Below are 288,358 nucleotides of genomic sequence, written 5' to 3' on the forward strand. Positions count from 1 at the left end.
ATCTTGGCTAAAACAGAAAGATGATTTCACAGAAATATTTGCTCTTTTGTTACAGCTGCTAATTGGATTGTTTCAGTTGGTCTCTTTCACAACGCCATCAAACCGAGCAGGACTTTAAAAACAGCACTGATAAAAAAGTCACTGCAGCAGAAACCAATCTCCAACCTTCATCAGCAAAATTATTGGAAAAGCAGTGTTTTAATGGTTAAACAGCTTCGTAACAGAGACTCAACGCCCACTGAAGAAAAGATCAAGACTAGACTTGAGTTTGCCGCACAGTATGAGGAAGACTCCATGGTGAGGAGGAGGAACACTGTTTGATCTGATGAGACCAAAATGGAGCGTTATGACCTTTAGACAAGATGCTTTGGTTGGAGCACACCAAACACTGCTCCACACTGTAAATACACCATCCACACTATGAAGCATGGTGGTGGCAGCACCAGAAGACCTGGAAGGAAGAATGAAAATAGGGAAATCATTCAGGACAATTAGTTTCCATCAGAGATCATTGATTTTCTCAACACAAAGCATCTAGCTAAAGCTACATAGAGATGGGTTGAGTGGTTACCCACCACTCCAGGTGGATAATCTGGAGTGACCTAGTCAAAGTTCAGATCTCAGCCCCATGGAGAATTTGTGGTAGATGCATATGTTACATATACGGTAATTATTCAATTGTCATTTTTGTAGAAATCAGTTTTTACTTTGAAATTAAAGCAATTTTTGTCATTTTTTTGTAAAGTTTTATTGATCATGATTGATTTGTAAAACAAATCTGCTAATCGTCAATTTATTTTACTGCACCCAATAATTGGAAATACTTACAAAAAACACAACAGCTCAGTACGTTCACTTCAATATTGATGAATGTTGTATCTTTATATTTTTATGTATTATGATATTCTGTTATATGATGCTTCAATGTTTTCTGAACAGGTTATTATTGAAAATGAGAATCTGTTCTCAATCAACTTACCTGGTTAAATAAAAGTTAAATACATCAAATAAAAGTAAAAGACTGAGGGAGGTGAATACTTTTTTATAGTCAGTGTAGCTCCATCCTCCTTCCAAACTGTTCTGATGTTAGCACAGTCAGGTGCAAGGTCAACAAATGCAAAAAAAAAAACTAAACAAGAATAAATAAATGACTGTTTTCAAAGAGCAGGCAGCGTCACTATCTGTTCAAGTTTAAGACCTATAATCATTTGCATTTTTAATACATCTCCATGCCATAACAGCCAAACTAATTATTAATTCATGCAGACTTAAGTGTGAACAGAGAGTGTGAATCTCTGCTGCATTTTCTTGCTAGTTATTAGTGTTCATTTCCATCCTCTGCTGCCTTTATATCAACATAATTTAGTCACAGACAAAACTGAGACCGGCTCACTGAAACGCTTACTGATATTTTGTTAAGCTGGAAATGGTGGAGTACACTCCAGGTCAAGCTGTGACCTTACTGACGATTTTTAAACCTATATTTATTAACCTATATTTATGTGTCTATTGATTGAGGCTTCATCTGCAATAATTAGAGCACTTACTGAGTCTTTTGTAGTGCTAGTTTTGTACTCTGAATTGTCCAACTTCCCAGAGAACATCTTAGAGAATCTATGAACAAGCTCAAGCTCTGTCAGATTTGATGGAAATGTCTGCGAAGAGTAAATTTCAAACGCTGCCTCACATTCTCGATGTAATTTAAGTCTGGGCTTTGGTTCATTAAACACATGAATATGCTTTAATCTAAGAAACAGGAAGGAAACACACATCCACTCTGGACAGGGTGTTGGATCCCAAAGGGCGCAGCAAGTTGAGCTGTAGGTTTTATTTTTAAATGAGCCAATATAAACTGAGTCATCATCTTTAGGTACAAGTCTAGAGCCCTGTCCAACACCTGACAGTCCAGTAGACTTGGTTCCACTGGTGACCAAAACGTTTGTTCTATTTTCAGCTGGTGTGGTTCACTTTCACATTGTGTTCAAACCCTTTGAGAAACCTGTGCAGCGCCACCACAGGTGAGGAGGGAAATGACACAAAGACTTCTGAAGAAGTCAACTTCCTTCTTCACAAAAGAGAAACAATTATGTGATGTCAGACTTTAGTGTTTGTTTCTTTTATCTTTGGCTGAAGACCTCAAGACATTTCTGCTGATTGAACTAAACTCACACGTTTGTTTGATTGTAGTTACCCATAATACCTTGTGGTGTAGCTGGTCTCCGGATTTTGGAGCAGTCTCTGGTCTGCTTGATATTCACATATGGATTCAAACTGCACCAGAGTTCACTTCAACCAACACCAAACTGAGGTTTGTAGGCAGACCAGAGTTTGATTTTTTTAGTCAATTCAAGCCTTCCCAAACAAACCAGACTTTCTTTCAACATGAACAAACATTTGTACATTTGATAGAACGTACAAATGTTCGTTCATTAGAACATTCACTAGATTCCACAGCTTCTACACTTTTCTTTCAGAGTGGAATGACAGTACAGGAGACAGATGCACTAAATCCTTCACAGAAAAACAAACCCTGCAGAACAGAACAGAAGCTTTGACTGGTGGAGTTATTCCTGGTTACTAAACACTCTCATGGTAAAGTCATGGCAGGAAGGGAGTAAAAAAAAAAAAAAAGATTTATCTGGTGCTTTGCAACAGCTAACAGGATTCAGCCAATCAGAGCTAAGAGCCGCAACTAACCACTGTATCAGAAAGAGCTAATGGCACAAGGAAGATGGAAGAACGGAGCAGAATGAGGAAAAGAGAGAAGAGCACATTAACCCAAGTGGAAAACGAGGAGAAAGGAGAGATGAAAACGACTAAGATGGGAGAAGAAGACAGGAAAACAGGAGATGAGGAGGAGACGGAGTGAGAGATGTTCTGCTGTCTTAACCTGCAGATGCTGAGGGCATCAACAGAACACACACCCAGACTCACACAGTCCACATAAATAGCCTCTCTCTCACACACACACACACCGACATAAAACTAAATAAATAGTTTTATGCTCAGCAACAGGCAAAGTGGGTCAGACATCAAAGTAGCCACTCGAAAAGCTGTTCAAACTGTCCTCACACACACGCACACACACACACACACACACGCACACACACGCACACGCACCCACACATAGTCTCCAAATTGCTACTTGAATAATCCACACACATGTTCAAAGGAACATTAGGAGACACACTCTGCTTACTCCAAATTGCCTCAATTTTTCTCCTCCTCTTCCTCAGTTTCCCCGTGTCTCCATACACACACACACCCACCCACGCACACACACACACCTCTTTGTGTACTGCAACAAGCGGGTGCCGCGGCTGACCAAATGACAGCAATCAGGACGTCTGAAAACCACTTTAGATAGATGCAACACACTCCTGTCACACCTTGAGCAACAGGAGCGTTGTCCATTTACTGAACACAGGAGGTCAGAATGGAAACGACAGCACAGACCCCACCACGTAAAAGTCAACCTCCAATAATCACAAGTAAACGCCACACTGCCTTAAATCAGAACAATGGAGTGAAAAAAACTCTCGTTTTGTAGCTATAAGGGCCTTTTAGTCCATTTGACGCTGCTGTTTAAAGTCACATCAGCTGTACGGTACGGTGGCCCGTAAAGCTCCCTTCCAGCAGGAGAAGCGGCTGCTATCTGCAAACGAGCTCCGATAAAACCGCCTAGAAGAACCACAGGAAGCTCTGGAGAGATTCACTCTGTTTTGTCATTCTAATGTTAGAGATCATAGAACTACTTTTAGTATCCAATGAGGAACATCTGCACAAATACAAAGAAGCAAATGTTGATTTAATTTATGAAGGGGAATAAAGAAAAAAGCCCCAATCATAAAGTAATTGCTTGGATGGGCTTGTATTTTCTAAATGATATTGTTCAATGAAAGCTGTACACAGTCTAGCTGTTCTGTAAAATGGAATTAGAAATGATGTTTGTGGGAGTTGAGAAGTTGAAAAGCTTGGAATGTTTTAGAGAAATAATCTAGATTATTTAGCATCACATAATCACATAACATCAGTTCTTCAGGACACAGAAAACGTAACACTACAGAACCAACATCCAAGAGGTAGACAGAGTCCAGACTACAGTCAAATACTGCTGCTATACTCATTACTCCACTATATTTTTATGTAAAAATATATGGAAGTAAAATGTGGTCATTAAACATGTTTTCCATCAAAAAATTTTATGCGTATCTTGAAGTATCACATTAGAAAAGATTGATGGAAATGGCAAAATTCAAAATAATTTCCTCAAAACAGTTTTGCTATCCAAAGGTCATACAAATGTTGAGCAGATTTTTAAAAGATTTTTCCACCAATGTCTTAGGAAAGGTTGGTGAAAATGGCAAATTTTGAAATTACATCTACACTAGTTGTGTTTCCATATAATTGTCATGCAAAATTTTAAAACATTTTTTTAGAAAAGCCAAAAACCTCCTCAGGTGAACGTGAAAACTTTTTGCAAAATTTATTAAGTTATTCCAAGTTTTACTTTTTGCATCAACTGTCAAAATGATACTTCAAAATGTGCATAACAAGAACATTGAGACAAACATAATTTTGCAATGAATTTGCTGGGATCACAATTTTGCAGTAACCAATGAGACGCCGATAGGCACCAACCTGCCCATCCTAATCCGCCATGTTCTTAACAGTCTATCAGAACTACTTTGTGTTGGTTTATCTCCTGTAAAACTCTACAAGACACTACATAATTGGCATAAAACAAATCTCTTAAGCAAGCATATAATCCTGTGGAACAGATGTTCCTGTTCAATCACTTCTACAGTAGCAGAGTCACTTCCCTTTAATAGTCCATAAAATACTGTTTACAGGCTTTCAGATCTTTAATTACAAGCCTGCGCTTTAACAATCAATCTGAGACTTCTATCTTTACTTTATGCTCCATTGAAAAAGTGGTAAACACTTTAAAGTTTCTAAACACATGAAAGTAATGCAGTAAAAAAACAAACTCCTAGATACTGTAAGCGTTTCCTTTCTGGGATGTTTGTCCTGCTGTGTGACTCTGGTTTTGTTAGTTGGACTGGAGATCCAATGACACAAACATATTGGGATTCACAGACAGCCAGCGTCTCATTGTCAGGGGCTTCATAATGGGAACGTGAAGAAAGTGAAGAGAGGACGGACGTGGGAATGTTCTGTTCTTATCCAGGCCGCCTGGCTCGGCTCGGCTCCACTGGACCTGGACTCAGCTGGAACTGAGCTGGAACTCCCATCTAACTGGCTCACAGCCTTCGTCTCAATGCTGCCAGGCAAATACAAGGCAGTAGATGTGTTGATTTTATATGTGAAATAAGTGGGCCGCTGCAGGAATGAGTTCATGTGTGGGAACAGAAGTAAATCTCACAATAGCTGCGTTTCCATTCAGCATTTCACAATTTCACATTTCAACGTTAAATTTGCTTAAAGGAAAGATGTTAATTTTGTAAAAAGAAAAAATAAGTGTCAGGATGAGGTGGATATTTTTTGGCCGTATTGAAATGGGTTTATTTTGTGAAACTGCAATGGAAACAGTTTTTTTCACCGCACACGAGTCACATGATCAAAACCTGGAGGCTGCCAGTGGCGCAAACCATGAAGAAGACAACAATCATGGCGCTGCATGTTTTATCATGTGAACAAGCTTATCCTCATGTAATTTTAATTGTGTTTCTTATTTAATGGAAACTCTGCCATTGCAAAATTATATTTTTTCTTCTATATTAGCTGAATACCAACATAGTTTTGATAACATTTGTAAAGGAAATGCAGCTACATTCTCTGAAATATCCTTCCTCCCAAGGAAGCAAAACTGAATCTGTGTTGGGTTTTTTTTTTTTTTAAGTATGTATGTAAGTATGTTTCTTAAAGAATTTCACTGAATTTGTTGTGATGCTCCCCCCTCTCCCCCCCTTTCCAGTACCTACTCCTTATCTCCAGCGTTTCCTGAAACCTTCACTTCAGCTGTAAAGCCGCGGCTCTCGCTGCAGTTCTTCGTTTGCGGCCCACGGGGCTCCGGAGCCGCAGTCAGGCGTGAAGACACTGGATGACAACTCAATGAATAAAATGAATAAAATGGCTGCAGTAATGACTCAGGTGAGGTGGCTGCTCCACACGAGCAGCCCTGGACTTTAATCAAAGTGTGGAGGAGATTTACAGAAAACGGTTCGACCCAGAGCAGAGACCCATCCTGAACTCAGACCTTTCAGGTTGTTTCAGCTTACTGCCCCAATCAGCTCAACTCTGCTTTAAGGTCTAAAACAGAGTTGGCAGAACAATCCTTTGACAGGGGATGTGATTTGCACTTATTAGTTCTAAATAAATGGGAAAATCGGACCTCAAACTTGAACTTTTCAGTAACAAACATTGCTGGTATCTCTGTTGTAAAACAAATAAATCCCAAACAAATTCAGTAGGCAGATGTTCAACCTTCTTCCAGTCCAAAGATCCAGATCTTGAAGAAAACTTGTGATTTCATAAAAAGTATTTAATGTCAGCTTTTTGTTCGACTCAATAAATTTAATCGTTAGAGATTGGATTTGGTTTGTTTTCCATTTTTTTATTGCATTTTTGGGCAGTTTTATGATTCTGCCACTGCAGCATAGCACAGATTTTCATTGATAACTGATGTTTTAACTTTGTCTTGATGTTTTGTGTTTCCAGAGGACAAAGTGCTGAGGAACCAGGAAGGCCGGTTGCTCCGAACTGCCATGATCGTCTACATTAAAGGATCCTTACAGGAGTTTTGGAGTTTAAATCTCAGTGAGGAAGGTTTCCCCAGCCAGGGGGCTAACATATTTTTTAAAGATTTAAAATGGTTTTACTTTAATATACCAGTTACCCCAGACTGCACTTACATCATATTGTCCGTACCAGTAAGTGCCACTAACCACAAAGGCATTGCTGAATTGTTGCTTACTCAAAAGCCCTGTATCTTTAAACGCTATTGAAATACAATGGAGATAAGCAGCAGTGTGATGGAGTTATATCACACACTGAGTCGTCTTCCCCTCTGTAGCTCAGGCTCATCCCAGCGTCAGCGCTGCAGGATCGCAGGAGCAGATTTTTCTGCACAGCTGTTGTGTTGTTGTATTATAAATTAGAAAGAACGTTCTACGTGTTACTGGGTCCACAACCTCCACCAACTCTGCTTTCCTGCTGTTCTCTGCCATTGAGGCTGGAATTGCATGAGCTTACTTTGTTTTTACACTGTGTGCACAGCCTCATATCACCACAGCTTTTGCCGGCTGTGGCATTTAACATCCTGAGGAATAATGCGTAATATTATGGAACTTGCTTACAAACTTTATGCAACATTATGCTTCCTTCAGGAGATTCTGGACGACGCGGCTCAGTGGAAACTTCCCACACACACCGGACACTAATCAGGATCTGTTTTAGCATTCTGCATGCTCTGCCTAAGTAATGAGAGTGAACATTAAGCTATAATTCCTCCAAATTACTTACCTTCAACCTTCTGTTTCTTGGTGTTTTTCAAGCCTCTGACATGTTGCTTTGCTGCCCCGCAAAGCTCAGCTCAAGTTCAAACTCTTATCACACAAATTTCCACCAAACAGCTCCCTCCACCCTCAGCCCCACCTGTCGGTGCACCATTAGTATTCTGCACACCGAGCCTGAATAATGAGAGTAAATATACGGTGTAATTTCTTTAAATTATTTACAATCAACCTTCTGTCATGTTTTTTTTAACTGTGTGACATGTTGTTCGGGTTTTGAAAGAGCCTGCAATCCGAACATCTGGAAACTACTAACAACTTTAGAGTTTATGATGAAAATTTCCTCCTCTTCCTCACCTCCATCTGTCTGCTCTCCTCTGTGCCCTCTGCTCCCTCTGCTTTCTATTTCCACATCATCATTTTGGGCACCGTCGCCTTCTGCTGTCTTGTAATCGCTTGAACTTTTACTGACATTGTCAGCGTGTTGTCATGTCAACAGTACTAAAGATTCATGTGCTGCTTAATGGTCGCAGTTCTTTTTTTTTTGCGTTTTTTCTGCTTTACATATCTGAATGTCCAGATATCTTTATTTTTTTATTCATCTTCACACTGGAGCTAAACTTCAGAGTGAAGACTGAAATTGGATTTACCTTAGCAAAATAAAATGAGCCATTCAATTGTCTTCTCTTTATTTTTCTGGTTATTTTTCCTTGATGTTTTTTTCTTTAGACATTTTTAGCAATAGTTTTTATGGCAGTTGTTTGTGCCTTTTAGAATTTCATGTTTTCAAGTTACAACCACAAATGTATTTTATTTGATGGTGTCTAAGTGAGCAAGACAAATGGCCAGACAATCTGGTTAATAAAGAACCCGACTGACCTATTAAGAGGTTTGTAGGGTACACTGTGCCAGCATAATCTAGCTTTATCAATTGTTGGTCAGCATAATTATTAATAACATTTTAGGTCAAGATTTTTCAAAAATGGCGGTAATATGAACTACTGTTTGGTGCAAGATCATCATTTTAATTATCTTATCTGTGTTTTTTGTTCTTTTTGCCTCCTGCTGTCAATGATTTAGTTTTTCTTGTGCAGCACTTTGCTTTACAACTGTCTGTTGTAATGTGCTTTATAAATAAAGTTGACATTGACATTCATAAAGGAATAGAAACTACACTTGTGTAATGAATCAGTGCTGCTGAGAGAAAATAAGAAATCTTAAATCAAATTAGACACTGTTTTATAGCTTTGACAAAAACACACTTTAGCTACTGGCTAAAAAAATGACGGTATAGAGTAGATATTGAACTGAAGCATTAGGCTTGGGTCCAGTGTCACTTCACGGCTGATTGGATAGTTTGCTATGTCCTTTTTTTCCATAATTTGTCCAGTCTTGTTAAGATGATAGGCTGTAGGTAAGTCAGCGTGCTAATGCAGCTGATAGGACTGGATTGGAAAGGCGCTCAGGGTCAAAAACAAACTTTGAAAGGATCAAGAACACTTTAATACTGTAACACTAAGCTGACTTCTTGGGAGCAAAACATAAAAATACTTCATCCAGATTTCTGCATGTAAACCTAAACCTTTTCTTATGCAAAATTCTATCTCCTTATATCTCAATGTTTTCATTAAAAAGTCAACTAGCATTAGACTTACACATATTTCCCCCCTAATAATGACCTCTTAACTTCTTTGACAGATTAATTGAATTAAAAAGTATTACTTCCAACACTGAATTATGAAATGATTTGTGGAAATGAGGACACTTGTATTACTATAATAGTTCCAGAAATTCTACAAATCTTGATAGTACCTATAGATTAGTTTTTCACTGGTTTTACAAACAGTTTTTTTCACTACATGCTGTAACTGATTAGTTTTTAGCTTCCTATCTTAGCATGTGGTAAACATACAGATCTGACATAACTCTCTGTTCCACTTGCACTAAAGCAGCCAGCCTCCTGGATGTTAGACTGCACTTAACTTATTTAAATCATGGATGCAGATTACAAACTCAGCCTCATGCAGTGTAATTCTCATTTTTCTTGTCAAACTTTAAAGCTAAAAGGTCACTGGGATTGCTTTGTCATGTGGAAAATGGGCGATGTAGCAGAAGAGAGGAAGGAGAAATATATTTTTCTTCCTTTTTCTTTATCACATCTTGTATCTCCAGTTAGATAATAGGTAAATACATCGAGTGTGTTTGGTATTCTCAGTGAGATTTGATTGTCTCCTTATCAGGAACGGCTCAGGGCTTCTTCTTTTTCTTATTATTATCGCTCACTGACAGCCGCGCTCCGAAAGGACAGAAAAGGACAAGGTTTTGAAGGTTCGGATTCTTCACTTTTCAGTTTTTCAGTGCTTGAATTTGCAGAGTTTGGATATCAAAGCAGCCCACCAGATTTCTGCCTCGCGTGTACCAAACCGGCACTCTTTCCATGGCAACCGTATCAGTGGCAGTTTGGCGGCCGCCCGCCGTGTGCCGACCAAATGACAAATCAACAACACTGATTCCATCATACTTCCACTGAGAGGCCTTTTTATTCTTGTCATTGTGTCAGCATGTTTCCTGTGTGTCTGCCTGCCGAGATAATGCATCGCTGGATCAAGAGAGAGCTGGGCAGCTAAAACCAGAACGCTAAGACGGAATGCGAGATGGAAAAATGTTTCATTTTAATAAACAAATGATTTTATTTTAATATGACAGGATTAAGGAACCTGGATTACATCAGCAGATGTGTTTCCATTGACCATAAAACTGTGTTGAAATAATTCAATATCAAGTTTACTCTTTTAAGGTCAGGAAATATGATTAAATTATGGAATTTTAAGAGACAAAACTTTAACAAATTTTCTATAAAATGTAATTTAAAAATATAATAATGCTCAGGAATCAATAAGTACACTCCCTTACTTATCCTTAATTAAAAATGCTGAAATGATCCCGACCATGCTGAGACAGAAAGAGAAACCTGAGGCATTCAGATTGAAGAATGTAGCAGTTTTTGAAGGTGGTACCATTTTTAAAGAGGTTTAAACATGTAGAGGAAATAATGTGCAGGTGGAGGAAATTCAAAACAACTCTAACAGGCTCATAAACACACCAACAAGGAAGCCATGTTGAAAGGTTCTGTTTATAAGTGTTTTATTGATTCTATATTAGTAATCGGCCCTGACTGTCATTAATGAAATCTTTACAAAACGTGTTTAACCACAGAATGGTGATAGAAATTACAGGTATAAATTTTGTTGAGAAAATTCTGATTTATATTTCCTCAGGTGCTTTTTGTCTGATATGAAAACTGGTATCTGATTTGTAACATTTAAGTCTCACAAATAAGAACAACGTAAAGGGCACATACTCTGCGCAGTGCTGTCAGGTTAAACAAATGATGAGAACCATCTGGCTGATGGAAGTGGTTCATTTTTTTTTCTTCAGGAAAAAAAAAAAAAGCAAACAAGCATGTCAAATAATTTTCACGTCTCCAACAAAGCGCTGAACAAACAACTTTCATTTCCTTTTGTTTGTTGAACTTAAAATGTTATTTCAGCTCTTGGAGCTTTTTGCTGTTTTCTGTCATTTACAGAAACAAATATATATATATATATATATATATATATATATATATATATATATATATATATATATATATATATATATATATATAATCAAAGCCACACTAGATATTGGAGGTTGAGCCTTAATCTTATAATGTGGTAAATCCTGGTATTTCTGTTGACTCTGGAGCTTTACAGATAAGATGATTCATCGTTTTGCTGTAGAGTTTCAACCTTTAAAAAAAGGAAAAAAAGAGCAAACAAAAAGCAGAGCTCTGGTGCAAACATTTCCGACTTTATTGGGAGCCTCGGTGTCGACTCGCCTGAAATCGACCACTCAGCTCTAACTTCCAGAAACTCTTCAGGCCCGCCTGACAATCACAGCGGCAGCTCATTAGCCGAGGAGCTGCTGATGTGAGACGACACTCAGACCAAACTGTTGACTGGGAGGAGGTGAGAATCACCGCACAAGGAATCATTAAAGCTGCTGCCGACGGACTTACAGCTGAATATAAAAGAAACGTCGCAGGTGAGTTTCACTTACCGTTCGCCGACTAATTATGTGTTCTAAAACTGCAGGAGGGGAAATATGGTCTCCATGCTGACGCGGTAAAACGCACGAAGCCGCATGGCACTCGGCACTGATACGTCTCCGGCTTAACAGGCTCTTTAAAGGCTTTAGTCGATCTCAGATGGGGTTGTAACTCTCAAAGTAAAACCCACATTTTCCAGATTTACTGCTTATCTTTGCTGCTGCAACATTTCTCAGTGACACACACACACACACACACACAGTTCTCAGTGCGGGCCTGGAAAAATCATACAACTGCTTTAAAGTTTAGTGTGAACTCCTTTAGGAGACTGAAGTTCTTTCCAGAGTTCTATGTAAAAAAATAAAAAATAAAAAAAAAGTTTAATGAACATCTACAAACAATTTACAATAAAAACAACCATGTCATGTTTACCAAATGATGGTATTATAAAGACAGAAAAACACAGGAAGATTAAACCCAACAATACAACTTTCCAATTTTCCTAGAGGGAAATCGGACTTGGCAGGGCATTCCAGTCCAACTGGGATGCAGGGATTTCCCTAGCCTAGCCAATGCCTTGCTGTGTTATTCTGCTCGATTCAAATCTTTATAGTTCAGTCTGGGATTTCTCCCAGGATTAGAATTTTGGATTAGAATTTCAACCGGACCAATCAGTGTACAGAAGGAGGAATTGTGGCTATTTCAGCAATAGCAGCAGAGAAAGAGAACAAAGCTGTCTAGTCCATTTAGTATTAATTTAACATTAACTGTTCGGATTGAAAAACCCAAGCATCATGGAACTATGACAAGGTTTGCTGCAGTGCACCATGCACTAAATGGTGAGGCTGGGAATGCTGTGGCTGAGCTTTCACCCCTCTCTGTCAATCAATAAAACAGATTTCATAAATTGATTAGGAGCAAATTGTTCGTATTGATGTTGAAGCCTGTTTAAAGTGTGAAAAATGACAGTGCTCCAGATCCCACCTGCGACCCTCCCTGTGTTTGGTGTTTAGTCTGATTAGCCCCCCAGTCTCTGCCATCACCCCATCGCATGATGGAACCCATAATTTTCTGCCTTTCTGATCAGGAACATTTAATTGTCCTTCAAAGAGTAACAACAAGCAGGTCCATAGATGCCCTTAAGTCCACCCAGACTGGCTGACAAGACTCATTTAAAATGCATAAAAGTTAATTAATGTTTTTGTTGTGTTTCTGCTTAGGATGCGGCGATGCCAGAGGCGGGTCACACTCAACTCTGTTTTGTTTTCCATGCTTATTCTTTGCAGCTGCATACAGTTGGACTCTTAAAGCTGTAGTATGTAATTTTTACAAATTTTTACATTTGTTAAAACTCTCACCGTATTGTGACAGAATATAATGAGACATGTGTCTATGAAAAGATCAGTCTTGCCTTCTTCCTTCATGAGCTGCTATTGGTGTCTGAAGAAATGCACCGACCAAAAACAACCAATCAGAGCCAGGAGGAGTGGCTTAACACTGACAGTCATCCTCGTGTAAACGCTGTTCGATGTGCAAACAGAGGAGGAACAACTTACTGTTACAGGAAGACTTTATCCACAGTCATAGTCGCCATGAGAATTAGGATTAGCATTAGCATTCATGGCAGGGTATGTTGTGATGAAGCAGCTGGAGTGTAGCAAAGAGCAAGAAGGGGCACAAGAGTGATTGACAGCACTAAGACCCTCCTCCTGGCTCTGATAGGTTGTTTCTGACTGAGTTGTGTATTTCTGCGGTTAGTATTGGAAATGCCAGAGAAGATCGATTTTTTTATTTTTTATTTCTCACAATCTGTCTTATACTGATAGAACATCATGATAATTTTAACAAAAAGGTAAAAAAGATATTTTTTTCTGAAATTTGGATACTGCAACTTTACAGCCACATGTCACTATGGAAACACAAAGGATTCAAATCCCCCCCCCGCCCTTCTTTCTCTACTCTCAATCCAATCTCCTCTCCCAGTGAAACCATTAAATTATCAAACCACAACCCTCTCAGGGTTCATATCTCATCCCCATCTCTTATCTCTTCTCTCTGTCAATATTTACACTGCCTCTCACGGACTGGCTCAGGTAATAGTGTCTTATTCCCAAAGCTCTGCATGGTGAAAACACACAAACCAACACACACACACAGAGGCAGGTTGGGAGTGAAAAGGCCATTCCATCTAAATGAGCCACCATTCAGCTAACTGTTCCAGTCGGCACCTGCTTTTCCTCTTTGTGTGTCATCATCCATGTTCATGCGCTCACTGAAGCGGATGTACATGTGCCGCTCGTTGCGTGTTTGCGTGCTCCACTGGTAGCTTCACCGCCTTCTCCTGTAATATCATGCCTGAGAAGAGAGAAATTGAAAAAACTTGGAAGAGGGGAGGCAGTGGGAGGGAAATAAAAATCTTGTGATACGGATCTGCCATAAGTAAAGGAATGAGAATGACAGAAAAACGTGTTTACTGTCTTCCCAAAGTATACTCTGGAGCTTATTCCCATTTTGTCACCTTAAAGCCACAAACTTTGATCTAGTCTAGCAGGATTTTATGTGACAGATCAACACAAAGCAACTCATATTTGTTGAAGGAAAATTCAGCATTTTTTTTATTTTGCAAATAATCTGAAAAGTGTGTTGTGAAATGGTGCTCAACTGGCCTCCTGTGATACCTTTAAAGGGCAGTATTATGTGTTCTCCAGGAACATATGTTATTTTGTGGCATAATCAAGAAACTGTATTGTTTGTATTAAAATGTTGCATATAGCAAAAATGATTTAAGAGAAATTTGGCACATTGAAATTCGGTGTGTGTCTCTTTAAAAAAAAACCCTGCTCTTTCCAAAACTCCGCCTTCAGGAAGTCATCACTGCTACGTTTCTCCATTCAGCTGCTTTGGACTGAGAAGTAGCTCATATAATGCTCACACTGGAAATAGTTGATTTAAAAAAATCCATTAGTAATTGTAACTATAGACTTTATTTGAGAAATGTATATTTTATTTTTGAAAACTACAGTAATAATATTGTAGGCTGTTTAGGTTTTATACATTTTAATAAAACATTGTAACACAAACGTCACCATGTTGTTCGTGCTGCAATGCATTCTGGGTAAATGAACTCTAACGGTCCGACTGCAGTAGCTCTGTCTAGTTAAAACAGCAATGAGCAACGTCATTAAGCCTTTTTCATTTAAACCGGAGCGCATTGAAATTATTGGAATATAGAAATCACAAGACATAATGAAAATGAGGAGAACCAAACGGAGGAAGAGGACAGAGTTGGGGGCAGGAGCTGTTGTTCTGCTGCTGCTGCTTTCAGCTTCGTCAATGAAATGTTGAATGACACGTACTTCTGGTCAGATTGTGTGATCTGGTAAATATGTCTACAGCTCTATGTCCGGCTCGGGCTTCGTTCTACTGGTGCAGAGCTCCGTTAGCATTTAAAAGAACATCTAGTGCTCTGATGTTTCTCCTGACATTTTTTCAAATATTAAAAATATGTGTATATATTTTAAAAAGTAAAACTTTTCTAACCATAAGTTTGGCTATCTGCCTTTCTAACCGAGATAAAGGTTTTAGTTGTAATTTCTGTCTTGGAGGCAGGGAGTGAGTTCATGTAGGCCTTCAAAGGTTTCCAATGCAGTAACTAGCTGATATATTCATTCCCTTTAACTTCACATTTCATATCTTATCCTTTTATAACCACAAACTTCAATAAGTTTTATTCAGATTTCGGGTGAAAGAGCAACATAAAGTAGAGTGAAGTTTTATCAAATGTAAGATAAATGATCCGTGTTTCGTTTCTTACACAGAGAGATGTGTAGACCTCTATGCACGTTTGCTCTCTTTGTTCCGATTGCCCTAAATAAAAGAACCTTTGGCGACATGTTTTTTTTTGGGGGGAGGGGGTTTTATCCATCATTTTGACTGATAGGGTCAAAAAAAAAATCCAGACATAATCTATTTTTACCTGACAATTTTTAAAATGATAATACTGACAAATTCAATGCTTTGAATTTTCATTTGGTTTAATAATCAAGCTGGACATAGAGCCCACATCATATTGTTATATATCAAGTAGATGAACATACATATCTTTTTCTTCAATGTGACAAAAACCCCTCACTGTGGTCCGCAGTAACTACACATAAACAATCAAATTAATCAAATTACAAATTGGCCTGTTGTGGCCTGAACATACAGTCTCTCAACTTCCTCCTGGTTCACATCGACTTGAATCAAGCAGGTCCTTCAGCCAGGCTGGTTGCCTATATTGTCATGAGGTTTTCAAACAGATGACATTTCACTGGGGTTCTGATGACGATGTTGAGACTGAATCCACGCTCTCAAAACTGTACATTCATGCACCACTTCAGTCGCAACTTTGAAATAGGGGAACATTTTTTCCAACTAAAGTAATCAAAAGTCAGCAAGCATCACAGAACGCTTGTGGCATCAGGGTTTCATGATGCCACAAGCGATTGCTTCAGTGGAGTTGTGACTTGGAAAGGAATTCAGCTCAATGAAAAAGTTGGAACCTCTGATTTTGGACTAAGGGTGCATTCACACCAGGACTGTTTATTCCACTTTAGTCTAACTCTAGTTTGTCTGTCTTAAAAGTCAGGTTCATTTGGAGAGGTGTGAATGCGCAATCAAACTCTGATGCAGACCAACGAAGCAAAATCTGGTCCATCTAACAGACTTTGGTCTCAGCACGGCTGAAGTGAACTCAACTGTTGTGGTTTGAATGCATTTATGAGTGTCAACGGACCAAAGATCGCAGCACAGCAAGAAGAGGACTATAGCTCAGGGCATTCTGGGTAAAAACAACCAAAAAAAACACGAGTCTAATGCTGACAAGAGAAATGACTTGTATCTTTTACAAAAAACAAAAGAGAAATTCTGATTTTGTCATCAGAATGCCAAAATCTGATGACACTCTATTTTTGTTTACATTTTGCAAAGGAGGAAGTTGCCCTCCTGTCTTCTTCAGATGACTTCATGTTGTTTCTGTCGGTGGAGTGTGGTGCAGCGCCACCACAGGTGAGGGGAGAAACTGTTTTATCAAACAATTTGGTTCATTTTTTCAGTGTGAAAGCTGAAAAAGTAACAAATTTTGAAAATTTTGCTGCCCAATTGAACCGAGTCTACTGGACCGTCAGATGGGAAAACACTGTTAGTCTGAACTGAATTCACAGAAACCATCGAAGCCCATCAGCGTCACTACAGTAGTCAAGTAGAATCAACTTACTTCAACCACAACACATGCAAATGAACAACTGCAGTAGCAGAGTTTGTCTGGCATACACTATCAGGAAACAACAGGAGGGTTTGGCAATCATTTCATTTGTCTCAGAGACTTCTGTCTTCATAGTATTCTATTATTTTCATTCTTTGTCTTCAATATGGCTTGGTTTTTTGTTAGTTTATTCTTTTCTGACCTTCTTCATATGCCACAATGCGCTCTCTGCAGAGCAGAGGCTTTTTATCCTTGCTGATCAAAGCATTTCTATATGCACAGTGAGAGAATCCTCACCTTTCTCCTGCCCTGCTCCCACAAATAGGCTGCAAGGGGAATCTGCTCCTGTTCTCTCTGCGCCTAAGGCAAAGAGCTTACAAAGGAAATGTTCAGTCTGCAATTAGTCACTGCAAATACAAATAAAGAACCCAAACTATGAAAAGGAAAGTTGTTTAAAACTAATAAAAAGAAAACCAACCAGACTGTCTCATTTGTGCATTTCTCAGGAAATGCTTCATGAGGCTTTCTTTATGTATTTTAAGGAGTCCCTTGGTCACATGACTGATTTAGTTTTCTTAGATTTGATTTACTTATCTTTTACATATTTGCATAAATCTCTGTAATGATAGATGTCAAGTCAAGTTTATTTGTATTGCGCATTTCAAAGTTCATCATCATAAAAACATCAGGCAGTGACCAGTTTTGAAGCAAGCGATAAACATTACAGTTTGTCAAATGTATCACAAAAATCATCCAGGAAATATGAATCAAATATATTAATCAGTGTTCCAGTTAGTATGAATCAAATACGTCTCTGAACAGGAGGCTGTTTAGACTTCAGTTAAAGGAGATCAGTGTTTCAGTGGAGATTTCTTCCAGATTAAAGGAACATAAAAACTGAATGCTGCTTCTGCAATGGTCAACAATCCAATTATAATGTGAAACCTATAACATTAAAAAGATATTTTATCATTTTTAAAAACAAATTATGAAATAGTGCTGCTGTATTTCTTCAAATAGGTTTCTTCACTCAAACATCATGATGACTTTAGTTGCATCAAGATTACTGCATGTGTTAAAGATGCTTCATAAAGCAGCATTTTAATCATAAGTCATGTGAGAAGCCAGAGTTTGTCATGGGAAGCTTATGAAACACACAAGATTTAAAATATTTACTTTCCTTAAAGCTCCACAGCCGGTGGCGTCACATCTCAAAATCAAACATTTACACCATGTCAGTCCCAGACCAACACATCTATATTAGATAAACAGTGTCTTTCAAAATATACTTTGGAAACTAAAACTACAAACTGTCATGTATTTTTGGTGGACCTATGTGACATTGCAATACAAAGTAGTAAAAACTGAAATGAGAAAATCACTTTTGTTGACAATTATAAAATCTACAGGAAGTCGTACTGGCCAGAGGAAAGACAATGTCTCATTTTCATTGGTCCATTTTCAGTAGATTTGTATTTATGCTGTAGCTTTTCTCCATCAGCACAGCATGCTGCTGATGCTAATGCTAGCTAGCATGCCCACCAACAACATGGTGGAAAAACAAGTTGTTTTTCTACCATTGGCACATTTAAATTGTGCCAACGTTAAGACCCTCCTCCTGGCTCTGATTGGTTGTTTTTGGCGGTGTGTTTCTTCAGTCGGTAATAGTGGCTCAACAAGGAGGTGAAGATTATCTGTCATCTTAGTCAAAACATGGTGATAGTTTTAGCAAATATGTAACAAACATATTCTTGTTACATACTTTAGCCTTGAAGTTTGTTGAAACATGATCAAATTTGAACTGGTTCATCCATCCATCCATTTTCTGGTCACGCTTGTCCCTAATGGGGTCAGGAGGGTTGCTGGTTCCTCACCAGCTACGTTCCGGGCGAGAGGCGGGTTCACCCTGGACAGGTCACCAGGGCAACACAGAGACATGCAGGACACACAACCATTCACACACACACTCACACCTAGGGAGAATTTAGAGAGACCAATTAACCTGACAGTCATGTTTTTGGACTGTGGGAGGAAGCCGGAGAACCCGGAGAGAACCCACCATGCACAGGGAGAACATGGAAACTCCATGCAGAAAGACCCCGGGCCGGGAATCGAACCCAGGACCTTCTTGCTGCAAGGCAACAGCTCTACCAACTGCACCACTGTGCAGCCCTGAACTAGTTCAACGGGTATAAATTCAGTTGCTTGGACTTTTTGCATGGAAGAGAGAATACTGAACATGTGTAAGAACAAAAAGACCAGACCAAACGCTTTGAGATGACGGCCTGTTTTTTTTTTCTTTTTCATCAAGTGTCTTTATTTCTACCCCTTTCAATTTTTCAATTACAGTTTCTCTCCGGCTGTACTAATGTGATCCAAAACCTACTGATGCCTGAGAAAATGATGATGTGGCCCGAAACCAAATGAGAGCAGACACTCTGTCGGAGAGCGCCCCACATTGAACATTGGCTTGTCAGTGTATCTATTAAAACGCGGCGGTCGACAACTACTTTTCATCTCCCTGAAATTGCGGCGGCTGTCAAAAGTGTCAGGACAAAGGTATTTTCTAAGGCTGCAGGGAACGTGACAAAACTCCCCTGCCGGCGTCATGATGAGCTGTGTGATGGCCTTGCTGAGAGCGGTCCCAGTTAATTACCTGAGGAAGTCTGCATCGCTCTGATGTGGCTTTGTGACAAGGCTGAAGGGGTTTCAGCGGCTGCAGGCGCTGCAGATGGACCTGGAGCTGCTGCTGCTGCAACATTGTGACCATTTGAAACCGCGTTAATTAAACGTCCTGCTAGCGAGAAAACAGCTGATGAGCAATAATCTGATCGCGGATCAATAATTAGACTTGTTTCTACTGAGGCAGGAGTAGGCCCAGTGACTGACTTCATTCTGCTTCCTACTGGGCTCAGTCTGACAGTCTGACAAGATTAAGAAGAGGAATCGGTGAAATCCATAAATCTGGAGTTCATTTCATTCTTATGCTTTTATAAGTTTATGAACTCCTTTTAAAATGTCAAATTATTCTGGAGTTTTAAAAAAATGAGGTCACATTAAATCATTTCAAATCCAGTTTTGTAAATATTTCTCCTGCAGCATTCAACTGAAAACAAAGAAATCTGTTAGAGGGAAACATAAAGGTGTAATAACCAGGTAGTGTAAGTGTGAACAATCCTTAAATCGGTTGATTCTTATGTTTGGAGTCTGTCAATATCACACAGGCTGCAATCTCTCTAGGGATCTGCAAACTTTACAAGTCAGAGACGTTTTTTGCCCTCAATCCACCTCAATAAAACTTTCTCAGGGCAGCAAATATTACATAATCCTTTGAAAGGTTTCTGATAAATATACTGTACAAAAAAATCTACTATAAGAATTTTTATTTGTATAGAATTACCAGTTTAGTTGTGTTATTATTTTATTTAAAATATAAAAGTACTTCAACAAAATGAGAATGGAGAAAGTTTTTTCTGAGATGTTGACATTTGCAGAAAATTATGTAAAAAAACAAACAAACAAAAAAACTTTCTGTTGTGTAAATTCAAAGCAACTGAAAACTAAAATCTGGTACAACCTGCAATTGTTATTTTATGGTTATACATTAGTTGCTTTGTTTTATTTTTGGGCTTTTCCAGATGTTCAATTTATTTACATTTGCAAACTAAAATCTGACTTTTTAAGTTGCCTTTAAAGTAATGGCTTCTTCCTCTGTCAGTGGCCTTTCAGCCTGTGTTGGTGCAGAACTTACATCACTGAGGATAATGACACAACCGACAGCTTCAGCCAGCGTCCCAGCAAGGGGTTTTTGTTTTCATCTATATTAGCATTTTATTGTAAATGTGCCAAAATTAGGTTTTATGTAGGTTCCTCATAACAAGAGGAACCAGACTTGAGGAACACCACAATCCTCTTCCTGAAATCTTTCCTGATTTGTTTTGATTTTTCTATGATGTCATACATTCAAAGCTATGACATCATCTGGGCTTTCCTAAATTATTTTATGACAGAATAATTTTAGTGTATGTAAACCTCTGAATTTGAAGATAGAAATAAAAATATTTGCTACAAATAATCCTCTGTTGTTATTTTTGATACATAGCAAGTAGACATTAATGTGGTAATACACACTCAAACACACACATACACACCAATATGTAGATTGGCGAGCTTGTTGTGATAAAAGGGGGTAATGTGTTTTCCTGTGAGATAGTGCCATTTTATAGCACAATCATCAAATGTTACATTGTTATAAAAATAATAACTAAAATTTGCTTTAAAAGAATTTTGACTTCATAACTAAATGTCTCGACATTGGGCCTCTGTCTCTTTAAGAAAATCCTGCTAAAACTCTGCCTTCAGAAAGTCATCACAACATGGCTCCTATGTTAACCCCTTAATGCTTTTACCAGCGTTTCACTGAGAAGTAGCTGCTATAATGAGATCAGCAAGTGTTTGCTAATTGCTGCTGGCTAGTCTGAAGGAGCTGAGAGAAACTTAGCGCTTCGAAGGCAGAGCTAGGTCCACCCAGCTGTTTTGTGCAGCTGAATGGTTGCCATGTGAGATGAAAAGATTTCTCAAACATGCAAGAATGTTTTTGATGAGGGAATAATATAACATTATGTAAAGCTCAAAAAATAAGTTTGATACAATACTGATCCTTCAAGTGCCTTGCCCAAATTGACATATAATAGGACGAAGCTGGAGTTGTACCTACAACCTTCCAATTGCACTTACTCTCCCATTTGTTCACCTCACAGATTGATTTGAGTGCATTTGTAAAAGACACATTTCATAGTAAAGGTGATAAAACTGAATAATTTTTTTTTTTTTTTTTTTTACATGAGGAATTATGTGGCATTTAAAAGGGATTGGTATGCTTTTGAGATCCACTCTACCTATACATGTTTACCAATATCTGTTGGTCACTAATTTAAAATGACAAGGAATGAATGTATAAGCCAAATATTCATCTGTAACCAAGTCGACATTCAAAATGTACATGTAACAACATCATCAAGACTAAAGCCTCCCTCTTCCAGAAAAACAAACCAAATCACAGCTGGTTTGTAGTTTATGTGCTGCTTTTGGTTTTAACCAATCATGGCAGAGCATTTTAGGGACAAATATAACTATTTTAATGCTGAATATTTAAAGGATGTTGTCCAGGAATCTTGGGTCTTTACCAAATCCAACTTGTACTGTAATCCTTTTTGAAAAATAAAATCAAGGTTTCTTCTGTTGAAGAAATTTTTATATTTGTTGAGTAGTTTTTCCAAGTGATCTCTCAAGGACATGCAGTAATCTCCATGAACTTTGTGCATCTAAAATTGGTCTGAACAGACATAGTCTAACATACAGCACTGGTTAAACTACACTGCTGTAAAGTGCTTCATCATTTTTTAAAATGAAAATTGCAATTGGGTAAGAATCTGTGTTCAATTAAACAACAGCTATTTTGAGTTGTGCTGAATTTATAATTGAATATATTTTGGAGGCCAGCAAATACACTGGACAACACGTCATAAAGTACTGTTTATAAATGATCAGAAGCCATTTTTATGTTCTTCAAAAGGCAGATTTCTCAGAACTGTTTGGTCATTTTTAACAGTGGATTTCCTGGAATATATTCTGAAAGTAATGACCAGAATCAGAAAATGTCCATCAGTCAGACAGTAAAATAAAGAGCAATTTTGCTAGCTTTTCACAGAACTTTGCAATTTTTTAAAAATAAGTTCTTGAAAATGTCAAATTCTCTGAATCAGTACCTACTTTATGCTTAACAACACACTCCTGCTTCATAAATGGCAAGGAAAACAAAGAAAATAACAAGAAGGTATTTTCATTCCCATAACGTTGACTCATTATGTTATCTTACTATTAAAATCTGTCCTGACTGATATTCTTAAGACATTTTCCATTTACTGCCTATGAAGTGTAAATTGTGTTGTTTCAGACATGAAGTTCAAAGTGGACCTTTCTGATACCTGATGTGCTCCTCAGAGACGATTAGGAGCCATTTACCAAAACTGAAAGTCAAATGTGCCCTGGTTTGTTGATCCATCATTATGGCTCATGATTAACTGCTGTAGGAAAGGTGTGTATTTTTTTTCTTACTCTCCAGTAAATTAGCGTAACTGCTGCTACCCAACTTAACCCATTTCCACCCACTGCAAAACGCTAAAAAGGAATCATCAAGAAACACTCTACAAGACATTATACACTGGCTGCAATGGGTTTTAATGTTTCTGTAACCATAGAAATAAATACTTACCCAATGGTTCCTTCTGTTTTCTTTTCTTTGGTAAGTACTCTAAAAGTTAATTACAACAGAAGCCGAAGACAACAGATTGACATTTACCATGGAGATAACTCTGTAAATAGGGCTACTGTTTCTTCTTCTTCTTCCACTCGCCCACACACCCCAACGAAGCAAAAGCTTTATGAAGACAGAAGTGACGCAGTTTGTCTGAGTGTTCAAGGCAACAGTAATCATGTTAAATTTCTTTTCTCTCTATCAGCCAAGAAACACCTGCTATTTACACAGCAGAAGAGGGGTCTTATTTTTCAGACCTCTTTAAAAGATGCCATGATGTTGTGCTGCAGATTCAGAGAAGCTGCAGACCCCTTGCTCAACTCACAAGGAAAGTGTTCAAGACGACATCTTCTACATCTTAAACATGTTTAAGACATTTATAACGTCTTAAACGTTTCTATGTATCAATGGACACAACAATTGATGCGTCAATTGTTGTGTCTATTGATACGTCAATGGAAGCACATCATGAGTTGTGTTTCTATTGACCTTAAAATTGCGTAAATTGGAATTACAAAAATAAATGTGCTTAATGGAAACATGCCAATTTAGAAAAAAACGAATGTTCAGTCTGGTCCTTGAATGTAGCCTTTAAGTACCCTGAAAGAGTCCAAGATGTTCACAATAGACCATGTAAGCACAGTCCATGAAAGTTTCCTATAAACAAATAAAATGCTGCGTATCAAATGATAGCCTGATCCATGATGGTGACCTGAAAATCAAGATAAGTCAAATTTACATGTATAGCAGATTTCAGCAATAAGGTGGTTCAGAGTGATTTACATGTTAAAAACATCAGATAATAGCTAATTAGGAAACAAGCAACAAATTTTGTCATTCGCCATCATCAAAATAATAATCATCACATATAGTAATCAATGCACCAGCTGTAATGAATGAAATGCAACTCTAAACAAATGTGAAAATTCATGGCTGAGTTTCGCTAGATCTTATTGGGATGTTAGTCCTATGATCTTCAGGTGATAAAAGACTGTCTTAGTGATTGTCTTTATGTGTCTCTGGAGGTTAACCTCTGAGTCCATCACTTCACTCCTGCATCACTCCTCCAAAATACCCAGGAAGGAGAATATCAGGAGCTGCATTTTCTTTACAAATCTGTGCAAAACTTTGTTGACGCTCCACTAATGTTGAAGAAATAAAATTTTGGAACTTCAGTTTTTCAATTAAATAAGAAACGCAATTGAAATTACACATGAATACGTTTATTTATGCAATAAGTCATTTGAAAACATGCAGCAGCATGGTGCTCCAACCCCTTCCGGTCGTCTTCTTTGTCTTTTCTGCCAGTAGTAACAATTCTTTGTTGATCACCTAAGTCATGTGATGCATAAAGTGTTTTCATTGTAATTTTGCAAAATACGCTAATTTGGATAAAGCTGAAAAACTATTACATCCTAGTGCAAAATCTTTTTATCAAAAGTGAGTGCTTGTCGATATTGTTCTTTTAAATTAAGCAAATTTATTTTCACAATTTCAGTTTGCATAATTACATGGTCAATGGAAATGCAGCAAATGTCGGTTTATTAATAAGGTCATAATGGTACAGAAATCACTACTAACTGGACACTGTATTGCCAAATGTATTAGGTCATCCCTCCAAATCAAATCATTAAATTTGATAGTTGATAGATAGTTTTCTATCCAGAACTCTTAAATTGATTATTCCAGTTGTTGGAAAGAGGCAAGTGATTCCCCTCCCCCCATTTCCATACAACAGCACTGTAGGCAGATCAGTGAATGATGAAAAAAAATTGTTTAGCCAGCTTTCATTTTGTATTATAAGTAAAAGAAACTGCAGAAGAAATTTCTCTGGAATGCTGAGTAATTATTTCATTATCTTTCTGTAGAAACTAGTAGAGAATTAATTTTTATAAAGATGGGAAGAAACAGACCTAGCATGGTAAAATCTCCCCCCTTGTCATGGAGATGAGGATGATTAGATGAGCTACACTGACTCAGTCTGCTGTAGTTGAATGTTAACTTGTCTTTTTTCCTGGAAGACCATCGTCTGGAACACACCCTATGGTGATGCTTTACAAGATAATGGTAACATAAAATGCACCAACATTACCAAAACACTGAACGATGTGAAAACGTTTGTATTTCTTCCAATGACAACCAGTAAAGTGGGGAATATCCTCCCTACTCTCCTATATACTAAACTGTCTGCATAATTCACCTGCTCCACTCCCACAAAAAAGGGAGTGGTGTCAGAAATATTTATGGCATTCTGATAAATGTGTAAAAGTTCCAGTTCCATCATTAGATCAATAACTGTTTAGTAAAAATAATTACAAGGTGTTTCATTTCATACTTGACGTGTTGTGAATGTGGCTCTTGATCATTTCTCTAACAGACTCACCTTTAGGTGTCTCACGTTTCTCTAATGTGGACTTTTCCCACTTTCTGAGGTTAATTAGACCCACTGTGGGAGGAAAATTTGTCCATATGGCATTTATATTAAGCAGCACCTGGTAACTATTCCAGCAAATAAAAGACTCAAGTCTTTTCATGAAGCCATCTTTCAACAGTTTTCTATCCAGAACTCTTTATAAAAGCATTTGTTACCTTTGAACTTCACAAAATTTCCTTATGTTTTACTTGGATTTTTTTGTGAAAGTAGAACACAATAGTACATTTGGAAGAAAATAATACATGGTTTTCAGTACCAACAGATAGAACTCGTGTTGCTATGAGTTAGTATATTTAAAAACATAAAATGGGAACAAGTTTTAAAAAGCCATTGTAAGTTTTCTCTCATCCACACACGATCAAACTATAAATACATGCCGAAATGAATGCACACACTCCTACTTCTATTTGGTTATATGTCGTTTTGTTAGTTGATGTGTTCTGATGTGTTAATTAGCATAACAGAGTACATCATCACGCTGTGCCTGTAGTCTGGTTTCTGCATATTTACATCAGCTTTGCTCTTTCTTTCCTGCTTCCTTTGCATGGAAAATATATTTTTACATGGCCAGTCTTCTCCTGATTAAATTTAAAAGTAAAATTAATCTGAAACTGAGACTAAAAAGTGGCCCAGTAAGATATGTTAAAGACGGTATTATCAAGCAACTATGTTATATTCAGTTGTTATAAAAATTCTATATCTATCAAACATGACTTAAAAAATTTTACTTTGTAATTTAATGCCTGTCTCTTTAAGAAACTCCTGCTCTCTCAGAAGCTCCGCCCTCAGGAAATCATCACAAAGTTCCTCCTTTATTAACTCTCTAACAACGTCGTTAGCCTAGTGCTGAATGGCAAGATCTTCAGATGTCATTAGTGGGTTCGTGGTTTGTTTGACCGAACATCCAGGCAACAGTGATACCATTCAGTGCCATCCCAAATGGATATAGAGAGTTTTTATTTTTCTTTTCCACACACTGTGTTTTCCCTTCCAGGTGCTTTTTCCACTTTAAAATAAATGTGCTTGTTTGCATGTGCCTGTCTTCTCACACCACTCTTTGACAATCTTTACACACATGACAAAATGTTCATCGTTGTCAGGACACTTCCCCTGACCTGCCGTGACCTGTTACAGTGGTGGTTTGTTTTGTACATTATTGAATAAAATGGGCCATATTCATGTTTTAATAGCTCTTCTCTTTCCATTTCAGGGGAATTGATTTGGCTTCTGGCCGAGTTAAAGGCCTGTACTAATGTCTTTGTCCATTACAGACCACATCCTGTAATTTCCAGGTGGTTAAAATGCCATTTGGCATAATGAGTTAAATTACTGTGTAGCACACTGAATATCTCTATCCAGACCTTTCCCTGTAATGGTAATCTGGCCCAGGCAGCGCTCTAAAGACAGTTCTTGTTCAATCCTCCAAACAGGCATCACACAGGCTGACTAACAGGCCACACTAAGGTTGCCGTAGACATTAACGTCTCCCAAAATGACCGAGCTGAGGGCGGGGCCGTGACACGTGAACGCACTGTCGCAATATTACAAACTGCTGTGGAGAAATGTCTGCAGTCCTCATATTCACACACACACACACACAAAGCTCATTCTCTATTCCAGTCGCTTGCCGTCTGGAACTTATCGATGACCGATCGATACTTTCTGATCGATTGACCCTATCACCATGGCAACCCCCCATTTAGCCCACTATCTTGGTCCATTCATTATAAAAGCCATTAAAGCATGTGTGTGTATGTGTGAGAGTTATTGCTGCCATTAGAGAAGAAAGGGGGCTCCTGCTGTCTCTGATCCGGGGCTCTGAATGCAGTCCCAGCTGTTTCACACACAATGAGTTCATATTTATGAAGTGGACAAATTGTGTTTTTTCCTTCGGTTTGTTTTAAACACACTGTACAAACAAATGACAACAGCATGAAAAACAAAACGCAATTAAAATTTTCTGAGAATGCTAAATCGCACAGGGTAGGTAAAGATTGGAGGCATAAAACACTGGAGCATTTTTCCCCAAAATAAAATAAACATTTAGGGAAACGTCAGCGAAAACAAATAAGTCTGTAAAAACATTATTACATAAAAATTATTCCACAAATTACGAGCAACATTTGAGCAGTTATTCTCAAATGTTTCCATCTAGTCACAATGGGGATGAAAGTCATACTAAATTATTTATTCCAATTATATTGATATAGCGCATTAAACACAGTATGTTTAACCACATAATGTATAAAACTAGAACAAATCAAACCAAGACATAAGTAAAAAATAAAGTACGAGGAACAAAAAAACAATAAAATGTGCTGCAGTAGTCAAACAAAAATAGAACCTCCAATAAAGTTACTGAAGCTGCATCAAAATCCAAGAAAGACCTAAAAAATAAAGAGAAGTCTGTCTAATATGAAATGACGACTTGTTTCATAGTTTTGGAGCCACGGCTGAGGAAGACAGATTACCTCTGAGTTTTAGCCCAGGTAGTTTTACCAGAAGATCTCAGCTGTTTTCTATTCATTGTGTGTTTACTAGTTTGGTGAGTTAAATAGTTAAATACAGTTTTGTTTTAGTTTAGCTTCTTTTAGTCATAGCAGTAATTGTAGTTTTTTCATACTTTGGTAAATTTTTAGGTGCAGAATATAAAAATTGCTTTGTGATTGTGTTAACAGTGATTGGGTTATGAATCCTCAACAGAACATACTGTTTTCCAACAATGTTTTTAGTTTTTGGTGAACAACCAACTGACTGATGTTTTCTCCCAACTTTTGCTGTCGCCATTTTGCTGAGTAGCCAACAAGTGATGCAAACTGCTTGTGTGGCAAAAATAAATAAATTTCACATCAGTTGTACTAAAATAGATTCAAAAACACAAAAATAAAGGGAGGTACATCTACAAATCCAGTATGTTTTATAGTAGTTAAAGTTTTTCCCTATTGATTAACATTTTTATCTATTTCAGTTAGTGAAAATGTTCTCAATTTTAGTTCATGATTACATCAATTTTGATAGTCTTAGTTAACTATAATAACCAATCAAATCATTTGCCCCCAGAACCCGTCTTGCCCCAGAGACAGTTGCAAAATACGGAGAACTAACCGGTGAAAGCCACGGCTGTGGAGAAGGGGCTCCAAAAGTCTCCTTAATGACTCTGACGGCCCTGCTACTGTGATCCTTCTGACTAGAACTTCTAAACCTGTTGGTTTCAACCATGTTCAGGACTGAAGAATCCTTTTGGAGGAGAAATGAAACAAGAAACAAGAGAGGTCCAGTTTCCTTCAACTGGAGAACTTAGTGTTTCCATATCCTGGACGACTGAGTGTCAGTTTCAAAGAATATTTTTGACCTTTCCATGAATTCCTTGTAGAACAGAAATCCTGAAGTGCTCATGTTGCATATTGATTATCTTGTCATTTATGCATGTGATTGATCCTTTATCCCATCACTCACGCTGAGTTGTGGTGTAACCTGCAGTTTTTGTCAGTGTTTTTACAAGCAGAAAGTCTATTAAAATAATCAATATGACTCTCTGACATTTTCACTTCACTTTGTACGTGTGAGGCTAATTGGCCTGCTAAGCCCCTCCTGTCAGATCCCAACTGCTTCTACGGATCACAGAGGATCAAACCATGGAGAGAACACAACATAACTCAAAATGGCAACCTTACACACAGCGGTCAGCTTTCAACCTCGTTAAAGAAACCGTAACGTCTTCCTCCAGTTCTCATTGCTCCATTGCTATTTCTGCTGGTCTGCCATGTCTGTGCTGGCCTGAGAGCAGATGGATGTCCAGCTGTCACTGTCAGTTCCTTCTGTCAGGATTTTGTCCGGAGCAGGGTGCGATTATATTTGCTCTGAATATTCACAGATGACTCATGTAGCATGTGGTGACCTCCTAACGCGCCCCCGGGTCATGAGGACAAAGTTTAACTTTGGAGTTCAGAAATATTATTTTTCACAAAGTTAAAGCTGCAGTATGTATCTTTTATTAAAAATGTATGTTTTTTTACATATTTGTTTAAACTGTCGCTGTGTTGTGATTCAGTAATATGAGGCAGATAATCTGTGAAAAGATTGATCTCCTCCACTTCCTCCCTGAGCTGCTATGACCACTTAAAGAAATGCACCGCTCCGGACCAAAAACCACCAGAGCAAGGAGGAGGGTCCTAGCGCTGTCAATCATCCTCATATAGTCGCTGCTAAATGTGCTAATGGCATTCAAACAACTTACCGTTACAGGAAAACTGCTTATCCACCATCATCTGTGGCCATGCTAACTAGCTTTAGCATTCACAACAGGCTCTGCTAGCTGTAGCGTTAGCATTACAGAGAGGAGAGGGGAATGAGCAGATGAGACTGTGATTGAAACTTAACTTTTGGCTTGGTCTAATCTGTGTGTTCAACAAAATATTTCATAAATAAATGTCTGTGTACTTTTCAATTATAACTTTTAATATTTATTGGGATTTGTTGTCGTTTTGTTTGTTCTCAGTTTTGTTTTCTCTCTTCCTGAAAGTTTGGAGGCAGACTTCAATGGTTTTGGCTTGATTCTCCTCCTCTCCCATCTTCTTCCATTTTAAGCTTTGTCTACCTTTCTTTTCTCCTTTTTCCTTTTTATGCTCATTACGTTTGAAATAAACCTGAAGAAATTTATAATAAAGTTTTATTTGTGTATTAAGTAGAGCACCATGGAGAAAGCTGTAAAACTTCTCTAGAGCATTACAGCCCAGTCGCAGCTTTGAGCAAAGCAAATTGGTTTGGTATCACCTTAACACTCAGACAACAACTCTGAGTGCAACAGTAATAGGATATGTAAAAAACACTTCATAGTGTTTATTGGCTTTAGTTTTTGTAATTCCTTTAGTGCACATATGTCAGAGTCAAGGCCCGCGGGCCACATCCGGCCCGCGAGAAGATTTTCTACGGCCCCTGGGATGATCTTGATTTATCGCGCACCACCCCCCCGCCCCCGGTCCGAAGGAAATTTACGAAGGCTTGGGCCGGTCCGCTGCACTAGACCAAATGCGTCATTTAAAAAAATCTCAATGAACATTCGATCAGTCCGGCCCTCGGCTTGTAGCTAAATTTTTTATTTGGCCCTCCGTCCATTTGACTTTGACACCCCTGCTTTAGTGTAACCGATTCCTTGATTAGTTGAAAGTAGTTAAACTGATCACATGACAACCAAACTTCAATGTATCTGGAAAAAAAAATAAAAAGTCAGTGCAACCAACGACTTTCAAAAGTTATCTTATTAACGTACAGAGTCCACCTGAGAGTAATTTCATCTCAGTAGAAATCCAACGGTTCTGTGCAGGGCTGTGAGGTTTATTAGAGAACATTAGTGAACAAACAGCAATAATCAGGAAAGAAGCCAAGAGGCCCGTGGTCCACAGCTCTCATGGGGGAATCTAATCAAACTACATTTATTCGTGAGGCTATCAAAAAATCTGGCCTTTATGGAAAATCAGCAAAAAGAAAGAGCTAGTTAAAGGAACCTTGAGCAGATCGCCTGCATCCCTCTGTATTATAAGTGCTACGATGCTTTTCTTCAGCATCTTTAGCACTATGGAGGGTTTAAAGGGACAAAATTATATTAATATGTCATTAAAAACACCATGAAATAAATAGATTATAATCATTTATTAAATTTGTCATTAAATTAATGAAATGCAAACTTTTAATAGTAGGTAGTTACCGAGCAGCAGGGCCTTGTTTAGAAAATAAAACATTTACAAGAATGAAGTCATAAAATTATGAGTATAGTGATAATTATGATAATGAAGTATTATAAAACTAGTCATAATATTACGACTTTATTTTTGTAATGCCATGACTTTATACAACAAATATGAAGAAACCTTTTTTTTAAAAAAAAAAAAAAAAAAAGCTACATACCGCAGCTTTAAAGGTTATTTTCAAACGGTAGTAATAATCTGACAAACAGTTCCCATCTGAATATAAATTGAACATGACTGTTATGGATAAATGATTCAGTGTTTTTCCTCTATCTATTTTAGCTCCTCGCATCCACACCAGATCTGTCTAAATCTCATCTTGTTCTTATAAAGCCAAAACCAGGAATTGTTTCATTTTGTGAGCTGGACGTAGTTAAAATCTGTTAAAAACCAGCTCTTTGTTCTTTGTTCTTTGTTCTTTGTTCTTCGCTTCTCTTGGTTCAGACGGTCTGGGTTCTCGGTCTTTCCTGAAGGCGTGGACTCTGTCAAAGTTTTCAATCTTACCCAATCTCTAACGTTTTGTCTGTGACGTATTAGTGCGCTAATTCGATGCCGTGAAGCTTACCAGGAATTGCCTACGCTGTGAACAACCGGCCTCCCCTGCGAAGAGAGAAGTGCTCAGTCAAAAGAGGCGATTATTAATATTGATTCAATATTTGGAAGCGTGGCCAACATGGACTGAACGACTTTGTTCACTAACTCCGTTGCTGTCGCTAAAACTACAGGCAGAAGCCAATTCTAAAACAGCACAGGAAATTAACTTTATTGCTGATTGGCCTCGTTAAATCCACTTCAATGTGATACGAGATTTGAATCAAACCTAATAGCGTAGGAAGCGAAGGAAGCTAATGCCCAGGCTAGCATTTCTAGTGTGGAGAAGAATTTACAGCTTGGGTCCAGAGTCTTTGTTATGAGTCACAAAAGATGGGACATGAGGGGAGCATGACATTTGTTAAAAATAGCAAATGCTGACAAAATATTTCTTTGTCCTTAAAGTGATTCTGCAGGAAGAGATTTGGCTGTAGCCCATCATGGAGGATGAGTGCGTGTGTGTGTGTGTGTATGTGTGTGTGTGATTCAGAGGAGAAAGTGGGAGGAAATGAACGTCTCTGTCTTAATCTGCCTTGTTTCTTCCTCCTAATACATCCTGAATAGTTCAGTTATGATGAGGCATTTCAAACAAGATGCTGTCCTTTGTCTTGGGATAAAAAAAAAGAGCTTAAGATGGCATTTAGTCTCACCAGTAGATGAAGCTAACTGGACATGTTGGCACGGACAGAGGAGAGACAGCACGTTTCTGTGTGTCACAGTGGGAGCTTGTCATGCCCAGTTGTCCATGTCCGGCAGATTTCTGCTCCCGATGGGATGCTCTCACACACTCGAGGACACGCCGTTGTCCAATCACACACACACACATACACACATAGGTTATTTTGCTGACACTGCTTTTTATTAATATTTCACTACATGCAGGGCTGGCCATATGCTGCCCTGTCAAACACCTACACACAGGCACACACACAGAAATGTGAACACTTGCACATTTTTCTGCAGCGTTTTCCATGTGTATCTGTGAAATACTCAAGCTAACACTCTGTCCTGAATAAGAATCCTCTTTGGAACATTTAACAGCAACAAAACCTGCTGCATAATGAGATCAGCTCTTTTACTCGCCAACAAGTCTTATAAGCGCACATATAAATCTCCCACACACTCCTAACACCTACAGTTTGTTTTCTGTTACACTGTAAAAAAAATAAATAAAAATCAACCTAAAAAATCTCTTTGCTTCAGTTCTTAGAGGCTGGGTTCTCACCAGAACCAATTCAGTGTGTTTACAAGTATAAAGACTGTAGAGCAAAACTGTAACGACTTCGCTTCGCCTCCTGCAGCTTGTCGACTTGTTCTGAGATTGTTTTAGGGAACATATATATGTATAGTAATATCACAACCCAGCAGGCTTAAAGATCAAGGTTAGTATTGAAGAATTTGGAAATTATTCAATATTAGCTTTAAGCTGATTATTTTAAGAACCCTTAAACAATAGTGTTGGAGAAAATTTAGCTAAATTTATTTTATTTACTTTTTATCATGTGGAAGCCTGATGTAAGAAATGAGGAAGTAAAACCAACAGTCTGAATTTATTTGTCAGTCCAACAGAGGATGTAACTCATCTAAAGTTTAAGTCTGCCTCACCAGAAGTGCTAACTCTGTAAGTTTAAACTTTTTAGCTCATAAGCCACTGCAAAAAAAAAAAAGAAAAGAAAAGAATTCTAGGCTAAATGAATTATTGATATGAGGTCAAGTCAGTATTAGATTATACTAAGAGCTGGTGGGGAATCTTTGAGCTTAAAACAGAATACTAAAGCTACAGAGGGCGCATGAAATGCATGTTTGTGCTGGCGGGGAGGTGCAGCTTTCTGTCCTCTTTCCTTTACTCCATGTTAGACAAATTAGGGCCTAATTCGAACACTTTCCATGTGCTTGGTTCTGCTGAAGCATGTTTGGGTCTGTTATGAAGATCTCACATTCTGTTTAGGTCTGTCAGCCTGCAGGGCCTCATATGACAGACAGTGTCTTGCAAATTTGATCATTCTGTTTCAGGACTGCAAATAAATAATAACAAAAAACACTGCTTTAAATATAAAAAAAACAAGCATATCCTGCTAGCCCAGGGCTGAAATGCAATAAGAAATTATTGGTTTTCAGCTCTGATGATTTATTTATTTGTTTATTTCTAGAGATCCCCATCAGTCTCTACTATAGTGGAGACTGTTCTTCCTGCAGTCCACACAAAGAGTTACAACAAAAATCCTTTACAATCTTTACAAAACAGACAATGGGATTCCTCAATGGATCTAAGTGTAATCAGCCTGTTTTCCTTCAGTCAGTTGAATTTCAGGAGCTGGTCTGTAAACCCTCACAACATTTTGTTTACGTCTTTCCTACTAGCTGCGACTTTGTAGACGTCTCGTAGTAAAATCTGTGTAGTTGGGGTCATGGAATGAAAATCATAGTCAATACATTGAAAAGCAGTAACTACTAACCATTTTAAAGGAAACTGTTCTCATTGAAAAGACAATTCAGGTTGGCAAAGTCTAAACATAAAAAAATCATAAAAATTCTGTTTTGTGAGAAAACAGTGTGTGTGTATGTCTGGTTTAAGCTCATGCACACGTGTGTCAAAGGTCCATCACAAATGCACACATAATTTTGTTGATGTTCTGCTAACATTGGTAAAATAATTTTGCAATCACAGTTTTTCCATTAAATAAGAAATACAATTAAAATCACAGTTTGTTCGCAATAAGTCATTAAAAAAAACATCTTCCTCCTTCCACTTCCTGTTGTCGTCTTCTTTGTGGTTTTCGCTAGCAGTCACATCCAGTTGTTGTTGTTTTGATACAGTCAAAAAAAAAAAAAACACCAAAACATTTTATGGAAAATTTGGAAGTTTATTTATTTATTTATTTATTTTTCAAAATTGCAGTGTTTCCATTAAGCAAATTTATTTTTGAAATATCAAATTGCAAAATGAAATGACCAATGGAAATGCAGCCTGATTCTGACTTCATCTTAAAAGGGGACCCTGTAGCTTTCATTTAAGCCAAATTTAGAGTCTCTGACCAAAGAGCTCTTTAAGCCAAAAATTATACAACTATTTTTCAACTATTTATATTTGTTCTTCCAGTCTTGTGGCATCTGTGGGACATCAGGGACATCAGGGACACAACAATTTATGGCTGCAATACATTGTACAGTAGAACTTTAACAAGTTCAGAGTTTAAACGCAGGTTTAACTGAATTGTTCACCAGACGTCTCAAAGTCAAAGAGTAAACTAACCAGTCCTGCTTGCTTGACTCTCAGCAGCTGTTTCTGACTATGCAAAACAAAAACTGCTGCACTCTGAATTGGATGTGCTGGAATAAAGTGTGCAGATCCAATAAATCCATCTCACTCTCATCATGCCGTAAGCTGACCATTGATCTCTCTCCCCGTCCTGGATGAGATTCGTCTGCGTGGGAAAAGAACAAAACAGGCCAAAAAATAAGTCAGACTTCTCTGTCTTATTAAACGGATGAAACAGGAATTTCAAAATGCAACTCCTAAGAAAAGACCGCAAATCTAAGTTGGCAGCATTAACAGCTCATTTATTGAGCGTTCACGGCTCGGCTCTCCGCGGCTTTGACTGATGGCTGTAGGAATGATGGAGAAAGGAATTATAAAACTCCCAGCTGGCCCCGCCGCTCCTAGCAAGACCAAATAAATCACGCAGTCACTATGAATCATGGAGTCTTGTCATGCTCTTGACTCCAGTTGGAGACTTCTGTCTCCTGTCATGTGCATTTAATCTGATTTTATTTTTATGCTGATCCACGGTGGCGCTGCGGCGGCGCCACCGAGGGACACAAAGACAATAATGCCTCCCTCTGGCTTTCACTGTCACAGTATCGCCTCCCTCTGAGCGCCGCCGCTTCCACCCTGCTTAAAATTCAAACAATTCAGTCTTGACATACTGGAAGCTTTTATTGCAGTGTTAATAAAATTGTAATCAATTTTTTGTGCCTGGTGAAGGGCCCTGGTCCAGAGTGTCTGTTAGACTCAAAGGGGAAAAAACTAAAAAATATTTAGAATTATTATCTCTTTTTTGTGTGATTGTTTATTGACAGTACTTTCAAACTTTTAGGCATCCAAGTTTCATAAAGTTTCATATTTGCCTTACAGAGAATCAAACATTCCTCTTTTCTTTTAAGGTGGTATTGATCACCAGTTCCTCAGGCTTTCTGAACGTCCTTCGTTACACTCAGCCTACATTTCATACATTTTTTGTTTATTTACTGTAAACAAACAGAATATGGTTCTTGCAGAAATGTTTTTTTCTGTATTTGTTAAATCTGTCCACACACTGTGAAGAATAATATCAGACAGATAATCTGTGTAACGTTCTATCTCCTCCATGTTCTCCATGAGCTATAATTGTCGTTTGAAGAAATGACCCGGTCAGAAACAACAAATCAGAACCAAGAGGAGGGTCTTAGTGCTGTCAGTCAACTCGTGTACACGCTGCTAAATGTGCTAATGGCAGAGGAGCAACTTACAGGTACAGAAAGACCTTTCCAGTGGATCTGCTAACTAGCTCTAGCATTTGTGGCTGGCTGTGTTGTAATGAACCAGATGTAGCATAGCAGAAAGCAGAGGGGAAAGTGTGAGCGGCGCTTATATGAGTGATTGACAACACTAAGGCCCGCCTCCTGGCTCTGATTGGCTGTTTCTCATCAAGTGGTGTATTTCTGAGTAAATACTGGGGGAAGGCAGAAGAGATTTTTTTTTTTTCACAGATTGTCATTATTAATGACATACTTACATTTTTTATAAAACTTACATACTTCAGCTTCACACTTTTTTGTATGTTAGAGTAATAACTCTAACATACATAACTTTTTGTCTTGTTTATCTGAATGTGAAGAAAAAAAATCTCCGTAGCAGTAAGTTCTGTCATGAAGTATATTTGTTGTGTTTTTGATGTCCTCATGTTTCTCACACAGTCATGTTCAATACATTAGAATATATTTCCTGATGAATCCCGTTTGACGGATTAAAGGCCCATTCTAAGCAGACATTAAGAACATATTAATCATGCTTTATTTTTTTATTGGTCTGATGTAATTTCCTAATTTTAAATGTCCTGCTTTCAATAGCTGTAAGCAGAAAATTATATTTACTAGCAGAAATGAAGGCTTTCAAACATTGATCTGTGTGTAATTAATCTATACCGTGGATTCACATAGCCAAAGCTCCTGAAATAAATGAACTCGGATAATATTCTAATTTATTGAATGGGTTTGTAAGCATTCATTATGAATTATCATCTTGTTGTTACTTAAATAGTTTTCCAGAATTAAGGATCAAAAATCTAAGTTAACACTAAGCATTTAGCATGCAGATGTGAGTGAATCTTCATCAGTCTGAACATTAGATCATAACATCATTAGGTTGCAACATTTAAGTAGAACTCTGTTTGATGCTTTCAAAAATCATATCAGAATATTTTACATATAACAATATGCGCAGAGTTTAATAATTCTAATATGTTGTATGTTTGCTCTGGCTAAAAAGATATTTACTGTTGCGTATTATTTATACTCAAGAAAAGCATGGAATATGCATTCAAAATGATATGGTCACAACATTCTAACAACAAAAATTTACAAATTTATCTGGATCTTGTGGAACGTCACGGCAAAACTAGGAACAAATCCCCAGACGACAAATGGAGAAAAAAAATACGAAAGACAAAATTGTGAGTTATGTATTTTTGCTACACCTTCTACTCAGTAAAGCAAAATGAAAATTGGGGAATCCATTTTATCTGAAAAAAATGAAACAACTGTGAGTTAGAAATTAGGACAAAATTAAGCAGTTTAGACGTTTTAAATCTGGGGCGCTTTATTTACATTTTAAACCAAGAAGAAGTTCTTTCTCAGAATCCCCTAAACATTGCTTGATTTTAATGTCATGTTTAGATTATGACGTTACAATAAGTGTCACTTAATTAGTGTACAAATGCTTTATTCAACTAAAATATCAAATTTTTTCTTCAAATTATATTTTCTGTGATTTATTTCACTTATGAAAAAACAAACAAAGATGATATTCTGGGCATTATGGAAATTCTCAAAGCTTGAAACCACAAACAGAAATCAAAGCTGTTTTTGAGTAGTAAGAAAAAAACATATTTATTTACAGAAGTTAATCTGGAGTGCACTGACAATATTAGTGCTGCAGTGTTGTCATGGAAACCATGAGGTCTTCTCGTAGTGACGGCCAAGTCAACACTTGCATGTTTAAGTGGAAAGTCTGTGAACAGGAACACTGTAGTTGTTTAGTCAACATTTTTGAAAATGTATTCAAAACCATTTAATGAGACTTGAATACGTTAATCACAAGTCTTACATTTTGCTGTGGCTTCGTTATTGTAGCTCAAGTTCTATGTAGTTTTCTTTTCTCTTTTAGGACTTTACTGCTGTACAAAACTTTGAGTACAAATATCTTCATTGTGTTCAGTCACTCAAGGTGGTTGTGGCTATTGCTAACCACCTGCTAATATACCCTGCCTAGCCGGCTAGCTAATAGAGGGTAAAACTAGATAGCTTTTTTACCTCCATTATGGATAAGTGTAAATTTATTGCCAGTTGGCTGAACACTGTTGATCTCAGCCATCGGCTCACTTCTGTTGCCAATCCATACGATTTATTTCTTTGCAGTTTTCTTTGATGCAGGTGTTAAATTCCTTTCACAATGGTTTTAAAAAGTCTTTCATCTGAGTTGGTGAAGCCACTCAAATTAGCGCAGCAATCAAAGAGCGACAGACGAAGGCCTGCCGCAATTTATGCACCAACATGATGGTGATGTAAATGTTCCATATTTTTGTTTGAACATTTTTACAGAGTCAGATGCCCATGTACCACTCAGGTGTTAAATACCTTTAAGAACCAGCAGATAGCGGTACAATGTCTCAGAGTGAGGACCTTCATACAGCGGCTGGCTGGAGATCAAATAGTGAATGTTACAGTTTAATAGGCAGAGGAAGAAATGGCATTTACTTTAACCAACTGAGCAAAGAACCCATTTCTAACTGGATCTTTAGGAACCTTTTTACCGACTGTAGACAGTTTTAAAAGGTTTACTCTTCTTCTTAATTTCAGAAAATGCCAACTTTTTCCTGATTTTTAAGGCACACATTCCACAGTGTGCTATAAAGTGTATGAAATTTACCATTAATAAAATGTGAAATAAATAAATAAATCGTTTAAAGAAAAACTTCAGGACATGTCCAGAAGGGTTGGAGGATTATTGATGTGGACCAATTTTAACAGATCACAACAAAGTCTTGCTGGAACTAGAATTGGTTTAAAATGGTTGAAAATGAAGCATGTTTTCATTATAATTAGTTTGGGATTGTTAACATAATTACCAGTAAACTAAATTCTCCCCCTCAGTGACAAATGACAGCATGTCAGTGTTCATCTACAAGCCTTTTTGTTTTGAAAGGAAAAAGCTTTAATACAACATCTGGAAAACATGTTTTAATGCAGAATGATGCTGGAGATGCTTTTCTTATAGTTACAAATTATTAATGCGATAAAAAAAACAGTCCTGCTGTAGTTAACGAATGTCCACAGACTGAAACATTCACCCAAAAGACTTCAGTTATGATTTAAAAAATATATATTCTTGTGAACCACCACTATTTAGACAAACTGAATCAAACTAATAGAACAACTATTTTTAGACTTTACAGAAAAAGACAATTCAACTTCATAATTCTGGTTGTGCTTTTCTGTTTGGTATAAATTGAATACGTTGCTGTCAGTCAGTTGAATACTGTTTTGCATCTTGCCCAGATATACTGTATATCCAGTATGTTTGAACATTTCCCTCAGCTACACTGTGTTTCTATAAACTGTAAACTCTGAAATGTTTTTAGAAATAGTTGCTGTAATGTTATGTTTGTAGAGCAGCAGCCTTTTATGGAGCAAAATGCAAAATATTGTCTATAATAAAGGTCAGGATAAAATGTGTTGCATTCTCACACTGACAATACATAAAATACTATCTCTATTCTCAACTCCATATTCACTGTTTATGCTTAGGAAACTTTATTTATGGTACAACTGAAAGAGTTGTTTTGTTTTTTTACCTGATGCCCATGATCCTCCTCCGCCCCCTATTTCTGATGTCACCTCGAGCAACTGCCCATATGGTCCATATCAAAGACAGACACTGGCTACAAGTTTGGATAATGAAACACATTAAAATACTGATAAACAATCAGATGGCAGCTGTAGTGAAATGCTGGAGGAAAGCGTGAGGCAGAAAGTAAAAAGTGCGGTAAAACAGCACCTCTTCTTGCTTCATGTTTTATCATGGCAGCTGTGTTGTAGATGTGGCCTGACATGCTTTCTGACTCCATCCTTCAGCCTTTTGTTGCTCCGTTCCTTGAAGCTAAGGTTCTGCATGAAGCGCATTTCCATAATTCTGTGGTAAAAAGTGTTTCAACAAAGTGTTTTTGGCAGCGGAGGAGAAATCTGCCTTTTTTCACCTACTCACTTAAAACCTGCTCACTTTTCCAATGGGAACGGATCCTTGGGGGAAATAAAATGTTTACTCTTTCCAGTAAATAGTAACACACCCTTTTTTATATGTTCTTATCGGATTAAAGATTTGTTTATGTTCAATAAGGTTCCTGTTATAACATCTAAATTTCTCTATATAACTACAAGCATTTTAGCTGCACAAAACCAAGAAAATTTTGGTTTTATCTTGTTAATGTTGGAAGGAAGAGGGGGATAGATTGATCTCTGATGACCTCTGGAAACTTCAAATACATTTTTTATTAACATAAATTCATGTTGCCCAAACATAGCACAGCAGAATGACACCATATTTGTTTGATCTTGTAAATGTGGAGTGGAATGGTTGACCTTTGATGACCTCTGGAAGCATTTAATATCTTTAAAATGCACAAGCTAGAAATGTTTTTTATTTATTTTTATTTTTTTTACAAACCAGCACAAACGTTTGACACCAATTTATTTTATCTGAAGGAGGTGGGAGATTTTAAGAATTAAGCAGAAAAAATCTAAAGCTTTTTAAATAGATCTAATTGAGATGCCTTATTGTTTTTTGTTGTTGTTTTGTTTTTAAGGAGGTTATAGATGCATTAAACTATGGACCTGAATTGGGGCTATAAAGTTTTTTTTTTTCCATTTTTTACCTAGAAAATAAGAATAGAAACTGAAATAAAAGTATTTGAGACTGAAAAAGTGATTATATGGAGCCCCTAAAGGGACATTAATTAAGAAAAAGAAAAACGTTCTATTGCGCATATCATACTAACCGAGATATTTTGTCCCTTTAGGGACTCTGTAGATTTGAAACAGAAAAATAACCTTTAATGTGAAAAGTTTTTGGTTTTTTCTTGAGTTTCAAAATTAGTTTTCAGTTTGATATATATATAAAACTATATTTTGAGTTTAAAAATTATATTTGGACAAACTAACATAAGGTGGGGTTGAAATACTACTACAGAAAAATACTAGTATGGGAGAACGACAGGAAAGGGAGCTAAAGATCTATATTTTTGTTGGGATGTCCTAATTTTTTCACATGCTTGTAGAAAGTAATCCATTTGACTACGACAGACTTCAAAGTAAACTAATTATTTCATCTCTGTAAAAGAATGTGTGTTTTCTGGCACTGATGGACCCATATTTATTTTTTATAGAAGCATCAAGCTTGTTTTGGTCCCTGATAGCTTCAAAAAGTTTACACTTGAAAAGCGCTGCTGTATAAATAAGAATTAGCAAAACAAATCTGTAAGAGGAGAGAGATAAACATCTGTGTTGTTCCTGCTTTCATGATGGATCAATGTGATGCTTCAAGAGCTCCAACTGGGAGCAAAACTATAAACTCTAGTACAATTTTCTGTTTAGTTTCCTAAGGTCATTTAATCAATTATGGTTAAATAAGGTATTTTTTTTTATTATATTAGCTCAGATTTGTAGCATTCTGACTAACTGTAGTGGAAATGCACCAGATTATATCTCTAAACTAAAGTTGACTTTGAACTGTAACATTTGGGAACCATTATGTATCAGAAGACAACAGATAATGGTTAATTATTAGATACATTTAAAAGGACGTAAAGAAGATCATCCAGTTAAGAAAGTATTAGAAAATTGTTGGAAAGAGGAGAGGAAGAAATGAATAGTTTTGGGTGGGTTGGGGATGACAGAGCAAAAACATTTAATCTATTTAACAAAGAATTTAGTCCAACAGTTTTGAGACCTACATGGACATGGAAATATATTAATATAGACAGATCATTATCAAATATTAAGGAAAGAAATATAATAGATATCTGCTGAGAATTTTATCATCAAATACAAATTAAATATAATGATTATTTGCAAATTTATACTGATGGTTCGAAAACCCCCAAAAATGAAGCGACTGGTGTAGCAGTAGTGATTCCTGAATTAAAGATTAATATTTCAAAAAGAACATCTAATTATCTCAGTATACATGCAGTAGAATTATGTGCTATATTATCAGCTTTATAATGGGTGGAGGATACTAATATAAATAAAATAATAGTTTGTAGTGATTCATTATCTGCATTGTTGAGTATTGAAAAAGGAAATGCAAAAAATAATCAAAATATATTAAATGAGGTTATGGCTGTTCGTCAAAGATTATGTGAACAAGATAAAAATTTAATATTATTTTGGATTCCTGCTCATGTAGGTATTTTGGATAATGAAAGAACAGATAGGTTGACTAAGGAGGCTATTAAAACAGAAAATATTGATATGCCAGTAAATTTATCCAAATCTGACGGCAAAAGTGTAATTTGGAGAGAAAGTAAGAAGATATGAAAAATTAGATGGGATAATGAAATCAATGGAAGGCATTTATTTCATTTATTTCACAGTTTACTACATCAACTGCATTTATATAGAATACAAAATACAGTTGATGTAGTAAAGATTAGAGGAGTAAACAGGAGGGAGGAGATAATTATAAATAGAATAAGAACCGGTCACAGATTTTTAAATGGAACTCTTTTTAAGATGGGGAAACTATATGCTATAGAAACAATGGAACATGATTTTATTAGTTGCAGAAAATATGTAAGTCAAAGAAGATTATTAAAACTGAATTAGGTTTTAATAGGGAATTGAAATCTGAGAATGTGGTTGATCAGTCAAATAGTATTGAGGGGGGTATTTTTTTTTAAATACTGGGATCATTATGAAAATTTGAGATATAGATAATAGGATCCAATAGATGGCAGTAATACAACAATAATGGATGCAAGCTGCCATTAAAATCTAAAGAAGAAGAAGAAAATTTGGGAACCTGTGCAGCTGACAACCAGAGAAGCTAATCACAGGTGAGTGGATGCAGCTGGGGAAGGGAGCAGGCAGCGGCCAATGATTAACAGCTGGGAACTGGAGCAGAATGGCAGGTATGGAGACAGATAATGCAAAGGTAACAGAAGAATATTTACAAAAGTTGTAAATATTCAGAAACCGACCTAAACCTTCCCCTCCTATCTAGAAAAGCTGACTCTGTTCCCTCTAGATGTTTGAATCAAACCTCTTTGTTTCCTGCTGAGTCTTTAGGACGTCTCCCTCCTCTCTGTATAAGCTGGCTTTATGGTCCATAATTTTTCATATTTATCACACTCATAAGACTACAACTAACCTCGGCTGACTTTGATAACTCCACATGGAGCTTATGACGATGTGTGTGTGTGTGTGTGTGTGTGTGTGTGCGTGTGTGGGTGTGTGTGTTTTTCTGTGCGAGTTTGTGTAAGACCGAGTTTGACTTTCAGAGCATCTGCTGACTGCGGACATGGCAGGGGGCACAGGTGGTATATTGTTTGTACCCACACACACTCGCACAATAACACACACTGATGAGGCTCACAGATGCTGACCTTGTACGAGGCCAGACTCCTCGACTGTCAGCACTTGTCACACAGACACACACACACACACACGCATACACACACGCCTGCATTAAAGTGAGGTGCCCATTTACTCTGGGCTTGTCAGGGGCTGCCATCCTTCCCAATGGGGGTATATTTGTGCTGCTTGTGAGGAAGAGGTGGAAGTAGGTGGGGGGTATTGATGAATAATGCTCCAAGTAATGAGATGGGTGATGATGGGGACAGAAACATGAGCAGCCACAAACTTGTTTTATGTACTTTCCCGTCTTCAAACCTCTCAAAGTATTTGTCAAATCTGTGGAGAGATAAAATCCGATACTCGGAGCGTAGAGGCAAAGTCACAATGCTGGAACACATTACAGTTCCTAAGGAGCTTTGAGACGAGCATTACTCTGCACTGTGACAAAATCTTAATACATAGAAAAGTAAGGACGTGTTCAAGGAGAAGATGTGGAACTTACCCATTATTTTTTGTCAAAATATTCTGCTGCCAATCCAAGTATGAACCCAAACTCCTACTGCCATCATAAGTTGAGTTTTCTTTCCAAAACTAAGAAGAGCTGAAGCTATTTTTTAAAAAGATACTGTTTCATCACTAAAAGATTCTAAATAAAGTGGCTGTGTATCATTAGCACATTACATGGTTTGATTATACAAACCATGTCAGATTCACGTGTAAACTCAATGCCTAAAATAAAACATTTAAGATAACCGTTGTTTGCTTATAGTGACAGTATTGTGTGTTTTCCAGACACATACTGCTCTTTTATAGCACAATCAAGTTGCCTTCAGTTCTTATAAACATGCTGTATATGACATATGATTTAAAAGAAATTTGACTTCCCAATTTGACACATTGAAATTGAGCCTCTGTCTCTTTAAAATGTCCTGCTCCTCCTCAGATCCAGGAGTTTTTCACAGCTAAATAACCATTCAAACGATGGAGGTTAAAGGTTCTCAAACATGCTTGAAATAATCCAGGCAACATTCCAGATATGATTTTCATGAGGGAATAACATTATAAAATTATGTAAGCTCAAAAAAGTTGATTTTACGTAATGCTGTCCTTTTAAATATTATTTTATCAATCAAATCAGAGCTGTTTGTATCTATACGAGGTCAAATTACATCAATCAGTCCCTTCGGTTTTTTGCAATTCCGCAAAATCAACAAATCTCCTGCACTTTTTCACAATAATGCATAGTTATGTTTATTGGAAATTTGATTGCAAAGTGATTCTACCTCCCACCTGCAGGTGGCAATATGTCTTATGTCTATTACGGTGCTACCTTTAAAATTATAGCTCAGGGTCAATATGGAAAGTACCCCCAAATATTGCAAATTCCCTTGCAAACATTTCTAAATTAATTCCTGAAAATCAGTCATTTCTATTGCAACAAAAAAAAAATCACAAAAACAATCTTGAAATTCAGGAGCGACTGATCGCTGTGAAAAGATGTTGAATGTTATTTGAGTTTAAGAAGTACTCATTGAATGCAGACACAGTTATTTATAAATATTTTAGCAGTGTGTTAATGAGTTTTACCAATATATTCTGTCACAACTGACCCTTTCAAGAACCTTCATGATCTTGATATGGCCCAAAATGACATTGAGTTTAACACCCCTGATCTGAGATTAGCACTGAACATTTATAGAAAAAAATATATAAAAGAATAACTAATTTTTTTTAACATTGTGTGAAATGCCTCCGTTTTTGTGAAGTGACGTTCTGTGACGTTGTGAACAATTGGTCCCTAGAAAGATGGTCATGTTCAGAACGGAGGGAGCTAACCGCTAGTCAGACACTGTCTGTTCCTAGCTATCTTTAGTAAACAACTCAAGCTGAAATGTTCATATCAGTGAGATAAAACGTATCTTAGGGGATGTTAGCAGCGTAGAATTTCACAACAGATGGCTAAGCCTGAGACTGTGTTGTTCAGCTGAAAACGTTTGCGTCCCTGTGTGGATTTCCATTGGTCGAGGCTGCTGGTTCCATCAATCTGCCAGATCTGCTGAGGTTTGTCAGTCTGCTCCCACTGGAATGGACTAAACTTTTAGGTTTTCCTCTCAGGCTATCAGCTGCTCAGAAACTTTGAAGATAATATTTTTCTGTGTTTTCCAGATCTGATAGCAATTTGAAAATTTTTCAGTTAAAAAAATATTTTATCTTAAAGGGAAAGTAAATGTTGCTATAATTCATCACTGTGCATGGTGATGCTAAGAACAGGAAGTACCTCTGGTAGTTAAAAGCTTAAATAGTTTACATTGGACTAATTCACTTGGTCACCAATGGAAATGGCAGAATTGAAGAAATATTCTGCTACAGAAGTTACATTTAGTAGTCTGGTAGCTTTTGAGCTTTAAGATTTTGAAGTTCCAACTTGTTACAGGAAAATAGAAAATCTAAAATTAACAAAGGGACAGTCTGAAAGTACATTTAATCTACAAGAGCAGCTGAGGTTTTTTTCATTAGGTATAAAAATAACCAGAGATGGTAATTACATTTCTAGTTTGCAAGAGAGGTAAAAATTTACAGCTCATCAAGAGGAATATTGGCAGTAAAATTTGTCTTTGCCTGATCACTCAGTCAGGGTCAGAGAATCAGTCAATAAAACATGAAATGCATCTGAACCCTTCAACCACGGCCCAGTCACTATTAATCCAAGAAAGAGAGAACATCTTTTCTGTTTACATTTGTCTTTCATGAATATCTCTGATGTTACTGGTTTTCATTACCTTATGAAGAGAACACTGTGCTCAACCTCAACTATATTAATATTCACAGATTTTTTTCTGTCTTTTAGGTGTGGAAAAAGTGTTTCCTTCTTTCAACAAGCTGATTATCTTAGTGGGCGCTAACAGGGAAGAGACAGGGAAAAGTCTGGAAATTTCTTTCGAATCTGTTTGAAAGGATTTTAAATTAATTAAATGAAAAAACTTATGGCACTTATGACTGATTATAACATCTGATTTAATAAAGATTATTTTTTAGACAGGGAAGGATATGAAGTTGTGGTAAATTTTTCAAGATTAAATAAAAAAATTACTTTATTTAAACTTAGGAATCTTCTACTTACAGAAGGTAATATATTTATATTTTGGAACAATGTCTACTGTTATTGTATTTTCATCTGGTCTCCATGTGGCTCAACAGGATCACTAGTTATAACATTACTCTTAAAACAAAGTTTGTGCACAAACAAGGAGGTTCACGTTAACATAGAGTGTGTCTGTGTTTCACAAATGTATCGTTAAAATGTGTTTGTTCTTCATTCAGTGAAGTTGCTCACAGTGAGAAGAGTAGTCATAAATTTAGCGATAGTTCATAAAACTCTGCGGCGTTTTGGGAAAACTATCGCCGACCGTTTTACAGAGGAACGATGGATTCAACACTTCTGAATGATGAACTGACCAATGGAAATGTAGATGATATCGTTCCACATCTCAACGGCCCAAATTGCCCATTTCGTCACTTGTGAAAGCTCAGGTACTCAGAGTATCACTGTCTCCACTGGTGGCTTATAAATAGTCAGACGCATTTCGGAAACAGATCATTTTTGTGTTTATGATGAGATTTTTTTTTTGTGAAAGATGCCAATCACCAGCTAATTCCAGTACCACACTGCCCACATCTCTGATTGTCAAGCTAGTTGAAAAAAACCAACATCCTGTAAACATGCCTCTTAGTATAAATCCTGAGAATTCAAATCTTTCACAAAAACAAATGTTCAATAAATATTGGAGGGCATTGATGACAAAACTGTAAACAGGAAGGGTAGAAAACTGTCCACCATAAAAATATTAACTTTTTAATCATTAGACAAAATCCCTCAGGTCAAACATAATGTAGTGTGAGAAGCTAGGACAGGACCAAACAAACAGTAATGTTCTTGTGGATCATCCGATATTGATATTTTTACCTTCTCAGAGATGAAGTGCATCTTTACACACAGTTTCCTGCTGTGGGCGGGGCGGGTTCAACAAACAGAGGCAGAGAAAATAAGAGCCTCAGGGAGAGGTTTTCTCTCCCAGATTAGGAAACATCCCTCTTCCAGCATAGACATTTCAGCAATAGGTGCCCTGCAGATAAAAAGCAATTGAGATACAATATGGAAAAAGGAAGTTTGAAACATCAGGGCAAAACACGCATCAAATAAAGCATTCAGAATGCACTATACGCTAGTATTTCCCCAAGGAAAGAGAATAACGGGGTGTACGGGAAAAATGCAGCTGAATCAAACAAAACCTGTCACATCAGATTGTTTTATCAATTTAGAAAACTTTTCAAACCTTCCTTATTTAAAAAACAGTACCACCTCCCTTATGTTTTCCCTAAAGCTTTCTTTTTCATAAAACATCAGCAACTAAATCCAACGTTATGGAAGGTTCTACGTTTTCCACACCAAAGCATCTCATCAGATGCAGAAAATAATACGATTAAACAGTTTGAAGCCAGGAGCGAAGTCTTCAACAGAACCCACCTGTAAAATGATTGTTCATATGTGACTGCTTCCCACCTGAAGGGCTTTGTTATGTCTGTGTGAAGCGCTTTAAATAAAAATACGTACCACTGCTTCCTTTGTTTTGCTGCCTGCCTTTTCTTCTGGCCTTTAAAATCTGAGCACAGTGAGGAGTTTCCTGGCAGCTGGGCTACCCCGACCACAATAGGTTAACTGAAAATGGATTTGGCAGGCTCCACTTAGCCAATGGCAACCATTAAAAAGAAGGGAAAAAAACAAAAAGCAGTGATTGTTCCAGGCATCGATCCTGCGGATCACCTCTGGATTTACAGCTCTGGAAGCTGCCCAGTGCAGCGCTACTGGTTGATGAAGCTGCTGCGGGTGAAGCACTTCACTCAAGGGCAGAATGATTGTCAAGGGAGGTTTTGAAAGTGCAATCCAAAACAACACTTTTTGGGGGAGGGAAGGGAAAAAAAAAAAAAACATGAGTAAGTGGAGATGAAAAACAACGTAATGCGTCAAGCGTTCTGCCTACATTTGGTGGGACAGTTTAATGTTTTCTGGCGTGTTGCTGGAAGAGTAAGCGGCTGTATTACTCGCTCTGAGGGCCACAGTCATTCACATTCATTTTAAACGTGGAGGAAAACAACACTTCTAGGACATGCCGCATAGAAAGGTGGCAGATCCCACGTAGCATTATTTCTCTGGGTGCCCAGGGTCAGACTTTTCAAGGGGAATGTTTCCCTCTCAGCTCTTATTGATATTGAAAGCTGCTGGAAAAGCCGTTCTGTGCCAACCTGCAGTCTCTGCTGGAAGAAACACTGAACAGAATGAAGCAGATAGAAAATGATTCATGTGCTATTATGACCACTTGCCCTCTCACTGTGAGGGTTCAGCTGCTGTCACAAATGTGAAAGAAGCACAGGTTTCTAGAGTCACAGGTCAGAGGTCATCTGTGAGGCTCAGTGGTTCACCAGGCCTGGTCGCATGAATATCTATAAACGTCGATTTATTCAGTTGGTGCTTTATAAGACTGAAATGAAAAGTTTTCTTGAAATGGAAAAAAAAAGTTGTTTTCTTTTTTGTTCTTTACAAATAAAAATGTAAAAAGTTAGTCTTGGGTTTTTCTTCGACCCCCATTAGTTAGTGATCTGCAACATTTACAATCCAATTTTTGCTCTCAGTCCAGCTGATTAAAACTTGTTTAGGGCCAAGATGCATCGATCAGATATTAATATCGGTATCAGTCCCGATAATGAAAAAACTAACTGACGGCAATGTGCCCCATCCATAAGGGCAGATCTATTCACTCTAATTCTATGTTTTGTGCTTTATTGTGTATTTTACATTGTATTTAGAATTTCTAGTATTTTCTGAACCATTTGAAATAAGATTTGTTGCAGTTTATTTTTTACATGTTGTTTTGTCAGCCTCAGTTCCTTTATTATTAATGTTAATTTGATTATTATAATGTATTTTTTTCCCTCCACTTCACTCTGCTGGTTTATGACATAAAATCTAATTGCATTGAAGTTTACAGTTATAATGTAACGGTCCAACACTCAGTGTATGAATATTTTCTGAAGACATTTTATAAGAGTCAGAAGTCTCAAACCATTTTCTTTCATTGTATCCTTAAAAGTCTGTAAAATATAGAATGGCATCCTATTTTGTTTCCATTCATTTTTGTTCATTTCCAACGGGTTTTTAAAAACAAGAAATCAGTAGGACAAGAGAAAATCCTTGAGTTTCCAAACAGTGAACTACTTGACAAGGTTTTTAAAAAAAAAAACTTCATTTGAAAGATTATGCAAATCGTTACAGAAATTAAATACACTTACTGTAAAAGTTGATCATTTTTTCTCATTTTTAAATGTCAAAGGACAGAAGGATGAAAATATTTAAAACACTGTAATCAAACTCTAATGTTTTAAAAAGTTGGATGGATGTTGATTTATCACTGTTTTGATTCTAGATTTATGTAATAGATGTAATTATAATCCAGTCAGACTTGACAACACAGTACTCATTACCACGTTTCACGGCCATGAGGCGGGTTTTTAATAATACTTTGTTGAAAATAAAGAATACAATATTATTAGATCGATCAGAGATTTTAAAAATTCAGTTCCAGCCACCACAATCGCTATCATAACTTTAAAAATAACTTCTTTCCAGTATCTCATTTTCTAAGAAACTTTTCTTTTTTGATAAGTTCAACTGTAGATTCAGCCAAGAAAAAAATTAAACAAACAATGAGCTTTCAGCTTTCAGCTCCACCTTATACATGTCTGTTGTTGCCATGGCATACACATGGTATTGTGGCCCAAAATAGAAGGATAATAATACTGTAACCTTCATCATCATCATCATCTTCTACCTCCTGCAGTCATCTGACATGCTTCGTTTTACTGAGATAAAAAAAAATCTTCCCTTGTACAAAAAGCTTTCCTGATAGTTACTTGAACCTTTCTGATGTGCTTTATTGCAGTAACTTGAGCAAAGTTATTCAGTGGCTCAAGAGTTCTGCAGTAAATCTCAGATGTTTTTACTTGTACTATTGGAATAATACTTTCTCTTCTTGCAGCTGAGCAACTGCTAGAACACACGACTGCATAGCAATGCAGAGCCAGACAGGACAGAATCATCTGCCCAAACAGTCAATGATCAGTTGTGATGAAATGAATGTTTTTCAGGTATTTTTGAAGTCTAAAGGACACTAGCCTGGTGAAAGCTGTCTCCTTGTTCTACGCCTCTCTTCATTCAGAGGGTCTGGACCCTCAGCTACAGGGAAACATCTGGAGCCGTGGACTCTGTTGATTATACCCAGTTGCTAACGTCTGCCCATGACATCTGTAATGCAGTAGTTTGACGCTACGAAGCTACCAGAATTTGTCTGCACAGTTGAAGAGGCGGCTGTTGATGTTAATTTAATATTTGGAGGCGTGGGAAACACCGACTCAACAACTTTATTCACTTCCTCCCCTGCCATCGCTAAAACTACAGGCAGAGTACAATTCTAAAACAGAAAGGCGATGCGATCGTTCACAACGTCTTCTGATTTGGTCCAGTGGAAATTCTGGTCAAAGAGCAAAAACTCTTTGGAGAAAAAAAAAAATGTTCTCTGGGCCAAATTCAAATTTCACACTTTCAGACATTTAACTTTTAAATGTAACTTATCACAGCAGTATAAAATGGCGGAAGGCTTTTGTTGTTGGCCGAGTCTTTGCTGCAAAGAAATGGTAAATGGGAAAGTGTAACACCGAATTTTAAAAGTTTCTTTTACCCACTTAATAATAAAAACTCAAATGGTTTCAGATGATGGTTTTTAAAAACCCAAACATCCCGTGGCAATGTGCGAGTTCCCAGTTATAAACCCAGAGGGAATTATCAGCAGAAGTTGAGCCTTCCTTTATCTTTACAGGATTCACCGACTTTATGTGCTTCAGCAACAATGAAGATCTGCAATCTAATCATTTTACCCTTCCTGTTCTTGTCAACTCCATCAGTAGAGTTCTGCCAGTGCCTATTTGTTGCGACTTGTTGCTACAACTCATCTGAAAGTTGAAATATTTGTTTGTGTCTGTTTGGAGGGCTGACACTGCTGGTTCCTTTTATGGCCTCACATATTGTGGCACCAGAAGAGTTTATTTGACAGCTTGGAGGAAAAGAAAGGGAACAGAGAGAGAAAGGAAGGGAGTATGCAGTAAATGATCCAGACCAACTATCAAAGCCAGGACAACTTTCGACTTTCTCCTTTAATATCTGTTGTTTATTGACAAAATCGATGAATTGGAATTATAGCTTTTATGGTAAAAGTCATAAAAGGACTAACTAACAGAGCCAGCCCAAGGCATATGTGAGTTAAGTGGCTGCTCGGTTCAAATCAATAGCCATTAATAAGATTATAGGCTGATTACAAATAACAGTAATGACAGCAGGCATGTTGCACACAGTCTAGTAGAGTAGCTTAGGGATGATGCAGCATCTGGTGTTGACATGTTGGCCCCAAATGGAAATATGCTTAGGCTCTCAAAAAGGATTAGTCCAGCCCTGATAAACGACAAGATGGAGGAATTTTTCATTTTTTAAATAGTCCGGTCTTTACCTGGGTCTGAAATAATTTTACACACACACATTTCACATGTTTACAGTTTAAGGAATCCGGCCCAGCATTGTGTAAAGTGAAGGATTTGCATATCAGTAGTTAGAGAAAGAGGTTGTTTACAAGAAAATTCAGCTGTTAAGTTGGGCTATTTTGTTTGAATAGATTCTCTGCCTTAATTAGAAATAAGTGTCTCTGTGATTATTGTCTGTTTTGTGAAGAGTACCCGGCCTATGACCAGCAGTAGACAGCACAGGCAGAAGCTGAAAGCACTTCAATGGATCCATCTTACTAAAACATACAGATATTATAGAAGTTCAGGATTTTTCATGAGAAACATGATTTTTATGTTTTCGTCAGAGAACAGGGGTCGTCAAATCCAGGCCTCGAGGGTCGGTGTCCTGCAACTTTTAGATGTGTCCCTGATCCAGCCCACTGGAATCAAACGGATGGATGAATAGATTAAAGCCACATAGATATTCTGTCAGTGCTGTATCATCTGTGTTATGAGCGTCTTGGTCACAGAGGAGTCGTCTCTGTATGACAGTGTTGCTGTTTTCTGGTAGGGAATTACGATTCATCCTCAGCTACTGACGCTTTTCTTTTATGAAAACGAGTTGAACTTTGTCTCTGGTGGCATCAAGGAAACGTCTTGTTGTCAGGACACAGCTTGTCGTACAGCTCCAGTAGTTAAGAGACTTTAGATAAAAATGTGTGCTGTTTCCATTTGCCAGCACAAGTGAGTTGAAATAGCAACATATTTACCTATTTTCACTTAATTTTAAAATTGTCTCTCAAATAAACAAAGCTACTCTCCTTTTTGCCATTAGTTCTGTTAAGACAATGTCATTTTGACCAAGTATTTTTCCTTTATCTAAGTTTAGGGTCCACTTCTGTTTATGCGCCATCAGCAAAACACTTTCACATTTTTGGTAACTTCGAAAATATTTAGCGCACTCAGCTTCCCCTGAATCAGTTTTTCTGGATAAATTCTAAAGTGCTAATTTACTTGACTGCTTTGTAAACTATCAGATGAATAAAATTTGACATTGTGTTGAAGTTTTGGTTTTCGTCAAGTCGGTGTTTAAAGGGATGGACTGTAGAACCACCAACCCTGCCACCTAACCTGGAGCTTTCACTGCTCTTTGCACTGTAATCCCAATAAATTTCTGTTCATGTGATAAGTTATGGTTTATGCAATACAGCTATTTAAATAGTTCAATAAAATAAGGTAGTTTTATCTAGGTTTGATATGGCTTTACCACATGTAAACCTCTAATGCAGGTGAAAAATAAATGCATGGTCTCAACCAGATTGTGTGTAAAAGCAAATCCCTGACAGTCCACTTTGTTAACAGCCTTTTAATGATAATATTTTACTTGTGCAATAATTGGAATGCTGTGCAACATGAATAAATCATCCATATCCGTCTTTGCTCTTGGCCTCTGTGTAAATATAGGAAATACTTTAGTGATCACTCAGTCTGCATTGGTCAGAATTGATCATTACTGGAAAGGAGGTGTGTATGTGTGTGTGTGTGTGTGTGTGCGTGTGTGTGTGTGTGTGTGTGTGTGTGTGTGTGTGTGTGTGTGTGTGTGTGTGTGTATTTCTTAAAAGAGTTAGAGGGTGTAAGGCATCAAGATAAAGTATGAGATTTTCTGCATTATTGCTCTGATTGGTCATTAATTAATACTAACTGCTTCCAGTCCACATGGGGTCAGTTATAAACTTCTTAGTCTTTCATAGATCAAGTACAAGAAATAAAATGAACCTTTCAAAGCTTCATACAAGTTAGAATATTTACAGTGGACGGCAAATTGAGTAGAGGTAGAGCAGGTGAACTTAAAAATGTTGATCACTTTTCTACTTAATACATCAAATCAAAAGCAACTCTAACCAGTTTGAATATTTACCTTAGATTTAGTTTCCATGTTTATAGTGCTTGATTTTTTTCAAGTTTCATTCAAATACAGTTCTGCAACAGGATATGAACTGAATTATGAGAAGAAAAAAACCTTTATTTGGTGAGTTAAGTTCAATTCAGTTTATTTTTAAAAGAGCCAATTCAAAAAAATTGTAATCTCAAGGCACTTTACAAACAATTCAGTTCGGCTGAATCACAGACATTACAGTTGATCCTAGTTATCAGTGCGACAAGTCAAGTCTTTAAAGTTACGGAGGGCATTAGGGTATAAAAGCCAAGAGGTAGACCCCAAAAAAGCCTCAACCCAAAGCACAAACTTGTTTTCAATTTGCAAAGAAGCTCCAAACATGAGACTGTTGGTCTTAATGTTATTGAGAAAACATCATGATCTGGAGACTTTTTTATTCAATGGTACGATGCATGTCACTGGATCATTTTACATCACAACACTGCAGCTCCCCATGGCTGTATGTTTAGCCATGGATAGCAAGTGGACTTTACAAAAACGGACATCTGCTCCAGATTGTACGTACCTTTTCTGAAGCTACATTCTACACTTAGGGAGCCTGTTTAATTCAGAGGCAGAAACCTCAGGCCCAGTAGTTTGTTCTACTATCCCAGTTTAGATCCGCTAAAATAAAACTCTTGTTTGTTTGCCTAGAAAGCCCAGTTTGTTGGCAGAGGTGCATAATTGGTCCAAAGAACAGAATTTTGGTCTGGCTGAAGTGAACTCTGGTGCCAAGCAAAGCATGTGAATGCTAAGCGAACCAAAGAACACCATAAAATCAGGAAGCAAAATATAATCCCAGGAATTCTGGGTGAAAACCAAAACAAATGCACGTTTAGCTAGCGGGAAAAGTGGCTTTTGATTTTTTACCAAAGACAAAAGAGAAATCCTACCACTGCTAAAATCTGATGCCACTGCATTGTTGTTTACATTTTGTGACAAAAGAAGCTGCGCTCAGTGTCTTCTTCAGAGGGTTTCATGTTGTTTTGTCCAGTGGTCGTTGGTGCAGCGCCACCACAGGTGAGGCGATAAAGAAGTTTTTCAAAGGGTTTGAATCCCTTGACACAGAGCAGTGTGACAGCAAATCGCAGCATCTGAAAATGTTCAAATTGTTACAATTTTAGTCCCCAATCAAACTGAGTCTAGCGGACTATTGTGTGTGAAAACACCCTAAAAATCAACAAGCAGGTCAGCTTTTTAATGGTGAGTTATGCCTACATGAGCACAGTTAAGTCTTGATAAATCTTCTAATTTATTCCTCACCAAAAATAGAATTTTTTTGCAGAAACTTTTCAATGTTATGAGATATTTTCTTTCACCGAATACACATAACAAGAGTCATTCACAGGCAGTCCAGGAAACATCGAAACAGACTCCAATTTTCCAACAGAACGACTGCAAGCTGGTCAACCACACCATCGTGGTAAATTACTTTGCAACCAGAAGCTTCCCTTTCAGCCATTCACCTTCCTGATTGTCAGGTTGAAAGACTAAAAGACCGCCTCGGAGGCCTTTCAACATCCGCTTCCTCGGCAGCTTCTAATCTTATTTTAATTTCCTCTCACTTGTGAAGTTATCTCTGTAAAAGAAATGGACCCTTTCTTGATTTTTGTCGATGTTAATTGTCCCCAGGTTTGCTTCATCTCGTCTCGTCTCGTCTCGCGACGCTATTATCTCCAAACTAACACGGTAAACAGAGCGGAATCAAAGCTCACGGTTTCCCTTGGTATGAGCGTGCATGGAGCTGATCGCAGGGTTTATCAGGCTGCCTTTGAGTTCCAGCTCATCGCGGGAGTTCGGATGGGGAAGAAAATCGTCTCGGTCGACTGTTTCAGAGCCACGTGTGAGGAAAGGAAACACACACCTGCAAACAAGAAGAAAAGTGCAAGGTGATACATGAACTCCCATATCCATTTCACAGGCAGTCAATAGAGAGGTACAGATTTTCACACTGATAAAGGAGTGAGAGGAGGAGGTCAGTGCTGAGGAAGACTAGGAATTTACTGCAACACACACACACAGACAGACAGGAAGAAAGAAAGAAAGAAACAAAGAAAGAAGGAAGAGGTTTGATTGCCTCTCCATGTCAAATCACGGCATTTCTTATTAACAACCTTTTTCTTCTTGCCCCCCTTGTTTTCTCCGTCCTCTTTTTTGCCCTCCTTTCTTCCTCTTCCCATCCCTCTCTTCTCTCCTTTCCATTCCTCTTCCCTCCCTCCCACTCCTCTGTCAGAGAGCAGATCTGCCTGAATAATTTCTTCCCCCTGGACCAGCTCTGCTCTTTAATTCATGAGCCGGAGTGCGAGTGAATGGGTGTGTGTGTGTGTGTGTGCGTGTTTGAGAATGTGTGTGCTTTTGTATTTGTGTGTCAGCAAGTGAGAGAACAGGAAAAAAAGGCTGGTGGTGACAGAAAGTGTGACACTGTCTGTGTGTAAGCAAGTTTTTTTTTTTTGTTTTTTTTTTTTTTAATTAAAAAATCCACAAAATAGAATCGCGCTGTTATAAGTTCATATGTTTGTGTGTGTGTGGTGACAGTATGCGTCTTTGCATTTACGTACGTGTGTGTGGGTGTGTGTGTGTGATCTTTCTTCAACCACAGAAAGCCTATTTTTAACTCCTGGATGAAAACGGGCTGTGGGTCATTTAGAACCGACTCCTCTGAATGAATCACTCACTTTCATTCATTCTGCTCAGATGAATCATTTGCCTCTCTGTCACTCTCAAAACTGTTTTTTTTTTTTTTTCAAATGTCCCAAAATTAATTATTTGCTTTGTTTCAGTTGCTCCAAATTGAGCCATTTAGCTGATTGCAGATCTTAACTGAAACGCTCAGATCATTAACACAAGAGTTCATTTCAACTCTAATCAAAGTAGTTTGAGTGGAGCCGCTCGCCATTCACACCAAACGTGACTGAACTTCAGATCAGGATCGCTGCCTTTATTATTCAACAGTTTATGCGTCTAATCATACAGTGAAAGTGAAAAAGTATTTGCCCCCTTTTCACATTTTGTCTTTTTGTAGCGTTTTTCTATCACACTAAAATGTTTCAGATCACCAAATAATAATAACCTCAGCAAATCTAATACGTAGGTTTAAAAGGATTATTCTTTGTATTAGAGCTTCCAAACCAATGTGGGCCTACATGTAGAGAAATGATCACCCCTAAACTTATTAAGCCACCCTTGCAACCGTTAGCAAAAATGGTTAATAAGTCAATAATATCAGAGTTGATGAACACACATTCTCGTTTTGTCTAATTTTATTCATTACTATAAAATGTGATTAGAATGGATCCCCAGTGAGGCTGCACAGTGGCGCAGTTGGTAGCACTGTTGCCATGAAGCAAGAAAGTCCTGGGTTTGATTCCCAGCCCCGGGTCTTTCTCCTTGTGCATGTGTCATCCAAAAACATGACTGTCAGGTTAACTGGTCTCTGTAAATTTTCCCTAGGTGTGTGTGTGTGTGTGCGTGTGTGTGTGCGTGTGTGTGTGTGTGTGTGCGTGTGCGTGTGTGTGTCTATGGTTGTTTGTCCTGTCTGTTTCCGTGTTGCACTGCGACAGACTGGCGACCTGTCCAGGGTGACCCCGCCTCTCGTCCGAAACATTTGCTGGAGATAGACACCAGCAAATGTGCAAAGTGTCCCCACCCCACTAGGAACCAGGATCCCCAGTGTTCTTGAGTTAAGTGACCACAGCCGCCCACGAATACCTGAAGATCATGACTACTTCAGATCCCTTCCATAAATACTTATAGAAATATAAGCCTATTTTAATGTTTCAAAAGCCAAATGTACATGTACATACAGACAGACTACAATTCTAAAATTGTACGGAAAAATCTATCGGGAAATCCAAGTCAATAGAAGAAAGCCCAATTGCACAAGAAGGTGATGGCCAGGCTAATTGAGGTACTTCAAGTGGCATTTTCTTTTTAATATTTTTGACATATGTTCCAAATTATTAGTGTTGTCACTAATAATTTGGAGTCATGTTCCAACATGAAATATCCACAGGTGAAATATTTTCGCCATTTTTTTAATGAATACAGTTGTCTGTGTACCATCTCCATTCGTAGATATGTTCTCTTACTGCTCCCAAACATTGGTCCTCAGAAAAAGTTGATCAATTTAAAGTTCTTAAAGTTTTCTGTAGACACCCATGAATTCTGAGGTTTTAACAAAATGACTGAAAGGAATAAAACACAAAAACACCTAAGTAAGAAAAAAATATCAGTATCGTTATGGATATAATCGATACTTTATATTTGCATGGTATCGGATCTATTCCAACCAAAATGTGCAGTATCATAACTGACGGCTCATTTATGTGTACGAATACAAACACCCAGCAACCAAGTATAGGAGAGCCTACATTGTGCCTGAGTGGGCTTCGTAGCGCTTTTTTAGCTAAAACGTTTTAGATTAATCCATGATGTGTTGCTTTTTGAGATCTTTTAGCCTACTGAATGTTGTCAGACAGATTTTGTTTAAGTCATTTCTTGATTTTAAATTGATCGCGGTTAAATTACAATTTAACACAGGAGCTGTAGCTTTTTCTAAAGAGGCTTTAATCCATTAGTAAGTAAAATGATCATATGAACATTGTGTTTTGTACTCAGAAAAAAAGGTTCTCGTTTTCTGATATTAACATTTGTTTTTCGATTTGAAACATTCAAGTTTCAAAGAAGCAGAAACGACATTTACACAGCGAGAGCTCTCCACGGCACTTAGAAAAAACTCAGTCGGAGATCAGAAACTGATTTACAGGTTTAATCTTTATGCAAAATTTGTCTTCAGCATCTAAAATTAATCTGTTAATATTTCGCGGGCAGAGTTTATTAAAGGCCCTAAATTTTAAACAATTTCCTAACGTCTTCAAATGTGACTCCACCAGGCTGACAGCTATGAGTTTCACTGCTGCAATTACCGTCTGGTTTTCATAAAAACACATTAGAGTACACATAAATATTTCTTTTGGCAAGTTCCTCGTGTTTAATCGCGGAATGAAGGCATAAATTTTTGATTAACAAGAGAGACTCTAATTATCTCCAGCTGCTTTTTAACCTGGGAATAGAGTTGTCATAATCCGAAATAAGATTTTAATCAAACAAAACATGAACTTTTGAAAGAAACTTTGCAAAGAAATAGCAGGAGAATTACTTTTCTTTGGATATTAATGAAGGATGACTGAAATCAATATGAAGACGTCAAACAAATTTAAAAAAAAGACATTCTATTGTTTCAGACTTTGGAGAAACAGCATTTTAATTTTGAACACATTTGGACGTTAAAGATTTTCAAAAATAATTGAAATGCGAAGACATTTATTTTATGTACAGGGATGAGATCTGAAGTCTGGAAAAAAAACAAGAGCTCTGGTGTCAGGCAGAAGCTTTCATTTTAATATTCATCGCTGAGTGAATAATAAATCATAGGACCAATATGTAGAGCATCAAGACCTACCTCTGCAGTAAGGAGCCGGATAAATAAGCGGCGGTTACTGGTGAAAGATTAGAGACACAAATGAAAGATGGAGTGTCTTGTAAACGTTGTTGCACCGTTTTCTCTTTTCAGTTACAAGCGTAACCTTTTATGCGTTTTGCTGCGTTGGGGGAATGTCTCCACACAGCTAGAGGTTACATCTCTTTGGACCGCTGCCCACATATTTCACCCGAAGGCAAACATCCCATGATTTGCACACACCTCTCACACACATCTGCGACAACACGGAGACAGCTCTTTAGCTTAGATATAAGTCACACCACCTATAAGTAACAAAAAGGTCAGAGAGTATGACACACCTTCCTGGACACTTTGCCATTTCCGTCCATGAGTGTTTAGCTATGTGACAGTCTTTGTAGGTATTTTGTGAAGAATCATACAAATGTAGTAGTACCTCACCGGGTTTGATAAAAAAGTATTCATGTCTCCTGCGGATACAGAAACTGAGTAGTGGAAGTGGACTAGTTGACATGAAAAACACAAAACATTGGTCCTGCATAAAACTCACCCACACACTTCTGACCAACTCTCCCAACACATCGCACAAAGCTCTGCAAAACACTTTGACTCGAGCCTGATGCAGAGAAATGGAGAACTCTCCCTGTGAAGGAAATGAAGCAACCTTTGTTACGTGGCTACGTCAGTCGCTGTTTTTTCATTGACCATAAAATTGGGCAATTATATATTTTAAAAGTAAATTTGCCAAGTGGAAACACCAATTTTATAAAAACTCTTGGGTTTTTTAAATAAAACGTTTTTGCACTAATACGGCCATATTGAAATTAGTGGATTGAACAAAACTGAATGGAAACATTTTTGTGCATCACACAAGTCACATGATCAACAACATGAAAACAAGACGTTGGTGCAGCATATTTTTTTGACTTATCGAGTGAGTACTTATTTTAGTTGCATTTCTTAATTGATGGAAACGCTAACTAAGAAGGCTTGTTTTTCAACATTAATGGAATATTAAGAAAGTTTTGCGTACATTTGTAAGGTAAACGCAGCTACTGAGGGCTGATTTCAGGAGTGTCTTTACAGCACTTTGAATGGTTTCCTTATTGACTCTCTTCCATAGATTTCAGGTGTGTAGTGTAGAAAAAATAGTTGTTCCTTAAGATCTCATAAGGTCAAGACATTCATTTAGAACCTTATCCTACTTTAAACTCCTCCACAAGTTTAAAGTACACTAGGTTCCCGTATGACTCCGTATGCTGTGCTTCTTGGTTTTCATGATGCTGTTTGTTCTCTGATGATCTCCAACAAACTTCTGAGTTTTACTGAAATTAAATTGTTCACAGATGGTTGCTATTTAGGTAATGAAGTCCTACAACTAAGGACGTTCAGAGCAAAAGAGGCTGAATACAAATGGACGCTGTATATTTAGATACTTATATGCAGCCTAAAAATTTTTTAAACTATGTATCATTTTCTTTGCACCTCGTAGTTATGTGCTCTTTTGTCTTGGTTTATCACATAAAATCCCCCCAAGAAAACACGTTGAGGTCTGTGGTTGTAGAGTGATGAGTAATATTTAGTTGGTGTAGTTATTTTTGCAAGGCCCTGTACTTGAATGGTTCTGCAGGATTGGACTCTGTGCTGTAGACGGTAAACGGTGAAATTAAGCAACTCATCTAAAGGCTGCTCTAACAGGGAGAGGTTCATGATTTTTTGCGGTTGACCCTTTGATCACTGTTATTTTCTCCTCAGTTGGATTTATGCTAATTGGACAGTTTTAATAAAACATCATGGATTATGTAATGCTGCAAAAAATAGCTCCAAAGTTAAAAGCCTCCTACTGAGCTGATTTGTGATATAGGACAAAAAGAAAATTGAGCTGAAAAGAAAAATTGGAAATATGAAATAGTGACAAAATGTCAGGTGGAACAAAATGAACTGATGTGTACAGTGGTGAATCATCAAGGCCTTTTATTTATATATATATATAGATATATATTTCCATATAGATATGGAAATTTGGTTCTATATTTTCTGTGCTCCGTCCAGACATTGTGTGGATTTTTTTCTTTCTTTTTTTTTTTTTTACAAAATTTCTTTTCACCTTTTGTCCATCTGGGAACAAGTTGTTTTTCAAATTGATATGATTATGCCTGCACAGTGGTGCAGTTGGTAAAGCCGTTGCCTTGCAGCAAGAAGGTCCTGGGTTCGATTCCCGGTCCGGGGTCTTTCTGCATGGAGTTTGCATGTTCTCCCTGTGCATGGTGGGTTCTCTCCGGGTGCTCAATCTTCCTCCCACAGTCCAAAAACATGACTGTCAGGTTAATTGGTCTCTAAATTCTCCCTAGGTGTGAGTGTGTGTGTGAATGGTTGTTTGTCCTGTCTGTCTCTGTGTTGCCCTGCAACAGACTGGCAACCTGGAACGTAGCTGGAGAGGAACCAGCAACCCTCCTGACCCCATTAGGGACAAGAGTGACCAGAAAATGGATGGATGGGTGTGATTTTGCCTCAAAAGTTATGTTTCCTCTAGTTTTGAAAGTACTTTTATTTTGTTCTGAAATTATCCAAATTGATTTAATAAAGCTTTCATTTCATTTCATTTAAGGTCATTTAATTTAAATAGCACATTTTCCACAACAAGGCATTTCAAAGTGATTTGTATGAATAGAGGCAAAAAAAAAACAAAAAAAAAACAAAAAAACTACTTCACAATTATAATCTAATAGGAGTTTCTCTGAAGAATAAGAATATGTAATCCACCATTTACAAACTAAAAGAAGTTTTTCTGGATAAATAATAAGTAGGATGAAATAACAACAGGAAGGATATGGCACAGATTGCAAAAGGCTGTGTAAGCAAAAGAAAGACAAATTATATTCCTGACATTCCTGCAAGACGACAAAAAAAAAAAAAGAAGAAAATAACTCTGTGAAGAAACTCACTAGTTTCCAAAGAGAAAGCTAAACTATGGATTTAATTTTCTTTAAGCTAAATGAGTCAACAGTGACTGGCTTTACTAAAAGAGGCATCTGAAATTATATCAATGTCTCTAATAAATAAGTGATGAGGAACTTGGTGTCTGACCTTTTATCTGGGGTGTCCTTATTTTCTTGTAGGGAGGATGGAAATACATTTCACCTGCCAGCTCCAAGACAGACTGTCCATTATGTGGAAATGCAAATTCTGCCAACCTGGACAATTATTCCACTATTTTGAGTTACCAGAAGTAAACGGGGGCATGAAGAGCGATTCAAAGAAAACGCTATGAAATCAGTCTAATTTTTTAAAATATATTATAGATATTTATAGATACTGAGGTTAAAAGGTTTAATTCAGAAACAGGAAATTGTGTTGTTGTGTGACTGGAACTAAACATGTAAATTCAGTTAACCATGTGTCATCTGGATGCATGGCAGATCTATTAGTGCTAACTAATTACAGCCAGTGATTTAGTTAGCACTAAAGATTGATTCCTTTTTATTCTATATAGAATATTTCTGACCACTTCAAGACTCATACAATTTCAAACTCATAGTACAATTTTGAATCCCATCAATTTTATCATCCTTATTTTCTAAAAATTGTCCCTCCCAGGGAACACATTTCATCAGAAGTATAGGGGCAGTGTAGCAGATAAAGGAGTAAGTTTCCCGATTCAAGTAAACATTGTTGGCATATGAAATTTTAAGAAATAAAAAGAAACAATAAAAAAATCCATATGTAGCAATACATTTTTTATCTGTATTTATAAACGCTACAGAAAGACAATTTATATTGAAAAGTGTATCAAAAATGTTCTTATTTTCAGAGTTGAGTTGAGGAGCAAATCAACTCAGCCAGTAAGATTTATTATTTTAACTTGTATTTTACAATGTTTGAAAAACAGATTAAATTGTCAAAAAAAAGTTGATCAAAATGTACTTATTAAAAAATGTATTAGATTCATTTCTTTCTAATCATCCCTCGTTTTCTGAAGCCCCTCTAGTGCCCCCTGATGCCACCCACTTAGAAAAACACTGGTGAGACTAATTTAATGTCAGGAAAAAAGCATTACATAGGTTTTCATAAGGTAGATGTAAAAATCTGGTTTCAACTTTAGATACCAAAATGTGTCCTCTATGTCCATTTTATTATTGTTGTTAAAAATGTACTCAGCCATGTTTGTTTGTTTTCTGGGTGTTTTTTGTACATCACTGTGGCTAATGGAACAGTAATCTACAACAGCAAGACTTCACACTATTTGACTTCATGATACAAACCTCTTCATTTTAGGCATCTGGCCTGCTTGTGTTACAATTTATGGTCAGATTCACAAATGTATTGTTTCATCTGAACCTCATTTAAGCTCTATCAAATTCATTTATTTTTCCTACCATTAGCCAATAAAAACACCACTTTCCATCCCTGCCCCACTTCTTCCCTCACCCCCTTTTGTTGATTCTGTGCAGCGCTGTTCAATATCTGTTGTCTCCCCAGAGGAGCACAGTTTGTAAATTGAATAAACAATATAATAATGAAGTGAAAAACACATCAGAAGGCATATCAGGAGCGTATTAAAATAGAAAAACACAAATATAATAACAAAAAAAACCCTCAAAGGTTTTATGGCACGCCAGTAAAAATAATAAAACCTTTCAGGTGTGTCGCCACTTTTACCAAAGACAAACATGCTTGTTGGCATATAAACAAGAATTGGTATGGAAAAGATTTTCCAAATAGCTGAAATCACCATGTGGTCAATCTGGTCATGTGTCAACATTATCTGAAAGTAAAGGGATTCAGTACAAGATGGCGGATCTGGTGGACCACATGCAGGGAGGACTTGGACAAAAAATATTGGCCTATGCATTTTTGGTCCACCATGATGGGTCAGACATAATCTATGTAGATGATCTTCATAAATTCTTTTTCCAAGCTAGTTTGTAGTGGCATACTGCAGGAACATGTTTAGTTGTTGGGTTCATGTCTAGCCTGGTGGAAACCAGTCCCTTGTTCTACACTTCACTTGGTTCAGAGGGTCCGGACCCCCGGCTATTGAGAAGCGATTGCTTCCTGGAGGCATGGATGCTGTTAAATTTTTCAATTTTGACTAATTGCTTACATTCATTCGTGACGTATGCAATGTGTCAGTTTTACAGTACAACCTCATACCATCGCCACAGTTGCTGCCACATTCCCATCAGCCCTGCTTGGTCCTCTTTAATACAACTCCAGTCTGTTTGCCATGAAAGTCCAGTTCATTTGGGGAAGTATGAATGAAATTCTGGTCCACCCAAAAAACCTAGGTCTCAGTTCAGTTGAAATGAACTTGTAAAGATTTGTTTGAAGACAGTGTAAGCTTACTAAACGTATCTAAAAACAAATATTTCAAACGTTCAGGCCTTTCTTCTTGTTTGATTTCCTGGATTTCTGTGGCTAGCTAACACACACACACACACACACACAACATTTTTGTCTCTCTCCGAACATCAGCAACAGACTAAAGATGGTGTTTTTGGTGCGAGTCCCTCAGGATTACCGAGCAAAGCGCTCCTCTCTCTCAACTCTTCATTTCGAAAGAGTCTTTCAACCATCACACGGCAAGAAAGAAATCCACCAAGAGAGGAGGAATACAGCAATCTCTCGACTGACACCAGCCTCCAGGGACCAGGGGTACAATGCATCCAGCAGACGAGTTTTGTTATCAGTAAAGGATACGATTCATTCAATTCGCAAATACCACACAAAAAAAAAAAAAAAAACACATCACTATCACTGCTGCTGGTGTTGCTCATTACCTGAATACAAAACACAAAGCTAAATAGAACAAGCGCACACCTGTTCTCTTGGGGTTGTCTGAAATGTAAGAAATCCTCATTGAAAGGTAAATGAAAGTAGGGCTGGATTTTTTTTTATTTTATTTTTTTTTTTAAGGAGGATGTGAAATATATGCAGAGGAGAAAAAGAACTGCAACTCAGAAAGTGTTCTGAAGTGAAAAAGATGTCCAGGAGATGATGAGATCTCAGTGGCGGGCAGAGAAAAAGCCGGGGGAAGTGATGGGTGGTCCGGGTTTTAAGCTGCAGTTGACTCTGCTTTCATCTGGAGAACAGTTTTTTCTCTCGTTCTTTCTCGCTCTGTAGCAGGTAGTTACCTGGGCGTGCCTGACGGGAGGCAATCTTTTCCTGGCCTTTTCTTCTGCCCCTGGTGTGTTGAAGCTCCTTGACAGGAAGGTGGAAAGGGGGCAGCTGACAGCCGGTGACCTGCCCAGCTGTCTGCGGTCCAGTCAGGGTGGACGCCGTTTGTCCTTGGAAGCAGGAGGCTGAGCCAGACCGAAGATAGAGCCTTGAAAAAGCATCCATATACTGTTGACTTTTTTATTAATTTTTTTATTCTTTCATCAGAACCGAGAGTTTTATAGAGTGCATATTTCTACTATGTTTTTTCTGAAAATGTAAGTTGTTAATATAATGTAACACCCATTAATCTACCTATTTTGACTTAAAGTTCTCCCTAAGGTTACCTATTTAAGGTTCCCTATTCCAAGCAATACATTATAGACTCGACAAGCAGGGAGTGACAGTTTTACCCAACAAAAACAAAAGTTGAAAATTTTTCAACTGTAACCAAGAACTAAAAGATAAAATATCTCATCTGTCAGTTATTCTCTGAACAAGTTCACTACTACTTGTTTGTATGCAGTGGAGTAAGTTTCCCTTAGTTTCTGTTGAGTCCTTACCTGCTTTCTGCTACAAAAAAACCCCAACAGATAATTGCTTGCATTTTAATTGGATGGAGTTTGGCAGAAGGCGGGGCTTGCCCAGTACTCCATTTCTGCAAGAACCCAGCTACTCCATGTTCATATTTCATCCTTAAAAAGTTAGGCAGAATGATTAGTCATTTTTAATCACAGCCCTGGAGTCTAATTAATATGATTAAAAATTTTAATCGATTTGTTAAACACAAAAAGCATGCCACACTTTTAAGATTGTATACACTAGAACACGTTGCTCAATTTTCGTAGAAGCCAATAAATGCATGAATGTTTATGAATGTATGCGCAAAAATGTGAACATGTTCAAGTGAGATGAATACTTGTGCGAGCTGCCTCTGAACCAGGGCATCATTATTACCTCAGACAGACGTTGGACTCGGACAGGTTCTGTTTACTGTTGTGCTTTGCTAATTAGGCAGGGGGATGCCTCTCACATTTTGCAGGCTGCAGGTTGAAATACATTCATTGGAGTGCGTGTGTGTGTGTGTGTGTGTGTGTGTGTGTGGGTGTGTGCGTGTGTGTGTGTGTGTGTCTGTGGGTGCGCGCGTGAGCGCACCTGACACCAGTGACCTCTGCAGAAAAAAGATCAATGCCTGTATGAATATGAAGAGGTCGGTATTGGAAAAAGTGTTGCTGTGATTTATTAGGCTGCTCTCAGAGATACAATATCTTCCCAGGAAGAGGAGAGGACGGCGCGAGACAAAGACAGAAGCGGAGATAAAAGTTTGCCCGAGGCGATATCACACGCCTTTGTTGTCAAACGCCCTCAGCCGTGCAAGTTAGTGGTTACCTTGTCAATATAGGTTACGATACGCGCTCTCACTCGAGCTCTCTCCGAGTGAAAAAGCGCCACGCATGATAAACGTGTTATGAATAAATACCTCCACATCACATGAAATGAAAGTCGCATCAGAGCGACTGGAGCGGTGGAGTGAAGACACTCACGCTGCTTGGTAACACGAGGACGATATTACTGGAGTAAATTCCCTCTTCGCACTCTGGGACTCATTAAGGCGCACTTCTAGCTACGCCATTATGTGTGCACCCAAACTGAGTAAATGTTGTCCCTAACCCTCTAGAATCAAAGCTCATTAAAGCACACGAGAGCAAACGAGAAGCCCGAAAGGAGCAGGCGTGCGTGACCCATTTTGGATCCCGGCTCTGCTGTGGTTTGATAACAAACAACAACAACAAAAACTAACGGTGAACTGACCGCTGAACTCCTCCAGGATGAGGCCAACATATTTCAAATTACCCTCATCAAACTATATTAGAAACTTAAGTAAAAAACCTAATTAAATCTAGCTGAAGCAGTAAAACCCCTGCTGATTGGCTCACTGCCCTGCAGCTATGAGACGCTTCTGGTTGCAAAAGAAAGAAAGAAAAGAAGGGGGCTTCTACTTATTAGGAGTTGAAACACAAAGGACTGCAGCCATTGTGTAGCTTTCCTGCTTTCTATTTCCTCAACAGTGTTCAGGCTGCGGAAAATATACTGTGGAAATTTTTTCTGTTTTTGGTTTTTCTTTTTGTCACAATAAAACATATGAAATTCTAATATAAATATATGTATATATATATATATATATATATATATATATATATATATATATATATATATATATATATATATATATGAGTTCAATTATTTTTTAGGGAAGAAGAAGCTATCGAATCATTAACTGCAATTAAGTCATGATTGGACACATCTGAGAGCTAATTATTATTTAATTATGAAATGACTTAAAGGGTTAGTATTATGGTTTTTTTCCAGCATATAATGCTATTTTATAGCACAATCAAGTAACTCCCTTCAGCTGTTTAAAGAATGCTATATATTAAACGTGACTTTAAAAAAATGACTTTGTAATTTGGCGCCTTGAAATTGGGCCTCTGTCTCTTTAAGAAACTGGGTTTCTGGGTTCGATTCCCAGCCCGGGGGTCTTTCTGCATGGAGTTTCCATGTTCTCCCTGTGCATGGTGGGTTCTCTCCGGGTTCTCCGGCTTCCTCCCACAGTCCAAAAACATGACTGTCAGGTTAACTGGGCTCTCTAAATTCTCCCTAGGTGTGAGTGTGTGTGTGTGTGAATGGTTGTTTGTCCTGTCTGTTTTCTGTGTTGCTCTGCAACAGACTGGCGACCTGTCCAGGGTGACCCCGCCTCTCGCCCGGAACGTTAACTGGGGATAGGCACCAGCAACCCTCCCGACCCCATTAGGGACATTTATAGAAAATGGATGGATGGATGGATGGATGGATGGATGGATGGATGGATGGATGGATGGATGGATGGATGGATGGATGGATGGATGGATGGATCTCTCCATGTAAAGTGGAGGGGACGTCACGTGCACATCCGCTCTGATTGGAGCAATCAACCAGCGACCATAAATTCTTTTGGCAAAATTGAGGAAGTTATTTGAATTTTGGGTGAAAAATCTTCCGACTTCTGAGACTCAGAAATTTCCAATGTTTTTTCTACAAAATTTCTGAGATTAATCTCTAAATTTGTAAGTTTTTCTAGAAAATCTCAAACTCATAGATATCCTTAAATTTTGGGGAGAAAATTCTACAATTAATCTCAAAATTTCAGAGTTTTCTGTTGTAAATTTACTCAGTCTTTTATTTTTCTATTTATAATGGTGATAGTATGCCGTTGTACAAAAGTCCTCTTTTTAGACTGAAGTCAGTTTTGCAATCAGGGTCCCGGAGTCTGGAGGAACGGTGGAGAAGAACAGAACCCAAGTTGCTTTAAATCCAGCAGAATATTTCCAGTCACTAATAATTGGCCATTCATTCAAAAATAGCCCTGAGAAAGTCCTGAATGCATATACTATACTACAGCATATGTGTACTTTTATTGTCTGAATTAACTATTCTAATTTTCTAAGAAATTTATTTTGGGTCTACCATAAGCCACAATCAGAGACATGAAATATATCACAATGTGTGTAATGGATTTATCTAATATATGAGTTTCCCATTTTGAATTAAAATCCTGACATTAATCAGTTTTTGATAATGTTCTAAGCTATTGGAGTGATCACATATAACAGTAACACAATTATTTTTTTCTGGTAATCTTCTGAATATCCATATATCGGGCTGAGTTAGAAGAAATTAGGTTACTTGATTTTCACCGTTTGAATTGATCCATCTTGATTGCTCCCTTTTAAATCACCAAACAGATGTTGTATTACTGAACCCTAGTGGTCAAATTGTAAAAATGCAATGAAGTCTGTGAATTTCACTCATCTGCAGGAGCGAGAGACATTAAATACTGTACTGTCTACTATATATATTCACTTGAGCTCTAAATGGCTGATTAGGCTCAGCTGATTGATAATGAAGCTGGTATCCAAAGAAGAAGTCTCACTTTAACTAAAGCTGTGAGTGTGTGTATATATATGTATGTATATATATATATATATATATATATATATATATATATATATATATATATATATATATATATAAATATATATGTATATATATATATATATATATACATATATATATATATATATGATGTACAATGTTATTTTCCTCTTTTACTACTTTTCACTGCATTACCCATCATGCCTGTCTGCCTGGGTGATGACGTCACCAGACAGCAACAACTCACATGTGGCCTTGAAGGCGCCGCCGTTGCTCTCCTGTTGCTAGCATTAACTGGTTTATGTGCATTTCCATCGAGATACCCGACTCAAACAGCCACACGGGTTCATAGAATAGCGTTTCCTAAACCAACATGCCACCGAAGAAGCCCGCTCCGGCTACGGGAAATAAAAAAACTCAAGAGAAGAAAAAGGAAAAAATTATTGAGGTAAATATAGCACGAGTTAGCATGTCGGCATTTGCTGTTAGCTCGTTGGCTAACGGAAGCTATAATAAGTTAGTATTAAAGTTCTTTCACTCTACATAGTCAATTCTATGTTCATTTGACCTTACTGTCTTTTTTTTTAGTCAAGAAAGAAGTTGACTGATTGTTAATGTTAATATAAGATGCTGTCATAATTCACATTTATACACGAAGCTCGTATTGAAGCGGTCAGTGGCTGCTTTAAGGGCCCAAACTGGTCCATTGAAGATTTAGCAGTATATTAAGATAATGCTCACATATGATGGATTGTGTTGATAGTCTGTGTATTGTTTTTCTTTCTTTTGTTTGTTTCTGACATTGTGTTTACACATAAAAGTAATGGACAACCTGGGAGTTTTGTATAAATGGTCTCCCAAAAATGTCCTAAATAGAAATAAAGTTGAGCAGGCTATGAATGCATTTTAACTGTTCAACTCTTTCTACGTCCATTAGCCACCTGACAGCCATCATCTTCACAAATCATCTTCATAAGTGAAGATGATTTTCATCTTAGATGTTAGTCTTTAAATGGGGTGATGAACAGTAATTCATACATTATGACCCAGGAAGTTCTTTAGGCTGATGAGCTTTTATTTTTCAAGCCTAATACAAGCGCAGTGCTGAATACTACCGCTTGAAAAAAATCTCCAGTGTATCAAATACACATTCTTCCCTGCTGTATGTTGATGTCAGGTATTAAGGAAACTGACAATGCTTTATAAGAAAATAGCAAATAGATGGATTTTTAAAAAAAATTTTTATTAGTTCTAAATATTTCATTTGGTGGAGAATCTAGACCAGGGGATCAGCAGATCCCTTACTTGTTGCTGCTTTTATATACGAGTCAAAAATCTAATTTTATTTGCATAGTGCATCTCAAAGAGCTTTAGGTCATAAAACACAAAAATACAAAGTCGTAGAACACAGTCAACAATTGAAACATTACATTTTGCCTTCATTATACGTCAGATTGTTGATTAATGTTTCATGATTATGTTTCAAAAGCAACTCTGACCAGGTGGGTTTTAGCCTTCATTTACAGGCACTCACTGTTTGGCTGTTTTGCAGTTTTCTGGACATTTGTTCCAGATCTGGGGTGCATAGAAGCTGAATGCTGCTTCTCCATGTTTGGTTCTAGTTCTGGATTCAGAGCAGAACCAGGAGACCTGAGAGGTCTGGAAGTTTGATCCAACAGCAGATCTTTAATTTATTGTGATGCTAAACTGACAGTGATTTATAAACTAACATCAGTGTTTTAAAGTCTATTCTCTGATCTACAGGGAGCCATTAAAAGGAGTTTTGAACTGTGACGTTCTCTATGTTCCTGGTTTTAGTCAGAACTCCAGCAGCAGCGTTCTGGATCAGCTAATAGATAAATGTTATATCGCTATAAAATACAAAAAAGTAACAGCATTTAAGAAAGAAGCCATTATTTGAAAGCACCTCGCTTTCAAATATCTTATGTCTACATGCACAGTGAAATATGTGCAATATTTTCTTCCCCAAAACAGAATTATGCAATTTTATTTGCTGTATTTATTGTTTTATCACTACTTGTGATAAATTTCTTTTATTTCCTCCACTGCTTGTTTTATGAAACTATCAATGGATACCATTACATTTAAAAATAGTTTCTGTTTGCAGTTTGGTGATACAAATCACAATTCTTTATTTGACCGGTGTCCTATAGAGACACATTACTATTAGTATTTTTTAAAAAGCACTGATTGTTTGTGAAGCTATAATTACTGGCTCACTGTTATCTAAAGGTGATAAAAAAATAATAATAAACAACAATTTTTGTTTTGTTCTATTATTCTTTTTGTTTTTTTGTTAAATAGTACTTATCGTCACTTATTATCACGACAGTGGTAATAATAAAAATATGTTTACCAATAAAATTTAGGATCTGTAGTCACAACTTAGAACATCGTTTTGCATAATTTCAATTTTGTAAATTAATTCATTATTAACTTTTGTATATTTTTTCTAATAATCATCTACTACTTTGTTTCTGTTTTTACTAATTCATTCATTTAACTCTGAACTAATGTAACTGCTATTTACATTACTAACATCATTGTTTGTAACATATTGTCTGTCAGTTAAAACATAACTTCAGTCAATAAAAAGAACTTGATTCTCAATACTGAACATTGTGGATCACCAGATGTTATTTTTTTTAAACGTTGTTGTGTTTAATAAATTTGTGCCTCCTCTAACTTGTTTTACTTAAAGCAAAAAGTTATTTAACTAACTTTTTAGCCAGAGGTTGTAAATGCTTCACTGTTTTATGTTAACTTTTTTTGAACAGAGCAGTAATTTAATAAAAACCAAAAGAGTCGTGACTCAATGAAAAATGTTTCGACCAGCTATCTCTAGGTTTTTATTACACTGCAGTCAAAACTGTCATTAGTTTTTTATGGAGCCACACCAGTGGTCACCATGTAATTATTACTTTCCTTCCTTCAGTTGTTGTCCTGTATTTAGAGAGTAAAGGTAAACAAAAAAGCAAAATGATGTTTATTTGTTTGTCTTGTAATGTTTCATCCAGCAGTGTAACAATAGAAAGAAGTCCAACAGATTTACTTAAACGAGTAGAGTGTTACAGCTTTCACTATAATTCTCTACTTGAGATATATATATATATAAGTAGAGAATTATATATATGTGTGTGTGAATATATTTATAGATTTTATGGGGTTTTTTATAGATCTTGATGATGGGACTGTTTCTTTTTCAGGACAAGACTTTTGGCTTGAAGAACAAGAAGGGTGCCAAGCAGCAGAAGTACATTAAGAATGTCACACAGCAGGTCAAATATGGACAGCAGAGCGCCAGACAGGTCAGCATGCTTTATCTGTTTAATGCTCAAATGATCTGTGTTTCTCTAATAATCCAGTTCTCCATTCTACAGGGATTTTACCTGTAGAATGGTCTAGACAAAGCCTCTGCTAAAGCTAGCTAATCTGATCCAAACTCTACGGCATCTTTACTCCTGTGTTCAGATTGCCGAGGCAGATAAGACCACAAAGAAGGCTGACAAGAAGAAAGAGCTGGACGAACTCAATGAGCTGTTCAAGCCTGTAGTTGCTGCCCAGAAAGTCAGTAAAGGTAACACACAGTCAGCCAAAACCATTCCCTTAATGGCCTCAAACTGGTCTAAACTGGTCATCGTTTGCCCAACTAACTGTTTTCTTGTCTGAATTGTGTTCAGGTGTCGATCCAAAGTCAGTGCTGTGTGCGTTCTTTAAGCAGGGCCAATGTACTAAAGGTGACAAGTGTAAGTTCAGCCATGACTTGTCTATGGAGAGGAAGTGTGAGAAGAGAAGTGTCTATGTGGACGAACGAGACGAAGACCTGGAGAAAGGTTGGTGGATGTGCCGTTCAGCTAGGCAGCTTCTAAGCTGCTTCCTGTGTTAGAAATAGGAACTTCTTTCATATCTGTACCTCTTTGCTTCCTGCTTCATTCAGACACTATGGAGAACTGGGATGAGAAGAAGCTGGAGGAAGTGGTCAACAAAAAGCACGGAGAAGCAGAGAAGAAGAAAGCCAAAACACAAATAGTAAGTCTATTTTTAAATAAATAAAAATAATAAAAATTTCTGTTAAACTCAAAAGTAGTGATGAAACAGTCCTACTTCACCTACCGGCCCCCAAGCACACGTCATTTCTCCTGTTTGCTTTTTTGCAGGTGTGTAAGTACTTCTTGGAAGCCATAGAAAATAACAAGTACGGCTGGTTCTGGGTGTGTCCAGCAGGGGGCGACAACTGTATGTACAGGCATGCCCTGCCACCCGGTTTTGTACTAAAGAAAGACAAAAAGAAGGAGGAGAAAGAGGAGGAGATCTCATTGGAGGAGCTGATAGAGAGTGAGGTGAGACGGTGGCTCATAAACAAAGACGGTCAAAAACTAGAGATGCACTGATCTGATGTTAATCTGTGTCAGTCACAATACTGAGAAAAAGTTTAGGTCAGATATTAATGACAATGTGCCTGAACCATAATGGCAGATCTATTCAATCTAATTCTGTGTCATGTTCAGAGATATCATGATTTATTTTTTATCGTATTGAGAATTCCTAATTGTTTATTTCTGAACCATTTGAAAGGTTTGTTGCTGGCTCTGATTGGTCCAGTGTTTGACCAAAGTAGCCAACCTGTTTTTATCAGTTTCAGGTTCTTTATTTTACATTGGCTGTTCTAGTCCTGTTTGCTCTGACTGAACAAATGAAACTTGTTTTTACACGTTTGCACATTTAAATTCATCAATACCTTCCAAAACTTGGTCAGAGTTAATTCAGTACATTTGCATCTGTGTTTACAAGAAATGCATGTAGGGGTGCACTGATTTGATAATTTGGGCTAATATCAATATCTGATATTAGTATTGCTTTTATTTACCAATATTATGTTATTTCGCTACAGTTTCAATATTTCTGGGGGGAAAACATGACCAGAAACAAGATAAAAATAAATGTTGGTTGTTCAAGTCGGCTCAGTTTTGTTTATCAGACAGATACTGACCGTTGTGAAATATTTGCATGTCTAGTTTCAAATCATTTCAGCGCTGTTGTTCTGTATCAGATGGGTATTGGTCAATACAAAACATCAGATCTCTGCATCAGAAGTGAAAAAAGTAGATTGTGCATCTCTAGCTAAAAGTTTTCTCTGAGTCAAACGTTTGGCCGTATCGTGTATATTCAGTCATGACATGCTGACATGACTCAGCATGTCACCGTTTGGGTTCCCTGGTTCTATTCTGACGTGTTTCTCCATACGCAGCGAGCCGCTCTGGGAGTAAATGTCTCTCGGATCACGCTGGAGACCTTCCTGGCCTGGAAGAAGAGGAAAAGGCAGGAGAAGGTTGGCGTTCTTTTCACCATCGGTGTCTATTTTGTTCCTGTCCTGCTTACTGCTATAGAAATAAGCTGCTCTCTGGTTCTGATTGGTCCAGTTTCTGCTTTTGGTTGCAGGTGGATAAAGCCAGGGAGGAGCTGGAGAAGAAGAAGGCAGACTTTAAGGCTGGCAAGTCACTCATTGTGAGTAAATGTTTATTTCTGAAGGTACTACGTTTCTACCGTGACCTGGAGCTTTCAACCCGGTGCTCTCTCTCCAGGTGAGCGGCCGTGAGGTGTTTGAGTTCCGGCCAGAGCTGGTCGACGATGACGACGACGAAGCTGATGATACTCAGTACTCAGATGAAACGAAGGAAGAGGATGAGGAAGAGGTAAGTGGATAAAAAGAATCATGTATTGGTTTTTATTTCTGTTTGAGATAAAAACTTCATCTGAGGTTTGTTTTCCAGGTTTATCATGACCTCATGATTTTATAAATATGGAAACGGTTAACTATTTGATGACTTAAAACCATATAAGCAGATAGTGTGGAAATTGTTGTTAATATTAGAATAAACTCTTCAATCTTTCAGATGTGTTATAAACTTGAAAGCTTGGTAAATGATCTAATTTTGCAGTACTGATTTGTGTCAGCAGGTGGCAGAGTTGTACTTTATATTGGACTATAGCTTCTGTAGCCATGTTTGTTTCAATCTAAAGAAAGGATCATTTATATTAAAATACTATCCATACTACAGTTTATTAGTACCAAACATCCTTTACCTTTTGTTTTTTTTTTTTTACTAGAGATGACATCAGTAAACTTATTTACCTCCATATTAATTACATCAAAACTACAAATGGAGATTAACAGCATGTATTTTGATGCACTTTCAAGTTTTATTAAAACATACCAAATGTTAAAGATATTCTGTGGTGCATAAAGGAGGTTAATTTTTAATTTTATTTTATGTTGGATTTAAAACTTAATTCAAAGAACCTGCAGCCTGCTTTTCTCTTAAGTATTGTATAACCCTTATGTTAAAGAAATGGATACATAAAACAAACATATTTATCCCATTGTGTTGCTATAATATGAAACGTCTCTGAACTTCCTCCTTCTTCCCTTCTTTCAGACTGATCTTACAGATGTCCAGGACATAGACTTATCCCGTTTCGTTCCACAAGAGGTTGACCATACGGGTATTACAGTAGCATCTACAGACCGATTCAGCTCCAGGAATGAGGCGGCAACAGGAGACAATGGTGAGGAAGAGGATAAACCAGCCAATGTCCACTTTGACCTAAATCCATCCAACTATCGATTGTTTTCCTACTTTGTTTCACAAAGTGGACATGTTTAGATTTCTAAGTGTTTCTTCTTCTACTTGCAGAGGATCAACTAAACTCAGCCTGCGGCGGCAGCGAGTCAAATGGGCTTTCAGGAGCGGAGGGGGGAGGGGAGGAAGGAGGAGGAGAAGACGACGAAGACGAAGAGGAGGATGTCCCCGTTGACGAAAATCTGTTCACAGGAGAAGATCTTGAGGAGCTGGATGAAGAACTGAACACTCTGGGACTGGAGGACTGAGGAGGAGGAGGACTAAGTGACTAAAGGGAACGACAGACAGACGCATGGAGCTAAACATCAAAGAGACCAGACATTTGAATGATTTTACCTTTCAGAGACTCCAGTAATAAAGCCTGATTAATCTCATGACATCACTTCCTGTCTCTGCGCCCTGTGTTTTCAGCACCAACCTGCATCATTCTGCAGATCTGGGCGATAATCTGGGCCTACAAACTTCTCTTTGTGATTCGTTCAGTAATATATTTAATAATCCAAGGCATAAATCTGAAATGAAGTGTCACTTCCTTTTATGCCAGAGTTCCAGATGCACTTTGTCACTCAACAAATCCATAATTTCTTTAAACTGCTTTAAAACTTCAGCCTGGTGACAGACCAGTTTTAATTTAAATCCAGCTCTTTCTTCATGAGCATCAGAGACCAGATTCATACTCATTCCCAGCTCCATATTGTAAATAATCTGAGATGCCTCCTTATGAAATAAAATAACTCTACATTCAGTGTTTGTCTTTTCTTCTACTTTAACTCACCTTTTATCTGGTGTTTTACTCCTGATTTGTCACTCAAAAAGAAATTTGATTGGTGTGATCTAACAAGCACACAGTATGACTGGTTCTCCACTGTACAGTGGTCAGAAGGTGCTTTTATCTATATTTGATACTTGGAATAAATGGTTCTCCACTGTACAGTGGTCAGAAGGTGCTTTTATCTACGGTATATTTGATACTTGGAATAAAAAGAACAGAAACAGACTTCCACAGCAATGAGATTTGAAAAGTTCATTTATTTCAGCAACAACTGACAGATCAAGAACACACAGACTGATCTTTTCAAATCTTTATTTCTGTGATTTTCCACTTAATTAGAAAACATTTGATTCCTTCAAAGATTAGAGTATCACATCAGAACAAATTAATTTCATACAGTTGAGGGTTTAATGAAAAATGTTTAATACTTAAAGGTTGCTATGTTCTAATTTACTGAGATCTACATTTTGATCTGTGTGGCTTGACCTGCTGGGTATTGTAACAATAATGAAAACCTGCACATTGAACACAAGTGTATCTAAGCATCACAATAAGCAGGAATCTCCTTAGGATGGATTTAACTGACCCAAACATGGGAGAATGCTGGGAAAACCTGGTTCTTCCTCTGACTTTACAGATAAAGCTTTTATTTCTGGGCTCTTTTAGTCATGGTGTGTCTTCCTGAACTTTTAAAGACTTGAGTTTTACATACAAAATATATGAACCACATCCACAGCAAGACCACCTATGACCACTGTAACACCTAAAATCTATTATTGGTTAACTTTGAAGCAAGTTAAATGGATTTAACATAATATTATTCATGGAAAATTTGTGAGTTGATTGCAGTTTTTCATCTGATCGCCGATTTTTAAAAAAACCTCTTTCAGATTTTGGCCGGTACTGATTTTTTTTTTTGTCTGAAAAGTCACAAAGTTGGCAAAAGTGGTGGGCGGCTCTATCAGTTAACCCTCTAACAGCAAAACAAAGGGGGACCGTGGCTGATTGTTAGACTTTTGCAGCAGTGAGTCAGATCAGTTTTTCATGTTTCCACCAATCACTAATCTCCCAAAATATTGGACATTGGCGACAATTTATTAGTTTATACCTGAAAATGTGCTCTTATGGGAGTCGATGGGACCCAACTGGTCTTGAGGGTAAAAGTCTAAATTATATGCACAACTTTTATTCTATATATTAGGGATGCACAATTTGCCTTTTAAATTTTTTTAAACATATTAGGATCGCTCTGATAAGTAAAACTTGCCAATATTAGCCAAATTAGAGTTTACTTCCATCTTGTTGCAAACAACAAGATGGAAGTATGTGACATTCAATCTATGTTTGAAGTATGTGACATTCAATCTATGTTTGAAGTATGTGACATTCAATCTATGTTTGAATGTCTTGGTGACAAAAGGGTTATTGATCAGAAATTGTAACAATTGCATCCAATAAAAAAATATTAAGAAAAAACGCTGAATGCAGACCTTGATGTACTTTTTATTAACGAAAAGAAAAAAATCAGTCCAAATAACACATTCAATTGAGCTCAGTATGGATTTACATATCTGATCTGACTGTTCAGGTCAAGTTCTTTAAACTTAGACAATAGGATCCTGCTTACAGTTTAGCAAAAACAAATATTCTGAATCATAATCTAGCTAATTTCCAAATTTAGCCTGTTTTCCCCACAAAGTCTTGGTTTGAAATGTAAATGAAACAGAAACATCATTAAACACAGAGACGCTTACTGACTGAATACGAGTCAGGCAAAGGGTCGGGTCAGAGGTCAGGAGATGATGTTGGTGTCTGTTGGTCTGTCAGGTCAGGTGTCGTTTTGTTATGACAACAGTCGCCTGGGGAACAAAAAGCTGCAGTGTTATTAACAGGAAATGGGGTGACATCTTTTCAGCTTAAAAGTGCTTCATTTAACCAAGCTGTCAGTCTACTTTACCTTTAAATAAGAAATAAGGAACTAAATGAAGGCAGAACAACAAATCCAGAGCATGCAAGCTGACAGACACAGTGCCTTAGAAAAGTCTTTGTAAAAAAAAAAAAAAAAAAGAAAGAAAAATACATTTACAGATGGTCTCTGTCCAACCTGACTGAGCAAAGAATGTTTAAATAAAACATTTTCTATTAAAAATGAAGGTTTAAAATATTTAACCCCATCAAACCAGACTCACGTTTTTGAACAAAACATGACAAAATGAAGAAGGTTTGCAGGATATGAAGACTTTTGCAAGGCTCTGTAGCTTACATATATTATTGTGAAACAAGGGCTGAGCAATAAATCAATTCGTTTTCAATTCATCACATTTTGAAGAGTTAATTTTTGGAAGATTTTGATTTTTTTTTTTTCTAACCAATTCATCTTGTTTCATAAACATGTTTTATAGATTCTAATTGTTTAGACTGGTCACCTCTACCATGAAGTATTATAGTCAGGCTAAAAGTTAAATTTTTTTTAATTATGGGAATAAGTCATAATATTATCAGAATAAATTCATAATATTAGAAGAATTAAAGTGGTAATTTTAAGAGAACTGTGACATAAAAAAATGTAATCAGAATGAGAAATGTTAAACATCCTGTTAAGTTATACTTTGTAATCAGTTTTAAAAATAATACTTAATGTTTTCTCACATCAGCGTTGAATTATTATCAGTAGTAGAACTTTAAAACAACATGCAAATAACTGACTTTATTTAGAAAAAGAGCTACACAATCTGAGATGGTCACATCAGGTTATGATATTTACACTCTTGTCATTTTTTACATGTTTCATAATGTTTTTTTATGGGGGTTCTGCTAATATTACGACTGTATTCTCTGATCTAAACAAACATTCTCATAGCCTGATGCTCTGATGCTCAGACATACAACTCACAGAAGGAATGATTGAAATAAATCTACTTTTTGAAAATATCTTTTGTCATTTAAATTTTAGAAAAGGAGAGAGCAAAATATTAATCATTTAAAAAAAGCCTAAAAAAGCCAACAAAAAATGGTTAAAATAAAAAACAAAAAACAAATCTGGTTTGAAATTTTCTTTTTTTAAACTGGGTTTTATTTTTATCTTTATCGCCCAGCCCTATATGAAACTCATGCACACAATTCTATCTACAATACCATGAGAGAAATTATCAGCGGTGTTAGATACAGGGTTTCCTCCAGAGGTTTAGAAGCCTGCCAGGCTACTAGGATTGACCTATGACCCCACCAGGCTAAGAATTGTTTTGTTGTAACAGGTTTCCAGATCCACTGCCAAACTTGTACTGGTCTACATGCCAAGAACTTCAGCAAATAAAGTGACAAGTCATGGATAAAGGACCAACACATTTTGGACACTTTAATTAGCATGAAGTGACTGAAACAACTGATTTTTTTTGGTTTGCCTTTTCAGATTTTACAGTTGGTGTTTAGGTATTGCTAATAATATCTTCTAACAATACACAAGTACCTACTCATATTTTCACATTTCCTGTAAATTAAAAAAAGAAAAAATGAACTCAAAAACATGGTGGGCGACAGGATGACTGCCCTGGCGCTCCTACCACCAGGCTTAGCAAGTTTTCTGTGGGAAACCCTGTAGAAGTGTGTACAATATTTAGGCATCGTTAGCTTATGTTCCTTAAAATGTAACCCTTACCTGCCAGTTCTGGTCTAGTAGGTCCGCGGCCGCTTGTGAGACTCCTCCCGAGGAGGATCAGCCAGCATCACCTTCATCTTCACTCCGTTGACGATCCGACCGTGGAGCACGGCCATGGCCTCATCTGCACACTGAGACGCACAAACACACACGAGTGAAACTCACACCAACTCCAACCCACCAGGCTTCACACTTCAGAAATCACATGTGGTAACCCAAGGCTCAATTCTGGGACTCCCATTTATCTGCATCCAGCTCACATTGTGACAAGAAAAAAAGTTACCAGAATTACACAGATGGTACAAAGCTTTACATTACCATGTAACTAATTAACTCTGAATCCATCCAAGCACTGAACACATGCTTAGAACAAATCAACATAAGGAAGAGCTACAACTTTCTCCAGCTGAACAGAAACAAAACCAGTTATTATCTTTGGACCTCAGCACTCAGCTTCAGTTATTACAGCTGGAAACTAGAGAACAGGCTGAAATCTGGGTACTGCGATGAACTCTGACCTGAACTTTCAGAGCTACATAAAGACAGTTACAAAGTCAGTATTTTACCACCTGAAGAACATTTGCAGGATTAAAGACTTTCTATAATCTAAAGCACTTTGAATTGTTGATGAAATGTGCTATACAAATAAACTTGACTTTATTCATTTGTTCCTGAGAAACTCACCTGTTTGTCAGCATATTTCATGTATCCAACCTTCCTTCCTGGAACCAAATGGACCTCAATCAGGGAACCGAAGCGACTGCAGAGACAGACATTAGCAGGCATGTTTTAGCTGTGTGACAATACAGAAACATGGCGACGGAGTGGAGGGACGACGTTTACCAGAAGACGTCCTCCAGCACGTCGAGTGGCAGCGGGGAGGGGTTGAAGACAACAAATAGACGCTCTTTGGCCTTACTGTCAGATGGAGCGAGCTTCTTGAGAGGCGGCAGGGTGACGTCCGTCTGAATGCGAGACATCTGTGAGACAGACGAGTACCCCTGGTGGAGAGAGACGCATTTTCTCACATCTGAGTGGGAAATATATATATATATTTTTTTTTTTTTTTTTATTTATTTTTTTTTTTTTTTAGTAAAAATCTGTTAATTACAACTGGGGTCCTATTTGGTCATGTGAAGGAATGTATTTGCAATAGGAGGAGCTGGAAGGAGAACAGGAAGTGAATAAACTCACAGTGGGTTTGATCATACTGCTGGAGGCTCCGTTCCACACTGAGGAGAGGATCTGGGCTGTAACAAACTGAGAGGCCATCCGCCCTGCAGGGCTGCACACACACAATGTTACTAGCACTCAAACACTCTTATGCTACCTCCCATCAGTCTAGTTCTCATTTAGTTGCTAAGAAACAACATCAACCAATCAGACTGAATTTGTTTTTTTGCCATAATTGAATAATTGTAATAATACCATAATTTTGGTGTTATTGCAATATAGTACAACGCATTCAAAATCTCTATGGCAACACGTTGTGACACCTTTGGGGTACATCTATTCCAGGTCATATCAATATTACATATTAATTAACCTAATTCTACAATAGGTCAGTCTGTCTTCATTTTCGAATGTTTGTAGAATCACCTTTTAATACAGCCTCTGGAAACATTATATGACTACCAAACAGACTCAATTTATTAAATATACAACTTCTGATTTGATGGGTAACGAGAGAAGGGGGAGGACATGCGACACTAGACTTGATTTTGCTGCATCAGAGTAAAGGGGTTTACACGTCTCAGATTTTGATTTGTAATATATTTCCTGAACAGAACAGTTGCAAAAGGCAGGAGTTACAACCACAAACAGCTGAACAGTTTGTGGTTGTAAAGAAACGAAATGTGATGACGCTCAAGAGGCGCGAAAACATTTTCAAGGCTCTGCCAATTTACTGTTCATTAGAAAGATTATCGACAGTGAATGCTCTCTATAAAACATCCAAAGCTACATTAAGCAATGTGGTGTGTGTGTGTGTGTGCGTGTGTGTGTGTGTGTTTAGTACCTCTCTCCATCTTCGTAAAAAGCCACTTGTAGTCGGTTGCCAGGTGGATACTCAAAGCCGTTCAGCTTCTCCTTGGCATAAATTGCTGATCCGAGATTATTGTAGCGAATCAGAGCGTGACCTGGAGGCACACGGAGGAGCCCAATTAAGGAGTGTCATCTCCAATCAGAACCAACCCAAACTGCTGACACCAAAACTTCTGCTTTATATGAAAATGTTTCTGTGAAGCTTTCCTGAACATATCTGTTTAGTCTCCATTAATATCTGCTAACAAACTGATCCAAGACAGCTGACCTGACATGTGTGATGACATCATCGACGCCAGGGTTTGGTCATCACCGGCACAGTTACCAGCATCAAGGTTTTAAACAGCTTATAGACTTTCCTATCATACTCTTCCAATAGTTGGAAGTTATTTTACTGACATGTATGACCACATTTCTGATTTTAAAAACACTTTAGTTTTTTTGTTCTGATATGTAAATGTGATATTTTCATTACCTGAAGGTGAACACTCATAATGAACAAAAATAATAGATTGCAAATGTCTGCTTGTAAATAATTAACTTCATTTTATTACTCGCCATATTAATCATGGACTATAACTTCACATAAAGAGGCATCACTGTAGTACAAGTAAGATATACTGCCACCTCCAGGTGGGAGTTAGTCACTTAAACTAATGTTTAATAATTTTTTTAGAAAATTTGCAATAAACTCACAATTACACATGAGAAAAAATGTGGGGATCTGTTGATTTTGTATGAAACTCCACTATCGCACTAGACTGAATATTTTTACTTATTATACAACATTGTTTATGCTTTTCTTAAAACAACATTTTGTGTAAACATGACGACATTGTGAAACCATTATATTGTAACTCAAAGTTTTCAAGCTATGTAACAAAGAGTCCCTCCCACCCCCCACTTTACAACTGCTCACTAACTCGACCATGTATTGACCTCTATTTGCCACTAAACTCCATTAGAACGATGAGAACAATCAGCATCAATCAATAATCCACAGTGGGGGCAACTACCTTTGCTCATGCCATACGAGTCTCTGTGAAGCTCACAGTACTCCATGCCTGGGATGAGGTCAAACAGAGCAAAGATCTGCTCCTGGGTGAGCGCGGCCCGCGTGGACATCATCAGAGAGCGGGTGAACTCGCTTTGGCGGTAGTCCATCATGGAGTAGTTCCCCTGATCAGCTGTAGCACCAAAAAACAGAAACAAACAAGGTAAGAAACAGAAAAAGAGTTCATATTTGAAATGCTTGATTCCATGTGTTTTTAAAGTGCATACGGGTGGCGATGGGGTACTGGTTCATGGAGTCACCGGAGCTGTAATCTCCCCCCCTCGCCCCTCCTGAAGAGTAATCTTCAGAGGAGTTATTTTTACTGCGAGGTTCAGCCAGGATGGCCCTGTAAGCTGGAGACGGTACCACAGTTTTTGTATTTAACCAACAAGACATTGGCTGAGGTTCTAATTCATGAAGTCTATTGTTATGAACATTTCCAAAACTACTCCTCAAGTGATAAATTCCACACTACAACTTAAACCAGTGGACCGAGCCGGCACAGACTCACATTTGTCACAGTTCTCAATGGCGAGGGCAGCTTGAGAGGGTTTGTAGTAGCGCACGTAGCCAAGGCCTTTACTTTCACCTGTGACCTTGTTTCTGATGAGGATGCAATATTCAATATCTCCGTACTCCTGGAAAACGTACAGAGAAGGACAACAGTCATGAGGCAGAAATAAAACAAATGCTGCTCTAATATTCTGAACAGGTCTGATTGGTTGATTGGTCTTATTGATTAATAATTAATTGATTAGCGGCCACTTTCTTAAAACCAGAGTTTTCTCTTGTATTAAGATGGCTAACCGACTTTCCATAAATTTTCATATGCTGAATTAAAAACAAAAACATTATTTTGTGGCAGCTGTATTAATTACTGACTGAAAAAAAGAAAATTGTGGTTTTCTCACATTAATCAACTTTGACATATTTATTAAAAAATGAAGAAAAACAAAACTTCCTAGGTTGCTAAATAGAGAAATAAAAGATAAAAAGTATTAAATATGTGAAACTGTCTGTAGTTGTTCTTAAAGGAATGTTAAAACTTTGCTCCATGAAGCGCACTAACTCAAAACAGCCCTCAAAATCATTCTGCATCCCTAACCAGACTCTGGAACATTTCTCCTTCCTGTTCTGGCATGGCTCTGCCATCTTTGTTTCTGTATCAACTGGCTCTGCTTGAGGATGACCAGCAGCACCATCTTCTGTGTAGCAGGCAGAAGCAGATCAGTGGTTGATTTTCATTCCTTTGTAGAGGTAGATAAGATTGTTGGATAAGATCAAGTATTAGCCAATAACTGGTCTTCCAAAACAAAGGAAATTGGGGCCAATTTATCTGTGTACTCCTAAAAAAGCAGACTTGAAATATTTCACTCTATTTCCTTTACATTTTAAAATGAATAACAGAACGATATTGTAACAGAGTAATTACTCTGAATGTGTTTTTTAGATCCTCCTCTGTGAATGTTTTGGGAATCATGATGAAGATCCTGGTCAGCTCTTCATCCTCAACGTCTCTGTGTCTGGCTGATCCTCGTGACTGTGCTATAAACACCTAAAAAAAAAACACACAAAACAACATCCATATTATAGTCTAATAAATCATACTAATAAATTAAGACAAAGCAGAACTTTGTTGTAATTCGTTCAGGACTCTGGGGTTGACACCGTCCGGACCTGCAGCCTTGCTCTGATTCAGTCTCTCCAGCTGCCTCTTCACTTCTAGATACAGAAAAGTGGGAGGGGGAGGCAAAGGGAGCAGCAGCATCTCCTGATTTGGTTGAATACACACTTGGGGAAGCAGAAGAGTCCATAACTGAGGTGGGAGATGGAACATCTGAGGTTTGACAGGAAAGCTGTGGGTCAGAGGAAGGTAGGATGTCTCTATGGAAGAGGACAGGAGAGGATGATGATGATGATGATGAACTTGTTCCTGAACTGAACCTGTTGAAAAATGTGTTCAGCTCATTTGTTCTGTCAAGGCTTCCATCAATCTGATCCTCCTTCTGCTTGAAGCCTGTGACCTTCTTCATCCATGACCACACATCTCTGATATTGTTCCTCTGCAGTTTATTCTCCAGATCCTTTCTGTACTTCTCCTTGCTGTCTCTAATCTTGACTTTGAGCTGCTTCTGTATACTTCTCTTTAAGTCACTGGTGATACAGGGTTTGTTATTCGGGAAGCATTTCACTGTTCTGTTAGGGATGTTGCTGTCCACACAGAAATTTACGTAGTCAGTCACACACTCGTTCATGGCACTGATGTCATTGACATGTGGCTGGCAGAGAGTAGTCCAATCAGTTACAACAAGCCTGGAGGGCCTCTTTTGCTTCCTGTGACCATTTTCTAACAGCCACCTTCTTAATAGATAGCCTCTTCACCAGAGGTTTGTATTCAGAACAGAGAACAAGTTTATGGTCAGATTCCCCCAGAGGAGGTCTTGGTTTGGAGATATGCATCCTTGACATTAGCATAAATCAATTCCAAAATCTTGTTTTTTGCTCCTGCTCTGCATCCACGACGCCTCCTTTTCAACTCCTCTGGGCTTTCAGGCTTCAGCTGTGGTATTATTTCAGCTTTTCCAGTGTTGATCAGCTACTCCCTATAAACCAGCCTTTTGCTGTGGTTATGCATCATAACAAAATAGCCAAAAAACAAAAATACTAGCTAGATTCAATAATCAATATTTTTGTCAAAATATTGATCCAGAACAAGAAGGGACAACCGTTCAAAACAAACTATTTTCCTCCAAAAAGAGCAGGAATTAATTTTTGATTTTAAGAAATGAAAAAATTTCACTGAAACCACAGAGCTATTGACCGACTAACGGAAGAATGGGGTAGTAATTTATGAAGAGCTATTTCTTAAAATTTATAAAAAGTAAATTTAAAAAATGTAATTGGATAATATCAGTAATATAATTTTTGAGGAATACCTGGAATATGAAATGATGAAAACTTTACATTACAAAGATATTGCAAAGAAATGACCTCACCGGGTCAAAAAAAAAAACAAAAAACATTTACTCATCAGAGGGTTAATAGCTAAAATGATAGTAACACGTTAGCTGTTATCAGGTTAGCCACTAGCATGTTAGCCACACCTTTAACAAAATTTACTTAGATATTAACATTGATAGATAATATTTCAGTCAGCTGGTGTAACTTCTCCGTTATTACCGGCCCTTTAGTCGTACCTTTATCGGTTTAGTCCCTTCCTGTAGCACCTTTCCGTGCATTTCTTCCATGGCTAAGCAGGCCTGTGACGACTTAGCGAACTTCACATATGAGACGCCTTTGGGCTCCTTTGTCTGCTTGTCTTTGACCAGCCAGACCCCCTGAACCTCCCCAAACTTCGAAAAACTCTCCCGAAGCTCGTCTTCAGTTACAGACCGACTGGTGACCACGAACAGACGGCTATTCGGAGGGTCGTCCAAGTTTTCGGGCATTTGTTTTGAAGAGCTGTCCTCCATCTTTGCTTTTCTTCTGCAGTCGCCGATGATGCGTTTGGGTGCTCCTCAGAAGAAGAAAACAAACACTGCGCTAGTTCTCGAAGCTGCTATTTTGCCGTTAATTGGTTACAGATACGAGTGCAGGTAGGTCCAATGGAAAAACTAATAATTACATCAACCAATTAATGGTTATTTTTTTACTTAATTTATACAAATACAAACCAAAACAACTGATTTATGGCCTGTAGGGCTCATTAAAGTATTGGTGTGGGGTGTGAATTTTTATGAGTAATATGTAAGCATGTATGGTGGTCAGGTCAGGAGCAAAGTGAACCCAACTAACCCAATCAAACAAAACTACACCCAGAGGCCAAAACTCCAGGGGAGTCTAAAGTAGAAATCAGCCAAAAATGTTGGGAACAGTTGTAGCGAGGTGCTGATGCCTGTCCAATCCCATTTCACTTGCCCAAAAAAATTGTATTATAAGATTTATTATTATTATTACTGTGTATGTTGTGTTTTTTCTATGTAGTTGCACTTATTTTCCTATTAGCACAAGTTCTAATATTTCAACTGTGCTAATTCATGGTTTATGGTGCTGTAATGTGCTTTTCTGTTGGCATTGCTTAGGAACTTTCTGTTCTTAGTAGGTCAGAGCTAGTGTGAGCTTCTAATCCACATTCTGATAATAAATATAGTGTTATAGATGTACTTCATTGGCACTTTTAGATTGAAATGTATTTATGTATGTATATGTGTGTATGTGTACACATATATGTTTATATATTGGAAGAACTGTAGAACTGGTGTTATGTGCTCTATCTTCCTGGTTTTAGTTAGAACGCGAACAGCAGCGTTCTGGATCAGCTGCAGCTGTTTGATTGATTTGTTGGACAGACCTGTGAAGACGCTGTTGCAATAATCAATGCAACTGAAGATAAACGCATGAATGAGTTTCTCTAGATCTGGCTGAGACATTAGTCCTTTAATCCTGGAAATGTTCTTCAGGTGATAGAAGGCCGACTTTGTAACTGTCTTTATGTGGCTCTGGATGTTCAGGTCAGAGTCCATCACTACTCCCAGGTTTCGGACTGATCACTGGTTTTTAGTTGTAATAACTGAAGCTGTGCACTGAATATAGACCGTTCCTCTTTAGGTCCAAAAATAATAACTTCAGTTTTGCTTTTGTTCAGTTGGAGGAAGTTTTGACACATCCACACATTTATCTGTTCTAAGCATCTGTTCAGTGATTGGATGGGTTCTGAGTCACCTGGTGGCTCTGCTGTGGTGAGCGTGAAAACCAGACTGGAAGGAGTCAAAGCAGTTGGTTATCATTAGGAAGCTATTTAACTGTTTAAACAGCTTTTTCAATAACTTTGCTGATGAATGGAAGGTTGGAGATCACCCTGTAATTCTGCAGTAGTGATTTGTCTAGATTGTTCTTTTTTATCAGTGGTTTGATTACTGCTGTTTTCAAAGCCCAAGTGATTGTTAAATGTTATAAAGTAATAAAGTAATAAAAGAAACCAAAGCAGTGGTAATGAATGTTGATGCTTTCTGTCACATTTAATCTACCTCTGAAAAGCTAATCCTCTTCAGTTACAGTCTTTCTGAAAACCAGGACAGGATTTAAAAGTTCTTCAACAAATCATGTAGCTTAGATGAAAATATAAAACACATATAAGAAACAAATAAACTGGGTGCAGTGAAAAACATATAAACAGAAGAAAACTTCAGGAAAATAGGATATCTGTTTTTGACATGGTTGGGGTAAAACACAAAGGTGTTGCTAGAGTTATGGATTATCCAAGAATATTATGAACTTAAGTCAACTTACATGGTGTGAAATTGTTTTAAATGTTTTTGTAAAATATCACTATTTAAAAGACAAAACAATTCCTCCGTTTTTTTTTTTTATCTTTTCAAAGTGGAAACAAAGGGTCTATTCGGAAAACAGGAATGAGAAGTGAAGAAATAATCACAGTAAACAAAAAGCAGTTAGATGATGGACTTGATCATATTTAAAATAATTTCCTATTTGTGTCATCATGTCCTCTGATTTTTGTTGGGGTTTTTTTGTGGTACAGCAGGGTATTTACTGCTAAGGCAGATTAGTTTGTATTTAGACTTCAGCTCAGATCAGCTCAGATCAGTTAATTAACTCAGGGATTACTAATAACTTGTTTACAGAAGGCTATACTGCAGATCTACTGAAGTAATGCTCAGAAGTGAAACATGTAGAGTTTACAATCCATATTTATTAGTCCAAGTTTATTGTCAGACAGTCTAATAAGGTTTCATTTTCATGAAAATATGTTGATAACTTAAGCAGCTTACTTATAGATTATTGACTTTTTCCTAGAATGACCTTTGCAGAAGCCATTTTGACTTCCTTAATGGAAAGTTTGTACAATTGTCCAGAACTTTGGTCATGTCTGCTGTTCAAAGCTCTCGACTTAATTAATGTACTGTCTATACACTTGACAGTTTGTTTTTATAAGTTCAAGGCTCTCAAACTAACTAAAGTAGAACTGAATAACAGATGAAAGAGTTACTTGACTGGTTGCTGCCAGTTTTGGTCATTTTGTACTTTTCTGAAAACAAAATACCAAGTGACAGTTTTGTACCAACAATGTGTCAGTTCATACCAAAAACATAAAACTCTCTTTACTTCTTTGGTAGATGTTTGGTACGCATATTTAATATTTCCTTTTCTAAATATGAAAAATCCAGATAGTCTTTAAATCTATCTATAATTTTGGGTTCTTTAGCTGGAACAGGCATACAAATATGCTTATAAATTAGGCATTTGTTAAACCAATATTTTTCTTCACAGCTCATTAAATTAGCCAACACAGCAAATTAAATGACTCTAAAACATGAGAACAAAATCTGGATAAAATGGCAGGCACATGAGACAAGAAATGGTTTGTTCATGGATATGAAGTAGCAGGAAGGAACAAAAAATAGCAAAGGGGCAAACCGAACTGAACTCTTTCAAAAACTGCTAAATTTACTTCAGTTTTTTATTTCCAAGGTAAAATAAATGTTGTAACTCATATCATCCAAGCATCGCCAAAGACTCATCATGGATCTCCAGTAGCGGCCAGTCTTAGAAGGATCATGTTCTGATCATTCCTTACCATCATAGTTTTGGTCATGTTGTACTCAACTTTTTGGTGGATGAAGTGGAATCGCCTGCCAAGGGATGTTTTGTACTAAGCTATTCAAGTTAGTTTTTTTTAACAATATGTTAAGGAAATGTAAATTTTGAAATCATATATCAAAAGTTCACTTGCAGGAGTTTATTCAAAACTATTAGAACATGTCATATTTTGTAAGTTTTCAGTACAAAGAGAGGTAAGAAGCAAAAAATTGGAGAGAGGTTTTCCATCCACTGTCCTACACATCTTTAGTGGGGCTGCCAGGTGTGCTGGTGCCCATCTCCAGAGAGGTGGGGTCACCCTGGACAGGTTGCCAATCCATCACAGGGAGAAAGGCTGATACAACATTTCTCAGAATTGTAAGAACATATTAAAATGTGCATGAAATCTGAGTATTTTTCAGTTTCTCTACATAATTTACGAAACTTCCTAAAATCAAATAAAGAAACACTGGTAGAAGGGATTGAATCGTTTGTGTAGGAATCCAAAATGAAAAAGAAAGGTATAAAATAATAGTAAGTGGCATCAAAATGAGTGTACAAATTTTCTCTTGGAATTTGGACTCCAGGTGACTTCTGAAGCATTTTATAAATGTGTCATTTTGGAACTTTACACAGAATAAAATAAAATTTTAATAAAACTTGAAAACAAAGCAAAACCACAAAATTCAGACTAACCTTCAGTGCCAATATGTGTATGCAGTGCTTCGTTCTCTTCCTTGTGAAACAACATAACAAATAATAAAATATTTTGCTACTTTAAAATGTCAATAAGTTGGTCTAAACTTAAGTATTTACCAAGGTAAGTCTGTGAACCTTTGATCCAAAGGATTAATCCTCAAACTGGTTCTGCCAGCACAAAAATGAACCTCAATAAGTTTCTAATACGATCTCAATATCAATTTGATTTCGATGTTTACCTTAGTTTATCTTAACGTATGTAGGCACCTCGGTATTTCTCTACAGCGTGTACAAGTCTAACAATTTAAGCTGTTTTTAGTCATTTGAGGACATCCAGCTTCAGATGGTGACGATCCAGACGCCTTAATTGTCTGTCGGAACGCGATTTATCCACGTGTTTTCAATCATTCCATCCATTTGTTTTTGAGTGAAATATATTACGTTTATTTCCAACTTAGTACAAAAAATCAGCATAGTTTTTCTATAGCTAGACATTTGTTCATTTAAAATAGTATTTTACATGATAAAAACTTGTGAAGACATGGAGGTATGGTTTGATAAACTTTAAAATTCCTAGTAGTCCTTGAATGTAGCGTGAGCGTGGCGTAAATCCTTAGCACGTGACGTGATTGCGCATTGACGTAAAAAGCCGGTGCCTTAAAGCAGTGTGACCTTCTCACGTTCGCCAGAAAGCGCTGCTCTGCTAACAGATTCGGGTCTCTTCTCTTCTGTTCCGAGAGATTTTTTTACCGGCACGTTTTAGCCGAAAGGTAATTTTTATGCCTTCTATTGAATTACTATATCCGAAATGGGTAGACGCCGATATAGTTTTCTAAGAATAAGGCTCGGAAGGGAACTGGGCGAGTTTAAGGACATGGTGTGCCGTTACCGTTAGCTTGCATGTTGGTGAATAGCTCACTTGCTCTCTTTGCGTACTATGTAACGGTTAAGTAACGCGAGGCTTTTATAAGGTGCAATGCGGGCATTTTGGCGGTTATGTTAACGTTTTATATTTACGTAGAAGCCACCCGGGCCTCATGAAAATTTCTCAAAAGAAACTGCTTTGTCGGAGTTCTGCTTGAACAGCGACATTGAAGCATCCTTGACTGCCTTTATAGGAAATGTTCACGCGCCTAACCTAGAGGCAGGCCGGTCCGGAACAGCAGCGATTAGAGTTGGTCGAATTTGCTCATTTAGTTGCTTTTAGACTTAAACACATGTGCCTTCTGTTGGAGATAAATTTATGTTACATTCTATGTTTTTAGAAAGCAACAAATTGCTGTAGTCAAGGTAACACGTTTTACTTCAGCTTGACATTATATTGTAGTTAACTAATAATTAAGTTGTGATTGTGTAAAAGAAAATGTAATCCCTTAAAGTGACTCTGACACCTAATTATCAGGCTTTAAGATGTTTTGGGGGGGAATTGAACTCTAAACCTCTTAAAGAAAGAAGAAAGTAGGGTTTAAGTTTAAATTAACCTTATTTGACCAAAGTAAAGACACAGCCATCAGGCTTATATCGTGTTAGCTAATCTGCTTTACTTACCTGACAAAACACTAGAGGCCACAGAAGCACCTATTATTAAAACACCTTTAGCTAAGTTCATTAGTGTTGGCTTCTTTCCTCATGAACCTAAACACCAAAGCTGTCCCCGTCTGACTTTATTCTATTAAGACTGACCTTAATTACCTCTCAAACCTGGCAACTGTATTTTGCTTCTTATGGAAAGAAGCGAACAGCTTTGTAGTGCCATATCCGCCTGTCGGGTTTTCTAGAATTTACATCAGCCAGATGCAGGTGTTACATTATGGAGGCCACACCTGTTAGGGATGAGGAACACGGTGTCACCTTAAGTAACCTTCTAAGTTCTAGAGAAAAAGGACAGAAGTGCCCGGCGTCTGCGCTGGTATTATTGGCGCTTATGTTTGCTTATACACATCAGTGACCCTGAAATTCACCTTTCATTTTGCTTTCCCATTTCCAGAGCTCATCATGGGTGACGTTGAGAAAGGAAAGAAGGTTTTCGTCCAGAAGTGTGCTCAGTGCCACACCGTGGAGGCGGGGGGCAAGCACAAGGTGGGCCCCAACCTGCACGGTCTTTTCGGACGCAAGACTGGACAGGCGGAGGGCTACTCCTACACAGATGCTAACAAAAGCAAAGGTCAGTGACAATTTCTGGGTCAAGATTGTAAATAGAAAGTAAGAAATTTAATTTACCTTTTCTTTTTTTCCTTTGCTTTTTTTTTTTTTTTTTTATTCTGCCAGGTATTGTCTGGGGTGAAGACACCCTCATGGAGTACCTGGAGAACCCCAAGAAGTACATCCCTGGCACCAAAATGATCTTTGCTGGCATCAAGAAGAAGGGAGAGCGCCAGGACCTCGTCGCTTACCTCAAGTCATCCACATCGTGAAAATGTTAAAGAGAGACAAAACAAAGATGAGAATATTTAACGTACTCGTTTAGGTTATTTTCAGCTCCATATGTGTTCAGTATCTGGTTTTATGTTTAGTCATTTGTACAGAAGGTGTATTTATTTCGTACATCTTGGGCGAAGAACGGTTCCAGGAGATTGTACAGGTGACCAAACGTAACACTGCAGCACTTATTATTTGTGGATCTGTCCTAATAAATGCTAATCTCATTTAAATGTTACTTGCCATGATAGGTGGCCTGACCTGTCATTCATTCTGTTCTCCATGACAACGATTCATTTTTACTATTGTAAATGATAAAAGTCAGCAAATATCGGTTAACAATAATAAATTGGAGAAATATTGGGACATCTGGTGGCAATTTGGTGTGGAGTGGAGTTTCTGAGTGAAGCTTTCACCTGATATGAGCACTCTTAAATTTCCACATGCTGAACTCAGACAATACCTTCTTTTTGTGTTTTGTTACAACTGAAGAGCCCCTCCTCTCTGAGCTCTTGTTTTAACTCCTGCCTGGCATCAGATTTGATGTACGTCAAAGAGATGAATCATGCAAAGGGTCTCACGTTTGTTATCTGCCTCTTCACAGCTAAGATTTGTGACTGTTTAATATCTTATTGCGGCCTTGTAAAAACTACCAACTATGAGTGTGAAATCAGCTGGCAAACAGTCACCATGCCTAACTTTGTTACCAGAACTTCTGTTTTCAGAAAAACTACCAAAGGCACCATCTGGATCGACGGATTTTATTCACCTGATTTCACAGACTGCAAGGGTGTCGGTTTAATTTATTTTACTGTATTTGGTGCTCTAAAGACAAGGATTTTGTAGCTGTGTTTGGTTTTGGACAGAAAGGTTGAAAGGTCAAAATAAAAAAACTTCAGAAGCAGAAAAAAGAAAAAAAAGACTTGTTTCCTGTTTTCTTTCTAACCTCACTTCACTTAGCTAAATCTTGTAGGAGTATCCATACGTCTTAAACATTTTTTCACTTTATCACTTTATGTTATAAAGGGGCACGAAGTAGCACTTTGTTTTATGGAAACATTCATTGATTCATCAATTGAAATCACTGAGCTCAGGAGAACAACACCTGCATGACTGGATTGTGTTGTCTGAATCTGGTGCACAGGGGATTAGGGAGCCAGACTGTTTTTCATGAATTGGACACAATCTCTTAGGATTGAGTTTGGTTTTGAAGAAATTGACTAACTTCGGGATCTCAGGGTTGAATCGGGAGTGTCAGGCCATTTGGTAAATAATCAGTGTCTAAAATGACAAATGTGATTCTGGAGGAATGGTACAAAACTGACACAATTACACTTCTAAACCTTTGAAGCAGATTCTGAAAAGTTCTTAAAGTCTTTGGATTGACAAGAGGATACCACTTAAGTTGACATGAGTGTAAAGGCAGAGCAAATACTTTTGACAATATAATGTTTATAAAAGAAAACTAGAAGAAGCTTAAATTATATTTGGGACATTTTATTAGATACTCATCTAGTTTTTTTTTTTTTTGTTTGTTTTTTTTTTTTTCCAAATCTCATTATTTATGGCTTCAACTGCAGAATTTCAGGCAATGCTCCAGACAGTTGTGCTGAGCAAAGAGTTGAGTCAAGAAGCAAAGCTTGTGATTTACTGGACTGTCTATGTTCTGACCCTCGGCTATGGTTTTGAGATATGGATCATAACCAAAAGAATGATATCCAAAATTCAAGCATCTGAAATGAATTTCTTCTGTAGTTTGGCTTAGATCTGCAGCCTTAAATACGGAAAGGAGTTCTGTTATCCAGTTGAAGCTCAAAGTAGAGAGCAGCGTTCTTCTCTGCATCAAATGAGGTTGGTCGAGGTGGTTCAAGCATCTCTTCCCTTGGAGGTTTTCTTGGTATGTCGCACTAGGTGAGACCCTGGGGAAGACTGGAGGGATTACATGTCCCATCTGATAATTAATCAGATGGGACATATCAGGTGGAAAACACAGTGGACGTTGGAGGATGTCACTACAGGAGGAATGTCTGGGCTTCTCTCATTGACCTATTGCCCTGTGGACCCAAAGTCTGGATATGAGAGGGATGATGGAGGAATTGACTGACAGTCTAATTGAGAATGTGTGGCAATACTTGAAAATTGGTGTTTGTAAATCCTCTTTGTCTGCTCTAACTGAGCTTAAACTATGTTGCAAAGAAGAATGGGGGACATTGAAAATGTGAGTCTCTAGAACGATGTCGTCAGAGTCGTACCCTGAAGGACTTGCAGTTGTAACTTCAGCAATGTGGCTCCTCATGATTCAGGTGACACAAAACACCACAGAATGTTTGAGAACCTTGTATCATTTTACTTCCACTTCACAATTCTGTGCTCATCATGGATGGATTCAGCAAAATTTTGGAAATGTTCTTGATGCAGTGCCTAAAATCTAGTAACGCATACTGAAGTTTGTGGTGGCAACATGGCAATGTGCTAAGATGCAAGCAACCATCTGCAGGGCAATGGAGCTGCCCTCACATTCGTTTGTATTTGTAGGTAAAAACTGTAATGGTTACGGTGACCCTCAATGTTGAAAGAAGTTAGTAAAATTACATTTTTATTTATGGACTTGGAGCTAGGTGGATTCATTGTTATATCCATCCTAATTAACCAGCTTTTCTAACTAAACTAGATTCTAGTTCATCTCAGATTCTTTTCTTCCATAGAACTATCTTCTTTTTTGATCAATCCAGGGCACTTAAACCGTCCTGATTTCTTAGGAATATTTTTCTTCAGACAGAATCTCATCAGCGTAATCTTTGGATTTGGACACACGCTACCTATTCTAAGGTGTTGTAATCACTACTTATGGATCTGGACAATCTGAGTGCCACACCTGCTTAGTTACTGTCTGTGTTACTTGATCCTTCACTGCTCTTCTTGGATGTGTGGGAAATGAGCCAGCTGTAAGCAGCTCTGGCTGGGATCAGTGTCACCTCTCTTCCACCAAACCTCAGCTAATAGCAGCAGCGTGACAAGAATGTCTTTAAAGAAAAGCCATGATCAGCAGCAAAGGAGCATTCAAAGGCTGCTGCTGTTAGGCTGTAAACTCTGAACTTTATATGTAAAAAAGATCAATAAAGCCTGATAATGATTTGAATCCAGCGTTATGTGTTCAGGTGGGAATCTATGTGTTTAGTGAATATAATTAATTAACCTGATGTCTGTAACCTGATGATGAAATAAACAGGGAAATTGTGGAGGTATTTATTGTTTCTAGTGACATCTAAAGGCAACTATAGGTACTGCACAACAAAAGGCCTTTTGCAACACTGACTGTTGTGTAAAGAAAACAGAAACTAGAGAAGCAGGGTGTTTTTTTTTTTTTTACATGAGGCCACTTCCCCTCAGCTGTTACGAGACAAAAAGTCTTTGAAGGTGAAAGATTGCATGAAAATGTTGTAACGTGTCATGCATGGGTTTTGTTTTCCAAGATTAAAAATGGGGTTACTATTCTTAGACAACAATTTTTTTTGTCAGATTCAGAATCAGAAGCAAATGATCCTGCATCAACAAGACTCTTAGGTTTTATTTTTGTTTTAAGATATATATTTTTTTTCCAAACATAAACCTAAATGTGTTAGTGATGTATTTTTATTTTATAGACCAAAACAATGGAATATATTACTCATTACAACAAGAAGTCTGAGAGGTGGGTACTCTCCCTCCCACTCTGGACTCAATAATGTTCCAGCCTTTCTCACCTAGAGATGGAAATTTGGCCTGTGTTCTTTTCAAGATGGCTTAAACTCTGTCAGATTGTATAGAGAGCATCTATCAGCATTAGTATTCAGGTTTTGCCACAGATTCTCATTTGGATCCATGTCTGGACTTTGACTAGACCATTCGAGTCATAAAAATGTTTTTAAGTGAACTTCTCCTTTGTAGCTCTGGCATGAGGGTGTTGTTCTGCTGGAAGGTGAACCTCCATCTCAGTCTCAAGTCTTTTACAGCTTGAGACTTAGCTAACTTCACATTAACCTTGACCATCTTTTTTGCTCCTGCTTTATCAACAGGAATAAGCTAAATAGAAAATCCTGCTAAACTTTTCAGTTTTATTTAAAATACATTTGGAAAAAAACTGTATCATTTTCCTTTCACTTCAAAGTTTTGCACTGCTTTGGGTTGGTCAATCACATAATTAAATAATAAAATACTTAATTTTACTTAATTAAATACTTCAATATTTTTGGTCATAATGACACAAAATGGAGTTCAAGGGTTATGAATTCTTTTGTAAGGCATTTTACGTGTTTGTTTAAGACCCTAACCTTAATTCTGCTCCAATAACAGAAAGCTGCTCAACTTTAGGTCTAATCCTCAGAACTAGACCATGAAATCTCTTTCTTTAGGTTTTGATAATTCTTATAGAACTAATAAAATGTTGTTACATTTAAAAAAAAGAAATTAATTTTTGACACAATAAATACAATGTTTGATTTTAGAATCAGTCTGGATAAGAATTATTTCAATATTCATTTACAAGTTTAAATTTCCAAATTATTTGGTAGTTGAAGGTGTGATTGTTGAATGTGTTTCTTTTGTTAAACGTGATTAGTCTGTAGACAAATGATAAATGTAAAGTGCAATGTTAATAAACATGCAGAAACCTGGTTAATAAATGAGTAAAAAAATTATGACGTATCTGATATTTTTTTGTTTCGACAATATCTTATTTGTTTGTGAAATTCTTGACTGAAAAGATTAAAAACAGTGTCCATCTGTCAGATTCTGAAATTGCAGTCAGAAGAGGCAGAGGTTCCTGAATGGTGCCAGGAAGCACCTGCTGCTTTTGAGATTTGACTCAACTGGCTTTTCCTTCCACCAGCTCTGAATAATCTTTAACCGTATGAAGCTCATTAAGGTCTGACACCTTGGTAAAGTCAGCTGAGAACCTGCTAATCTCTTAAGATGGCCTAACTTAGTTATGGTACCTTTACACATCAGTGTACAGTCGGCCAAACTGTTGTTGAAACTGTAATTAAATAAAATTAGTTCAGATTCAGATTCTGCTTGTGTTATGCAATGAGTTCAGTAGTATTTTATTCAGTTCCTCTTATTTTCAAAAGAGGGAGAAAGAGCAGGGAAAGGTTATAAAATTCCATGCTGACGGTACCTAAAAGTGTCTGTTAAAGATTGAAAAAACTATGTCACCAGTCAGATTAACCAGAACAGGTTAACTCAGCCCACACAACAGCAAATTACTCACGGTAAACAGCAGCTAAATTTATTACCTGGCTTTTAAAAGAGTCTGGATTAAACAGTTTAGATAATTGCTTTGACTATCTTGCATCAACCCAAACTGTCTGACTTGGAAACCCGTTCACAGAGAAGGATCAGCTGTGTCACAGCAATGCTGGGAATTTCTGATCCCCACTGGATCAAGTTTCAAAATAAAAGCTTTGTCACAACACACATTTTGTGCTGAAGGACAAAAGTGCAAATCACTTGCTTTGAGGCGCAATAACAGACGTTTATAGGCTCAACGTCATTTTAACACATATGACAATAGAAAACGTGAGTCTGTAGTTACGTTTCATGTGAGCCCCGACTGGAAACTCAAACTTAGATGTACAGATCCTAAGAGTTTCCTTTAATAAATTATCTCATTTGTGTGTAACTGTAGTGACTTAACCGGGGAACATGGAGGCAGCAGTAAACAAGGTATGTTTAGGATATAAATATAGATGACACATGAGCTGCAACATGCTGTGAGAATATGGATGTCAAACAGGTGAGAGTGTAAACATGGGAAAGAGAGAAGAAAAACATGGCTGAAAAAGACGACACCAACACAGTAAGTGTTTTCTCAAGTGTCAAAGTGATTTTTCATCTATACTGAAATGAAAAAAAAAGTTTACATATGAATACTGGTTATCAATTTTGGTAATGCTGTGAAACTAAAATATGAAGGAACAATAGAAACAGAAGAGAATACCTTTTTATTACTGTAAAAAATATATATATATATATAAGATATTACAACTTGAAAAATAACTAGGACAACTCATCACTTACTCCCACCAAAAACTGATTAAATCAAACAAAGGTGTAGAACTTAAAAGCTACAAAATTTTAACATAAGACCGCTTTTTACTTTGACTTTATCTGAAACAATCAAGATCAATACCACTGCTCTATTCAGCTTCACCATATTCTGCTAATGCAAAACAACAACAACAACAACAACAACAAAAAAACAATTTCTCAATTGTCATAGTACTAATATCAATCATCATAGGAGACTTTGACAGTTTATTCAGGTGTGAGGCTGTCAAGCTCCTTATAGTTGGGAGTGATTATGTATGCAGCATTTTGAGAAAATTGTAGTTGTAGATTTTAGAGAAGAGCCATGGATTCAACACTTTACAATGACACAACTTTTGTTGAGCCCACAAATAAGCACATTGCTGCTGTATGCAAACTGGAGAGATAAAAAAAAAAAGTTATGTGAAAAATACCAATTTTGATATGGCTTAAAAACCACCTCATCTTTGAGAATAAACATCTTATCTTATCTTTTTCTTTTTCTTCTTTTTGATTGACATGTTTTGGTTAAGCAAATTTATTTTCATAATTCTAATTTACTCAATGTTATGCTTAATGGAACACAGCTAATAGAACCGCAGCTACTGCTGAAGTGAGACTAAATCCCATGTTGAGATCAAAAGAGCTTTCTGAGGCCTTCAAAAGAAGATTGTTGCAGTTCATGAGTCTAGTGAGGGATTTTAAGAGAATAATCTCAAATCAACCAGCCAACTGAACAGGGAATAGTTTAAAAATGGAGGACATTCCAAACAACATGCCCAAGTTTGGTTGTCCAAGCAAGCTTTCAGGGTTACACATAACCTGCTCCAACTCGTCCCACTGCAGCAGGCTGGTTTTATTGAAGTTGGGGAGGGGGCCAGTCATAAAACAGAAACTTAAAAATAAGGAGTAGAGGGGTTTCTCTGAACTGGATGAAACTGGTTTCTCCAAGAACAGGATGGTCCACCTCACCCTGCTTCCTGAGACAAACTTATTCATGAAATAACTATTTGCAAAACTCTGACATTGTTCATATTAAATCAGATGTTAGGATCAGTTTCTCAGTAGCTAAGTACCCATTTTTACCAAATACCTTTTTAAATGTTACTCAAATAATTTTTTTGGATGTTTTTGTTTTTTTTTTTCGTTTACTTTAATAATAAAAAAAAAAATTAGTTAGAGCTACTCTTACTAAAGTAAAATGTTTGGCTACTTCACCCATCTTTGTTATAAGAAAATCAAGTATTTGGGAGGGTGGGGGGAATACTCTGGTCTGATTTATTAACATTAAAGCCACCAGAGGGCGGTGTTGGCCAAAGAATTACTGCTCTTAAAACTTGTTGATTTTTATTTTACATTTACATCAATCAGCTGCACAGTGGCGCAGTTGGTAGCACTGTTGCCTTGCAGCAAGACGGTCTTGGATTTGTATGTTCTCCCTGTGCATGGTGGGTTCTCTCCGGGTTCTCCGGCTTCCTTCCACAGTCCAAAAACATGACTGTCAGGTTAATTGGTCTCTCAATTCTCCCTAGGTGTGTGTGTGTGTGTGTGTGTGTGTGTGTGTGTGTGAATGGTTGTTTGTCCTGTCTGTCTCTGTGTTGCCCTGCAACAGACTGGCAACCTGTTTATCCCACTTCTCACCTGGAACGTTAGCTGGAGAGAGACACCCCCCTCCATACCCCACTGGAGTGTAAGAAAATGGATGGATGGATGGATTTACATCAATCAGCCAAACCTTACATTTAGTAGCTTTGTCAATTTTCTACCAATACAATTCTGCAACCAATTGCCTTCAGAAGTCACCTATTGCTAGTGAATAAGTAGTTATATTGAATTTAAGCTCAGAATAAATTCAAGTGTTCTGTCTGAGAGGTTTGCTTGGGAACAAACGGCATCATAAAGAGGATAAGTTTAGTCTGTGAAACACTATCCCAAGCTTTGAACATCTCAGAGTTCAGCTCAAGTGGGAAAATCTGTCAACAGAATTATTAGCAGTGCACTGTACAAACCTTTACCATTAAGGAAGAGCAGCAAAAAAGAAGCCAATTGTTGATAGAAATACACTGTTCAGTCCATGATCTAAAAAGAAAGATTATTGGAAATTAAATACAAATAAATACAAATAAACTGAACTCACCGTCCGTCCTGTAAAACAACATTATTTAGGTTTAATAGGTTTATTAACAACCTATTCCTTAATAGGAATAAAAGGAGCTAGAGCAGTGATTCAGGAACTGGTGGAATGTGATCAGTTTTGCTGGTGTTGGTCAGGACTCTGGCAGCAGTATTGTGGATAAGCTGCAGCTGCCTTATTGATCTGTAAAGATCTACTGTAACCCACTAAACATAAAATGGTCCCAGTTTTTCTGGGACCATTTTTGATTGAATAGCTTTTGGAAATGTCTTTATAATAATTTTGCAACTGATTTCACTGGGTTGTTAAAATGTAGAACCAAGACTAATTCTGCTCCCAGGTTCTGATTAGCCTCATTCTATTCATTTGATTTTTCTTGATGAATGATAGTTGAATTCTCATTTGTACATTCTGTTATTAAACACTTGATAATTATAAGTGTTCATTGTGGGTTATCCCTGAACTCATTCAGTCATTGTAAAAAACGCCACTTGAGAGTGCTGTTAAAAAAGTTGAATAAAGCAGTTTTTATTTATTACCAAGAGCTACAGCATTAGGAAGACCAAATCAACTGAAATGTAATCAATTGAATCTGGCAATGAAACTCAACTTCAATGTTGATTTCATAATTTTCTTTCTTTGGATATAAAGCCAAACATTTAAAAAAGTATTTCTAATTTAATTCCTCTACAGATATTTTTATTATTTTATCCAATCTTGAATTGTTTCCCTGCAAAGGATTGGGGAAAAGGGGCCTTTGTCTATTGTGGTCCAACAACGCGGAACATGTTGCAAAAAGACTCAAAATTTCATCAAAAACTTTTAAGTCCAGACTGAGAGCACCAGGGATGACTTCCTTAAAATGTGACTCTTTATTTGTATTAATTTGTGTAATTACTTGTAATGGTTGTATAACCCTTGCTGCCTCTCGGCCAGGACTTTCTTGAAAAATGTTTTTTTTATTTTTTTATCTCAATTGGACTTGGCTGGTTAAATAAAGGTAAAATACATTCTAAAAGTGATTTATTGTTGTTTTTAGATGAAATACACAGAAAATTATTTTCATCCATAACAGTAAAAACACTCAAACAGAAAGAAAAAGAGAACCAATATTTTCATCGTTCCCAAACCTTTGCTAAATTAAGACGAGCTTAATGGAATTTCTCCCATCAGCCACATTCCCGTTCTGGACACTGGTCATGGGAACCAGCTTGGGAAGATTTGTTTTTAACCCCAGAGTACACTTCTTCAAATTTCATTCTCACAGTTTACTGTCTGGTTGTCTGTCTGATACTCATGTTCTTTTTTCTTCTGCGATCAGTAAAGTTCCATTCATTTTTGTCTCATCATTCCACATAAATACGTAAAAGTAAAGATGCTGCAAAAGGACTGATATCAGATAAACAGCGTGAGAGTATATTTTTATTTGAGAATATTTCCAATAAGGATGTTAAATAAAAACATTTGACAGAAGAGACTCTGACAGATGGTTTAAAATTTATAGAAGATATATAAAAGCTGCTAACTGATGTGCCGAAAATAAGAAAACAATAGTGCAAACATCTTTGATTCTGTGACATACATTGACACCATATCATCATAAATACAGCATACAGTGGTCACCCAGTATTCGTGGATGTTAGAGACTACAACCACCCATGAATTACTCAAATCCTTGAACATTTCAGAAACCCCATAAATACAGTTAGAACTGCCTATTTTAATATTTTAAATGCCAAATATATCTTAATACTCACAATGGAAACCAATTTAGCGTTACGGCAGAAGCTAATATCTGCCTTCATCCACAGGACCAAGGAAAATAAATGGCTCTCCTGGACTCTATATACATTTTTAGGTCTTTACATTGTCACAAAACCAACTGGCTCAGGTACAGTCTATAATAGTTAAACAGTTATTTTCAGCAATATTCCCATATGGTCAAAAGATGTTACAACACAGTGAGCATGTTGGAAATAACTAAATGCTCTGAGTGGTGGAAGCTAACTGCTAATTGAACAAACACTGCCTGTTTTTAGATAACTTTTACATTTAAACTTAAATGGAGTCAAACTGAAAGTGTTCACAGCATGATGCAACAATATACTAGCAACTTCTCAACAGACCATTGTTAAGTTTGGTTCTGTTTTGTCCAGCTGAATAGTGTATACACCAGCTGACCTTGTATCTAATTGAACAAAGTCATTAACTTTGTGTGGGGAATGTTTTCAAGTATTATGTAATTAAAGTTTTAACAAATTGACAATGTAAGATTTTTTATTGCTAGCAAAGATTCAGCTTGGCACTTCTCTCTTTGCAGAGAGGGACGGTTGTTTACATCACACCCAATTCCTGGTGAGCAATTTTGAATTGGTGCATTACATACGTCACGGCCAAGCGATAGTGATGGGGTAAAATCAGATACAGTTATTTAACATTTCCACACCTCCAACAAGCAATCACTTCTCAACAGCTGAGGGTCCAAACCCTCTGTATGAAGTGAAGCATAGAGCAAAGACTGTTTTTAGTTTTTGTTTGTTTTTAATACCAAACTATGTTGTAGTACAACTGATACAAAATCTAATGATTGACTCCGTTCTCGACATATCTAGAACAGACTTATAATTTCCAAGTGATCTGTAGTAACAAATAACAATACTATTATTACTATTTCAAAATATAAAAAGAAAACAGAACCAAGTGTAACAGATGGTACATGTGTGGCTAGCTGTTAGCTTCTCCCACACTATTAATGTGTTTATGTGACCAACAATCTAATGCTTATATTACATTTTGTGCAACAGGTAAGGGACCTACTAATAACTTCACAGCACCTCATCTAAAAAGAACTACAGAAATGGTTTGAGAGGCTAACAACAGGTGTGTTTCCTTTAACCATAGAAAAGTGCAACTTGAAAAATACAAAAAAATACATTGGAGGAAATGCACTTATTTCTCAAAATCTGCTGTTTCTTGATAAAAGGTTTTGCGCTAGAATGAGGGGTTTATTTTGGCTCTCATGAAATAGAGGTACTTTGTGAAACTGCAATTAAAAAACACTTTTTTTATATCACATGACTTGTGTGATCAACAGCTGGATGTTATTACTGGCTAAAATGACGAAGAAGATGACAGGAAGTGGTAGGAGAATGATGGCTTGTCTTTTATTTTACATACAATGAGCAGCTGGCTCCACCAGAGCTCTCACAGCATTGCAAAATCGTGTCATTCCAAAGTGTTGAATCCATAGCTCTTCTGTAAAATCGCCGACTACACTTTCCTCAAAATGCCGCATACCTAGTTGGCGCATACCATCCATCCATCCATTTTCTTACACCCTTCTTCCCTAAATGGGGTCGGTTGCTGGTGCCTATCTCCAGCTGCGTTCCGGGCGAGAGGCGGGGTACACCCTGGACAGGTCGCCAGTCCGTCGCAGCAAACATGGATATATCTCATGTAATTGTTTCCATCCATTGCTGCTATGATTTTTAATGACTTATCATGTGAACAGGCTTAATGTGATTTTTATTTCATTTCTAATTTTTTCTTTTTTCTTTTTTCTTTTGTGGGGTCTAGTGTCCCTTATATGACAGTAGGCTGACAGGAAAGGGGGCAGTAGACACGCGGCAAATGTCAGTCGGGTCCAGGAATCGAACCCGCGACGGCTGCGTTGAGGACTGAAGGCCTCCAAATGTGGGTTGTGCTATCCCCTTCGCCACCACAGCACACCCCTTCATTTCTAATTTAATAAAAACCCTGAAATTGTATTTTTTTTACATTAGCAAATAGACAAAGCTTTGGACCCATTTATTATGGAAAAGTAGCTACTGTCTGAAGACAAAGTTATTTCAGTGAATCAGTGACCAGGACAGTTTTCAAAGATTCTCATCGAATCCAGCAGCTCTGTTGATGTGTCACATTCACATAAATGTGAATGTGACACATCAACACATCATCACTGTAGTTAACTGTAGCAGTGGCATTTCTCAATTGTGTTTTAGTTAAATAGGAAATGCAACATGTGAATAAGTTTGTTCACGCGATAAGTCATTAAAAAAACAACCATCCTCCTACCACTTCCGGTCGTCATAGTCTTTGTCTTTTCTGACAGTAGTAACATCCGGTTGTTGATCACGCAACTTATATGATGCAAAGATAGAATTATCATTATAGTTTAGCGAAAGAGATACATTTTGATACAACTGAAAAACCATGTCATCCTAGCACAGAGACGTTTCATGAAAAAGCTAAAGTTTTTTGAAATTGCTGCGTTTCCACTAAGCATTTATTTTCCTAATCCAACATCCCCAATTGTAAAGTCAATGGAATCACAAGAGGGTGAGAAAAAAGTCAAGAGTTATGAATCCTGTTGAAAGGATACTGTAGCTGGAGTCTATCTCTGCTTTGATTTCTAAACTGAGAGATCGCCCGCTCTTGTTCGGCTGCTTGTTCCACTGGTTTTGCTGAATCTTCGCTTGTCCTTCAGCAGCAGCCCATCTGTTCCATTGCTCTGGATCTGGAGGCACATCATGTCTTTGCTCTCAGGACTGTAGCTGTTACTGTCAGTACTCAGGTACACTCCGTCTTGAATCTGGCCGTCTCCACAGTTCTCCCATTTGGTTGAATAGTAATTCATGTGGAGAAAGTTTGCCTCCTCGACCGCAGCGGCCCTCTTGTTCTTCTCCGTCACCATGTTCTCAGAGTTTTGCTGAGAGGCCAGTCCGTTGTTAGGGAAGGGGAGCGGGAGGAAGTGCGAGGAGCCAGTCACACACTGACTGAAATCAGGAGGTGGGGTTGACGGTCGAGGTGGAGACATGGAGATCTGTCGGACCATGGAGGTGTTTGCAGACTTGACACTCTTTGAGGAGAAGAACTTCCTGCAGTAGAAATTTTAAAGGAGTTAGTTTCAAATGAAAACTCCTTCCTGCTTTGATTTCCTGTTGACAATAAACACAAACCAATAAAGTATAAGACTATGATTTAACCCAAACTATCTTGGGGTGCAACATGGCCTTGAATAGTCTTCAAAGCAGCTGTCCTGAGTTAAAAGTAGAAATGTTATTTTGATACTGTAACATTATGAACTGAAACTATGTTTTTACAGTCAGAAGCTGTCTGTATACTCAATGCCAGGCTTTATCCGATGTGGATGTGCCAAAACTTCTCCAGATGAACAGAAACAAAACTGAAGTTATTATATTTGGACCTACAGAGGAACCAATTGTCAATGCACAGTTTCACCTGTTACAGCTAAAACCACCAATCAGCCCCAAAATCTGGATGTAGTGGTTGACTCAGACCTGAACATTCAGAGCCACACAAAGACAGTTACAAAGCCGGCCTTCTATCATCTGAAGAACATCTTCAGGATTAGAGGACTAATGTCTCAGTCAGATCTAGAAAAACACATCCATGAGTTTTTCTTTAGTCACATTGATTACTGCAACAGCGTCTTAAAAGGTCTGCCTAAAATAATCACTCAAACAGCAGGAGCTGATCCAGAATGCTGCTGCTGGAGTTCTCACAAAAACCAGGAAGATAGAGCACATCAACCCAGTTCTACAGTCCTGTTGAGAATAAATAATTCTGTGTTTTCCTCCGTAGCTATTTCCATCCTCGTGTACACACACACGCACACACATAGAGCACATGTGCGCAAAGCTAAGATTAAAGGAAATGTCATGCTAGGGAATGTCCTTTTTAGAGCGTTGCTTAGAGATGCAGACCAACAAAAGGACTGTTTGCCTCAGATATCCACTACACTACCTGCAGCAGTGTCTCCATGCCAGGTGATGCAGCTCCACCACGCTGAGCACCAGGGAGACGACCGAAACGGCCAACATGAACACAATGAAGACATTTTTCTCAGTGGGTCTGGAGACATAACAGTTGACTGGATGTGGACACGGCAACGCCTCGGGGAAAAGAAAATAACCTCAAGTCAGGATTTGAGGATATGACTTCATGAGATGATTTTGGTTATTTCTGTTTTTACCTTGCAAACATACAGAGGATGGAGGAAGATGCCATAGAGAAAGTACTGTAGACACAAAAACACTACCTAGACAGAAAAAAACACACTCAAGCTTTGTTTCCAATGAAGTAAAACATTTTCGAAACTTTGATTCCAGCTTGAACTTTCTTTAAACATTGGCTGCTTTTGAAATAATAATAATAAAAAAAACACTTTTTGACAGTTTAACCCAGGGGTGGGCAATCCTGGTCCTGTAGGGCCGGTGTCCTGCAACTCTTAGAGTCTCCCTGGTCCAATACACCTGAATCCAACAGCTGAATCTCCTCCCAAGTGCAGTCAGGTTCTCCAGAGTTCTGCTAATGACCTCATTATTTGACTCAGGTGTGTTGACGTAGAGATAGATCTAAAAGTTGCAGGACACCGGCCCTCCAGGACCAGGATTGCCCACCCCTGGTTTAACCTCTAGAACCCGACGGACCCACCGTCAGTGTGCCCTTGTTATCCATCAGTGCAGAAAGGGTTAAAAAATATTGTCTAAAATCTAAATCGCAATATTTCTTGCCAGTCCTTTCAGAAAGTGAAATGATCAACATAGAGTAGTGTCAAGAGGAAAATGAGAGACATTACACCCACCAATGCAGATGACCTGAAGGCAGTTCAGGTCATGTGAAGCACTATCCAGAGCCACAGTCCTTCACAAGAGAATTCTTTTGTTCTAGAGAACTCTGTCCCTGAGCTGCTGCCTCTTTTAGATGTTTTTGGAGTCAGGCATGAGAAGAGTGGGTCCTGAAGCTTAGTCAATGGGCGTTGATTTTCTAGTGCTTATCAAACATGTTTTTTTTTGCTCAAGATTTTTAACATGCAGTCATGATCAAGTAGCATAGAGAATTGGTGCATATTTTAAAAAGCAGCCAAAGTCTAAAGAAAAGCTTTCAGAAATCAAAGATGCATTAAAAAGGTAATGAGGACGTATAAAGTTGTGTGGAGTGATTTCGGATGTCTACCAGACTAAAAGTATAATCAGTAAATCTTACCTCCAGGATGGTACGGATCAGAATACTCAGTATGTATGTCTTCAGCAGTGCCCCCCTCAGCCGAACTCGACCTGTAGATGAACCTTCATATTTTTCCTTTCTTTCATTCTTCTCAGCACTCCTTCCCTGCTTGTTTCTTCCACCTCCTCCTCCTTCACCTCCTCCTTTGTCTTCCTCTTTCCCTCCTCCACCCGCATCCTCTTCCTCCTCCGTGCTCCTTCTCTTCTCCTCCCTGCGAACCGTGTGCATGGCGTGGCCCATGTAGATTAGACTCGGTGTTGAAACAAACACAATTTGCAGCACCTGACAAGACAACAGCCATGAGTCCCAAAGCACAGCGGGAGTATTTCTGCATAGTTTTGCATTTGTCGTGCACACATACACATATTTGTACTTGTAATGTCACAAATGTGAAAACATCTTTAAAGTTCAAGCTTTTTAACACACCGTGAATTTATGGCGTCAAACTAGCCTGGCCATTACCTTCTTATGCAGTCCAGCATGATTCAAATCTGACTTTTAGCACAGTCTGGGATTTCTCACATTCTCAAATTCTGTAAGAATTTTAACTGGGCCAATCAGCCAACAGAAAGAGTTGTGAATGTTGATGTCTGCCTTTAGTTTTAGCAATGACAGGTGAGGAAGTGAACATGTTGGCCACTTTCCAAATATTGAATTAATATAAAAAGCTTCTTCGTTCGACTTGGCTCTTCTCTCTTTGCAGTGGAGGATGGTTGTTTATGGCACAGGCAATTTCCTGTAAGCTTCATACAGTCAAACTGGCGCATTACACGTCACAGGCAAACTTCATCGACTGGGTAAAATCGATAGCCAAAACTTCAGAGGCAACACCATTTCTCAATAGTCGAGGGTCCAGACCCTTTGAACGGATAATTATAGATAATTTGTCTTAGATTTCAAATCAGCTTCTGAACGTGGGTTAGGATGTGTGAGAGTTCTAATATTAATTGGTGTAAAAGCAAATTTTGATTCAGTGTGTTCAGGTTATTACCCAGTATCGTATGTGTGCTATAGGAAATGCTCGGTCATAACAGACGTTCTCGCAGCCCGGCTGCACCGAGTCACAGTTGAAGTCTTCCTGCTCATCGCCCCATGATGACTCGGCTGCCGTCCCGAGCACCAGGATACGGAAGATAAACAGGATGGTCAGCCACACCTGAGGAGCGAGAATCAACAAGCAGAATCCATATGAAAATGCATGGAAGCCAAAACAACATGGCAAATACAACAGGTAGAAATGTTAATTGCTATCTTTGTCTGCAGTATGTGAAGTGTTGTAGCTGAAGGGTGTGGCACAGTAACTCATTAACAGTAATTTTAGCCAAGTTGCAACAATTTATTTTATTAGCACACACATGCTAGCAAGAATGTTGTTAGATGTGAGAATAGAAATTCAAGTAGCATCATCTTCCTTTTCACAGATGAACTAGTGTTAATATTGTAGAGGTTTAAAACTTCTATCAGCCGCAAAGTACTGAAACAATCTAACATTTATCTACTGATTTATGCTATTGATGTGGTAGTCAAATTCTTGACTTATGAGTTTTCTAATTTTCTCAAGAAAATCACAGCTGCAAGTTTTGCTTCCTCTTCAGTTTAGAATAAAACTCCTGGTCGTATTCAAGTGCAACCAATAAAGTCATTTTACTTTGAAGAGTTTAATGCTGCCACTTGTGCCCCGGAAAACAAATATTTCAGTGCATATGGTTGCTTTTCTGTTTATACAACAGCATGTTTCCACAGAAAGAACTGTCATTCTAGAACAGGTTCAGTGCCTGTGCTTTGTTGAGAGCCGACGCCTGCTTTAATCCGAATTATGCCGAACCCCTAGGGGGCAGTGTAGCACAAAGTTAAAACCTATGCCAGTGAAACAAAGCCCTGTAAAACAACCTGAACTTCCTGTTAGGAATTAAACTTGGCGCCTGGAGGTTTCAGTTGTGTGGGAATTGCATCAAGGCAAATATGTGCATATATTAGCGCTTTATTTGTCACAGACTAGAATGTGCTGAACCCTAAAATTCTGTTTTTTCTGTACAGTGTTCATGTGGACGAAAGACCAGAACACATAAAATGTAATTGTTTTCCAGACTGGGCCTCAAAGTCTTTGTATTGTCTTGCTGTTGGTTTTGTCTGATCTCAGCTTGTTTTCAAATTAGTTGGTCTGGACTACAATACTAATATTTGCCCCATGACACCTATTTAAGCAAATGTTCTCATTTTGTTTTCTACTTAAAAAAAACTAAGCGTAACTCGATGAAAACACAATCTTGTGCATCACTATCATATTCTACAACACAGATGTTGGGTAATACAAGCTCATGTGTTTCCCTTCAAGAATGAATGATTTCCATATTTTTGCACAGTAAAACAAACTAAACAGTATTAACATTATCTCATCTGCCCAGACATAAACTTCAGATCAGGACATAAACAGGACAATCCAGAGAAACGTGTTCTATTCTGAGGGTATAAATGTTTATCAGTAGTCGGTGTTGTCCTGCTCCATGTGGATGGACACAGCGTGTCTTTTTGGGCTTGGACGTGTCATACCTTGCCAACAGAGGTGGAGTGCTCCTGTACGTCCTCCAGGAAGTTTCCCAAAAGGCTCCAGTCTGCCATGACTGACTCAAGCTGGGCTTGGAGCTTTTAATTCACCCTTCTGATGACCGCTGAGCTGCTGACCTGCAGATGCAAGATGATCGATAGTAAGAGAGAACAAACAGCAGTTTTAAAATGTTCAGGTGGGTTACATGGGGAGTCAAGGTACCCCAAACTATTGTCTCAGCTTTCATTCCTTCAGACAAGGCTGTGATTTTAGTTATGTTGCAGATTTTCCTTTTTAGTCAAACATAATAATGTATACAGAGAGCAACAAACGTGATGCATTAAAGGTCATATAGAAGATCTTACTGTCTCCTGCAACCTTCATACATAATTCTAAAATTAAACAGTGGCACTGAAAAAGTATAGATTGCACTCATGTTGTGTTGTGTGTGAGTGTGTATATGTGTGTGTTCTTCTATTATCTTAACCCTATTGACTCCATCGCCCTGACCCCATTTATAAAAATGTCTGTGCCCAGTCTTAGTTTAGACTCATTCCAGTTCCCACACTCCCTCTCTGTCTGCCTCTGGGGAAGGAAAATTGGACACACACACACCCACACACACGCACACACGCACACCCACACACACACACACGCACACACACATACACACACTTCACTGTATCACTGCCCTCTTGTGTTCTGTTCTTTAAATTAAAAGGATCTGCATGTATTTCTTCTCTTTATTAAGCAAACTTTGCAGTTTACAACTTAGATCCTGCATAAACGATTGTAAAACCCATTAAGTTGTACTGGAAGAAACAAATGAATACAAGTTGCTTAAATATACAAGCTATTTATATATAAATATATGAACTATTTATATGTTTAAGCGTCATACAAACGTATTTTTAACATATTCTTTATGTATTGGAATGACTTTCAGCAAGAGCCTAAATTGGCAGAAAGTGACTGTGAGACACTGTTAAAAAACTGAGACTTTTAACTGCCATCACTTTTGGTAGTTATGTTGTTTTATTATTTTATGACCTAAAGCTGATTGCATCTATTTCTCTGGTTGAATGTAAATGTTGATGCTTGTTCCTCTTGAAAAAGATTTTAGATCTTAAAGAAATCTCAGGTAGCTGTTTAGGTGAATTCTTGGTCATAAAAATGTCAATTATTTTTATGACTTGCATTATTTTTATTTTTATCATCTTGGAAAAGAAGGTCATACAGTGAAAATAACATTTTTGCCCACCTTATGTCTAATTTTCCATTTGCTTTTATATATTTATTTATTTAACTAGTTAGCTGACTATATGTATCTGTAAAGCATTGTATTAATCTCTTTACAAATTTAATGAAATTGGCCATAGAAAAGTAGTTTATTTGGAGAAACAGAAATGAAGACACAAAACTAGAAAACTTCACAAACCCTGTTTTCTCAGGTTTTAAGGAACCAGTTGCAGACACAGTTGAGTAAAGAATCTTTTCATCTCCTCTGGCTGGATTTAATTCCATAAAAGAAACAACATCTTAAAATTTCTCAGCAGACATGCCGATTTGTTTCAAATGTAATTATAATTTTATGAAGCGCCACAGATGACCTCAGTGACATGATCTGACTGTGCTTTCTGTATCTCTCTCTGAATGGACTCTTTTCATCGATTACTTTTATTAGCGCTTTTTATTACAATTTACAATTTAGTTGCTGTGATTTCATTGGAAAAACGGTTCTAACTCCTGAAGGGAAAAAGAACATTTAACTTGGAATTTACTGAAGAATGTATGTTTAAATGATTCCTGGAAGAAACCAAAGATGAATCAGAACTTCACATTTTTACCCACTTTAATGCTCTTCCTTTCCTGTTTTTCTGAACCCATAAGAGCTTTAAACAGTTGGCATGTTGGCGTGTGTGTGTGTGTGTGTGTGTGTGTGTGTGTGTGTGCGTGTGTGGGTGTTCATGTCTTTCACAAGTGCTCCCAGCATCATTAATAACAATATTGCTTCCTGGTATAGACTTTTGCTTGACCTTTGTGTGTCAGTATATGTGTGCGTTCATTACCAGCCCTTGGTATTGTCCTGCATCCTGTAGCACGCACACACACACACGCACACGCACACGCACACCCACATACACACACACATCCATACCTATGACTTTTCTGTCTGCTAATATGCAATAAAATGTGATTAAGACTTGAAATCACTTCAAACTGACAAATAATTGAATTATTTGAACATATATAATAAATCACTTACCAGTATTCAATAAGTTAAAATATGTGCTCCAATGAGGCATGTTTCTCTAATTAAAGACACTTTTTGAGTTAAAATAAGTTAAAATTTCCAAGAAGGTTTTTTAACTTACGTTTCATTAACCACACAAATATTAATCCTTTTTATTGGTCTAAGATAATATTCTACTCTTAATGTCACATTTTTATTTAGACTGAAAAACATCATAATTAATTGAGAAAGGCTTGAAAACTTCAGTAAATAAACTACATAGTGTGTTTTCCTTTGAGAATTGCATTGCTGAAATAAATGAGCTTTTTAACATAACTACTTTCTTTTTTTTAATAAAAAAAAAAAGCTCAATTTCAAGGCGTTAAATATTGAATCAATTTTTTTAAAAACATATTTCATACGACATTTTTACAACAACTGAAGTTAACATAGTCACCTGATTGCAACATTATCACTTGATTGTGACTATGTTAACAATCAAAGTGCCTGGAAAATTCAGAATTGTCTGTATTCCACCCTCAACAAGAGGGTTGAGGACGTTTTGGTTTTCAAATTCAGAAAGTTCTGGACTACTGGGTGCTTAAGAGCGGTGAAGACATTTTACCTGATTTTAAATGTAGATGTTGGTAGTTTGACGCAAACTCACAAAAGGTTTAATGACGGTAAAGCGACGGACGCCTCTTTCCTCTGCGGTAGGTGTTGCTGAAGTGCCCTTGAACAAGGCACTTGATGCCCTACTTCACAGGTGATCCGAAGGGATTTGCTGAACACAGTTTGTATCTGACACAAGCCACAGTGCCTTTCTGTTGTCTGTAGTTTGCCTCAGCCCAGGCCGATAACTTCAATCTCAGAAAAAAAACTAACGGAGATCGACTCAAAGATGGATGAACTAGGAGAGTTGAGGAAACGGAGATCAACCAGCTGCTGTTTGGATCCAGAGATCTGGAGTGAAGCTAAATGTGAGGGAGGCTGTGATTTATGCACGCCTCTCCCCCCCTCCTCCTTCCCTCTCTGCTTCTCTTTCTTATCCACATCTCCAGAGGAAGTGGGCCTGGTGCCTCGCTGCCTGCTATTCAAAATTAATGTATGTTTGTTTGTGGCTTCTGGCATCTGAAGGAAGTCGCGTATTGTACGAGGACACAATAGCTGAAGGTCTCCGTCCTGCATTCCTTCATGTGTTCTTCTCTATATGTCTCCGGTTGCCCTTTACTGCCTTAAATAACAGCTACTGACAGATTTCTCATTAACCACCCAAGTTCAGCACTAAATTTGACATTGCTGAATTTAAGGAGCAACTCTTTTAGTTGCTTACAATCTATACGATCCAGATCAGAAGGATTCCTTCCTTCTATGGGTCATGGTGGTTACAGTGTTAGGGGTGGGCAACCAGCTTCTGCTATACCTGGTATAGCAGCTTCTGCTGTAGCTTCCACCAGCTATACCTGGTGTCAGAGGGACCCAGTGGTGTCTATGGCTCAGTCCAGTAGCTTGCCACCATCGGCGTGTGAATATGTGAATGACTGAATGTCGAGTGAAGTTCTGCAGCATCTTCCGGACTTCACATAGCGCTTTACAAATCCAAGCCATTTACTATTCTTGCAGCGATTGAAGGAAAAGCTGAACTCATCTGTCTTGGTAAGTAACTTAGACACCCGTGTTGAAGATGATGATGGCCATGAATGGGAGAACCAATCTGACCTTCTAGTCATTGTTTGGCCATACAAAACACTCTATCTGAGACTAGGTATGTCAGTAAGTAGACATGACATCAGGAAACCTCGGGTCTCCTGCCGATGATTTCTGCCTTTCTTGTGTGATCACACCAGTGACTGTCTATTGGATTCTAGAGTGAACAGAGGAGCTAAGCTGTAAGCCAACTAGCCGCAGGTGGTGAGGTGGATCAGATGGTAAGGAGCAAAGCATACAGCTGTGTGCAATCAATCAATCAATCAATCAGTCAAGCTTATTTGTGTCGTACATTTCAGTAAAAAGAAAGTTCAAAGTGCTTGATATAATAAAAACACAAAAATAGAAAGTTATAGAACATAGTCAACATTTGAAACATTGTTGCAAAATGTCATCATTACACCTCAATGTTCAAAATGTTCAAAAGCAACTCTAAACAGGTGGGTTTTTAGTCACTTGTAAGACTGTTGTGAAAGAAACTCAATGTTTCGGCTGTTTTACAATTTTCCAGAAGTTTGTATAGTTTGGAAGTAATAGGAACATCAGAGGCCCCAGTATAGGAGATCTTTAATTCCCTCCTCAGTCGGCATGCCTTAAGGATCAAGATACAAATGCCGTTGTTTCTTACTCATTCTGCTGCATGTTGACGTAACCGACAGCATCTGGTTTAGGATTTTCAAAATAAAAGCTCCTCCAGGCTCAATACATAGAATGGACATATTTAATTATTTCTTGCGCGGCCCGGTCCGTGGCCTGGTGGTTGGGGACCACTGGGCTAAAAGATCTATAAAAAGCAATATGTCATATTTTAGACACTTTTTTTTTTGTCGAATTGTAACAATAATTTGATGACCTGAAACACTTTTGGGGGAGGGGGACCAATACTTTCACAAGACATAGTTCCAATAAGGGTTTTAGTTCTCCTTCTTTCGTCTCCATATTTGTAGATCAACTCAGACAGATCCAACGCGATCAAAAAAAAATATTTTTAGGCATTTTCTGTGACCCTGGAGCTGAGACATGGTATCTAAGGATCAATGAGGTAAGGCGTAGTTTTGTTCAAGAAGTAATGTGTACAGATGCAACTTGTGATATTAGTTCATGACTCCAGAATGGCAGAAGGAGAGAATTTTCTCCCACAATTTTGCTTAAGGCTCTAATGATGCATGCAGAGGAAATTTGTAGTGGTTACGACTTTTTTTTTTTTACAACAGAACTTGTGATAGATTCAAATAGGCCGTCACTTCCCACAGGCCATTACTGGTGGGTTTTATCTTGCACTTCTGAAGTTGCGGTCGCACCATATGACAGAACATTGATGAGGAGCAACATTATCCCACCACAAACGTTTGACTTTACACCAGATAGCATGCAATCTACACTTAGTTTTGATTTTGAGGAAGCTGCACTGTGCTAAAGTTTTTTTTAACGTGTCATGACAGATGATATCAAGGTAAGCTGACTGCTGAGTTAACACAACCTCAGGCTATTTGGCAGCTATTAAGGTCCACTTTGTAGTTGGGTTTTACATGTAATAATATCCCGTGAAGTTTTATCAAAGACGTATTGAAAAGTCACACAAATGCTATAAAACTTTACTGATTTCTCAAAGATATGAGACTCTTTTAACTTTTGCACATTGGCTGTGACTTCATATGACCGGTTTGTCAAAGCAGACACTGAACAGAAGTTCATTCTTTTCACAAACCAGGATGGATGAAAATAACATTTGTTTCATTAACATCAACATGATAAGCAGAAAGAATGAGGTCAGTGGAGCGCGTGAATGTACAGAGTGACCAGGTTATTCCATGAATGGATGTATACTCTAAAAAGTGTATTTGGACTGTTGTTCATGTTATGGAATTATTCATATTAATCTCACTTAATTCTTTTGGTTTAATGATGACAACTTACTGTTTTGTGTTGAGTTAACTTAAACGTTACACATTTTTAATCTAAAGCAACATTTTACTTTGACTTTACTTGAAACAATAAAGTTCAATGTCCTACATCTGAAATAATGACAGATCTCCTAGCAACTAGGCTGTGGTGTTGGAGCACAACAAGCATTAGGAGACCTTCGCCCTCGACACGGCCGTCTCAAGTTTGATTCCTGGCGTGATGAGCTTTGCCACATGTCTTCTCCCTCTTTTATTACTAACTACTGTCAAAAAACGCTAGAGCCAAAAGAAATATTTATAAAATATCCTTTATTAGTTTACTTCTGTATTTAAAGTAAACTACATCATTTGAGTAAGACTGACTTAAATTTGTAAAGTTAACCCAACTTAATAAATTAAGTTGAATAAACTTATTTGAATTACTTGTTACCAATTGAAGCGATTCAGTTAAATTAGTTCAGTTATTTTACAGTGTATTCTTCCCTGATGTCAAGGTGACAATGCCAGGGTAAACATGGGTTGGCCACCACAAAGCCTGGACTCTAACCCAAGCAGATCTCTACAGACATGTTGCATGTTATTGTTGATATGTGTAAATTTTGCGCATGCCCACAATGCTGGACGGTAAAAAGATGATTCTTTTGGTACAGCGGTAGAACAATTCCATTAACAAAATGAAAAGGAATGAAACAAGAAGATTATTAATTTAGTACAGTGTGCCACAACGAAGGGAAAAATAACACAGAAAAACCATTGAAGAATAACTCAAAAGCATTTGCAGGGAGGCAGGATCTGGTGCACATAATGTCAAGCTACAACTTGTCTATAAGATCTTGGTGAAAAATAATGCAAATCTGAACAGAAAGTAACGTTGTGGTTTTCCAGGAGTTTTTCCAAATGATGCCGCGTCATTATCAAACCGGAAAGCAGTCCAAGAAATATTAGAATGTGATTTATTTTTAGACTGACGATTTAAAGAAAAAGTTGAATGTGAAATCTACTGATGCTTAATAATATGTTAATGGCAAAGATCTATTTTTCATTATCGCAAAGCTGAACTTTACTCGGTGATGAACAGCAGAATTCGAGCAAACTTTGGGTTCTTGTCATCACCTCTTCATCAGCTGCTCTGAGTGGGTGGTGATGTCTAGGCGAAAGATTTCACTGTCCTCCTGCCTGCATCACACCTCTGTTATCTGTTGCTCTAAGAGCGGTAGCATTCCTTTCCTCAGAAGAAAACACACACACACACACACACACACACCCACACACACACACACTCACACACATAGGCAGAAAGTGCACACATTTGTCCTGAACTCTTGGGACTAATTTTAGGAAGGACTCCATTGGTGTCGCAGTAAACCGGATGGAGGTGTGAAGGTGGGCCTCTCTGTCCCTCTGCGGACGCACAGCTGACCGTCAACTCTCTGATACTGGAATGCTTCAAGGATAAGGAACATTTTTAAAAACAGTGGTCTAAACAGTTGATGCTTGGTTGTGTTTGATGCACCACCAAGCAGTTTGATCTGCTATTGGTCTCTTAGCAAGTCTCTTTTTGTCGATGTTTTAATCAAAATGTCAGATGGAAAATTTAGATTGGAAACTCAGCTTACCTCAGTTCATCAACTGCCTGACCCCCATCTACCACCCGCAGGAGAGAAGTAAGGCATGAGTGAACAATTTAAGCAAACATATTGTAGCTACAGTGGAAATAGTGACTGACATGTTGTCTAACTTACTGCTCTTGCTTGTATGCTGTTCAGAAAGCGCTTTGGAGGATGAAATGTTTGAGGATGGAGCTGAAACCCACAGAGAATGCAACGTGTGTGTGGGCCTGCAGGAGCTGGGTGTGCACTGTTCTGACATGCCACAGTGAGAGCCAATAAATAAGAACACTTCTTTATGGTTGAGTCAAAACACACTGCAGCCTGGACAGGTTTCCTTTACATTGTGTCTTAGGGGGACATCAGGTGAAGGAGCAAGACGAAGGAGAAGAAGAAATGACCGATGATGAGTGGAGGAGGACGGTGGCAGAGCTCAATGCTTTACAGGTTTTTTTTTTTTTTTCATACAGCTGCATTCATGGTATCATCTTAAATTTAATAAGGTCGCTCTAAAATAAGAATTCTACATGTCTTAAGCACTGTCACTCTACCTGTGTGCCAACTCACTTAGCATAGGACACCTAATGGCCAGATAGAAATATCAGGCTCAGTCATTAGAATTAATTATAGCAGCATATTTAAATACAAATGTGTGAAGTATGCTAACAGCATCAATACAAATCAGTACAAAAGTCATCCTCTTCTCCTACCCAGCATGGATTTGCAGCTGTGTACATCGTGGCCAAAATTGTTTTACTGTTGATGCAACTCCTAAAAGTAGCATTTTTTTTTCATAAATATTTTACTTTTGGGAAACTGTTCTATCTATTCTGTGTGGATGGAAGGCCAGAACCAAAAAAAGAAGAGAAAAGATCTTTTTTAAGTATTCACTCAACGCTGTTATTGTACTACAACTGAGAGGTTGAGAAGCTGGTTCCATTGTTGCCATTGTACAGTTTTTACCCTGCCAGTCTGTCTTATTCAGAATGTATAGAGTCAACAACCGGAAGTCTTGTTTTGATGGAAGTGAAATTCAGAGTGTGCTCATCAAAGAGTGAAAAACTGGGAATAAAATAAAGCGTTAACACAAGTAACACTGATTAGATTTTAACTTAGAAATTCACCAATACACCAAAAATACTAATAACTATTTTCTTTAAATAATTATTAATTAATAAATAGGCCACTTAATGAAATGATGACACTTCCTTTGCCCAGGTTAGAGATGTTTAAATGTTTTAGCACATGACTAATCAAAAACAGCATCCTGTCTGTCTCAAACAATGAGCAAAAAGAAAAGGCTTAGAAATTAAATATCTTAGCGTAATAGAAGAAGCTAATGGCATTTCCCCTTCAAGTGATCGACAAGCTCTATAAATATCCAGTTCAATTTAATGTAGCTGAAAATATGTCTGATCACTAATGCATGAACATTTTTCTCATTTTATCCAGGAGATCTCCATGACTGGGTCCTATTTATTCATTTATTTATTTATTTATTTATTTATTTATTTATTTATTTATTTATTTATTTATTTATTTATTTATTTATTTATTTATTTATTTATTTATTTATTTAATTATTTATTTATTTATTAATGAAATTTGAATCATTTAATAGAAAAGTTTATATAAAACAAAAGTACAACAAACAAACAAGACAATACATGTGTCAAAATGAAATAAAACAACTGTTTAAATGCGTCTGTTATGAACACATTGTCATCAGTAAGGCCTCCAGACAGGCTCCTCCCCTCTCATGGTAAGACACGCCCCTTCCATGTAATTGGCCATAGCTGTAGCAACGTTGCGGTCCTCCCCTGTGCTTTGGAGCGGTTTGTTCGACCCGTAGTAGAAACTGCTGGGCTGGAACTGGCCGCTGTGGCTCAGCGGAGGGGGAACAGACGGAGCAGAAGACAGGTAGGAGCTGTACGGAGGGCCGTGGGCGGAGAAGGGAACCGTGGGCAGGTGGTGCAGTCTGGGAGCTGAAGTGAAGGAGGATGTCAGAGATGTCACCTGACCAAGAAATGACGATTCGTTGCTCCACAAGGAGGAGGAAAGGGATCTGCGGTCTGAATACAAAAAAGAAGTTAATCAGATAATATTCTGATCTACATGAACAATGGTCCATTTTCACCTAAAGCACTGTGCAAAAGTGACAGAGGTTGAAATAAAGGGATGTAATCTATCAAATCACAATATCAAAATGAAAATAGACTTAAGAATTGATCTTTTGACCCAGTGGTATTCTTAACTATCCTTGGATGGATTTGGACAACTTTGAAGCTAAGAAAAATGATCCATTATGCTACTTCTTTTTATTGGTTTTATTTTATTTTATTGTCTTCTATCATATATTCAAGCCTTTGGTCAATGGCATTTGGTTTAAAAGTGCTTCAGTTATCTACCAGAGTAGGTGAACAAAGAACATTTGACATTTTGTAAGAGTAGTCGATAAGTAATTAACATTAAAAAGAATAGTTGTGAATGTTACCGTTTATTTTTTTTATGGTGCTCTGATCTATTTCATTGTTTTACATTGTTATATTTCACTGGGAGCAAAATATATTTTCCCTTTTATTCAACAATACCATTACCATAAGATGTACAATTTAAGATTTCCTTTCAATAATCTGTTTGTCATTTTGCTAGGATGCCTCAACTGCCCACAACTCTTGCATATTTGTTACATTTTACAAGACAACAGGTTTATCTTCCTGGTGCTTGAGGAATCATTGTTTTGGTTCTCAATTTTGGCTCCTTTAGAATCTCATTAGGAAAAACGATTAACTTCCTTGTTGCTCCAGATATCCCGATCTTACTTACCATCTAAGTCACTTGATGTTTAATTACAGATCATTTAAATGTCAAACTTTTAACTAGAAATTTGCATACATTTTGACTGAGATAAAGATAATTATTTAAACATCCCATACCTAATGGAGCAGTACTGCCGATACTCCTGGGAGGCCGGAATATTCCTGATTTCATCTCCTTCTGTCTCTGACCTGATAAAGCATAAAACAAAACTGATTAAAAACGCTGGTAGTGCAAGACTAAACCTTTGGATATTTCTTCCCAGAGTTTACTAACGTCTCGGGAGCCGAGGTCCATCCACAGTGATCTTAATGGCTCTGTGTACAGTGGCTATTTGAGGAGGAGAGGTCAGCACGTTGATCGACAGCGTGAAGGTTTTACCTAAAAGGGCAAAACATATGGAAGAATATAAGAAGCTCACTTGAGGTGAAACTTAATAACAAGATTCTGTTTTGGCACTTTATCTGACTGGAGCTATGTTTTCATCTAAACTGTCATGAGAATTTTGAAATATTGCAAAAACATCAAAAAAAGAAAATGTAGGCATTAACTAGCTTGGAATTAATCAACCAGAATAAGTTTGTCAGATGTTGACGCTGTGACTCTGTAATAAACAAGATGTAGAGGCTGGAAACCAGCCTGGACCTCAGTGATCCACCACTCCAGGACAACAGTTTCATGCCTCTGGTAAAGCACAGACCCACCAGTGGAAGGTAACGTTTGCTATGTCAGAGCTTATGTTGAAGTTACAATTACTCTTCCCTTCTAGTTAGCATTAAACATCACAAATATCACAAAAATAATATTTGTCTATTGACAATGGCTGTGAGTGTTATTTTCCACATTAACATCAATAATGGTGGCAGCAAGTAACACGGATGCTCAAAGGAATTGAAAACATTCATCTTAAGAATATCACGAGGTGAGTGGAGTACCTCTGCCACTGCGACCAATGAACCTTAGATCGTTGAAGTGGGCATAACCTTGCTTCATTGTGGTTGTGGCATTGCGTAGCTCAGCGCTGCAGTTGTCATCATTGCCAGCCATCACTGTAACAACCACGCCGTCTGGCACGTCATTACCCAGAGCAACTACCTGCAAGATGTAAAAACACAGAATCCCAAAAGCTGCAGACATACTTCTAAAATCTTCAACGACCTTTCAAACTGAACTAAAGCAGAGACTTAGGGGAGGGTTAATAGGTTGGTTGCTCACAGTGAAAGCCCTTGGCAGGGTCTTGTTGCATCTCCAGTGCTGTGGCAGGATGCTGCAGAGGAAGTTTGGGCTGTCAGTGTGCACCAAGCCTCTCTGGGATGCTGCGCCATGCTGCTGCAACAGCACCCTCACCTCCTGCTCTTCCGCTTGGTGAGGTTTAGGTGATGGAGCCTGCCGGCATTTTCCCACAGTATCTGAAGAGGATACAGAGACAAGTTTGACTTGAGTTCCTCTACTTTTATGTAACAAATTAGAAATATGGCAAATGTTTTAAAGCATTCTTTGTTTAATTAAAATTTGGGAATTTCATGCCGTTGGTTTCAATCATGCAGTATAAATGGTAAATGGATTTGTTCTTGTATTGCGCCTTGTCAAGAGGACCCAAATGTGCTTAACACACACGCCCATGGTGAGTGACAGAAGCAAGGCTGCCACAACAACCAACACACAATTAATTCATTTAACCAATTTAACCATCCATCCGGCTTTTATTTAACAAATCAACTATTAAGTCAGCCAACCAGCTAACCTATCAAATAGTTCAGCCATTTTCTTTTTCTTTTTACCTCGAGGAACCATAACTTGCTAAGTACTACCAAAGTTACCACAAAGTCAGCAACATAATTGTGGCTTTTCTGTAACCGGTAATATACCAGCTGCATGGATAATGAAGAACAAAACTACATTTCCCATCACCTCGCGGTCCCTGGGCCACAGCGTCATCATTCCGCGTCAAAAATATAATTCGAATCAGGAAAAATCAACACTTTGCAGCTTCAATTGAATGTTTCTGCTACTCTGCGGTGAGACTTTTATTGACTTCTTTTCTCTCCGTGCCCTCAGTTCCCCTCTCACTCCTGCTGTCCGCTTTGTTTTCCGTGTTGTGTGTCACTCGCCGCAGTGTTTGAATAGGAGGGAACTCCGCTGCATTATTATTCAGATTGTCCTGCCGAAGGGAAGTTAGTGCGGTCGCAGCACCTGTCCCTCCTCCGTCTGTGTGCTTGTGTGTTTATTCGCCTCACAGCTTTTCTGCTATCTTGTTGTTTTAGGCTTTTGTCTCAGCCAGAGTTCTTTCAGAAAGGAAGTGACCCAAAAATACGAACACCGAACCAACAACTGAGGAGTAAACAGGTTTCATGGTTGGCACGAGGAAGTTAGTGTAGTTATGGAGAGGAAAGAAAACACAGTTTATGATTTGTGAGACATGAACTCTGTTTGGGAAAGGAAAAGTGGTTTATATCAGTTGTTTATGCTAAGCTGGTCAGTACACTCAAAGCTTGCACAGTATATTATTGTTTTAATATTTTTTTAACACTTTTTGGTCTTTTGCGTACCTATATAGCCTGCTGCTGAAACCCTTGTGAGACAATAAAAGTCGTTTATTCTATTTCTATTCTTCTATTAGCATTTGAAATTTTAACATTTCCACAGCAGAATAAAGCTTTTTTATTTGTTAATTTGTTTTGGAAACCAAAGTATTATTTGTATTTTAGTTTTAATGTAACACTAACCTTTCTTTTTCCTGTATTATCTGTGAGACTTATTTGTGTAACTCCAGATCTCCTTTTTTTCCTCTATAATAAAAGAAATGGAGACTATCTCATGTACAAATTGAACAAGGCTGCAGCACATTCAAAAATACACATCAATAGTTTGCCAATATTTTGGGTTCAGTTGGAAATTAATTTATAAAAAATGTTTAAACTTGTTTAGTTGTGCTCACTTGTTCAATAACTCTTAACTAATAGGAACCATTTTCTCCAATAATTTGCTGCATTATTATTATTTTTTTTTTTTTTTGCATTTAGGGATATTATAATAATGAGATATTTGCTAAATGTGCAGTTGTTGAAATTTCTTCTATCTTAAGTTGTATCTTACACAGAACAAGTGAATCTCTTCTTTCTGATTGGATGGTTCTCAGATAGACTAATTAAGCAGAGAATTTTACTCCTAAAAATTAAGATAGATTTCAAAAGGATGCTTACAATAAATGTGGTGTGAGTAAATTCTGGTTCTGGTTGGGTTAACCTGTGTGTCTCTGTGTCACCAGGTGGGTAAAAGTGATGTCATGGCTGGCTCAGTCACCTCCAGTTCTAAAGAGCGTCCAGCTTCCAGAACCAGCTTCATCCCAGAGCTGCAGAGCATGATGTATGACACACGCACACACACACACACACACACACACAAAGAGTGAAATAAAACGTCTCACCCCAATACAGCATGGGACTAGTGCTGCTGAACAGACTGTTGGAAGCCATGAAAATCTGTTGAACAAAAGAAAAAAAGCCGCAGTAATAATCAAAGTGGGTGATATTTTGGTTAATGTTGTCACAGAGCTAAACACAGTCCTCAACTCTTCACTTTGATACATGATTATGTGATAATGTTGATGGTCGTCTGGTGTTCCCAAGAAAAAAAACGCTGTTAGTAGCAACAAGGCGCCATGTTTGAATGTGGTCATTGTTGTCTTTATGGGCTGAATCACAAACATGTCTGTCTTTGAGAATCTCCACCAGCAGGAGTTGTTGCTCGTCCGCCTTGTTTTCTTGCACAGAACTGTCAGCTTAGTCGCAAAATTTTACAGATGCACGTTACTGAAAATTAGGACCTCACACAGGGGGCACAGCTGCTGAAATGACGTAGCTTGACTGTGCAGCGCAGCACACACTTCATGCATAAATCAATCTTCATGGACTTGACTTATACAGCTGATGACAATGGATTGGAAGAATAACAATTATTCCAACAGTAATAATTTTCAAAATGTAGTTGAACAGAATAGCTTCAGGTTTAGGTCAAAAGATTTGGTGCGCAAGACGTAACCGGTTTAGGATTTTCAAAATAAAAGCTCCTCCAGACTCAATACATAGAACGGGCAATTGGTCCACGGACCGGTACCGGGTCGCGGCCCGGTGGTTTGGGACTACTGCTGTAGAGAACATTGCAAAATAGGAAATCTTTCTTTATGCATTTCTGTCATGGTACAGGTCTTAAGTTTCATTCATAATGGTCTTAAAATGTCTTAAATTCAGTGAAATCTGCAGAAACCCTGTCGAACAAATGTGTCAGTTATGTATGTCAATCGTTCAAATAATACATACACTTTTCAATAAATATATCGAATGTAGCAAACACAATTGTTTACTTTATCTAAATCTTATATCCTTCTACATATGTCCTTTAATTTAACTATTACTCAATAAGCACAAACAATGAAGAAGAAAATACAGTTTGTTTAGCAGGTTGAGATATTTTCAGAAGTAAACAAAAGGAAAATTGAAATATATTGCACGGCATATTTTACATTTAGCCATAGAAGTAGCTGAAAAAAATGAGAGATTTAGTTTGTTAAATTTAATTTTCTAATAACACATTTTCTTAATTTCCACTTTTTATCTGCTCTACCTTATCTTGTGCAAATAAAACGTTTTGTGTGTGTAAACATTAGAAATATTATAAATGAATGTTTGCTTTGCCTGCGCTTTCTTCTTAATAAATGATATTGAGTGCATATGCAGGCGCTCACCTTGTGTTTGCAGCAGAGTGGTTCTGGTGGTTCTGGTGGTCAGTGAGGCCCAAACCCAAATAAACCCAAATAAACCTGAATCGCTCCCTCTGCCTGGAGCCGGCGATGGAACCTGAGGCCAGAGTCGTCCGCAACCCCAAACCAGAACTGCTCTCACCTGGCCCACACCCAGCCAATCAGAGAGGGGACACAGCGGGGGGGGGGGGGGCTGTCAGGTGTGTAAGTGATGGGGGGCTGATTGGGAGAAGGAAAGAGGTTGAGGATGTGGCTTCAGGTTGGTCTGTCAGAATGGAAGTGGCCTTTCTGGATGCAAATTGAGGTTTGACCAAATTGTGGTCAAACTGTGTGTGTGTGGCCTTTCGACCCTGAGTGTGTGTGGGAATATTTGCAAAGCTCTGTTTTTGTCCAAGCTGAGACTTTGAGGAGAATCCATTGTTGCACCTTTTTAATTTGTTTGTCCATGCAAATGGTGTCCTGAACATAATTCAATCAGAACTGCCACGGCTGAAAGGTAAACAGCACAAAACTATTCAGGCTGGGAACGAATATGGCCTCATAGAGGAACATAATTTTGTCTTTTGTTTCTGGAAAAAAATAATAATTTATCACTATTTATGCTGATATAACAGGAGAATAAGAGGCTATTTAGTCCATTTTGGAACCTCCATCCCTTTCTATTTGTGTTGAGTTTCTGTTCAGGTTGTGGATGACGATGAAATGTTGGCCTTGCAAAAAGAATCACATCCCTTAAAACAAGGTAGCGTGGCATTAGGATGAAAAACAAACAGTTTTTATCATTTTCTGCTGTTCAGTGTAGAGTCTGGTGGAGCTGGAGGAAAAGCAGCTAGAGGTTATGACTGTTTGCAGTTCTCCCAATGGTTCAGTGCAGGGCTGCTCAATATATCACAAATATGTTGCAACGCAATGTCAGCGTGCACAATATTCATATCGCAAAGGACTGCTTGGGGTGCAATAATTGCTGGCTAATGTATTCCCGGTATTCTGAATTTTCATGTTTCATTCTAATGTAATGTTTAGCCAGCTGGGCAAAGTCTGAGGACAGCAGATTGTCACACCAGACACAAACTGGTAATGAACTGGAAGCACAAATGAGAAGGAGAGGAAACGTAGTATATCACAACTGATACAGTCTTCTCATTGTTTACTAATATTATTGCCATCGTAAGATTTTCCAATATGGTGCTGCTCTAGTTTTGTGTGGCTCCCGGCAAATCTGGTATCTGAGCTGAAGCAGCTGAAGCAGAGGGACACTTTTTGATTCTTTAGGGTGACATTTTCACAAACAAGTAAAATGTTAGATATGACAAAGAAAAAGATTTCTCATTCATTAACCAGGTTTCTGCATCCCTATTAAAATTGTGGTAAATTGAGCCTTGACTCAAAAACAAACTTGGGTGCCCCAAAAATTAGAGACTGTACAAAAACACAGAATGACTCTGTTTATGTTTTAGGACCTGTTAAGATGTGCTGTTCTACAAAAATCTCACTGTTTTGATCATTTCAAGACACTCCTTCATGTCTAAGTTATTATTGCGTTATTATTGATAGATTAAAAAAAACAATGTAGTTTTAAAATTTGATTAAAAGAAAGGAATAAAAAACAAGAAGTGGCTTTTAGACTTTAATCATTTCTCTGAATTGTCTCCACTGACAGGAAGGTTGTTTTATGGCTGCTTCATAAACGATAGGCAAACTTCTGTCTCCATGACAATAATGTTCTACAAACAATAAAAAATATGCTTCTGCTTCAGAGAAGTGACACTTTGTTGTGTTTCAGGTTTGCTCTGGGAGACACCCGCAGGCCTCTGTATGAAACTGCAGCCCTGGTAGAGGACATCGTACACACACAGCTCATCACCATGGTAACACCAAAGACTCCACAACGTTTTTTAATTAAAAAAACATAATAATAATGGATGGTTTTAATTTGTGAAACAGCTGCATCAGGCTAGTGAGGGCGCTGCTCTTCGAGGTTCAAGGGTCATTTCAGCTGAGGACATCCTGTTCCTGATGAGGAGAGACAAGGTAGAGGAAACGCTGACCTCATGAAACGATGTGTTATATAAAATCATCTTTTTTGGTCTTTGCATCATGTTCTAATGTTATTCCCTCACCAATAACATGCCTAGAGTGTTGCCTTGGTTCTTTCATGTATGTTTGACAATTGACTTTAATCTCCATGGCAACCATTCAGCTGTGCAAAATGCATGGGTGGACTTAGCCCCGGATTTGAGGCACATCTCCTCCTCAGTGCGACAGTTTCCAAGGTTCTGCTCCTTCAAACTAACCAGCAGCGATTAGCAAACAGCTGAAGGAGCTGAGCTACTTCTCAGTGAAACATTGATAAAACTGTTGTTAAAGGGTTAATAGAGAAGCCATGTTGTGATGACTTCCTGAAGGCGGAGTTTCAGAAAAAGCAGTTTTTAAAGAGACAGAGGCCTGTTTTCAAGGCGTTAAATTATGATGGAACTTTTTTAAAGTCATACTTTGAGCATTTTTATGACAATTGAAAGTGACATAGTTATTTGATTGTGCAATAAAATGTAACTTTGTGTCTGAAAAATACCTCAGACTGCCCCTTTAAAAGTGACCTTGTAGAGTAAAGCTCTCTTTTTTTTTTTTTTTTTGCTGACTGTTTTTGTCTGAATGTGTGTTGACCAGGGGAAGCTGGCGCGAGTGTTAAAATATCTTCAGTTTAGAGATTACAAATCCAAACTATTAAAAAATTTAGAGGAAGAGGATGTGCAGCAGGAGCCAGGTAAACAAAACCATCCATCATTCCTCACATTACTAGCTTTGATATTTACCTTTGATTCACTCAGTCTGTTTGCTGTCAGGGGCTCTGGCTGCTGGGGGGAATCAGCGCCGGCAGCGACTGGCCCAGGACTTCCTGGGGTGGATGGACCAAACTGGAGAATTCCTTTCATTGGCTGAGAAACAGGAAATTGACCCAGTCAAACAGGAGAGGATGGAGGTCAGAGGTTGACATAATCAGTGTTTCTGTAACAAAAAGGATGATGAAGATGATGACACTGTGTTTGCTGTGTGTGTGTGTGTGTGTGTGTGTGTGTGAATATTCAGCGTTTGGAGCGACACACTCGAAACATGGATCCGACTCAGTACGCAGAGTTCTGCGAGAGCCGCCAGCTGAGCTTCGGTCAGTCCAGACTGCTTTTCTGATACTCTCACACTGTGATGAAGGGTTAGAGTCAGAGCTGAAACAATTAACCTTGAAGAGTCGATTATGGGAATAATCAAGTAATAATCGCTGACCTTTAGTATATAAAAAACAATGGCTGAAAGAACAAACTCAGAGCATTAATTGAGTCAAAACTGTATAAAAGATTCATACATTTTGTGTCAAAGTTAAAAAGTAAAGTATGGTTTACCTGGAACTCAAGTAGCCATTTTAGCTTTTTTTAAAAATATATATTTACATTCTAATAATAAATAAAAACCAAACATAGCAATTTAAAAACAAAACACACAAAACAAAAACTAAATTGTGGAAACATCTGATTTGTTAATAATGAAAAAAAGAAATAGCTGGATATTTATAATGTAGCCTCCACACTTATTGTAAAAAAGCTGATGTCTTATTGCAGCGGCATACATTTTGCATTCATACATTAAATCCTAATCCAACATCTTTGACTCCAACCTCAATTTTGAGTAAATTTGTTATTTATGTGAAGAAAAACATTTTTTTCCCATTTGCATGTTTGAGGACTGCCAGAAATGTTTTTCTACTCCACCGTTTCTGTCTCTCTTAAATATTGAATTTATAGAAGTAAAATAATTTTATGATAATATGACAAAAATACAGGTTAAGATTTCGTGGGTTTTTTGTGAGTTTTTCCAGCTTGAAAGGGCTTGCTAGTATTTTTAGGTTTTTGAAGGTTTCAGTTAGGATGACAATAGCGTATTGTTTCCCCTCCAGTTATCAGCTGCTTAGAATTTCAAAGCTCAAATAAATAATAAAAGCTCAGATTAAAAGAGGAGCAGTGAAGGCAAAAGGGGAGGATTAGCAGTGCTATCTAACAATGGATTTCTTTCATGCAGAACATGTTACTGTTGAACATCATTGCATTATGTGGTCCAACCGTCCATTCTTTATTGTCTTAATGCTACAACAGCCAAGAAAGCTTCAAAGTTTCGGGACTGGCTGGACTGCAGCAGCCTGGAGCTGAAACCCAACAGCATTGCCACGGAGATCCTCTCATACCTGGCCTATGAGACGGTGGCTCAGGTAAATACCTAGAAACTAACACCTAGATGAGCTGGATGGAAACTACAGCAGGAGTTTGGTTGCGACATGTTCCTGTTTTGCTCCCCAGATTGTAGATTTGTCTCTGCTAGTGAAGCAGGAGATGACGGTGAAGACCAATCCTGTCAGCCATGTGATCTCAGCCAGCTACATCCACTACAACACACACACCGAGGTACACACATCATAACACCGCATCTATTCGGTTCACTCAGGAAGTCTCTTTCTTGTTTATTTCACTCAGTAAAATGTAAAATGTGGCTGCAGGTGAAGAAAGATCCAGATTCACCTGAGGCCACGCCCCCATCAACTCCTGGCTCCTCCCACTCCTCGAAGCCCCTCCTACAGGGAAACGGCAGCATGGACAGCCGAGCCAGACAGAGGAAACGGAAAAAGGTGTCCGGCTGCAGGCTTGTGTTCTGTGCTCTTCATGTCAGCCATCTTTTTATTTTCTAGGCTCCTCAAACAAGTGCTGTGTGTTTCAGAGCTCTCCGGCCACAGTGGAGCCCCCTAGTGGAGCCATCCAGCCGTGTCACATCAGAGAGGCCATCAGACGATACAACTACAGACACACGGTGGGTACACAGCAAAAAACACTCTACCTGTGTTTTCATTGTACAAATTAAAATTTAGAAAAATAAATGTGCTTAATGGAAACATGGTAATTTTGAAGAAGCTCACAAGGTTCAATATAATTTTAATTTTGTTTTTTTTCTTTACGTTAGCAGAATATTGGCAAAGGTGCGCGCACATTTATAATAGAAACACAGCTAGTGATGTGTAGCTTAAGGTTGAACCTATTAAAACGTTGGACTGGCTCCTTGTTTTTGACAGATTCTTTGGATTCAGTCATGGAAATCTACATACACACTTCATTTTGGTGGTGATAGCGGACATTTATACCTATTGTGAATTCTACTTTTCATTTGTGTCAGGGGCTCACCGATAAATTCTCCCAGATTTCCTTATTTTTGATTGATCGGCTGATCTTTACATGAGAAACTGATCTTATGATTTCTCATGTAACAAGATCAGATCACAGAGGTCTGAACATCAGCCACCAGCTGAGTTTCTATTGACCTTAAAATTGCGCAAATTGGAGAAAAAAAACTTTCAATAAAACGTTTTTGCGCTAGATGTTTTTCTGACCTATCAAAATAATTTTTTGTATCACACAAGTCGTGTGTTGAACTGGATGATGAAGCATTCTTTTTTGTTTACTTGTAGCATGAACAAACTTGTACATTTTATTTAATGGAAGCACCACAATAGTGAAATTGTTTAACATTAGCAGAATAACTGACGTTTTTCTCACATTTGTAATTGAAACACAATTAGTGTGAACCTTTTGCTCCGCCTAGAGGGCTGTAGTGACCCGTCCACTTTGTCTGGTAGTTAACAGTCAGCCCACTGTCCTTGTTGCAGTCAGTAATAGTAAAGATCTGATTGGTCAGAAAACTGCAAGTAGATTGAGTGTGTAGAAAACTAACAGCTGTCAGCTGTGATTATGAAGGTGTGGTAATATTTGACTAATATTTTTAACTTTAACCATTCAGGTTGTGTGAACTTTGACCCTATGGTGACCCACCTCTTTTTTTTCAGACTGCATACAGGAGGAGTGGGATGGCTTTCCTCACCTGCTGAAGCATCAGAGTTTATATCCATTTTCTTGTTTGGTTCATTTCTAGTAATAAAGAGTTTAACATGCATACAAGGACTTATGGGTTTGATTGATGAAAAACTTTATTGGTCACTGGTACAGAGATGACAACTACTGAACATGCTCAAAACGCAGCTTGGGGCATCACAGCAACATCAGCACATAGAGGCAGAGCTTCTCAGAGGTTTGAAGTGATGATCAAAAACAAAACTAAAAAACGCTGTTCAATACGACGATGTGGATGGTTATGTTCTACATCCGAGTCCCTATGATCAGTTTCAGATCGAATGTGTTGCTCAGAACTTCTGCGTGCCGCTGAGCAGAGACTCTCTCTCCATCAGCAGCTCTCCATATCTCTGCTGAAGTTCTTTCTCTCTCTCCATCTGCCGGTCCACATCCTCCAGCAGAGCCTGAAAAACACACCAAGTTTCATCTTAGTAATTATTACCATGTAACTGTAACCTTCACTTTCTACAACTAACTGAAAATCCAAAATCACTGAAAGAGTTTAATGTATTACAGCTTGTCTCCTAGGAATGGCCAGATCCTCTTGTTGCTTCAGCTGATTGAAAGTCTGCAGCTCTGTGGCTGCTTGCTCCACCTAGTGGACAACACAGACATTACATTCCTGCAATCTACATACTGAGTCCCCCTAAGAAAGGGGTGGGCACTCCTGCTCCTCGAGGGCCGGTGTTCTGCAACTGTTAGATGCATCTCTACTTCAACATACTTGAGTCAAATAATGAAGTCATTAGCAGGACTCTGAAGAACCTGACTGCACTTCAGCTATTGGATTCAGGTGTGTTGGACCAGGGAGACTCTAAGAGTTGCAGGACACCGGCCCTCCAGGACCAGGAGAGCCCACCCCTGCCTTAAGACCAACGACCTGCTGGTGTAAAATCCTGTGTCAGTACCTGCTCCCAGAGTTCATTGTGCTGCTTAAGGAGCCCCAGCGCTCTGGACTGAAAACCTCCCAGCAGAATTTTCAGCTTCTTCTCCAGTTTAGCTGCTCTTCGAGCCTCTGCTGTCATGTGGCCTCGATTCACCTGGAGGGTTCACAAGTACTGGGATGTCAGTGTCTGGATCAGAACTCACATACACAGCAGCATAAAATAAAAGAAAACCAACAAGACTCCTCAAAATGTTCTCCACCTTACCTCTAGTTTCTTCTCCAGACTTTCGATTCGATCTTTCTTTGATGCCAGGTTAGCTCGAGTGTACCGGTTCTGACCAGCCAGATACAGGACCTGTGCAGCAGGACGAACATGTTTTACTGCTCTAAAACTTTAGAACGATAAAACTGAGTCAGGGTGAAGAATCTAGAGCAGTAGTCTTCAACGTTTTTTAACTTGAGACCCTCAATTAACTGTATCTGCATATACACTTCTTTTTTCTTTTTTAAATAAAGCACATCATATTACTGTGAACTCAATACAAATAATGCTGTTTTTTATTTTAAGTTTAAAACATTCTTGAAATTCAGCTAACTGCACCGCTGGGCAAAACCATCTTACACAACCACCGCCACCCTGAGGTGTAATTCGGCATTACACCTAAATTCAATAAATACTTGAAGCATCTTTTAATTCTGTTAAAACTTTAAATTACCGATACAACAAAACCATGTGATCACACCGTTGCATGTCTCAATTTAACTATTTGCTATTTATGTTAATGTGTATATAAAGGCAAAAAAAATCAAATAAATAAATAAAAAATTGAAGACCATCACATGAATCCACCAACATTTCATTTGCCAAGTGCTACAGTCATCCTGGGTTCTCACCTGTCCGTAGCATTCCTCCCACACCTGGGTGTAGGCCTCCATGCTGAGATCTCCGTGGCCCATCCCTACCTTCACCACCTCCATCTCTGCAGTCAGGATCGCTTTTGCCTATTCATCAACATGTGTGGCATCAGTTTACATGAGCTTTAAATGATTGGATGGAACATCTGCAGACAGTGGTGTGTCTGACCTGTTCCATCTCCTCCGTGCTGATGGGCTTGTAGGGGTGGGTTTCCAGGTAAGAGATGTGTGAGGCGTTGTTGGACGTAGAAGTGGGTCCCTTGGTTTTGGCGCGCTGCAGCTGAGTGACCGCGCTAGATGATGGGTGGTGCAGGCAGTCGTGGTGCAGCATGGTGATCATTTCCTGTTTGATGAGCTCCTCGGCCACCTGCAGGTCGGTGAGCGGCTCCATGGACGCAGGGCGGAGCACTGACTCGTTAACCTGCACCGTAAACAGATCTAGGTTCACACGCCGGCATCTGTAGCCGAGTTTCCATTAACTGTAGAATGACGTAAACTGAAAAATAAATTCAATTAATGGAAATACGCCAATTTAAAAAAAACAAAACATTTTTCATTCAAATGTTTTGGCACTACAATGGGTCTTTTGAAAATAGATGTAACTCGCAAAACTACAATGGAAACACGAGTCACATGATCAACAACCAGGTGTTACTACTGGCAGAAAAGACAAAGGAGACGACAGGAAGTGGTAGGAGGATAATGGATTGTTTTTTTTGTTGTTTTTTTTTTTGGCAGATAATGTGCAGCTGGTGTTATTAATTGGAAACACTGTAATTGCAAAATTGTGTTTTTTTTTACATTAGCACAATATCAACAAAGATTTGTGCACATTGGCAATGCAAACGCAGCTTACACAGATAAAACTAAACCTTCACTAATAGGTCATTTAAATAACTAATCAAACCAAACCTCAGTCGGCCTGGGGAGGTTCCTCTGAACAGATGTGTGCCGAAGTTTCAGCTCCTTCTCTCTTTCTGCGTCCCGTTGAGCCTGATGAAACAAATCGGCAGATTTGAATAAAACAGAGTCAGAAATCTGAATTTCATTAAATCCTCTGTGTTTCTGCAGCATACCTGCTTGCGTGCCTCTATGTCCGCAGAGTCCTCCACGAATCCACTCTCCATCTCCGTCTCTTCCAGTTCTTTCTCTGCGTTCTCAGGAAGAACGATCTCAAAGTCGTTCTTGGGGACAGGAAGTGACATCAGGCCTTGTCTCAGCTGCTGCAGGCTTTCCTTCTGCTGTAACGAGTAAACATACAACCTTTAGTCTCCATGTTGTTTCTCCCAACAAATAAACTTCCTACTGTGGGCAAATTAAATCCATCACTCACAAGCTAAAGTATTCACACCCCCAAAAGTCATTCAAATTTTGCAAATAAGACAGATTCAACAAGCAATTAATCATTTATTAATTTATCATAACTATATGATAATTTTGTTTGGAGACTTTATGATTCATTTTATTTGCTGTTTCAGTTGAGTGTGGTTTTATTTCCATTTTAATTTGGATATTTATTTAAAGTGTCTTCCAGGTATAGTGTGACGTGTTCTTTACAAAATAAAAACTTCATTGGTTTTTGAGGAGCCAAATTCATATTTATATAATTACATAACAATACCTGTCAGTGTCCTACAAACATCAATTTTATTGTTTGTTGTGATAATTACTGGACAATTTCTCATCCAGTAGAATTTATTGTGACAGGTTTTTATTTGTGAGGTTGCAAACAGGAACTTTATTTTTCTTGATTATATGAGAAAGACCAACTTTGTGTTGGTTTAATCACAGAAATTCCCAATAAAATTGATCAAACTTTATGGCTGTAATACGACATAATATGAAAATTCAGAAGGGAGTCAAAGTTTTAAGAGGTTCATGTTTTTTCGGGGGTTTTTTACCACGTGTTTGGCGAACGCCGGGTCTGCCAGCTGGTCCTCTGTGTTGATGTTCAGTTTGTCCCTCAGAGGCGTGCGGCCAGGGGTCAACCCTGGAGTAACCCTAGGGGTCATCTCCCCCGCCACAGGGGTCATCCCGTCAGAGGCCTGGCCCGGTCCGGGGGTTCTGGAGGAGCAAAGGGAACCAAGATGTCGAGTTCATGAGAAGAAAACGACACAAATGAAACGTAAAAAAAGAAACTTTTCCACCGTTTCTCAACCTTTACATAAAGCAAAATAACGAGTCGACAGTTTAGACTCTGCTTCTAAACTGCCATCGTCTTTAAAGTGAAGGATACCATTAGGAGCTGCTGGGAACTGAAGCACAGAGCTGGAAAAAAGTCCAAAAAAATTTGAAGTAACTTGTCTTTGGTAGTGAAGTTAAGCGTAATAACATAAGAAGAAGAAATGTGGATCCAAATATAAAAGAAGACAACGACATAGAAGGACAGCGAAGAATAAGAAGGTAAGAAAAAGTAAAGTTTGTTGATTTTTTTCTTCATCCTGTCTATCAGACAGAGTTCTGTGCTGACAGACACTGGATTTGAGCTGAAAGTCCGGCCAATCAAATCACTCCTAAGAGTTACTGCAAAACCTTTTGCAATCAGCAATTAACTGCATGATAAATTAAAATAATCTTGATTATTAAAATTCTGGTGATTAATATTCTTTTAAGGGTTAATTAATTGTTCACAGATACTTCTTAATATATTTAATTTATAGTTCCGGGTTGGTTTTTATTTTGGATTTTTTAAATATCTTACAGTTCCAGTATGAAATGTTCTTTGTAAAATTAAAGTTTACTCTCTGAGGGATTGCTTAATAAACTCCTCTGGGTTTTTGACAGGAATGTGACGCCGTACTTCAGCTTGGAAGGGAATGTTCAAGAGATGAGATCTTCAAGTTGGCAGACAAAATGGCTCTTTAGTCATCTGTGGCTGGATTGACTCTTTCTTGATGTCATTAGGCAGCTGTGTGTGTGTGTGTGTGTGTGTGTGTGTGCGCTGCCAGACACCAGGACACACTAGTTGCTGTGTGATGGCTGCCTCTACCTGAACGGTGTGCTGAGCACGGTGTTGGGCGTCTGGACCTGCTGTCTCTGGGGCGTCACGCCGCTGAAGTCGCTCTCGTGCAGCGGCGTGTTGAGGCCTCCCTTCAGGGGCGTGTCGATGTTGGTCAGAGCCATCAGGTTCTGTGCTTCCTGACAGAGAAAACACAGAACAGTCCAGTTATGCACTGGAAATATGACACACATTCCACTGAAACAAAACAAGTAAACTCCAAATGAGACAAATATTTTAGATCAATTAAAGAAATAAGAACGCTAATTTGGCTTTTATTTGTTCCGGCAGTCCTTGTAGGTAAGGATTTGTTTCTATGGCAACAAGAGGCACACTAAAACAATGACAGAGAGTAAAAGCTCTGTGATTCACCTGCAGTATCCTGTCCTGGGCAGCAGGGGTCCGTGGCGTGCGGAGTCCTGTGCTCATGTTGTTGGTGACGCTGTACTCTGACAGCAGGGTGGAGGAGGCCGAGTTCCCGCCTTCACTCTCCTCGGCCGCCTGACGAGCCACCTCGCTGGCCACGCCCATTTTCACCACTTCCTCCAACTCAACATCACTGATCTAAGAGTGCAGACGGATGAAGCAACTGAAGCGGTTTGTTTAGAATAGAAAAAGGATCATTCAGCATGCTGATCTCCAGTAATGCACTGCATGCAGCCGGGTGATGATGCGCTGCTCTGGCAGCGGGTACCTGTGGTGCAGGTAGGACCAGTTTGGAGCGTTTCTTGGTGAACTCGGCCACTCCGCTGGTCTGCAGGATGGCAGACGGCAGATCGCTCTCTTTCTTTTTCTTGATCTTCTGTTTATCCTTCTTCCTGTCCCTCTCCTCCCGTTCACTACAACCAACCAACCAACCACACATTTGTTTTTATCTGTAAACACTTCAACTGATGCGCGAGAACAAATCTGAAGGTTACTGACTTGCGGAGTTCTCCCTCCAGGTGCTGCTGTCTGAGCCGTTTAAAGTTTGGTTCCAGAGCATCATATTGCTCCATGCTGGTGTCATAGAAACCCTATGTAAACAAAATTAAACCAATGAGCTTGTCTCATGGTCTCTCACCTCTTACTCATTGTGAACGCATGAATCAACATGTTCTGCTAATCCATGATCAAATACCGCTGAAGGTTTTTTCTCAAAGGGGATCTCGGCGTTGTAGTCCACTCCTCTCTTCTTCTTCCTCTTCTTCTGGACGTTGATGCCCGCCGCTCTCAGCTCCCTGCGTTTCTGCAGTGCAGCCAATCGTCTGCAATCAAAGAGAAAATATATATCTACATAAATATTTTTAAGAAATTCTCCTGAGACTGAAGTCCCTCAGCTGTGAGTTTATTTAATGACTGAAAACACAGAGATGTTTGAACCTGGCTTCCTCCAGCTGTTTCTCTCGGGCTTTTCGCTTCGCTTTTTTGCCCTGAGTGTTGGCCAGACGAGCTCTGGCCTCCGACAGCATCTCCAGCTCATCTGCAACCAGAAACACAGACAAACATTAACACGCCAAGCCAGTTACCAGAGCAGATCAAATCCCTGAGCGTCGGCCACCTTCGTCCATGTCCACCGGGTCGGGTCTGGCCGGTTTGGTCTCGGGATTCGGATCGATCTCTCCTGGTTTTAACTTCCGGGGATCGTCTCCCACCTCTTCCTCATTCTCCCTCTGGGCGGCTTTGTCTCTGAACAAACACAAAATCACACCTATGATCACACATTTATCCTGATTGTGATGGATAGAGTATTCCAAACCACAGTTGGTCTGTTTTGGTTTGAATTTGGTGTAAAAATGTGTAAAAGACGTCGTACAGCAGGTATTCATAATGCTCCAGACACTGGGCAGCGGTGCGGCCGATGATGGGAGCGATGGTCCTCCATTGAGTGGGCATCAGCTTGGCCAGGTGAAGCAGCTTCTCCTCTTCCTCTCTGGACCATTCTGTCTTCTTGATGCTGGGATCCAGCCACTCGTACCTGCAGGAAGAAGCACAGCCAGGCTTTACGATTCAGATTTAAACAAGTCAGCTCCACTGAAGAATGCTGGTAACACCAACCCACAGTGAAACGTGATTAACGTGCATCTTTTAGTAATTCAAGCGTCTGTCAGGACTCACCATCGGGCCTTGCACTGTTTGGCAGACTTTCGATGGAGCAGCGAGGCGATACGCGACCACTGATTCTTCCCATATTTCATCACCGCCGCCTTGAGGATTTCATCCTACAAACACAAATAATCAGTCAAATTATCTTCCATTTCCAGTACAATGACAAATAAAGTTAATTGTGACGCATAAAATAAAAGAAATAAAAGAATTTCTAGATTGCAAAACTATGCTTTGATGTGGAGTGTTGCCAGATTGGGTGGATTTCCACCCAACAGAGCTTCTAGTAGGTTGGACTTGAAAAAAAAAAACATCTTTGGATAGGCTGTTCAAATTTGGGCTGCCCAAGTATGAAATGTCTATTCATACATTAGTATGGAAAATTCTATGAAAATAGTTATTGGGTGACAGAAGTGTTAATTTATTTTAAAATATTTAGAACGTGTACAGCTTGACAGATTCTACACTTTTCAAAATAAATATAAATAATTAATAGTAATTGCATCATCAAGAGAGTCATCACAATGTCAACCATAAACACCCCAAAAGGTGTTTAGAGTTATTATACAGGCAGAACACATATGCACAAAAATGAGATTTGTGTTTGGGCTGGAAACAATCAGATCTGGCAACCCTGAGGATCTGACATGAAAAAAAGTTCCTCTTATTGACTAGATTATTAAAAATAAATAATTAAATGGGAAATTATCTGAAGGGGGCTAAGAAAGGCAGTCTGTCACAATGCCTGAATGAATCCACTGTTTTTCGGTGTTCAATGTAATGGTGCCTGAAACTTAAGGTAGCCAACGAACTCTATAATATTGAATATTTTAGGTAATGGCAAATGATAAAACATTTTTTTAGCATTACAAGAATAATGCTAAAAAAAATTACGCAAACAGGTTTTTTGAAATATTTATGAAGCTATTAGTTTATATTATTAAGTTTTCCTCGAGAGCAAACACCGCCAGGTGTTGAATGCTGTATTTCTCTTTGCTAATGACGTTATCGCTTTTAACCAGCTGGATAACAAGTTACCTGGTCAATATCACATAACCTACGCCTCTCAAGTAACTAAACTGTTCATATTACATAGACGCAAATAAAATAAGGTTGCTACTTGATCAGAATACCGTTATATTAACGTCTAGCTTCATGCTAACTTTAGCCATTGGTTCAGGGTAACAGCAGTTAGCTTCAGGCTAACCATGTAAACACGTACCTCAGTGTTGCGCCAAACGCCTCCTTTTATCATAATTCGCGGCATCTTGACGGTGCGCTCGTTTGTTTCCCTTCAACAACTGGAATAATCAACCTTATTCGCAAGTCCTGAGCTGAGGAACGTCAATCCTGTCATATAAAAACGAACAGCCAACAAAATGCAGAATGCTACGAGAAACCGCCATGCACCGGAAGTGTCGCAGAATTCTTGAAGGTGTTCGGGGGAAATAAGTCCGAGTGTTCGTCCATATTTGTTCCCATGTAATTTTAATCTTATATATCTATGATTTTAGTTATCAAAGTCACACTTTATGAACAGACTAGGTACCTACTAGACATGTAAAAACACTCATTTAAAAGGTTAACCGATTTCGGTCCATCACATATCATATTGAATCAATTTATTAAAGACGTTATTGAAATACATATTTTAAATAAATCATTTTAAAAAATGTTTTATTGCAAAATAGTTTTTATAAGGTCTGCAGTTACAACAAATGCAATTAATCTCACATATTTTAAAATGTGGAAAACTCCTCTTGGTGACATTTCAATCGCTTCAATTCAAAAATACTTTGATCCCAAATTGGAAATTGAATTAGCTACAGGTACATATAAAACTGAATATCAGGGAAAAAATGACTGGACTGCAATATTGCACTTTAAGTGTAAGAAATCAATATCAGAAATGAAATAATGTAATATTCTGGATGTTTTTATAGATTCTGTCTCACAACTAAGGTGTACCTGCACCAATCTTTGTAAGTAGGCAAAGTTGTTGTTTCCCTTTTAAAATGTCTTGAAGTGATATTTAGTGTTAATTGGTATTATATAAATAAGACGGAATTGATCTGAATTATTTATTTCCATCTATTTGTAAATTATCTTTGTCTAGAATTCTTACTTCTGAGAAGAAAAACCTCCCAACACCATGATTCTACCACGTTTTATTGTGGAGATTTTGTGTTCAAATCGATGTGCAGTTTGTTTTTTTACTACCCAAATGTAGCTATATATTTGTAATACAGATGTTATATGTTAATACAGATGTTATATGTTATATATGTTATATTAAGTTAAATCCAGAACTTAGTAAAGCAGGTACCAAGTCTTTAAGAACTCCTAATATACAACATTCAGTGAACAGGCGCTGGTTAAAGGTTCATTGTTACGTAATAAATACAGTCAATTTCATCTGCCTGCTGAATAAATACCGACATGTAGAGTGATGACGTTTTATTTCAGCTCAATATCTGAGGTACATATTTACTGATTTCACATAAATGTATCAGGCTACACACAGGTTTTTACATGATAGCACAACACAGAACATTTACGTCAACGCAGACATGCACAAAGAAGGCAGCAACAGAAGCTAGCTGTTAACTAACTGCTCCGCCCTCACAAGAGTCGACCAATCACAGGGTGGGACTTTACTAACTCAGATATGGCGTGAAGCCATAAGGAAAACATAAGAGGAGATTACAGAGGACCGATACCTAAAATATTTAGACAGATTTTAACACTGAGCACAATAACAAACAATATCTTCAGTATTGACAATAAATATGAACAATTTCTTAAATAGCATTTCTATATTTTTCAGTATCATATATATATGCACACTTCATCAAAAAGTAGATTTGATCCTACTGGAGTGGACACGCACGCACATTTTCTCTGTTGCACACACACATCATCTTCCCACTTTGTCTCTTTTAGTGTAATTCTGTCCAGTGTTACGGAGCAATACTGTGGGACGGGGGACACAGGGTGCTTTAAGGTGATTTAAAGGGGGTGCTAATTTGACTGGGGTCACATGCAGACTGATATGTACATTTGTAAACTCTCTAAATGCCACCATCCCTCCCTCCCTCAACCCCATTCACTTTTCTCCATCATTCTGTTTTTTCCTCTGCATCTCTCTCCCCTTCTCTGATGTTTCTTTACTTTAAGTCTCCAGCGTCTCCCTGGATGGTCTTTTTGATGCGGAGCAGCATTGTGGTCAGCCACTGGTCCAGACGGGACACGGAGTCAAACTCCTTCACAGCCTCTGTGAACGCCTCGCTGTTCTGTTCCTCGTGGGCCTCAAGGAGTTTCTGTTAAAACGAAATTTGCAAAGTTACTTTCACAGCAAAGTGAAATACAATGTAACCATGGAAAAATAAGATTTTTAGCAGTTAATTTTTTGCTTAGAGCTTTAGCGTGTTGCTTACTTTGAAAATGGTTAGGTATGTTTTCTTTAGTGAGGAAAGGAACATACCTTTAACAGTTTGAGCTCTCTTGAATCTGAGAAAGCTGGAAACATCTCTTCATACTTCTCTATGGCCAACTGGAAAACACAAGGCTCAGGTAAGCTAGCTGCTAACACTGAACACTTTAAAGCTGAAGCAGTGGAACAACCGAACATGGACAGAAGGGTGTTACCTTAGCATTAAGCTCATCCACTATGAAGTGACACAATGACGCTTTGAAGAAATACTCTTTGGCATTGTACTTCAGCAGAGGATTGTCCATAGTGCTCATAGCAACCTGAAACACACACGCACACACAAACATATTCCTTTTTTTATATCTTTATCTAGATATAAAGATATTAAAAAAAACAGGTACTCCCTGCTGGGTACCTGTTCGTAGATTTCGATGGCTTTCTGATACTGTTCCAGTTGAGCGCTGTAGTGTCCGACCTTCAGAAGACATTTGTTAGCTGAGCTGAAACATAAAGAAAACTCGTTGCTTCATCAGTGGAACACAGTAGTGTGTAAGCAACACTGACAACATCATTATTGTTTGTTTCAGAGCTAGTTTTCATATGAAATACTACCCCAGAGGTAAATGTTTGTTGAATAGATTGTAAAAAATTAAACCATCTACTGCTGGCAGTGATGTGAGCACTGGTTGACGGCACTGGTTATTTAAGAAAGACTTGGCCAGTCAATCTACATTCCTTTCCTAATCGTTGGGAAGTGACTGATGGAACTAGATCGTGGATACAAGCGGAGATGAGTTTCCTCAGCAGGGAATCAGACTCTCCCTTAGAGATAGGATGAGAAGCTCCGTCAGAGTAGAGCGACTGCGTCTGGCCATGGAGGGATACCAGTTGAGGGCTCAGGCATCCTCACCACCAGGGTGGTGATGTTCCAGGAATAAAGAACATCTACCAGAGCCCCACCACAGATCTAAGTCCATTCTATTTAAACATTTTCTCTTGCTCTCCATGCTCATGATAGATTTTTCACCCAACACTGCCATCCTTTGGCCATTTTTCTTAATTACATTAAATTTGATCCAATCGCTAGCATTTGGCCATGACATTATATAATGTGCCAGTTCAACACTATGAAGCTAACTGAAAAATGCATGGATGGCTGTAAACAACCGTTCTCCACTACAAAGAGATTTGAACGATGTGGCTGTTAATGTTTGGAGGCGTGACCAACACACACACTGAACGTCTTCATTTACTTCTTCCAAAATCATTGCAGAAACTACAGGCAGGCTACAATTCTAAAACAGTGCAGCAAATCAATGTCATTATCCACAACTTCTCCTTCTATTCACTGATTGGCCAGGATGAAGTTCTACCAGACATTCACTTCAATGGGAGGAAGCCTAGATTGTGCTGTGAAGGGAGATTTGAATCGAGTTGAATGGAACAGGGAGGCAATGACCAGACTAGAGAAACACTGAATGTATTCAGTTCCTCTTCTGTTGAACTGGACATTACCTGAATGAATTACTCTACTGATGAAAGCATTGTAAAATATCAGTATCAACCAAAAAACATACAAGATATCTAGATGCTAATCCAGGGCCCTGTGTGTGTGTGTGTGTATGTGTGAGTGTGTGTGTGTGTGTGTGTTTGCCATGTGTGTTCTGTATATATGACATTTATTACTAACATGTTTACCTGTTTGACTCCTCTCCCTTGTAATAATCTGCTGCCTGCTCATAGTGAGCAATCGCCTGAACAAACACATAAACATTTAGTTAGTTTGCTTAACACAAATGTCACATCAGCTTTATATCAGGAAGAAAAAAATATCATTTTACCTTTTCAATATCCACCAGCTCAGATTCATAAATCTCTGCTATGGTGATATGATGTTTGGCTGCGATGGTAAACCGGCCCTGTTACAACAACACAAACACACACATATTATGTTTTATTCAAAGGTCTGAGTCCCACACAGAGGAATGTAATGTCTTCAGCAGTGCTCACCATGTCAGTGTAGATGTCAATGGCCTGGTTTAGACAGTTGATGGCCTCTGGAAAGAGAGACGGGTAGAAAGGAGAGGAAACTCTTATGAAGTCTTTCTGAGCCTATTAAGTAAAATTAACGATTTTTTTTTATCTTGGTTTGCTTCCTCTGTGACTGTTAACCTGCTAACCTACACTGCTTCATTAAGCGCCTCACGAAGAAACCTAGATATCTCTTTTCCTTGAGTGACACGTCGACCCATTTTAATGCTTCACACACCTGCACTCAAGAGTCGAATGACAAGACAGTAAGAGACGATGCTGGGATGGGAATGGTAGAAAAACGTCCCGATGCTTCCTTCTGGAATGTAAAACTAAATTTGCATAATGAATTACAGCCAAACTCAGACTCTGTCTCTTCGTAAAACCTTGGAATCTTCTTTTAACTGTTTCAGTCATTCTTGTTTTGTGAAGTTTCTTTTACTTTGGCATGAAAATTAACTTGTTTTTAGAAAAGTCCAACTTTTTTCAAACACAGTGCAGGATTGGTACATTCTGCTGTGGAAAAAAAAAATTATATATATAAATAAAAAAATTGTCTAAATTTAAACTTTCTGTTTCTAACATCTAAACCCATCTCTGTTTGATGAAACCCAAACACACTGCTGTGGCAGCTCTCACCCGGCGGGTCGGCCTTCTTGTAGGCGTTGCCAGCATCAACGAAGCTCGTGGCGGAGTCCAGCTTGTTCTGAAGCTGCATGTGGAGCCGGGCGGCCTGGCAGAATGCGTTCCCTGCAGCTGAACGCACAGCGTTAATAGTTGAAACATTCACAACTAAACTCACAAACTAATGGAAATCTCTTATTGTCAGACTTGGTGTTCAAAAAGCACATCTAATCAGCTACAGTTTACTCAGTATGAGCTGTTATTTCCTGCTTTATTTGGAGCAGACACTGTCCTCCACATTAGCTGTTAACATGGATCGTTAGCTGTTTTTCTTGTCACCTACCACTCCAGTTCTTTGCCATCTTAAACATGTTGGCTGCTCTCGCGTATATTTCACAGGCGTCCTCCACCTTATGGTTCCCCCTGTAACAGACCACACAAAACCCAATTATTACCTCATTTTATGCTAACGTCACACTGTAAATGCGGTTTTAAAGGGAGAAAACAATCCGCATGCTTGTGCTGATTCATGTTAGTGTCAGTTCTCCAGTGAGGGGGAAAAAAAACAAAAAGAGCTGAGCCTGCAGGTCTCACTGCAGAGGACAGCTGGTGATGAGCAGACCCTCCAGCAAAAACACACAAACCAGTGGACGTAAAGTAGCTCGTAATATGTAGAGATATGAGCCATATAAAAAAATGACTAAAAAGATTGTGGAAAGAGAAAAAGCACAAGTCCCCCACCTCTCTATGGTCTTACTGTACAAAATGCTGTTCTGTTGGGAAAAGAAAGTTGTACAAAATGCTGACAACAAAGGGATCTATGAATGTCCCAGCAAGGATTTTTGTTAAAGTTTTCTCTTAACAGATTTCTCCACTCAATGAAAAGAGACAATTCAAATTGAAAGTTGGATTTTTTTTAAATGTTCCTTCAAGAATACAAGACCGTTCTGTGTTCCACATCTTTACTATCTTAATTGTTGCTAGTGCCATACATTTTACAGATCCACTTGTTCACATGGCTGAATTAGCCTCTTAATTCTGAGCAGCAGCTCATTAAATAAACATGTTTTGTGCTCAGATGGAAAATACAGATGTGACCCAATTCACAACTTTCTAGGACACTGCCTCATTACAGCCAAAACCTGTGCATCGGTCAAAGTTTTGTTCTTGTTTGCATTCTGGACACTTCTAGCAGTTGTGACCATAATGTCGCCATGGAAAAAAAAATTTGGTGTTTTGCAAAATTTGCAACTTGAGGTTATCGCAGACTGATCAGATCCATATTAATTTGTTGCAAAGAGATGCGTAAGATTTAAAAATGAGGCACAACAGGGCACCACGCAATCCGAAGGATATGAAAGTGTCCACGTGAAAACTAGAGCTGGGTTGCCACCACTGCAGAGCTTGCTCAACATTGGCAGTGAGTGGATTAAAGGAATCGGCACAGACATTTTCACAATTTTGGGTCGCGAAGAATTCCCCTATATCTAAGAAAAATGTCAAACACTGATTGGAATTCTCCACCAAGTACAAGACTGAACAGAAGAGGCTGACAGGATCACTCCATCCAATAAACCTGGAAAAGAATTTGTCTAGACAGAGACACAGTTCTCAAATAGCAGATTGAAAAATAGAAGTCAACAACAATCTCTCTGGGAACTCCAGCTTCTTTCCACAGTACAGAAACACGATGTTAGGTCAACTGAATAGGTCTCTCTGAATTGTCTTTAGTGGTGAGTGTGCAAATGTAAAAATATAGCTAAGACAGTTTAGTGGGTATGTTCGGGTGTTCATACCCACTAAACTTGATCACATTGTGTCTCAGTACAGCAATATATTTCAAAAGATCTTCTTTGTGTTATATGTGATTCCACCTTTTGTTGCTATGAGAGCTGCTAATGGTTTAATGTTTGTCTCCACCATTGTTCCACATGTAGAGACTTAAATTATTGCCCAAGATTCTTTAGCAAGCAGTCAGACTGGAGGAAGGAACTATTGTTACAGATCCTCAGTTAGTTTTAGGTCAGAACTTTGACTAGGCCATTCTGACACATAATGGTTTGATCCAAACAATTCCGCTGTAATTTTGGTTGTGAACCTACTCCTTGTTCTTTATTTAGCTCCATCCCACTGACTTTATGTCAGTCTGTCACATAAAATCCCAATAAAATACACTGCAGTGTGTGGTTGTTATGTGACAAAATGTGTCCATATTATTTTATTTCCAAAACATTTTTGAATAAATGAATCAAATGAGTATTAAAACAAGATGATAGTCTTAATTTGATGCTGGCCATCTCTCCTGCAAAACAAAATAATTCCTGGGAAATCTTAAGAATCCTCAATCAATAACCAATAATCGTGATTTTCAGTCGTTATCCATTTGATGAGCTCATGCGAAATTCATTTCCTTCTGTCGCAAACATCCGCCCCTGCCGCTCCCGCCCTCAAACACAAACATAAAAGAACCATCTTCCTCCTCTTCCTCTTCCTCCTCCTCCGCGGCTCCCTGCATCCTCAGCTCGGCCTCACGCTCCATCCCAGCCCGCTCTCCTCCACGTGACACCATCCGCATAAGGTTATTATCATAACCACAGGAACTGCAGCGTTATCCCCTCCCAAACACACATACACACACTGCTACCAAACGAACTTAATATGCTCAGGTTATCTAAATATCTTCGTAACGAATATCTTATTAAAATGAACGGAGGGCCCCTCTGTACACAAAGCCCCCCTCTCCCTCACCCCCTTTCGCCCAAAATGAGACGCTGGTAAACAGATGGAGGAGCTTCCTTTACCCGAACATCCCGCCCAGGAACGAGCCCGACGCTTTGACCTTCTTGTCGGCCTCGGCCATCAGCTGCATGGCCTCCTTCTCTTTGCCGGAGTTGTCCATGGCTCGGTGGGTCTGAAAGCGGGCCTATATTCCGCAGCGGGGAGAGAAGACGTCTCTACTGGTGCTGATGCTGAAGGAGGCTGGCGCTCTTCTTCAGCGGGAAGAGACACAGAGCTTAGTATGACTCAATGGCACCGCCTACAGGAAGAAACAGCAATTACAACAGGCTAAGGCAAGAAAAATATTCATGAGGATTTAAAAACGTGCTATTCTTAGTTTAATATCTTGCAAAAGTATTTACACTTTTGACCCTTTATATAAAAAAATCGAGTTAAAACTGCAAATTTTATTCTGAATTTATTTTAAAATCATTGTGAAAGAAAATAATAGCCTACATGCTAAATGATTTGTCCCCTTAAATAATAATTGATTATATTTTTTAGAACATAATATAGATTTTTTAAAATTAAATATTGACTTAATTTCTAAAAATCCATATTTTCTAGAACTATTGCTCTATTCATTTTTGGGTGCTTGTCTCTAAAGGCCATGCACAAAAAAGTGAGTTTTTAAAGGAAAGTAGTAAAATTATAACTTTCAGCAAATTAAAAGGTCTAATTTAGAAATAAACTATTTCGTTGAGTGACTTTAATGCAAATATTTTGAGTGAAAATGATATATCTAGAAAACCTAATCACTAAATTAGTTGGTTCCAGAAAGCAAGAAAAGCTAAAGTTGTCCTTGAGAAATCAGCTTCCTGAGCATACACAGACCTTAATTTATGTTTTTCTAAAAAAAAAAAATAAATAAAAAAATAAAGTGTATTTTTTTATGAAACTACATGTTTTAAAACTGCTGAAAGACAAAACATAACTTTATACTGTAGAAGCTACATGTTACACTTAGGTATAAGATAACAGACACCCAGTTTCCCTTTCTTGGAGTACATATCCAATTATGCAACTGAAACCGCATTTACTGTTTTTGAACATTAGAGGCGGCATAGTCCACTTCAAGATGGTCAAATCTCCATCGTATTCATTTCTGCTCAGCGGTCAAAATTAAAATAATATTAAAATGAGCTGGGCTACAAATTTGGGATTAGCGATCTGGTTTTGGAACCATCTTCAGATCAGTTGGCTTGGGGCCAAAACTATCTTTTTAATTATTTTTAATATTTCAGATTTCAGTAAACATCCACTCAGCATGATGATGACGAAAACATTCCACATACACCTCACAAGTCCACTATTGTGAGCTTAAGCAGCAAAAAGAAACAAATCAGTAAATTTTAGATCAAACATTTTATTCTTTCTTTTTAAATGGCACTCAATAAAACCAAGAAATAATTCCAGAGGTGGAGGAACTCAGGACAAGGCAGCATGCTCAGTGGAACCAAAGCAGAGCTGAGTTGAAACATTTCTCAAGAGGATCAACAGATGTGTTGAAAATATCTTCTGTTCCACACAGACTGGCTTTAGATTTCTAAACTCAAAACCAAAAGGAAACCTGGAAAATGACGTTAGTCCGAATAATCACTGTACAAAGAGGAACAGGCTGGATTTGGCACACAGTTTTACGACAAAGAAGTCGAGCTGTTTCATGGTGGTTCTTCTTAATCAAATATCATGAAATAACATTTAATAAGTAAACATATCACCAGACTATTGAGTCTGGAAAGGTTTCACAATAAAGAAAAAAACATCATGCAGTTGCAAAGAAACAAACATCTGACCTGCTGATTGTTGAGTAGCAGGAGCTATGAGGGAGTAAAACATTGCATATTCTGAATTTCATTGATTTAATAATCATTTTATACAACATAGCTGAAAACTCCCAAAAAGTTTTGGTACCAGGATGAGGTGGTTTTTCGGCTGTGTCTATGTCAGTGTATTCTGCAAACCTGCAATGGAAACATTTTTTTCACATCAAAAGAGTCATGTTGTCAACAACCGGATGTTACTACTGGCAGAAACCATGAAGAAGAACATGACAGGAAGTAGCAGGAGGATCGTGGCGGTGTGTGTTATTTTAATGACTTATCGCATGAACAGACTTATTTATGTGTGATTTTAATTGTTTCTTATTTAGTGAAAACACCACAATTGCGAAATTGTATTTTTTTTAACATTAACAGGATAACAACAAAGTTTTTTGCGTATTTGTTACTGGAAATGAGATACTTCCTGTTTTTATGGGAAAATTGCCTTTTGGGGTTAAAATCATTCATACATAAGATATAAATTTATGACACTAAAATATGGCAGTAATAATCTGTATTTAGTAAACATACATTGTGGTTCTATGTGTGCATTTAGTGGTGATGAGTAACATCAGGTTCTCTCAGGCAAAGGCAAGTAAACCTGACAAATATTTTGCTTATATATATATTTTAAAAACCGTCCTTATAAACTGTTGGGAAACTGACCAATCAGAATGGTTGTGTGAATCTTGGCTTCGGCTTGTACCAAAATAAAAATTAACAAATATTGTGCACAGAGAAAATCTTTGTAAAGGGTAAATGGTAATGAAAGTCACAGCAGTTCTATATGCAAGATGCATGAGATAGATAGATAGATAGATAGATAGATAGATAGATAGATAGATAGATAGATAGATAGATAGATAGATAGATAGATAGATAGATAGATAGATAGATAGATAGATAGATAGATAGATAGATAGATAGATAGATAGATAGATAGATAGATAGATAGATAGATAGATAGATAGATAGATAGATAGATAGACAGATAATCATGCAGTAAGTTGTCAGAATGTTAGAACATAAGACCCAATGACATCTGATTAAATGCTGAAGTACAACACTGTTCATGCTTCTAATAATTTAAAAAACTGTCAGATTGTTTCTTTCCATTAAAAAGAGAATTAACAGTCTTTATAAATATTTACTGCCTCAGTGAAGCGCCTCAGTTTCCTACAGTTTCATTTCCTGTATCACTCCTCTGCATCCTCCTATATTTTTCCTGCTCAGTCCTCCTCTGAAAGAGCTTCGTGGGGAGTCGATGGCCGGGACTTGCTGTGACCTCTGCCCTCCAACTTCCTGTCCTGCAGGAAGTCTTGGATCTCGCCGGGCAGACGCTGGAACTTTTCCTGGAACTCTGCCTCCACCGCCGCCTGCAGCTGGAGAATTGTTTGCAATTATAAGAGATTGGAAGCATATTATATTATATCATATTATTCAAATGTTTGGCCAATATAAAGTCTTGTACGTCACTGGAATATCTTCCTATGGACCGTTTGCAACTACCTAATCAAGTTGAGGTGCCATGAAAGAAGTGCTTTCCCAAGCTGTTTTTGCCAGTGCAGCCATGGCTTTTACTTGTATAAGTTTAGCTAACTAGATGCTAACCTACTTTTTCCCCATACATGTTAGGTTACATGATGGTGAGGCATTTTCTCCTGGGTTACTAATGATTTGAAGTGTACCATCTCCATAACTCAATATTTGATTGCCTCTTACTAATCTTGCTAACTTATGAAGTGTATGGATGCTCTGCTAATTTCTGTGAAAACACAGAGGGCTGCCAGTCTTTACAATTAACGGCTGCCATCCATCGCCATCTTTTTTCCTCGTTAAAAGGTTTGCTTCCTTATGTGTTTGTGCAGCTGGTGGCTCAACACCATATGACCAATTTCACAGCCAAATCAACTAAATAAAAGCAATATTAGGTGACCCAATGTCTGTTTATTGTCAAATTTAATGCGCATTGATTGTTTTGACTTCCGTCGTGGCAGAATGGGCCGCTTTCAGAAGAATGTGACGTCACATGCAAAGGGTCAATTGTACCTTGCAATGGGATTTTTATCCCTTGCACTTTTGTCACATTAGAGCAACAAATCTAAATCTATTTTACGGAAATATTATCACTTCCAATGCTAGGTGTAAAGACCTGTCAATCATCTTGGCTGTGCTAGCAGGTTCCAGACATGGCAGTACTACCATCTGTAGACGTAAATTACCTTTGGTTTCTGATCTTGGATCTCCTGCAGGAGGTCATTGTGCTGCTCCACCAGCTGATCCTGACGCTTAGTTTGAGTTTCCTCAAGCTGAGGACAACAAAAAGTTTGTTTCTTTTGCCAACACATCATCACAATCTTGTTCAGTGCCTAAGAAGATCAGCAATAAATTACTGGAAGGTAGGTTTGCTCACCCGCTTGATGTTTTGCACAACCTCGTTGACGTAGGACTTGTTGATCTCAATCTTCTCCCTGAAAGAAAGACAAGTTGAGCAAGTTTACAGTTAGATGTTAGCATGGTTAGCTAGCTGTATGGATCAGGGTAGCGTGTAGAAGACGTACTCCTCAGCCAAATGTTTCTCTTTGGTCTTGGCCTGGTTGATCTTCTCGGTTCTCCGTCGATCCATCTGCCTCTTCAGCTCCTTCTTCTCCCTGCAGCAGCATGAAGAAACATTTGAGCTGCAGGGTTGCTAGTTGCAAGTCTGAATGAGCACCACATGTTTCAGATTTAGGTTGGTATGTTGAAAACCAAGTATCACTTTGCTAAATACGCGCTACGTTTTCTGTTTGTGCAATCATAAAATTCCTCTTTCGTACATTGAGGTATGTTGCCATAACATGGCAAAATGTGCAAAAATTAAATGGGTTTGTTTTGAAAGGTTCATAATGTAGAAATGTATTGGTTTACTAAAAGATAGCTTACCAAAACAAAGGACTGTTACCGGAGTAATGATAATTTAGAAAAATAAAAGTTAAAAAAGGACAAATAAACAGGTTTGATATATAAATTAATAAATTTTTGTTACAAAAAACAAGCTGTGTCTCATGTTAAAAGACAGCAAGTACACCATATTCCAAATTATTATGCAAGTGATATTGTGTCCGATTTTCTCAGGCAAATGACAGTCAGTATAATTTTCAAATCATGAACTATTACAGTATAAATTAAATTTTACTGAACAAAGCTTCCCATGAGAACAGTATTTTTTTCAAAAATAAAAAACTCAAAATGCACTGTTCCAAATTATTATGCACAGCAGATTTTCTAAACATTTTATGGATTTTAAAGAACTGCAAACGGTCATTCTTTGAATGTGCAGCATTAAGTGATCACATGTACTAAAATCAAAAGCTATTTCAATCAATCAACATCCTCAGAGGAGGATGGTGACCACACCATGAGTTTCTCATTCTTTTATGCTTTTAGGCTTTTCAGAGTGAATATTTCTAAGAACTCTGTATGTGTGCATGGTAAATACAGACTTTAGAGAGATTATGGTGTTGGAGCCCATTTTAGTTGATTTCTGCATTGAGCATGGTCTGAAACATTGTCATTTTGACAATTATTCTTGACCTGTTTATAGCAAAGTTCAACTTGTTTTCGATCAGGTAATTAAAATTAAAATGAAAGGAATCACAGACAGAAGGGAGGAATGATGAAGGAAATACTCAAGGAAGCAGAAAAGAACAAAGTAGGAAAAGAAAAATGAATAAAGGTACAAATGAAGACAAGAATAGGAAGGAAAAAAGGAAGGAAGGAACCCTTTCTAGTCCAGTCCTTCCCAGTCTGGACTAGGAAGGACCTAGTCCTAGTCCTAGTCCTAGTCCTAGTCCAGTTCTAAAGCAGAGCATTTAGGTTGGAAGCGAAATGACAGTATCATTAAAGAGATGAACTTCTACATCTTTTGATTTTATGGATAGTTTTGCTCTGCTTACTTTTCACAAATGTCTTTGAGCTTCTTCATGTGTGAGTTGTGGCTCTCTCCAGCCAGACTGGTGAGCCGCTCTGTAAGCTGAAGGAAACAGAGATACTCACAACAGTTCACTCTCATTATAGAAAAAAACACTCGCTGAGTCATTGTTACGTGCAGTCAACCTGAGGCACAGATGATGTCAGACCTTACCATCTTGATGTGCTCCCTCTGCAGATACTTCTGACTGTAGTACTGCTCCTGCCTCAGAGCCAGCAGCTGCTGCTGCTGCTCGTCCCTGAGCTGCTGCAGACGCTCGTCTCTCTCACTCTCCGGACACGAAGCCCTGGCAAATGCACAAAGCATTGTCACCTTTCCCTAAAACTCACAAAAACATTCACCAATGTTTGTTCATAACTCGACAAAATAGGCAGAATACTTTTGCAATGTACTACACATCTTAACCACATTTATGCAGCACCTTACCTTACGTGGCAGTGATTAACTGTGTTGTATTGTTATTCTGTTGGACTGACTGAGGCGTTGTTCACCTGCTCTTGCTGCACTGCCTGGCCGTCTTCTTGTACTTGTTGCTGAACTCTCGGAGGAGCTCTGAAGTCTTCTTCTGGTGCCTTCTCACCAGCTCCTTCAGCTCCTTGAACTGACGCCGCTGCTCCTTCTGGTAGACCTTGGACTGCTGCAGGGCATCCAAGGTGCATGCTGGGATATCTGTGAGTATGTAATCAGATTCATAGTTTTCATCAAAAAACATAAAACTGTAAAAAGACTTTTTACAGCACTGTAAATCAGCTATTGATTCATTGATTCACATATTTTATATATGAAGAAAAGCTCACCTATTAAAACACTTAAAACCAGATCTTCAGTCTTTGCTGCTGGTTTGGCTGCTTCTAAAATTCAGAAATGAAATGATAAAATGAAAAAAGCAATACAATTAAATCTATAGTTACATTTATTAATACAAAAACCATAGTGGTGATATTTTTCCCCCCTACCAGTTGTAGCTGCTTGCTGATGGGCTGCGGAGGCTTTTGGTGTCGTAGCAACGGGGGTGTGACCCGTTGGACCTGAGGTGGGACTGAGTCCGTTTTCCAGCGGAGCCGGTTTCAGGTCGTTCTTCCGCTCTGCTCCCGTGTCCATCTCATCCTGTAAATCAGAAAAAAATGGTTGTCGCCAAATTACATTTAAAAAAACCAACTAGGTAAATAGATAAATAAACAACAGTAGGTGGAATAAGAAGAAGCGGTACCTCAATCTGCGCCTCCTCCTCTCCGTCCTCCAGAGTCAGAGCTGCCAGCTGTTTGGCTCTCTGCTCCAGGAGGTTAACATACCGGATCGGGTTGGACAGAGCCTCGATCACATCTGGAGGGAAAATGAGGACACAGATGACCACAACTGGATGTCAGCGATGATGAAGATGTTGAACTAGAACTTCTAGTGCCATAACTCTGGATCATTAATTCTTCATGTACTCAAGGCAAGACCTGAACATATTTTGAGGATTATTTATTTGAACTGTAGTTATCACATGTCTGTGCAAACCTTTTCATTATCTTAAAAATATCTTGAAGAAACAAAAACAACCCAAAAATAATGTGAGATTTTACAGCATGTGTATTGTCCTGAGATCTGGAATGTTCTAAGAAACCTTCTTCCAGAAGAATGAATCAGTACTCTGACAATTATGGGTTGCCATCTGTAAAGTTACACAGTCAAAGGTTAACAGCAATAATATGGGTTATTTAGCCTGTTATAAAAAATAAAATTCAAAGTCGTATATTTTTTCATTACAAAATGTCACAATTTCCAACTAAGTAGTTAATTAGCAACTGTGTAACTTTACAAGGAGAAAGCCATATGCAATCAAATGATCCTTCTATTAACAAAATGTCCAGCAGGTGGCTCTAAGGAGCTATGAAGTCCACAAGTTCCCAGGAAACTTCCAACAAATCTGTTTAGCTGGCATTAGGAAGTGATGTTCCAAAAATGGCAGTATAACTGATGATTTCTGAAAAAAAATATTTTTACAGAAGAGGTTTGTGCAAAAATTAATGCTTCAAAATTAGTCTATGAAGGGAAAACCATGTTGGGGAAATAAGCTGAAAACATATATTGATGCCTCTTTATCATCTATACAGATAAGAGCTATGCAATTCTATGAGCAGTTGATCACACATAGAATCATTTGTTTGTGGTAAAAAGGAAGCAGTGACAAAGGATTTTTCATCTGTTGTTAGTGTGTAATCATCACTGCTTCACATAAAAGTGGCCTAAGGTAACCCCCCCCCCCAAAAAAAAACAACAAAAAAAAAAAACGCACAATGGTGCTAAGAATGTTCCTTCTCATTGTACAGTTGACAGTTGCAGTGAAATTCAGAATTTATTAAGTCCAATGAAATCCAGCAAGCTTCAGGACCAGCGTAGCATTAGCCCATCACAGGGATCACAGGGATCAGAGCATGTCTCACAGATGAAAACGGTGAACTTTTGAACTTGATGCCAGGATTTCTTCTACATCCTAACCAGTCAAAGAACTCTCTACCTACTAAGCAGGTGCATAAAGCAAATCAATAACATTTGGATCAACTTAAAGTTCCAATAAGAGAGGATCACCATAAGTCAGGACTAGAGAGTCAGACAGAATGAAAGAAGTTAACTAATACATTTTACTTGCAAGTACCTTCCCAAAGACTACATTTCTGAGGAGTTTTTACCTGCAAATGTATCTGGGACATAGTCTTTGACTTCAATGTAGACAAACACAGCTGGCAAAATCAGAGACTGGTTTTTCTCATTCCTCAAGCCGATGTAACGATAGCCTGCAGAAGAAACATGAATCCAATTATTCACCATGCTGTTTACTCACATACACGTTTCAGCTCATCAAGTTAACTTTGACATCAAAGACAACCAAAGAAAATACAGAAATGCTGATTTCTAATGGTGATTTCATTATTTTAAAGGTGATTTGAATTTCTCTAAACCCTAAATTCTGCTCTCTAGAAAAAAAATCCTGATGAAAATACACATCCATCAGTTCCTTCATTTAAGCTAAAGCACACTTGTGTTATGCAGCAGAACAAAAATCCAAAGTACACAAACAAGCCTCCCTCTGAATAACTCAAAAACAGATAATAAAAAAATAAAAGGTTTTAATTATCTTGTCTTTGTGTGATCATGTAATTTGTTTAATGATCTGAAAAATATTACTCCAGAAGAAATTTGTACAAACAGGGGGAGTGGCCCAACTTTGCTCAGGTACATTCAGAATACTAGGAAAGAAAAATGGGTTACATAACATAAAACCTGGCAGGTTAATATATTTGCTGCTGAATTTGCTAAGACCGAGTCAAGCAACACTTATTAATGAAAGCAGCATAGTTTCTCTAAAGCCTCAATGTGATTCTGAACAGAGTGAGAGCCAAGATGATTTTTTAGCAAGACTGTCAGTGTCTGAATAATATGCCAAGTCTATCTGTGAGTTTACAGACAGCAAAATGAAAATAAGGTACTGAAATGAACAATGCTGCAGCTCTGAGCTCTTATCAGTTGTTTCCTCATGTATATGTTGATACCATAACCAGCATTAGTAGATGAGTTTTGATCTCAATAAGATTAACTGTGACCTGGTCTGATGGCAGACACTGGAATAATTCGATGGCCGATGAACTTTCCTCCTTCCTCAAATGCGGCAATTCTCAGAGAGGCCAGAGTCGGAAGAATAACCTGCATGGAAGTAGGAGTCATCTGTCTGAAAGCGGCATTTGATTCAACTAGGCCGTTTGTATCTCAAGGAGTCCCTCACCTTCTTGAAGACGATGGGCTCCTCGTCCCACACTGGATTGACAGCGTTGTTGTTCTGGGAGGTTTTAGTCTTTAGAGCTTTCCTCCTAGTGTCTGCGGGGAGTCCGAACATCTCCACCTCCACATACACACCCACCCTCCGTTCAGTCAGAAACTGGCCTGAGATGACCTGCAATATGCAATAGTGGTTTTATGAGCAGCTTTAAAAGGATTTTTGTATTCATGTATTTAACCTTTATTTCACCAGGAAAATTGCATCGAGATTAAAAATCTCTTTTGCAAGAGAATCCTGGCTAACACTGGCAGCAACACATAGAGATTACAGAACATTTAGCAAAAACCGAAAAAGTTAACACCGTCATGAACAAATAAATTAAAAGATTCCTCATTTGTATTTACAGACAAATAATTCCTTCTCATAATTAGAAAGAAAGACCGTTCATTTTTCTGCAATGAAAGGTCAACGCCTCCTGTGACGGCTACAGACTCAGGCACCTCTCTACCCATGTCTGTTGTTGTTTGTTGTTTTGTTTTTTTTGTCCTTTGGTGTTCATTAGCTGGGCTGTACTGAAACAAGTTTTGTTGTGCTTTTGCACGGTGAAAATAAAGGCTGAATCTGATTCTAAGAACATTTAGTGACAACAGCACCTTTAGGTCAATGTACTGGATGTCATTATTGTGAGCAGTTACAGTCTGAGAAGGAGTTTATTGTTGAGCTGTACCTTCACAGAGAGAGTATTAGCTACGATGCCATCCACTGTGTTCTCTGTAAAAGGGTCAAAGTGTTTGTCATGACGCCTCATGAACTCTGGTTTCAGTCGGTAGCCACTGCGGCCATTGTACTCAAACATGAAGAGGTTCAGCTGCATGGACAAATCTGGAACATAAAACTCATTTCTGTTAGCAATATCATAAGATTTCAAACTACAATTCAGAATAAATTCAGAATGAAAGAGGGCCAATGCCTAATCCCTGGAATAAAGTACAATTCAACTGTGGTTCTAAGGATGATACAAACAAAATCAATGCTAAAGATTTTGTTTGGGACACAATTAGCAAAATAAGTTTAAATTGGAATCCATAATTCCGACCCAAGATGATAAAATAAGTACAATGTTGCTGTGATCAATGGTGGCACTCAAGTCAAAAGGGGATTAAAATTGAAATGCCTTCTTGTTCTAACCTGTTGGTTAAGAGTTAAAATTCACCTTTGTTGTTTAGTCTTATCTATTTTATTATTTCATTTTTACCAATTGTTTGGTAGTTGAGAGCCACAAGTTGGCATCCAGCATTCCAGAACAGCTGAGGCATAAAGTTTGACGAGTCCACTCTGGTTCCTTTTGGGTAAATACGACTCAGCTGGGATTTATTATATCTTGTCGACACGACATTAAGGAAAACAACCAGAGAATATTTCTCTGGTAAAGAGAAATCATGCATGAAATTGTCTTCAGGGTATAGATATAAAAAAATTACTTATTAAGGGTTTTGATTTATTTTTCAGAAGTAGATGTTAGTAATAATAAATGTTAACGTGGTCTTGCAACCTTTGAAGTTCTTCCTCTGCAAGCTGACATAAATACCTAAACTCAAATAATAATAAAAAGGAATGCTAAAGTTCCTCAGTGACTCATACAGATTTCTGACATTTGAAAAAAAAAGAAGCATTGAAAGAGGAAGAGGGAAAACAAAGTAAAGCACTGGTTGCCATGGCGTTCCGCAACTGCGGTATCGGTTGCCAAGGATACTCCACGAACTCCACTGGTGACTTTGTGAGGTGCTCCAAAGCTTTGGTTTCCACAAAAGACGACATGTGGTAACAGCGGGCTGCCTCTACACACAGAAAAACACAGGAAGCGGCTCATTTCTTGGGCAATTATTTTGGTTACATCACTTCCCTCCTTCACACATCGGTATTAGGGAAAATGCCTCAGATGGACTTACATCCTGATCCTGTTATTTTAAAAAACACATTGAGGCAAAACATGTAGCTGAGTTAGAGACACAAAGATCCAACATTCAAACTGTGTTGCAGCAGATTCTGCATCTGTTTCTCTCTTACTCTTTGATGCTTCAAAGGAGTTGAACTTGGTCGGCTGGACGTAGTTTACCAGAGTTGACATCTCCTCCGTAGCAACAGCCTCTCGCTCTGCAGAGCCCTGAGAGGAAGGCCAACAATCACAAGGTTAAACACTGAAATACGATCAAAGATTCCTTAGAAACACATCTTCACAGCCAAATAATCATGCACAAAGTTGGTTTTGTGAGCATAGCTGCTGCTCAACAACAGAGATGCAGGACAAACGCACAGGCTTGCTGTTGCACAGTAAAACAACAGCTGTTTCTTTTTGTTGTTTTTTTTTTTTTTTGTGGTGGACATATGAGAAAAATCAAAAACAAACATAAAATGAGTACACAGCTGAATTGAGATGCAATTCAAGCCTAATAAAGAAACAAGCCTTGACTTACACTTTATCAGAAAGTTAAGCTAAGAACCGCTCCAGATGTTACCCACAGTAACATCTGGATATTGAGCTGTTGGCATGTCATCATGACAGTCATAAGGTTGTCATACAGCAGCAGTCTTCAGATTAAAGATGTTTAATTTCTCTTCGGGATAAATAAAGTATGTCTGAATAGGACAAATAAAGTATGTCTGAAATGAATTCAAATATATTCAGTCTAACTGTTTCTAACTGTTATGTTCAGGGTTGTTCATTATGCTTTTGATTTTATGAAGAGTCTTTCAGCTTTCTTTCTTAGTTTGATTTTTATAGACTTTTTTTAAAACTGACTCGCTCTGATGCTGCGACCCTCATAGATGTCTACAGATGAGACTGCACTCTCCATAAATGAATTATAGAAAATCTATAACGTCGTTCTGTAAATATTGCAAAACCTAAACTCCCTTAACAAACGCAGTCTGCTCTGTCTCTTCTTGTATACAGAATCACTGGTGCTTCTCTAAAGCAGTCTGTCAACCAGGCAAACACAAATGCTCTTTAAATTCTTCCCCCATAATGGAAATTGTCTTTGACATGATCCTGCTTCTCATAAAATCCCCAATCATGTTCTCTGTGGGAAATGACAATTATTTCAAATTCAACACTAATTGCTACTTTCAATAACTATGGTGGCCTCCGGATTCTTCAACCCCCTGGAAAGAAGTGCACACATTGGGAAATCACATAGTCTGAAGCACGCTGCATGAGGTGTGCTTGAGATGTAACTCCTAAAAACCTGGAGTGTTGAAGGTTTAATAGTAAATGAAGAAAATCAACTCTCAACTGCAGTTGAAGCAGGACATTTACATACACAGGGTTTCTCCCAATGCATTATAAGCTTGGCAAGTCACCAGACTTTACTTGCCCCCCCAAGTCTTCTTTGTTTTTATTTAAAAACAATAGTAACCGTGGACCAAATGCGTCTTTGCTGCACTGTGCTATGCTGCACACTTTACCGGCGGAGCACAGTTGTTCCTGAAAGACGGGTTTATAGTTGATGCATTGAACTGGGCACTTGTACCATCCCAACTGTCAGGGGAAATACTGAAACAAATTCTATAAAGAACAGCCAGGAATTCAAAGCTCAGGTGCAGATTTATCTTCCAAATGGACTATGACCCTAAGCATACAACCACAGTGGCTACAAAGCAGCTTAAGGAAAACAAAGTCAATGTTGTGGCCATCACAAAACCTTGATCTCAGTCCTATGGAAAGTTTGTGGGCAGGTCTAAAAAGGTGTGTGTCAGTAAAGTGGAGAACAAACTTGACTTAGTTCCACCAGTTCTGGCAGTAGGAATAGACCAGAGCTAAAAAAACTACTGAGTAGCTTGAGAAAGGAAATCCAAAAGGTTTGACCTTCATAAAAATACTATGGCATCTGTGAGGAAGCCTGGGGTTCATTGAATCTCCAAACAGGCCGATGGTTCCAAGCACATAAATTCCAGCAAAGCATGGCTTCTGAAGAGGTCCTATACTGAAGTGACAATCGTTGTCATTGTTAATTTGAACTCAATTGCAAACCTCAACAAGCTCAACTAAGACCTGTGGATGAATGCCATCATGAGGCTGAAGCATTTAATGACAACATCAGTCATTAGAATTGGTATTTTGTGTTTTTTTAATGGCAAAACATTTGTAATATTCATTGAGTTCAGCTTTTTAAATTGATCTTGTTTTATATTATTTTTTCTAAACAGATGTTTTGTATGTATATATTGTAAAAACGTAATGTGACGTGCAGATTAAGCAATATCTGTGTTTCCATTGACCATAGAACTGGGCAATTTGACATTTCAAAAATAAATTCATTGCATGAGAGCACGCCTATTTTGAAAAAACTATTTTTTGATAAAACGTTTTGCTGCAAGGATGAGGTGTGCTGTTTTTTTTTTTGGCTGTATCAAAATTGGATTTTGCAAATGGAAACATTTTGTTTTGCATCACACAAGTCACATCATCAACAACCAGATGTTGCCGCTGGTGCAAACCATGAAGAAGACGATGACAGGAAGTGGTAGAAAGATCATGACACTACATAGTTTTAGTGACTTATCGCCTGAACAAACTTATTCAGATGTGCTTTTAATTGCATTTCTTATTAAAAGGAAAAAAATGTGAGTGCATAGTTGTGTCTTTTCCAAATTAGCGAAATACAGACAAAGTTGCACACTTTCGTAATGGAAATGCAGCAAGGGTCTGATCCAATCGATTGTGAAGTCAAGACAAATGGAAACTGACATAAGAGGCTCTTGATCACTGCATGTTTGCTCCGGCATACTATTAGATACTTGCTTTGTGAATAAAACACAAGAGTACAAATGATGGGCACAAAGCCAAACTGAGTGGATGAGGGCTGAAGTCTTTCAATTAAAAACTGTAACAGTACAAGATAGATAGCATCCAAACACTGACCAAAGACCAAAACCAAGGGAAATGACACATCAAGAACAGCACAGATGACAAATAAAGAGCAGCTTTGGGAACAACACCGAAAAAAAGGCACAAACTAAAAAAAAAATAAAAATAAAAAAACAGCAAACATTCACGACAAGATCAACAGCGGCACCAGCATGTAAGAACAGACCAACAAAGCTGTGAAAGCACACATTGCTTGCAAACGATAACAAAGGCTGACAGCGGTGAGGGTGGCCCTCTGTCAGCTCTTTAAAATGTCCCCACTGACCTTTTTACCATCATCATCTTCATCATCATCATCTTCCTCACTCTCAGCCTCCATGTCTGTTAAAATTAAATAAGTCACCATCATCTCCATGTCCCATCTCATTTCTACAGAAGAACTAGAATGAAACATGACTCCGTGGAAGGAAAGAAGCCGGCTGGCTACGAGGCAGATGCGTCATCTGAGGCTGGATGTGAGGCCTCACTGCACATCGTAGTTTAATTAGAGTCAACAAAGAGCTCTCAGGGAAAAAATGGTCTTGCAAACGTATTCACACCTTTGGACTTTCCAACATTTTGTTGCAAAAGCAAACTCTGGAATACACTGTATTTTATTAGGAGTTATGCGACAGACAAACTTCCAGTTGTGTAAATTGTGAAGAACATAAAAGGATAAATGTCGAAACGTGATTAAAATTTGTAATCAAGTTAATGACAGAAGCTGTAATTAATTATAGAAAACCATGTTTCAACAAAATAATCAACATTTCAATTCAAAAATAATTTTGATGTTAATTTATTAAATAATTAAACATATGTATGAGCTCAACAAGAAAGATATTTATAGTTTTCAGTCTATTATTTAGGTTATTCAACCATCAGATTGGTGCAAAGTACTATCTAGATTTTATGAACTTCTGATTGAGTGGAACGTCTTTAGAAATGTGGAGATTAGAGTTGGATACGTCTGTGCTGCTGCTACATTTTAGCGTTGAGATGCTATTTTCAGTTTGATCAGCCTCGCTGGTAGGCTAACTCTGTGGAGTTTGTCTGTTGGATGAACAAATGTACCAGAAACATGCAAACATGAAGGTTCTAACTGGAAGAAAAGCAATTGATTGCCTTTGTAAATTTGTCACACCTTAAAGACTACGTAATTAATGAATCAAAATGAATATGTTAAAGTTTCAGCCCTAATTTTTTATTAACATAAAAATCTGATACTTTTTTTTTTGTTTGATTTAAAAAAAACCACTCCTAAATAAAAACCAGTGCAAGCAAATAGTAAATGGTAAAAAAAATGGTAAACAGAAGATTATCTTTCTGTACCTTTTTAAAGAAGAAAATGATTTAACCTTATATCAGTTTGAGTTACTTACACCCTGACATATTTAGTTAAATGTATAAAGCAAGAACATCAAAATAATACATTCACACCGGTTCACACCAGGCAAGTCAGAGATAAAGTGTTTTAATTTTAAGTTGTGTTTGGTCACAACGCATCACCTGAAAACAAAATAGAGTTTAGAATAAGTGACCAGGAAATGACCATCCATCTGTACTGACAGACGGTGCAAGAAGAGCATAAGTCAAAAAATGGTTTTATGCAAATAACTGTGTTTAACAGAACATGCCATAGTTATGTTGAAACATGGTAGCTGCATGCTTTGATGCTTTTCTCCAGTTGACGGAGCCAAAAACAGGAGAATTTTGAATGAAAACTTGAGACTTTGGCAGATGTTCACCAGAACATGTTAGATGGCCCAAATCTGTATTCAACTGAGAATTTGTAGCAGTAGTTTTCATCCAGTCTGAGCTTCTTCACAAAAAAAAAAAACAACTTTAATATTTACAGTCATAAAATCCCAATGAAATACATTGAAGTTACTGGTTGTAGCGCATCGTTTTTCAAGCAACAAACCAAAAGATTGGAGCAAACACCCTGCAGCTGCTCTCGGATGAAAACAGATTATTTGTTTCTTAAAAGCGCTCTGACTGAAGGAAGTACAGCAAGAAATCCCAGTCTGCATTCTAAACCATGGCTGGGATCTTCGGTTCCAGCAAATGTTTTTAAGGACCTGGATGGCAAACATGTCAATACAGCCTTTAACTTTCCCTCTGCGCTTCTCTCTTAATTGGCGTTCAGTCCTTCTGATCTCATCTGGGATGTGTGTTCATTACTGAGGAATCCCTGATGAGATGCAGCGGTATAAATGTAAAGACATCTGAGGTTTCACTCCAGCTAAAAGGTTAAGATAAACACACACGAGCCTCGTAAAAGCAGCCGATCATTAAAAAAACCCCACACACATGAAATTGCTTTGTGTCTCTGCCTTCTAAGGACGATTCCGTCGCTGAACCTTTCCTGAACGATAGCAGTGACTCATATTCGCGAAGATGGATGTGAAAACAACTCCACAGATTGGGACAAAAAGCATTTTAATTTGACTCCTGAAGGCTCTGACATTTTGTGTCTTCCTGCAGATGATGCAGCATCACAAATCCCAAAGTAAACGATTGTCCTTTTTTTTGTCCTTTGACTGTCACAGCTGAGCATGTTTCATGTGGATTTCTGAGTCTATTGTCTTTGTGTCATACCTCCCGTGTTGTTGCTAGGAGACACTGGTTCATTGCTCTGATTGGCAGGCTGGTCAATTAGCCTCTTGGTGTCGGCGGTGTTGGCGGGTTTGTGAGATTTCTTGTTTTTGATGAGGATTTTGCCCATCAGCTCCTGAGGACTGGGCAGAGGGACGCCCGCCTCCAGCTGCAGACACGGAAAAAGTGTGAGGAAAAAGGAGAGAACAACGGTCAATGCAGGGTTACTTTCAAAATCACAGCATGAAACAACGTTCTGCATTTTCTTACCGGGTATTTGTCCAGAGGATCGATCAGCAAGGCTTCTCCGAAAATAGAGCGACAATATTCGGCCATTTTTGCCTGCTGCTTCAAGCTGGAAAACACATAAAGAGACATATTTACACATTTTATCTCAACAATGATATAATCTACATGAACAGGATAATTCATTCACCAGCCAGTTTACCTGGTACACCGGTTCAAAAGCAGATGAATTCAATTCAAAAACAATTTATCTACACCAACGGAAAATAAATGTCATAACTCATATCGTCCAAGTGTCTTAAAATATGCTGTGGGCATAAAGTGTCTGGAGTAGCAGTCAGTCTTACAATGACTCTGAAGAGGCCTCTGACTGAAGACTGTTGTTGTATGACAATCTCACGGCTGTCGGGACATGCTAACAGATTAAATTCTAGGCAGCAGAAACAGTCTTCCACATTAAGACAGTAGCTGCGTTTCTGTTACCAATGTGGGCAAAACCTTTGTAATTAAATAGTAAGCACAATTAAAAACACAAATGAATAAGTTTGCTCATGCAATAAATCACTAAAAACATGTCATCATCCTCCAACTTTTTCCTGTTGTCGTCCTCACCATGGTTTACCTCCGAATGTTGATTATGTGACATGTGGTGCAAAAACAGTACTTCCATTGCAGTTTTGTAATATAAATTAATTTGATCCAATCAAAAAAACAAACAAACAAACAAAAAAAACTCATCATAGCACCAAAACCTCTCATCAAAAAACAAGAGGGTTGTTTTTATGGAAATTGGCATGTTTCGATTAAGCAAATTTATTTTTGAAATGTCAAATGGTCAATGAAAGCACAGTTACTATCAGTTGCTCACAAGCATTGCTAATCCATCTCATTTATCTTTGCCACTCCTCTTTAAATTTCTGTTTGGCCGTATGGCTAGAAAGGCTGGACATTGCATCCAAAAATTAACCACCCAGATGGTGGTATCTCAGTGTAATTTGGCATCTAGACATGGTGAAAGTAACTTTAAAAGAGAGTTTTAGGATGGGGAAGAACAGGGATTTAACATGACAAAGAGTTTATTGTTATCCAATGCCAAACACCTCTGATAGGTTTTCTAAACTCTTGTTAAATCTATCATAAAGAAATTATGCACGAGTTGCAAGCAAGATAGGAAGGTGTATGGAAGAAAACGTGGCTGATGAGTGTATGTGTTAATATAGTCCTTACGAGTCGACGTGGTTTTCAAATGAAAGTATGACAGGAAAAGGTGAAGTCTTAAAGGCGCATTCTGCGATGGCTTCAATCACCTCCTACAAAATAATAATAAAAAAAACATCCTTTAGTTGATTTGCCAGATATCCATTTCACAAATAGGGTATGCAGGGAAACAGCCTAAACGAGTTCCAACATGGATTAGATTTCAGTGAAGCTGACTCAATTGCTTTAATATCAAATCTATTTAAGATATCGGTTTGAACCCAGCCAGCGTTTGTGCATTGCCCGGCAACAAGAGACGTGACTGAGACATAGCCTGACAAGTCAGTGTCATGCTGGCTGCAGCCAGCAACATGCTTTTAGGGACAATTCTGACTGGAAATTTAATCACTTGGAAAAACTGGCAGTGCTGATGTAAACTGGATGATTTCCTGGCATGGACTCATGGCATGGTGCTTTACAAGAACATTGATATGACTTTTTCACATTCCGTCACGTCACAACCACAAACCCAGATGTATCTTATTAGGATTGCTTAAGAGCTGGACCAACACAAAGTAATGTTGTCTTGGTCCAGCAATTACAATTAAAGATAATGTTTAATTGTAAAGGAGAATGAAAATGAATGAAATGAAAATTCACTTCTGAAGGTTCATCATATAAGATTTTCAGTAAAAACATCAGGCTGTGGCTGTATGTGGTAGTGGTTGTGAAAAATTAACACATAGCACTAAAACTGTCAACATGGTACAGATTAGGGTTTTAGGCAAGGCATTCCAGAAGACTATTGTTAGCCTGCTTTGTCTATTATAAAATTTGGGTGTTAAAACAAGATGATGACCCCGAGCATGAATGGTTAATGGAGGCTAATAACAAACTTCTAGAATAACTTTTCCAAAACTTTGCCTTCAACCCTAAAATGTGTATATTATGCTTAAATTTCCCATTTCTTGAAATCACTAATTATGCTGTAGTTAATGGATGCGCTGAAGTAGGACAAATTTCCACCGACAACATTTAAGACGTAGCGTTTATCTCACAGTTTCAAATAGTGGCTGACAAACCTTAAAGGAGATTTCAGAGGTCATGGTGAAGCCGTGAGTTATGACCGGCTCCTCCTCAGCGGTCCGCCCTTTCCACACGTCTAGTTCCACACAGCGACAACCGGCCAGCAAAACCTGCCGGTACATCTCCACCGAGGAGCTTCCTGCCAGCTGGCCCGCTGAAACACACGTAGAAGGAATATAAACAGAAAGAAAACTGTGACAGCTTGTCATCGACCCCAGGCAGCCAGACCCACCATACTGTTTGCCTAAGCTAAATTACAACATTTATGTTCGGGAAATTAGAAATCATGACTAATGACAACAAACTTGTAAAAACAGGTGGAATGTTGGACAAAATGAAAACATAACAGAGATTTTAACTCCTAAGAGCTGAAAAGCAATAATAAAGTTCAGCCTGACACGGGTTTGTGTCATCTATCATCTACTAGCTAACCTTTTATCACTTTGCTGTTCTTATCAACTGCGTGTGTTTTCTGAAGTTGGGTTACTTTATTAAAAACCAGTTGTCTTCTAAGTAGTGATCCAGTTATCCTAGTAAGGCAAGTGACTAGAAATTTTGAGCTTGCAGATGTACAAACGCAGGCTAGTGACACAACACAAGACACCTGTAAAATGTTTAACTTTCGTCACTGTTGTTGCCATGACATCCTATGTGTTGGGTTCGTGTTGTCTGGTGGAAAACTATCCCACTGATCCGTGCCATACTGCTCAGTAGAAACAAGGCGCTAGAGCTGTAAGGCCCGGTTTTGTTCACTAGCTAATGCTGTAATAAAATGCTACATTAACACCACTTATTGGCAAGTTTTTGTTTGTTGTTTAGTTTCGCTGAGAAATACTGCAATAGTTTTCTGACCAGAGCTGAATGATAAATGTTATTGTTTCTCATCGTGTATGTTGGGTTTTTAATATGGTGTGTTTGTTGTGTCCCTTACCTGTAAGGTACGTATTATGCGATGAGTTTATGAAATACTGTGACAAAGGAAAGTTCATATCTTCAGACTGATCCAGTTTCTCAGGAGGAATGACACTGTTCTCATCACTGGACAGATAACTGGAAAAAGCCTGGAGAGAGATAACACCTACAGACAACATGCATACAAAAACACAATGTCACACAATGAAAGTGAAAAACATGTTAAGTTAAAAACAATTTACATTTAGAATGACTGAAATAAGATATTGATTATATTGTGCTAAAAGGTATTTTGTAAAAGTGTGCACAATGGCTTAAAACCCTCTATCTGGTTTATGATAAAATGACTTTCTGACATTTTTTTACAGTCCTGAATATGTTAAGAAACTTTCACTCTACTTAAGCATTAACACCTTGGTAGCTAGGTCTGAAACGGGTATGGGCACAAGAGTCTGTTAATATGCAGTAAAACAGAATTTATGTTAAAATGGAGTAAATTCTAAAATAAAAATCTGCTGAAAATAAATTTATGCTAAAATAGAATTCATGCTAAAAAGGAAGTTATGCTAAAAGGCAAAATATGCTAAAAATGAAATTATGCTAAAAGGGATGTCATGCTAACTTCATGCTAGAAAGATATTCACTCTAAATAGGAATTTATGCTGAAAAGGGAATTTAAGCTAAATTGGAATTCATGCTATAATGGAATTTGTATGTTTTGTTATGTCAGCCTTTTGTTGAACCTTCTGGGCCACTGTAGAAATTGGTACTGGCAAGTCAAAGCTTTTTAGTCTGGACCTCATCCCTGATAAGTAAATATGTTTTGCAAAAGTGATGCAACACTTGTTAGAGATGAGTCTTTCTTTTTATGATATACCTTTATTATATTCAACAAATTTTCAACAAAACAGAAGAATCGTTATCAGGATACATTGACCTACAAAATGTTGATCAGTCTGCTAAGACCAGTTAGTGTGGGTTGATGCTTACAACACTGGGATCCTCTACATTATCTTCATCTGTTGATGAATCCAAGCAAAATCACAACTGCAAACAGGTTTCAGATTGCAACTGCCCCACCATCATTTAAAGAATTTATGAAATTTCTGGTTTTAAACACAAAATGTTAGAGCTAGTGACCCCAAGCCAAATTGTAAACTGTATTTACATACAGTTTACTGTATTGATCTGAGTAGCGCAGGCTATGGTGAACCAAAAAAGGCCTTGGAGAAAAATAATTAAGCCAATGGCCCATTCTAGAGCCAGAGACTAGCTTGACATTGTGCAGAGGTTGCCCAAATAATCTTTAGGTACATGCTTTTTGTTTTAAGGTGATTGAAGTAAAGTGAAGAATTTTCAAAAATACACTAATTAAAACATTTTGATGCCTTAGTTAGATTTATACATCTTATCTTAGCTAAAGCATGTTATGTTAACACCAAGGCATCTCTTAAATCATTATATTTAGACATCAAAATATGTTTCAAACATATCTCAATCACTTATAATAAAAAAGGCTTACACTGTGTATACCTTGCTTTAGATTTTCCTGGTCATGTTGGTAACGCTCCATCAGAGTGCGTGTCTGTGCGGGGCGAAGAGGGGGGTAAAGAATTTCATTAAGCCTCGGGTCTCTCTGCTTGTTGTTGATGAACTCGGTCATCTGATCGATGGACATCCCTCCACCCTTGCCTCCTCTGTAAAAAGGAGCGCAGTCAGTTTAGCACACAACACCCATGGGGCAAAAATATGGAGCTCATCAAGAGTGACCAAGTAAGCCATCATGCTATGCTGTTAATTGGGAAATTCAAAACACCTTGATAAAAAATCACCCACAAGTATTACACTAGCAAGACCTTTTCTTGACTAAAAAAGGTTCAAAAGAATTCTAAATGATGCGGATGCTGTTTTCCTACTGCAGTTTGAAGATGTTGCCGAGTTCAGGACGAGGACACAGACTCTCCAAGAAGTTCCTGTAAACATCCAAGGTGAAGTCCTCCAGTTTGATGCTGTCACCCTGGTCAAATAAAGAAGACACGGAAACAGGTTTAATTGTAACATCAAGAGGGGAAAACAGCTAGTCAAATGTGTTTCTGTCTGGAGCTGTGAGTGTTTATTGCTGTTTTTCTATTTGGGTTCTTTTGGGCTGTTTATTATTTTGTGGACTGGCTACAGTCTCTGTGTATCCCAGAGCCTCAGCCAACCTTGGCTGATGTTCTGTCATTCCCTTCATCCCCTGAGCCTCCCCAGACCGCCTATAGTCCTTAACCTCAGGCTCCATCCACAGCTCAAACCTTACCTCAGAGTGCATGAACACTCAGAATTCCTGAACCCCTCTAGTGCTCCCTAGTCAAAGTCTCAACTCAGTGCCCTAAAGCCCAAGCTTCATTTCAGAGCGCCAGAGCCTGTGTGCCACCTGCTGCACCCCCAGGGCCACCTGTTGTACCCTCCAGCCAGCTGTAGTTTTCACACTGGAAATCCCCAAAGTCTGCCTCTCAGTGGTTCCTTCAGAGACTTCCTCTACTCTTCTGGCCTACCACTTCTTTGCACATGGGTCCTATTTCTACACAAAACAGGACAGTTTCAGTCCAAAATTGAAATAGCTAAAGCTATGAATAGCTCTAAGCTATTCATAACTGTAGCATGAATAGCTCCATTTCCATGGACCCTATAATCCCAATGAAATCCTTTGTTTCTGGTTTCATAAACCTCAATGTGCGCTTTAAGAGAATCCCTGTTTGGATTTGTCAAAGTAATTTAGATTTTGAATGACAGAGGAACAAATGTAGTCCATGGAACTAGCTCTGTAATTTAATGCCAATAGGAAGCTACTAACAGCATTAGCAGCCAACGGTGAGCTACCATCAGTATTTTCATGGTGCTTACAAATTGTTAGCATTTTGTCTGCTACTGTTTCTGTTTACTATTGGGAACTCAAGATCTGAAACTGTGTCATTTTCACTGTCACCTTCATCTATTTACTGCATCTTTTTATAATCTAAACTTCTGCTCACCCGTCCATATGGCAACTTGCAGCTCTCGAGGGCATTCTCAATTCTCTTTCTGTCCGATGAAAACAGCCGGCCAATACTGCAACAGGAAAAATGGACAACCTCAGTTAGAACCTTTAACAAAGATAATTAAATAAAGTCCCTTTTGAAAAATATCTTTGCATCTTTAGACTTTTTGAGTTTTGTAGAACTCCTTCCTTCCTCCTTTACTTTTCCAAGACACAAAGTGACCTTAATTTGCTTCTACAAAGCAGCTTTCCTTCATACAATGTCTTATGTGCCTCATAACTCCGGCACTGGTTGATTACCAGGTCAGTGCTGAATTAGGTACCTCCATGAATAATGTCCCTGTTTTTGCTTCCCCAAGTGCAGATGGAATTAGGTTTAATCTTGGAAGCAAGGGATACGAAAGAGCAAAGTTTAAGTTTGTGAGTGTCTCTGCAGATTTTCTCAAGCTATTTCTTCACATTTACAAGCCTCTGTGCCTAACGCCTGATGTTCAGACACAGAACACAGACTGACGATGACAAAAGTAATCATGAAGGTCTTACTTTTTCACAGGAATTTTTCCCTCTGCGTTCGGCTGAAGAGTCAGCCTGACATACCTGAAACAATGACAAAAATATTGAAACATTTTGACAATTGGTTGAGTTACAACTGTATGCTTTAATATACCCTGTTGGGATTTTATGAGATTACATTTTTCAACAAAAGAGTCTGAAATGTGTGACAGGTCATTGTATTAGTCCTCTTGAGTTAATAAGGAATAAGCTTTTGTTGCAGTTAAGGCTGAATCTTTTGGGGTATGTCTCTACCATCTTTATCCATCTTTACCCATCATCAATCACAGGTTGCAATTAGCATGAATGCCAGAGTTCAGCTCAGTTTTTATTTTACCAGACTTCCTTCTTTCTCACAGTTGCTGTGTCTTCACTTAGTTGTAGAAAACTGCATGAGTTTAGATGTGTAGCTTTTCCTACCCTGATGAATTATGTTTTTTTCGTCGTTCAGGCTGTGTGTTCACACGGATCAGGCGTTTTGGAAAATTGCAAACCATAATTCTTAAAAATGCCAGTTTCATGTTTTCAGTAACTGCGTTTCCATGTAACTATAAAATTGCATGAACTGAAATTACAAAACTAAATTTGCTTAATGGAAGCATGCTAATTTTGAACAAACTCAATAAAAAGTTCTGACACTAGGATGAGTTGTTTTTTTTTTTTTTTTTTAGCCTTTATCAAAATAGATGCATTTTGCAAAACTGAAATGGAAACGCTTTTTTCACATCACACAAGTCACGTGATGAACAGCAGGATGTTACTACCGGCAGAAACACCAAATAAGACGACAGGAAGTGGTAGAGGATGATGGCTTGTTTTTGTTTATCTGACAAAGCACTGCATTTAAAGTTTTTGTAATTTGCATAGTCATAAACCAGTTTAATGACTCTTTGTGCCTCTAGGATTTAAATGGTGACAGGATGAGAATATCAGCTTACCCACAATTTTTCTATAGTATATCACATCAGCAATATTTTTATTAACAAAGTTTAAACTATTTTTTATCCATCTATTGACTTTCTCCAGTAATGTGTGTGTGTGGGTGTCTGTGGATGTGTGTGTGTGTGTGTGCGTGTGTGTGTGTGTGTGTCTGTGTGTCCAGCCTCACGCTTTCAGCAGACTGTGGTCTCTATTGAGATTGAGGCTCAGCAGGTTAGTAGCCAAAGCAAACACCTCCTCACACCACAACTGTAAAACAAACAAACAAAAAAAGCTCACACATTTTATCTTCATTGTCCTAAACATTACAATCGTCCCTAAATGTCCCAGAAGCAGGAACCAGCTCTTTACCTTGGCTTCGTCCTCCTGCGAAGCGATGAAGTTCAGTTGGCTGATGTTGACCAGGTCTGAGGCGGTAACCACAGTGACCATGCGGTTCTCCAACCGACCAACGAGGTTTCCCACATCAAGCAGCTCCCGCAGCTTGGCTTCCTGTCGGAGGACACGGAAAGAAAAATGTTAACTGAATTGGATTCATAGTGGTGATGGTGGTTTTAGAAAGATTACTGTAAACATTTAAGCAGTAAGGAGATTTTAAATCACTCACCAAATAATTGAATTTATTAGACAAATTTGAAAAACTTACTTTTTTTTTGTTTTTTTTTTGTTTTTTTAAGATTTCCAAAAATTTTAATACATTTCTAATGGTTGTTCTGTTCTTTTATTACAAGACAACTTGGACACTTCATTATACAGAAGACCCAAAATAAATTTTTTTCTTAAGCAGAAATGCAGAAGATCCCTTTACATAGGATGGTAAAACATATGTTGTAAAAATTTTACATGGCCTATTTAGTTAAAAAAATGTACTACAAAACTTACAAGATAAAAAACATAACATATCATTCATTAGCCTATAAGTAAAGACATTCAACCAAACATAAAAACATGTGTATGCCAAGCTCAAGTGTTATTGCGAATTTAACTTCAAATGTGATAAAAAATTAATGAATAAAACATTAGCTTTTCCGCAACATTAGCAGAAGCCTCACTGGGCAAGGTCACTGATGGGACGCAGAGAACCAAGAGACTTCAAATGCAAAAGTAAATAGCATTAGAAATACAGTTCAGGACAAAAAGTCATGCTGAGGGGAGTGATACCTTGGGAGGTTTGGTGCTTCTACCAGTTCTGACATCCTTCACATAGATCAGGTCCAACAACTCTGTGTCCTAATGATAACACAACCAAAACAAATCAAACACAACCACAAGTATTTAGAAACAACCAGTGAAAAAAGTGTTTTCTTAAGAGAGAAAATCTGTTGTATAAATCAAGACATTCATTTTAGTCTTGCTTGTTTCTTCACATTCGAATTGAAACTCCTGTCCCTGTTTTATCAGAGTAAGCTTTTTTTTATTGGTGTTTTATTACAAGTGCATAACATCCAGGATTTCTCCCAATGTATAAGCTTGGCAGGCCACCACGTTTTACATGCACACCCACCAGACTAATCACTGTTTATTTATTATAGGGTTTTTTTTTTAATACACCAGTAAGTGTTACCAGTCAAAAAGTCTCTTTGGTGAAACAGCTGGCAGCACAATGGCAACATAGTATGGTAGGTACGTGAAAAGGAGAATGATGTCAGGAGTGTCTTTTATTTTTTTAATTTTGTGTTTATGTTAGCCAGCAGCTACAATTACCATAACTGTCAATAAGTACAGGGCTTCCCCCTGCTAATGTGTTATAAGCTCCCCCATCTTTTAGTTTTTAGAAAAATTTATAACTGAAAAAAGAAAAAAATATATATTTTCTTTTTTGTTTGTTCTTTGTTTTTTAAAGCCAGATTACAAGTGTCTCTTTTGCTCTGAGCGTTTCACTGGCGGAGCAGATTTATTTCATAAAGATAAGTTTATAGTTGATGTATTTTAACCCAGGCGCTCGCAGACCAATCACACCGCTGGCGCATCTGTCAGTTGCCTCGCAAGCTGCCGTTGCTTGATCTCTGAAGTTTACCATGATTTCGGCCCAAAGCATGACTCCACCACCTCCTTGCTGACGTCACAGCTGTGTTGAGATGTGGTGGCCGTCCACCACCAATCCACTACTGTGTTCATCTGGACCATCCAGTGTTGCACAGCAGTCATCAGTGAACAAGTGTTTGAAAATGAATCTTCATGTACGGCTGAACCCACTGCCACCGTTTCTGCTAGTGATCTCTGATTAGGGGCCCAACAGTAGATTCATGCACCTCAAGCCTCTGGAGGATCCTCCACCTTGAGGTTCCAGAGGCTCCAGCTGCTTCAAATAACTGTTTGCTGCTTTGTAAGGACATTTTAACAGCTGCTCTCTTAATCCGATGAGTTTGTCTAACAGAAACCTTCCTCATTATGTCTTTATCTAAACAAACACATCTTTGTTCTGAATCAGCCACAAATCTCTTCACAGTACAATAACGCTTCAGTTTTTATTAAATTTCTAATGTTTCCATACCTTGTCATTATGGTACTACACTATCTGATGATTTTCGTCAGCAGAGATCCTTTCTCTTTCCCATATTGCTTGAAACCTGTGGCCTGATTAATAATGAGGAACATCCTTCTTTAGTAGATTTCCTTTAATTTAGCTCACCAGACAAACTAATCAACCAGCTCTCTGAAATTAATTATAGTGATTCAAAGAGCCCTGACACACAATACCATCTATAAATGTAATAGCACAACAAAAGATTTAATCGTTATGACACTTAAATCTAATTTGCATAATAATTTGGAACACGGTGTAAAAGACTCACAACGACCATGTCAGAAGCTACATGTCTCCTGTTTGGTTTATATATGGACCCAGAAATACCTTGACACATTTTGTATTCATGTTTAAAATATGTAACATGGCAACATGTTGAGTCTGCTTTACATGTGTAAAATTTTACTATTGTGTTACTTTTGCAGCAATGGCCTGAAAAATAAATTAAAATTTTTTTATGTAAGGAACAACAAGTAATATTCAAATGTTTAATGTTAAAAAAGCCCAAAATGATTGAGAATGTAATTTACATTTAATTTAGCTAATAAGAATGAATGACAAGAGTAATGATTACTGATATATATAATTAAAGGATGACTTAATGACTCATAAACATTCATTTTAAAATCTTCAGTTCTTTAGTAACGGATCATCATGGACAAGGCTCTTTATTATTTGCATCAGGTATTAGTGTGGGTTCCTCACCTTGTTTTGGTCAGTCCAGAAGAGGTAAAATCCATGAGGATCCACATGTAGAGTCACTGGAGTAACTGTGGACAAATCCTGGAAATATATAAATGGATGGAGTCAGTGACAAGAAGAGGAGCCTGCAGAAAACATTTTAGAAGTGAAAGAAACATTTCTAGAAAACCCTGATGATAAGTGTCTCATCACACAGATCACTGCTTACTACTATACAAATTATGCAATCAGTCCACCTGCTCTGGTGACACAAAACTGTGTTGACTCATCAGTGTTGGAAGATGATTTTACTAGAAACGAGCATTAACTTCTGATGATGCAACTCATTTGAGCACATTCCTGTTCAGCTAGCATCCCATGGCAGCTACCAATTAGAATCACATCCAGCAGAATCACATCTGCACATCTAATATTGTGGACAATATTAGTGTTGTCCACAGAACAATATAATTATTTGTTTCTATTTCAAAAATTAAAAGTTGTGTCTTCAGCTGCATTTAAAAATGTTATTCTTTCTTGTGTAATTATATAAAAAGCATTTAGTATAAAAATGTATTTTTAAATGGCGCACAGCAATGATTGTTATCACTAAGAAATTAAGAACAAATAAAGAAAGGAAAATTGACCATGGCCATTTACATGTAAGGAAGCTGTTTAGTAAGCATCTGTAAGCAGAGTCTACATTCCTACTCATAAACACACATTGGGATGTCACATCATCTCCTTATGTAATAAATTGATGACCTCTATGTATATATATATATATATATATATATATATATATATATATATATATATATATATATATGAAGTATATCATACATCAGTATATATATATAAATCAGTCAACATTTTACAAAAAACACAGCAGAGATTGCTAATTGTCCAAAACTCCAATGGGTGCATCTCCAGTTATTTATATAGCTGAGCTTTGGGAGATTTGTAAATTATTTAGGATGTTCTTTGAAAAGGTCATGTTATTTGCTTTTGGAGCCTCTCAGCCCATCACAGCATTGCCTATAAGAGGAAGTAGAAACCAACTGCTGTAATAATGATATCAAAAACTGATATGAGGTTCCTAAACTTCATATCAGTTTAGGATGTTGCTAGCCATACCAGTTGCTATAGTGACTGGACAGCACGCTTTTCCTCATTGTCAAGGCTATATACTTCAGCATACCAACACACTCTCAGGCATAACTCTACTAATATCCACATTTACACAGCTGATGGTGCTCATGGAGAACATTTGAGTGTGTAGGGGTGTATACACACACGCGCGCGCGCGCTCACGCACACACCCACACACACACTCAAAGACATGCCAATGGATTCTGCACCAACAGGTGGCCAAACAGTAACTGACTGCAAATGCAGTTAACACCATCAGTAATATCTGGCGCGGCGCACGCAGGTACTTACTGCCAAAGCTCAATCAACAAATGAACAGTAAACACATCTGACAACATGGCACATTTCCTCCTCTTCCTCCTCATTTTTCTCACACTCCATATTAATTCGCTTGAACTGGATTCAATGAAATTCCTGAGTCACTTCATAAACAAAGTACTCAATTCCCCACCGTATAGGAGAAAAACATGTAAAGAACTTAAGGAGGTTATAGAGGTACTGAGAGAGAGGGTCTGCATTCTTACCTCATCCCATTTAATGAAGTTGCTTCCGTTCCTCAGGGTGTGTGAGACGCAAGGAGGCTGGAGTTTCAGTGCGTGGACCCCCGGCTGAGCACTCGCCATGGCTTCACGCGCACATTCAAACACACGCTCGCGCGCTGGAGATGCTCAGAGTCAAACGCCAGGATGATATGTCTAAACCATCTCCGAGACTGTTCAGAAGTCACAAGCTCTGCTGCTACAGCCGCATCCCGCCGTCCTCTCGCTTATCCTCCGCTCACTCCTTTTTCTTTTCTTATTTCCGTCCTTTTTTCTCTCTCTTAGCTCTGCCTCTTCTCCTTCCTCACACCTCTCTCTTTCTTCTGCCTCCCTCCCTCTCCGGGCTCGTCGTCTCCCCCTCTCCCCTCTGTTGGTGCTGCATCTCGCGGAGAGACAGACTGAAACAGATGCCTTCGTGGGAGACAGGATGCGCGCGCGTGCGGGTAGAGAGCGTGTGCGCGTCCTGCCTCCACAAATTGACTCATCTGCGACATGCGCACAATGGCAGCTTCCCACAGATGGGGACGGGGGGGAGGGATGAGAGAAAGGTAGAAGATAGTGAGTGAAAAGGAAAAGATAAAAGAGAGGAGAAAAGATATAAGACAACGAAGACGAGTCGAAGTCACGTGAGGAAGACACCATACAGTGTGATTCCTCAAGTGTGCAGACATGCAGCATCCCACTCATATGTGCTTTGTTTACCACAGGCTTTAATCCGGTTCTAAAACAGCTTCCTTTCCTCTGGGAAGGCTGTCCATCATATTCTGACACTGCGCTTCAGGGATTTGTTCCTAGTGAACATTAATGGCCCTTGTCACAGATGACAGGGAAAAAAACAATGTCACACAGAGTTAGTAAAGATTAGGCTGAGAGCAGGTTTTAGTTCTGACAGGGACGGCCAAAGAGCTTTGTTTTTGTTCATTGTCTGTTTGTTTGTTTGTTGTTGTTTTTTTTACTTAAAGAAGAACAGCTTCTATTTCACAGAAAACTTGATAAATGTTTTAGGTCAATCAAATAAAGCAGACTGGTTTACAATTCACAGTAAACGAGACCGTCCCTATCAGAATTATCTGCCCTGCTTAGGGGGTTTTCATTAACTAAAACAGCAGAAATTGGAATTGCAAAACTTTGTTTGCATTACAAATGTGCCAATTTTGAAGAAAACAAAAATCACATTTTTCGCTAAAAAGTTTTGGATGGGTTAGTTTTTCAGATCAAATGCCGGATGTAAGTACTTGCATGAAAGACTTATGTCATTAGTGCTTCTCTTTTGGGTAATCTTTTTTGTAAGTTTATCATCAAGAAGAAGAAACTGCAAACCAACAAAGTAAGGCAAAAAAATGACCTTAACACAGGCACTCACTTGATTTGTGCATACAGTAAGTGCTACTTGCTGCTGTATTCTTGTTGTGTTTTTCTCATCTTGGGATCTCTGGACAGACGTGCTGAAAGTCCATATTTCAGAAGTTCAACCAAAGCACCACAAGTCTACATCAAGGTTACCTTAACAAAGGCACTCACTTGATTTCTGTACACAGTAAGTGCTAATTGTTGGGGTATTCTTGTTGTATCTTTCTACAAACATTATTTCATGACAGGTGTGTTTCCAAGCTAGAAGAAGCCATTGCTTTATCACTTCTATTACCTTGACTTGAGCACGGTCTTGAATATACTCAGAAAGTGCTCCATGTTAAGGTAGTACAAATGTGACAAATTCATCTGTGGCTATGAAAAAAGTGATTTTGACCAGGCCACTGTTGCAGCACCAAGACAGTCTTCACACGACCCTGAAAGTTCTTCATGTTGGGGCAATTAAAATTGGAACAAATCTGCTGTGAATATTCAAGTTGTGTTTTTGACCCAGTCACTTTTGGACCACCTCAAATGATTCACTCATGGGTTTTTAATGTCCAAGTTCTTCTTTTGGGGTAATCTAAATCTCTGAATTTATTGTCATCAAGAAACAACAGAAAACAAATATTCTGGACTTGCTTTGTGAAATAGTGATTCCCATACTGTTGATAATTAAAAAGTATATTTCAAATCCTGTATTTTCTTTCTTTTAGTAAAGAAGTTACAGTGGCAAAATCAACCTCCACCAACTTCTCACATGTAAAGTTGATTGACCACTCAGCCGTCCTTAACGGCCCGCATTGATCGCATCAGGGCCGTTCCCATCTCATCACTGAAGAGTCGTTGGAAGACCATTGTCTACTCCACTGAAACTTAGCTGAAAAGAAGGTGGGGTTTGTTTGGAATGGCTGCATTCAGGATATAAGATGCACAACCCTGAAGAATCTAATACATGCAGGTCACCTGAAATGGAAGCACTGATGTTAACTTATGTCATAAGTGCTTCTCTTTTGGGTAATCTTGTTTGTAAGTTTATCGTCAAGAAGAAGAAACTCCAAACCAACAGTTTCTCTTCATGGGATCTCTGGACAGTCTTGCTGAAATAGCTGGAGAATTCATGGAAATGGAACTTTGCAATGACAAGATTTCTGTACACAGTAAGTGCTAATTGTTGGGGTATTCTTGTTGTATCTTTCTGCAAACATTATTTCATGACAGGTGTGTTTCCAAGCTAGAAGAAGCCATTGCTTTATCACTTCTATTACCTTGACTTGAGCACGGTCTTGAATATACTCAGAAAGTGCTCCATGTTAAGGTAGTACAAATGTGACAAATTCATCTGTGGCTATGAAAAAAGTGATTTTGAACAGGCCACTGTTGCAGCACCAAGACAGTCTTCACACGACCCTGAAAGTTCTTCATGTTGGGGCAATTAAAATTGGTACAAATTTGCTGTGAATATTCAAGTTGTGTTTTTGACCCAGTCTCTTTTGGACCACCTCAAATGATTCACTCATGGGTTTTTAATGTCCAAGTTCTTCTTTTGGGGTAATCTAAATCTCTGAATTTATTGTCATCAAGAAACAACAGAAAACAAATATTCTGGACTTGCTTTGTGAAATAGTGATTCCCATACTGTTAAAAAGTATATTTCAAATCCTGTATTTTCTTTCTTTTAGGGACGAAGTTACAGTGGCAAAATCAACCTCCACTAACTTCTCACATGTAAAGTTGATTGACCACTCAGCCGTCCTTAACGGCCCGCATTGATCGCAAGATTTCTGTACACAGTAAGTGCTAATTGTTGGGGTATTCTTGTTGTATCTTTCTGCAAACATTATTTCATAACAGGTGTGTTTCCAAGCTAGAAGAAGCCATTGCTTTATCACTTCTATTACCTTGACTTGAGCACAGTCTTGAATATACTCAGAAAGTGCTCCATGTTAAGGTAGTACAAATGTGACAAATTCATCTGTGGCTATGAAAGAAAGAAGGTGGGCTTTGTTTGAAATGTCTGCATTCAGGATATAAGATGCACATCCCTGAAGAATCTAATACATTCAGGTCACCTGAAATGGAATCACTGATGTTAAATTATGTCATAAGTGCTTCTCTTTTGGGTAATCTTTTTTGTAAGTTTATCATCAAGAAGAAGAAACTGCAAATCAACAGTGGAAGGCAAAAAGATGACCTTAACACAGGCACTCACTTGATTTGTGCATACAGTAAGTGCTACTTGCTGCTGTATTCTTGTTGTGTTTTTCTCATCTTGGGATCTCTGGACAGACGTGCTGAATGTCCATATTTGAGAAGTTCAACCAAAGCACCACAAGTCAACATCAAGGTTACCTTAACAAAGGCACTCACTTGATTTCTGTACACAGTAAGTGCTAATTGTTGGGGTATTCTTGTTGTATCTTTCTGCAAACATTATTTCATGACAGGTGTGTTTCCAAGCTAGAAGAAGCCATTGCTTTATCACTTCTATTACCTTGACTTGAGCACAGTCTTGAATATACTCAGAAAGTGCTCCATGTTAAGGTAGTACAAATGTGACAAATTCATCTGTGGCTATGAAAAAAGTGATTTTGACCAGGTCACAGTTGCAGCACAAAGACAGTCTTCACACGACCCTGAAAGTTCTTCATGTTGGGGCAATTAAAATTGGTACAAATTTGCTGTGAATATTCAAGTTGTGTTTTTGACCCAGTCACTTTTGGACCACCTCAAATGATTCACTCATGGGTTTTTAATGTCCAAGTTCTTCTTTTGGGGTAATCTAAATCTCAGACTTTATTGTCATCAAGAAACAACAGAAAACAAATATTCTGGACTTTCTTTGTGAAATAGTGATTCCCATACTGTTAAAAAGTATATTTCAAATCCTGTATTTTCTTTCTTTTAGGAACGAAGTTACAGTGGCAAAATCAACCTCCACCAACTTCTCACATGTAAAGTTGATTGACCACTCAGCCGTCCTTAACGGCCCGCATTGATCGCATCAGGGCCGTTCCCATCTCATCACTGAAGAGTCGTTGGAAGACCATTGTCTACTCCACTGAAACTGAGCTGAAAAGAAGGTGGGGTTTGTTTGGAATGGTTGCATTCAGTATATAAGATGCACAACCCTGAAGAATCTAATACATGCAGGTCACCTGAAATGGAAGCACTGATGTTAACTTATGTCATAAGTGCTTCTCTTTTGGGTAATCTTGTTTGTAAGTTTATCGTCAAGAAGAAGAACCTCCAAACCAACAGTTTCTCTTCATTGGATCTCTGGACAGTCTTGCTGAAATAGCTGGAGAATTCATGGAAATGGATCTTTGCAATGACAAGATTTCTGTACACAGTAAGTGCTAATTGTTGGGGTATTCTTGTTGTATCTTTCTGCAAACATTATTTCATGACAGGTGTGTTTCCAAGCTAGAAGAAGCCATTGCTTTATCACTTCTATTACCTTGACTTGAGCACGGTCTTGAATATACTCAGAAAGTGCTCCATGTTAAGGTAGTACAAATGTGACAAATTCATCTGTGGCTATGAAAGAAAGAAGGTGGGCTTTGTTTGAAATGTCTGCATTCAGGATATAAGATGCACATCCCTGAAGAATCTAATACATGCAGGTCACCTGAAATGGAATCACTGATGTTAAATTATGTCATAAGTGCTTCTCTTTTGGGTAATCTTTTTTGTAAGTTTATCATCAAGAAGAAGAAACTGCAAACCAACAGTAGAAGGCAAAAAGATGACCTTAACATAGGCACTCACTTGATTTGTGCATACAGTAAGTGCTACTTGCTGCTGTATTCTTGTTGTGTTTTTCTCATCTTGGGATCTCTGGACAGACTTGCTGAATGTCCATATTTGAGAAGTTCAACCAAAGCACCACAAGTCTACATCAAGGTTACCTTAACAAAGGCACTCACTTGATTTCTGTACACAGTAAGTGCTAATTGTTGGGGTATTCTTGTTGTATCTTTCTACAAACATGATTTCATGTCAGCTGTGTTTCCAAGCTAGAAGAAGCCATTGCTTTATCACTTCTATTACCTTGAATTGAGCACGGTCTTGAATATACTCAGAAAGTGCTCCATGTCAAGGTAGTACAAATGTGACAAATTCATCTGTGGCTATGAAAAAAGTGATTTTGACCAGGCCACTGTTGCAGCACCAAGACAGTCTTCACAGGACCCTGAAAGATCTTCATGTTGGGGCAATTAAAATTGGTACAAATCTGCTGTGAACATTCAAGTTGTGTTTTTGATCCAGTCACTTTTGGACCACCTCAAATGATTCACTCATGGGTTTTTAATGTCCAAGTTCTTCTTTTGGGGTAATCTAAATCTCTGAATTTATTGTCATCAAGAAACAACAGAAAACTAATATTCTGGACTTGCTTTGTGAAATAGTGATTCCCATACTGTTAAAAAGTATATTTCAAATCCTGTATTTTCTTTCTTTTAGGAACGAAGTTACAGTGGCAAAATCAACCTCCACCAACTTCTCACATGGAAAGTTGATTGACCACTCAGCCGTCCTTAACGGCCCGCATTGATCGCATCAGGGCCGTTCCCATCTCATCACTGAAGAGTCGTTGGAAGACCATTGTCTACTCCACTGAAACTGAGCTGAAAAGAAGGTGGGGTTTGTTTGGAATGGCTGCATTCAGTATATAAGATGCACAACCCTGAAGAATCTAATACATGCAGGTCACCTGAAATGGAAGCACTGATGTTAACTTATGTCATAAGTGCTTCTCTTTTGGGTAATCTTGTTTGTAAGTTTATCGTCAAGAAGAAGAAACTCCAAACCAACAGTTTCTCTTCATGGGATCTCTGGACAGTCTTGCTGAAATAGCTGGAGAATTCATGGAAATGGAACTTTGCAATGACAAGATTTCTGTACACAGTAAGTGCTAATTGTTGGGGTATTCTTGTTGTATCTTTCTGCAAACATTATTTCATGACAGGTGTGTTTCCAAGCTAGAAGAAGCCATTGCTTTATCACTTCTATTACCTTGACTTGAGCACGGTCTTGAATATACTCAGAAAGTGCTCCATGTTAAGGTAGTACAAATGTGACAAATTCATCTGTGGCTATGAAAGAAAGAAGGTGGGCTTTGTTTGAAATGTCTGCATTCAGGATATAAGATGCACATCCCTGAAGAATCTAATACATAAAGGTCACCTGAAATGGAATCACTGATGTTAAATTATGTCATAAGTGCTTCTCTTTTGGGTAATCTTTTTTGTAAGTTTATCATCAAGAAGAAGAAACTGCAAATCAACAGTGGAAGGCAAAAAGATGACCTTAACACAGGCACTCACTTGATTTGTGCATACAGTAAGTGCTACTTGCTGCTGTATTCTTGTTGTGTTTTTCTCATCTTGGGATCTCTGGACAGACTTGCTGAATGTCCATATTTGAGAAGTTCAACCAAAGCACCACAAGTCTACATCAAGGTTACCTTAACAAAGGCACTCACTTGATTTCTGTACACAGTAAGTGCTAATTGTTGGGGTATTCTTGTTGTATCTTTCTACAAACATTATTTCATGACAGGTGTGTTTCCAAGCTAGAAGAAGCCATTGCTTTATCACTTCTATTACCTTGACTTGAGCACGGTCTTGAATATACTCAGAAAGTGCTCCATGTTAAGGTAGTACAAATGTGACAAATTCATCTGTGGCTATGAAAAAAGTGATTTTGACCAGGCCACTGTTGCAGCACCAAGACAGTCTTCACAGGACCCTGAAAGATCTTCATGTTGGGGCAATTAAAATTGGAACAAATCTGCTGTGAATATTCAAGTTGTGTTTTTGACCCAGTCACTTTTGGACCACCTCAAATGATTCACTCATGGGTTTTTAATGTCCAAGTTCTTCTTTTGGGGTAATCTAAATCTCTGAATTTATTGTCATCAAGAAACAACAGAAAACAAATATTCTGGACTTGCTTTGTGAAATAGTGCTTCCCATACTGTTGATAATTAAAAAGTATATTTCAAATCCTGTATTTTCTTTCTTTTAGGAACGAAGTTACAGTGGCAAAATCAACCTCCACCAACTTCTCACATGTAAAGTTGATTGACCACTCAGCCCTTAACGGCCGCATTGATCGCATCAGGGCCGTTCCCATCTCATCACTGAAGAGTCGTTGGAAGACCATTGTCTACTCCACTGAAACTTAGCTGAAAAGAAGGTGGGGTTTGTTTGGAATGGTTGCATTCAGGATATAAGATGCACAACCCTGAAGAATCTAATACATGCAGGTCACCTGAAATGGAAGCACTGATGTTAACTTATGTCATAAGTGCTTCTCTTTTGGGTAATCTTGTTTGTAAGTTTATCGTCAAGAAGAAGAAACTCCAAACCAACAGTTTCTCTTCATGGGATCTCTGGACAGTCTTGCTGAAATAGCTGGAGAATTCATGGAAATGGAACTTTGCAATGACAAGATTTCTGTACACAGTAAGTGCTAATTGTTGGGGTATTCTTGTTGTATCTTTCTACAAACATTATTTCATGACAGGTGTGTTTCCAAGCTAGAAGAAGCCATTGCTTTATCACTTCTATTACCTTGACTTGAGCACGGTCTTGAATATACTCAGAAAGTGCTCCATGTTAAGGTAGTACAAATGTGACAAATTCATCTGTGGCTATGAAAGAAAGAAGGTGGGCTTTGTTTGGAATGTCTGCATTCAGGATATAAGATGCACATCCCTGAAGAATCTAATACATGCAGGTCACCTGAAATGGAATCACTGATGTTAAATTATGTCATAAGTGCTTCTCTTTTGGGTAATCTTTTTTGTAAGTTTATCATCAAGAAGAAGAAACTGCAAATCAACAGTGGAAGGCAAAAAGATGACCTTAACACAGGCACTCACTTGATTTGTGCATACAGTAAGTGCTACTTGCTGCTGTATTCTTGTTGTGTTTTTCTCATCTTGGGATCTCTGGACAGACGTGCTGAAAGTCCATATTTCAGAAGTTCAACCAAAGCACCACAAGTCTACATCAAGGTTACCTTAACAAAGGCACTCACTTGATTTCTGTACACAGTAAGTGCTAATTGTTGGGGTATTCTTGTTGTATCTTTCTACAAACATTATTTCATGACAGGTGTGTTTCCAAGCTAGAAGAAGCCATTGCTTTATCACTTCTATTACCTTGACTTGAGCACGGTCTTGAATATACTCAGAAAGTGCTCCATGTTAAGGTAGTACAAATGTGACAAATTCATCTGTGGCTATGAAAAAAGTGATTTTGACCAGGCCACTGTTGCAGCACCAAGACAGTCTTCACAGGACCCTGAAAGTTCTTCATGTTGGGGCAATTAAAATTGGAACAAATCTGCTGTGAATATTCAAGTTGTGTTTTTGACCCAGTCACTTTTGGACCACCTCAAATGATTCACTCATGGGTTTTTAATGTCCAAGTTCTTCTTTTGGGGTAATCTAAATCTCTGAATTTATTGTCATCAAGAAACAACAGAAAACAAATATTCTGGACTTGCTTTGTGAAATAGTGATTCCCATACTGTTGATAATTAAAAAGTATATTTCAAATCCTGTATTTTCTTTCTTTTAGTAAAGAAGTTACAGTGGCAAAATCAACCTCCACCAACTTCTCACATGGAAAGTTGATTGACCACTCAGCCGTCCTTAACGGCCCGCATTGATCGCATCAGGGCCGTTCCCATCTCATCACTGAAGAGTCGTTGAAGACCATTGTCTACTCCACTGAAACTTAGCTGAAAAGAAGGTGGGGTTTGTTTGAATGGCTGCATTCAGGATATACGATGCACAACCCTGAAGAATCTAATACATGCAGGTCACCTGAAATGGAAGCACTGATGTTAACTTATGTCATAAGTGCTTCTCTTTTGGGTAATCTTGTTTGTAAGTTTATCGTCAAGAAGAAGAAACTCCAAACCAACAGTTTCTCTTCATGGGATCTCTGGACAGTCTTGCTGAAATAGCTGGAGAATTCATGGAAATGGAACTTTGCAATGACAAGATTTCTGTACACAGTAAGTGCTAATTGTTGGGGTATTCTTGTTGTATCTTTCTGCAAACATTATTTCATGACAGGTGTGTTTCCAAGCTAGAAGAAGCCATTGCTTTATCACTTCTATTACCTTGACTTGAGCACGGTCTTGAATATACTCAGAAAGTGCTCCATGTTAAGGTAGTACAAATGTGACAAATTCATCTGTGGCTATGAAAAAAGTGATTTTGAACAGGCCACTGTTGCAGCACCAAGACAGTCTTCACACGACCCTGAAAGTTCTTCATGTTGGGGCAATTAAAATTGGTACAAATTTGCTGTGAATATTCAAGTTGTGTTTTTGACCCAGTCTCTTTTGGACCACCTCAAATGATTCACTCATGGGTTTTTAATGTCCAAGTTCTTCTTTTGGGGTAATCTAAATCTCTGAATTTATTGTCATCAAGAAACAACAGAAAACAAATATTCTGGACTTGCTTTGTGAAATAGTGATTCCCATACTGTTTTAATGTATATTTCAAATCCTGTATTTTCTTTCTTTTAGGGACGAAGTTACAGTGGCAAAATCAACCTCCACTAACTTCTCACATGTAAAGTTGATTGACCACTCAGCCGTCCTTAACGGCCCGCATTGATCGCAAGATTTCTGTACACAGTAAGTGCTAATTGTTGGGGTATTCTTGTTGTATCTTTCTGCAAACATTATTTCATGACAGGTGTGTTTCCAAGCTAGAAGAAGCCATTGCTTTATCACTTCTATTACCTTGACTTGAGCACGGTCTTGAATATACTCAGAAAGTGCTCCATGTTAAGGTAGTACAAATGTGACAAATTCATCTGTGGCTACACAGGCACTCACTTGATTTGTGCATACAGTAAGTGCTACTTGCTGCTGTATTCTTGTTGTGTTTTTCTCATCTTGGGATCTCTGGACAGACGTGCTGAATGTCCATATTTGAGAAGTTCAACCAAAGCACCACAAGTCAACATCAAGGTTACCTTAACAAAGGCACTCACTTGATTTCTGTACACAGTAAGTGCTAATTGTTGGGGTATTCTTGTTGTATCTTTCTACAAACATTATTTCATGACAGGTGTGTTTCCAAGCTAGAAGAAGCCATTGCTTTATCACTTCTATTACCTTGACTTGAGCACGGTCTTGAATATACTCAGAAAGTGCTCCATGTTAAGGTAGTACAAATGTGACAAATTCATCTGTGGCTATGAAAAAAGTGATTTTGACCAGGCCACTGTTGCAGCACCAAGACAGTCTTCACAGGACCCTGAAAGATCTTCATGTTGGGGCAATTAAAATTGGTACAAATCTGCTGTGAACATTCAAGTTGTGTTTTTGATCCAGTCACTTTTGGACCACCTCAAATGATTCACTCATGGGTTTTTAATGTCCAAGTTCTTCTTTTGGGGTAATCTAAATCTCTGAATTTATTGTCATCAAGAAACAACAGAAAACAAATATTCTGGACTTGCTTTGTGAAATAGTGATTCCCATACTGTTGATAATTAAAAAGTATATTTCAAATCCTGTATTTTCTTTCTTTTAGTAAAGAAGTTACAGTGGCAAAATCAACCTCCACCAACTTCTCACATGTAAAGTTGATTGACCACTCAGCCGTCCTTAACGGCCCGCATTGATCGCATCAGGGCCGTTCCCATCTCATCACTGAAGAGTCGTTGGAAGACCATTGTCTACTCCACTGAAACTTAGCTGAAAAGAAGGTGGGGTTTGTTTGGAATGGCTGCATTCAGTATATAAGATGCACAACCCTGAAGAATCTAATACATGCAGGTCACCTGAAATGGAAGCACTGATGTTAACTTATGTCATAAGTGCTTCTCTTTTGGGTAATCTTGTTTGTAAGTTTATCGTCAAGAAGAAGAAACTCCAAACCAACAGTTTCTCTTCATGGGATCTCTGGACAGTCTTGCTGAAATAGCTGGAGAATTCATGGAAATGGAACTTTGCAATGACAAGATTTCTGTACACAGTAAGTGCTAATTGTTGGGGTATTCTTGTTGTATCTTTCTGCAAACATTATTTCATGACAGGTGTGTTTCCAAGCTAGAAGAAGCCATTGCTTTATCACTTCTATTACCTTGACTTGAGCACGGTCTTGAATATACTCAGAAAGTGCTCCATGTTAAGGTAGTACAAATGTGACAAATTCATCTGTGGCTATGAAAGAAAGAAGGTGGGCTTTGTTTGAAATGTCTGCATTCAGGATATAAGATGCACATCCCTGAAGAATCTAATACATGCAGGTCACCTGAAATGGAATCACTGATGTTAAATTATGTCATAAGTGCTTCTCTTTTGGGTAATCTTTTTTGTAAGTTTATCATCAAGAAGAAGAAACTGCAAACCAACAGTGGAAGGCAAAAAGATGACCTTAACACAGGCACTCACTTGATTTGTGCATACAGTAAGTGCTACTTGCTGCTGTATTCTTGTTGTGTTTTTCTCATCTTGGGATCTCTGGACAGACTTGCTGAATGTCCATATTTGAGAAGTTCAACCAAAGCACCACAAGTCTACATCAAGGTTACCTTAACAAAGGCACTCACTTGATTTCTGTACACAGTAAGTGCTAATTGTTGGGGTATTCTTGTTGTATCTTTCTACAAACATTATTTCATGACAGGTGTGTTTCCAAGCTAGAAGAAGCCATTGCTTTATCACTTCTATTACCTTGACTTGAGCACGGTCTTGAATATACTCAGAAAGTGCTCCATGTTAAGGTAGTACAAATGTGACAAATTCATCTGTGGCTATGAAAGAAAGAAGGTGGGATTTTGTTTGAAATGTCTGCATTCAGGATATAAGATGCACATCCCTGAAGAATCTTCATACATGCAGGTCATCTGCTGTGAAATGGAATCACTGATGTTAAATTATGTCATAATGTCCAAGTTCTTCTTTTGGGGTAATCTTTTCTGAATTTATTGTCATCAAGAAGAAGAAACTGCAAACCAACAAAGTAAGGACTTGCTTTGTGAACATAGTGATTCCCATACTGATTTTGATAATTAAAAGTGCTACTTTTCAAATCCTGTATTTTTTTCTTTTGGGATCTCTGGACAGACGGCTGAAAGTCCATATTCTCAGAAGTTGATTGACCACTCAAGTCTACATCAAGGTTACCTGCATTGAAAGGCATCACTTTATTTCATCACTAAGTGCTAATTGTTGGGGTATTCTTGTTGTATCTTTCCACTGAAACTTATTTCATGACAGGTGTGTTTGTTTGGAAGAAGCTGCATTCAGGATATCACTTCTATTACCTGACTTGAGAACTCTTGAATATACTCAGAAAGTGCTCCATGTTAACTTAGTACAAATGTGCAAATTCATCTTTGGCTATGAAAAAGTTTATTTTGACCAGGCCACTGTTGCAGCACCAACAGTCTTCACAGGATCTCTGAAAGTTCTTGCATGTTGGGGCAATTCATGGAAATTGGAACAAATCTGCTGTGAATATTCTTGTGTTTTTGACCTAGTCACTTTTGGACCACCTCAAATGATTCACTCATGGGTTTTTAATGTCCAAGTTCTTCTTTTGGGGTAATCTAAATCTCTGAATTTATTGTCATCAAGAAACAACAGAAAACAAATATTCTGGACTTGCTTTGTGAAATAGTGCTTCCCATACTGTTGATAATTAAAAAGTATATTTCAAATCCTGTATTTTCTTTCTTTTAGGAACGAAGTTACAGTGGCAAATCAACCTCCACCAACTTCTCACATGTAAAGCACTGATGTTAATTATGTCATAAGTGCTTCTCTTTTGGGTAATCTTGTTTGTAAGTTTATCGTCAAGAAGAAGAACCTCCAAACCAACAGTTTCTCTTCATTGGATCTCTGGACAGTCTTGCTGAAATAGCTGGAGAATTCATGGAAAGGGATCTTTGCAATGACAAGATTTCTGTACACAGTAAGTGCTAATTGTTGGGGTATTCTTGTTGTATCTTTCTGCAAACATTATTTCATGACAGGTGTGTTTCCAAGCTAGAAGAAGCCATTGCTTTATCACTTCTATTACCTTGACTTGAGCACGGTCTTGAATATACTCAGAAAGTGCTCCATGTTAAGGTAGTACAAATGTGACAAATTCATCTGTGGCTATGAAAGAAAGAAGGTGGGCTTTGTTTGACCAGGCCACTGTTGCATTCAGGATATAAGATGCACATCCCTGAAGAATCTAATACATGCAGGTCAATTAAAATGGAATCACTGATGTTAAATTATGTCATAAGTGTTTTTTGATCCAGTCACTTTTGTAAGTTTATCATCAAGAAGAAGAAACTGCAAATCAACAGTGGTTTTAAGGCAAAAAGATGACCTTTTGGCACTCTAAATCTCTGATTTATTGCATACAGAAACAAGTGCAGAAAACAAATATTCTGGACTTGCTGTATTCTTGTTGAAATGTTTTTCTCATCTTGGGATCTCTGGACAGACGTATATTTCAAATGTCCATATTTGAGAAGTTCAACCAAAGCACCACAAGTCAACATCAAGGTTACTTCTTAACAAAGGCACTCACTTGATTTCTGTACACAGTAAGTGCTAATTGTTGGGGTATTCTTGTTGTATCTTTCACTGAAACATTATTTCATGACAGGTGTGTTTCACTGAAAGCTTAGCTGAAGAAGCCATTGTTTATCACTTTATTACCTTGATTTGAGCACGGTCTTGAATATACTCAGAAAGTGCTCCATGTTAAGGTAGTACAAATGTGACAAATTCATCTGTGGCTATGAAAAAAGTGATTTTGACCAGGCCACTGTTGCAGCACCAAGACAGTCTTCACACGACCCTGAAAGTTCTTCATGTTGGGGCAATTAAAATTGGTACAAATCTGCTGTGAATATTCAAGTTGTGTTTTTGATCCAGTCACTTTTGGACCACCTCAAATGATCTCATGGGTTTTTAATGTCCAAGTTCTTCTTTTGGGGTAATCTAAATCTCAGACTTTATTGTCATCAAGAAACAACAGAAAACAAATATTCTGGACTTGCTTTGTGAAATAGTGATTCCCATACTGTTAAAAAGTATATTTCAAATCCTGTATTTTCTAATCAACCTCCACCAACTTCTCACATGGAAAGTTGATTGACCACTTCATCACTGAAGAGTCGCATAAGATGCACAACCCTGAAGAATCTAATACAAAATGGAAGCACTGATGTTAACTTATGTCATAAGTGCTTCTCTTTTGGGTAATCTTGTTTGTAAGTTTATCGTCAAGAAGAAGAACCTCCAAACCAACAGTTTCTCTTCATTGGATCTCTGGACAGTCTTGCTGAAATAGCTGGAGAATTCATGGAAATGGATCTTTGCAATGACAAGATTTCTGTACACAGTAAGTGCTAATTGTTGGGGTATTCTTGTTGTATCTTTCTGCAAACATTATTTCATGACAGGTGTGTTTCCAAGCTAGAAGAAGCCATTGCTTTATCACTTCTATTACCTTGACTTGAGCACGGTCTTGAATATACTCAGAAAGTGCTCCATGTTAAGGTAGTACAAATGTGACAAATTCATCTGTGGCTATGAAAGAAAGAAGGTGGGCTTTGTTTGAAATGTCTGCATTCAGGATATAAGATGCACATCCCTGAAGAATCTAATACATGCAGGTCACCTGAAATGGAATCACTGATGTTAAATTATGTCATAAGTGCTTCTCTTTTGGGTAATCTTTTTTGTAAGTTTATCATCAAGAAGAAGAAACTGCAAATCAACAGTGGAAGGCAAAAAGATGATTAACACAGGCACTCACTTGATTTGTGCATACAGTAAGTGCTACTTGCTGCTGTATTCTTGTTGTGTTTTTCTCATCTTGGGATCTCTGGACAGACGTGCTGAATGTCCATATTTCAGAAGTTCAACCAAAGCACCACAAGTCTACATCAAGGTTACCTTAACAAAGGCACTCACTTGATTTCTGTACACAGTAAGTGCTAATTGTTGGGGTATTCTTGTTGTATCTTTCTACAAACATTATTTCATGACAGGTGTGTTTCCAAGCTAGAAGAAGCCATTGCTTTATCACTTCTATTACCTTGACTTGAGCACGGTCTTGAATATACTCAGAAAGTGCTCCATGTTAAGGTAGTACAAATGTGACAAATTCATCTGTGGCTATGAAAAAAGTGATTTTGACCAGGCCACTGTTGCAGCACCAAGACAGTCTTCACAGGACCCTGAAAGTTCTTCATGTTGGGGCAATTAAAATTGGAACAAATCTGCTGTGAATATTCAAGTTGTGTTTTTGACCCAGTCACTTTTGGACCACCTCAAATGATTCACTCATGGGTTTTTAATGTCCAAGTTCTTCTTTTGGGGTAATCTAAATCTCAGACTTTATTGTCATCAAGAAACAACAGAAAACAAATATTCTGGACTTGCTTTGTGAAATAGTGATTCCCATACTGTTAAAAAGTATATTTCAAATCCTGTATTTTCTTTCTTTTAGGAACGAAGTTACAGTGGCAAAATCAACCTCCACCAACTTCTCACATGGAAAGTTGATTGACCACTCAGCCGTCCTTAACGGCCCGCATTGATCGCATCAGGGCCGTTCCCATCTCATCACTGAAGAGTCGTTGGAAGACCATTGTCTACTCCACTGAAACTGAGCTGAAAAGAAGGTGGGGTTTGTTTGGAATGGTTGCATTCAGTATATAAGATGCACAACCCTGAAGAATCTAATACATGCAGGTCACCTGAAATGGAAGCACTGATGTTAACTTATGTCATAAGTGCTTCTCTTTTGGGTAATCTTGTTTGTAAGTTTATCGTCAAGAAGAAGAACCTCCAAACCAACAGTTTCTCTTCATGGGATCTCTGGACAGTCTTGCTGAAATAGCTGGAGAATTCATGGAAATGGAACTTTGCAATGACAAGATTTCTGTACACAGTAAGTGCTAATTGTTGGGGTATTCTTGTTGTATCTTTCTGCAAACATTATTTCATGACAGGTGTGTTTCCAAGCTAGAAGAAGCCATTGCTTTATCACTTCTATTACCTTGACTTGAGCACGGTCTTGAATATACTCAGAAAGTGCTCCATGTTAAGGTAGTACAAATGTGACAAATTCATCTGTGGCTATGAAAGAAAGAAGGTGGGCTTTGTTTGGAATGTCTGCATTCAGGATATAAGATGCACATCCCTGAAGAATCTAATACATGCAGGTCACCTGAAATGGAATCACTGATGTTAAATTATGTCATAAGTGCTTCTCTTTTGGGTAATCTTTTTTGTAAGTTTATCATCAAGAAGAATAAAATGCAAACCAACAGTGGAAGGCAAAAAGATGACCTTAACACAGGCACTCACTTGATTTGTGCATACAGTAAGTGCTACTTGCTGCTGTATTCTTGTTGTGTTTTTCTCATCTTGGGATCTCTGGACAGACGTGCTGAATGTCCATATTTGAGAAGTTCAACCAAAGCACCACAAGTCTACATCAAGGTTACCTTAACAAAGGCACTCACTTGATTTCTGTACACAGTAAGTGCTAATTGTTGGGGTATTCTTGTTGTATCTTTCTACAAACATTATTTCATGACAGGTGTGTTTCCAAGCTAGAAGAAGCCATTGCTTTATCACTTCTATTACCTTGACTTGAGCACGGTCTTGAATATACTCAGAAAGTGCTCCATGTTAAGGTAGTACAAATGTGACAAATTCATCTGTGGCTATGAAAAAAGTGATTTTGACCAGGTCACAGTTGCAGCACCAAGACAGTCTTCACACGACCCTGAAAGTTCTTCATGTTGGGGCAATTAAAATTGGTACAAATTTGCTGTGAACATTCAAGTTGTGTTTTTGATCCAGTCACTTTTGGACCACCTCAAATGATTCACTCATGGGTTTTTAATGTCCAAGTGCTTTTTTTGGGGTAATCTAAATCTCTGAATTTATTGTCATCAAGAAACAACAGAAAACAAATATTCTGGACTTGCTTTGTGAAATAGTGATTCCCATACTATTGATAATTAAAAAGTATATTTCAAATCCTGTATTTTCTTTCTTTTAGGAACAAAGTTACAGTGGCAAAATCAACCTCCACCAACTTCTCACATGGAAAGTTGATTGACCACTCAGCCGTCCTTAACGGCCCGCATTGATCGCATCAGGGCCGTTCCCATCTCATCACTGAAGAGTCGTTGGAAGACCATTGTCTACTCCACTGAAACTTAGCTGAAAAGAAGGTGGGGTTTGTTTGGAATGGCTGCATTCAGGATATAAGATGCACAACCCTGAAGAATCTAATACATGCAGGTCACCTGAAATGGAAGCACTGATGTTAACTTATGTCATAAGTGCTTCTCTTTTGGGTAATCTTGTTTGTAAGTTTATCGTCAAGAAGAAGAAACTCCAAACCAACAGTTTCTCTTCATTGGATCTCTGGACAGTCTTGCTGAAATAGCTGGAGAATTCATGGAAATGGAACTTTGCAATGACAAGATTTCTTGCAATCTTGTCATTGCACTTACTGTGCTAATTGTTGGGGTATTCTTGTTGTATCTTTCTACAAACATTATTTCATGACAGGTGTGTTTCCAAGCTAGAAGAAGCCATTGCTTTATCACTTCTATTACCTTGACTTGAGCACGCTCTTGAATATACTCAGAAAGTGCTCCATGTTAAGGTAGTACAAATGTGACAAATTCATCTGTGGCTATGAAAAAAAGAAGGTGGGCTTTGTTTGAAATGTCTGCATTCAGGATATAAGATGCACATCCCTGAAGAATCTAATACATGCAGGTCACCTGAAATGGAATCACTGATGTTAAATTATGTCATAAGTGCTTCTCTTTTGGGTAATCTTTTTTGTAAGTTTATCATCAAGAAGAATAAACTGCAAACCAACAGTAGAAGGCAAAAAGATGACCTTAACACAGGCACTCACTTGATTTGTGCATACAGTAAGTGCTACTTGCTGCTGTATTCTTGTTGTGTTTTTCTCATCTTGGGATCTCTGGACAGACGTGCTGAATGTCCATATTTGAGAAGTTCAACCAAAGCACCACAAGTCTACATCAAGGTTACCTTAACAAAGGCACTCACTTGATTTCTGTACACAGTAAGTGCTAATTGTTGGGGTATTCTTGTTGTATCTTTCTACAAACATTATTTCATGACAGGTGTGTTTCCAAGCTAGAAGAAGCCATTGCTTTATCACTTCTATTACCTTGACTTGAGCACAGTCTTGAATATACTCAGAAAGTGCTCCATGTTAAGGTAGTACAAATGTGACAAATTCGTCTGTGGCTATGAAAAAAGTGATTTTGACCAGGTCACAGTTGCAGCACCAAGACAGTCTTCACACGACCCTGAAAGTTCTTCATGTTGGGGCAATTAAAATTGGATCAAATCTGCTGTGAATATTCAAGTTGTGTTTTTGACCCAGTCACTTTTGGACCACCTCAAATGATTCACTCATGGGTTTTTAATGTCCAAGTTCTTCTTTTGGGGTAATCTAAATCTCTGAATTTATTGTCATCAAGAAACAACAGAAAACAAATATTCTGGACTTGCTTTGTGAAATAGTGATTCCCATACTGTTAAAAAGTATATTTCAAATCCTGTATTTTCTTTCTTTTAGGAACGAAGTTACAGTGGCAAAATCAACCTCCACCAACTTCTCACATGGAAAGTTGATTGACCACTCAGCCGTCCTTAACGGCCCGCATTGATCGCATCAGGGCCGTTCCCATCTCATCACTGAAGAGTCGTTGGAAGACCATTGTCTACTCCACTGAAACTTAGCTGAAAAGAAGGTGGGGTTTGTTTGGAATGGTTGCATTCAGTATATAAGATGCACAACCCTGAAGAATCTAATACATGCAGGTCACCTGAAATGGAAGCACTGATGTTAACTTATGTCATAAGTGCTTCTCTTTTGGGTAATCTTGTTTGTAAGTTTATCGTCAAGAAGAAGAAACTCCAAACCAACAGTTTCTCTTCATGGGATCTCTGGACAGTCTTGCTGAAATAGCTGGAGAATTCATGGAAATGGAACTTTGCAATGACAAGATTTCTGTACACAGTAAGTGCTAATTGTTGGGGTATTCTTGTTGTATCTTTCTGCAAACATTATTTCATGACAGGTGTGTTTCCAGCTAGAAGAAGCCATTGCTTTATCACTTCTATTACCTTGACTTGAGCACGGTCTTGAATATACTCAGAAAGTGCTCCATGTTAAGGTAGTACAAATGTGACAAATTCATCTGTGGCTATGAAAAAAAGAAGGTGGGCTTTGTTTGAAATGTCTGCATTCAGGATATAAGATGCACATCCCTGAAGAATCTAATACATGCAGGTCACCTGAAATGGAATCACTGATGTTAAATTATGTCATAAGTGCTTCTCTTTTGGGTAATCTTGTTTGTAAGTTTATCGTCAAGAAGAAGAACCTCCAAACCAACAGTTTCTCTTCATGGGATCTCTGCACAGTCTTGCTGAAATAGCTGGAGAATTCATGGAAATGGAACTTTGCAATGACAAGATTTCTGTACACAGTAAGTGCTAATTGTTGAGGTATTCTTGTTGTATCTTTCTGCAAACATTATTTCATGACAGGTGTGTTTCCAAGCTAGAAGAAGCCATTGCTTTATCACTTCTATTACCTTGACTTGAGCACGGTCTTGAATATACTCAGAAAGTGCTCCATGTTAAGGTAGTACAAATGTGACAAATTCATCTGTGGCTATGAAAAAAGTGATTTTGACCAGGCCACTGTTGCAGCACCAAGACAGTCTTCACACGACCCTGAAAGATCTTCATGTTGGGGCAATTAAAATTGGAACAAATCTGCTGTGAACATTCAAGTTGTGTTTTTGATCCAGTCACTTTTGGACCACCTCAAATGATTCACTCATGGGTTTTTAATGTCCAAGTTCTTCTTTTGGGGTAATCTAAATCTCTGAATTTATTGTCATCAAGAAACAACAGAAAACAAATATTCTGGACTTGCTTTGTGAAATAGTGATTCCCATACTGTTGATAATTAAAAAGTATATTTCAAATCCTGTATTTTCTTTCTTTTAGTAAAGAAGTTACAGTGGCAAAATCAACCTCCACCAACTTCTCACATGGAAAGTTGATTGACCACTCAGCCGTCCTTAACGGCCCGCATTGATCGCATCTCATCACTGAAGAGTCGTTGGAAGACCATTGTCTACTCCACTGAAACTTAGCTGAAAAGAAGGTGGGGTTTGTTTGGAATGGCTGCATTCAGGATATAAGATGCACAACCCTGAAGAATCTAATACATGCAGGTCACCTGAAATGGAAGCACTGATGTTAACTTATGTCATAAGTGCTTCTCTTTTGGGTAATCTTGTTTGTAAGTTTATCGTCAAGAAGAAGAACCTCCAAACCAACAGTTTCTCTTCATTGGATCTCTGGACAGTCTTGCTGAAATAGCTGGAGAATTCATGGAAATGGAACTTTGCAATGACAAGATTTCTTGTCATTGCACTTACTGTGCTAATTGTTGGGGTATTCTTGTTGTATCTTTCTGCAAACATTATTTCATGACAGGTGTGTTTCCAAGCTAGAAGAAGCCATTGCTTTATCACTTCTATTACCTTGACTTGAGCATGGTCTTGAATATACTCAGAAAGTGCTCCATGTTAAGGTAGTACAAATGTGACAAATTCATCTGTGGCTATGAAAAAAAGAATGTGGGCTTTGTTTGGAATGTCTGCATTCAGGATATAAGATGCACATCCCTGAAGAATCTAATACATGCAGGTCACCTGAAATGGAATCACTGATGTTAAATTATGTCATAAGTGCTTCTCTTTTGGGTAATCTTTTTTGTAAGTTTATCATCAAGAAGAAGAAACTGCAAACCAACAGTGGAAGGCAAAAAGATGACCTTAACACAGGCACTCACTTGATTTGTGCATACAGTAAGTGCTACTTGCTGCTGTATTCTTGTTGTGTTTTTCTCATCTTGGGATCTCTGGACAGACTTGCTGAATGTCCATATTTGAGAAGTTCAACCAAAGCACCACAAGTCTACATCAAGGTTACCTTAACAAAGGCACTCACTTGATTTCTGTACACAGTAAGTGCTAATTGTTGGGGTATTCTTGTTGTATCTTTCTACAAACATTATTTCATGACAGGTGTGTTTCCAAGCTAGAAGAAGCCATTGCTTTATCACTTCTATTACCTTGACTTGAGCACGGTCTTGAATATACTCAGAAAGTGCTCCATGTTAAGGTAGTACAAATGTGACAAATTCATCTGTGGCTATGAAAAAAGTGATTTTGACCAGGCCACTGTTGCAGCACCAAGACAGTCTTCACACGACCCTGAAAGTTCTTCATGTTGGGGCAATTAAAATTGGTACAAATCTGCTGTGAACATTCAAGTTGTGTTTTTGATCCAGTCACTTTTGGACCACCTCAAATGATTCACTCATGGGTTTTTAATGTCCAAGTTCTTCTTTTGGGGTAATCTAAATCTCTGAATTTATTGTCATCAAGAAACAACAGAAAACAAATATTCTGGACTTGCTTTGTGAAATAGTGCTTCCCATACTGTTGATAATTAAAAAGTATATTTCAAATCCTGTATTTTCTTTCTTTTAGGAACGAAGTTACAGTGGCAAAATCAACCTCCACCAACTTCTCACATGTAAAGTTGATTGACCACTCAGTCAGTCTTAACGGCCCGCATTGATCGCATCAGGGCCGTTCCCATCTCATCACTGAAGAGTCGTTGGAAGACCATTGTCTACTCCACTGAAACTGAGCTGAAAAGAAGGTGGGGTTTGTTTGGAATGGTTGCATTCAGTATATAAGATGCACAACCCTGAAGAATCTAATACATGCAGGTCACCTGAAATGGAAGCACTGATGTTAACTTATGTCATAAGTGCTTCTCTTTTGGGTAATCTTGTTTGTAAGTTTATCGTCAAGAAGAAGAAACTCCAAACCAACAGTTTCTCTTCATTGGATCTCTGGACAGTCTTGCTGAAATAGCTGGAGAATTCATGAAAATGGAACTTTGCAATGACAAGATTTCTGTACACAGTAAGTGCTAATTGTTGGGGTATTCTTGTTGTATCTTTCTGCAAACATTATTTCATGACAGGTGTGTTTCCAAGCTAGAAGAAGCCATTGCTTTATCACTTCTATTACCTTGACTTGAGCACGGTCTTGAATATACTCAGAAAGTGCTCCATGTTAAGGTAGTACAAATGTGACAAATTCATCTGTGGCTATGAAAAAAAGAATGTGGGCTTTGTTTGGAATGTCTGCATTCAGGATATAAGATGCACATCCCTGAAGAATCTAATACATGCAGGTCACCTGAAATGGAATCACTGATGTTAAATTATGTCATAAGTGCTTCTCTTTTGGGTAATCTTTTTTGTAAGTTTATCATCAAGAAGAAGAAACTGCAAACCAACAGTAGAAGGCAAAAAGATTACCTTAACACAGGCACTCACTTGATTTGTGCATACAGTAAGTGCTACTTGCTGCTGTATTCTTGTTGTGTTTTTCTCATCTTGGGATCTCTGGACAGACGTGCTGAATGTCCATATTTGAGAAGTTCAACCAAAGCACCACAAGTCTACATCAAGGTTACCTTAACAAAGGCACTCACTTGATTTCTGTACACAGTAAATGCTGATTGTTGTGGTATTCTTGTTATATCTTTCTACAAACATTATTTCATGACAGGTGTGTTTCCAAGCTAGAAGAAGCCATTGCTTTATCACTTCTATTACCTTGACTTGAGCACGGTCTTGAATATACTCAGAAAGTGCTCCATGTTAAGGTAGTACAAATGTGACAAATTCGTCTGTGGCTATGAAAAAAGTGATTTTGACCAGGCCACTGTTGCAGCACCAAGACAGTCTTCACACGACCCTGAAAGTTCTTCATGTTGGGGCAATTCAAATTGGATCAAATTTGCTGTGAACATTCAAGTTGTGTTTTTGATCCAGTCACTTTAGGACCACCTCAAATGATTCACTCATGGGTTTTTAATGTCCAAGTTCTTCTTTTGGGGTAATCTAAATCTCTGAATTTATTGTCATCAAGAAACAACAGAAAACAAATATTCTGGACTTGCTTTGTGAAATAGTGATTCCCATACTGTTGATAATTAAAAAGTATATTTCAAATCCTGTATTTTCTTTCTTTTAGGAACGAAGTTACAGTGGCAAAATCAACCTCCACCAACTTCTCACATGGAAAGTTGATTGACCACTCAGCCGTCCTTAACGGCCCGCATTGATCGCATCAGGGCCGTTCCCATCTCATCACTGAAGAGTCGTTGGAAGACCATTGTCTACTCCACTGAAACTTAGCTGAAAAGAAGGTGGGGTTTGTTTGGAATGGTTGCATTCAGTATATAAGATGCACAACCCTGAAGAATCTAATACATGCAGGTCACCTGAAATGGAAGCACTGATGTTAACTTATGTCATAAGTGCTTCTCTTTTGGGTAATCTTGTTTGTAAGTTTATCGTCAAGAAGAAGAAACTCCAAACCAACAGTTTCTCTTCATGGGATCTCTGGACAGTCTTGCTGAAATAGCTGGAGAATTCATGGAAATGGAACTTTGCAATGACAAGATTTCTGTACACAGTAAGTGCTAATTGTTGGGGTATTCTTGTTGTATCTTTCTGCAAACATTATTTCATGACAGGTGTGTTTCCAAGCTAGAAGAAGCCATTGCTTTATCACTTCTATTACCTTGACTTGAGCACGGTCTTGAATATACTCAGAAAGTGCTCCATGTTAAGGTAGTACAAATGTGACAAATTCATCTGTGGCTATGAAAGAAAGAAGGTGGGCTTTGTTTGAAATGTCTGCATTCAGGATATAAGATGCACATCCCTGAAGAATCTAATACATGCAGGTCACCTGAAATGGAATCACTGATGTTAAATTATGTCATAAGTGCTTCTCTTTTGGGTAATCTTTTTTGTAAGTTTATCATCAAGAAGAAGAAACTGCAAACCAACAGTGGAAGGCAAAAAGATGACCTTAACACAGGCACTCACTTGATTTGTGCATACAGTAAGTGCTACTTGCTGCTGTATTCTTGTTGTGTTTTTCTCATCTTGGGATCTCTGGACAGACTTGCTGAATGTCCATATTTGAGAAGTTCAACCAAAGCACCACAAGTCTACATCAAGGTTACCTTAACAAAGGCACTCACTTGATTTCTGTACACAGTAAGTGCTAATTGTTGGGGTATTCTTGTTGTATCTTTCTACAAACATTATTTCATGACAGGTGTGTTTCCAAGCTAGAAGAAGCCATTGCTTTATCACTTCTATTACCTTGACTTGAGCACGGTCTTGAATATACTCAGAAAGTGCTCCATGTTAAGGTAGTACAAATGTGACAAATTCATCTGTGGCTATGAAAAAGGTGATTTTGACCATGTTTATCATCAAGAAGAAGAACACTAGAAGGCAAAAAGATGAGCTTTAACACAGACACTCAGTTGATTTGTGCATTTGTGTAAGTGCTAACATTTAGGGTATTCTTGTATTTTTCTCAGCATGGGATCTCTTCACAGTCTTGCTTTAACAACTGAAGAATGCATTCTAAACATAACTCTTTTAGCCTGACTTGTACAGACTAAAATGTGACTACATTGTTCTTCAAAGCGCTACTTGAAGAACAGCAGAAATAAAGCACAATCTGATCACCATGTCTTCCTTCTCTCATTGACCTCTTTCCTTTCAAATAAAGGCCACTAGAGCTAACAAAACCTCAAATAAAGTCTTAATGTATACAAATATGATCATATTGTGTTATTCAATTCAACTATAAAATGTGAATACTTTTGCTGTCTGAACTGTCCTTTAATCCCTCTCCTTTCAATGTTACATTTTCTACAAACTAAAATAATGTGTTTTATTGTCTCCTTTGCTCCACAATATTGGGATTTATTATATATTATTATTAAAAATCTGTTAGGTACAATATTTCTAAATTTATAATTTCCCTTTTCTCTTTAAAAAATGCATAATCCCACCTGCATTTGTTGTTGCCATCCCTTTCTTAGGTTTTGCTTAATGATCGTTTTTTGCTTCTCATCTTCTCTGATGTTTTTTGGCCGTTGGCAAACAACGAAATTAGTGCCTTACCGCCACCTACTGGTCTGGCATGCGCTTCTCTTTGTCAGGTGCTTCATATTTCAGAACAGTTGTGGCAGTAATCAGGGCTGGCTGTGGCTAGAAACAGCGGAACCAGGTGAAACCACTTATCTTTCCACGGGGACTGAAATCACAGTTACAGGGTCACGTAGTTTGTATTTTTTTTCTCCTTCTTTTAATTTTTTTTCTTTGCCTTATATTTAAACCCGTTATCCCGAAACACTAAGTGCTAACATGCAAAAAAATAAAACATAATTCATGAGCGGGGAAAGATTTTTGTCACACCACTTTATATGTGGGTTGTTGATTAATGAATCTGTGTGTAGTTAATAACCCACATTCAAATCCGGTGGAGTGCATGAGTCGCGTCTGCTGAAATAAACGAGCTACATTCACTGCAGTTTGGTTTTATGTTGAACCTCGTAAATGAGCACGAGCAAAGAAAACAAAACCTCTGTTTCAGCCTCTCTCAAATTTTATTAAACAGTGTTAACGTTTTATTTTTTACATCAATACAAAAACTGAAAGGAAGAAAACAGCAGCTTTTAATCAGTCTTTGAACCGTTTACTTGAACACTAATGTACGTTGTAGTGAAGTAAAACCCTCAGTCTGTTGTCAAATTATATTTGAGAAATGCTGGTTATATTTACCCAGAATGCTCTGCTGTATAGTCTACTTTCTGCTTTTGGCGCAGTCTCGCTGATGGTGAAAAAAATACAATTTTACAAATTTTGCAAATTTCTTACTCAATGGCATTTCCATTAAGTAAGAAACACAATAAAATCCAATTTAAATAAGATTGTTCACATGATAAGTAATTAAAAAGACTGCGGCATCATTGTCCTACTACGTTCCATCATCTTCTTAGTCTTTCTAGCAAGTATTAACATCCGGCTGTTGATCCGAAAAATCAACCCATCCAAAACTTTTTAGCGAAAAATTAGATTTTTTTTTCTTCAAAATTGGCACATTTGTAAGGCAAACACATTTTTTAAATTCCAATTCCCGCAGTTTTACTTAATGAAAACACAGCTAGTTATCTGCATGCAGTGTCAGCACGGCTTCCTTCAGGCATTGTCTACGTCTGGATTGTGGAATTGTGACGTGTAAAATGTGGCACAAATTGGATTTTCTGAGGGGGGATTTGGGGTGAAAAAAAAATCTGAATTGGTTCAATCGAACTGTCATGAAGAAGTCTGATATATGTGTTGCTTATTGACAAATAAATTGGATTTGGGTCAAATCTGCCAGCGCTCATTACTGAATCACAAACATGCTAGCTTTAGAGGTTGTTTAAGGTTCTTTCATGACCTCCTGGTTGAAATATCAGTGGCATTAATAATTATGGTAGACCAGCTACTCCCGAGAGATTTCACTATTACAAGTCTTCTTAACTTGTGGATAACGGCTGTCTGTCTGGCGGTATATTTCAAAGAAGTACAGAAATTCTGTACACTTGGCTAAAAACTGGGACAAATAACGTAAAACGGGGAGGTGTGGTGCAGCGACGGGTCAGATAAATACGTGGGCATTGTGAAGTATGAGTAACGGTTTGGCACGAGAACTGAACAAGACCGCCTAAGGACACAACCTTGTCTGTAACATCAGTTCCTGCGTGTTGTGTTTAATAATTAGCGCTTGGCTCACATCCAGTTAGACTTTCTTTTCACCATCTACAGTAAAATTTCCAGTCAGTCTTTCAAAGCAGTTAGACAAATTCTTATTGAAATGACTGTACTTATTACATAAGCAACGTTAGTGGCAGAATGAAAATGCTTACTGATGCACTAAAATATCCCAGGGGTGCAATAAAAAGAAGCAATCATATATTATGGAAGTTTAGTTGTTAATTGCTCGCAGAGATACTGTTATTAACTAGAACTGGAGGATGGTAGGAAATTGAAAGTTTTGAATAGAAAAAAAGCTGAGTATTTCTATTTAGTGTTGAGTATTTAAAATATGACCTAAAAACTGCCTTGTGTTTTGTGGGCAAAAATGCACTTTAAAAAAAACAAACAAAAAAACATTTTAATTTGGTGATGAGGGAATAAAATATATTCTATTGTAGCTATTTTACAGAGAAAGCAGTAAATAAAAGATTCCATGGCTGTACAATGCTTTGTGAAATTATTACTCATTTCACATCTTGGTACATTACAACTACAATATATAATGTTTTGATTCCGTCATAATTTTGTGAGATAAACTGGTTTAAAATAAAGCGTAACCATCAGGTGGAAGATAAAGGACTCAGGGTTTGGTTTTTAAACTTATGCTACCATAGCAAATCTGAAATGAGTGCAGCGCATTGAACCCTGCCGCAAATTATTTAAAGCTCCTTATAAATCATTGAAATGTTTCCCATTTTGGAAAACATGTTAATTATACTAGACTTTTTTCTTTTTTTTTTCCAGCTGACTTAAGAATCTTCCAAGCCTCAAAACTGGCATAGAGAGAATATACCACACTATTAATCATCCACACCTGTTTGGCTTCAACATGCAGCACTCGGAAGATTTGATGAATAACTCGCAGCGTAACAACCTGAAAACTTACAAAGCACATTACGCAGTGATGCTGTATGATAAACTGATGCAGAGGCCCACTTTACCAGCCTGCTTCCGCCTACACACTCACACTTGAGTGCATGAAAAGACACGTGCAGAGAAACTCGTGTTGCCATGACACTGAGAGTTGCAGCTAATTAGCTCAGAAGATAATATTTTAACAAACATACAGAATAAACATGTTAGTTTAGATTATGCTGACTCTTCAGGACGAAAATAGTCAGAGAGAAAACCACAAATTATAAATAATCTAAATGTTTAATCTCAGCTCACAGGTATGAAATAGGTTACTGCTTGTGGCAACATGCAGAAAATACAGACTTAAAAGTTAAAGTTAGGACTCAGGAAAGCTGTGGATCTACTTGAACAGCACTTCTGTGGGAAGAGTAGACGGCAGAGCACAGGTGATCTGAGGACGCAAGAAAAACTGAGGAATGAGTAAATACTCTGCTGTTTGTGCTCACAGACTCACTGCCTTTCACCCAATATCCTTAAGACATTTAAATCTGTCAACAGCAAGTTGACAGGTTGTTTTTTTTCTCCTTTCCATCATGTGCAAACTACAGTAATGTCTAAATCTGTTATTTATATACGCTCTTCCTCTGCATTGTCCGTTTAGAAAACGGTAAGATTCAAATTCCATTCAGTTTGTATATGACCTGATTTTTGTGTGCTCATATGGATATTTTCTTCACTGAAACACCAGACTTGATGAAAGTATCACACCAAATTAAAATGCTGTTTTATTTGTTTTGTTTTTTTATCATCTGAGCAGACTTTCTACAGAATTGATGTCTTTTAAGTAATACAGTGACATATTTCACTCTTCCAACCTTCATTTTCTTATGTCTTAGATGTGCTCTACAAAAAAAAAGCACAAATAATTTCCCTAGAATAATTTCAAGACACAGAAAAATCTGCAAGTACTGCAGCTGACTGGATCTAACTGGAATGTGTATTAAGATCTAATATAAGATTTTGAGTGTAATTTAAACATCTGCTTTGACTGAATCCTTTAAAATCTTAATTTAATGTAATTAACATCTTGACTTTTTTTGTTCCAACATAACCTTAATGTACACAAAGAAATTAATGTTTTCCTCTCAAACTCGAGCAGTAGGTTTGTTGTTTGTAAGGTGATCCTACCGCAAAAAATGTCTAACCATAAATATTGTATATAACCTGTTGGTGTTTGTAAAACATTTTTCATCCATTGCACAGTTCTATACTGACTCCTGCTTTTCTGCCACATAAAAATACCATAAAATACATGAAGGTTTGTGGATGTATTGTGACAGAATGTGAAAAAAATCCAAGGTGGTGTATTCCAAGGTTTCAGTTTGTTTTATACTCTCATCTGGAAACATCTTTTGTTTTTTGTTTTGTTTTGTTTTCTTGCTGAATATGGATCCCCCCCCCCTTTTAAGACTCAAAATCATATCACCAGCTCTCTGAGCCGTCACATCACATGATGGTCAAAATGGCACAAATAAGACAGGAGTTGTTCAATTAAAGCACATGCTATGTAACTCGTCACACACCGAGGTACCAGCAGGACTCGGCAAAGAAACATCTAAAATATTTCCATACACGCACGCACTCACACACACACACACACACACTCTCACAAATCAAGACGCTCCTGCTGCCCACACACTGGCATTCACACAGACAAGAAGCAGAGGCGCACATGTGCGCACAGAAACAGGCACATGCAATAACACACACCAACACTTGCACACACCCTAGCCTTTACCAGAGGATGGATCTCCGTGCTGGGAGCTTATATAAGGGGGAGTGGGAGGCTGAAAGCTATTTCAGGACCTGAAAAGACGCAAGTGTGTGTGCGTGTGCGTGTGTGTGTGTGTGTGTGTATGGCTATAGTACCCGTATGGATTTTTTACTGGTGCTGCTTTATGAGGCCCACTCTGAGGTCTATAAGCATTCTGATTCAGCTGGGTTTCATAAGCAGTCAAGTTTGGCTCAGAAGCTCCGGCAGCGCTGAAGGTCTATGGACCTACGATGTGTTCAGTCACACCCCGGAGCGGCCTGCACACACACACACACACACACACACACACACATACGCACACAATTCCAATGCACAACGATCTCAGCAGTCTGCGTAGCAACTGGAAGCTGCCCAAATGTTGGCCTGTTGGAGCCACAGACAGATTAAGTGCATCCAGATGGTGGGTTAGCAGCATCTTTCACAGCTCTGATAACAGCCTTTCTAAACCTTTTAATTGCAGTTGTCGTACAAAAGTCTCTTTCTTCAAGCTGAACCTGGACTGCAGAAACTGAAGTTGCTGTGACCACTTTAGACAAGGTTGGTCCTGATGAACTGTGACTTCTGCTGGAAAGGAGATGGTCTGTTCATTTGTTTTTACTAAAGTTGACCTGAAGAAAGATTATTCAAAGTTTAACAGATTTTTATTTATTTATTTATTTTTTACAAATATAAAATCTTTAAAGTCATTGTTTTGCAAGTCACAAGTACAGTTAATAATTATGTCAGTGAAGTTGTTTTCACAGCTGATTAGTCCAGTAGATTCTGATTAAAACTGCAACATTGATTACATTTCCAGCCGCTCCAGTGGAGCAAACGAACCAAACGTTTTGAAAAACCTGTTCTCCTCCTCGCCTGTGGTGGCGCGGCACAGAGAACCACTGAAGGAAACAAGGAGAAAACATCTGAAGAAGACACTGAGCACAACTTCCTTCTTCACAAAATGGAAGTAAAAACAGAGCGGCATCAGATTTTAGAGGTTGCAGGATTTCTCTTTCATCTTTGATAAATGACCTTGAGCCATTTCTCCTGCTAGCAATAGACTTGTGCATTTGCTTTGGCTGTAGTTACCCATAGTGCCCCACTCTGTAGTCCACTTCCTGCTTTTGAAGCGTATCACTTGTGTCAAATGTTTTTCCTTCCACAAGCTTCTCACAATAGCTCATTCTGAATTTGTGGGACTGAGTTAGGTTTGTAGGACAAATCATGCATTCAGATTTCCATATGTGCCCAAAAGTTCTCTAGAATTGAGATCATGTCTTTATGACGGCCACGCCAACACATTGCCTTTGTTTTCTTAAGCGACTTTGGAACCACTGGGTTGGATGCTTAGGATCATTGTCCATATGGAAGACCAGTCTGCTGGCAACTTCACCTTCATGAAGTTTTTAGATGCTGCTTTAATATTTCTACATATTGTTCTTTAGTCATCATGTCATTCATTTTATGAAGTGGTAATGGGGAAAAAAAGGTAAATCGAGACAAAAACCCTCCTAACAAACTCTCACTCTAAGTTACCAAGCAGAGATCAATGATTTTCACTCAACCAACATTTTATTGATTGTTGCAAGAAGGAGAACAGAAAGCAGACACATCCACCTGCGCTCACCGCCTGCTCTGTCTAGACTAAAGAGTCTCTACCGTTTATACCCGGGTTGTCTATAAGAACTGTCACACCAGAGTATCTCAGCAGAGGACTGGGAATTTTCAGTCTGGCTTAAGTGAACATCATGTCTGATCTGCATTATAATCCTTTAGATAGAATGTTGACCAAGATTGAACTTTGAACCTAAGGGAGACATAAGGTCCAGCAGATTAAAATACAATGAGCTCACACATAAATCTTTAGAATCTTGGCAATATTTTCCCCAGCGCATACAAATGAGTTGAGATGGTTTAATACCCTGGGTTTTTTTCCTTCAAATGTTGTGATGGCCGTCATGGACAAACTTTAGTCTCATCGTACCACAGGACACGTCTACAGAGATGAAGTTCTTTGTCTCTGCAGACATTTACAAACGACAGTGTGGCTTTTTATGGGTCTTCTGAAGTAACAGCTTCCTTTTCGCTGAGTGGCCCTTCAGCTCATTTCAGTACATGACACATTTCAGTGTGGATGATGAAGGTCTGTAGGTTTTGTTCTGGAGTCAATTTGCACATTTCAAACTAAAAATCATCTATTCGTTCTCTCATTGTTGTGGCATTTAGCAAATTAAACCAATTTTGGTCAATCCAAAAGTGATGCAAATTTTTCATTGTATCCAGACAAAAAATGGCTTAGAAACCCTGCAGTGTGAGTTAGGTATAACTGACTTAAAACAAGAGAAGTTTGGTCAGATTTAAATTCAGACAGTAAGAAAAAAACATCTTTTTATTCAATGTACATAAACTTTTAGTTTCAACTGTATCTTTAACAATATACTGGCACACTGGAGTTTTTTCTTCAGGTCTGGAGGAAACAGGATTTGTCTAACTTGATGCCGGAAAGACTGAAGGGAGGGAGCGGTAGTGCTGACATAAGAGCACAGATCTAAAGTTTGTTCTTGTTAGTGTGATTCAGCCTAAGTGTGGGTTCTGGAGAGCTGAGCTATGAAATGCGAAACTCGCCATCGCTAAAACCATCCAAATCAGCTTCAGGAGGATTTCAAAAAACAAAACAAAAACTGGCTGTTGAAGAAACTTCAAAAGTAGCCTGAGGTCATCAAAACACAAATAGACCTTGGAAATCACTGTTTAAAATCTGCTGTGTAGAGAGTGAGAGCGCCAAAATACTTCCCAAGAGGATTAATGCTTACAGAACCCGGGGCAGCAAGAAAAGTCACTGAAGACCATTAAAAAGGGAATAAAACTTCTTCTGCCTCAAGTAGAAATCATTGTTTTTCTGCATAACTTATGCAGAAAAACACACCCACTGCATATACATTAATATGCATTAATCCTGACAGATTTCTGTCGAATAAAGGCCACTAGTGCCACTGAAATTCATTTAAGAAACGCCTCTACGTTTCAAAAGTATGCAGCAAGTGTAAGAAGGCACTAAAAGGCTTCAAGGTGAAGAATAATCAGAGCTAAAAGAGGATTAAAGACTGGAGTGTGGAAGTTTCAGCTTCTCTTTCATCCCTTGCTGACAGCAGTTACATCCAAGCGGCCCCCACAGCTTGCATCACACATCTCACTCAACTCCACTCACACCACCAAGGACTTTCACGGAATCCCACTAGCAACACCCACATCCACTCAACGCCCCCGGCGATCACCACTCCCTACATTTGCTCGTCTAATGCAAGCAAACAGCATTAAAGGGCAGCAAGACTGAATGGTGAAACCTTTGGTGACACCTTGAAAGGCTGCACAACAGTGGTCTCAGTAATAGGTGTGTCTTCATTTCTGAAATTCCAACTTCCAGTTTCTAAAGTGCCTTAGATGGGATTGTTTACTTGTGTAGGGATAGGGAGGATGGTCAGAGCTTGTGAGGAAAGAGGTGGACTTAATTGCAAGCCCTGAGTTCAGAATGGGCCATAATCAGGCTTTAGTCTAATTTGCATCTGTGGCAAGACTTAATTAAATATTAGTAGTTGTGATTTCTGTATGCAATACTTTGCTGATATTACGCTAATGTAAAAAAACCCCCACAATTATGCAATTGCACTTTCCAATAAATAAGAAATGCAATTAAAATCACACCTTAGAAAGTTTGTTCAAGCAATAAGTCCTTAAAAACACGCCTGGCCATCATCCTCCTACGACGTTCAGTTGTAAATCACAACTGGTATGAAAAAAGTGTTTCCATTGCAGTAAACCTGTTTCTATTCATCTGAAAAAACACCTCATCCTACAACATTTTCTGAAAAATATATTTATTTTTGCAATTCCAATTTGTAAAATTTTACAGTCAGTGGAATCACATATTGTGTTTCCATCAATATGCATTAGGAAAGGTTGATCAAAATAGTAAATTACTAAGTGAATTTATGAATTTTGCAAAAAGGTTTTACGCTGTCTTGAGGGTGTTTTTTGCTCTAGAGCCAAACTAAGTTCATAGTTGACAGGAGGAACCAGGCGTGAGGGAGCGCGGCCCAAACCTGGTGCCTTCGCATGCCCACCTTTCACACACACTGGATGGTGCAGATACACTGACATTTATATAAACCCTCTTTAAAGGCTCATTTGATTTTAGGAGTATGTTGCTCCAATGTCAAGCATAAAAACCATACTGCTGTTGGCTCCCATGCTAATGTAGCGAATTTTACCGTCTACCGTTGGGTCTGTACCTTACCAGAGGGACGACAGTCTGAGAAATGTCTGGTCCAAGCCTGTAGCATAGAGGGGAGGATTCTCTCCATTTTTCTAAGATGTGTGGTCCGCGCTAGTTTGCAACTTTTACTTTTTATTGTCTATTAGAGCCATGCTTAGTTGACAGAAATTATTTGCTTTCCTTTTTTGCAACATTTTAAAAGTTTGCTCAAAAGTCACATGACAATTGGATGCCAAGATAAGTGACGTCTGTTCACAGATCACCATCCAATCTGATTGAGCTCAGGCTACTTTGAGAGAAAGAACAGGCAAAAGCTGGAAGAGACCAACTCTGATAGACTTCCAGCTGTATCTGCAGTGAAAGGTGGTTTCACCGCATTAATACAGTGGGGGCTGAATAAAGGCAAGCCGTACCAAACCTTCAACTCCCTGTTTGTGTGTGGGTGAATAAAAAACCCCAAAAAAACCTTTCTTTCATGCTGCTGTATGTACAGGGTGCTGACAAGGAGCGCCTCCTGCAGAATATTATCAGAAGGTTGGAACAATACTGTCACTGCACCTGACCCACACGAGCTCAACCACATCTCCAACACGTATCATGTGCATGAGGCACAAAACCAGCACAAACCGAAACCACACAAATACAGGCCACACGGTCACGATGCGCATGGCCCACAAGAACAGCGGATCCAATCTGTTTTTATTTACATATGTTGAAATATAGGAATTGAAGCAGCAATGTTTGCAAGATTTGTAGTCTCTTTGGCAAAGTTTCAACTAGATTTAATTGTTTAACCTTCACAACGATATCTTTCGCATTCTTGCTGAGTGTTGTGCTCAGCAAGAATGCAGCAGATATCATTGTCGGTCAACCAGTTTACCGAACTACATCCTTAACCCAAAGACAAATATATCCAGACATTAGAATTATTAAGAATGACAAAAAAACATTTTTACATTCAACAAACATATATAAAATTTGGACACACAAAAACAACTGCTTGAGTAACAAATCAAAAATATTATATTGATTATGATTTTTCTAATTTCTTTTTTAAAAGAACTTTTATTAAGAACTGATTTTCTAAAAATGACATATGAGAAAATTAATTGCCTCATGGTGACATGCCTATTTCTGTAACTGGCCTGTATTTGGCATAGAAACCAGGTATGGCATACCGTCACTGGTCCAGATCTGGTTTGAGTCTGGCTGACGTCCAGTTTGTCGTACCAGAGGCTTGGCAGATGTGTCAGCAGAATGCCAGGTCCGGGAGACTGGGACAGGTTGGTCTACAATGTGGGAGGAAGGTCAAACTACGCTAATTCATTTTTAGCTAGCTTGTTTGCATAGTCACATTTAGCTTATAGAAAGAGCACCAAGCCCACAACTGACCAATAACATTTAAGCTTAGAACCGACATGTGCCCACCCCCACAGACTCACACAGATCTGCTACATACAACATATTTTGATACAAAAGACATTATTGTCTCCACAAATTTGTATTAAGAGACTAATATTTTCATTTCAGGTTGCGTCATATACTAAGATGTAATATCGCGGGGGGGATTTCAGGTTAGGTGGTCCCTGATTGTTAGTTAAATGGGTTAAGTGGTCCTCAGCCAGAAAAAGTTTGAGATAAATTGACTTATAGCAAGGATTGTTAGATAATAAAAAATAAAAGAATTTTATTTATTTATTTATTTTTTTACTGATAGAAAAATCTCAAGGTATGCACAGTGTGCACAGCTGCATGCGCTACTGGTGTAGACAAATGCTGGGGGGAAAAAAATACCCAAGGAAATTGAAAAGATGACACATCCTCATTTCCGACTTCCCAAGTGTCCTAGAGGGGTTGATAGGAAGCTCTAGAGGAGGCGTGTTTACGAAAAACTAAAGGGAAATAGGCTGCACTCCAGACTTTTCATTTCCAGACCGGCTGAGATCCAACATGATTTACCTACAATTTACTAAATTAAAAGTAAATAAGACTAAAAACCTCTTGAAGAAGCAAACATTTACACAATTAATCACGAGGAGATAAAACTGCTGGCTCTCCCCAAAACAGAGTGAATTATGTTTTTTAATCTAAAAGTAAAAAAATTCTAAAGTGGCAGTATTGTGTTGTCCAGACATATGTATATATATGCATCTATAAAATAAAATTGACTTTGTAACTCAACACCTTGAAATTGGGCCTGTCTCTAAGAAACTCCTGCTCTTTCTGAAGCTCTGCCTTCAGTACGTTATGTCATCATTCCATTAACCCTTTAACATTTTTACCAGCGTTGCACATGGAAGTAGCTCGCATAATGAGCTCAGCAAATGCATAGTTTCATCAGGTGTTTGCTCATTTCTTCTGGCTAGTCTGAAGGAGCTGAATGAGGGAGTGGCAGTGGAAGCTTGGAAACTACAGCTCAGAGGAGGAGCATTGAAGACGGAGCCAGGTCCAACTCGTTTTGCATAGCTGAATGGTTGCTATGGAGATTGAAGGATTTCTCACATGGATCAAGCAATCAAATCAGGACTACAGGTATGTTTTGGATGAGGTGAAATAATCTAACATGATGTAAAACTCTAAAGGTTGATTATACGCCATAGTGCTCCTTTAAAACAAGAAGCTGATTAAATAAAAATGTAAATTACCAAAAAATACCATCACTAATTAAAGGCTGTACTATTATAAGTAATCTGGCTGATTTAGGTTTATCGTGACGCAGCAGCTTGGGAACCCCTGCTGGGACGTCTTTGCTTTTCATCGACTGCGTCTAAAGCTCCACTAAATGGATCAGATGTCAGATTTCTGTCTTAGCAGATTAAACTTAGGTTTTGCTCATCCAATCAAATCACAGACACGCCAAAGCAGATTTTCTATTTGTTTTGTTTAATCAGAAATCATTGGCTTACAAAAATTCAGGTTGATGAGACAATGATTCAGTGGACTTTGCATCTGACCGACTGTAAGAAATAAAACCAGGAAGAAGAACCTGGCAGCTCTGGGCTTGAGGTTGCCGTGTGCGGCTCCTGATGTGGGTGGAGGAAATATTTTTATTTATATTTGCAGTTTTCCCGTCCGTGCACGCGGCTCTGGACGCATCCGCTGGCAGAGCTGCTCTCTCAGGATCTCTGCAACAAAACCATCTGCGGCTTCACTTGTTCTCCCCCTGCGTGCGTCATTGCCATGGTGACCCATGAAGGCTTGTCACAGCTACTTGTCTTCAGAGCTCCTGGCGACGGTCCATCTGCCTGTCTGTTCTACATTCGCTGCAGCTGATGAGCGTCCCCCCTGAAGACACTTCTTCTGTTTTCTATTTATTCCTACGAGGAGGAGAGGGGGCCGTATCCCAGGAGGGGGGCAAGGGGGAGGGGGGCATCCAGGGACGGGGGTGGAGTCACGGGGATCTGGTGTTCAACACCTTAACAGTCTTGCGGCCGTAATGCCAGTAGCTGTAGCCTGATGCTGCTGTGGTCACAGCTGTAACATACCTGCAGAATCATAAAGGAGATAGTTTTAGTTAAAATGGTCGGCATAGATGAGTTTTTAAAATCAAAAGCTCAAATGAAAGAGAGGATTCATTAATAAACACCTGGTATACCCAATTGTTCAGCCGATACACTACTGCCCCTAGTGGTAGTGGCAGGAAAACATTGTTATTGATTGAAGTGGGAAACATAATGCATATTAGATGTTTTAAATTAAAATAAACAAAAACAAAAAAAAACATTATTTTGATATTGAATAAACTTATATTCTATTTACCGATTGTAGTTTTTTTTGGAAGATCTTTAAAAAAGCAGATCTGTAAATTCTGGGTTTGGTCGATACTGATGTTTATTTTTGAAAAGTCAATAAAAATTGTCAACAGTGGGAATTATTGTTAGGTGGGTCTGCCTGTCAGTCCTCTCTCTCGGCCCGGGGCTGATCTTCAGACTTTTGTGGAGGTGGATAAGATCAGCTTCACATAACTTTTTATCAACTAAATGAATAAAAAGTTAAACTGATTTATGGAAGCACCCCTAGTGGGGACGTTTCCCACTGAAGACACTAAAAAAACCTCAATGAACATCTGGGAACATCTGCACAGTTCCAGACATCGTGAAGACACATGATGCCACATCAAATTGAACAAGATCAGGTCCTGCAATACTCTAAAAATTATGTTATTAAAAATGTTCAAAATAATACAGAAGAGATCGGGAGATATCAGCTTTGAAAGGAAACTTGTGGTTCTGGGAAAAATAACGCTTATTTAAAAATATAGGCTACTATGTAACACAAATGCTGGCAGGAATTTAGATTTTTATTACAGCTCTCTGGTCGGCGTCAAAATGGTCTGAACAAGCAGCATTTATCTACCAGACACAGGAGGAGTTGTTTCTGCTCTTTTGTTTTAGTAGTTTCTTCTAAAAAAAAAAAAAAAAAGGAGGGTAAAGATTCAAAGGGACATCTGCAGAGGTCATGTGACGTTTACCATAAACACTGCAGCAGGGTGCTGTCCGTATAGTGGAAGACCGGAGCAGCCAGAGAGGCGGCCACCAGGAACAGCTGGATGGCCGTGTTCACCTGAACAAACAAAGAATGCACATTTACAGCCAACGTCATCTTTATGAAGAAGAAATGAAACGCTTGTTACAGATTCAGCAACATTTTTAGGTTTCCGTGAATCAGAAGGAAAACAGAGTGAAGACAGTTTCTATGTCTGAGGTCAGATAGAGAGATTTAAAGGGAGCTCTCACCTTGCTGAAGAGTGTGGGTTTTAGCTGGGCTGTAGTGTAGCAGGGGTTAAAAAACTTACTGAGGGTCACCTGGACAACACAAGAGAGATCATTTGTAAAAAAAAAAAAGAAAAAGGAAAAAAAAGAGAAGCATATCAGCGTAAAAGGGCCATTGTAGATTAAAAAGGGAGTAAATTTCTGCCAAAAAATCCTCATATTTTGAGATTCATCTGAGTATTTTCTAAACAAAAAAAAGGAAATTTTGAAGTTTGAAAAGTTGAAAACCTAGAAAAAGTTACATTTTGAGATTAATCTCAAAAGTCAAAATTTCCACATTTTTTTCTAGAACACTTGAAGCCTTTCTAGGAAGTGTTTGAGTTTTAAACTCAGTACTTTCTTTGCTTTTTTTTTTTAGAAGATTTCTGAGTTTAATTTGACTTTGGAAACTCAGAAATTTACTTTCTAGAAAATGTCTGAAGTTCATCTCAAGGTTTTTTTCTTGCACATTTTAGACATTTGGAGCTCTGAAATTTCCCAATATTTTCTAGAAAATTTCTGAGATCATTCTCTAAAGTTTTTTTTGGTGTAAATAAACTCTTTTTTTGTCTACAATGGTTCTAGTACATCAATCGGTATAATTCAAACTAGCTGAAACTGTTGAGGCTCCATTGATTTTCCATGTGAACAGTGACAGAAACCCCAGGAGCGTTTGATAGAACAGTTTGTCAGAACCAGGCGTTTCTCACCGGTGGAGGAACGGTCTTGTATCTGACCCAGAAGACAGCGGCTATCAAGCCAATGTCTCGAAAAATCACCAGAGCCGTCAGCGGAGCTGAAACAAAACACAGCTGGTTAGATTTACTGCGGCTCTCACACAGATTCATGGACTGTTAGTGAATGACGGCGTGAGACAGAGAGAGGAGCCGAGGCCCGCTGAGTTTAATACCTGGGATAAGTTCGGCGTAGGTGAGACTCACATATAAAACACTGATGAGGATCTTGTCGGCCAGCGGATCCAGAGCGCTGCCCAGGGCCGACTTCTGAGTGGGCCACGTTCTGGCAATGAAGCCGTCCAGCTGGAGGAGACACAGGGACAAAGAGGGGGCAGGGAGAGAGGCTTCAGGGTTCTGACTGGCCAGACAAATCAACACACTGCATGTTGTCAGACGGGTTCTGTTGGAATCATTTCTTCATCACAACTTCTGGCAGTAATAAGACCGGAATTCACTTTTTGTTTTTTTAGGTTAATTCTTCTTTTTCTACTTTTCTCATCCCTGTTGTTAGACATTTGTTCCCTCTGGTTTTACAAGCTGCGGATCTGGAAGGACTTTTATTCTTAATTTTTATTTTCAGATAGTAAACGGAAATTTAAAGAGGAGCTGCAACAGTAAACAAGTGAGATTGTTTAGTCAGTCCCTCTGGGATGTTGCAATGTTTTTTTTTGTGTGTGATTATTGCAACCTAGACTGATTTTGCAGAACCTTTTTCAAAAGGTTGCACGTTTTTTTAAGCTTTAGTTTTTGTCATAATGTGGTCTTTTTAAAAAAACTGAAATGATTGGACATAACCTTCCCTTTCCTTCTTTTTTTCAACCTGGGTCTTCTCCCTACCTGAGAAGACCCAGCTTCATGACTCTTTGCTCTATTGTGACAAAGATTTATCTTAATTATGTGGAAAGCAACAAGTAGCCAAGGATTAACTAATCATTATTTAGCTAACAGTAATTGTATGCAGCACCACTCCACAGGTCAAACCAGACTCAGTATGTGTACGCTCATGATGCGTTTAAAGATGGCTTGGAAAAATACATTACAACATCTTAACAACTGATCAAAAAGTTGGAACGGCTTATAAGAAATAGAAGAAAAAGAAAATCCAGCAGCACACCTGTTACGGCCCTAAAATGTTGTTTGGAGCCCCCCATCCCCCAAAGAAAAAAAAAAAAAAAACAGGGCAAATGTTACTGTCACACACACTTTCAGGTTCAACGTTCAAGAGATGTCGTAAAACAGGAAGTTAAATCAGAAGGAGGCCAAGAATTCAGCCGAGTTGCAGTGATTGGTTGAAAAAGAAAAACAGAAAATATTAAGATGAAAAGCTGTGATGAATGCTGAAAACTCCAAGTCGGCAAAAATTCTAAACTAATGAGTGGATTTGCGTTACTTCCTTCAGGGACAGATTAGCATAGTTAGCTAACAACTGATGACGTCATCTAGGACATGCTGCTGTTGAATATTGAGCTGTTTGCATTTCATAACAGCATCAGACAGCAACAGTCTTCAGATACAGGCCGATTTTGCAAGACTGACTGCTACTGGAAATCCTTCCTGCCCAAAGCATCACCATCCACAACGACTCTCTGAATTGACTTGAATGATTTCAATTAATATTTCATTTTCCTTTGGGATAAATTAAGTATTTTTGAATTGAACTGAAACATTAAAGTGCGACGAAAAGAGTCAAAAACAAGCAACTTCACACAGAGTTAATTTCACACAGAAGTATACTTTTTTTTTTTAAAGCTTTCACTTCTACTGGCATAAATAAGACAAATTAGTAAAAAGACAAACTATGAAAAGCTGAGAGTGTTACCAGGTCAGTGGCTCCTGCCAAAGTGAACAGACCCAGGCTGAGGTCAAAGTGCTGCTGGGTGATCAGATAACCCAGATATGGAGCCAGCAGAATCCGACACACACACAGCAGGTTGGGGACTGTCCATGGGTTCTCATACTGCAGAGAGGGGAAGAGGTTACAAACGGGTAATAGATGGAAGTTAACGGAAACAGAAAGAAATAAAAATAATCAAAGCTCTTCCTGGAGCAAATCTTGTCTGTCCGCTTATCTATGCTGACTTATCTGTGGGGTGTGGAGGGAACACATATCATCTTTATCATTTCCTGTTACAAAAGATTTTGGGTTTTTTTTGTATCGAGGTTGTTTTGACTTGAGGAAAAGATATTTAAAGGGGTAAGTTAAGGTCACCAACAAACACGAAATATAACTGCTAAAAAATAACATCAGTAGAAATACCAGTGGACTGTTAAAGCAGTGGGAGTGCAGAACAAAAAGTTCATATTCTGCATATTTGACATGCATGTGAAGGGGAGTTCAGTACTTGGCCCGCCTTTATACAAGACCAAAAACACAACAACACGACCTCACTGACAGGAGAAGTCTTTGTCTACCTAGGAAACTGATATACCTCTGCAAAGGTCTGATAATCAGCCTCTATGTTGCTTAATTTAGCAACTTCTCAGACAAACAAACAAAACAATTTAAAACATCGGTATCAGCAGGTCAGGATTTATAAAGTTAAACTGCAATTGGCACACCTCCTAATTATCACTGCTCTACCTACAAAGAGAAAAGTAAAAATTTCTCAACAGAAGTTTTTCTTCAGACTGTTCTGGTAAACCATATGAAACGTTGCTGGCTGCTGACCTTTAACCCCGCTTCTTGCAGAAACATGAACTCTAGATTTACCTAGAATTTTAAGCAGGAGAGTATCTATAAACTTAAACATGTCAAAAAGAGCAACAAACAGAAACGTAGGTTGTCTTCTTCAAGTCAACATACAAGTCACAGTATTCAGAGACAGGCTGTCCAACAGGAATCAAACTCCACAATAAGTCTCCAGATTTGTGTGACATTAAAATGTCTCTCTGCAGTCAATCAAAGAAAATCTGCTGTTAACAAATATATTCAAATAATCAATAAAATGATGATAAGGACAACAGTAGACTAAACCAGAATGACTTCCACTCCAACACCTGGGGTCTGAAGAACTCGATGGATGAAATCCGCTCTGCTGTCCTTAATTCTTTCTGAAAGGTCATGCTGAGGAGATCAGAACATTCAGCTTCAGGTCTGCAGTTCTTCTCTCTGGAAGAGAATGCTCAGGAGTCTGCACTCAGTGGGTTTCACGGGTGATTTATAAATCAAGCCTATCTGGAGACCTTTTTACAATAGACGTGATCTGGGATGAAAGGCGACAGATACGCTGCAAGCAAGGTCTAGTTCTTCAAAACAATCCAGGTCAACAGATTGTTTTATCACGAAGCCACACAATCTGAGAAAGAAATTGTTTTTGTGCTGTGGGAGGAAGCCAAAGTATCTGGAGGGAACCCATGCACAGAAGGGGAGCGCATACAAACTCCACATAGACAGCAGGGTTGCACTGATCACTGAAGCCTAACCTGTCGATTCTGGCAGATACTGATTCTTTTTGGTCTGAAATGTCTGCCAAACTCTAAGCACACTTTTAGTCATGAACAATCCAGAACTTTTCACAAGGAACATGATTCTCAGAATGACACGTTCAGTACATCCTGGGTCATATTTTCACAATAAATTGTGTTATTTCTCTAAAAGCACATTTTTGCCAATAAGCAGATTAGTTCAAATAGCCGGCCATGACTCCATGCAATTAGCTGGGAAACTTTTTTAAACTACTCTGAATACCGTTTGATAGGATCGAGTTGAATGTATGTGATTGAATACATGTTTTGATTTTCCAAAGTGACTTAAGACATTTGTTGTGAATTGGTGCTTTATAAATAAACTGAATTGAATTATGATGCTGTGTGTTTCTGCTGTGGGAAATTAATCAAATGCGTATACATACGCCTAAGCTTATGTCCGCTATATTTTGCTGTTATACAAGCATAGTAACTGATAAAACTAGAAAATTCCTGAAGAAATTTAACTGGGGCCTGCCAAAGTGTGCCCGTCGGTTTGGACCCAGCGTTGTGATGCTAAGAATTAGCATCAATGCTAAAGAAAGCTGCAATGTAATCAATAGCATGTGGAGAATCACAAGAATGTTAAGTAAGCTGGACATGCAACATTCAGTATGATAAAGTAAGTGTATTAGCTAAAATGAGCAAATATGCTAATGTAAGCATAAATACTTTCAGTAGCATGTGGGGTATCATTAGAATGTTTACTGTCATTTACTTACTCCATTAAGTATACTAAACATGGCTAATAAGTCTGAAAAATAGAAAATAGCTTATTTAAGCTAAAAGGCTAATGCTAATCAACTGCCTTGCTGCGCAAGGCAGTTCCCTAACCTCGGATAAACAGATAATGCAGAATGATATCACTGCACCGCCGTGATATGCTTAAGGGCATATTGAGGCTTTTATTTTGAAATTTGCAGTAAGCTTCATATTAAATGCCCACACTAATCCAGTGTCTAAGAGTGCTTTGGATAAACCAATCACGTCAAGCAAAAATGAGCAATTACATGATGTAAAAATTCCCAAGGCTTTTATTTTGAAATTTTTAAGCTTCATTTGAAAGGGTCAAAGTCATCCCATGTGTAACAGTCATTGGATTAAATCAGTCATATAACGCTCAAAAAAGCAATGACCTGATGTAAAAATTTTCAAGGGCTTTTATTTTGAAATTTTCAGTAAGCTTCATTTCAAAGGGCTAGACTCATCCCATGTGTAACAGTGACAGGGTTAAATTAGTTATATACAGCCCATAGCAGCAAGTAGTTCTAAAGGCCAGCTCAGTCCTCCTCTGTTTTAACTGAACTAGTTAGAACTACAGTGATGCGTGTTGTAGTCCTCAGCAGCTCTCCCTGCTCTGGGTTCCGTTGCCATGGTAAATAATCCTCTCTTCCAGCTGTGAGTGAGACATCCAGGGGGAGACAATTCTCTGTTTGAGCCAGCCAGTTTGACTAAAAAAAGCATTGCAAACAACTGTTTCCTGTTCGGGAACCGTAATACATATTCGAAAACCGTTTGAAGCATATGAGAGGGCTATTTGTCGTCTCACATAGTCCCGCCATTCATATCTCTACCTCACTCACAGTATTAACAGCGATGAGATAAAAAAAGTGTGTGCCAAGGTCTGAAATTTTTCAGAAATACATGGAAGTGAATCAGTGAGATCTGTCTGCTACCCTGGCGCATGACTTTGCTCTGAAGCACCTGGAGAGAAATCTGTAAGCGCTAGATAATTTTTAAAACATTTGACCGGAGCAGGCACGCCAGTATCAATGTCATGACCAAGTTTGATACCAATCATGCAATATTTGTGGCGTGAGGGCGAGTTAAAAAATGATTTGGGGTCAAAATTTCACTCTGACTCTCACTCTAGAGGAGCGGCCTTCACACTCTGATTTTTCCAAAAATCAAAAACTTTGGGTCGCTTAGAAAGAAGTTGTGGACAAACCATAATACATATTGACGTGCTGTCTTCACTTTAAAAGAGATCACGGACGTATCTACAAAATGAAGTTTGAATGGCGTTTCTACATGAAGTTATGACGACACAGAAAATCCTCAAAAATAGGGTATTTTCAGGATTTACTGGTTGCCTCGTCCCCTTGACGACGAGACTTGCACCTGGTGAGCTCGTTAGTGATTTTGGGGTCGTTTTTTGCTTTTTACGTCGCCATGGTAACTCCAAATCCCACCAAAAGTAATAGCACACCTCCCGGGATCGAGCCGCACGTTTTGATACCACTTTTGTGGGTGGGCTCGCAGCGGTACGAGCCGCATTCCGGTAGGCGGATGAATAAGTTAAGAATAAAGAAACATTCTATTGGGTGTAGAACAATAGGTGCCTGCCATGCAATGCATGGAGGCAGTGACTGACTTGCTTCGCAAGTCAGTCACTGCTCTCCTTATGCATTGCTATGGGCAGGCCCCAATTATTCATACAGTAAAAACAAGAACTATAATATTAGCATCACCATGCCACCTTTTCTTTTTTAGTGGCCTTCTTTGAACTCTACTTGCTGTCTGTGTGGGAAGCTGCAGCCCTCTGACCAGTGGGAGGGTTGACAGCTATAGCTGCCTCTGTCCCGTTTGGACTCACCAATTCTTTGAATTTGAACAGTCCTTGTCCCGGCACCGTGTCCCTGTCCGTTGCTGTGGACTTGTCAGACGCCTCCTCTGTCTTCCTGCTGCAAAGTCCTCTAACTCTAGGGAGAAACAGCGGCCTCAAAACGTCCGCTGACCTTACAAGACGTCTTCGGTGCACAAGGACAGATCCCTCCGCGAGTCCAAACGATTTCACTCGCTGGACGCTCGAGCGCGAACCCCGGCAGTCCATCCATTTGAGTTTGAAGAGCCACGAGTCACTAAGCCGAGGCCGTGTGAGCCTCACGCTCACTGTGGCAGGTGGGTGTCCGAGCCGCCATATTGGGGACGCAAGCCGACACACACCCGGGCAGCGCTCAGGAACGCTCGCTGCCTTGAGAAACAGTGAAGCGGAAAGCCGGCTCAAACACGTCGTTATCATATTCGAGAGGCTCGCATTACTGATCGGCTGCCCGTGTGTCGTTTCCCCGCGTGCTCATCGTGGGTTACCGATCCTGATGGCAATCCTGCGAGGGCAACAAGGCTGCCATGTTACCGGAAATGCATACGGCACAGGATGTCGTAAAATATAAATGGGTTTCAAAATAGTTTCAGAAAACAATTCTTTTATTCTGCTCAATCTGAGACTGTATTATAATGCGTCTATAGACTTAATATTTACAAATAAAGATTCCAAAATAAAATTAAACATACATTTCTAATTTAAAAATATGTAAACAATAATACTGTTTAAGATACGCCGGTTTTTAAAAAAAGTACTTAAAAAAACATTTTAAAATTAAGTCTTTGTCGTATTTAATGAAACGCTTGACAGGGACAGACAAGAATAATTTATTCATAACAGAATCTGCACAAACAGTAGTTGTACATTTTTACACATTTATCTACATAAAGAGAAAAATAATTTTTGAAAACAACTGTAGTCAGATTAAATAAAGCCTGTAAACAATTAGCATATTCATGTACTTTAGCTCGTATGTGAACAATAGCTACTACGGCTGGAGACTTATATTTCTGTCAAATGCTGCAGTAGACATTCAGGAAGAATCACTTTAGAAGGTTTTTGGCTGGATTTACTCCCATATTTTCTTCTGACGTCAGTATTCCCTCTACTCATTGCATGAGAATATTATCCCCACACAAGTTTTCTTGTGTTTTTTTTTGCGTTTCTACAAATAACTGAACAAACACCAAGTAAAGTCTGTGTTGGGCAGAGTAGTGTCCAGCCATCACATGGTCTGAAGTTGGTACAACTTGGGCCCTTTCTTAAGCAGGAAGCCCTGTTCATTGAGAGAACTCAAAAGACCTTGAAAATCCATCACCTGGAAGAAATCAACAGCATAAAGTTGTCATTAGAACTAGGATTGTAGAGAATGTACTAACTTTACTCACCCAATAATAATTATATAAATGAGGATAGGATTTAAATAGTAGTTTAAATGAGATCTTTTTGGGCAAGAGCTTTAAAAGTTCATTTTGTCTGCTACAGATCGAACATGCAGGCATGCTTCTGATTGGTCCTGTAGGCACCTTTGAGTGGAGGGCGTTGACCAGCCGCTTTGCAGCGCCTCGCTGACTCATGCCAGAGCCGAGCTGAGAACGTTCAAAGTCCAGGTTTCCCAGGCCGTCTGAATATGTATCAGCTAGACTTCAAATGGAAACAAAAGATGTTTACGTCGCAGAACACAACAAGACAATTTTGACAATTGTGTATGGTTCTCCAAGTTGTTCTGTTTTTTCCAGTGTATTTCTATATAGATCTGTCACAGTAACAAATTTTTCTGGATAATAAATTGTCCCAGAAGTTATCACATAAATGATAGCATTGTTGGGTTTGAGACCATTTTCAAGTAATGCAACTGTAGCAGCATAATAATGCAAAACCACTTCCGCAAAAACCAATAATCTGTAAATTCTAATGAACAGTTAAGACTGGAAGAAATTTTAAATATCTAAAATAAATAAAGTAACAGAAAACAACAAATATAAATGATCTACAAAGTCTCTGTAAACAAAATTCACCAAACTGAAGACTTTTATTATCTGGTTTTAGGGAGAAAGAGAGAATCATTCATATAAAAATTATTGAGTTTGTTTTAATTTATTATTTGATCGATTGATTTACTGCTTATTGCGGCAGGCCTACAGTTGTACTCACCCCCTTCCTCTAAATACTCCTAAATAAAATCTAAATAAGCAGAAGTCCTAATTCTTTACATGTGTAAAACTGGTAGCAATAAGTCCAAAATTACTCATTGCAGCAAAAAATAACTCCAGATAATGTTCAGTACTCAGGCAGTCTAAATGCAAATGTGTCACAATTTTTAGACTATTATTTGCAAAATATTGTAGAAAATCATGTTATTTCTCTTTAATTCACATTTATGAACTTCTTTGTGTTTGTCGATTGCATGATATCTCAGTAGAAAAAGTTCAATGGCTATCAATACTTTTGGAAGCCACTGTTTAGGGTTAATACAGTGAGGAACTTCATTCATTTGGTGAAACAGTGAGATAAAAATAAATAGAACTAAAGTCTCTTCTCATTTGCTGACGTTGCTGTAGAGTTACCTGTGTTTCATGATCTCCACCACATCTTCAGCATCACTTTGTGTCGCCAATTCTCTGAGCTCCAATTTGGCTCTTGCCTAGAGAAAACCAAACAATCGCCGGAAAAGAAGATCAGAACTTCAGCAAGCACTCACTAAATACCTCAGCCCAAACCAACCCAACCCACCTCAGTAAGTCTGATTAAAGACTCCAGCTGCCGTGTGGTGATGGGCGTGGCGTCGGCCGAGTGCGCCTGGGATCTCAGAGATAGGTAGAAATCCTGAAGGGTTTTTGCCGCTTCGGGAGACAGCGTGGGTCGGACGTATTGACGGGCGTAGCTGATGTACTTCCTCAACAGGCATGTTGGAATCACATCGACTGATTCATTTGCTGGAAACTGGAGACAACAGCTGGGACTGTTAAAATGTTGACAGGTTGTACAAACGCCAAGGAATGCTTAAGTTTCAGTAGACCTCTCTACTTTAACGTTCAGTGGTAGAGTGGCTAACTATGAGATAAAGAGTTCATCCTAACATTACAGTCAGCTGATACTTTGGTGCCAGCTTACATCATGCTCTTGTGTTGAACATAAACAGAGAAATTAGGATAAGAATGAAGGACAACAAATCTCCATATCAACAGGGGAAGATTGTAACAGAAATAGGATTTAAATAGTAGATGTTGAAATGAGATCTTTTTGGAGCAAAGGAAAACTTTAAAAGAATATAAAACAGGCTTTTCCAAATATAAAACATTCACATTTTAAACTGTAGGCACCTTTGATAGAAGGGGCAATTTCCACTGCATCCCCTTGAAGAGCCTGAGCAAGTAAAACTGCTAAGGGACAATCATCTGCCCTACAAGGTCACTGATATTTCAAACCTAGCCTGTCTATCTCTATAACAGATAGAGGTTAAATGCTTCAAAGAAAGTTTTGTTCAGCCCTTCTCCCAGACAGACACAGAGATGCTTCCTCTGATGTAGAGTCCTTGAAGAAAACTTTCTAAATTTCTAATTAACACCTTATTATTTCTGAACATTTTCAAAATACCATACATTACTAAATATTTCATGCAATGCTTGCCATTCTAAGTAGAAATGTTAACTACACACCATCTCAAAATACATTTCAAAAGCAAAGCTACAACAAATAACCACTGCTGTGAAAGAATACTGTCTCCCTTTCAGATTTCTTCTGCTTTAAATTTCCATCTTAGAGAAAAAAAAATCAATACAAAACGCTTTATCAAGGATAAAACATTATTTCCCTTAAATATAGTAACTGTTGTGCCCGTTTTGGGGGCAATAACAGTCACCAAGTGTTTAAAATTGTTGGCAATGAGTATTTTAAATCACTGTGGATAAATTTTGGCCTTGTTTTAATTCAACTACATTGAATGGTGTTTGAGCATGAGCAACCTGTTTAAGGTCTAGTTGCTGCCTCTCTATCAGATTTAGGTCTAGTTTTTGACTAGGCCACTCCAAAACCTTCAACTAAGCTTTTTTTGAGCCTTTCAGAACTGGACTTGCAGGTGTGTTTTAGGTCTTTGTTTCACTGCCTCCCCCTAGAGCGCCTGATCTTCGTCACAACTTGGTGGCTGGATGTTCTCATTCAGGATTGTCTGTTTTCTGTCCAGAACCAGTTTTACCTGCAGTCGTTCAGACAGCGGCAAGGCCGCATGCTGCAGCAGGATGGAAGTCTCTGGGTCATTACTTGTTCTGGTCACCGTGGCGCTGCTGGTTCTGCCTTTCCCCGCCCTGTTGGCCATGACGTGCTCGGACAGCCGGCGGTCATGTGACTCATCTGGGATGTCCAGAAGAAGGAAGACAACATCGAAGCGGGAAAGGAGGGCGGAGCCCATTCTACGGACACACCAGAAGGAGATTAAAGCCAACTGTTCCACGGTTACGTCCTGCTGAAGCAGATGCTGGAAGTTACTAGAGGTGAAAACTCACTTTAGATTTTCAGAGACAGTCTTCCCTCTGTTGTAGTGGCCTCCGACGGGGTTAGCAGCAGCAACAACAGACGTTCTAGCAGGCAGAGAGGAGACGATGCCGGCCTTAGCCAGACTCACTGACTGCTGCTCCATGGCTTCCAGCAGGGCCTGCTGCTGGCTTCCCAGCTTGTCGAACTCATCAATGCAACAAAGGCCTGGAAATACAGGAAGCAGAAAAACAGGAAGTCAACCTGACACAGAAGGTGCCAACCAACAATGGGCAACATGGACTTCAAATTGTATCACAGTTGGGGGTATCTATTCAATTCACAATCAACATTTCTGCAATACATCTGTTTTTGCCAAAAGTCTATTATTAAAAACCTCCACAAATATTAGTCTTGAAACAAACTTATCTACTATCAGATACTTAAGTACATAGATGACATTGGCACTGCTAAACCACACAGTTATTTCATTAAGTCATATTTTCAAATACATTGATGTTTGTACCCAGCAGTGAAAAAAAAAAAAAAAATCAATATGGAAAATTAATAACGTTGTTAGTTTTGTGGAATTTCAAACTAGAGGTGAGTACCTTGATCAGCCAACACCAAAGCACCTGCCTCCAGAGCATAATCTCCTGCTCCAGAGTCTCTGGACAGACTCACTGTCAGTCCTTCAGAGGAAAACACAAAATGTTACATTTTGCAACCAGAATATATATAACCATAGTCAAAAGAACATGGAGTGTATAAAAAAGATAATGGTTAAAAAAAACAGCACATTCTCTTTCAATTCTAGGATTTGAAGTATAAGCACACAGAGGCTTACCTGTGGTGCTGGTGCTGTTGCCACATACATAGATTCCCCTTGGAGCCACGTTACACACTGCCTGTTGGACGAGGAACAGAAACCAGAAAGATATGAACAGTTAAACCATCTCAGTCAGTAAGTCACAAAAGGATCAGGCCTCTCACGATAACAACTTTTACTGGACTATGAATTGTCCCAGAAACTAATGCAATAAACAATAAAATTGTTGTTTTGAAATCATTTATAAAGGGGCTGTATTGTGTGTATTCCAGTCACATAGTGCCATTTTATAGCACCATCTAGTAACTATGTTAACTTGTTACAAAAGTGCTGAGTATATATTTATTTATTTTTAAAGGCATCACAACATGACTCCTCTATTAACCCTTTAACAGCATTTTTACCAGTGTTTTACTCAGAAGTAGCTCATACAATGAGCTCAGCAGATGCACAATTCCAGTAAGTGTCTGCTAATTGCTGGTGACTAGTCTGAAGGAGCTGAATGAGCCGGAAGGTTGAAAACTACAACTCTGAGAAAGGACTTAGTTTCTCGAAGGTGGAACTAGGTTCACACAAGCGTTGTGCACAGCTGAATGGTTGCCACGGGAGATAAAAGGATTTTTCAAACATTCATGAAAAAAATCAAAGCAAAACTCCAGGTATGTTTTTGATGAAAGAATAACTGTATGACATGATGCCAAGCTCAAAAAAGTCAATTTTGGATAATACTTCCCCTTCAAGGAATATATTGATAAGGACATAATAATGCAAGTTTGTCCTCTTAAAGACTGATAAACTATAATTTTGTACATAGACACTCCACACTGAAACTGTAAGATATTTTAAATATCAAAAAATAACTCAACAATCATAAACGATACATAGAGTGGAAATAAAAACAACACACAGCCAAAACCTTTAATAAAAAGGGATATGAAGACACAATAACCCTTCAAAAAAATATTAATCACCAGAATGAAAGTCACTGAGCTCATTTTAATCTATCATGCAGTTCATTGATAAATAGCTTATTGGGACAGCTCCTCTGTGTTACCTGTAACATCTGACTCTTCCCCAGTCCAGGGTCTCCCACCACCAGGATGTGAGGGTCTCCTCTGACCGGGACGCTGCTCTTGTCTGTGTGTTTCTGTCTGCCCCCAAACAACGCCAAAGCCAGGGCAGCCTTCACCAGCTGCCAACGCAAAAGGAAAACCAGCATGAACACTGAATATGAGCAGCGTGTCTGATTGCTCTAAGAAATCACAGTCTAATTTCAGGCTGAACTCACCAGATGGCCGAAGATGGCAGGACACAAAGAGCTGGAAGAAGTCGGAGAAGTGCACACATTAACAGGGTTAAACATCTGTACAACTACACTGCGCCCATAAAGGACCAGTTATCCAAAAAAAACATAATTTCCCACAGAAAGGCGTTAATGAAAGATTGAAAAAGAAAAAAAAATCTCAATGAAAGTACAGAGTGCACCCTGCTGGCTGAGCGGCGCAATTGATGTAGCAGAGCAGAATTGATCTGCTAGTAATTTTACTGTAGAATTAATGACATGTTAAACATTTCATCCAGTTCAATTAAACAGATCCATGTAGGTCATGTGTTCAACAAAAAGTCTTACTAAGTCCAAAAACTAAATAGCATATCTCTATAATCGTTCTATTAGCTCATCTGTGTAATTATATAATATCTAGAAATTCTGGCACTGATTTGGTGTGGCTTACCATCACAGTCCATATCGCTAAATGCAGCAAAAAAACCCCCACATTGAACTCTTTTATTTGATTTTTCCTCACTATCATATTTTTCATACCCGACTGTGAAGATTTACAGAAATCATTATTTCGAACCGTTTGATGATTTTACAATAAAACCACGAAGCACAAAGCAGTCAAACATACTGCAGACAGCAATAAACTTACTGCACGATGAGTCGCAGCAGGTTCGGCTGTGACTGGATCTCCTGGATGGCGTAGAGTTCCTTCAGACTGAACTCCTCTCCTCCTGTACGATCTTCCCTCGATCCTCCTGACCCTTCACCTCCACATTTGGACAGCTGACCTGAATATCCAGCTCATATTAACTCTGTCCTGAACTCTTAGAGGGATATGTGGGATGGATCAAAAACATGCCTGCTGGTACCTTTGGTGTTGCTGACTGAAGTAGCTTCAATGTAGAGGAGAAACATGCATTGATCTTTATTTCCTCTGGAGCTGCCTGCAGTCAGAAAGCAGATGTTTGAACTAAGTGATGAAGACATCTGATTGGACGGGTGATGTCTTTAGTCTTATTTGTCACTGCTGAGGGTACATCTGTGACCATGACCAGATATTAATATGTATGTTTGCACCGTCATTGATGACTCTGACTATCCCCGTGACGGTGACTGCGTCTCCTGGGACGCAGCTGTCGCAGAGGTCAGAGGTCAGGTGACACTCCACGGTGCGAGGGATTCGTCCCGTCTCCCTCTGCTCGCCGCCCATCAACTCCTGCACCCTGAGGAGGCGAGAGAAACGGGTTTCACAGAGCTCAACAAACACTTTTTTTCACTTTTGATCTGGCTTTCATAATTTTTTTCTTTTCATATGGAGGTCAAATGTCAGCCCTCTAGACAGTTTTTAACACTTTTATGTAACTTTTTAAAAATGATATATGTGCTACAAAGGCCTTGCAAAATTTGTTACCTAGTAAATTATAGACAGATAAATTTTGTTTCAGTTTTATTTTTTTCTTTTTATGCCACAAAATTGTAGAACTTGCAATATCTGAAGGCCACACCTTCTGAAACCAGCAGCATGTAGAAATAAATAAATAATCCTTCATAACTCCATAAATCTTTCTCCACAACGTCCCAAGCTAGAATATACGGCTGCTCTTATGTTCTCTGTAGGCCAAACCCAAAAACTTTCATCTCCTCTCCACAGAGAAAATGATCATTATGCCCTTACTTGATGATTTGCCAGTCTACTGTCTTTGTGGAGGGAGAACTTCGAAGAGGGATGAAGGAACGAGTACGACATCCAGGCTGGATACACTAAGTGATAAAACAAACAAAACTGTGTAATTTGTTTTAGTGACCAAACAGGGAATAGAGTTATATACATAGAATGACCTTTATGGGCCAAAAAGCCTTTTTTCAGTCATGATAAAATTGCTTAGTGCTTTAAAAAGCACAAAATAGGTAAAAACCAGTGATGGGTACATTTCCACTAATCTGAAATTAGCAGAGCTAATTTTTCATTTTGATACATTAGCATATTTACTAACGTTGAAAACAGTTAGAGCACTGAGCTTCCTCTAAATTAAATTTTACAGATAAATGAATGTAGGTTTGAAAACTTTGGGTTTTAGCCCAAATAACTTTGTAGCCAGCAGTAGTCACAAATGATCTAGAAAGGATTTATTAGCAACTAGATAGTGGTAGGCTTAACTGCCTCGAGTCACACAACATACTGAAGATGTCTGCGTGACTCAAATCTTTGCCTGATATAAAAGTCCCATGAGAAAAATAAACTACGTAGAACATACAAGATTAAATAGACCTGGCACCACAAAATTTAGAACCTGTAATTGACTTATTTAAGGCCACCATAGATAACTATTTTTTAAATTTAAGATATTTAAGGCCTTAGTGTTAGATACTAAGCATTCAAGACTTTTTAAGGACACCCTGCATAGAACTATGTCAACATTTAAAGTTTGCCACCAAATTTGTGAAACCAACCCAGATCCCTTTGAAGTGTGTGTTCAAACCTTCGTGGGTGTTGCATATTTCCCATGCTGCAGTGGTAGGGTCAGAGTGCTGGCGCAGGTCTGGCACTTGAATGCCATCCTGGTGCACTGAGGTCTGATGTTGCTCACCCGGACCACGGTTCCTCTCACACACACCATCCGGCCGAACACGCTGGCCCGCAGAGTCCGCAGCGGAGTCAGCGGCTCGTAGTTATACAACCTGCGAGGGAGAACCTACGGCTCAGCTGGGACAGTGAGAGAACTTCCTGCTCTGTACGGCGGGCAGTACCTCACACTGATATGAGGAATATTGATGATTGGTGTAGCAACAGGAAGTTCCTCATCTTGGAGCTCTGCAGCTTGTTTTTCCAAATCTGCAGTCAACACCTGAAGCACACACACTCTCCAGTTGGAAATGTAGCACCAAGCAAACTAACTTCACAAATTAAAATAGATTTATGGTAAGAATATTACATTCAATGGCTTTTTGTGTTTACCTGATGAATGGCCACGCCCAAACAGTTCAGCATCACGTCTGGCTGTTCCCGCAGGTCTGTCACAATGTCAGTGAGCGCTTCAGACACGGTTTTATTCCCAGTTAAATCTGTGTAATCCACCAGCACGCTGCCCTGGCGCTCAATCTCATCCTACAGAAAAACACAACCGTTCTCTTTTACTCACCTTTAACCGAGAAAACACAAAGTATAAAAACATACCAACACAGGACTGACTTTATCATACAGATGGATCTGGGACATGAAGTACTTCTCAAACACTTTGATCTTCTCCACACTGGGTGAGCTCTCTATGAAACCTTAACAGGAAAAAAAATGGAAATATCATCAAAATAAATACATTTTACTTTTGCTGTGTACAGCGAGGCTTTACTTAATTTCTGCCAGGCTAAGCTTTGTTTGCTAACTAATTTTAAATATTTAATTTTTGATACACCAGTGACAGTGAAAGCAAAGAAGGGTTGAAGAGGATTTTTAGTGAAACCGTAGAAAATGGTGAAAACATAGGGATTAAAATTAAGACATTACACAAACATATAAAAATGGCATCTTTTTTGACAGAACAAATTAATAAATTTAGGCTGGTGTAAGGTTTCTCATACCAAAACAAAACGCAAAAATAATTATTACATACAAAATATTAAAATTTACCAAGTTAAGTTACAATATGAGGCTACATATGTCCAATAGCAACACATCAACTTACTTTCTGTGAAATACAGAGCCCAGCCTTTGTATGGACACAGAGCATCAAGAGTGGTCTGGATTGGGGCTGAGTGGACAACAGTAAAGCAGTCTGGATGAAGCTGAAAGAACTTTTGATTTTTTCTAAATCAATAAAAATGGTGACATGAAATTTTTGGAGGTGATTTGAAATGAATAAAGTAAAATTCCTGCTAGATACAGAAATAATAATGGAGCTCACCTCTCTGGGAGCTTAAAGCTGGATTTCCACTAACACCACCTCCTCGGCTCCCTCCACCTCCTGCTGCTGACCCTCCTCTCCACGGCCTCCTCCATCCTCCCTGTCCTCTCCATCCACTGCTTCCCCCTCCTCTCCATCCACTGGTTCCTCCTCCTCTCCATCCACTGGTTCCTCTTCCTCCTCTCCATCCACCGCTTCCTCTTCCACCTCTCCATGAGCCTCTATGGGTTCCTTCTGCACTCATATTTTTGAGGGGGCTGGGGGAGAGTCTAAAAAATTTTGATAGTTAGAAGCACAGTTTTTACTTTTTAAAATGCTTAGTTAAATGAAAACACACCTGCTGCGTATACCAACGAGTTACTGTGCAAAGGAGATCTTACATCTAGCACAGGATTTATCACTGCAGTCTTCCAAGAGAAAAAAACCATGGCCAACACTTCTATAAAGCAGGTAGCCTACATAGTTAGTTATTTTTAACCACAAACACTGGCTTTTTAAGGTGTTTCCCAGCTCCGTTGGCTTTTACTTAGCGGTTGTCAGACATGATGAAAAGGCTATGATAGAGATGCATACGGTACAGGTCATCTTGCCGGGATTCGAACCTGTGACGGTCGCGGGTCGTACGCTGTAAACCTGCGACACCGCGCGCTGTACCCACATAATACTTAATTTTTTAGTTGTTTTCAGGTACACAGAGATTGCTTAAAGAATCTTATTATTATTATTACTACTTTATATTATCATAGAAAATCTAAGAAAACTACATAAGGTCGTACGTACCTTTCGTTTATGGTCGATAAGACTATATCTAGATCAGTCCACTAAAAGTCACTTTTCCCGAAACGATTCGACACTGTTAGCTAACTAAAGTGTCAAAATTCCCTCCACTGACAACAAGCTTCTTCTGCGGCTGCTTACAACACCCCAGGTTGCTACACTGCCCCCTGAAGGACACCAAAATAACTGCAGATATTTGACCCCGGATAGACATTTTCAGCTGTGAAAAAAGAAAAACATCCAGGCAGACCAACTGGCCTCAAAAGCAATCTGTCCTAAAATAGAAAATAGGCAGTAAAAAAAATAAAAAAATAAAAAAATAAAAAAAATGAATATAGACAACAGTTTGTAAACAGTATGTAAGAAAAGGGATGGAAATTCACACAGAAAAAAAACCTAATTATAGAAATGCTATTTCTCAGAAACTGATATGAAAGCTTGAGCCAAATTATATGAAGGTTTGAGTTCAGTTCTTTACTTTCTACTAGCACAATCATATTGCCATCTGCTAATTTGACATGTTTTGTTATATCTTCAGTTGCTTGCTTTTTGATAAAACTATTGTGTCTTCAATAAAAATAAATTGTAGTAAGAAACTGAAATACGTATTAGTTTAAGAACAAAAGGGTTTGTAAAGCGACTAGAGAAGAAATCCATATTAGTTATTTAGCTCCATCTTCTGGACATTTTTATGATAACAACAAAAAAGTCAGTATTGTTGAAAGAGCTGCACTATTTATTATCAATTTAGAAGTACATCAGTATAAATATAATTCATTTACACATTCTGATGAGCCCACCCCTGCATTTTCTCATCAGCAGATTTGTTTCCCCACAATCCATTTTGTAAAATAGAGCTAACGCTCACCAGCATTTTTCAGATCTTGCCATTGATTCCCAACCGTATTTACGTCTGGACTTTGACTGGGCCATTTGAACATGTGAATGTGCTTTATAGGATTTTGTTGCTTAATGAGTTCTATCAAGTTTGGCAGGAATATATGTGCATTTCTCCTTAATTTAACTTCAGATTTACATCCACTTCTGCATTTTTGACAAATTAACTGTGGATTTAGGGTTAATAAGATTTGCAAGAGTCACATTTTCAGCATAGAAGCACAGTTTTCTAAATCAAATTTAATTACATTTTTAATCATTTGATAAATAACTATTATCCACTTAATTTTGCTTATTGTATGGAAGTTGATTTTATTTTATGTCAGTATATTTAATGTTTTATTTAATGTTCAGCATATTGTGTGTTTCTTGTGTGTCATGCGGCTGTTCTCCAATAATTTCCCAATGCTGGGATCAATAAAGTACATTTTAAGGGACGGTGTCATATATTTTTGAGCATTTACATTTACAGCACTATTAGGTAACAATGTAAACTTCAGTTATTATCAGATTTGACTTAAAAGAAATCCATCCACCCATCCATCCATTTTCTATACATCCTTCGTCCCTAATGGGGTCGGGAGGGTCACTGGTGCCTATCCCCAGCTAACGTTCCGGGCGAGAGGCGGGGTTCACCCTGGACAGGTCGCCAGTCTGTCGCATACTTAAAAGAAATTTCATTTTGTAATTTAATGCCTTGAAATTGGGCCTCTGTCTCTTTAAGAAACTCCTACACTTTCTAAAACTCAGCCTTCAGGAAGTCATCACGACATGGGTCTTCTTTTGACCCTTTAAAGTTTTTATCAGTGTTTCACCGAGAAGCAGCTCCTATAACAGCCTCAGCAGATGTGCAGATCCACCAGATGTTTGATGTTTGACATTAAATATATTAAACTATCTGGTTGTAACTGGAGAACATATGAAAATATTCAATGACTATAAAGACACAACTCATGTCTGAGGTTAAATGAGCAAAATATGATCCAGGAACTTATTTATTTCATTAAAGTGAAAAAAATATCCTCATCAATAACGTTGAATTCAATATAATTTCCGTGACAGAACTCAAGATAATCATCTAAAAAACCCACAAAGCTTGTCAACACATTTCTAAACTAAAACCTGCAACAACAACAAGATAGAAAAAACTCACAAATTTTCTCTAGTGTGCGTCCTGATGGGGTGGAGAGAGACAATGAACAGAGAGGAAAAATCAATAGTTGAACTACTGTGGCCTGCAGTAGTTAGTAGTAATAGTCCATGTTGCACACACTCAAGAAAATGGATACAGATGATGAACTGTGTTGTGGCAGGTTGCTGCAAAGGCCAGAAGAAACTTTTGTAGTAGAAGCAGACAAAGAAATTAAACGAAAATTACATTTTCTTTTAAATTAAATTTAAAAGAAACTTAAATTCATCCCCCAGTATTATCACTCTGCCGTGATGAAAAATAAAAACACCTATGTGTGTGTGTGTGCGTGTGCGTGTGTGTGTGTGTGTGTGTGCCTCTTCGGTGTTTCCAGGAGAGTAATCGTGGAAATGGAGGTTCTTGGCTGGAGCTGAGGGGCTAACAATCATGACCAGGAGATGGATGTGGAGAACATGGAGAGGTGCAAACTCTCAGCTAGTCGTTTAGTGGCTACGTGATCAATCAGGAGCAGGTCGATGCGATCCAAAGCAGTTTAGCAAACAAGAGGATTTCATTTTTCAGCTGTTTGTTGTTGAGCAAGACCTCAAGGCTTTGAAGTCCGATAAGTGTATCGCTGCTGCTGACATGACAAGTGTATGGATATGTCTTGAAAGAGTCTGAGCGTCAGAGGTGAAAGATGCCATTCAGTGTGTGTGTGTGTGTGTGTTCATGTTTGTGTGTGCCATGTATTTAATACTTTGTGGGAACCCACTGCTCCCTGTGGGGACTGAAACCTGGCACCCACAAGGGGAAAATGCTGTTTTTAAGTAAGAGGTTAGGGTTAGGACTAAGGTATGACTTGAGGTTTGGTTAGGGTAAGAGTTAGGTATGTAATGGATAGTGATAGGGCCAGGGTAAGAGGTAGGTTATAGAAATGAAAGAAGTCAATGGAGTGTTTGTTATTGAGTTGAGTTGTTGGTGGAAAGTCAAACTGAGATTTCTCACTCTGGTTGAAATACTTCTTTCCCTCAATTGGGGTTTGATTTTAAGCAAATTTCATCTTTATGCATCATTTTGTTTTGGTAACCTTTAAATATATTTTTAAGAATGATTTTAACATTTCTGAAGTCAATTTATCTTTGTTCTTCTTTCATTGTCGTAGCACAAACCTTTACCGTGTTGTTCCATGAAGTTTATTTTTTCTTCATAAATTGACAGAATCTCTTACTGTGAGAAAATATCTCTTCAGTTCATACAAGCTGGTTGCCCTCAGGAAGCACAGAGCCCTGTGATCAGTTGTGTCTCTCGGAGAGCAGCACAGCCCGGTGTGTGTAGGTGGTGGGCCGTCGCCAATTTGCTGCAAAAGAAAATTGAACTGCCAAACTGTCATGGTATTGCTCTGCAGAAAGTAGTGGATGTGGACATTTATTGAAATGTACACCTAATGTTATAAAAAGTATTGCTGCCTTTCAGATTTCTTCTGTTTTTGCCTTTTTTGTCATTCATAAAATATACTGAGTAACTACAAAAAGGAGATTTTAAATAATGATTCCGTTTACTGAAGGAGAAAAAAAGCTATCCAAACCTACCTGATCCTATGTGAAAAAGTAATTGCCCTTATACCTCAATGCTGGCAACAACTGCCAGCAGTACTTTGTGAAAAGTGGTAATGAGTCTTATTTTGCTGAGGAGGACAACTGAAAAGAAATAAAAATGTTGTTCGCATGAATAGTGGGGGGAAAAAAATAAAGAGAACAGCAGTTGAGAACATCCTGGGTGGCTTATGAATGTAGCAGCTGGAATATCAATTTCATCACCAAAAAAAGAAGCAAGATTTCAAAGCTGAGTCTTCCAGGCCAAATAGGTGGGTTCATCACAGACTGCCTTTAGCAAACCTACACACACACCCAAAATTAGATGTGACATAACAACTAAACAAACACACCCACCACAAGACGACATTGAAGCAGAAATCCAGCCCACACTCTGGGTCTGAAGACCCAGAGGTTGGCAGTCTGCTGCCACTGACATTCCTGCCTTTAACACGGGCCAGCAGACTATAATTACAGACCAGGGCTTTTCAGCGGTTATCTGAAGGTAACATATGCATAAAGACACCAGCAGTATGTCTGACACAGAAACTAAAACCTGCCGCTTAGACTCTTTCTGCCAGCAGCAAGTCTTTTCTCCAGTCCAATTTGATGGAAATGTCAAGGACGTTTTTTTTCTTTCCTTTGGGCGCTTCTTCAATTTGTGCTCAAATTACTCTGATGACAGCTTTGTTCTCTGCTTTTCTTTCAATGCCAGTATTAAAAAAGGGTTTCTCACAGTCATCTCGGCTTTTTCATTAAGGACGGAGAAAAGAGCAATTGAGGACCTTGACACTCATCCCGTCTCCCTCTGACTACTGTCTGTTATTATTCTCAGCAGAACTAAATTCCAAAGAAGATTAGTTTATTTTTTTCTATCTACTCTTCTTTGAATTATCACCCGTCCATTTTGTACAGCGTATGGGAGGCTGGGTCAAAGGGACAGCAGTCTGAGTAAAAATCCTCAGTTATCTCCAAGCATATACCCTGGTAATTCAAAGCTGTCTGCAAGGTATACTGTGTCAAGCAAGTCTTTTATCTGTTCAGATGTTTCTTTCTAAAAGAACAGATCTAAAACAGTTCCCTTGAGAAACAGAAGGGAGGCATCCTCAAATTCTCAAACTATCTCCTTTCAATAGAGATGTCTAATGAATAGATTCTTACACTCTCAAAAATAGCTCAGCTTCCCAGTTTGTCATTTAGCAAATCATCCATTCAAGGAATCTTTTTGACCTTTGCGATTTTGTGGTTATCCATATCTTATGCCGTTAGAGGAGAGTTGGATTACAACCAAATCTGCTCTGAATATCTTCCAACGGTTGGAAGGTATCAGAACAGATTTGGTTGTACATTGAGGCTCCAATATGTCTGGTCATCCTGCTCTTTAGAGTCAGAGTCCATCAGAAACTCCTCCACTTGAGACAGTGGTTCACTCCCAACTCTGAGTTGGCAGTTTAGTCTTTTCCTCATACAGAATAATGAGGTAAAGAGACACTAATTCTTATGCAATCTGTCCAAAGGCACCCAAACTGGACGCCCTCTGCCTCCTGTGGGGCATAAACATTATGGATGAAAAAAGGTGACCTGGTGCCATCAAACAGTCAATAGAAATTAATCTAACTTTTTAAAATATGTGAACCAAGCTGTTGCTCTGGCTGTACAGTGGCTACACTCAAATAATGTCTTCAATTTACTTAATACAGTTATGTCATCAATTTCCATGAAAATGAATTATGTTCAGTATAATTCTAAATTATTAATCAGGCACCACTAAGTGGCTTATGTGTAATCACACATGTCCACATAACCACTTATGTGTAGCTCTGATCTAATTCATAACTCATATTCACATATTTTAGCTGAGATAAAAAATGTTGAACTGTGTTGATCAATGTACACAGAAAAATATTTCATTCCACTGACTTACTTTGCATACACTCCAACTTAAGTGGTTTAAACTGGAGTGGCTCTCCCACTCAGCTCCTTCAGACTAGTTAGCGGCAATTAGCAAACACCTGGTGGAATTACACGTCAGCTGAGTTCGTTAAAGGAGATACTTTACAGCGGAGTGCTGGAAAAAACTTTGCTAAATGGTTAAAAGATGAGCGATGTTATGACGACTTCCTGAAGTTTCAGTGAGAGCAGAAGTTTCTTAAAGAGACAGAGATCCAATTTCAAGGTGTTAAATCACAATGTCAAATTTCTTTTAAATGATATTTGATATATGTGACATTTTTCTAACAACTGAAGTTAACATACATAGTTACTTGGTTGTGCTATAAAATGGTGCAATGTGCCTGGAAAACACAAAATACTGCCCCCATAACACTATAGTGTTACCAGGAACCTGAGGTTCTTTTGTGAAACATACTTAAAGTAACAGCAAAAAGGAAAGTGAAAAGTGTCATTTGAAGAGTTTTATCTTTTGCAATCATTTCAAATGTTTCCAATTTCAGACTTATTTCTATGTAAAAGGGGCAAAATAATATGTAAATTAATTACATATGAATTAATTTGGTCAGTAAATTAATTGACCAAAAAACAAATAATTGTATTTGTTTCAATGTGAGGACCATTTTTCTAACATGAGCTATATTTTGGGAACCTACTTCTCCTTATGGGGACCAGGCTTTGGTCCTCACAAGGAAAAATGTTGTTTTAGTATCAGAGGTCAGGTTCAGGACCAAGATGTGAATGGAGTTCAAATGAGGCTTGAGGTGAAGGTCAGGGTTAGGCCATAGAAATGAATGAAAAATTAATGCAAGTCAGTGCAAAGTCCCTGTGAAGATAGAAAGACATGCTATGTGTGCATGCGCGTGTGTGTGGGCGTGTGTGTGTGTGTTATGGTTTATGTGTGGGTAGTGAGGACATGGTGTTTGCATGAGCCAACTTGGCAGAATACGTTGTTTCAAGTCATCCAAACAGTGACGAAGGAACAGATTGAAGTGAGAATGCAGAATGGTCTCATCCACTGAGTAATTAGCTCTGAACAAAGTGCCGCCTTTCAAAGATCCTGATTACAACTGCTGAGCTGAAATGAAGTAGTCAGTTAACATTCATGGGTATAGATTTTCGTGGGATAAATAAACATGTTGCGTGTGCTAATCATTGAGAGGTTTAGAGTTGTTTACCAAACACAATTTAAATCTAATTAAGGGGGAAAATCGGCTTCAAAGGGGTGGCAGTGAAAAGGAGACAGGAAAAAAAAAGTGAATCATTGACATTCTGATGTTTGGCCCAGTTTGATTAAACCAGTTGTTACCTTTGGAACCCCTCAGGGAAATGGGACCAGCATGGAAACATCTGTTGTTGGGCTCAATTCGTAAAACCGTGAGAAATCTAACTACTGAAAGTTTAATCATGTCTACATTTAAGCACATTCTTAAAGCTGCAGTAACATATATATATATATATATATATATATATATATATATATATATATATATATATATATATATATATATATATATATATATATATAAAACTGTGACTATGTTGTGACAGTACAGTATGACACAAACAATCTGCGGTGCATTTCTTCAGACAGCAGCAGAAGCTCAGGGAGGAGGAGTTGGAAAAGATCAATGTTTTCACAGATGATCTGTCTTATAACATGCTGTCATGATATGGAGATCTTTTCCAAAGCAGAATAATACTTTTTGGGCACAACAAAACATAACAATTCTATCAATTGTTAGAATGTGTTTAAAATGTTGCAGTGGTTAAAGTATGAGGGAGTTCCTTTACTTCATTTTTAAAAAAATAGTTTTTAAATTGCAAAGGCTGTGTTCTCTTCAAGAAAATAAGGTGTTGTATTCTGAACAAGTGCTCACACGTCCAGCTGATTGGTTGCTTTAAGTGGATTAGACCAGCACTTGCATTGCGTTTCTTATTTTCTGTGTTAGCGGGAAGGACGTTCTTAGAGTTTTTAATATGCTGCTTGTGCATTTTGGCAGAAGTTTTTGTGAATAAACAGGAGGACTGTGTGTTAGAGTTTGCATTTCTTTTAATTCAAGACCTAATAAAAAGCAAATGGCCCATTTATTACTCTGCGATGCAAAACCTCAGTAATAAAGTGCCAAACCCTTTGAGAAATAAATCAGTGCCTTAGGTTTTGGTTGATAGATTATCAAGGGAGAGGATTTTTCTGCCGGTGGAAGCATTTTTTTTTCTCCTCACAGTTTTCCAGAATAAATGACTTTGGAAGCTAAGAGTAATAAAACTTCATTTTCTTTGCAGTGAAATGAGGAATATAAACTACTTTTCAAAAGCTACTATAAATCAAAGAAGCGGTAATTATTGCGAGAATAAAAAATAAATAAATAAGTGAAGAAAATAAAACTCTGTGCCAGACAGAACATAAATGACACTCAGGTCTTAGGTTTTAGTCAAAAAATCCCCAAAATAGTGAAACAAAGAGAACAAGAAGCCAATAGTATGTCCTGTTATACAGTCCACAAGTCAAACATTTGTGCTTTCGTTTGAGGAGCAGTTGAAACTCCCCAGTTCTTATTTGCACTATCTAAACAGTAAAAAAGAAAATTCCCGTTTTCAACAACCAGTAGCAGAAGAATAGTCTAATGGAGATGCGCATTACTAATACAAATCTAAATACAAAGTTTGACCTTGTCAGTGTAAGCAGCTTTGCTACAAATAGTTGTAAACTGTGGTGGAACTGGCTTCCCCTGCTGTCTGAAAAATCTGACAAAAACTATATTTTGTCTCTACTCATGCTATCTGATGTTGCTAATTAATGTTTTCTCCCAGTCTCCTTTGAGTTTCAATCAACCCCTGTGACAGAGTATCAGAGAGATTGTAGAAAGGAAAGAAATAAAGGAGTACATTTCTGGCAAAAAAACCTAGGAGATTTCTGAGTTTCAAAAGTAGAAAATGTTCGACTTTTGGAAATGTTCTGCATTTCAAAGCTTCCAAACTTCAGCTTCACAGAGCATCCCTTCCCTGCGACTCCCCCACTCAGCTTCTTCAGACTAGCCAGCAGCAATTAGCAAACCCCTGATGGAACTGCACTTCCGCTGAGTTCATTATAGGAGCTACATCTGAAGGCAACGCTGGTAAAAATGGTGTTAAATGTTTTTTTACCCCTCCAAAAATCAGTGCTTTCACTTGGATTCAGCCAAGTGACAGCAAAACCTTGTTAGACATTTTTACCAGTGTTAAGTAGCGATGTTGTGATGACTGTGTTTCAAAAAGCGCAGGAGTTTCTTAAAGGGACAGAGGTCCAATTTCAAGATGTTACTATACAAATCAAATTTATTTTAAATCACATTTGATGTGTACAGCAATTTTTTTTTTTATTACAGTTGAAATTTACAATTGTTCTAAACAATACATAGTTATTTCAATGGCATTATGAGCTAGGAAAATACATAACACTGGCCCTTTAACAAAAGAAAGAGAAAAATGACTTTACATGAGAAACTTTGAAAGACACACTGCAAGCACTAAAGAACATGTCATGTACTTCCCTTGTACTGTTTCGTTTTCAATGGTGTTGGTGAAAAAACCGTAGGAAGGTAGTCATTGAAGGGGACCTTGTCTTTTTGGGAAAGCAGCCATTTTACGTCATTACAACTGACTGTGTAAGCTATTTTTGTACTTGTGTTCTTAAGGCCCTCTCTTCTCTCTTTCCCTGATGGTCCGACCTTGTCAGCCACATCACTTTGCCAATGAAATGCTTTGTCGAAACAAACAAAAGCTACAAACTGTAACTGCCTCTGGAAAGTGGGGATGGCTGTTAGCTAAAGGTAAACACATCGTGGGTGGTTTTTAACGAGAACAAGTAGCAGATTTCTATGCGCAGTGCCTTGAAAGCAGCTGGTTCTATAGTTTAATCTTGGTGACAGCAAAGCAGGCATTTTTTTTTTTTTTTCCTTTTGCTTGTTTGGGAAAATAAGCAGTTTGAGTGCTTTCAGGCTCTGACTGTTTCTGATAACCCCGGTTTCCATTAAACATCTCTAATGGTGGCTAACAGCCCCCATCTGTGGCAGCTAACCAGAGAGGGAAGTCGTCATAGAAGCAGCAAGTGTGAAAATAGTTGCCTTTTCTTCACTACAACCAGGGAATAACAGGACTACCACCTTGAGGGACCTTTTCCATTATAGCTAATAGGCCAGGATAGATGCTGGTTAATGAGGCAGCAGGTCGGCCTTCATCCAGATTGTTCTTTGTTTTCATCTGAACTTACAGCTTGGGAGTGCTACTGTGGTGTTTACCTGCTCTAAATCGACTTCATTTAAAGGTAATATATTGTGGAAAGACAGTGATGCTGTAAAGTGATGAAGCTCTTGTGCACTTTCATCTGAATTACTGGTGTTGTGATCCAGAAGGACAGATACTCTTGTTTCAAATGCCCCTGAGAAAAGAAATGTATTTGTAGGGTAGCTTCACCTAAAAACAAACCATATTGGAAACACCAATAGAAAGTTTATTTTACAAAGGTACATGTATAATGTAATGTACATTGCACAGTGGGAAATGTGATTATTGATTTTGGTTATATTTTGCATGTTTCTATTTTGTAGCTTTTTTTCCCCTTTAGCTCTTCAAAGACACTGAAGTGAAGTCAGTAAGGAGGCGGAGCGCAGTGATTGGCTGTTCATACAGGTCTGCCTGCAAAAACTAATTGATGCCAGATAAAAGGAGCTCAGTAGAACTATGCGCTCCAGGACGAGGAGTGAGTGGAAGCAATGAAGCTTTCCAGTCCTTTGCTTTGCCAAAAGGTTCAATACTCAATGTGTCATTCATTACTCACTAGTGACATCTGCTGCTGAAAGCCTTGTCACTCAGATCATATTTCCAAAAACATGTACCGGTATGTAATAGTCACAAAGTTTTAGTCAAACTCTAGTTTAGTAACAGTATAGTCAATTACATCCTATTTAGCTGGAATCTTTTTTTAGTTGTAAAAATGATTTGTATTCAAACTAATCCTGCTATATTGACTGTCAATAGTAGTTTTGTTTTATGTCATAGACTAATTTGACAATGAAGACATTTGATGTGTTAGTGTCTTGGAAGTGAGGCGCCTGTTGGGACGGACAGTATTCTCTATGTTCTAATTTGCTTCCTGAAAAGTTCTCTTTTTCTTGAATTTCTAGTTGGTTCTGATCCCTTATATTTACCGGTAGGTACCCACAAAATGTTATTCTTCCAGCAGCTTTAAGTTTGTTTCTGCTGTGCAAGACTGATATATCTTTGCTAATCAAACTACAAATAATAGAATAGTGCAGCTAGTCAGAACTTAACTTTATGCAGAGTTGGGTTTGTGCAGTGGGACAATGATCAGAAGCACAAGTCTGCATGCCTTAAAAACTCAATACTTAAGAGTGGCCTAGTGAAAGTCTAAGCTTAAATCCTGTTGATATGGTGACCAGAACTCAAACAGGCTGTTCTACTAGTGGTTAATTCCTCCGTTGTAAAAGACTCATTTCCAGTCATATCAAAACCACGACTGCAGCTGTTGCCACAAGGATTGGCATTACCAGCTTTCAAGTTTTTCTTTTTCACAGATTTCCAAATTAAGATTGGTCCAATTTTTTTATACAAAAAATACTTTTTGTATTCATTAGGTTATTGTTGCCCCTATACTGAGCTTTTGACCTCCAAGCTATTCAATGCCTACTAATTGGTTATAGAAAAAGGTCCTTAATTAGAATTGATTGTGTTTTGACCATCAGGCTTTTTCCATGTGATTTGAAGTACTTCAACTAAAACAAACTAATAAATAATTCTCATAGTCTTAGCATGATGCTCTGGAGGAGAGCGGCAGATGTCATGGTTGGACAGCGGAGGAGCAGGGTGGGAGTGTTCTGTCAGACTGTCAGTTCCAGAAATCACACACACACACACACACACACAAAAGAAAAACCCTGGTAAAAGTGAACAGGGTGTCAACAGGGTAAAAATCTCCATCTCTTATGACCAAGGGAGAACTGAAACTAGGCAAAACAACACTTCAAACATTTTTTATCATCATTATTCATGTTTCAAATGCATGGATCCCAAATAAAAGCATTAAACATCCCTGTCTTCACACTGCACTCTGAATTCATAGAAGCAACAAACCCCTGTTGTTCTTCTTCTCCGGCCTTCTTCTGCTGCTCCTCTTGTGAAGCAGCAGAGAAGTGTCCGGGAGCAGTTCATGGTTGCTGGCAAATGTCCCGTCTTGTTTTGAGTCTAGATTGTCAGATAAAGGCGTTGAAATCGCTTCCTCTCTCTGATCCTAATTGGCGTGACGCTGAAGAAGTGGAGCGAATGATCTGGAATAAGTCGCGTGGTTCCATTCTGTTTGTTTGTGGCTACGGCTTTGAACTGGGCCGGAGTCCCGCGGGTGCTTTCAGATACCACCAGTAATATATTGTTCATGGCGCAGGGCCTCAGGCAGACAGAATGATGGATTGAGCTGTTCTGTTTTCTTCTCACAATCCGTCTTCAAAGAAACAAATCGATCTGGAACAGAGGAGAAGGAATGGGTAGAAAAAAGAAGAAAGAAAATCACACAAATAAGACTTTCTTTAGAGTGTTTTGATGTGATGTGTTATTTTGTCAGAAGCATTTTCAAATCAAAGTTTACCTTTTGGATCAGAGAACAGCAGGGGTGTGTGTGAAGTTTTGAGTGTGTGTTTGTGTGCATCTTGGTAGTAGTGTGTGTGTGTTTAGTGTTGATCAGGGGCACCAATCCCCTCATGACTGTTCTGAAGCTCTAAATTTATCCAGAGGAATTCATTCACATATTTAATAGCTAAACATAAAGAGTGCATTGACATTATTCTTAAAACCATACATGTCTTATTGAATACATGAAAAAAATAAAATAAAATTCACCACTCAGGGGATTATATCTTATAATTTTTATTATTTACAGAAGTATTAGTATTATTACTTTTTTTGAAAAATAACATTATTATATGTTTTCCTAATATGAATATTTATTTTATGTATTAAAATCATCCTACCTTTACACATTCCATTATTAAAAATTGTGAAAAGGATTCATTTGACAAATATTTAATTTTAAAAATAGAAATTTTTTAATGGGCATGATTTTTTAAAAATGTATTTTATACCCACATTTATTATTATTATTGTTATTATGAAAGATATGGGACCATGAGTGTATAGATGTATCAACCGATCAGCAGCATCATTAGAATAATTTGCTCATTTATATTAATTGGTGCGAACATGAAATTCATCCCTGATCCACGATAGTTGTTATTCTTCTCCTGATCTTTGATGCAACCACATTAAATGTTTGTGGTGTAAACAGACTAAGCCACAGTTTGGTGACTCCCATGCTCTGTGTACATTAGGAAGCTGCAGTATTTTCTAAGGAAATTAGTAAAATCCCATATCTCTCATCTTCTGTGGCATTAATAACCAATAACTGTCAGTTTATGTTTGTCAGCTCAATAAGCACACAGTGGCGTCTCTTATAGACACAGCGGTTTCAACTGTGAGACAGCTGCAGTAACATCTTCTGCCTCTTGAGGGCAGAATGACTCTGTGGTACAAAACCATAAACAAACCAGATTGTATTATTATCCTATGCTCTCATTGCCCTATTTCATTTCTTTTTAATTTCCTGTCCTCAACAAAAGCCTCTCTTTCTTCGTGTCTTTCGTCCTTGAACGTAAGTTATATTTAGACTTTTGGTCTGACATGAAATTGAACTTTCTGTACAGCATTGTTTTGATAATCACACTATAAATAATGTTTTATGAACATTTTATCCAGCCATAATCTCTCCTAATCTAATATTTTAGATTAGGAGAAATTTTATGTTCAATTTTACTTGACTTCTTATTTTTCTAGACATTAAATAAAAGTGCAATCACATCTCCCTGAAATAAAGCACTTCAACAAACATTCCTCTCTGATTTCCATTGTAATAAAGAGTGTGAATGAATTTTCTGTGAAGACTGGACAGCGGTTTGATCAGCCTGAACAGTTTGGCTCCGTTGACCTCCTGAGAGTCACACCGCTGCAGACTGGAGAACAGAAGGTCAGCAGGATTTCTGGATGACAGATGAGAATGGTACGGAGGAGGAGATGTGTCACATCCAGGTGACTTTTCCTTAGCTGGTGGTAAATCTGCTGCTGGCACTTTTTGAGCCTGGCCTACATGATGTCCTTTAGCCTGATGTCTACAGAGGTTAACAGAAATGGCAAAAAAAATCTCACAAAGGTATTTATTTATTTTTACATCAATATAGTGAGTTTTATCTCAGAATTTAAGCAAAATTTGAACAGAGCAGGTATTTCGGTAATATGACTTGTCAGATATTCAACTCATTGCTCTTCTGGAGATTAAACACTTTCCAACACTTTTTTCATTTCTATTCTTTTCCCTCTGGCTTTTGAAAGATACAGGAGCAAATAGCTTTCACAGTTGACTCTTCAGAGGTGAAGTAAGCCGATTCCTGGCCGCGTCTGTTTTTGGCACCATGGGTTACCTCTCCTGCAGATCCACACACACGCACGCATGCATGCACACACACGCACACACACCCCCGCACACCCCCACACACACACGTTGTCTATCTTTATGAGGACTTTGCCTTGACTTCTATCCATTTCCACAGCCTAACCCTGATCTTAACCCTTAACTTCTCTGTTACACACACACGCGCGCACACCCCCACACACAGATACATAAGTCTGATCAAATGCATCCAAGACCCTTTAATGAAACGATCAATTTCCCAGTAGTTTGGAGCCACTTTTCATTGACTGGACATGGAATCAAGGCAGAAAATGCTCATGGTACTCTAGGGGTGGGCCATATCTCTTAATGCTTTTATGCAATCTTGACATTTAACCAATGAACACACTCCTCAAATTTTTGGCAAGGCTTACAAGTTTTTTCCTCTAAGGTGGCAAAGCTGTTGGAAATGTCATCTGTAAAATTGATGACTGTTTCCACACTGCCCCAGTACTTCAGGGCATTGGCATACAGCTTGAACTGTTCTGGCAAATGTGCTTGTTTCTGGAGGGTAACACTAAATGTGAGCATGGAAGGGGAGAATTTGCTGTTCACTCTGATGAACTGCAAACTTCTTAAAGAGAAAGTCTCATGTGGAGAGCATCTGGAGCCGAGGTGCTGGAAACAGGAAGGCCAAGTGATCAATCGCGTCAGTCGTTATTAGATGGTGTAAGCCATACAAACTATCCATTTCCCTTAGAAAAAGTATTTTGCAGTAAAATACCATGGAAACGTCTCCACCTTCAGCAACACAGTTTAGAATGTTAAGCTTTTCACAAATACTGGGTTTATTTTTAAGGACAAAAATTGTTTTATTTTAACCTAACACTAACTGTGTTTCCATTGCAAACGTGCTCAAAACTTTGTCAGCAAAATTAAAAGAAAGTAAGATTTATACAGACTTTATTTTATTGTGACAAAAAGTGTTTGTTTTTTTTCAATTTCCTTCTGGAAACTATTATGTCATTGAGTTATGCTTTTCTGGAGATAATATTTTAAACAAGTATGGAAAGTTTTATCCAAACTCTTTTGTTTGTCTAAAAGGACTGGGTCCTTTTAGACAAACAAAAAGAAAGTTGTACATTTACCTCAAGAGAAATTCCACTAAAGAGACAAAAGAAAACTTTGCCTCCCATCGCAAAAATGTTTTAAAAAACCAAAATCTTGTTATAAATTTTGTAAACCAAATAAAATCCCAGTAAAACATGTTGTTGTTTGTGGTAGTAATGGAATATTATTAAGTCATTCTTTTGAAGGGAACTGTACATGACTGGTGTAGATTTGTTGAGCAGACAGTAAGTATTGACATATTTGAGCAGATTCTGCAAAGCAATTAATTTTTTGGTTCTTCTGTCTCTGGTGTGGCCTTTGAAGTAAAAAGCAAGACGGAATCAGCCTACATGCAACAAATAAAATATGTTCTTGAAGCTCTAATGTTCTTGTTTTCTCACCCAGAACTGCCAAAGCCAGTACAGGCAGCCAGAATCTCCTACTCAGACTGCTTGGCAGAGCTTGACTCTCAGTGATATCAGTCTATGAACAAAAATAGGTGGAGATCCGATGAGATTCCCTCCACCTTTTTATTCCACTTATGCATTTCCAAAATATACAGCACCCAGCTGACTCTCTGGGGCTCTTGTTCACACACCGTTCTGTTTTCGGGTTCCAACCATACACCTTTGGGTGAAGTCCACATTAATCTTAAAGGGAATCCAATGGTTGGGCTGACTCACAAAGTAGTAGTCATTACTCAGACGCTCTCTCCGGTGTGAACATTTTGCCACATAACACCACAACAAGCAAGATCTTTCCTTCGATCGCAGCCGCAGGCGACAGGTGATATAGGGGGAACCTGAGGCGCAGCCACTTCTGCTGGCAGAGGGGAAGACGGAAGAGACTGCAGAAGTTGAGATCATTTGGTATGCATTCAGAACTTTAAAAAAAAAAAAAAAAAAAACCTCAGTGTCTGCTTAAATGTATTTATTCTACCTTTTCAGGCCCGGGCTGATCTGGCTTTGGGGAGGTTTTGAAGAAAGTCACTGTTTCAAAACTTCATGATGCATAATTATGAAGTAATTATAATTCCTTTAGCTTGAAGTCTTTTATAACAAAGAATTCTTTGTATGCAGTCTAAATTAACAGTTCAAAGTGGTAGAAAGTAAGGAAAGTACTTATGGCATTGTGCAAATGATAGAAATACCTAGACATGGAGAGGGAGCGGCCACTAGGTTGGCAACACCTCTGGATTGGTCTTTGGCCAAGCAATTTTTAATGTCAGTTGTTTCAAAACTCAGAAAGTTGAAGCTTCATTGTTGTTTAACTCAACAAATTAGGTCAAAAATTATCCCAACTTCTATCCAAAAAGCATCTTTTGACTGGGTTGTTGTAAATTTCACCATTGTTTCACATTTGAATACAAACCAATGTTATACCTAATCGTGCTTAACAATAGCATATCAGTTAATTTCTCTCTTTAGCCAAAGATTATGATGATTCATGATGATAAATGAAAATACCTCTAACCAACTTCCAGCTGGTAGATCTGAATCACATAACAGCAGTTCTTCACTGAGTCAGGTTTAGAAAAGTACCTCAAATCATTGGTTGTTAGAGACAGTTGATGCATGGTCAATATGAACCATCCTGAGGTACTGTTATATAACTGTCTGCTGTGAAAGTACAGCAGTGGAAGAAGCAAAACTAAGTGAGAAATTCTATTTTATTGATTCTTACACTACCTTGCGTTTCTGTTAGGTTACTCAGACAAAGATGTTTCACAGCTTTAAAATGACGATCAAAAATCAACATTTGTTCATGCTGTTTTGATCAAAAATACAGAACTGAAAAACAAAATGGATGGATGGAATGCATTTAAGTGAAGTTGTACATTGGATGATATATTAAATGAGTTCCAGAATAATTTTTTAATCACGAGGTTTTATCAAGATGTCCTATATAAAATCTTTTCCATTTTCCACTTTATGGACATAGTTTTTATTCAACTAATCACTTTTGAAAGATTGCAACATGATAATGTAAAACGTACTCTCTGGCTGCTTATAGGAACACATTGCTAGCCTCAAGTTGGATTCCTTTTTATGTTCAGAACTGCCTTCATTCTTTGTTGTATAGATTCAACAAGGTGTCAGAAACAATCAGTTGCTGCAGTGATAAAATTGTGTTGACAAAATTTTCAACATAATCTTAATATAAACTCGGTGGAGCAAATTTGAAAGAAATCAGAAATGGTTCTTTAGACAGAAAAGGCAATTATTTAGGGTTTTCCTTCATGGGTTTTTGTGTTTCTGTCTGTCTCACTGTCCAGACCCTGGAAACTAACGACTGGGGAGAAAATTAGGTTTAACACTTTAAACTGAATATTGTAAAACATTTTTTTGTTGAACACGCTATAATTGACATAATCTTCATAATTTCTATTTCAAACTTAAAGACTTACTGGACATTGTGAACCCCAGCAGCCCTCCAGTCTAATTAGAAGCAGACTTCTGGGTTTGCATGGTCCAAAGTGCTGGGCAGTGGGTTTGACCTCTGTGTGACCTCTGCATGGACTGAAAGAATAATTACTCAGAAATGGCTACAGCAAAATAGTCTCACTATTAAACTATGTGATCATCATTTGCCATTTTGTTTTGAACAATTTGATTTAATTTGTTTTATAGTATTTTGTTCAGATGTTATACACAATAAAACACATTTGAAAAGTCAAAAATGTTATTCAGGAAGTGTTGAACCTGACTTTGGTGAAGAAAACAGAATTTATTTCAATAAACACCTTTTTGGTGCACAAGGTGTACTTGAATGCACCGTGAGGTTATCGCCTGTGGCTATGAAACACAGCGTAGAAGCACATTACTGTGTCAGCAGGACAGGACTAGAAGGAAAATATCTCTCCAAGGTGGAGCTTGGCTCGACACCGCATGTGTCTGATATGCACAGAAAATTCCTGATTGCTGCTGCAGATGGATATCATGCAAGATTCTCTGCTCAGCAGGACAACTTCCAGGTCACTTAAGCCTCTTCGTCTTTCCTGTGGTCAATTTTTCCATTTGGTATTTTTGATAAGACACTTTTTTATTTTTTATTTTGTCAGTTACAATGACAGCAGATGATATTCAAATGATCATCTTCTGTCTCCACTTTTGTTCATAATCAATCATCAGCTTTTGATTGTGCAGCTTCATACTGCGTTTGGTTTAAAGATTGATGAATCAAAGCCTGATAAAAACCAGTGTTTGTTGATGAAATTGGATTTATGTAGAGACGTTAAAAGTCCTCTTTGGTCTTGGCTGTAATTAACTAACAATAGCTACATCCTCCACAATAAAATATTTTGTCATACTAAATGAAGATGCCAAAAAAGATCTTAAACTGTTGTTCAGATTTTCAACCATCAGATTAGTGCAGAGTTCCATTCTATGCAGTCAGCTTCCCAAGGTTTCAGAAACTCCTGATCATTCATGGAACTGCTTTATAAATGTGGACTGTGAACGCTGATGTTAGCATTGGGGACGTCTGAGCTGATGCTACATGTTTAGCAGCGAGATGGTATTTTAGGCCTGAAGAGCTTCAGTGATTGGCTAACTCATTTTAGCACAACCTGAACACAACAGCGTCTCATCAGATCATGTTGTGAAGCAAAAATTAAACTCCAGTGACGTCCATGTCAGACTGATGAGGGTGCCAGAAACACAGAAATACTTTGTTTCTGGCACATAAACAAAACATGAAAACTAAAACAGTTTTCAAAACATGAAAACTAAAACAAACCCAAAAAGTTGATCACAAAGACTGATAAGTTTGAAGTTCAGCAGTACGTAACCCGACCATGACGTTGATTTGTTTTTGAATTGTAATTTGCCTGTAGTTTTAGCAATGGCATGGGAAGAAGTGAACGAAGCCACTCATTCCATGTTGGCCACACTTTCAAATATTGAATTAACACTAACAAGCTGCCTCAATCATCTCGACATTTCTTTCTTCGCCGTTGAGGATGGTAGTTTACAGCGAAGGCAATTTGGGGTAAATGTCATACCATCAAACTGGCGCATTACACACACCGTGGCCAAACATTAACGACTGGGTAAAATTTAAAACTTCAACAGAGTTCATGCCAGGAAGCAATTGTTTCTTAATAGTCGAGGATCTACACCCACTGTGCAAAACAACGTGTAGAACAAGTATCTGTTTTTTTCACCAGGCTTTGTTGATGTAAAACCAACAGGTTACAATATCTTTATCACATGCTATATTTTTTATCTTACTCTGCAGAGGTGACAACTTTGTAGGACACTCAGACAAGAAGGAAATATCTGACAGTTGAAAAACTAGCTGCCTCCAGCTAGTTTTCAGCTAGCTGAGGGAGCTAATTGAAAACCAGCTGGTTTTCAGTTTGGTGAAGGAAACAGAATTTATTTCAATAAACACCTTTTTGGTGTTTAATGAAACGCCAAAAAAGCTGGACGAGATGAGAAAAACTAGCTATTTTTTTTTCCAAGTTGAAAACTCACTCACTTAGTTTTCCTTTTGTTTCTTCTTGTTTATTATCTCTCTTGTCCTCCCCTTGTCTCGAGCCAAGCAGCACTAGCAGTAATAGACATTGAGCTGCAATTAATCCTGCCTTCTGCATTTGCCAATAGTCATTCTGCTGAGAGAGAGAGAAGGAGAAGAGGATAATGGATGACAGGAAGAAAAGCAACTGTAGATTCTTTCTGGGTTGCACTTTGTTATTGCGCAATAGCCAGCCCCGCCCTAAACGTCACGACTCCCATGGACTGAGTACTGACAAGCTCTCTGTCTAACGGGTTCTGAAAATCTCAAAAACCCTCAAGTCTTACCCTGAGACAGGTCTAGGAGAAACAATCTGTCTAAGCTGATGTCGAGAGAGACTCATCTAACCTTTGACTACCTTCATTCCAAAAGTTATTACCTTTTTCAGCTGAGTAGCCCTTGCAACTTCATAACTTCAATAACCATTCTAGTTAACGGTAGCTCTCTCTGTATCAATAACGTGCACTTGTTACAGACTAGACTATTTTTAGTGACTCAACATAAGCCCGAAGGTCATTATTTTACCAAGACTAAAGGAACGTCTGAAGCCAACACATTTCTAGAAACATGTTCATAGGTTTTACACTAAGAACCAAAAACAATGGATGAGTCAATTAATTTCACTGTCCACAAATCTTATTAGAATTTTAATACATCTTCATAAAGCAAGCTTTTAGCAGCAGTATATGACAGACTTCTTGTTGGCTTGACTTCAGCACCGGGGACTAAGAACACTTGTTCCTCTTTTCATGGGTTTTTATACTTTCTCAACCCAGAGTTGTGTATGGGGTGATGGCCTGTGTGACTTCTTGAACGTTCAATGGCTTCGTGGAAAGTACCAAACCTTTTCACATCAGTCAACGCCTTGTTTATTTCTCCTTTTTTGTTGTTTGCCCATCTGGTTCCACTTCCTTGATCTGGTTTGGAGAAAACATTCCAGTTCCGTTTTAGAGTTCCTCTGCCTTCCCGTTCAGCTCAGACCCTTAACTGGCCCTGACCTCTGCTGTAATTATAACACAGTCTGAGATTACATGTCAATATACTTCACACAATGTATGATTACTTCAGTTACAATTCTACATAATGCTGTACGATCATCATAAGTCATTAAACTCAATCATCTTTATGATTTAATTTTTCAAACACGACTTCTTTTAATAATCATCTGAGTTTAATTCCATCCACCATTTTATTCATCATGTTACTCATTTCTTGATTTTATTTTTATTACATCAAACTCTTTGTATAATCATCAATAAATCAAAACACAACATTCCTTATGTCTCTCAGGCTTTTATGATCTGTTTTCTGTTTTAACCTGGAAAGATCTCACCACTCTATGCCCCTTTTCACAAAACGTCAATATGTTGCTTACCATGTTTGCGTCATTTAAACTTTACAGGGACGAGAGAAACAAAGAGGGAAGACATTAGACTGGACAAAAGAAAAAACTGAAGATTATTTTAGCTTCAAAATACATAAACAGGGATTAAGAGGAATTAAAGATGGAGGGTTTGAGTTAAAGTGACAACTAGATTTACTGATTGAAACAGACGCAACAGCTTTCTCCTTTAATCAAGCTGAACTCCACCTTCCAAGGTGAGGCTGATCATTCCTAACCCCCCCGAACAGCCAGCTGCGCGTAGTCAGTAATCTGAAAACAAACCTAAAAATATACAGAATACTGAGAATGCTTTGAGGGGGAAAAAGACAACACAGAAGACGTAAAGTGTGATCTGTTTTGACAGCTGGAGAACTCTGAGAGCATGTTTTCGGCATTTTCCACCAAGGGAGCCGCATCCTGTGGATAAAGGTTGTGGAATTAGAGCGCTATACTTTAAACGGGTGGCACATTACCGCTGACGTACGGAGGGCAACGCTGAGGGGCAACTTTCGTAAGCAGCCACATTTCTTTGTTCAAGATTGGACTTTGTAAGGGTGACCGTAATCTTTTAAACTTTTAACCCTTTTCCATTTACTTTACTTCTGGAAGAGAACAAACTCCAACTAAATAACAAAGAGTCTTTTCGAATCATTCATCTTCATCTAATTGCAACGTCTGAAGGTTCATTGGTTATTCCATCATCATATTGGTGCAAAGTGCTGTTCTACCCATTCAACTTCCAAGGAGGTCAAGAACCACTGATCATTTCTGAAACCTTAGAAATGTGGACAGTGGACACTGACATTAGTGCTGCTGCTATATTTAACATTAAGATGCTATTTTAGGCAAGGCAAATGTATTTTATAGCACATTTTGAGTACAAGACAATTCAAATTGCTTTAAGGAAATATCAAGAATAAGAGTTTACAGAGATCAAAAACACAGGCACAAATTAAACAACATAAAACAAATGAAATACAAAGAAAGAAAAAAAATATTATTTAAATTAGAAAAAAATGTAGATAAAATACTTGCAGTTGTCAAATGTGAGGTTAACACTATTTTCATCCTGGATTTAAACATTGTCAGGATCAAGGTCCATCTCACTTCTTTTAGCCTTGTATAGCTTAGCTGACAGGCTAACTCCTTTCACTCCTATTGTTGTGTTCAAGTTTAGCACAACTTGAACACAACAATAGTCTTTTCCAGCATCCAGTCAGAGTGTTTTTTGAAGCAGAAATCAATCTCCAGTGGGCGGCGAGAAGCAGCTTTGCCGTCCATTGCTGTTGTTTGCAGATGTCCTTTGTGTGTCAGATTTACGAATGTACTAGAAACGCACACATCCAAAGGTTCTGGCAGGTACATGTGTATGTCTTTGTATGGGCTAAAGAAAATTGCACTAGAAACATTGTACACTTTAAAATCTATGTTGTTAATTAATTAAGATTAATATGATAGTAAAATTAAAGTGATAATAATGGCGGCGCAGTTGGTAGCACTGCTGCCTTGCAGCAAGAAGGTCCTGGGTTCGATTCCCGGCCCGGGGTCTTTCTGCATGGAGTTTGCATGTTCTCCCTGTGCATGGTGGGTTCTCTCCGGGTTCTCCGGCTTCCTCCCACAGTCCAAAAACATGACTGTCAGGTTAATTGGGCTCTCTAAATTATCCCTAGGTGTGTGTGTGTGAATGGTTGTGTGTCCTGCATGTCTCTGTGTCGCCCTGTGACAGACTGGTGACCTGTCCAGGGTGTATCCTGCCTCTCACTCTGAACGTTAGCTGGAGATCGGCACCAGCAACCCTCCTGACTCCACTGGGGACAAGGGTATTAGAACATGGATGGATGGTGATAGTAATGTAAATTAGAGAATAAAGTGTATATCAGCTGGAAGTGATGGGTATATTTGCACCAATGGCTGATTTTGCTTTGTGAGTGAGAAGTTGATATGCAGCATTATTTGAGGTAATGTTTTGTATGACTTACCCTTTAAGAAAGCGAGCTGTTTGTCTGCATGGATAAAACATTGCTTGGCACTTTTTGTTTGAGTAAATGTTTTTATACATTTACAAAACCTGCTTCCTCGCCCAAGTGTATTTACACAAAACAATTTGTGAAATAATTAGTCTCCGATTGACCTGTGCAAGTTCTTGTAATGGGACTTTTTAAGAATCCAGATTCTCAATTAGAAAAACAATCAGTCAAAATCGCTGCAACGCACCGTCAATTTCCTTCATGCTTATGCATGTTTTTTTGTTGTTTTATATATTTTTTTTTTCTTTTTTTGCCTGCAGAGGTCTGTTGAAAGCAGAGCTTAAGCACAGCAGGGAAGAACGGCGAGGAGCCTACAAGCTGTTTTTGCAGTTTTGGCAAATTCTTCAAAGCTAACCACCTGTCTGGATTTCACATGATGATGATGATTTGACTTTAAAAATAAGCTTGATGTTACATGTTCAGATTACGGGAGGCCTCACAAACAAGTTCACAATACCAGTAAAATGCCACACTGGAATTAGAGAGACACCTTTTCAGAAATGTAAAGAGATTTATGATGAAACATGAAAAAATAATTCCTCTCTGGATTTTGTTAAAAAATAAAAAAATATCCCTGAACAATGGCTTAGTGTGATTAGCATCCTCAAAAAGCTAATTAGCATAAATCTCATGAAGAGGGAACCTAACACATCCCCCCTGTTTATTAACAAGAACATGTTTTATATGTGAACATTATGTGTGGCTGCAGCCCACAGAGGCTGAAAACGTGATTTATCAGGTCTGGAAAAAGTCGTCCGTCTGGCCTCAGACAGGTGACGGCTGAAAGCTTGTTAAGGAAGGCGGGGGCAACAGTAGACGGCTCCACCTCCTGGTGTTCACTCAGATGTGCGGAGAATAAAAAAAAGTTCATTGCTCAACCTAAGAAACGCTCAGCTTTGAGCAAATTTATGTTGGTTCAATCAAACCGAGATAAATTGTAAAGCATTAAATTCCTTGTTGTAATCAATGAGTGAATTTGCAACCAGGGCCCTGAAGGAAGTATATTACTGAAATAATGACGTTTTCTGGCTGCCTGCTTGTGGGGCGGCTGGGGAGGAAAGAGCCACACAAGGTGAATAAATGCTTGAGTGATGTTTGATGTAATTAGAAAACAGGCACCTGGCAGTTTTGCTAGATATAATGAAAAACCTGTCAAAGCTTGTCTCAGAGGAACAGCTTTTGATTAAATGCGTTTGTAGGGGGCTTAGAAAAACGTGTCCAAAGAAACTAAAATGGAAAGGAATTGAAGGACAATTAAAAAAAAAAAATCCACAGTTTTTGATGTCACAATCACAAATACCAATGTACTTCATCGGGATTTTCTGTCGAGTTGGTAATTAATTTAGATGGAAGGGAAATGATGTGTAGTTTTCACAGAATTTTGTGAAGATTGAAAACAGGGATGGATTAATAAACACAGTAAACAAATTTTAAACTTCTGATGGAACAATGTTCACACAAGTGGATCCGATACCATTTATTTTCCTCTGAAATATTGAAAACATAGTAAGAAAGTGAAGTCACTATTGTTGACTGAAAATGTGCAGACATGACCTGGTTGGACGGTCTATCAACCAAACCTCTCTCATGGCAGAACAAGAGAGGACAGTGGTTGAACTTCTTTTATTTTTCTTCTAAAATATTTCTGAGATTAATCTCAAAATTTCTGTGTTTTTAAAATGTACTCCCCTTTTTTTCTATAATGTCTCTAATGTACCTTTGTATGTTTCCCTTCCACTTCACAATTAACCACAACAACACATGCCAACGTAGAAACAAGGGATATAGAGTTATACGTTGCATGAAAACACTGTTCATAACTTTCAGATCTTGCTTTTCTCCTTTTGTCTCCATCTGAATCCCTTCTCAATAATCATGAACATTTTGACCAAAATTAAAGCCAGTTGCACCATTGGGAAAAAATGCACATAACAGAGTCCAGACACAGTCACTTGAAAAATTTTAATGATTAATTCTTTTTTTTTTTTTTTTTTTGTAAAATTATGTATTGTATCCACCCATTTTGTGGTTAAAATTCATTCAGGTAGAGCAGATAGATCATACCACTTCACAAAATGAATTATTCAAATGGGTCATTTCAGTTTTCCTTGCTGACTGAGTACAGTTACAGTGTGCTGTTTGTGTTTAGATTTACAAAAGAATAAGAGTTCATCACTGACCACTGATTATACTAAACCTGAATGATAGGACAGTAGCTCTGGGCAATTAGGGTTTCTGAATAGAAGTGGGTCTCAAGTCAGAAAAACACAGAAAAAAGAAATCTATTCCCATAATGTATTAAACATAAACTTAAAAAAACCCCAACAATGTAAAAAAGAAGAGAATGTTAATAATTCTCTGTATTTAACCCACCCAACATCTGCTTCATGTTACATTCACTAACTGAGTCTATATGCTGCTTTTTTCCCTGAATGGATATAATTTGTTTTGTGTGGCAGAGGAAGGAAAAGAAAACAGTCGCACTCACAACTTGCAGTAATTGTTGCTGTGAAGCAGCAGCTCACTTGTGTTCTGAATTTGATAGGCTGTATTATTCAGGATCATGGGCACAGGTGAGATGAGAAGAGCTTGAATAAAAAGTTACATTTCTTTCTTCTCCTGTTTTGCAACAGTAGTTTCTAGTAGACTTAGGGTTCAATTTTTCACAGCTGATATTCTGGTAGACTTGGTTTGATGGGAACCAAAATTGCAACATTTGTCACATTTTGACCTGGTGTGGTTTACTTTCACATTGCACTGTGTCAAGCAACCCAAACCCTTTGCCCAACCTGTTCACCTCTTCACCAGTGATGGCGTTGCACCAAGAACCTCCGAAGGAAACGATACAAAATCCTTTGAAGAACACACTGAGCACAACTTCCTTTTTCACAGAACAGAAACCAAAATATAGTAGCATCAGATTTTAGTGGTTATAGGATTTCTCTTCTGTCTTTGGTAATGTGTCAAAGGCTTTTTCTCCCACTAGCTCTCTCACACTTTGAAAACCCCTGGATTATATCCTAGCATATTCAAGTGATAGAATGGCGCAGTCAAGTCCAGAACTAAATCTAACTGAAAATTTGTCTATATTTAAAAAAAAAATCAGCTGGCTCTCAAATTATTACAACATATAGTTGTTTTAAACTCATCCGTTTCCTTCTACTTCCTGGTGTTCCCACGAGACACTGTGGGATTTAACAAGGTGTTTCATGTTAAATCCCAATCATATGATCCCTCTGCTGATCATGGTTATAATGTAACACAATGCTGAAATGTTTAAGAGGTATAAATACTTTTCGTGTTGCAATCTAGCTTCAGCTGCTTCATGAGCCTAATAACACCTTGTTTTTGAATGCAGTGTTTGGCATGAACAGTGGTGAGTAATAAAAATCTTATTTCACTAAAATTAGGACAAGAAGTAAGCCGAAACAGTCATGACGAATCTGAAGTGACATTTCCCTTGTTATTTAACAGGCTCACTTACTTGTGAGAATACAGAGTGGTTCCTGCAGTTAAGCTGTAGATAACAGCATCAAGTGGAAGGAGCTCTTCTTCACCTCAAAAGCTGGATTTATAACAGCTGTCAGGCGCTTGCTTCTGTCTCAAGGGCCAAGTTTGTTAATGTAGTGATTTATTGCACTCAAGATGCTCAGATGTGTACAATTTCCAGTTCCATTGTGCAGTTTTGTATACAGTCTTATTTATCTTTCTGTATCCTGAAGACATTCTCTGTATAGTATTTTACCTCTCTCCTCCTTCTCTTACCATACCTATCACTCTCTCTCCTTTTCTCTCTCTCTCTTTCCCTCCCTTCTCTTCTCTTCCTGGTTCTCTGCCATCCGTCTGCCTCTGTGCCGGAGGTGCCGGTTGCTATTTGGATGATTTAGTCCGTGAGGGAGAGAGGGATTTCATTAGCTGTTTACCTGAGGGCCTCTGGTACCCGCTGTGCTTTAAGGCTGCTTTATTAAAAAAAAAAAAAAAAAAAAAAAATCCTGCATTCAGCTGTGAAGGAGCGCAGGGGAACTGAGGGTTGAGGGTCATTCTTGCATCTGGCCACTGGTGTGAGTTCTCTGAATGGATATGCACCATGGACCTGTGATAGCTCTGCTGCTGTATGATTGTTTTTTTTTTGAGCAGTTAGTGAGGAACATATTGGCTCATCCTAATAGGGTGCACTTCACGCTGTGGGTTTGAGCTCTCTGAGTAGGTGTTTGCTCAAGGGACTCTTCTACAACAGCTTTATTAAAAAGACAACATCACACTGGAGCAGGGTTCACTTGCAGTTCTGGCTGTGGCGAGTGACGTCAAAGTTTTAATCCCATTCAGCCATGTTTGATTTTTAAAACATTTTTTCAAAAATAATTTTCATGAGAAATCATTCAAATAAATTACAGACTTACAAAATGATCTCAGTGGTGTAACAAGATGTTCAAGTGCAGGTGATTTGAGTTGGCTGGGGATGCATCACATCATAGAGCATCTGAAGAAATATAAAAATACTACCTGAAATGTACAAAGCACATTTGTTTGTTTAGCTACCATACCATACCAATTCAAAAGTGCACAACACCCTCGTTCTTGGAAGTCAATGCTTGTGCATCTCTTCATTCCTCAGGCCTCTTCTTACTCTCAAGGATTATGTTAAACAATCAAATTTAAAAGTTTAAAGTTTACTGCCCTCTCCCACAACATCTCCATACCATCACCTTTCAAAGAATAAAGAAACAAATCAATGGTCCTTTTGCTTCAGCAGGTTTTTCCTAGTAATGTGAGAGTCTATGTTGTGTTTATCCTCTTCATTTGAACAGTGTCACTGTGGAATCACTATGCTGGTCAGAAATAAATAAATAAAAAAACAGTTGAGTTTTAAAGTTTGTGAGAACACTTTATGTGCCCCAGTCGTCCTAAAGGACAACGTGCTACAGCTGTTTGTAGACATTTCATATTTTTCATCATCTAAAATAATTTTAACCAATCAAAAGAGAAAAACTCCATTATTTCAATTTATTATTGCGAATACTAAGGTTCCCATTAAGCAAAAGACAACTAAAGTTCCCTGAGAATTAAATCAGCCATTTTTCATAGAATTTGATGAAATCCAATTTTATGTTGTTTTTTCCCCCCCCCATATTTGGAAGCATGTTAATGTAATGTTTGAATCTTACTGATGTTTTGCTATGAAATTGAAATTATGTTTTAATATAAAAGGCCCTAATAGAACCCAACTCCAATTACCTGTTGCTGAAGTACTGACAGTGACTTAATGCAATTTGCCCTGTTTCTTTTTCTTTCTGAAGCATTTTCTTGGTGAGCCTGTGCACATTATTTTTCTAAATAATAATAAAAAAGAATGTACTGATCTCTTCAACCTTTGTCTGTCACGTTAACTATTTGCAGCAGGGAGTTAAGTAATTTATGCAGATTTTTCAAAATGTTTTCCTCCATACAAAGAATGGAGAGGTCTGCATAGATATACCTCAGCTGTAGGAGACTGAATCCACAAAAATCCAGAAAAACTACAATGTGTGAAACAATTCATTTGGACAATTTGGCCAACTAAAACTATAAGTTTACATCCAATGAATTAAAATACACATACACTTATTTTTCTGAAGTCAAATCACACCAAAACTCTCTTGTTTTACACCAGTTAGAATGACCTTTTATTTTGTGCGTGTGTGCGTGTGTTTATATAAACATCTGTAAATTCTGATCACTCACCAATCTGCACGATTTCTGGCTCTCACAGTCCTGATAAATTTTTAAAAAGCTCTCCTATACACTCATGTGTCAACTGCACATGTTTGAACTTGTTACCTGGATAAGAGACAGCTGTTCACACAATGAACCAGAGAGAGAAGGCCATAACTGTTAGCGCAATTATTAGAAAATGGAAGAATATCAAGATGACTGTCAGTCTGCCTTAGACTGGGGCTCCATGGAAAATCAGTTAACTGTTTATTTCCCCAAACTGTAAAACAGCTTAACACATATTTAGGATTGAGGAACATTTTGTCTTCCTCTGACATGTTTGGTTTCTGGGTAACCTGCTAAGATGATTTAATGTACCAGGTGATATTATGTGAGCAAAAGTTTGAAAAAAAAAGAAAAAAAAAAGAAGTTGTTTTACAGATCTTTCTGAGCTGCATCTGCTTGCTGTTTGCTCCTCTGTCTGGGGCGATAAGATAATCTGTTGATGTCCTGCATTTCTTTGATGTGGGGAACAGAAAGCAGAAGAAAGGAAAATGCATGCTTCAAAAGAGGCATGCATCGCCGCTTAAAAACTCTTCCCTCTTTCTTTAAGTCTTTCTTTGTAGTTGGTTGGGAGAGATAACGGAGACTGACAGGCGGCCGGGTGGAAAAGCTGCTCTGGAGACCCGTCACTCAGAGCCACGGCCTGCAAGCTGTGCTCTGCCTGGAAACCAGCACTGATACAATAGGGCAGGCATCATGGGAGGCCTTCCTTCCTTCCTTCCTTCTTTCCCTTCCTTCCATGCCATTGCTTCTTGCTCGCTCGCTGACTTACACAGAAGAACACACACACACACACCTACAGTCAAGCCTACCACGTAGTTCAGGGAGAAATGGAGATCACCTGGGGTTAGCAGTGTCACAGCTAGAGCTGGAACATCCCTCATCTCCTCCTTTTTTCGCTTCCATCTTTTTTAGCATTATCGCCTCCTTTTCCCCATCCCTTTCTCCCACTGACCTTTTCCAGTGACCTTTCCTCCCGCCCGCCTGTTAATTTCCCACTTGCGACTCTTTTGTTGTCTGCCTCCTTCCCTTTGACCTCTTCCTATATGTCTCCATCTCACAGCAATAACCCCTTTCCTGTCATTTTCTCCCTCACTCAACCTTTTTCACTCTTGTCACCCTAAAACTATTCTTGCCACCTTTCTGCCTCCCCATGCTTTCTCCCCTCAAGATATTTCCCATCAGCCTCTCCCCTTTCCTCCTATAACCTTCGCGGGGAGACATGAAAACCCCTGTATGTCACTTCAAACCTCCACTTTCTTTCTAATTTTTTCACATATCCTTTTACCTTGACCACCTCCTGACAGTTTGTGCTGTTACGTGACCCACTTACAGTAAATCCTGGAAACCTTCCTCCTTCTCCCCTCCTCTAATCTTTCCTCTTCCCAATCTCTCTCTTCAGCCTGCTGGTCAGCCAGCATGTACTGCCATTGCTGTCCTACACACACACAAACCTGACCCTCTGTCACCTTTTTCTCACTAAGTTGTTTGTTTAATTTCTTGGTTGTTGAGTTGAAGCTTGATTGACAATTTAGATCTGTAAAATGTCAAATAAAGACAAGAACACCACGGTGTTGTGAAAAAGTATTTGCTCCAGTGCTAATTTCCTGTGGTCACGCTTTTTCATCACACTTAAATGTTTCGCATCAGGCAAAGAAATGCTAACTCTACAAGATGCCATGTTTTCCTGTTTAAAGGACAAACATAATCAGCCGTCACACTGTGTAAATGAAAAATGTGGAATTTAAGCACAGAATAAAAGCAAAAATCAAAATTCACAGTTAAGCGTGTCCTGTGACAACGTGGACTGAAGGGCCGCTCAGAGCAATAACCCCTTTCCTGTCATTTTGAGGAAAGTAATAAGTGAGGAAGCCATCACTTACTACTTTAAAAACAGAAAAGGTCTTGCATATTGCTGCAAAGGTGTTTATTTTTGGAGACGTGTTTTGAGGCCTGATGAAGGTTGTGAGCCTCAGAACACCACGACATCTGCAGACTACAGCAGCATGTTGGGTGACTGTTCTGCAGGAACAACTTCAGAAAATAAATGACATCATGAGGAAAAAAGACATTATGCAGGAATATTTGAATTACATCTCAAAACATCAAGCAGGAAATAGAACCCTTCCTCCAAATAACAAAGGGCATCAGTGTTTTGTCGTGGCCATAACAAAGCCCTTTTCTCATTCCTATAGATTATATGATCATTATTAGATTATTTGAGGGCATTGGGAAAACACCCATTTTTAAATGTAAATCCTAATCCGGACGTTCTAATGAGACACATCTAAAGTGATTCCTTTCACAGCTGGTGGCTTGATGTGTACCTCTTTTGTGTCAGATGTATAAATAAAAAAGATTTTCTTCCTCTTTCTATACTGAAATGTTTAAAAAACTTTTTTTAAAATTGTATTTCTTCTTCATTTCTACTTCCCTGTATAAAGCATGAAGTGACTTTCACCTAGTATAGTTTGACAGAGTGGAGATGACCCATATGATCACCATATGAGCAAAAAGCAATAAGAAATCAATAAGACCAACTAGAAGGCAAGTTTAGGCTAGTTGAGGATTCACCATTTCATGACTGAAAGAATTTCAGATGTTTTTCAGAAATAAAATGTGATGCTGGAGGACTTTCTAGTATGCAGTGAGTCTCTTGTGAGCTTGAACCAGCATACAAATGTGTTGTCTGAATGTAAATGATCAAAACAAAACACTTTGCATGAGAAACTGATTGGATTTAATTAACTGGTATGTCAGCGGAGGCAGATCGGGTTATGACGCCGTTTGCAGAGAAACCAAAGTAACAGACGGCTTCCGGCTTGTGTTCCAGCTGCAAAGCCAAACTCCACGGTAACATTAGTGCTGGAATGTTGAATGTGTTTATTTAATTGTATGACAAATGCATCCACCAAGCTATAAACCTCAACCCAGAATCTTTCTTTTTTCAGATTATTTGTATGCAGAGTCATGTTCCCTCACAGTCTGACCTGCTGCCTGCTGCTCACTCGCTCAGTCTTTCTGGAGATATATCAGCCATCCAGCATATAAAAGCCCATTTCCATGCCGTGCCTCAGTCTGCCTCTACATGTCTACCTTCATGCATACAAAAATGCATTTGTGTTCATCTGTGAAGACAAACAGCTCATGGAGGTACCGCTGCCCCCTTCCACTACCCCACCTTCAGTTTACTGCCATCCTGCTCGGCATGAATTCAGCTCTTTCTTTTTAAAACTCACCTCGGTCTGTATTCATAAAGATCCTTCCATTACATTTGAAATGATGTTCCCAGCTTGTTTTTATGTGGAAAAAAACAAGCTGGGAAACCATCAGACGAAATCCCCGTTTCCCTTAGTTTAATGTACTGAATCTTATTACAACAGCATTTCTGGAATAAATAAAATAAACAGTAAAAGAAGTTCGCAAAAGGGTAAAATTGTAATTAAAAGTAGAAAATATTTCAAAGGACACCTGGCCATAAAACAAATATTTCTTAACTGCTGAACATAACCAAATGTTAGATGAAACTACAACAAAAAAAAAAAAAAGTTGAAAGTCCTGTTGATATCATATCAAATGGCATACATTTTAACAAAACACAAACCTACTGAGGAATAAACCTGATTTCAGTGGTAAAGCTACAGGATGACATTTTTTCTGTGCATAGATTCATATATTCTCACTTCTGACCTGGAGGGGTTAGACATCTTCAGCCATCATTGCGTGGGATGGCAGGTCATTGGTTTACCAGACAAACAACCACGCAAGCAAACACTCATCCTGAAGGGCAGGTTGGAGAACTCGGCTCACCTAGCAGTCATAGTGTTGGACAGTAGGAGGGAAGAGGGAGTACCCAGGGAAGTACCCACACATACTGGCAGAGAACATAGAGTAAAAGCCCTGACAAGGAGAATATTGAATAAATGAGCCACAAACCGTCTGCACATGTGTATTTTGATCGGGGAAGAAGTGTTATGCACGTTACTATGGACTGACTAGCTCCAGACTCCTTCTGTTGGCTGGCTTTAGTTGCTACGGCTTCTGAAATGAAATAGACATTAACATATTTTAAAATCCATACCATTGATAGACACAAAAACAGCAACATTCAAGTGTGTTTGCACTGTGATGGACCTTCTTTGTTTCTGCAAGGCAACAGCATTGATCACTTCCCAAACCTGCCAAACAAAGACTCCAAGCCTTGGCTACCCGACTGAAGGAGATAGAAGCAGACAAATAACCAAGCTGTTCTCCGTAGAACCAGCTCAGTTATATTCCCAGTTCACAAGCCAACCCGCGAAGGCCAGAGCCTGGAGAATACTGAAAAAGTGAATGGTGAAAAATGAAAATTGAAAAATAGAGTGAAAAGTGAACACCACAATGTCAGATATCTGATGAAGAGTCTCAAGTATGAAGAATTGGAGAGCATCAGGCCTGGACATGATCCATGCAAGCATCAGTGCCAAGATGTCCAACTTCCAAGAATACATCAAGAAGATGAGCCTAAAGGATGAAGGGCTCAGTGGATGTTTCACACAATGGAAACTCAAAGAAGAGTCAAATAAACCTCCACAGAAGGAAATAATCCTGCCTGTAGTGTACCACAGACCAAATCTTACCATTGGCTCCAATGGCTAGAGGCAGGCAGACTCAGAAGCACTGATCATAGCGAGATAGGAGCAGGCCTTAAGCAACAGAGGAATAGAAGTCCAGATCTACCATAACAGGGAAGATCCCAGGTGCAGGCTGTCCAAAGAGCCAACACACAACATCTCAAACATCAAACATGCCAGTCTACAAGACTGCAGTTCTAGGAAAAACTAAAATACTCCAAAGAACCCTCAAGCTCCCAAGTATCTGGTGGCGTATCCAAACTTGAGAGGAAGAGACACACTCCACCAAGAGAAAAAAGACTGTATGTTTGGTAAGAAGGTTGTGATATTTCAGTTCTCTTAAAAGTTACCCAAGTTTCCCCAGCATTCCCCTTCCTCCTCTCTCAGGTGTGCTATTTGTGAGCCAGCCTGCTGGCCTGTGAATGTCTCCCTCCACTTTACGTGTAACTCAGTCAGAACCTGTTAGAGTGTGAAGGAGAATCTACCCACCTCTGAAAGACAAGGAAAGTGCCAGTTTTCCACTTTCCCTTTTGTGCCTTACGTTTGTAAAAATGGACATCTGATTTTTTATTTATTTTTTTTTTTTGTGTGTGTGTGTGTGTTGCTTTTATCCAAGGTGAGAAAAGGTATCTGGGACAACATCAATTCAGAATAGATATCTGGGTTTCACAAGTTACAGATGTAACATGAAAACAGTGTTTGGAAAGTGGTTTGCTCAAACAGTCCTCAAACAGCTTCCTTTCAGCCCTCACAACAAGCCTCTTTTTGAAAGACAAAAAAAAAAGCAATGTCACTTTTATGTTTGAGATACATTAGCACTAAAAGACAAACTTTATGTGATTCCCTGTTAAGAAATTTAACAAGCAACAATTCAATGTTAACATATAGTACCTTTAAAAAGTATTCACTCCCTTGGATTTTTATTTTGTTTTTTTACCTTTTTTGCCAGTTTTCCAAATCAATCATAATTAAAAATTTTTTTTTGAAAACTACTGTCTACCAAATAATGACGATAAAATAAAATGTTTACCATAAAATAAGTGAGTACATAAACATTCAGTCCCTTCAAGTCAGTATTTACTATTCACCTTTGACTGTAATCACAGTCCTCTGTGTGGATTGCTCTCAGTCAGGCTGCACATTTGGACCCTGCAGTTTTCAACTGTTCATACTCTGTCAGGTTGGTGGGAATCAGCCCGTTTAAAGTTCTGCCAAATGCTCTATGGGACTGAGGTCTGGGCTTTGACTGGGCCACTCAAGAATATCCCCATCGTTGTCTTCAGATCATCAGACCAAAGAACTTTTTTCCATTTGATCATGGAGCCACGTACGCTCATTTTGCCTGACTCTAGTGGACTCTTGATACAAGCTTTCTTCAACAGCATCATTCTCATTCACCCATAAAGCTTTGACGGGTGAAGAACCCTGAAAACAGTTGGTGTCTGCAGAGTTTCTCCATCTCAGCTGCTGAAGCCTGAATCTCCTTTAGCATAGTCTTAGTGACCTGGTGGCATCTTGACATCCCTTCTTACACTGTCAAGCTAATTTTCCAAAACCCCCAGGTAGAACAAAAAACATATCTCATTCAACATCAACTTGTAACATTGGGCAATACTCAAAAACATAAGAAATACTTTAGCTGTCAATTTAGCTTTCTTACTACAGCTGACGGTGACATAAGTTTGCTGTGAAGTGACTTTAACCCTGTGTGAAGTAAACTGTAGAGCCCCCTAGAGCACAGATCTCAAACTCCAGTCCTCAAGGCCCGCTGTCCTGCAGTTTTTAGATGTGCCTCAGGTACAAAACACTGGAATGAAATGGCTTAATTACCTCCTCCTTGTGTAGATCAGTTCTCCAGAGCCTTAATGACATAATTATTCTATTCAGGTTGTGAAGCAGGGGCACATCTAAAAGTTCCAGGACTGGGGCCCTCCAGGACTGGGGCCCTCCAGGACTGGGATTTTGGACCCCTGTCTTAGTGGAATGGGAAGAGTAAATCCAACACTGTCCAACAACTCAAATTTTTCTTACTCTTGCATCAAATAATAGTCAAGCTTGTGCCTATAACAAGACGACTGTGAAAGAGTCGGGTTTCATACCGTTGCAAGCTACTGGTTTTGAAAGCTTACTTTCTGAATGAGGTGTGTTCTTGTTGAAGATGGTTTGTACTATTCAGATGCGTGGACACTTAATCTTTAATTTTTCACATTTTGTGGTTTGCTTGTACTTCACTGTGATCAAATATCCAATCACAGAGTGTCTCATCTCAATAGTCAACTCTGTTTAAATTCAAAACATTCCTCTTCTTATCACATTCTCATTTCACTTCTTTTCACTCTTCCACCTCCCACCTCTGCCTTCTTTTTATCGTCCCCTGCTGGTTTCTTTCCTCATCTCGCTCGTCCTTCTCTTAGTCTTTCCAGCAATTATGTTGATTTATAAATACACACACACACACGCGCGTGCACGCCCAACCCCACGCATACGCACATGCAGACGCACACACACACACACACACACACGCACACCCCCCCCACACACACATATATATATATATATATATGTATGGTTCCCTCTTATCTTCTGTCAAGGAGGAAAACAGTCATTTGGGGTCCTGCCGACACCAATTTCCACCACCAGACTGACACACACATGCACACACACACACACACCAATTTCCTCTGCTGCATAGCCAGCCACCGTGCTCTAATACAGCTCTCAACACAGGCTTACAGCATCGTCTCATCCCTCCCTCCATCATCCTATGATCCCACCTGCAACTCCTACACTCCTGTCTTGTTAACTTCCCTCTTGCCTTTCTATTAACAATCTGCAAGCCTCTTTCTCGCTTCCCCTCTCCTCTCTTTCCTCTGCGTTTATACTTCTTAACCCCCATCAGTTTTTATACATCCATCTACCCATCTGTCCTTGTATGCATCTATCTATCGCCCGTAATGGGAATTCGGGGACTGCTCACTTGGCCTTTGTGTGTTTCTGTTTATAGGAGCACAGACATCAGATGGATCCAATCTCTTGGTTTTCCTCTGCTGTTTCTCGTCTTTCCAAGTCTCGCCATCTCTTTTTTGTGATCTTTAATGTCACACACATCTTTCCTCCTTTCATCCAATCAATCTCTTTCGGAGGATACGCATGCAGAGTTTTCCTTTAGGGATACCTGTCAGACATCGAACGGACATCCCTGTGTGCTCAAGCGTGCCTGAGCAGATGATACAAATTGCGTTGGTGTGTACGTGGCCATGGACCTGCCAGCAGTCCTCTAATGAACCAGTGTGTTTGTGCGTCCAAGCCGCCTGTGGTCGTGCTTGCTAGCTTGACTCTGTGGTCATCAGTGTCTCTTGTTAGCTCCCTTGTGTGTGAGAGGAGGGTCAGAAGAGTACTGCCTGAACTTTTCAACCTTATGTCACATGGTAGCTTCCAACCAGATGCCACCTGTCGGTGTGTGTATGTGTGGGTTTTCAGAGGTGTGTGTTTCTTCATTGTGGCACCAAGGTGTGTTGAAGTCTTTAATGTTGTCCTTCTACCTAAGCTAACAGGCAGCAGCTGAGGCCACACTGTGTTTGTATAATAAATCCCAGTTATTTAAATATTGTAAATGGTTGTTTTCATGTTGAGTTTTTCTAAATGCCAAAGAGACAACTATTAACTTACATTTTGTTCATTGTTCACAACCAGAAACGGCTACAAGTTGACTATGCAAAACTTTCCAACTGATCACTTGAACATCACATGACTCAAGAACCTGAAACGTCTCTCTGTGATCGTAAGTTGCTGAGACCAAACACATCCTCATATTTATACCATTTTAGTTCATGTTTCATTCAGGATGTTTTCACACCTGATAGACCAGTAGACTGGGTTCTATTCGGGACCAGAACTGCAAAATCTGTTCCATTTTCTGCTGGTGCTGTTCACTTTCACACTGTACTATCAAACCTATACCTTTTGAAAAACTGTCGCCTGTGGTGGCGCTGTACCAAGACCTCCTGAAAGAAACAACATGGATTCCTCTGACCGCATCTTCCTTCTTTACAAAATATAAACAAAACTGGAGTGGAGTTAGATTGTAGCGGTTATAGGACTTCTCTTTTGTCTTTGGTAAAATATTATGAGCAATTTCTCCTGCCAGAGCTAGACCAGGGGTGGGCAATCCTGGTCCTCTCACTTTCCTGCAACTTTTAGATGTATCTCTACTTCAACACACCTGAGTCAAATAATGAGGTCATTATCAGGACTCTGGAGAACCTGACTGCACTTGAGAGGAGATTCAGCTGTTGGATTCAGGTGTGCTGGATCAGGGAATCAACTAAGAGTTCCAGGACACCGGCCCTCCAGGACCAGGATTGCCCACTCCTGAGCTAGACTCTCATACTTGTTTTGTTTGTATTTACCCAGAATGCCCTAGGTAAATATAAATAGTTCCCTTCCTGCTTTTCCTGCTCGGCTTGCAGGCAGAAAAGAGTTTTCTTTTGTGGTTTGCGTTAGAGTTCACATCTCCCCAAATTAACCAGATTTTATAGGCAAACAGGCTAAAGTTGGATTAAACTAAACAGGGCTGGTGTGAATGAATCCCCAGAGTCACACGAGGGAATTCTCACAAGAATATCTGTTTTTATCCACCAGTCAGGTTTAGAGTGTGTGTGAGAGATATTTCACAAACAGAACATGTTGTCATCTTTTAGTTTACCTTGTTCCTGCTGTACTATTACAAGACATTGTAAATAGTAGTAATAAATATGATATAATAGTGAATTGATACAGTCTCTTTTTTGTTTATTAGTATTACTTTTGTCTTGTTTTGTGTGCTACTGAAAAAGTTTGAAACTTTTCTTGAAAATACTTGAAAAGTTCTTCAATGTTACTTTGGGGAAATTCATAAACCCTGTGTAGGGAAACCTAGGTGGGTACATGTAATCCCACTAACCCCTTCCTCTTGGGAATAGCGCCCCAAGTGGAAAGGTGATACACCTTTCCTTCCTTGGTCCATCAAAGTTCGATGTACTGCAAGTTTTAGTTAACTGGTCAAATGACCGAGTCAAGGGGTTCTGGGCCCTGTGTCTCACCCTGTGGTCCTTTAGCCTGGGGGCTGCTGGTCCTGTGCTTTATTGACGACCTATCTCTGTGTGGGGCATTTGACCACAGTGCCCTGCTTTTCTCTGCCTGGGGTTGCTGTGACCTTCTGGAACCATGTCCACTGGCCCTTTGCAGCTCTTGGGTGTAGAGTGTTGTAGCATTTCTACGGTTCTCACCATTCTAACAAGTTTGGACCTCCGGGTGCAGAATGCAGAACTCACACATTCACCTACGCTCACACATCAACCCACCCACACAGCAGTACACAAATAATCCAAACGGTTCATACAAACACAGGTTGTTATTATAGGAATGTGGCAATTCTGGTTTAATACTAGATGCCCCCTTGATTTGATAAAGCTAATCACATATTTAGGACATGAGATCTTGAGATATTCTTCTTGTAGAGTTAAACTACTGGCTCATGACTTCTCTATGTGCTGGCTTCTCTATGTCTGAAATGGCAGGACAGAACATATGAAAATAAAATACCAGATATTAAACCACATATTTACCACACCTGAAAAAAGACATAATTATTATTCCATACTTTCTCTTTGATTTATTCAGAAATTTGACAGATGATGACCCATTTCCAATATTTTACTTAGGACATGAGAGCAGATTTTAATTCTGAGTTATATAGGGCTTACTGAATCCACAGCAGAATATATTTTTAATTTTTATTTTTTTCCTGTTTAATTAGATGTTGAAAAGGTATCAAACTGAGCCTTGGAAGTGGCTGATACTCTAAATCAATAGAACTCTGGCTCAGGGGCAAAAAAGCTGATCAGGAATCAAGCAATGTTCTCACATCCACACAACAGCTGACTTGTCTAAGAACAACCCGGCTTCAAGGGTTAAAGAAGTGATGTAGTGATGAAAAGAAGTGATGTAGTGATGACGTATAGGGATTGTGTGACCAGTCTGAATTTAGAAGCGTAAACAAGACTCCCAAATCCTTTCAGACGACAATAGTAACAAGGTGAGAGATATCACTTAAATTAGTGACGTGACGTTCATGATTGATCCGATTCTTTTGAACAGTTCTTCACCCTGACTGACTTGACTGAAGACTCAGTTAGTGAGAGCTGTTCTTTGTTTGCTTACAATGCTCTGCACACACTCTTATTATTCTATTTAATTCATAAATGTATTAATTAAACTGGGTTCTTAGAAAAATGTTAAATTTCAAAGACAAATCATTTGAACAGTTCAGTGAATTGAACCTATTCAGGAGATGTGGTTCCCTTCAAAGAGCCATGAGTCCATATCACTCATTTAAACTGGAATCCTTTGCGAGCCAGGATGCTAACAGGAAGGCTACTTTGACTTTGTCTGCCATTATAGTTTGAAGAAGAATGTCAGGGAGGGGTTTCTGACAGGTAGCATGTGTAGTGTTGAGGTCAATCTACCTTTCATACCACGCGGCTTCATTTCTGAAAACACACAACTGTTCACAATTCCGTCGTCTCCACTTATAATTTATGAATGGCCAGAGGCAGCCCCCCTAAAGAGGCTATGTCTTTCTTGGTTCATGAAATGAATGTTTTGTGAAGGCACTGCTTAATTAAGTCATTAGAGAGTTGACTTAACCTTAAAACATTTTTTCTTCTGAACATTTCTGCCTGCTCTCACCGTCACCGCCCTGAGGCTGGCATTCCTGTGGCTGATTTCCTCTGCAGGGGGGCAACCTCTCACTTCTTTCCATCATGTGTGCTCTCTCTTCTTCGTAGCTTTCTTATTCTTTTTCCGTCTTTCCCCATCTGTGATTGCGCTGCTGTCGTTATCGACACAGAAACACACGTACACACCTTTAGTCACACCTTGACATTTAAAAATGATTTACGTTTTACATTCTGCGACTCTCTGAAAAGAGATATGTCTTAAAACTGATACTATAACATTTGTTGATGAGCCGTTTGGATATAAAGATTAGATTGTTGAGTTTGATAAAAATTAGAAAAATGTAAAATTCATCTGATGTAATTTATTTTTCCCTATGGAGAAAATCCATTTTGAACAGCAAATGATTTAATGAAAACAATTGGAAGTGCAGCGTGTTAGTCCTAATGCATACAAATGTTTGTTTCTACATTTCCATTTATATCAGTCAAATGCACTCACCAAGCAGTTTATCAGCTTCATCGTGTGCCTGATTATTCATGCAGCCATCCAATCATGTGGCAGCTGTGCAGCGCATTTATTCATGCAGATACAGGTCAGAAGCTCCACTTCACATCAGAATGGAGGAAAAAAAAAAAAGGAAAGAAAAAAATCTGACCTCAGTGACTTTGAGCGTGGCATGATTGTTAAAGCCAGATGGGGTGAGTTGAGTGTTTCTCTGAGAAAGTGCTTCTCCGGGGATTTTCCACAACAACAGTTTACTCAGACTGGTGAAGAAGGGGGGGAAAAGAAAAGAAAAGCATACAGAAGGCTGTAATGTTTGATTGATGAGGGAGGTCAGAGGAAAATGGCCAGACTGACTCTTACTGGCAGAAAGGCTAGACTTAGTCAGATAAGCAGTCTTTAGAATTATGGTGAGCAGAAAATGCTTCTCAGAAAGAATCAGTCCAACCTTGGGGTAGGTCAGCAGCAACCTCTGTCACACACACGCAGACCCACCGACACACACACACACGTACACAATCCATACCTCATGTGAAAGGGTGTAAGGTCACAAGAAACCAGGAGAGGAAAAAGAAGCATTTTGATCTTCTTGGTTGTTTGTGTATGTCATGTAGCTGGGAATAATGAACTGACCTAAAATAATAATTGTATTTGTCTTAGTCGTCCATTTAGGTTGTTCTCACACCTGGAAGTCTGGTAGACTTAGTTTAATTGGAGAATTGTGGTTCACTTTAACACTACACTGTGTCAAACCAACCAAACTCTTTGAAAAACCTGTTTCCCCATCTCCTGTGGTGGAGCTGCACCAAGAACTACTGAAGGAAACAACTTTTAAGAACCTCTGAAGAAGATACGGAGTGCAACTTCCTTCACAAAATGTAAACTAAACGAAATGCCGTCAGACTTCACCTGTCATCTTCAGCAAAGGACCACAGGTCACTTCTTTTGCTAGAACGAGACATTTGTTTTGATTGTATTTACCCAGAATGCCCTGCACTATAGTCTGTTTGTGACTTTTGGAGTATTTTCCAGAGTGCTTGGCATTCGAAAACCACCAGAGTTCACTTCATCTGAACCAAGGCTGAGGATTTTAAGAGGACCAGAGTTCACTTTTTAAGTCCACGTCAGAGTTTGATTGGTCATTCACACTTCTCCAAACAAACCAGTCTTTCTAGAGTTGGACTAAACAGATTTGGTGTGAATGCGCTTTAAAACTTCTTTTATTATATCTACTCACTTTTTTACATGAACGTCTTCTTTGCAAAGGGCTCCCAAAATGTTCTCGTGCATTGCCAGAGACTGCACATCATTGTTCTCTGTAGCTATTTTTGAACCACTTGCTTCCTATGGACTTCGTTAATGTGCAGTTAAAAGCAGAAATTTCCCCACTGAACTCATCAAAATGATTCAATAGTGCAAATCAACCAGCTGTAGAAATGTTCAGAGGAAAAAACAAATCTGACTTTCTATTTGTTCTTGAAAAGGAACACTAACCGTGGACTTAAATGGACTGACTGAATCCAAATGAAAACTGGTTGTTGAAACTCTTCGGATTTTTGGCAATGATTTTATCCAGGTATTTCTACTCAACTTAGGCTTATGCTTTCTGTCTGCAGATGTTCTTGTATGTGTAAGAGATTGCTGAAATAAACTGCCAACTCTTGCTTTTCCTCTCTTTTCAGATGTGACTTCCTTAATATCTCTGGGTTATGCTGTAGTGGAGGGGTGGGCAATCCTGGTCCTGGAGGGCCGGTGTCCTGCAACTCTCAGATGGCTCCCTGGTCCAACACACCTGAATCCAACAGCTGAATCATCTTCTAAATGCAGTCAGGTTCTCCAGAGTCCTGCTAATGACCTCATTGTTTGACTCAGGTGTGTTGAAGTAGAGATACATCTAAAGTCACAGGACACCGGCCCTCTGGGCCTGGAGTTGCCCACCCCTGCTATAGAGAATGGTCATACACACCATTCACTATAAAATATATCAAACATATCAAATTCATTTTTGGAATGTTCGGGGCTCACTGTCAGCTCTGCTTTTTCTAAAAGCAGAAAAAATTGACAAAAAGAGAAAGTGTGAAGTGAAAGCTCAAAGAAGGGAAATTGTACGTATCATTTGTGAGAGAGAGAGAGAGGCTTTGGTCTGTGATCATGACAAAATGAGCCTTGAAATCGATTTGAGCTTCTGGACAATGATTGATCCAATTTTGTTTTCACAGATTGTCTGCAAATGTGCAAAATATATCAAACATATCAAATGCACTTATTTGTTATTGTCAGCGTTTTCCATCTGTGCTTGCAAAACAGCAGGAGGCCAGAACTCAGAACTCAGTACAAGTACTTTAATTATTTCAGATTTCACAGAGTTTCAGAGCCCCTCCCCAGACATGAAGCATTGAAAGCTGAGGCACTGGTAATAATTCTGATGATGCAATGTAGTTCTTCATGCTGAAGCACTGGATGGGACCGGAGTAAGTGCTATTATTTATTTATGTCTCTGGTATCTAACTGATAATATGCTATGATCTTTACCCGATTACACATAAAATAACACTGAACTCCAGCTGTTGAAGCCTGAATCTGTCAAAGTCTCACACAATAGTTACGATTAGTCTAGACCTGTTAGGGTTCAGTTTATGTCTTGCTGTGATGACTCATTTTAAAGGGGCAGTTTTATGAGTTTCCAACCACATCATCCCATTTCGTAGCACAATCAGATAACTATGTTAACTTCAGCTGTTATATAAATACTTTGCATATCAAATATGACTTAAAAAAATTGGACTTTACAATTGAACATCTTGAAATTGGGACTCTGTCTCTTTAATAAGATACACTGCCTTCAGAAAGTCATCACCACATGCCTCCTCTTTCAATCCTTTAACAACATCTTTGCCAGTGTTGCAGTGAGAAGTAGTTCTTACAATGAGCTCAGCTAATGTGTCTGCTAATTGCTGCAGGCTAGTCTGAAGGAGCTGAGTGAGGCTGAAGCTTGGAAGGTTGAAAACAGCAGTTCTGATCAGGAGCTCTGCCTCTAAGGCAGGGCTCGGTCCAACTAAGCGATTTACACAGTTGAATGGTTGCCATGGAAATTAAAGGATTTCTCAAACATGCATAAAAGAATCAAAACAGCACTCCATGTGCCTTTTTGATGAGGGAACAGCATTATAACATGGTGTACAGCTAAAAAGTCAATTTTACATAACACCTCTTTAAAGATCAGGACTGAAATGAAGTCCATTAAATAAATTACTTACACAAATATGGATGTTTAAAGCCTTTATGTCTGTTAAAGCCTTTATTTCTGCTAATCATGTTTTTCCACTTACAGCTAATGAAAACACAATATTTATAATCAGAATATCGCAGACCAATAAAAACAGAAATGCGTGTGTTCAGTACTAATAATGTTTTTCAAAATGTACTTTTAATCTGACAGATAGGACTCATGGGGATGTATTGTAATGTATTGAATGTAACTCTAATCCAATCAATTCAATTAATAAAATGTAATTTGTATACCACATTTCAGCAACAAGGCATTTCAAAGTGCTTTACATCCTAACAAACATCAAAACACAAAGTCATGTAACATAGAATCAACAATCAAAACATGACATTGAGCAACCCACTGTTGCTTCTGTAGCTCTGCCAATTAAAACTCCAAAAATCCAGCATGGGTTGCCAGTTTCTCCAACCTAATCCATCGTAACTTAAAAACACACATTTTATCCTGAAGATCTACAAAATGCGATCTGAATGCAAACTAAGATAAAAAGTTAATGTTCAAAAACTACTCCATGGGACTTTCCCATCAATGAAGGATATACAAACCACTAAGATAAGAGTGGGTTCTGAAAAACCTGCTCTCAAATACTCTGACAGCTTCGACTAAAAGATGATAACAAAATCAATAAAAATGAAAAGATTTTTATACACCGCAGAAACAAGAGACTGGATTAAATACGTAGGAGATTTAAAATCCCGTTTTACTGTTTTTGTAGTTTCTCATCACAGCCATTTGCTTACTTCAAAACATGTTCCCCATCTGAGTTTTAACCTATAGAGGTTCAATGGTGTGTACATAATAAATGTGGGAAAAGTATTTGGAAAATTAACATCAAGCCATTTTCTTTTCAATCTGTGATTACCTGATTGATTTGTAGTGCTGGACACAAAGCACTGACTCTCTTTGCTCTGTTTACCCTGTTCAAGCTGCCATTTGGGTGTCCAGAAGAAAAAGCTCTTAGTAGTGTGACTGTTATATGAAAGTTGCAGAAATAATTGCCTGTGCAGGATTTTGGAAAAATTGGTGACTTTTTTGTTTTGTTTTTGATTTTTCAAGTATGAAAAGAAATTGGATCGAAATTAGATTAGAGTTTCTTCTCATTTGTTTTTAGTCATAAGAAAAACCCCTTCATATTTTATTTTTTAAAAAGAAAAATAATTATTGGTAGCTTATGAAGAGAAAATCCAATTACCAAAATGTGCTTCCACTGTTCCTTTATACATTGTAAAAAATGGGTGGGCAAAATTTGGACTTTTTTTCTTTTTGTCAGGCAATTTATCAGAGTATTTATCTCCCATATGCTGAGAAAGCACTGAAATTTAAGCTACACAGAGATCCACCAGAGAGATATTGAGAGTAATTCTGGAAGACATCATTGGTTAATGATGGAACTCTAAGAGCTCTGTCTGATTTAACCCATACTCTTTCAGCAGCAAAGGAAACGCTAACGGCTTTAAAACATTTTTTATTTGAGACAAACTGTCCGAGATCCTGTTTTTTTTCTGTGTCATAAGTGGAACCTACTGTATGGCAAACAGACAATATTGTAGAGAAGAGATATAGAAACCTTTGTGGAAATATTAACACAGACGCTAAAAGAAGTGAGTAGCTGGTTAGAGAGAGTGATGATGAACTGCTACATCATCTCCCATTAATACAATAAACGAGCACTAATTGGTGCCTCGCTCATCCTCAAAGCACAGAGTCAGCATTTTGCTCTTGCATCACCTTTCCACACAGAATTGGTGTGCGATCAATCATCTCTGACAGACTGAGCAGGCAGCGCAGCACTCAATCAGACACGACCCACAGTAGTCATTAAGTCCACAGAGCATTAGTGCAAACGCTGAGAAAGTCTGAGAAAAGCAGAGTGAATAAGAGCTGCAGGTTTTTGATCAAAGTCTGACAATACTATACCACAGGGAGATTACCACCACCGAGGGAGGTGGGAGGGTTTGGGAAGAAAAGAAGGAGGGGGGAGAGAAGAGGGATAAATGAAATCAGCAAGTGTAAAACAGGAGAGGAGCGGAGTGGAGAGAGGGAGAGCCGGAAAAGATAAATGTTGTTAATAGAAAGAGAGAGGGGGCCGAGGCTTTTGATCATCAGTAAGTCATGGCTGGGCATGCTGGACTATTGTTGCATCAGTTTTGCTTCATGAAAGGAGTGGATGAAACACACAAACTCATTACAAATTGAAAGTATTCCCCCATCAGGCCTGTAAAAACCACACACCAGTTCAGGAGCAACTCCTGTACTTCTGGTCAGACGTTCCAAACACTTGGACTAGTTTAAGACAAACTGCAGGAGGGGTCGTAAGCAACATGTTAGTATTTTCAACCTACGTACCTAAGGCTACATTCACACTGCAAGCAAATGCAACCTAAATCAGATTTTTCTGCCTGTGTGTATGACCTATATCCGACTTTTTCAATTCTGATCTTTCCAGCCCCCTCAAAAATCTGATCTGTCTCTCCTCATGTGGCTCTAAAAGCAATATGCATCTAATAGTTTTCAAAGTGTCTACAGTTTAAATGGTCATGTAGCTTTTTATTCAACTTTCACGTCATTGACATGAGACATGCGCCATAATTCTGCACCAGATTAAAGAAAGACCTTGCAGTCTATGTTCTATTAAAGGCCGTTGCTATTTGTTGTGCTTCCTTTTTTCTTAGTTACCTTCGTCTTGTCATTACTTTATGACAGACTTTCGACTCCCCTTGCTCAACAATGAGAGTCAATGGGAGTTCATTATTACTTCAGCAATGGGTGAAGTAATGATGGTGTCCATGATTACTTCTGTAAAAAATGTGCTACTGTGTGATGTACCTTCTTCTGAGCATGCAGGTTCTGGTGTTGTTAACCATTCACAGAGAAGTTTGATTCTTGTCATATTTAAGAACTAGTATGGACAACCATGCAAAAAAACCAAAACCAAAAAACAAACAGAAAAACCCCAAAAAACGAAAGAAAACAGATTACAGAAATAAATCGGAAATGAGCATCAAGACCTGCTGTGTGAATGTATGTATGATTTTATTAATGCACAAAGGAAGATTTAACACATTAGTAATCAAACACATACATGAAGAAAAAACACAGTAATATTCAGAAGTTGCATATGAAATGAATGTAGATGGACTTTTCTAAATGAGCATTTATTAAAACAAAATGATTTCCTTTAAACCTTCCTGAATATAATAAAAGCACAGAAAACTGAGAATCTGTCATTCATGATTGGGTTGAGACAATAAAACATTTTCTTTAACAGTTTTTTGGAAACGTTTAGACAGTGACAGTTGTTGATATGGGCAGCTGTCCAGGATGTCACCAGAAAGGGGGTGGAGCAACCAAGAAAATTAAAATATAATATATATTATCTATTATTTTTATATATCGTATTAACTGTAATATATTGTATTATTCTGTTGTCCTCTGAACATGTTTGTGTGTAGTAGAGTAAGTTTCCCTTAGTTTCTGTTGAGTCCTTGGAGACTGCATTACCTGCTTTCTGCTGCAAAGAACCAACAGATAATTGCTTGCATTTTGGTTGGTTGGAGAGCAGCAGAAGGCGGGGCTTGCCTAGGTTACCATTCCTGCAAGAACCACAGCTGCGTTCTTTATATTTACATTTTAAGCTTACAAAGTTAGGCATAGTGATTAATTGTGATTAATCACATCCATTGTGTGATGAATATTTTTAGTCAAGTGACAGAAAAAATCTTTAGCTAATCTTACAATATTTTATTCAACGAAAGTTCTTGTAAAGTAAAAAAAGAAAAAATAGTTGAAAAAGGGAAACTCATGAACGAATTGCCTGTTTTTGCTCCCTTTAAACCGAAAAGAAAAGAATTTCCCTACACGTACGTGAAATAATTCATCCTAGAAATAAATATTTTGTGCAATATGTGGATAAATGAACTTTTATTTTAGACAGCTTTATTTGAATTTACTTTTTTTAAAACAAAAACGTATTTCAGCAGGAACATTAATAATTTATTTAATTTAAAATTAGTTAAATTTAAAATTAAGACCTTGAGTGGTGCCTCCTAGTGGTCAGATAATATCAATGAATCAGAAAGTTCATTTTTAAATTTCCAGCAGGCAGCATGCTGAGGTGAGAGAATTTTCAGTAGGATGCTCAATATGTGAAAGCCTCGGTCAGCTTTTGGTTCTAATACATTAGAAAGTGATGCCAGAGCAAAATCTTCCTAAGAAAACCTGTCTGCCTACATTATTAAAGCAAGTCCTACGTGTGTGATGGTGTGATAGTGATAGTGTATAAGATAACACACTAAGATCAATTTACTACTTTAATGCTCTAATCTCCCTGAATAATTTTTAGCGTATGATTACCGGGTCTGATAATCAAAGTTTCTGCTCAACAAAGTGCTGCTGCAGTGAAAGACAGCCGGGGCTCCAGCCTGCTGTGCAGTCCATCTGATTAATTATCAGCATTTTAAAGATCTTCCCACAACAGCTGGAAAGTTTTATTTTCCAGGAAGAGGAGACATTCATCTCTCGTGTAGCCACCCACTTCTTCTCTCACCGTGAACTTTTTCCCTTTTTTTTTTAACTTGACCTCTCAACCAGATAATCTCAGGTCATTAGGCAGCCATTCATCAATGCCCAGACGAAGATGAGTGCAAGGTCTCCTCTTGTGCTGGCCTCCACCTCCCTCCCCATCTCTGTACAGCTTGCTAGGCAGGACTCCACCCCCCAAACTCACCACTTCTTATCTTTCTCCTCTCTTCTTTTCCCCCAAAGTGAGGATGGAGTGAAAACTACACGTTATGCCTGAGGGAAGGCTGTGAGGCAGGACCGAGCCAAACAGGGAAATGCAGGAAGAAGGAGAGATGGATACAACAGTAAGGGACAGAAGTAGAGACACTGCAGGTGATGTTAGGGAGAAACACTTAATAATATATACAGATATTATTCTTTGGATGCGCTGTTTGTCTTTTTTTTAATGAAAAAGGATTAGCTGACTGGAATTCCTTTTTTAAAAACTGAGCTGAGGCTGACTGTTGAGATTGTTAATGAAGAATTTGCCTGCAGTGAACTTTTTCCATGGAGTATTTCAATATAACTTAAAGAAAATACAGCTTGGAAAGTCAAAATAACTGGCCACAATGCTACATGGCACGCTACTGCCATGTTTTCAAATCCACTAATCCAGGAGGGCTATTGTTTTCTTTTTGGTTTTCTTTTTTTACTGCTGATTGTTTCCTTTCTCCACTCATGTTGGTATGGCCACTGTACATATTAGCTTTTGCACGAGTGCTAATGCAGTTTCCACTGTGCACATTTATGCACATGAAGATATAGACATGTCGTGATGTGATGCCATGTGCAGAAAGCTGCTCGTCGACGATGACCGCCACTGGTTTTGGTTGTCAGGCTGGAGATTTTTGACCTTCGGAAAACTATCTGAGTTTCAAAGTTAAAAAATTTTCGACTTTTGAAGCTTAGAAATGTGAAGGTTTTTTCTAAAAAAATGTAAAAATAGATTGATCTAAACATCTCTGAGTTTTTTCTAGCAAATTTCTTTCTTTTTTTTTTTTGAGAAATTTACCCCTCATTTATTTTATATATATAGAAAAAAAGTGTAAGGTAACACTTCAGAGTTTCAAACATTCATTTACATTATATAAAGACAATGGGTTTTGGTTTGTTTGAACAGAAACAATAGTTACTCTTACATTTGTTCAGCTAAAAGCTTTCTGCAGTCTTTGTATCTTTCTGTTTGATCTCAGTAAACCAATGGCACTGTCAAGTTCCTTTGTTTGGGTTTTTTATTACATGCCCTGTTACTAATTTCCTTTATTGCTGTTCTGTAATCATGTTTTCTTTCCTTTTCCTTTTGAAATCAATTTGTTCTCCTTACACTCGCCCACATCTCAATTCTCCTTTCCTTAATTCTTCCTCACATGTCTTGTCCTGCTCCAGTTGTTTTTCCCTTTTTGTGTTTTCTTAATGCCTACCCGAGTAACACATTCTTGATTAACTGTCTAATAAATTATTCAATTACAAGACTGGTGTTTGGACTGAGCCAAAGAGAGAAAGGGACGGGAGAGAATACAACAAGATGAAGAAATGGGAGTAACATAAAACATTTAAAAAATAACTTTAATGGCAAATGAGATGCAAGCCAGAAAAGATAGATAAAACATGTAATCCACAAATTATCTTGTAAATAAAAAATAACGACTCATGCTGGAGCAACAAAAAGTTTTCTTTCTACTGTCACAAGCAGAAAATGTGAAAATAAATGACTTCAGAATAACATGCACAACCCATAATGCCATGTGCATGACAGTAGACATTTGGTTCCCCTTTGTAAATCTGAACACCAGTCCAAATGTCTCCATTACCACTTTTTAAGGCAAGAAGAAATGTAATTCTCATTTTTATTTGCAAGAACTGTGAGCTTAGAATTAGAATCTTAAAGTCAGCAAAGATCCACAGTCCAATTTACAACAAATTCCTCAATGTTCTGAGGATGACTGTGGTTTCAATTTACTTATTCGTCTTTGTCCTGCAAATGACAGTAATTACAGATAATGCTCTCTGGTACATTATCTCTAATTATTTGAACTGCATTATTCTTTCTTTTTCAAATTATTCGTCGTGTGCCAACAAAACTGGTGTTTGGTGCTTTTTGTGTCATTTTCCAGGAATTATGGAGTGCAGCTCTGAACATGTTGCCAGCGGTGATGGGTCTCTATGGGTAATTTGTTCTGCACTATGTATTATACTTTGATTCTTAGAAGATGGCATTTTCCTGCCCTGGAAAGCCAAGTACAAAAGCCAGTCGTCACACTTTGAAGTGTTGCATCAGCTGCATGATGACGAACAAAAGGCGGTTTGGGGACGAGAGACCGAAACAGAGAAGAGAAGGAAAAGAAGCACAAGTATTAAAAGCTCCTGAATGGAAAATGCAGTCCAACAGTAGGAGTAGGGGTAAAGATAAAGGTAAAGATTATTCAGATAATCTGTGACACAATCTTCTACATCTGCTTTTCCTCCTTAAATTTTTTATCATCACACAAATTTCCATACCGGTCAGATAGCACAGGAGAAAATATAAAAAGCAATTTTCATTTGATAATTCCATTTTAGTAATGGAAAAAGGTTCTAGGAACTGGTACAGGCCTTGGTCAATACTGCCATTTCTGGAAGAGAAAATAATTCAAAAAGCAAAATATTATGTCCTAATCCTATGATTACAAAATCATTTCAGTGGGTTTGGGATGTTATTGACCTGCAGTGACAGCCATTATCCACACATGGAGAAAATAGACAGAAAATAGTCAGATTACCAAAGTAAGTACACAACCCGATTCAGATCATAGTAAGCAATAAACATACAACCAGGAACTTTGCATCATGAATCACTTTGCCTGTTCAACCTCAACATGGATACAAACCAGAGGGCATGGTGGAGAATTCTTTCTAAAACCAAATATTTATTTGGTTTTATGGACGTTTATGTCTAGAAATTAGAACTCAGACCAACCTGGTTGAAGTATGGTTACCTGGTTGTCAAGCAGGAATACAGTTACACAGTCATCTGCAAACTTTATGATGTATTCATCCATATTTCAGCTACGGGATTCCTAAGCCTCTGGCAGCCTTGAAGATTGGCAGTGGAAGATAGAGGTACATTAGTTAAAACTGTGTTATTTTCACACATGGGGTCTTTTTGTTAAAACACCAACAAAACAACAAACTACATGCCGATTAATGTGTTGACTGTTCAAAATATGGGTTTCTAAAATATGGGCTTGTACACAACTGAAAGCTGAGAAAGTCAGTATAAAGCAAACAAATGCAGAGCATTACCCTCCGTGTGATCCAAGACCACCTGAAGGGCTTGGACATCAATGCACCTATCTGTTCTGATAGCAACTTGTAAGTGGTTCAAACTCCTTTGAGTTGCTCTCAAAGTCTCAGCTTTCATCATTTCAAAAGATTAATGATTACCTCACTCATTGCCTCATAATGAGTGAGGTAAGAGAAACTAAACAAAAATCACTTTTCTTTAAATCCCAAGATTATCAGGTCCAGGATTCTTCCCCTCTTTAATTCTCTCAAGGAGTTTATTGTGCCAGTGTTTGTTAATGAAGGTGGCCATCTTTGCTGGAGGAACGTTCCAGTATCCAAACAGTTCATATCTAAAACTATAAGACAGATTCATGTCATTAGCAGCTTCTAAATCTACCTTTTCATCACAGGGTGTGGGGCTTTTCTTGGGCTGAAATCCCAAAATGGAATTCAGACTTTTCTCATGGAGGAGGTGAGTTTTCAGAGACTAGCAGGTTTTGTATTTTGCCTCAGCAAGTTTAAGTTCCTGTATAACATAATAGATTTAGATACCCATGGCTAATTACTGGGGAAGACATCAATTTAAGGACAGGCTTGTACGTCTGAACCAAATAAAGCACACAAAATAGAACATAGTTTCAAAAGGTGGACAGACCCAAGGATTTGAAAGCACCTTTTATAGAGCCGTAACAGATCCAGGCACTAAGTCTAGACTTAAGTCCAATTGAGGCACCGCGGCAAGACCTTAAACAATCCGTTCATACCTGAAAACCCTCCAGTGGGGTTGAATTTTTTTTTTTTTACAAATAATGTTGGACCAAAATTCCTCCACACCAATCATTTGATGGTAGTTATTACTACAAAAGTTGTCACAACCAGTCATAGGACTTCAAATCAGGCCATGTTGGTTTGATTGCTTTTCCCCTTTATAAATTAAATCGTCATTTTAAATCCTCCTTTATGTATTTACCCAAGTTATCCTTGTCAAGTTTTACAGTTTTCATGTGACTGTGAAATATTAAGGGTATCCACAGCTTATTTGCTCTGAACTATCTCTTCCTGATTTCCTTGTGTCTTTAAAATAAACAATAAAACAGTACATAAGGAGAAAAATACCTTTTAACTGCAGTGTATCTGTGATTGGCTGTGATCCTTGTGTATGTGTATGGAAGCCTGTTGGTTCAGTAGTTTGCTCACTCTATAGGGGTCTGTGGCTGCTGGTGTGTGCCCGTTTATGGACAAATGTGTTGCTTGAAAGTTTGTCAGTTCTGCAAAGCTGCGGTAACAGATTCATACAGGCATGATGGCTTCATCTGCAGTGAGTCCATTCTTTGACACGACATCCAACCTCAATTTCTTTTCTCTGTTTGTGAGTGTTTGTTTGAGCTCAG

The 288,358-nt window shown here is 38.3% G+C and overlaps 11 protein-coding genes across 13 annotated transcripts; 4 read left to right on the plus strand and 7 right to left on the minus strand.

The window, feature by feature from the left end:
- Nucleotides 1–70,110: 70,110 nt before the first annotated feature.
- zc3h15 (zinc finger CCCH-type containing 15) lies at nt 70,111–76,954 on the plus strand. The gene is made up of 11 exons (XM_044136843.1): nt 70,111–70,358; nt 73,138–73,239; nt 73,403–73,508; nt 73,612–73,764; nt 73,869–73,960; nt 74,089–74,271; nt 75,180–75,260; nt 75,371–75,436; nt 75,514–75,624; nt 76,369–76,498; nt 76,627–76,954. The coding sequence occupies exons 1-11, from the start codon at nt 70,284–70,286 to the stop codon at nt 76,818–76,820; spliced, it is 1,293 nt and encodes a 430-aa protein (XP_043992778.1). The 5' UTR covers nt 70,111–70,283; the 3' UTR covers nt 76,821–76,954.
- A 627-nt stretch (nt 76,955–77,581) lies between these two features.
- rbm45 (RNA binding motif protein 45) lies at nt 77,582–87,645 on the minus strand. Its single transcript, XM_044136842.1, has 11 exons — nt 87,294–87,645; nt 85,529–85,651; nt 84,608–84,734; nt 84,324–84,449; nt 84,059–84,229; nt 83,017–83,137; nt 82,194–82,284; nt 81,843–82,000; nt 81,684–81,759; nt 81,000–81,130; nt 77,582–79,203 (listed from the first exon to the last, which is right to left on the minus strand). Exons 1-10 carry the CDS (start codon nt 87,567–87,569, stop codon nt 81,014–81,016), a joined length of 1,386 nt encoding a protein of 461 aa, XP_043992777.1. The 5' UTR covers nt 87,570–87,645; the 3' UTR covers nt 77,582–79,203; nt 81,000–81,013.
- Nucleotides 87,646–92,015: 4,370 nt separating this feature from the next.
- Nucleotides 92,016–94,176, plus strand: LOC122842717 (cytochrome c). The gene is made up of 3 exons (XM_044136844.1): nt 92,016–92,162; nt 93,380–93,556; nt 93,661–94,176. Exons 2-3 carry the CDS (start codon nt 93,388–93,390, stop codon nt 93,804–93,806), a joined length of 315 nt encoding a protein of 104 aa, XP_043992779.1. The 5' UTR covers nt 92,016–92,162; nt 93,380–93,387; the 3' UTR covers nt 93,807–94,176.
- Nucleotides 94,177–103,412: 9,236 nt separating this feature from the next.
- LOC122842718 (gap junction alpha-5 protein-like) lies at nt 103,413–114,795 on the minus strand. The gene is given in 9 exon segments (XM_044136845.1): nt 103,413–106,887; nt 107,777–107,925; nt 108,006–108,071; nt 109,019–109,087; nt 109,090–109,230; nt 109,232–109,321; nt 110,031–110,195; nt 111,590–111,721; nt 114,443–114,795. Coding segments are annotated over 8 exon segments (1,215 nt in total). The 5' UTR covers nt 111,659–111,721; nt 114,443–114,795; the 3' UTR covers nt 103,413–106,421.
- Nucleotides 114,796–118,920: 4,125 nt separating this feature from the next.
- LOC122842722 (follistatin-related protein 1-like) lies at nt 118,921–119,478 on the plus strand. The gene is made up of 3 exons (XM_044136852.1): nt 118,921–119,092; nt 119,195–119,303; nt 119,391–119,478. Exons 1-3 carry the CDS (start codon nt 119,014–119,016, stop codon nt 119,440–119,442), a joined length of 240 nt encoding a protein of 79 aa, XP_043992787.1. The 5' UTR covers nt 118,921–119,013; the 3' UTR covers nt 119,443–119,478.
- Nucleotides 119,479–120,760: 1,282 nt separating this feature from the next.
- LOC122842721 (runt-related transcription factor 3-like) lies at nt 120,761–125,996 on the minus strand. Its single transcript, XM_044136851.1, has 6 exons — nt 125,280–125,996; nt 123,068–123,261; nt 122,788–122,947; nt 122,129–122,233; nt 121,972–122,043; nt 120,761–121,107 (listed from the first exon to the last, which is right to left on the minus strand). The coding sequence occupies exons 1-6, from the start codon at nt 125,326–125,328 to the stop codon at nt 120,761–120,763; spliced, it is 927 nt and encodes a 308-aa protein (XP_043992786.1). The 5' UTR covers nt 125,329–125,996.
- Nucleotides 120,848–132,593, plus strand: supt3h (SPT3 homolog, SAGA and STAGA complex component). 2 transcript variants are annotated; one of them, XM_044136850.1, is made up of 12 exons: nt 120,848–120,955; nt 125,121–125,218; nt 128,395–128,479; nt 128,556–128,642; nt 129,279–129,375; nt 129,455–129,591; nt 129,699–129,774; nt 130,754–130,866; nt 130,955–131,059; nt 131,152–131,280; nt 131,370–131,459; nt 132,487–132,593. In XM_044136850.1, the coding sequence occupies exons 2-12, from the start codon at nt 125,139–125,141 to the stop codon at nt 132,526–132,528; spliced, it is 1,041 nt and encodes a 346-aa protein (XP_043992785.1). In that variant the 5' UTR covers nt 120,848–120,955; nt 125,121–125,138; the 3' UTR covers nt 132,529–132,593. The 2 variants fall into 2 exon arrangements, with proteins under 2 accessions (XP_043992785.1, XP_043992784.1); XM_044136849.1 differs by lacking the exon at nt 120,848–120,955 and adding an exon at nt 123,767–123,870.
- A 16-nt stretch (nt 132,594–132,609) lies between these two features.
- cdc5l (CDC5 cell division cycle 5-like (S. pombe)) lies at nt 132,610–140,962 on the minus strand. 2 transcript variants are annotated; one of them, XM_044136847.1, is made up of 19 exons: nt 140,657–140,962; nt 139,447–139,550; nt 139,145–139,306; nt 138,890–139,017; nt 138,712–138,811; nt 138,470–138,596; nt 138,274–138,365; nt 138,044–138,188; nt 137,722–137,913; nt 137,341–137,489; nt 136,253–136,415; nt 135,428–135,592; nt 135,264–135,344; nt 134,521–134,772; nt 134,331–134,438; nt 133,702–133,791; nt 133,459–133,590; nt 133,065–133,145; nt 132,610–132,954 (listed from the first exon to the last, which is right to left on the minus strand). In XM_044136847.1, exons 1-19 carry the CDS (start codon nt 140,699–140,701, stop codon nt 132,841–132,843), a joined length of 2,430 nt encoding a protein of 809 aa, XP_043992782.1. In that variant the 5' UTR covers nt 140,702–140,962; the 3' UTR covers nt 132,610–132,840. The 2 variants fall into 2 exon arrangements, with proteins under 2 accessions (XP_043992782.1, XP_043992783.1); XM_044136848.1 differs by having other exon boundaries at nt 135,428–135,589; nt 140,657–140,952.
- Nucleotides 140,963–141,876: 914 nt separating this feature from the next.
- On the minus strand, nt 141,877–148,514 carry napba (N-ethylmaleimide-sensitive factor attachment protein, beta a). The gene is made up of 10 exons (XM_044136854.1): nt 148,324–148,514; nt 145,866–145,945; nt 145,538–145,654; nt 144,878–144,924; nt 144,709–144,786; nt 144,566–144,621; nt 143,283–143,367; nt 143,083–143,187; nt 142,919–142,987; nt 141,877–142,754 (listed from the first exon to the last, which is right to left on the minus strand). Exons 1-10 carry the CDS (start codon nt 148,419–148,421, stop codon nt 142,602–142,604), a joined length of 888 nt encoding a protein of 295 aa, XP_043992789.1. The 5' UTR covers nt 148,422–148,514; the 3' UTR covers nt 141,877–142,601.
- Nucleotides 148,515–149,646: 1,132 nt separating this feature from the next.
- On the minus strand, nt 149,647–178,634 carry LOC122842723 (1-phosphatidylinositol 4,5-bisphosphate phosphodiesterase beta-1-like). Its single transcript, XM_044136853.1, has 32 exons — nt 178,193–178,634; nt 176,541–176,618; nt 174,470–174,538; nt 173,660–173,800; nt 173,478–173,557; nt 172,361–172,414; nt 171,813–171,888; nt 170,715–170,815; nt 170,332–170,495; nt 168,818–168,964; nt 167,883–168,040; nt 166,831–166,913; nt 165,628–165,712; nt 165,361–165,526; nt 163,046–163,101; nt 159,921–160,017; nt 159,607–159,691; nt 159,109–159,233; nt 158,581–158,735; nt 157,860–158,027; nt 157,681–157,780; nt 156,769–156,873; nt 155,304–155,416; nt 155,050–155,200; nt 154,891–154,944; nt 154,585–154,762; nt 154,247–154,379; nt 154,059–154,135; nt 152,685–152,774; nt 152,537–152,594; nt 152,346–152,432; nt 149,647–151,505 (listed from the first exon to the last, which is right to left on the minus strand). The coding sequence occupies exons 1-32, from the start codon at nt 178,289–178,291 to the stop codon at nt 151,353–151,355; spliced, it is 3,486 nt and encodes a 1,161-aa protein (XP_043992788.1). The 5' UTR covers nt 178,292–178,634; the 3' UTR covers nt 149,647–151,352.
- A 36,585-nt stretch (nt 178,635–215,219) lies between these two features.
- On the minus strand, nt 215,220–235,316 carry mcm8 (minichromosome maintenance 8 homologous recombination repair factor). Its single transcript, XM_044136031.1, has 26 exons — nt 235,172–235,316; nt 234,392–234,660; nt 234,173–234,238; nt 233,683–233,765; nt 233,449–233,598; nt 233,241–233,338; nt 232,973–233,171; nt 232,168–232,253; nt 231,570–231,715; nt 231,362–231,436; nt 231,142–231,280; nt 230,499–230,529; nt 230,265–230,402; nt 229,229–229,289; nt 228,993–229,073; nt 228,414–228,609; nt 228,107–228,320; nt 226,645–226,854; nt 226,479–226,555; nt 223,903–224,008; nt 219,661–219,798; nt 218,015–218,144; nt 217,815–217,900; nt 217,090–217,158; nt 216,825–216,916; nt 215,220–215,838 (listed from the first exon to the last, which is right to left on the minus strand). The coding sequence occupies exons 2-26, from the start codon at nt 234,633–234,635 to the stop codon at nt 215,745–215,747; spliced, it is 3,009 nt and encodes a 1,002-aa protein (XP_043991966.1). The 5' UTR covers nt 234,636–234,660; nt 235,172–235,316; the 3' UTR covers nt 215,220–215,744.
- Between the last annotated feature and the right edge of the window lie 53,042 nt (nt 235,317–288,358).

This window comes from Gambusia affinis, linkage group LG13, assembly GCF_019740435.1.
Source record: "Gambusia affinis linkage group LG13, SWU_Gaff_1.0, whole genome shotgun sequence".
Classification (NCBI taxonomy): domain Eukaryota; kingdom Metazoa; phylum Chordata; class Actinopteri; order Cyprinodontiformes; family Poeciliidae; genus Gambusia; species Gambusia affinis.

What these genes read in the sequence shown, in the direction of transcription:
- LOC122842717 (XM_044136844.1), top strand. Translation starts at nt 93,388, where the DNA reads ATGGGTGACGTTGAGAAAGGAAAGAAGGTTTTCGTCCAGAAGTGTGCT. An exon ending in AGATGCTAACAAAAGCAAAG is followed by an intron (nt 93,557 to 93,660) that starts GTCAGTGACAAT and finishes TTATTCTGCCAG; the next exon opens with GTATTGTCTGGGGTGAAGAC.
- mcm8 (XM_044136031.1), bottom strand. Translation starts at nt 234,635, where the DNA reads ATGAGTGCAGAAGGAACCCATAGAGGCTCATGGAGAGGTGGAAGAGGA. An exon ending in AGATCCATCTGTATGATAAA is followed by an intron (nt 233,599 to 233,682) that starts GTCAGTCCTGTG and finishes GTTTTTCTGTAG; the next exon opens with GATGAGATTGAGCGCCAGGG. An exon ending in CGCTGTCTGAACGACTGCAG is followed by an intron (nt 226,855 to 228,106) that starts GTAAAACTGGTT and finishes TGTTGTCTCCAG; the next exon opens with TTTCCAGCAAATGAATCAGT.
- supt3h (XM_044136850.1), top strand. Translation starts at nt 125,139, where the DNA reads ATGGCTGGCTCAGTCACCTCCAGTTCTAAAGAGCGTCCAGCTTCCAGA. An exon ending in CCAGAGCTGCAGAGCATGAT is followed by an intron (nt 125,219 to 128,394) that starts GTATGACACACG and finishes GTTGTGTTTCAG; the next exon opens with GTTTGCTCTGGGAGACACCC. An exon ending in TCCTGATGAGGAGAGACAAG is followed by an intron (nt 128,643 to 129,278) that starts GTAGAGGAAACG and finishes TGTGTTGACCAG; the next exon opens with GGGAAGCTGGCGCGAGTGTT.
- rbm45 (XM_044136842.1), bottom strand. Translation starts at nt 87,569, where the DNA reads ATGGAGGACAGCTCTTCAAAACAAATGCCCGAAAACTTGGACGACCCT. An exon ending in CCAGTACCCCATCGCCACCC is followed by an intron (nt 84,230 to 84,323) that starts GTATGCACTTTA and finishes TTGGTGCTACAG; the next exon opens with CTGATCAGGGGAACTACTCC. An exon ending in CTCGTATGGCATGAGCAAAG is followed by an intron (nt 83,138 to 84,058) that starts GTAGTTGCCCCC and finishes GTGTGCCTCCAG; the next exon opens with GTCACGCTCTGATTCGCTAC.
- LOC122842722 (XM_044136852.1), top strand. Translation starts at nt 119,014, where the DNA reads ATGGAAAATTTAGATTGGAAACTCAGCTTACCTCAGTTCATCAACTGC. An exon ending in CTACCACCCGCAGGAGAGAA is followed by an intron (nt 119,093 to 119,194) that starts GTAAGGCATGAG and finishes TATGCTGTTCAG; the next exon opens with AAAGCGCTTTGGAGGATGAA. An exon ending in CACTGTTCTGACATGCCACA is followed by an intron (nt 119,304 to 119,390) that starts GTGAGAGCCAAT and finishes ATTGTGTCTTAG; the next exon opens with GGGGACATCAGGTGAAGGAG.
- cdc5l (XM_044136847.1), bottom strand. Translation starts at nt 140,701, where the DNA reads ATGCCGCGAATTATGATAAAAGGAGGCGTTTGGCGCAACACTGAG. An exon ending in GGGAGGAATGCTACGGACAG is followed by an intron (nt 133,792 to 134,330) that starts GTGAGAACCCAG and finishes CCTGCTGCACAG; the next exon opens with GTCCTGTATCTGGCTGGTCA. An exon ending in GTCTGGAGAAGAAACTAGAG is followed by an intron (nt 133,591 to 133,701) that starts GTAAGGTGGAGA and finishes TGAACCCTCCAG; the next exon opens with GTGAATCGAGGCCACATGAC.
- LOC122842723 (XM_044136853.1), bottom strand. Translation starts at nt 178,291, where the DNA reads ATGGCGAGTGCTCAGCCGGGGGTCCACGCACTGAAACTCCAGCCTCCT. An exon ending in ACTTCATTAAATGGGATGAG is followed by an intron (nt 176,619 to 178,192) that starts GTAAGAATGCAG and finishes ATATATTTCCAG; the next exon opens with GATTTGTCCACAGTTACTCC. An exon ending in TCAGCAAGCAGCTACAACTG is followed by an intron (nt 154,945 to 155,049) that starts GTAGGGGGGAAA and finishes TCTGAATTTTAG; the next exon opens with AAGCAGCCAAACCAGCAGCA.
- zc3h15 (XM_044136843.1), top strand. Translation starts at nt 70,284, where the DNA reads ATGCCACCGAAGAAGCCCGCTCCGGCTACGGGAAATAAAAAAACTCAA. An exon ending in AGACGAAGACCTGGAGAAAG is followed by an intron (nt 73,765 to 73,868) that starts GTTGGTGGATGT and finishes TGCTTCATTCAG; the next exon opens with ACACTATGGAGAACTGGGAT. An exon ending in AGAAAGCCAAAACACAAATA is followed by an intron (nt 73,961 to 74,088) that starts GTAAGTCTATTT and finishes GCTTTTTTGCAG; the next exon opens with GTGTGTAAGTACTTCTTGGA.
- napba (XM_044136854.1), bottom strand. Translation starts at nt 148,421, where the DNA reads ATGGACAACTCCGGCAAAGAGAAGGAGGCCATGCAGCTGATGGCCGAG. An exon ending in AGCTGGTGGATATTGAAAAG is followed by an intron (nt 144,622 to 144,708) that starts GTAAAATGATAT and finishes GTGTTTGTTCAG; the next exon opens with GCGATTGCTCACTATGAGCA. An exon ending in TGGATGAGCTTAATGCTAAG is followed by an intron (nt 142,988 to 143,082) that starts GTAACACCCTTC and finishes TGTGTTTTCCAG; the next exon opens with TTGGCCATAGAGAAGTATGA.
- LOC122842721 (XM_044136851.1), bottom strand. Translation starts at nt 125,328, where the DNA reads ATGGCTTCCAACAGTCTGTTCAGCAGCACTAGTCCCATGCTGTATTGG. An exon ending in TAGTCCCATGCTGTATTGGG is followed by an intron (nt 123,262 to 125,279) that starts GTGAGACGTTTT and finishes TATCCTCTTCAG; the next exon opens with ATACTGTGGGAAAATGCCGG. An exon ending in CATTGGTCGCAGTGGCAGAG is followed by an intron (nt 122,234 to 122,787) that starts GTACTCCACTCA and finishes TTGCCCTTTTAG; the next exon opens with GTAAAACCTTCACGCTGTCG.